General features: G+C 28.8%; 1 protein-coding gene across 1 annotated transcript; it reads left to right on the forward strand.

Moving 5' to 3' along the window:
* The first annotated feature begins 3,698 nt into the window (after nucleotides 1-3,698).
* Nucleotides 3,699-228,576, forward strand: LOC142322948 (uncharacterized). Its single transcript, XM_075362041.1, has 17 exons — nucleotides 3,699-3,738; nucleotides 72,530-72,582; nucleotides 117,380-118,038; nucleotides 118,114-119,154; nucleotides 149,196-149,268; nucleotides 151,735-151,775; nucleotides 154,073-154,231; nucleotides 160,205-161,102; nucleotides 164,253-164,433; nucleotides 166,353-166,498; nucleotides 169,948-170,081; nucleotides 177,540-177,750; nucleotides 202,714-202,908; nucleotides 207,441-207,503; nucleotides 221,545-221,840; nucleotides 224,340-224,533; nucleotides 228,074-228,576. The coding sequence occupies exons 1-17, from the start codon at nucleotides 3,730-3,732 to the stop codon at nucleotides 228,362-228,364; spliced, it is 4,644 nt and encodes a 1,547-aa protein (XP_075218156.1). The 5' UTR covers nucleotides 3,699-3,729; the 3' UTR covers nucleotides 228,365-228,576.
* Nucleotides 228,577-241,499: the final 12,923 nt, after the last annotated feature.

Consider the following 241,499-nt stretch of genomic DNA (forward strand, 5'->3'; position numbering starts at 1 on the left):
TTTGACGATGTGATAATTTTAACGAAAGATCTCCTTTCTTGACATGTTCTTTTTAAAACAGGGCTTTCAGCTATAAAAAAAAAATCTGGATTGAATGTGGATTAGGAATATCATTAGTTAGCGTTGAGATATTTTTGTTGTGTATCGTTGACACTCATGTAATCTTAAGTTGTATATCTTAAGAACAATAATGTTGATTGTTGTGGCTTTGGTGACTCATACAACGCGAAAAATGTATCTTTTGCGGCGATATTTAATCGCAAGGCATTTTATAACTTGTTCTTAAAATTAGGCGGTGTACATGTGTTTTTAATTAAAAGAAACTACGAATAGTGACCAAAAGATAAAACCGAAAAATTTACAGAGTGTAGCGTATATTACTATTACATATAGGTTAGGACTCGATTTGTCGACTTCCTCATAAAAAAGCAATATTTGACTCTACACAAAGCTAATACATATGAGATACTTATCCGCTTCGTACTGTTTACCGTGATTTAAGATGACTACCGCTGTCATCCATATTTCTCCTATTTGTTTGAAAATAAGGCTGTGTGTGTGTGTGTGTGTGTGTGTGTGTGTGTGTGTGTGTGTATATATATATATATATATATATATATATACTGATATATACACCGGCTAATATATATATATATATTCTAGCCATTCTGGGCGAGCGAAGTGAACCCTTCCTGTCTAGCCAGGTGGCGCTGTCCCCTGGACCCCTGTTGTGTTCGTTATACTCATGGTTGCAAGAATAATACTGATAAATAACAATTAAAGCCTGAAAAGCTCTCTTCCTCCAACGTTTCCCTCGTTCTTATCACAGAAGATCTGATACACTTCTGCTGTAGACGAACATGCCCTTTTGGTTCCCCTTTACATTTCCCTAGAATCCCTACATCTCGGGAAAGGGTCAACGTAGAGAGCTAACAATCGGATATGTTATAAAAAGGCATAGTCTATTATTTTTACTTCGAAAAACGAAATAAAAAACATCATTAGGTCATTGTCCAAGAGGAAAAATTCATAACTTCACCCCTAAGGGAGCAAGGGCCTTGATTTATGGCTTAAAACCTTCTCTGGGATAACACGAATATATCCTGAAAATGTGAAAGCGATCAGTTGGTTTGTTCATGTGTGATACTGTTGTAATTGGCTAGAACCGCTACAAATTTCGCATTTGTATATATAATATAAATAAAAAAATAAAATAAAAAATATAAATATTTGTAATATATATATTATATACGAAATAAATTATATAAGTGCATGCATATTTCGAGAACTAAATATTCTTAAATCTATAAATTACGTACGCCACTTGTTCTGCTGTCCTGTAAATATCCAAAATGAAATGTTCTGGAATATAGAAAAGAAATAAAAGCAGAGCTATATAAAGACTATTAAATCGGTCGGTTAGTCGAAAAGCTCACTAGTACCACCTCGTTTTGAATTGAAGGTTATATAGAACGAAGAGGGAATGAATAAAAAGGGGTGCAGTCCAGTTCATATTACTCTCAGACCCATTTCTTTATACCAATAAAATAACGGGGGTTAGAACCCTTGCCGATTCCCTCCACCTACAGAGGTAAACACCGCCTGTATTAAATCCCAACCCGCTCTAACTCACCGATACTACTATTACTACGACCTAAGCTATCTCACCGCTATCTAATACACTGTGGGCCTACCTACCTCCCTTTTGCTTGTGTTTTACCCGAAATGACTTTTAATACATTCACCTCGTCATACAGATTGTATTTGATGGTAAATCTCATACTCCAAACTACTGGATAGAAGTTTTATTATTAAGTTATATTTCTTCCACTTTTTTCTTTTTTCAACTTTTTATTAGGTTTGTTAATTTATTTAGCTTTTTTTTTTAATAATAATGATGATAAAAAATTAAAAACGTAATTAAAATTCATTTTGAATTAATGATTTTCTTAAAATCATTTAGAGAAAAATCGTTGCGAGCTTATAAACATCGTAACCATTTTTAACAAGCTTTTCAGTTTATTAAATTTAAAAACTCAATAGAAACTAAAAAAACAAATTAAAATGTATGAAAAGCTATATTTAATGCTGAAAACATATCTATATGATGACGTACAATGCGAACAACAAACATCGATTACACAAATTTCAAAGAATATAGATCCGTTACCGCCAAAATTTAAATACCCACCATTAAATCCAATTCGCTAGGTCAATGATTTTATATCATGATAAGAGATTTTCATGTATCACATTTTGATAGCAAATCATATTCTGTTAGTTTTCTAGTATAGCAAACTATGAGGTAGAAATTTTATACGTATCAAAATATTTTTCCCATTCATTTAAACTGTTTGAAGAAAAAAGATGTTTAAAACTTTAAACAATTTATTACATTTTACGTACCAAAATAATGTTTTCATGAAGATATTTGACATACCAATAAAAATAAGAACAAAGATTTTAAATCATAATAATTAATTTTACATTCGTATCATTTGGCTCGTTATTGTAACGGTTTAAATGTTATTGGCTGAATCTTATCATTGCCTATATGTTGAAATATTTTGTTTTTAACAATCACTAGTTGTCGTAGGATCTAAATTTCTTAACACCTATTATTCTTTCTTCTTACTTACTTAAATAATTTTTCTATTTTGTTACATTGTTTATTTTACCGTACTGAAATTCATTTTTTTCAAGCCGATTTGAATTTAGAAAAAAATACAAAGTAAAGAAATGTAAATCTCCGAATGCAGTCTGGCAAGTTAGCATAAAATACTGTCTGAGTGGTTGTCCGTAAACTTAAAAAATTCGTGTTCATGTATATCTTAGAGGTGGTTTTATTTGTCCTTTAAGTAATTTTTGTTCTAGAGGCTAGTTTTTAAAAAAAAAATTATTTTTCGATTCTTAATAAAGATACGGAAAACATATTTGAACTATACGTTTCAACATTTCGATTACGACACGTACATAGTTTTACAGTATCAGTTAAAAACGACGGAATGAAAAAAGAGTCGTGAAAGAGAGAGAATTTTTTCTTAAACTTTTACATAAGAGTACTTAGTCTAGTACGTCTGTACAACTCTTCTATTTTGGAGCAAGGGGAAAAAATCTAATATTGTTTATAATTTTCGAATAATATACGATTTACATCGTACTATTCGTCTTCAAAGACCAAGATTTTCTTTTGAAATTAATATTATAATATACCGTGTGTTAGCTAAAAATTTATTTATTATTCATTTTTGAAATGGATATTTTAGCACAAATAATACACATTGAAGCCCGAATATACTACAGCAACATACTGATGCTCGAGAGTTGGCCTCATTACTTAAATAAATTTTTTATGTTTATTTTTTATTTATAGCAAAAAAAAAGTAATTCTACGTACATTTTTAAATAAGGGCTAAAAATAAAATCAAGTAAAAATCTATCTGTCAGCTTTTTTTGTTTACTTATCCGTTTCCCTTTCGTAGAGTTATATTAAACAGCTGTAGAACCTCTGTTATAAGTCACATCTAAGGGTTGACGTTTAAAGAATCACTAAAATCCTTTTTTAATCCTTTTATTATAATATAAAACTTGATTTTTTTCGCTCTTTTATTATAATAGAGTTAAGTTTTAAATGTTCTAGATTTATTTTTATTTGTATTAGAATTTTTATGATTTTGTTTTTTTTCAGATCTCTCCATCAAAAGGCAAGGGTCTGGTCTTTGTGTAGCGATGAACAAAGTGAGTTTTTTTTCTTTGAAATTCTGTTTCTTAAATTAATAATGTTTATTTTTTATAAAAACCTTATTGTACTGTGTGTTTGAAGAAGGACGTATCCAGACTTTGATAATATATGTTTAAATTATTATTACTTTTTTTATACATCATAATCAAATTACGAAATGATTCACATAAGATATAATTTAAATTTACCGGTTCAAAATAATTTTAAAAACTCTTTACAACGTTTCTGTTATTTCAGTATCAATATGGTAGGTTGTGGTATCTTGTTCAAACTAACATTCTCATTCGTTTTCCTATAACAGTGCACAAAATTGCTGGATTAAATCAGCACTATCTACACTTTTAAAAAATAAATAATAATTATAATAAGAGTTATATTTTTATAAGGCCCATCAAAAACCACTTTCGTGTTTTTCATTTTTAATTTATATTTTCTACTACTTTGTTCATTAAAGTGAAACCAGGTTTGATCACTAAAATACGCAATGATATAGCACATCAGTCCTATTTGCAATGATAAAACAGTGAAATTTGTTCACGGACCGATCCTTCAATTCAAATTAGAGATTTATGAGTAAAACATGAATTACGTCTTAACGTGAACAGCGGTTTGGATAAATTTCTACCAAAATTCATCTTTAACAAATGTGAAAGATTTATATTCGAAATAAGCGTTTATAATTAATAAATGCTTGTGCTTAATAAACGACGTAGCCGATATAATAAAAAATAATGATAAATGCTAAAGGTATTATTGGATGACAAAATTATTTTAACTGGTACATGCATCCACACTCAAGTACTTACAGTGCTGTCAAATAAAGTAACTTATAATTTACCCATGCTTGAGTTAAACGTCCTCATTCTAAAAATGTTGTTTTTTTTAAATAACCGTCATTATTAAAATAACCAATTTGTTATGTTTGTGATAATTTGTTTATACTATTTTTACGACTTGTACATAATTTAACAACTTTATTTGATTGTTAAATTGCGTAAAAAAAATATTTGCAGGCGTTTTTAGTAAATTTTTTCATTACTTAAAAGTTGCATTAGATTAAAATAGATTTTATATGTAATGTAATTTTATTTTTAGTTTTTAAAACATCTATTCCTATAATTTGGAAATTTTTTTCATAAAATTTACTTTCCTGTTTTGTGGGTACTGATGGTACTCGTAATATGTGATTATAGGAATTTTATATGAATATTTAAAAATGAATATAATTTATATATTTCGAATTCATGAGTTCAAGCGTGTAACATATTGGGTGAGTGTCCGATTAGTAGACACATACGGACAAGATGCGTAACGTCACACCTCCTTTTTTACTGTTTTCAAAACATGATTTCTTATTGGATGTTATACTGCCAATCGTTATCGATATCTAAAAGAAAACACCTACTAATTTATGTGGGATTATATTGTTTTAAAAACTGTTGATTATTTTATTTACTGTACTATTTAATTAATTGATAAGCATTTTCTAAGCAATTGTAAAATGTATATATACACATGCATATATTTAACTATTTTTCTTTTCTAAAAAATATATTTTCCGTAAACTATCAAGACGTTATTAATAATCTTATTTATTTATTAAAATTTCATAAATTGTAAAATTTTTATTTTTAAACCTTCAAGTGAAAATTATTTGAATAAAACATAAGTAAATCAACGTATATTGTGATATTTTTCTATATTGTATGCATAACTGCCAATCGTTATTTACCGATGTACTAGCAATTTGGGCGCTAATAAAGACTGATATTGAGGTGGTACGATTTTATCATCTCTTCAATTTTGGAATACCTTACGTGAAAGTTTATTGTTTTGTGCGCTGCGTGTGTATGTAGAGATCATTAAAAATCATTATATAATTGTAAAAACGATAATTTGATACATTAATATATATATATATATATATATATATATATATATATATATATATATATATATATATATATATATATGAGGAAATAATTGGATGCGAAAGAGACATCTAATCAGATACGGTTCAGTATAATCGGGGATATCCAAAATTGGAAGATGTCTAAAAGATACAAAGACATACATTCACACTCACACACATATGCTTTACCCCATGCTCTTGGGAGCCGTTAAAGGGGAACATATACACGTCCCAGCTGATAACCTCAAATTACCTCCCCACATCCTATCACAAATTCTTTAACCCATACATATGCGTGCTGACACACACATATGTCAGAATTTCTTCATCAAAGAAATTTTTCGGTTCATGGATTTTTCCTTTTTAGACTTAAAATAGCAACAATCTATTAATAATTTATTTTACATTTTATAATATTTAAAGCAATTTCAGCGGATGAGTATTTATTATAACTAAATTAATTTTCATTTTAATTAGCCAAATTAAATTTTAAAACATATATAAATGCTAATATCGATTTTTATTCATTATATTTGTGCAAAATGAAGCACTTCCTGATGCAGTAAAGCAGTTAGATATGTCAAATACACAATTATTTTTTAACAATATAGCGGCAGTATCAAAATAATATTAATAAACGTAAAGTTTCAGGTAGAGCTAAATTGTGGACATTTTCCACTTTTTATTTCTTAAAATCGACATTATTTTGGGTTCTAAAAGATCAAACTTCTACTTAAAAAAATATCTTTCCCTTCTAACATCAAATCTAAGGAAATTATATATTATTATTATTATTATTATTGTTTGTATACTTTCCTACAAAATCTGTACGTAGAAATTACAAAGTTAAATTGTTCGATGACTTCTATGATATTCACTTAAAACCTAGGTACCGCTGAGCTCATTTACTCTTTTATCGTAGTATTACTGAACTTTGAGAATGATTATAGAGGTGTACATGTTTTAAGTAATTTCATTATTGGGTCTGTAGTAAGGGTTAAACCGAGATCGTGTCGTATTTGATAGTTATTATTTGTCTTGTAATGTCTTGAGTCGTTCTGTAATTCACCTTCTGTAAAATATAGTTAGTATAGTATAAAATGGTGTATTCAAAATAGCCTGGAAGAAAAATTGTAAAGTATCAAAATAGATTGTTCTTTTGGTTAAATAGTGGGACAGTTTTTTTTAAATATTTTTTATAAGGACGAAGTATGTAGTTTTTTTTTAGAAATATGAATAAAACCCTATTAATACTACAATAAGTTTTTATTTGTTAAAAAAAAAAATGAATTAATTTTTTAGATGGTTGTATCATTTGTTGCTTAATAATATATCATAATCTTTCTTATGGGTGTGATGTATGTAAAAGGTGTAACAGGTAACAGTAAGTAATTTTTTTTGAGAGTAATGATGTTGAATAGAACAACTATCCCTTTTGATGAACTAATCGAAAGCGTCATTTTTAAGGCTGAACTTTACCTAAATTGCTTTAGATGGACCTAGCATGCTAGTTTAGCACAGTATACTTGGCTTAATGATTCATTAATGGAAGATCTTCAAATTACTCGCTTTCCGAAGAAAATATTGGTATGAAATCTATTTTTGAGAATAGATGTCCAGTTTCGGGAATGACTTGTGTCTTATGTCAGTTCCCCTATAACCATTATAATTATGGCATTTAACAAAAATAAAATGTAACAGTGAATATTAAATATTTCTACCGTTTTCGTTTACGATTAGAAATTCCCATTGTACATTTTCTTAAGTCAGAAAAAGGAAACGGCTTGATTTTCTCTCTTTAATTATTTTAGGTTTGATAATCTGCAAAATTGAGAGCGACGTAATTGATTTATAAGTGGTGTAAAAATTCTGGGTCTGAAACAACGACTTGACCTTTGCGGTAAAAAATTGCCGGTGTAAAAAAGGGGTCAAGATCATCCAAAACGTTTTGTGCCATTAGAATTTGGGAGCGTGACCTGTAACCCTTTTTTTGTGACATAAGAAATTCCCTTCCCAAAGATCAATAGATTTTCCCAAACCCGGAATTTTTACACTTCTGTTATAGATTACTGTTTCTGTTATTTTGAAACAATAGTTTTCACAACATTAACCTCCTATTATAGTGGTTAATCTTCCAATCACAGCGAAAATTGGTCGTAACAATCTCAGGCCGACCAGTCATATAACAGTTTTGTTAACTTAACCCAAAAACGATCTCTGTGGCGGTGTGGTAGCGGTTGGCCTTTCATTCAGAGGTCTTAGAGGTCAGAGGTTTTTCACAGCTGAAAAATTCGTTATCATCCATCTGTAACTATAATTGGGTGTAAATATTTGTTATATATTATGTATATATTTGTTGCTGTATGAATAAATACGAAATAAATAAACAACATAAAATTATGTTTAACATTGGCTGTTTTATTAAGTTAAATAATTTCGGAATATTCGAATTTGTTATATAAAAATAATTAAAATTTGATACATTTTTTTAATTAAACATTAGATTGTCGTTTATAAAAGTTAAGTAATTAAAAAAAACCTCCACGTGAACTACAAATAGACCTAATTTCATATTAAGTTTTATATGTTTCTAGCTAGAATCATTCGATTATTAGTTTTGTCTAATAAGCTTGCTTATATCTTCGTAAGTTTCAATAAAACCTTATTAACGAAAAAGGGTAGCTAATTGAGCTTTTTTTTTGTGGTGATAAAATAAATTTTATAACTGAAATTCAATGCTTTGTGGTGTTTTCACTATCCTTAGTACCGTTGTATATGATAAAAAATATATACATATATATGTTTTAGTAGGTAATAGAATGAGTAAAGTAGGGAATTCGGGGGAATTCAGCTATAGAGCTAGGGGAAAAGCGAAGAGAATACCCTTCTCGGGTGATTGCGTTAGGTTGTGTGAGAGAAGAAGGGTGATAGGTAGATGGTGGGTGGGGTTGCCATTCCCAAGAGCGCAAGGCGTCTTCATCAGAGACGGTTGACCCCTCCCGGGTCTTGTAGCCGCCGCAGAATTTCATTAACCGACAGGTGCCCCTGTCAAGAGAGAATTGGAAGGGGGGTCTACTACATACAGAATCACCGTCATCACCAGGTCCCTTAGTTTTCTTCTCACTAGAGATACGCTTTGGTGTACCTACTGTACACAAAAAAATAATAATAATAAACGCATATTCTATGTTTTACTTACGTTAAAAAAAAATTAATTCATGTTTTACCTTATTCTTTCTACTAGAACCCCATTTTTCTCTCAACTCAACCGTTCCGGGCTTACTCGCTTATGAATTATAGTTAAAGGAAAAATATCTCTAGTATTTTTTATTATGATTACGTTAATGTAACCAGAAAAGATATACCGTTACCTAAAGTGTGTTTAAATGTAATATTCTGTTGTTTGGTAAATAAAAATTTACAGCTCACATAATGTCATGTTTAATTTACAAAATTGCATATCTTTCCATTATTTATGCACATTTTGCTTGTTACCGAAAGAATGTACGAGTATTTCTTGGTTTTTTTTTTTCTTTTCACGTAACATTCTTTTATTTTTTACAGATCATACTTAATAAATATATACACTGTCTACCTTGATGGTTCTTATTAGATAGAAATATCTCATAGTTATGAAATGTTTGATAATGAAAATTAATTTGGGCTCTTGAAAGGTAAACTGCTGTTTTTTTTTTAAACTGTACAGTATACGATGAATTTTAATATCCTGAACTATATTTTCTTTTGAAAATATCTTAATTTATTGTTAGTAAAAAACTGAGCGTCTATTTATTAGTGAATTATAAATTAACTGTGAATTAACTGTGTCAAACATTATGATGAAAAAAAATATTTAAAATATAAAATTGTATATTTAAAGTTAAGTAATAGGATTATTTTAGTTAAATAAATCCTTACTAAAACATTCCAAAAAGTGTTTCGTTCGAAAATTGTTTCAGATCTTCATTACTTTAATTCTTTTATCTCTGATGATTTTATTAAAATTATTCCAACTGAGTTAACCCCAAAAAAAATTTCTGCCGATGATAGAAGGATTCCTCTTGTGAAAACTTAAAATACTTTCAAATGAAACGTATTTAAAACCGTTTTCTTTTTGTTATCCTTTGATATTTTTCATTAAAATATAACCTCAGCGAGTAATTTATAAAACAAGAAACCCGATAAATATAATAAAAATTTATATTTTTTTATTCTCTTTTAATTTCGACGTTTTAAAGTTGAAACTAAATTAAAAACATCTATTAAATTATAATATCTTATTACGTTACTGTCTTCAAAACGTCAAAATTTAAGGACGATTGGTATAATTTTTTTTGTACTGTTTATAAAGTTGATTTTTTGTTCTTTAAAATGTTGGTTTGCCAACAATAAACTTTGAACAACTTCAAAGGCCAAAGAAGAAATAGAATACATTGATAAAAATACGAGAAGGAATGTAATGAAATAACGTAAAAATGTACAACAGAACGTGAGCTAAAGATTTATGGAATGTAAAGAATATATATTATTTGTTTACTACAAGTTGTCACACGTACTCAAGTGTATAATAAAAAGGGTAATTTATTTTTACATTTAAGGCCGTTAATGCAAAAGTTAACAGTTTTCTTGAAATTTTTTCTGAAAATACTTCGAATCTCATAATTAAATAAAGCACGTTATTACGCTATTACATTTCTCTATTAAGGAATGATGACGACAAACAAAAATATTTTCAATCGTCTATGTTGGCAATGATGTTTTTATTCAGCTGCACGTTATATTTTATTTATAGGATCACTGAAGCAACGTTCCCTAAAAACATCAAAAAATATCCAAATCGGTGCTTTTTTTAAAAATCTTTTTGGTGTAAAAGCTGAAATTTTACCCTGAATGTTACATATAATTAACCTCCAACCGTAGCGAAGCGAAGAAAATGAGGTTATGTGTTTCTTCTGTTCGACGTATGTTCACGATTTTCTCGGTACCTATTGCAGCTACCGACTTGGTTCTTTCATAGAATTATTAGCCATGTCCTCTCGAAAGTTTTGAGTCGTGAATGTCAAACTTTTCAAATTATTTAATTTTTTATTTCATTCTTTTAACGTCGGGGGTATTTTAAAGATTTTTTATTTTATATTTGTTATTTTCTTTTGTTCATTAGGATTATTTATTAATTGCATTTATTAAAACGGATTTTATATTGATTGAATGAAAAGTCGAACAAAATAGTAGCTGTTGTGTTAACTATAATATTAATCTAAACAGAATTAATTATGTTTATTATACTTGTACATAATAAAAATCAAATTGTGAGAGGTTTTAAAGGTAACAAAAAGTGTATAAGAGGAGGTTTATTTGCTTAAACAAGCAGTAAATTGTCTGTAAATGTTATTTTGAGGAGAGAATTGGAGGAAATATGTGTACGAGTTAAACGAAATGAAGAGAACACTAAAGTCGGTGAGGGGAGGAAGGTTTATTTCATACGTTGTTGCAGTCAAACGCAATCAAAACGTAATGGGGTAATTAATGATATTTACCTGATACATGGGAACATTCGATAGAGAGAGAGAGAGCGAGAGAGAAATAGAATGAAGGATAGAGAAAGAACAGGGGAAGTGAGAGTAATTAAGGTTTGCGCTGCGTATGTTATCACAGACTTCTCTCGACTGACACCGTGTGACAGCCAGGAGATGTTGATGTCACCCTTCTCTAGAAAATGAATAATTCCCAATCACTCACACTCTTTCCCTCTCTACTTAAACGTACCCTTTCACATCTTTCTCTTAACCATTACGTACGTTAAAACGTAATACATTGAGGGGAAAACGCATCTATTTTACCACATTTCCTTCTAAACAGGAAATAGGACTTTCAATATCATTTGTTTCTTGTGTTTCAGACAGCTAGGGAGCGAAATTTTGTTTATCTCACGTACACTGTTTCTCAATCTTTCATTTCTTGTTTGTTTAAATACAGTTATAAATGAAATATCAAATTTCTATTCCAGTTTCTGCCAAGAATTTAATTTTTAAAGGTTTCGTAATTGAAATAATCCATTCAACATATTGCCGAGTTCGATAGATTAAATTTTGCATGGTAATACAATGACTGAAAATTTGTTTCGAATTATTTTTTTTACATATCAGTGCTCGCTTCAAAAGTTAGAGTTAAATATCAGATTTTTTTGAGAAGTGGACTTGCTCTATCGCGATTGGCCGCCGTAGTCTAAGCAATCATCCCTCTTTCAGACGTAGCTTTGTCGAGTCATCATTTGTCGATCATTAGAAGACTTCCCTTTCCATCTCACTTTTTTGTTCGTTAGAAGAATATTCAATGTTTTTCAACAATAATCTCAGTTATGTAATTAGCGGTTGTAAAAGAAATAATATCTAAATAAATATGTTGTCACTGTGGTTTCGGATAACTATAGTACATTGTCTTCCTCTGTATCATGTTCAATTGCATCAATATCGATACTTTAGATGTATACTGTTTAACAAAATTAACATTGTGACATTTTTTATCAATCGATAAGCACCAGTTTTTATGTTTCTATTGACTCATTTTAGCTTCTTTAATTGTGTCATCACCAGTTAATCGCTCTCCATTTAAAAATTATTTCAATTTTTTAAACAGATGGCAGTCATTCAGACCTAAGTCTAGATTGTATTGTAGATAACTAAATGTTGCAACTGAATTTTCTTAGTAACCATTGTCATAGGGCAGAATGTGGATGCTTATCGTGCAACAATTCAATACTTTTTAACCAATAATTCACTCATTTTGCATTTTGGATAGCGCAGCACTACTTGCGGATCATTTACGTGCACCATCAACCTGTCGTATAAACAGATTTTTATCTGTTAAACTATTCACATCAATGATAATCATTTGAGATATTGCGATTTCATATTTTTAATGACTTGCTTTCTTCTTCTTCTTGAACTGGCCATGGCCACCTTAAGACCACAATAAATATCTTAATAAATTTTTCTCCTTTGACTTACTTTCGTTCCAATATTTTTTCATTCTTCTCTATGTTTTCGCTTTCTTTCTTTGTTCCATCTGTACCCATATTTCTTTTTCGGTTTTGTCTGGAAATCCTTGTTTTCTAAAATAATATTTCTAAATTTATTTTTATCTATGATTGTTTCTTCCGTGATATTTAGCTCTCTCATATCTCTTTAAAGCTTCATTAAACCAGATGTTTTTAGTTTTTTGATTATTGACAAAATTAAAAACTCTTTTAATTAGTCTTTTTTCTTCCGTTCTTCAAAGATGTCAAAAAAAAAATCAGTCTTCTTTTTCTTATAACATATGAAAGTCTGTCATTAAATTTATAAAACTTTATTTTTTTCTAATCCTCCATTTGTTTTCTTCAATTTTAACTGGTCGTAATATTTTTGTTAATATTTTCCTCTCTTTCTTTTCTAGTTCTTCAATTTCGCCTTTTTTATTCATATATAAACATTCAGAGGCATTCAGGTCTAGTACTGTATTATAATGCCTAATTTTTGTTTTGCTGGAAATTGATTTTTTTTTTTACCGTATAAATGCTTTGTTAAGTGATATGCAAGATCAGTTTTACTAGCTCTAACTTTACTCGATTATTTATTTAAAGCGTTGGATTTAATTTCACGTAGATATTATTTTTATTGACTTTATTAATTTTTCTATATTCGGTTTTAAAAGTCTTCGTAGAATTTTTAATATTTATCATAAATTCAGTTTTTGAAAGAAATTTGTAAACCTGTATTTTATAGCTAACATTTTTAAAAGAGTAATTTGTATTTCCATAGTTTTAATATCCGGGGATAGAATTGCCAGATCATCTGCAAGGCAAACAATTAATTTTGAGATTCTTATCCTTACTTCCTAGTTTCAGATTTTCTAATTTAAAAATTTCCATCTGTTTGTTTCATGCTTTAATTAATTTTCCAAATTTATATTAAACAGTAAGGGTGATAGATTTTCACCTTGCCTTACACCTGTTTGACGATTCAAAGCTTAGTCCTTGAAATTATATTTTTGAAAAAGTATTGTGAGGGTTTCTTTTTACTAAATTCAACGTTTTATTGTGTACTCCAAATTACTCTTAATATCTTAAACAAAGAAAACTTTTCTATCTATTGAATCATAGGCCTTTTGAAAATTCACAAAGATGATAACAATATTTTTACCCCTTTTGCAGTAATCTCTAATAATTGTTTTTAAACTAAAAATTGCTCTGAACAAAACCATCCCTTTCTGAAACCTACCTAGAATTCTCCAATTTGGGATTGTAGTTATTCTTCTAAAATATTAAATTTTTTTTTTGTGATAATTTAAGTTATAGGTAAAAATGAGCTGCCTCTATTTTTATTTACGTCATTTCTATCATCTTTTTGTATGGAGAGGGTGTATGAGAGCACTTTTCCAATCAACAGGAATCTTTTTTTCTTTTCAGATTTGAATAAATTACTTTTCTAAGCTTTCAATGATTGTTTCATCTGCATGTTTCCACATTTCAGCAATAATTGAGCCTTCAAGATATGCTTTATTATTTTTTTAAGGTTTCAATTTTTTCTTACAAGTTCATTTTATCTTAATCATCATTTTTGCAATCAACTTTTTTTTCGATGGATACATTTAATATATTTAAATATGATTTAGATTGTATTACTTTTTTTTTTATTATTCACATATTTTTGTATATGCTGTGCTTTATGTTTTTAAAACGATTATTATTACAAAATATAGATGATAATAAACTGTATAATATTACTGGATATTATTCCTCTACCATTTCTAAAGGACAGGATAAATTTCTAACTCATCCTGTCTAACGTAACCGCAAGTCGCAGGTGGTGGTGTACAACTTCCCAAGACGCCATCCACAATCAATGCCATTTGCCATGCAATTCCATGCTATGTTATACCAAATTACAAACACATCAATCATCAGGGTTACTCCTCTTATACACACACACACACACACACACACACACACACACACACCCAACGTACACACCACACGCTCTCGGATATTTGTATGCACTGAATTATTACATCCATTCTATCCCTAATTTTTTTTATTAAAATTCCCCTCTAGTGTCATTAGTAAAAACAATTTCGCCTTCTTGTTATTATTTTTTTAACAATCCATTATATTTCTGTTTTTTATTGATATTTTAAGTAAACGTACTGTTGATCTAATATTATTATTATTATAAAGCTGTCGATATTCTTTGTTTATATTATCTTTAAACGCCTGTTTTTTTTTGTTTTTTTTTTAAACCTCCGGATCCACCGTTAGGTATTCTTCAGAGGATGAGATGAATGATTTGTAGCGTGTGTGAAAATGCCATGCCTGACCGGGATTCGAACCCGGGACCTCCGGATGAAAGGCCGAGACGCTACCACTCGCGCCACGGAGGCCGGCGTGTAAACGCCTGTTTGCACGAAGGTTTAGTAACGGAGAAGCTGAATGAAAGGAACCTCAGTTGAGGTAATCTAAAGACACTGTATGAATATACTTACGAAAAAATCAATTTTTTTTTATTTAAGCCTTAAACGCTTAATTTGTAAGTGATTTTGAATTTTATCGTAACATGAACTTTCATGGTAACAAACTTTCACTTTATGGTGAACTTTCATGTTAGCATGAAATGAATTTTAGTTGAGGTAATCTAAAGACAGTATGAATAAACTTTTATGGAGAAATCAATTTTTTGTTTTAATTAGATAATTTTTTTTATTTAAGTTTTAAACGCTTAATTTGTAAACTGGTTTAGTTGTTTTGACTTTATGAACATGAACTTTCACTTATGGTGAACTTTCATAGTAACATGAAATCAATTTTAGTTGAGGTAATTTATAGACAGAATGAATAAAGTTATGGAGAAAAATTTTTTTTTTTTTTTTTAAATGAGAACCACGTAAAGCAACATTTTGTATTCATTTCTTTCTCTTTTGTCCGTTTTCTTTTCTATTCTTTCAATAGTTCATTATTCTTCCTCTTTGTTTTTGGTTTCTCTTTTCTGACCAGACGTTGGTTTCTTTTGTCTCTTTCTACTGAAAACCCTTGAAATAATGTACCATTTTATTTTTTCAGATATTTTCATTTTTATATCTTTTATCATGATTTATATTCTTTACATTTTCATCTCCAACCAAATTTATTTATTCTAGATTCGTTAGTGAATGATCGAGCTACTTTGTTCTTATTTATTATAATATTAAAATTAAAATGATAATGATAAAATTGAATGACAAATAACTCATTATTTAACTGTCATGCCTTGCTTTAACAAATATTAAAATATATAATAATATTTAGTTAATAATAATATTTATTAATGTCATTTCTATGGTAATGCACATTGTTGACTCGAATATAACGTGGGATGTACTTTCAAAAATTTTAATAAGTTATCACGTAATTTATTTCGTAAATTTAGATTACAGTTAGAAAATCTATCCTTGAGATTGTGTTCATTAATGTTTAATTGATTCTATTTTAGTTCCTAATATGTAATTGACAATTAAGAACTTATTACTTTTACTTTTTTTCTAGAAAGATATTATTGCGCAAGAACAATTAATTCTTTTAAGTGTATTTGCCTTAAATTTTGATTTTGTATTGGTACTTGAATATAAATAATCATAGTTGGATCAAGTATCAACAGTTAATTTGTTAATAATTTTTAACTATGATAAACTAAACGATATTTCATCTTTAAAAAAAATCCTATTGAATAAAAAAAAAAACAATGAATTTAATGTAAAACTACTTCAAAATTTTTTAAAGTAAACCGTTTGTTATTACTCTTTTATTCGTTATGAAGTTGTCGTTATTCAATGTCTATCCCTATCTTAAAACAGCTGTTAACACGATAGTAACAGCCGTTTAAAGATAAGGTGGCGGTTATAGGGTGTTTATTTTACTATTATATTTGTTTAGAAATTTATACCTTATAGTATTACACAATTTTATTTGCTTTTTAAAATAATTTCTTTTTGACTTTTAGAAAAAAAAAGGAAAGTATCTTTAACATAAGATTCTAAGTAGAAAATAGTGTTTCCACGGTAATCGAAATACAAAGATGATTTAGCTGTACCTCTGATATCCCTTCTTGCTACATATACGTGCTTGCAACCACCCAAAATCCCTTGTGAGCCCTTTGTCTTGTACACTACGAATTGACACCTAGCAGGATACAAGAATGATAGCCCTCATAGGTCCGAAACACCATCGTTCTTCAGGCGCACATCTGCAACCACAAATAATAAAATAACAACGAAAAATACATCTTCCTTGTTGTTAGGGTTTACAACCTAAGATGGATCGCTCCACAACAATAATACTGAAAAAATAAAATAGAAAAGCATGTAACATTTTTATAAATATTCATAAAACTAAATTTTATAAGTTTTTGTTATTTATTATTAATAATTTCTATTAAATTTTTAAGATATTATTAAACTACAAAATAGTATTAATTTAGAAAGAAAAAACAAGTATTAATGAAGGGTCATTGAAATGTTATTTCAGGAAATTTTATATCCTTGTTCACTTAATTTTTTTTTGTATATTTACTTGTCCAGAATTTTAATAATTATGAAATATTACAGCGACTGATTGCGTTATTTATTTTATTGTTTTCACAACTTGAAAACAGTTTTCCTATGGTGATAAAATAATTCGAACATCGTAATTTGGTTATTTGGAATAATTCTTTCTTTAACGATAGCAAATTATTCTGACCTTGAGATTGCAGTTAACCTCTGATCTGATTTCCTGATTATATTTATTGTAAATTTAAACAAATGTGATAGGACGTGTTTTAATTGTAAAAATGGAATAATTATTAAATATTTAATATGTAAAAAATCATTATAATGTAACCTTTTCCAAACTCTAAAAATTGGCAATTGTGGTTTTTGTTATCGTGTGCCCTCCCCACACGCATATAATTGGTACTGGTAATTTAAATCTGTATTTTAAAGAATAGATTGTAATCTTGACCTTGAAGCTTAAGAGTTGATGACTAATGATTTTCTTTTGAAGTTGCTGTGTGGATCGTTCGCAGCAGTAATATTTAATCACGTTTTTTTTTTTTGTTTACAAATAAAACTTCATTCATATTATAATAGTAGGTTTTTTTTAAAATTATACATCAGCTTATTCAGAAGAACATATCAGCTGTGTTTTTGTTCGTTCTTTTTGTAACCTGACGGAAGATAGGCATTATTTGAAAACGACTGCATTTACCGGCCGAATAATATAATACTATTGGTCCAAAAACGCCCAAATTAGGAGTAAAAAGTTTGATAAAACCAATTCGCGTTTATCACATGCATGAGCGTAAAAGTTGAGGTAGGTTAAATAATACAACAAAAAAGGTTTTTTTTAATTTTTTAAAAATTAATTAATAATTTTAGTAAAATAAGATCTGTATCTTTTTTTTATTGTTTTCAGAAACGATTTTCATAAAACTAGTTTTACACTTATCGGCAAAGATAAATTTAAAATGTGACCAGAACAGTATTTCGACATAATATGCTTATTTACTCATAATAACTTTCTGTTATATTAAGTTTTACTCTATTGTTTATGTATGCTTGTAGTTTATTGGTTAACAACATTGATTTACATATTTTTAATTTCGTTCCGACCACTACGGATAATGTTTGCATAATTTTGACTTACTTTTCTTTTCCCAAAATGTTTCCAATCTTTTTATGTGCTTTCGCCTTTCTTTCGTTGATCTATTCAGGTTTATACACTTCTTTTTTGTTCTCTGTAGAAACTTAAATTCTCGAATTGTTTTTCTAAATTTACCTTTGTCTTTACACAGATCCTTAGAAATGTTTAATGATTTTAGATCGGTTTCTATTTCTTTAAACCGGTCGGTCTTTGTTGCTCTCACAAAGCCACAAATGAAATACTGAAATACACAAACAAAGGCCAAATGAAATACTTGTTTTGTTAATCTTTAGTTGTTCATTCTACATAAATGTCCATGAAACTGTACTTCTTTGCCGGATTAAGTGCCCTATTTTTTCTGTATATTTGTAAATTTATTTTTCACTTTTCACTTTGTAAACTCCATATTTTGTCCATAATTTTTTTTTTAAATTCTGTTTTCTACTTTTGCTATTTCTTGTTCTGAAAAAAATTGCAAATATTCTGCCTCATACAGTCTTCTGGTAGGACTACAGTCTTATAGTGTCTTCTATTTGGAGTTATATATCGGGGATTTTTTATTGTAAATGATCTTCGTGAGATAATAGGCCGTTTCTATTTTCTATTCTTCATCAATTATTTTTAATTTATATTCGTTATGATCTCTCCCAAATATTTAAATTTTTGAACTCTACTTATTTCCTTGTTGTGGGAAATTTTACGAGTTTGAGTTCTGTTCTCTTTGTCATTAATGGATATACATTATTATTGATTTACATTGTTATACGTATTTTTACAAAAAAATTTTTATTAAGAAAAAAAATAAAAAGATTTAATATTAAATATTTTTAACGTTTACTGTGCATTTCAGCATAATAACCTATCCTATTTCTAGTATCAATGATAATACATATCAAAATTTGTTTACTTAAGAAATCTGCACATAAATATGTATATTACATTAACAAATATTATAGGATCAATCCATTTGAAGTGTCCCAAAAAGATATAAGCTAGTTGCTTGACCAATTCAAAAGAAAATTTTAACTTACCCACTTGTTTCCTACATTTGTCAGGAACTTAAAACTATTATTTTTAATATTTTTATTTAAACAGTTTATCTGTGGCGGCAATTTTTGTTACGGTGCGAACACATATTTTTAAGGGTTTACGAAAAAAATCATAACTAAAAGACTATTGGTCCTAGAAGGATAAAACAAAAAGCAAATTATTCATATTTTCGCAAGGTAAAAGACTGGTCTAGTAGTTTTTTTTTTACCTATATCTCTTTTTTTATGAGAAAATTGCCAATAAAATTTAACATGAAAAACGGTGAAATTTCACTTTTGGTAATTTTTTTCAAGAGGCAGGGATGGCATACACGGTTTGAATTATTTTTTAATATATAGATATATGTTAGTAGTTTTACCATAAATAATATTAACGGTGACATGCTTACCCCTAAATCTTTATGATTTTTTGAAAATTAATGTTTTTTTAAAAATATATTTTAGTTTCAAATAATCTGATGGGACTGGTGATAAAAATCTCAAATTTGCACAACTTACAGTGTTTTTCTAGATGTTTATGGCAAAACAAATGTTTCTTGTGTATTGTACTAAAAAAAGAGTTATAGTCTCTCAAAAATCACAAAAAACCTGTTAAACACGATACCATTTTGACTCACTAAATAAGTGCTCCAAGTGGGTTCTTGTCTTCTTTGCACTTTATATTTTTTTTTATTTTTAGGCTCTATGTTGTTGAAGTTGACGTTTTCAATATTTTTAAAATAGTTTTTTTTTTAATTATTAATGATAGGTTGTAATTTAATAATTTAGCCTATACCAGTAACCTGATACAATTTTGATTCAAAAATGGTTGTAAACCTTCCAAACTGAGATTTCAACGAGAAGCCTACATATTTTTTCAAGATTTTATTTTTATATTGGTTTATTTTTGTAAACACTATCGAAGAAAAAATAAATTGTGGCAAAATTTTAATAATTCTTCAATGAAATAGCGTGTTTTTGTAGCAATGAAATTTTATTATTTAGGGTGTTTAACCAACAGCTGTGATATCTCTTCTGATAATTCTCTTGAAATTGTGTGAGAACGACCCGTCACTACGGATGCTCCGTATATACGGATACTACAATTGGATGCTACAAGCAGCATCCAATTGTTCAATATTGTGATGTGTAGCAATATATTGCTCTTGGTCTTCGCAGTCATATAGTTCTTTGTTCTGCTAAGAAAAAATAATTTTGAAACAGTTAACACAAAGACATTTTCCAGGAACTAAATTTAAATTTGGAAAATTTGTTCTATAAGATGTTGCGCTAATGTTATTTGTCTTCAGTTTTTCTTAACTGTTTTTTAAAGGGTCACAACAGAACTGTCCATACAGGTAACTGAATTTGACAAAAACATTTTTTCATAATATTTACAAACACTAGTGACATCTAAATAAACACGTAAAAAAAGTAAGCTTTTTGGTTTTCATCACTAAATTAACAGATTTTAATGAGTTCTTTTGCCACTGTACCATGCAATGTTTTATAACAATCTTCATTCACAAAAATTCCTATGGAACATTGTTCTTCCATTGTTTTGTGTGAAATTACTTGAAAATAATGCAAACATTTAACTGACTAAAAATTTGCTAATATAATATTATTAAGTAAAACCTATTTATTTAATAAACAATTCCAAACACAGGACGAAATTTCAGATACTCGGTAAAGATGTTAACAGGTCACTGACTAATGTCAGACTGACTAGTATGGAACTGCGAATCAAAATGATGCAACAAGCGTAAATGAGTATGTTGCAACATGAATTTTCCTGACCGCTGGAGATGACTTCAAACGCCTGTTATAACATGAATACTACAGTTGAGTGGTTCAAACAAGTCTATTTCAACTATAGATATAAGTATAAAAATATTTAAGTGCCAAGAAGACAAGAAACCCCCTTGGAGAACTTATTTAGTGAGTTAAAATGGTATCGCTTTTAACAGCTTTTTCGTGATTTTTGAGAGATTATAACTCTTTTTTTAGTACAATACACAAGAAACTTTTGTTTTGCCATAAACATCTAGAAAAACACTATAAGTTGTGCAAATTTGAGATGTTTATCACCAGCCCCATCAGATTATTTGAAACTAAAATATATTTTTAAAAAAACATTAATTTTCAAAAATTCATAAAGATTTAAGGGTAAGCATGTCACCGTTAATATTATTTATGGTAAAACTACTAACATATATCTATATATAAAAAAATAATTCAAACCGTGTATGCCATCTCTGCCTCTTGAAAAAAATTACCAAAAGTGAAATTTCACCGTTTTTCATGTTCAATTTTATTGGCAATTTTCTCATAAAAAAAGAGATATGTGTAAAAAAAAAACTACTAGACCAGTCTTTTACCTTGCGAAAATGTGAATAATTTGCTTTTTGTTTTATCCTTCTAGGACCAATAGATTTTTAGTTATGATTTTTTTCGTAAACCCTTAAAAATAGTTGTGCGCACCGTAACAAAAATTGCCGCCACAGGGAAACTGCTTAAATAAAAAATAAAATAAAAAAATAGTTTTAAGATCCTGAGACATGTAGGAAACAAGTGAGTAAGTTTCAGTTATTTTTGAATTGATCAAGCAACTACCCTTGGGTCATTTCAAATGGATTGACCCTATAATTAAAATTATTGAGCATATTTTATTGAAATAAGAATTTATACAATAACCTATTTTAGAGAGAGTCGGTTCTGTAGTTTTGTAGTGTTTTTTATATATATATATATTATATATATATATATATATTATTTATTTTTTAAATTAGTATTTATTATTTGTTCAGTACCTTTTTTTAATTTATCTATGTTTATTTTTTGTATACTATTTTTCAGTATCTACTGATGATGAATATTTATTAATAGAAATGATCATATAGTTTTATATTTAACGTAATTTTTTTTTAAACTTTATATATTTTCTTATTTGCAATTCATTTTAATAACGGTTTAGTATAGGACTCCTTTAAAATACTTATTGACTAAAAGCATTTTTGGCATTTTAATTCGTAGAATACTTATTCATTGCATGAACAAATAAAAATAAGCGAAATATTTTAAAATTATAAAGTACATGTGAGTCTGTTGTTTAACTTACATAAGAATCTTGTGAAGCCTTTTATAAGTAAATGCATAAAAAAAAATTAAGTTTTTAAACAAGAAAAACATATTATTTTTAAATTTTAATATATATATATATATATATATATTTATTTTTACAGAAAACCCCATTAAATGTTTGAAGTTTCTTTTACGTTTTACTGTTTAATAGTTCTATATTTTTCTGGTTATATATATATATTACAGAAATAAGGAAATAACAATTATTAACTTTACAGTTGTTTGATCGATTTTGAACGTTGCTGTTTATTTGTTATAGTCTGAGGTGTCCCAGCTAATAAGCTGCCAAAGTCAGCTGTTGTTCACTGAATTGAGACACAGCAAGCCAACCAGGCAAGCGTATATACCCACCGCATAGTAAACCGAATATAATTTTCTGAAACCCACAATAACAACAACAACAACAACCCTGTCGACTTCATATAGAGCTTTCTCTTCTATATATCCTTCCTTTCTAGTTAATGACAAAAGGTGTGAGTGAATATTACATCGGTGTAATAAGAATATTCTCAGTTTCGACCTCATATCAAAAGTTTATTCTCCAAGTCTCATATTGGGCGGAGGTGGTTTGTTGGCTCGGTTGGTTAAGAAACAAGAAACATAACGGTAAAGCGAGAGAGAAAGATTATGTTGAGGGAATGAGTAAGTGAATAAGAGAAAATACTGAGAAAATGGTGGTAATGTTATGCCAACTGCTATTGCTGCATGGTACTTGCGCGTCTTCTCGTTTGGTCTTGGGTATCATTTCCAGTTGTGGTTACAGCCACAAACACATCTTCCTTTGATTTCTAGCTCTGTCTCTCTCATTACTCTCTCTTTTTCTATCTATGTGGTCTCTCTGCGCTATTTTGTGTTTGTGTATTTTACGTTAATTAATGATCAACAACTTTTTGGCCCGATGTCTTGATTTCAAATCTCTCTCTACCTTTCTGTGGTCATTATACACTTCAGTTAATTATTATACTTTATTGACTTTTGAGTTATTGTTTTTCACCCTTTACCTGCATATTTACTCCTCATATAAGTTTTTTTTCTATTGACAGTTAGAAAATAAAACACAATACAGATTGAATTGTTTAATAGAGAAGTTTTTTAAACTTCGTCATATATAAATTACCCCTTCATTTCAGTAGATCACATTGTTATCAGATCGATTTTAGTACTAGAATAAAATAAATAGTGTTATATATTTTTTAAACGTTACTGGCGATTGTATATTATATGTTGTTTTTTATGTGGTTGTTTTCTTATACGCTATTTCCATGTGTAGACAGATTTCAGTTGCCAATTTCACCAACGTTTTAATAATATATTCATTTAAATAGTGTCTCAGCTTTTTTATCCGGATGTCTCGGGTTCGAATCCCTATTAGGCTTGGCATTTTTCATACTCTATAAAAAACATACAGTTGTTAATTATTACTATGTATTTATTAATATTGTATTTATAAACCAATTCACAAAACGATTTTTAAGTATTACAAACAAATTTTCATTATAAAATTATCTTAATTTTTCGGGCATTAAGATCAACTACACATCACTATTTATTTTATTAAATTCCTATTTTTTTTTTTTTTGTGGTTTATGAATACTTCCGAAACATTAATCGATATAATTCTTTGTAAATAAACATGTAGAAAATAATCTGAAATTGTACGCCACATGAGAGAATCATCAACTTAAATTAGCGGAATAAACAGCATTAACTATCAGAGTTCTATACAAAACTACAATTTTACGTGAATCTGTTAAAGGAGACGTAGCTAAATTTGTTATAAAATAATCTCATTATTCAAAATTAATGATGTAGATAACAAAAAGATTCCGATGTATGTGTGTTGTTTTTATTTTATAATCGCTTGTTTCGCTTACTCTGCAAGTAAAAGCGAATAAATCTATAAGGTGATACCCAATTAAAAAAAAAGTCAAACAGAATTTTCAGCCTGCAACCTTTCTGTAGTCGAAGTGTCCCAAATGAGAGGTTCTATAATTTTAATTTAAACCCACGCCAAACATGTGTACGTTTTTTTTTTGTCTTTCTTTGACATTGTATATATATATATATTGAAAATTATTGTGTATATATATATATATATATATACAATAATTTTATTTATATACATTAAATTGGAGTCGATATATTTCTGATTTAAACAAAATCGATTAATTTTGCCCAGTTTTGTCAGCGGTTAGATATTTTATTATATCAACAAAGTGTACGTTAATTGATTTAAATTTTAATGTAAATTAGTGCGATCGGCGCTGAGAATATGTTGAACAGTTTTATTAAATAGGAATTTAAAGTAGTTTGTTAATGTGAAAAAAGTCTAAGATGGATAACATACACTGTACAATCGATTCGTTATGAATGGCAAAAAATTGATTAGTGTTAATTTTTAGCAACTTAAATTTCTTTTTTTATGTTAATGATTGTTGAGAGAAGTAGAAGGAATGTAAAACTGCTAAATTATATTATGCATTATATTAATAATAGTTAGTTACATTATATTGGTCAAAAAAATCTGTTTTTTGTTTGTTAAATGAGAGTGAATGGCTGAATCTTATATTAATTTTTATGCTGATTTCGTATATGTTAATAAATTTTTCTATTCGGCTCAGTGTTTTTGTAATTGAAATTTCTTTTGAAGTAAAAAATACATGGTGAACGTAATATGACAATATATTACTTGCATTTTCTTCTCACCTAAAATCTATTTCTTTTGGATTTTCTGCTTTAATTTGTTGTAGGTAGATCCTTCTTTAGATTCCAACAGTAGTCAGCTAACATTTTTGGTTTCCATTTTCTCTGGTATCGTATTTTCATTGAAGATATCTCCTGGTGAAAGCATTCTTCATGTTCATCACTAATAGCGCCGAGATTGTTAGGGAAAAAATCCAAATGTGAATGTAAGAAGTGAATTTTGAGCATGTTACACCCAACTTCTTTGTAGTTTTGAAGGATTTCACTCACAAGTTATTTGTAGTTATCGGCCTTATGGTTTCCAAGGAAGTTGTTTACCACATTTTCAAATGATTTCCATGCAGCAACCTCCAAGACATTCAAACATTCTTCAAATGCCGGATCACTCATTAGTTTTATTATTTGTGGTCCAACAAATATACCTTCCTTTATTTTAGCATCTCTTCTATTAGGGAATTTGTTTTTTTAGAAACTGAAACCCTGCACCATTATGATCCATTGCTTTAACAAGATTTTTTAATAAGCCTACCTTAATGTGTAGTTGCGAAAGATAAACTTTTTCTGGTTTTACTACTGCCTGACTAACAACATTCTTCTCTCAGTTCCTCTCTCTTTGGCCACTGCTCTTTTATGTAATGGGTTTTCCTATCCCTGCTGTCCCACTCGCACAAAAAACAACAGAACTTAGTGTATCTGCTATTACTTTCAGATCTCAACAAATATACCATAAATATTTCTCATACTGAATCCTGCTCAATACAAGTTTCACATTTTGATTCACTCCTTCATGTGAACAGCGTATGCTAATGATATAGATGGATATTTATTTCCAATTGAAGCAAAACCGCTTTCAAAAGACTAAGCTTTGACGAGTCGATAAAAAGCCGCCATTCGTCAGGATGGTGCATATGACCGACATCTTCCAGTAAAGCGTCCACATCATTACAGTATACTAAGTTTGTACGGAGAAAAGAAGTGTTCAAATTCTGACTGTCTTCACGGAAAGCACTATTTTAGTGTTTGGTTGTAAAAGATGCCATCCTTTCAGTCTTGATACCATTATTTCTGCTTGATTCTTTGATAGATTTAGATCACTGCCAGATCATTTAATTCTGATTAATTAAATGGGGTTCAGTATATCTATTCTCTAAAAAGTTTGAATCTCTTTCTTCATCGCCTAATAAGTCAGCATAAGATTTGACATTTTCATTTTTATCTAAGTTCCATGTTTCTGGTGGTGGAATTGGAAGCTCTTGGCTATGTGGCCCTGCCGCATGGCAGAGGGAATGTCAGGGTATTTAACAGTACGTATAGTTTTAGCTTTTATCCCAGACATCTTTTCTACATAAAAATTAACGGTCTATGGTGTGATCCTTCGGTTCTTTCCAAACCATTGGAATTGCACTCGCTTTAGTCAACAACATATACCCGCAAATACGAAAGTCAGTTGCAAAACTGAATATTACACACACGAGAACTCCCACTTGAATGAGAATTAAAAATATTTCTCAAGTCTGCACGACAGTTTATAAGTAAATACAATAATGACAGAAATAACTATTGAATGGGTTTGTAAGTAAGTAAGATGAAAATAGGAAGAATGAGTACATTTTTGTCCACTTTAATTAGTTTGTAAATAATATACATGATGACTGATGTCTAAAAAATCTGTGACAACAATTAAGGAATTGTAATAAATAAACAAAAGCTATTTAGTTGATAAATAATATAATAAAATACGTTCACAAAATGCTGTGCTTATGGAGTTCATGCACGATACTATCTGAAAATAAAAATGGTAATTAAAAAAAAAATAAGTCTGATAAAGGAATTCTAATTTCATATTTAAAATCAGCATGAAAAATACCTTAAGATCCAGTTATTTAATCTCATTTAACAAAATCATTGTTGATCGGTGTTATTATTATTCATATGAAAAATTTGTTATGTATTTTAATACGTTTTTTCTACAATATACTTGCTTTTATTTAAATTTTCTGCTGTTTACTTATGAATAGATATGCTGAATATGTTAAACACCATATTTTCTTGCTACTGATAAAAAAATAATAGAGATATTAAGCAAAACCCTTTTTTTTATTATTTATTTAATACACATTAAAAGAAGTCTTTAAAGTATCGTTCTTCTGCTCTTATGCATTCAAACCAATATTTTACCATTGCATTACACATTTTTTTCCAATTAAGTTTTGTCGGGATTTATAAAATAAATAGACTTTTATCGGTAGCTTGGCGGTTTAAATTTGAAGAAAATACCATGTCACTGATGATTTCATACAACGAAATATAGTAAGATGCTGAATCATATGAATGCATTAGCCATTAATGTTTTCTTCGTTGTCTTCGATTAAGAAAACGTTTAATCCATTTAGTTATTTATATAAAACACCGCAACAGTCAATATCAAATACGGGGTTTAATAGTTCGGGAATAATATTACAAGGCATGGATCGTCTTTTCTAATTCCGTCAAACAAATAAGTTCCCAATTTTTCTGATCCCCACCAAACATAAATTCTAGAACCTTCTTCATAATTATGCAAAGATTCTCATCTAGTCAATAAACGTAATTATGTTGTTTTGTTCATTTAATTTGAAGCATGCTTCATCAGACCTACCACTGAATCATGTTCATAATGTAACTGAACTAATCTTGGCCGATTTAAATTTAAATTCCTTTCGAATTTTACGTAAACTTGTTCTGGGACATTGGTCTGTGCAGCAAGTCGTTTTGTTTTTAAGTACAATTAGTTTTAGGCCTATTTGATCGTAAAACATCTCTAACGACTCTAGTATTTTCAAATTTTTTTTTATGTTCAACTAAATTTTGACGGGTCGGTAGTTTAGTAAAGAATTAGGAAATTTGTTGAAAAATTCCTCATTGACGATAACAATATTATTATTTTTTCATAAATTTATGGTATTTATTATTTTTTCATTAATTTTGAAAGCCCTGTTCTTCTTTTGTGTATCTTAAATTATTATTCACAGTTCAAACCAGAAAATAAATTAAATATCAACTGATAGTACAAAATCAAAATTTTTTATCTCTTCAGAATTTAAGTCTACGAAACGATAACTGACTTACTGACTTTTATTTTACAACAAATTGAAAAAAATTAAAGTATATGATTTTTTTTTTTAATCGACATCGGTATCTGAAGGACTACGATAAATAGTTTAATTTATCGACATCTCATTTCTTTATTTCCCAGTACTTTTTCATTTTGCGTTAATGTTATTGTCGCCTTTGCTGGATCCATTCTATTCTTGTTCTTTTCGTCTATATTTCTTATGTTTTGAGTTTTTACATGTACGCGTCTCTGTCTGTGATTTTGTGTGTTTCTGCCTTTGCTTCTTTTAAATATTCTTTGACTTCTTTTAACCAATTGATCTTTCTGTTGTTTCCTTGGTCAAAAATTTCCTTAGTTAGTATTTTTTCGTCCATTTAAATGTCTATAGATAGCGAGTCTGTGATTCCTAATCACGTCTGATAGTTTGTCTACCTTCGCTATCATTGTTTTGTACTTTCCAACCATCTTCTGCTTTTCTCGGTTCTAATATTTTCATTTCTAGGTTTACACATGTCTAAGATTGTGCATTCCGCCTCGTATAGTACCTCGGGTCTTACCATTGTTGTCATGCCTCAGTTTCCCCATTCTTGAGATTTGTTTTTTTTTTTTATACATACTGTAAAAAAAATGAACCTATTTCAAGACGCAGTTTTTCACTTCAACTGAACGGTTATAGAATGAGTCATAGATCATTCGAAAGAGTAGGTTTCTAAGTATTGAATAACTACCCTTTGGGAGTGTTAGTTGTAATGACCTCAAAATTGCGAGTCAACGACAAAAGACGCTCGCGACAGTTTGCGAAAAAAAATTCGGTAGTCACGATGCAGCGTGATTTTCAGCGGCGATTCGACGTTAATCTGCCCTCTCTGAAGAACATTCGACGGTGGTTTCAACAGTTTGAGGAGACTGGGTGTCTCTGTAAAGGAAAAAGCCCAGGACAACCACGGGTTTGGAGGAACAAGTGGAGATAAGTTGTGATGCATTTCAGGGTAGTCCACATAAGTCCTCAAATCGAGCTAGCCGTCAGCTTGTAATTCCTCAACCGACTATCTCCCGTGTGTTAACATGTCTACGTATGAAACCATACAGACTGCAACTATTTCAAGCTCTTTCCTATAACTACAAAAGGAAGCGATAGAAATTTTCCGAATCGATGCTGGAGAAAATTGAAGACGAAACCTTCATTTCTCGTTTAATTTTCATTGGTGAGCAACCTTTCATTTAAATGGCACAATCAGTCGTCATAATGTTCACATTTGGGGATTGGAACCCCCATATGTGAGAGTTGAGGATGAGAGGGATTCTCCTAAGGTGAATTTGTTCTATGCATTGTTTAAGGACAAGGTTAACGGACCGTTTTTCTTCGACGTGAAACACCGTTACAGAACAAACCATTCTCGACATGCTCGAAAACTGGTTCTTCCCGTTACTGAAAGCAGATTCAGATGACTTCATATTACAACTGGATGAAGCACCGCCTCATCAGCATCTGATGATACGAACTTTTTTGAATGAAAAATTACCCCGGAATGGTCGAAACGATGCCAAAGATCTTACTTTTTGTGCTTGGCCTGCGAGATCTCTAGATTTAACCGTATATATTTTTTTCTTGTGGGAATACGTTAAAGATTTTTCTTTTCGTACACCGCTACTTACGAACATTGATGACCTTAGACATCGAATATCAACTGCGATCAACTCTGTGAATAGTGATATGTTGCTACGCGTCTAGGAGGAAACTTTTTATCGCCTTGATGTTGTCCTTGCTGCTTCTGGTGGTCACATTGAACACTTGTAAGACAGGAAATGAAACTTGATTATTAGTAGAATATATGTGATTTGGTAAGAATTTTGTATTGCTTTTCCTTAATAAAACATTAAGTTATGAAATCGGAATATAGATTTGAGAATGAACCTTATATTATTTAAACTATTTTATTATTTTAGGAAAACTAAATTAGTATTTAATAACAAAAACGAGAATAATTAAATATGTAATAAAAATTAAATATAACGTTAAGCTAATAAGTAATAACGTATTAATTAATTTAAATGTTTAGTATATTCAGCTTAATAACAGTACTTAACTTTTCAAGATGCAACGAGGAAAATTGAAAAGTTAGTTTAATGGTTTTTAATCAGGGCAAAGCTTGAACCATCATTAAGATTAATTAGTAATTAAAATCCATTACCTCAATTACTATTTTATGTTAAGAATACGGAACGAGAGAAAGAACGGGCAATGTTGAAATTTGGATTGAGGGTGGCGTTGAAGGAGAAGAAGAAGAGTGGTTGTCGGTTGTATGAGTTAACAGTAGTAGGTAGAGGAGTGTTGACGTTTTGCATGCTGTATGTATAAAGCATTTTGAATAATTAAGATGAATCTCTCATTACTGTTCTCTGTGTGTTCGGTTGGTATTCCTTGCTTGATACCAGTTTTACTGTTAAATTTAAAAAGTAAACAAATCCGACTTGGTAAGGAGTAGAAGAAATAAGAAAATCCTACTTTTATAAATAAATACTGTGATCAATCTTGGATTTGAAAAAAAAATTTCTTTAAAACTTTTCACCAACAACTCGTAATATTTTACATAACGAAGACAATTTTTTTCTTTTACAGAGGTTTAGATAAATTGGATTCGTGTCAATTCTAAGAACATATCTTTCAAAGAATTATGGTCCAAATTAAAAAAAAAATCTTTTGATCAGGGTGAAGCAATTTCACTGTTTATCTTATTATATCCTTTACCGTAATTTACTCTCCGATTAAGTATAATGTGCGTTTAAGTTTTCAAAATAAATATTCTTAAAATTTTAGATCTTTATAAGAAATACAAACGATCAGTTAAGCAATCCAAAAGGGTAAAATTCATATATGCGAATGATACGACAATCGTTCCTCAGGGTAGTACTATCAGACAGGTCGAAGGAAAACTAATAGAAGGATTAGGAGAGTTAGCAAATTACTGTGAAGAAAATTATCTGAGACCAGATCTAGCGAGACAAGTGTTTGCACTTTTAACCTCTGAAGAAAAAAGTGTGAAGGGAGCTTGATATTGAATAGAGAGGATGTCGGTTGGAATATTGCACCAATCCAAGATGCTTAGGAGTCACGTTTGACCGTACATTGTCGTTTAAACAGCACTGCCTGGAGTTGAAAGGAAAGATCTTCGCGAGAAGTAATATTATTTACAAACTGACAGGTTCAACATGTGTAGCATAACCAGTAGTACTTCGAGCCATGACAATGGCTCTGTGTTTTGCAGCAAGAGAGTACGTAGCACCAGTATGAGAAGCACTCCATACGCTAGGAATGTCGATGTAGGTCTGAATGATGCAGTGTGCATAGTAACTAGTTTTTTGAAACCAACACCAGTTCACAGGATTTACTCTTTACCTGCTACACACTTCCTAGCATAAGACGGAGAGTGGCGGGAGAAATGGAAAGGAAAAAGTAGGCGAAAAACACTAATCACTCTGTGTATAACTGTCCGGTTATCAATATTCGGCTTAAATCTAGAAATAGCTTCATCTACAGAACAGCATCTCCGGAGGATCTGAAACCCGACGTGAAGTGTTGTAAAACAGACATTACCAGATGAAACGGTCTCACACTCAAAGAGAAAATAGCTGGCAAATAGTACTTAGCGGACTTTGAATCGACTTAGGACTAGATTGATAAAAAATCAAAGTAATTTGTTGAGGTGGGAATATGCAAATAGTAATCGATTTACATATGTGTGATCGTGGGAAGACACAGACTATGGAACATCTGCTCCTGCACCCAAATATCGGAGAAGCCTACACACGTGAGGAACTTCTGGTACCAAGTGACGATCAGAGCTGGTAAGTACTGGAAATGGAGAATATTATTGTGATTTTTATTTTCGGAACGGAAAGTAAATAAGTGTAAACAAGGTGTAAAAATTCCTTTAAAGGAAGAAAAACTAACGTACTGTTGAAACTTAATAATCAAAACATTTTGCTCTAATAACAAACATTTTTGATTTACAGTAAGAGAAATACTAAAAATATGAGCTTCCCTCGGTCTATTATAATACAAAAAAAGTGAAGTTTTCCAATTTCGTGAATTTCACTATTTGCCAGTTAAGTTCTCTTTGAGTGTGAGACCGTTTCATCTGGTAATGTCTGATTTACAACACTTCACGTCGGGTTTCAGGCCCTCCGGAGATGTTGTTCTGTAGATGAAGCTATTTCTAGATTTAAGCCGAGGATTGACAACCGGACAGTTATACACAGAGTGTTTAGTGTTTTACACCTACTTTTTCCTTTCCATTTCTCCCGCCACTCTCCGTCTTATGCTAGGAAGTGTGTAGCAGGTAAAGAGTAAATCCTGTAAACTGGTGTTGGTTTCAAAAAACTATTTACTATTTCACTCTCGTGAAATTGGAGTGTACTTGCTTCAGTGGCTTGTTTGTTTTTTAAAACAATTTAATTTAACTAAGGTTTATTTTAAACCTAAAAATCAAATTGTCCTAAAGCTTCATGATCATATCAGTTGAGAACCGGATGTAGTAGTTTTAAAAGCGTATTTTGACAGTTCTTTGTAATGACGAGTAGAATTTTGTTAGTCTCAGTTTTTGCTTTTTTGTCCTCTAAATTAGTAGGCGCCTTATAATCAAAAAATCAAAGTATATTAGTAAAATTAATGAATGATTGATTGTGTTTATCAGGACAATATTGATGTATGAGATGAAAAAAAAGAACTGCACAATAATTTGTCTACTCTTATAAACTTAATCTGCATATGCTCTTGTCCTAGGTCTTCGCTATGCTTTACTTTCTCAAAGACGCCTGCTTCACCAACACTTATTAAGGATGCAAAATTTCCCATTCATATTCAAAATTTTAAATCCACTCCCCACTTTTCCACCCCTTCATCTCATCCTGTTCTTCAGTTTTAACCACTAATTTATTCAGTCCCCTTCCCTTTCTACTAGTATTCGTATCCACCAGATGTGTTCCGATCCCAGACTCTCTCGTCAGATGCTTATGTGTTTCTTCTCATCCTGTATGTATATATTTCTCTCTGTCCTTCTTTCCTTGTTTACTCTCTCTCTTTTACTGACAAGCGTTACCAACATCCAGTCAAGAACTCCTTGACTTTGCTGTGTTACTTATTCTGTATCTTATTGTCACTTAGTACGATGGTTTCTTAATTCTTTAGGCCTACTTGTCTCCCATGTTTAAATATTTAAAATCACTTCTTCTTTAGTCTCCCTTCTTTAACTCCTCTTATTATTGTTATTATTATCATTATTATTATTACTCCTAAATGATTATAGCATTTTATATTTTATTTAATCTTTTCAACGTTTTAAACTTTCAATTTTCCTTATTTCTCTTTGAAATTTATTAGTTAACAATTACGTATAAATAACAACCAATCTTTAGATAATGTAAATGACTAAATATACATTCCTAGATATCTGTATTAGTATGACTTGAGTTTGATTGGATGTGAGAAAAAATGTTTCAAGTAAATAATATTTTTGTTTCTATCTAGGTAGTCACTCCATTTATATGGAATTAATACTGATGGTCATTAAAGTTAACAAGCTCTGTTAAAAGAATGGATTTCATGTACTAAATGTGGTAGAAAAGGCTCGATTTCAAGCCTTTTTATTGATTTTAATTTTCAGCCAGCAATAGCTTTCAGTGAACTTCAATGACGCTTCTGGTGAATTCTTCCTTCTTTTGAATTACTTCAATGGAAATAAGTTCAGTTAAATAGAAGATTGCGTCTAATAATTTAAATCAATGTTTTATAAATACTAGCGGAATCACAGCGTTGTTGATGTACTTCAGTACTAATAAATATACTTCTACATTTGTAATAAGGAGGTGAGTTCACCTCAGGCCTTTTTTGTATATCTCTTCAATATTTTTTTTCGGTTTAAATATTTCATTTTAAGAAAATATTAAAATATTGCCGATGTATTATGACGGCTGTTGTCATAACATAACTAAGAATCCTGTGAGAAAATCTCCAAGTAATATCTTACCAAGAGATTCCACACAAAATTTATTGCTAAAAATGTTACATTCTTTGATTTTTGTTATTCTAAAACTCATTTTATTTATTTTTTCATATCTTTATAGAAAGAGGAATAGATACCTCGCTTAGTATTACTCAAATTGCTTTTATAAAAAATAGTTGAGTAAAATGAGGGCTTTCAAATGCTGTATTATCTTAAATAATGAAATCAGGCTTACGTTTTGCTATAAGTATTCAATAAAATCTCAAAATTAATAATTTTTTTTATAATATGTATTATTATACATATTATAATAATAATAATTATACATATTATCCAGAAAATATGCTATTTAACAAGTAAAATTTCTGAGTCGTACTTTTATCCAGCTCATAGTATTTGTTTGCTCATTAATACTAACGCAATAAAAAATATTCTATATTAGCATTATTAAATCTAAAATGACTATCAAATTTCAATTTGTTTATACCTCGGAAGAGTAAAGGTTAGTTTCCCATGCATGGCATTTTAGTTTCTGGACAAATTTTGGTCCTGCACCAAAATTTGTCCTGCACCACAATTACTACACCTGGTAGTAATTGTGACATACGATTACTATTCAATTGTCCATTTTCTTTTTGTTTTACATTAAAAATAATGGTGTTTAAGTTCAAACAAGAGTAAGTTTTTACGTCTAGATCTTAATTAAAAGAATGATAGGATATTACTGCCGACCATGAAGAATTGCATGTGAGCTTTTCTAATTTCTGCTACTGACCTGTTAACATTTGCATTAATAAACTGTTATAATATATTTATTGGTTTAATGAAAATCCTCGATTGATTATAAAAAAGAAGCTTAATGTTCTTGAATTTAATGTATTATGTCGGAAAAATAGAAAACGAAAGTAGAAAAAAAGTGTTGAGGTCTTATTTCTTCTCATCTTAAACGAGTTATTTTCTTTGAATTATTACAGGCAGTTCATATGTAAATATATGTTATTCCCGAGCTGTTAAAGAACCGTTCTCTCACTTCCTCACCGTTCTCTTCAAATTAAAAAATCTTCATCAAACTTTTTCCGTATGGTTAAGACGCTAAGGAACAAGTGAATTGATATCACGTTCGTATGATTTGATTGCCTTGTAATTTTTCTTTCTAGGGAATCATCAAAGATACAGCATTTTGTTTAAAATTCGAGTGTCATGAACCACCTAATGATCTCGATTGAAAATTCTGATCGTTTTATAAATTGGGATAAAACTTATCACGACAAAACATCTTTAATCTTTATTGGAAAAAATATGTTGATCAAACAAAAAATGCAACGTGTAATTATGAAAATTTTTTTACGATGTTCCATTATATTATACGTCCATTACATGTTCATTACTAAATATGCTCAAATATACTAAATATATATATGTTCGTTACATTATATATTCATTACTAAAAAATACGTCAAACTGGATTTTTGCGTTTTCTTTACTAATGACGTAATATGGATAAATTGACGTAATAATATAATAACGACAACGTAAAACATTCATTACTATGTATATTACCATCGTGTAATATTTACAACTTTTATGCCAAGTCAACTATTCATAAATTAATGAATTAATACATTTTATTTTTACAAGCAAAATTCCCCTTCACAAAGAGAATAAAAAATAATTAATAACGTCATATTTCAATTTTACGAAAAATAATTTATTTTATCTTTATTTTGATCATACGCTTTCTTTTTTGGGGAAACAGAAATAATAAGTTGTAGCGGAAGAAATCCTTCCGTTATTTGTCATTCCTTTTTGTAAATATATATTTCCTTGATTTTATTTCTCTCCTGTTTCTTTAACAATGTTTGAAAAATGTAAAAAATTTTTTTCATATAATAGGGGATGACATTCATTGTAAGAAGTGGAAACATTGAAGTAATCGCCTTATATAAAAGTGGAATGAGTGATGAGTTTAAAAGAGGGGTGGGGGTCGGTTAAAAAGAAACAAACTTGACGCCGTCCATCCTTCTTTACTCTCTTGCTCTACCTCTGTCCATTTTTATCTCTCTCACACGATGTTGTTGTCATTCGTGCTCTGCACAACTTGCCTAATTCTGATAAATGATCCTGTCAATTCCCACCACCCGCTCGTTCCCTTAGTTACTATAAACCCCCCCCCCTCCGACCCACCCTTAAATACTGCCTCACAGCCATCATATCTCTTCCTCGGCAACATCATTTACCATTGCTGTTACACTCTGATATTGTTTCAACACAGATCGGCCTAATAGATCTATTTTGCATGATATCTCTATTTAACAGAACATTATTATTCAATCTCTATATTAATCCTAATTAATTGTGTTTCCTGTAATTATCGTTAACTTTTCTTTAGTTTATTCGTCATTCTTCATTTCGTTATCCGACATCGCAGCAAATCAAATTTTTCCGTAGGCTTATAACTTAATTACTTTATTATTACAGTTCAATAAAAAATATACTAAGTTCATAATTTCAAATGTGTCTGCTAAATTATTTAAATCAATAAATCCATATTAACCAGTAAATAATGTATTATTTGTAATTTTATGACGTGTGACATTCATGTCATTTTTAAAATTCAGTGTCATACAGAAACAAAATGTTGGTGGAAGTAACTCGAAAAAGGCCTGTATTTTCTTTCTGCTTTAAAAAGAAGTTAATTAATTTTTACGTTAAGAATATCGAACTGTTATTTATTCCGTAAGGTAGTATTCATTTATTTGAATAATATTAAAATAATAAAATATAATTTATTTTCATAGAAATAAATAACGTCTTAATAAGTAAAAAATTCTTTTGAATTCTTGATGTTTGTGCCCAATTAAAAACGTACTACCCTTAATTTGGCATTGAAAATTGGAATTTACGAAAGAATGAGAAATATATTTTTTAAATTGTTAAGGTGTATATATATATATATATATATATATATATATAAACAAATTAGACAAATGGAAAAAACTACATTTTGATAAACGTAATTAAGGAAATGATGCAAAGAGATTACTATTATTTGAGAATTATGATTTTGTAGGATACAATAGTTGTATTATTTTTAAATCTTAGTATTTTAACAGTTTTTTTTATATCTTCATAAGGAAATGCTTGATTGAAATCTTACAACTTACCGTTACACAATAAAAATCTAAAACTAGCAGTTATGGAACAAACATTGAAAATATATTCAAATAGTCTAATGTAATTCTTCATTTTAAAAAAATTTGAAAAAAACATTGAAAAAGACCACCTGAAAACTATCTCAAACAAAATAAGAAAAAGAATCTAAATTAGTCCATTACAAAAAAAAATCCATAAGTTGAACTGGAGACCTCTCTTTTTAAAAGATTAAAAATAAAAAGTACGTTGAAGAAAATCTATAATATATAATACATTGTTATTTAAAAACCATTACTGATATATTTAGGTGTTTTTCCTTTTTTTTCAATAATTTCTACAGTTTAAAGTTATTTTTCTTTAATTTTATCATAATATATGAATGAGCGATTAAAATTATTTAATTTTAATTTTTGTTGTTCCATGCGTATTTTTTTTAAAATCTGTTACACTATGGATATCACTTATAATATATAACCTCCCTTGGAGGTGATATATTTATTTTATAATTAAAGTTAAGTATTTTTCTAACATAAAAATTTCATGTATATGATTTACATACGAGATCGTATATAAATATGAATGAATTATATATATGAATGAAATCATGTAATAATCAGTCAATTTTGTGATTTCGTAAGTGATTTTTAAGCGTAATGGAAAGTTTTTTGAATCATAATTAAATATTTAATATCCATGTATAAAAGGGACGTATATTAAATAATTTTTAATTTTTGTTAAATTTTGGTAACTTTATAAGATTAAACAGTTGTGTTACGATAAAAATTCATTAAGTTTTTTTTAATATTGTAGTAGATAAATTTAAAAAGAGGTAATAATAATATTTTTAATAATGAGAAGAAAAAAGTAGCGAAAGAGGAATAGATATATTGGAAAAAGTGAAGAAAATAGAAGATAAAATAGAAAGAGGAAAATAGATATAGATACTTCTAAAGTAACGTACTTCCGAAAGTTTCCAATTTCCTTGGTTACGATGAATGAACATTTTCTGTTGACGAACTGAAAAGTTGTGACACTTGATGGATGGTTTTGAAATCTTTAAATGTTCCAGTATACTCGATGACATGAAGAAAGGGCTTCTTCTGCTGCTGCTAAAGAGAAAAAGATACTTCTAAGAGAGAAAAGGAAAATGTAAAGGGAAATTTAAGTTACAAGGAACATGGTATAACTTCCGTTTTCTTCAGTCGATAAATGTAATATCCGATATGCGTGTTAACATGTAAATGTCTGTAACTTATAAAGATATTTATTTAATGTATATTAAAATTAAGAATTCAGTCGTAAATAAACGTAATTATTTATGCTGTCGAATGAATATTCCTTTATTATCTGCATTTTTTTGTTTCAAATGAAATATAATAATTGTAAATTGTAGTAAAATCTCAGTGGCAAAAGTTGAAGTTATTAACTTTTAAAATTTTGTTGCAGAAACGAATTCTGAGAGAATTCTAAAATTCTTGTCTTTTATTTTTCAAATTTTATCATCAAGATTATCGCAGTACTTTTTTGGCAAAGTATTTTAACGACAAAAATGAAAGCGAGTAAAACTTTAGAAGATAAATTACTTCAATATTATTTTAGGTTTTACGAAAAAATGTTGAGTAAAAATAAGCAAAAAATCATAAATGTTTATTTTATGTTTACCAATCAATTTTTTACCCTTGTAAAATGTATTGTTAATATTTTTTTTTTTTTTTTTTAAACTGTTACTGGAAAATTTTTATTTTTATACATTATTAATGTAGTCCATACATCGAAAAGGATCGATTAAAATTACAATTTTGAATCATATTACGCAGGTGACATTAATTATTTATAGGTTATTTTATATACCCACCGGGTTGGTCTAGTGGTGAACGGGTCTTCCCAAATCAGCTGATTTGGAAGTCGAGAGTTCCAGCGTTCAAGTCCCAGTAAAGCCGGTTATTTTTACACGGATTTGAATAGTAGATCGTGGATACCGGTGTTCTTTGGTGGTTGGGTTTCAATTAACCACACATCTCAGGAATGGTCGAACTGAGAATGTACAAGATTCACTTCATTTACACTCATACATATCATCCTCATTCATCCTCTGAAGAATTATCTAAACGGTAGTTACAGGAGGCTAAACAGGAAAAAGATATATATATATAAAAATAAATAAAGTTAAAAAATGCTGACCAATTTTTGATCAGCATTTTTTAACTTCTGATATATATATATATATATATATATATATATTTTTTACTAAAAACAGGTATGTAATTTTACCATATCCTTGCCATAGGAATATTTTCTCCAACATGTTTCGCCGCATCAATGTATCACATTATCAGGGAATCAAAATTATCCACATCATGTTTCGTTAATCTCATGCACAAAAAAGCACTTAACATAACGTTGCATTGTTACATATTAAACTGTATATTTACAAAAAGCACGCAAAATTGCTGCGTGCTTTTTGACCGTGTTATCCGTCCTAAATTTAGACTTAAACTGATTAAAATTCTACTAATCTTTATCTTTTATTGCGAATGAAGAAAACATGTTATCAGATTCAAAATTTACTTTTTTATTTATAATTTTGGAAGGAGTGATTTTTTGTTTTTCTATATTTGTAAACTTTCCCACACATTCAGTTTACAGCTTTTTTTGTGTGTAAGACTAACAAAACGTGATTTGGATAATTTCTATTCCCTGATGATGCTGATACGTTAATGCGGCGAAACATGTAGGAGAAATTATTCCCATGAAAAGTATTTGGTAAGACAATAATAAAAATTATATGTGTTTTAGTAAAAAATATATATATATATGTATATTATTTTAACTTGTGTGTGTGTGTGTGTGTGTGCGTGTGTGTGTGTGTGTGTGTGTGTAAACATGGAATTGTTAAAAATTAGTTTATTATTACGTAATTTCATTTTTTAAATCCAACACTTAGCCCTTCCAATCCATCCAACATAGTCCATAGCCCACTCAACACTTAGATAATAATCACTTTTAAATAAAACTAAGTAATCATGAATAATAATTAGACAAAACACCAAACATTGGATAACAAACTGGAACATGATTAAGAAATAGGTAATAAATGTTGAAAATCACTACTAGACTATTTTCACTGGGCCATAGTGTTCCGTAAGGGATCTCACGTAAGCAAAATTGCTAAATTAAGTTCATCTCTTGTTTTTCATTATAAAAGAGTTTCTGTATTTCAAAAAAAAAATGACTGAAATAAGTAATGTCTTAAATCCTTCATGTATTTAGTGTAATACAGGAAATATTGTTTGAAACATTATTTGGTAATTCAGAAATTTCCTGTAGTTTTAGAAAAAATAATGTATATATAATTTTTTTTTCCTTTTTTTATATTTTTTGTTTTATTTTAATTCCGAAATGGCAGCTATAATTATAAACTATATTAAATAATAATTAATTTTAATATAAACCAGAAAATTCCAAATCAGGCATCCGTTTTTAAAATTACTTTTCTTTACTTGTTTTTTTTCTTTTGTTTAACCTCCGGGACCAACGTTAGGTATTGCTTCAGAGGATGAGATGAATGATTTATAGCGTGCGTGAAAATGCCATGCCTGACCGGGATTCGAACCCGGGACCTCCGGATGAAAAACCAAGACACTACCACTCGCGCCACGGAGGACGACATTTTCTTTATTTGTTAGTTCATGCTTTCATCACTTAAGAGTATAAATGAAATTTATACTCTTTTTATTTATACCTCCTTTAATCAGACGTTATATGTACGAGACTATTATTGTCCAGACTTCCGCAATAATTTTTTTTTCTTTACTTGAATGTAAGATTTAAATCATTTCTTTTCTTGGATTTTAACAATTTTTAATTTGTAAACTCTGTACGTAATTCTTTTCTAATATAACTTGCTTCCTTTCAGATACAAAAGATGTAATTCTTTATTAGTTGACGATTTTGGAAATACGAGTAAATTTTTAATTGTGGAATCAAATTTATTAAAAATCTGGAAATAAATTTTTGACAATATTGTAGAAATAAATAAAATTTTCAAGATTTTTTTAAAATCATTTTTATCGGTTCCTTTCGAAAGTAGTATATTGACCTCCTTAGTTTTGGAAGTTTAGTTTTCGATGATTATTTTATTATATGAAAAGTATAGTAATTGAAATACAATTATAATATTTATTAGTAAAAACTTTTATTTTACTAGAGCCAAAATCTATTAATTTATACTAATGCGAAACTAAATGCAACTGATGTGAAACTGATAGCATGACAAATAGTTCATTCTAATCGACCAACATTTTGGAAAATTCCTCAGGCAACCTTTTATTCAACAAATTATTTACAATCAAACACATAGTTCGTAAAAATGAACACACTAATAATTTATTTATTTACAACAAATCTTCATCCCTGGAAAGTAACTTCATAAACTTTTCATATGGTCATATATTTTCTAGCTTTCTATGATCTGTTTGCTTGTAATATTATTTAATTTAGTTTTTTTTTTTATTTTTGACACGTAATGATTAAAATAAATAGATCGTTTAATTAAACATAAAAAAATTTTAGGCGGTATTTTAAATCTCTTCATTTTGCAACAAATTTTAATCCTACTGACAAATCGAAAAAAATAAATATTACTCTGTAACGTAATAAACTTAAATATTAAATTTTAAAAGCAAAATTTTAACGGCAACCGATATTGTTTGACCAGACGTTTGACGTCAAGGATTAGTGAGGGAATTAGTCGGAATAGAAGGCAAGCGTCTTATAGCCCCCTATTCATTTGAGAGCCAGGACATCAGTCTCTTCCTGTTGAGTCTTTCTATTTACTTGGCGAGTATTTAATTTTTATTACGCTTATATGTTTATTTTTAGTTTTTTTTTTTTTTTTTTAGTTTGTGATTGGGTTCCGATCCTTCGTTGGTCGTGCGAAAAATACTTTTACTTGGGTTATTGACCTTGGAAATAGCAAAATATTTGTGTTCTCCCAACGTGGTTTCCTTCAGTCCATCCTCTGAAGCCTTTTCGGTCTAGCAGGAATGCGCCTGATGGGCCCCTAGTTTTGTGGAGGGTCTAATCCATTCCCATCGCCTGGTTTTCGCCGGATTAGTTGTAAGATGAAGGAGGATAGGGAATCTAGGTCGTGGAGAGTCTTCTTCTTCTGTCATTCTGGACTAAGCTTAATTCATTGACGCATTTCGGGCTTTTTACTTCTTGTGTATTTTCTTTGTTCTTCTGTCGATCAAGATCAACCTTGCACTCATTATTTATTTGTTGTATGTTATCATAACCTTTATCGTATGCTATTTCTAGATGAAAGAAGCCGTAACAAGAAAGGGAGTCCGACAAGGATGTTCCCTATCCCCATTACCTGTTAATCTTTACATAGAATTAGCATTTAATGTTGTTAAAGAACAATTTTGATCCGGAGTAACAATACAAGGTGAAAAGATAAAGATGCTACGATTTTCTGATGATATAGTAATTTTAGCTGAGAGTAAAAAAGATTTAGAAGGAACAATGAACGGTATGGATGAAGTCCTACGCAAGAACTAGCGCATGAAAATAAACAAGAATAAAACGAAAGTAATGAAATGTAGTAGAAATAACGAAGATGGACCACTGAATATAAAAATAGGAAGAGAAAAGATTATGGAGGTAGAGGAAATTTGTTATTTGGGAAGTAGAATTAATAAAGCTGCACGAAGCAGGAGCGATATAAAATGCCGAATAGCACAGGCGAAACGAGCCTTCAGTCACAAATATTATTTTTTTACATCAAAAATTAATTTAAACGTCAGGAAAAGATTTTGAAAGTACGTGTTTGAAGCGTACCTTTATATGGAATTGAAACTTGGAGGGTCGGATTACCTGAGAAGAAAAGATTAGAAGCTTTTGAAATGTGGTGCTATAGGAGAATGTTAAAAATCACATGGATAAAGTGACAAAGCCCTAAATATTGGAGGGACAGGTAGAAGGAAAAATTGTGCAGGCGAGCAACGTTTGGAATATGTAGAACCAATTTTTAGGTATGTAGAATGTAGGGAGTATACCGAAATGAAACGACTGGCACTAGGTAGGGAATCTTGGAGAACTGCATCAAACCAGTCAAATGACTGAAGACAAAAAAAAAATTTTTATTGTTCTTCAAAGCGATTTTATTGTGATAATATTTCGAGGTTTTACTGATGTAATTTTAAAAAAAGTTACTTTCCGAAAATAACTACATTATTTTATGTACATACTGTGTACCCACATGCAGATTTTTTAGTAAATTTTTAAAGTTGTTTAATTTTTGTGATAAAAAATTATGAAGCACTTGTATGGTCGTGCCTAAATTTATTCCATCCTTTGTTACGAATATCATTTATTTACAGAATGCTTCTGATGTTTATTATTTAACTAGTAACATTAAGGATATTCTGCACTAAAAATCCTGTTGAATATTTCATACCTAAACTAAAACAAACGTGAGATAATGATTGTTTTATCTTTAAAAAATGTTTTTATACCAGATTATTTCCTTAGATTTTTAATAGTATAATTTTTAAAAATAATAATATAATAAAAAAGTACCAACTAATTGAAATAAATCTGATTACTTTTAATCCGTGTAAATAAGTATAATTGTTCTATTGACTGTTGTAGTTAAACCGTATTAGTAATGTGTTTGCGGTTTTAGTCTCACAGATTGATACGAGTGTGGTACGTTTAAGCCTTGATAGCTTTGACTGACCGGCAGCAAGCAAAGAGACACTTGTTGATATTGTATGGTGTGTGAGAGAGAAAGAGGAATATAGAGTGAATGCGTGTGAGCGAGAAAGACCGGTGGAATGGAAGCAACAGGGTGCTGAATCGGATGGAATCCCCTGTAACGTCTGTCATTAGTCATTCAAACATTGATGCCGCGCTACCACTGTTTCTACCGTTACAACATCGTTACATTACGCACGTTCATAGTTTCCATTCATTGCTGGTTTACGTTAATTTGTAACAAGAGCTTTGGTATGAGTTGAGGAAATTAATTCTCCATTTACTCCGCTGACATTATAAAAAGGTAATTAATTAACTGAATGTAATTAAACGTCAATTTATCATTTACATCATATTTTGCGTGACTTTTTTTTACGTTTTTACTAAACTTATTTTCCATTTAATTCTAATATTTCATTACCATTCATTATAATTTTTTAGTGTTTTTTAGGGTTTTTTGCGTGGTTAGCAGTAGTTAGTAGTTAGAGTACACTTGTACATTCATTCCTATTCTACCACTTTTTTTTAATGTGTTCCTGCTTCATCTTCCTCAATTTATCTTCTTTTTTTTTATTCCAATCGTCATTTTCTGTTAGTAACCTTATGTTATGGATTTTTAAACAATAATTAACGAGATCCTAAGCGTCTCTCGGCCAACGGATTAGCTTTGCAGATCTTTATACTTGATCTTTTTTTCATATGTTCATCACATATTACATTACGTAATATTTCTATGCATATGCAATCGGGTAAAGGAAAACAGATACGGTAGAACAAATTAACATAAAATCGTTTTTTATGTAGAATGTTTTCAATGCAAAGAAATAATTAAATTTTTGAAGATATTTTACAATCCAAATTTACCGTATTCCCGATATCTATATAACTGAAAGTGAAGTATAGACAATGACGAAAAGGGAGGATGTGGATTTAGGCTTTTGATATGTAGATATGGGGAAGAATAGAGAAAGAAGATGGTCTGATAAAGTGAGGAATAAGGAAATAATGAACAGGATTACAGAAGAAAGAACATTTATGCGGGAAGAACACAAAAGAAACTTGGACATGTTACAAGAACATGTGGTTAGAGGAAATGGATTCTTGACAACTTCATTGACAGGGTCATTAAAAGGAGAAAAGAAGGATAAAGTTAATACATGATGTGAAGATTGGAAATTACCAGATGACGAAGAAGGTTTGGGACAGGGATGGATAGGGACAACAGTTTTGCGGAAGGAACCAGCCTCCAGTCCCCTACCATCATCTAGAACACTAGATATATGATATGATTGCCTAAGCGACGTTTTTATTTTAATAGTTTTTTAAAGATACCCGTGGATGTAATAAAACGTAGATAAATTATAAAATTTTATAAAACTCAGTCTTTAAGGAAATTTTGATGGTAGTACGTTGATTGGTTTATTATTTTGGTCACAATCGGGAGTCATAACATGAAGGGTGAAAGATTTTGCCCCGCTCGCATTCAACCAATAAGATTTCAAGGAAGTGTTTGCATGCGTAGTACCTAGAATGAGATAACGGATTCTTGCTTATCGGCTGATGAGATGAGAGTTCTGACTTTCTACCTATTTTGTTTCTCCGATAATTTTAATGGCAGCATATGATTAACGTCCATTCTCTTTCTATGGAAACTGTATAATAAAAACAAATTTATTATAATTTTCTGCATTTAATATGTAATAATCTGCCTTTCCAGCTCAGTAATTTTGTAAAAAATGTCATAAATTTATTAATAAAATATTTACGTCACTGAGAAAACTGATAAATATTCTAACAAAGTTGTTTTACGGAAATAATATTAGCTGTTAGATGTGACATTAATTCTGGCCAATCGTTCCGGTAAGAAGAGATTTAAATATCTCGAAATATCAATTTTTCACAGTTCTAAACGTCGGTGAAGCATTAAAAAAAAAAAAATAGTGACGTAAAAAAGACAATAAATCTAGCTGTTTTTTTTTTTTTTTTTAAATTAATGAGGTAGTGTTTCATTTCTATAAAAGTCGCTAGTGAGTAGAAATGTTGTTATGGGAATTCTTAGAAGCTTTGTATACAGTTCTTCATATCTTAACTGACAGGGCACATTAATTTGTTTATTTTCACTATCTTTCGTGTCCTTACTTAATAGTGTGACGCATGTAAAGCAGTTCCGGTGTAAGAGGCAAGACACAAGATTTACTTTATGGATGATAATTGATTTACATTAGATTTTACAAAAGGAAGGGTAGGATATCTGGCTCGGTTAAGAAGACGACGGAAACTACTACATTCCTTTAGTTTCCAACTAACTCAGCGTTGGATGTTTGTAACTCATGAGTATTTTCGGATGTAACTACTGCTTCAGTAACATAATGTTACTCGGTGCAAACCATTTTTTTATTTTTTTAATTGCCACGTAGAGAGCTATATTTAAATTTAAATTCTTCATTTGAGTATATATTATATATATTTTTTTTTATCCAAGAAGGAACAATAAGTAAATAGAATTACAATAAGCGCTGATGAGGGGTTTTCAATGAATCCCTTCAAAAAACATACATACGTAAAACAGTAGTTCAAATGTAATATAAATATATAGCGATATGATATAATTAGATGATAATTATTATTTTAGAAAGAGGGCAGCAGCTCTTTCAGTAGTTGTTAAGGGCGAAAGTCAGGAGGACTTAAACTTCCATATCAACATTACTCATTCTTCTGAGTACTGCGCAGCTAAAAGCAATGGAAAACTACGGCTGTTTTTTTCCAAGAAAATGTAGCTCTCTGCATTTTCATGTAACAAAGATGAAGGCGCCTTCCTTGGTAAAATATTCCGGAGGTAATCTATTTCCCCGTTCGGATCTCCGGTTGCGAACTACTAAGGAAGGGGTCACCAGAAAATTTAAAAAATAAAATTCTACGAGTCGGAGCGTGGAATGTTAGAAGTCTAAAAAAGGTTGGTAGGTTAGAAAATTTAAAGAGGGAAATGAATCGGTTAAATGTAGATGTAGTAGGAATTAGCGAGGTTCGGTGGGAAGAGGAAAACAACTTTTGGTCAGATGATTTTAGAATAATTAACTCAGCGTCAAATAAAGGGCAGGCAGGAGTAGGCTTCATAATGAACAAGATAGTGACGAGGGTAGAGTATTTCAAAAAGCTTGGCGATAGAATCATTGTAATAAGGATAAAATCAAAACCTAAGCCGACAACGATTGTTAACGTCTGTATTCCTACAAGTGCCCATGGCGTGATGAGGTAGAGTGTGTATACGCATAAATTGACAGGGCAATTAAACACACAAAAGGGGATGAAAATTTATTAATAGTTGGAAATTGGAATTCAAGTATCGGAAAAGGCGAGGAAGGCAATTATGAATGAATACTGGCCGGGCTAAGGACTGAAAGAGGGGACCAACGTATTGAGTTTTGTACGAGGTGTATTTTAGTAAATGCCAACACCCAGTTTAAAAGTCGTAATAGAAGAATATATACATGGAGAGAGCCTGGTGATACTGCAAGATATCAGATAGATTATATCATGGTTAAAAAAATATTTAGAAATCAATTCCTCGACTTCAAAGCATATCCTGGAGCAGACATTGATAGCGACCATAATCTAGTGATAATAAAATGTAGATTGGGGTTTAAAACCTGAAGAAAAGGTGTCAGATAAATCGGTGGAATTTAGAGAAGTTTGAGGAAGAGGAAGTAAAGAAGATTTTTGAGGAGGACATCGCAAGAGGTCTGAGTAAAAACGATAAGGTGGAAAATATATAAGAAGAATGGGAGAATGTTAACAAGTAAACTCTTAAATCAGCAGAAGCGAACTTAGGTGGAACAAAGATAACTGGTAGGAAACCTTGTATATCAGAGGATATATTGCAGCTGATGGATGAATGTAGAAAGTATAAGAATGCTAGTGATGAAGAAGGTAAAAGTAACTTTCGATAATTAACTATTACTATAAACAGGAAGTGCAAATTAGCACTAGCATTTAATGATGTTGAAGAACAATGTAGATCCGGAGAAACAGTGCAAGGTGAAAAGATAAAGATGCTACGATTTACTGATGATATAGTAATTCTAGTTGAGAGTAATAAAGATTTATAAGGAACAATGAACGGCATGGATGAAGTCCTACGCTAGAACTACCGCATAAAAATAAAAAAGAACAAAACGAAAGTAATGTAATGTAGGAGAAATAATGTAAATGGACCACTGAATATAAAAATAGGAAGAAAAAAGATTATGGAGGTAGAAGTATTTTGTTATTTGGGAAGTAGAATTACTAAAGATGGACGAAGCAAGAGTGACATAAAATGCCGAATAGCACAAGCGAAACGAGCTTTCAGTCAGAAATATAATTTGTTTACATCAAAAATTAATTTAAATGTCAGGAAAAGATTTTTGAAAGTATATATTTGAAGCGTAGCTTTATATGGAAGTGAAACTTGGAAGATCGGAGTACTTGAGAAGAAAAAATTAGAAGCTTTTGAAATGTGTTGCTATAGGAGAATGTTAAAAATCAGATGGGTGGATAAAGTGGCAAATGAAGAGGTGTTGCGGCGAATCGATAAAGAAAGAAACATTTGGAAAAATATAGTTCAAAGAAGAGACAGACCTTTAGGCCACATATTAAGGCATGCTAAAATAGTCGCTTTGATATTGGAGGGAGAGGTAGATGGGAAAAATTGTGCAGGCAGGCAACGTTTGGAATATGTAAAACAAATTGTTAGGGATGTAGGATGTAGGGCGTATACCGAAATGAAATGACTGGCACTAGATAGGGAATCTTGAAGAGCTGCATTAAACCAATCAGATGACTGAAGAAAAAAAAATATGGTAATGTATAATTGCGAAATATTTGATTTGTATAAATGCACTAGAGCAGATTCACTTCATAAAAAGTACGTAAAAAATTCTATAGCACAAAAAAAACAAAAACCCAAACAAAAAAAATTAAATAATATTAAAGTCCAAAGGAAAAGAAAATCAAATCGGAAACATAATTTGCTTATAAAAGGAATTTTGGTCCATTAGCAGGCATAAATAAGATGCTAATCTCTTGAGGGATGCCTTCCATCGTAAATGTCATACTCCCTCAAATTTTGTTAAATTAAAAAAAAAACATTACTTTAAATTTTAAGGGAACTTTTAATCCAGTTTTCTTTTTAAATATAATACATTTATCCATATATTAAAATATCAAGTCTCGAATGTACCGTAAAAATCTTCATTCCTTATCTTGTCGATTAATAAAACATAGTTTTTTAAAAAACAAAAACCACAAACTAGAAAAACAAACCTATATCAATGAAACTAATATTTTTATGAAATTTTCTTTGAGATTTTAGATTATTAATTCTCATGATAGAAGCTTATAACGTACACTTGTAAATATAATTGTAAAATTTCAAGCCCATTAAAATTCCAAGGAAATATTGAGTTTCGAACTTATAAACCTTAAATGTCCAGCCAGTTGAGTGGTAAAATTATGTTTACACATTATTACTAGTTATAAAATACTGTTACAGAATAAAATTACTTGAGTGAAAATTTGAAATTCTAATATAATTTCAAATATTAAAATGAATAAGTAAATAATTTTATTTCTCATTAAAAACTAGTATTTTTCTGGAAAGAAAAATTTGCATCTACAATATGTGATTAAATAATATTATAATATGATATTGTAATATATATATATATATAGATACTATTATATATAACATTATAGTAATAAAATTTTCATTCTATATTATGTAAATAAAATTCAACAGTTAATTTTTTTTAATCCATAATTACTTAAGGCAATCCCTACTATCCTCATGAGGAACAAATATTATGTGTATTATTTGTTTGTTTTTTATTTCGTAAAATGGATCTTCAAATTTTGCCTTTTACAAAAATATCCGATGTAATTATCAGGGGATTTTTTTTTCTACCGTTAAGCTGTGTGTATTTTTAACATTAATGTATTTTCTATTTTAGTTTCATTTTTATTTTATTTTATTTTTTTTTGTTTTAATGACAGATATAAAAAATTTCGTAAATAAATAAGTATGATAAATTAATATTCTTATTCTAAATATTAAATCTTTTACCAATTTTTTTTTTTTTTTTTTTTTGTACATATATTCCCCTTAAATCAGTTGCAAAGGTATAAAACATTTTATCAGATTATAACCACACCTTCCAGGTGAATCGATCACTATTTCCTAAAGTTGATGGTTGGGAAGAAATTTAATGCAAAGCTTCTTAAAAAGGGATACCGAAGAAGAGAAATGTGGTCAAATGAGAAACAAGACAGATGGACGTAGAAACCGAGTGTTCAAAGTTCGTCCCACAATCCTTCCCCTCAAATGATGTTAATCATGAAACGTTGTGGGTTTTCTTACTATTTTAATGGGTTTTAAATATTTTACTTTCAAAGAAAGTTTTGGTTGTTGTTATCGTATATTTTGTTTTGTATTTTTATTTCCTTGTACAAAGTAAAGGAAGTATTGTAATCGCGAAAAATTTCGGTTTTCAGATTTCAACAGAAACATCCATTTTAACCATCCCTGAATTCATTTTGACTAGTTTCGGCGTGACGTCTGTTCGTATGCATCTTGCATAACTCAAAAATGAAAGCCGTAAAATGTTGAAATTTTGGATTTAGGTCTGGTGTAATATCTAGTTGTGTACCTCCCCTTTTTATTGCAATGGACATGACCAGATGTGTCCAAAAAGCCCAAAATCAAAAAAAAAATTGGATTCTTAACTACAGTAATAAGCTCTCATTGAGAGATTTTCAACGATATATCATTTAAGGTACTTATTTTCATTGGTTCCAGAGTTGTAGCCAAATAAAATTTTAATTAAGGAAATATTTGGATCTTACAAGGATAAGGCACATCGGTTCGAATCCAACTTCATACACGTATATATTTTTTAACCTTTTTTTTAATTTAAATATATTGATTTATTAATAATTGTTAACCTCTGATTGTAAAAAAAACTTTACAATAAATTATAATTCAATAATAACAATTAAAAAAAAAGAATTTTTTTTAAATCTGAAGTTATTAGTGAAATAAAATTTTATGTACTTTTCATTTTAATTCAAAGATTTTGACAGAGGTTAATAATTATTAATAAATCAGTATATTTAAATTAAATAAAATTACATGTATGTGAAGTCGGATTCGTCTATAGTGCATGGGTACGGATCCGACAAGTTCTCACACTACATAACTACTTAAGCGACGTGAAACAAATCTAATATAAAAATACTGATACGGACACCACAAAAAAAGAGGTGATGCATGCGGTGTCCACCACAATTCCACTTTATTAAAAATTGGAGGATCCTACCTCAATTTCAAATGAAATAAGTTTAAACGAAGTACAGAAAAAAATATGTGTATGTAATTTAATAGGCGTACAAGGAAGTCATGTGGTGTTCACATCAGATATTTTACGAATATTTTTGTTATTTTTGTCAATAAACAAAATTTATTATAAATCGAGAAAATGTCAGTATATTTTTTTATTTTTCATGGAACTGACATTTTTGATTACAAAATAAAAATTTTTGTTTTGAAAAGAGAAAAATATTTCAGAAGTCTGTTTATAGGTTCACTCACTTCTAGTCACATGACTTAAAGATTCTTAAAGTTATCAAATCACGAATAACCGTATTATAAAAAAACCATGCGAATAAAATAAAATATACTTGCGCCATTACATTGATTACTTCGTGCAGATGACAGAAAAACAACACTAGAAAATCTGAAACATTCTTCTACACTTACCAACAAATTTACATCCCGAACTTACAATTCCCTAAAAAATACGAACGTCACGAAACAGCAAACTTATACAAAGTAAACAGTAGGCATACCTTCAAAATATCCAGAAAACCCATCAAACTGTTATCTTCTAATTTATACATAATGAACGTGCAATATTTACTTAAATCAGGTAGCGACTTGTTTTTTTTAAAAAATAACATTATTCATCTCTATCCAGTCAGAAAACAGATTTTTTTTCGTACAACTCGGTTTAACACTTCGATTTACTAGTAAAGCCTTCTAATGTTTCCATTGCTATTTTTAATAAATTATCGAACTATTAAAAAGATCTTCCCATCAATTAATTGTAAATAAAAATTAAAACGCTTCTTTCGGAGAAAAAATATTATTCTGTCAATGAGTTTTTAAGTAATAATAATAATTCAAAAATGTTCAAAGAATTCTGAATTTCCTGTATCTCTCTTTAATATATACATAAACATTTTTTTTTTAGTCTGTTTGCATCTGCATTCGGTACCTCAAGTAAATTTTATTAGTGATATCACGTGAAGAGAGATAGGTCCCTCGTCTAAACCCCTTATTAAAGCATACAAAGGTTCAAAACCTCACATATAGAAAAAGTACTTGTAAAGATGGTTCAAGTAACGTTCAATATTAAGATAGTATTAGAAATAAATCGAAGGTAGAAAAGAATAAAATAGAAAAGAATAAAACTAAAAACAATTTCATCAATACCAATATAAAAACACTATAAATAGAACAAATATTCGTCGGTAATAGAAATAATTATTATTCATTTATTATCAATCAGTGGCGTTCGCTACACAGTGACAGACTCATCTTGTGTTCCCACTCTTAGGTTTCTTTTCCCGGTCACTCCTCTGGTTGCATCTGCTAGGTCCAGCATGTGGAAACGTTTTAGTCACCTTATGTCATCGCTGTTGTCCAATAGATTTATTGCTAGATAATTTACATGTTTTGCTAACCTTTGTTTGTACCGCGAGCTAAATTTTTGTATCTCCTTGTAAACAGAAGGTAATCCTTGACGGTCATAAATTTCTCTACCTCTAACAAACTACTGCGCCTCTATTATGGTCCTCACAAATTAATTTTGGAATGTTTCAATTATCTCAATATTGTTGTTACTCGACGTACCCCAGAGTTGGATCCCATACACGCAGATAAGGATAACTCACTAGTTCAATAGTTTATAGATAACAATAATTGTAAGTTTCTACCCAACAAGTTTAGTGCCCTGTACTTGATGTTAGCTGTTTTCCCTTTTCTACCACACGGCCCTTCCACGTCAGGAATTTAATTTATATTTTAATTTATTAATATAGATTTTAACTAGTTCTATTTTTTATTTTATGATTATGTGTTTTATAAAGCTGCTTTAATCAAGTTTTTGTCATGATCTCCCTTGATCCATCCATGAAACGACTGTCACAGTTCCTTTTTACGAAACACAGATCGATTAATAACAAGAATTCAAATTAAATGGCAGTAATTGCATTAAATATTATATTTTCCATTAGTTATCAATAATTTAAAACAAATAACTATTCATTTTAAAAACATCTGAATCAATTTTTTTGCAAATCATCTCATTTCTATCAGATTTATATTAAAAAATTACGTATCTACAGCATTGGAAGTTTACGCACAAATTGTAAACGTAATGAACTGTACATACTAGAATAAAATGAAATTTATTAATAAAAAAAAAAATTTGATAAAAACAACATATTTTGTTAACTAACAGAACATAATTGAAGTATATTGTTTGAACGTGTTCTGAATTGGTTTCTAAACCACTATAAATGCAGTTTTGATAATTAAAGCTCAATATGTAATACTGCTGAGAAAGCAACTTTTATATTCTTTAAAGGATCTTTTAAAAGCGTATTTTTCATGAATATAAACATTAGTGATGATATCATATATAATAAAAAAATTTGTTAAAAACTTTTTGATTTTTCAATGAAAATTTTACAAATAAAAAAATCTCGGATAGAGTGTAAGAAAAGATTTATAAATAGAAAGAAGAAGAAGAATAAAAACAAAGAAAAGGAAAAAACGAAAAGAAATAAAAGGGATTAGAATGAAAGAAAACAATTACACCCACGGGATGCGTTAAAGGTATCTTAGAAACATCAATCAGGGAACAGATAGAAGTTCCGTGACGTGTCATTTTAATCGCTTCACCTGTTTTTCCCTCCACTTCGTTTATCACCACTTTATCTTAACCCTCTTCCAAAATTCAATCTTCAGTTCAATCTTTGAATAGATTTTAAAAAAGGGAATGAAATAGAATTGTGTATTTATTATATTTCTATTGTTTATATATACATATATATATATATACACATTTCTTAATTTACCTTCTTTATAATAGTGTTAAAATTATAGTTTAAAAATTTTAATTGAAGATTGTTGTGATGAAATTTATTTTCATAGAGAATTTAGTTACAAAAAAGTTTGTTTTAGATTCCCATCTCAGGTTGCTTGCAGTTCCTTGTAACTGTTTTAACATCTCCGTTAATATCTGTAAAATATTTATTACTTTGGGGATTATTGTTCAAAGTGGTAAATATTGATCTTCAAAAATCATATTTATGAACTTTGAATATCACAAAAACGATAATAAATTTAAAATATTGGAGGACTCTTTCATGTTGATAGTAGAACATTTTTTAAATCCTTTTTGTGTAATTGAATTCATAAGTTTATTAAAATCAACTGCTTTTTGGCCGTTTTCTCAAAATCAGTTCTTAAATTTCAAATCGAAGTAAAAGATTTTATTTCTTTTTAATTAGAAATTTGTCTTTTATCTTATAAAGAATCTGAATATTTCTGGTACGTGGACTTTCCCGTGTGTTTACGCTTTAAAAAATTACTCCTGTCGTATAATTGGTAAGAAAACCTGTATCGAAGTAGAAGAGTAAGAACCTATGATTGGAAATACAGAAGATTTTTGAGCCAAATATTAAATAAAAAGATCTGGGCTGATTTTGATCATGTTGACTGTGTTTCGTAATATTTTTTAAATTAATATATTATTTTTTAATTAATATTAAATTAACAGATTCAAAAATTAGTCTATTTATGAACCTATTTAACCGCGAAGTGAAGAAAAATTATTGCGGTGGCGAGGAAAAAAAGTCATCAAATATGAAAATATGCATATGAAGTACAGGTTATTTCTGAGTTAAGCGAAGGCGACTGAGCGTGTACATAGAATACTGCTGTAAAATACTAAACTAAAATGCCAATGTTGTGAGGGGTAAAATAGAAAGTGTGCAGTGAATTCACCAAAATTACTGTGGAGAATAAATTGTTGTATAACTTTAATTTTGTTTTAAATTTGTATTGTATTGTTGCATTTGGTAGTATTTGGTCGTATATATCATTATGGAAATGCAACAGATAAAATCAAAACTTCAAAAGCAATCTCTGTATATACGTTTTCATTACTGTATACAGCTGACAGCAAAATTATAATAATCTCTTGACTTCTAAAATTTTGATTCATCTATTAATCAGTGTACCATTTTTCAGCTACGATATTAATTAAAAACATAATTTAATAACCTTCTTATAATAGCTGGAAAATGTTTAAAAAAATATGAAACATTCACTCAAAAATATATGCTTTGATAATATACAAAAACGTCATATATATAAAACGTCATATAAAAAACGTCTACACTGAATCCTTAGTTGTAATCAAGTTCAAATAGGGATAGCTTGAAACAAAAATTTTGTAATAAGTAATCTGTGAATACTATACTCCTAAATTCAATTGTTTCATATCTTCGATTGTTTCAAACAGGAAGACAAGTCTGGTGATATGAATGAAAAGGTTTGTAAATTTCAAGTAACTGGTTGTTAGAAAACATTAAAAATTTATCATAAAATATTTTTTCGGTGAAAATCAAAATGTTTTTATCTTGCTTGTATTTATTATTTTACTGTTCTGGTAAATAATAACGAAGTACCCAATTGGGATATTGGTTATTGTGACCAGTGAGCTGCAGGAAACTGTACAGAATGTTCGATACTCTGATCAATAAGTTTCGCCAATTTAACAAATTAGAAGTCTCCCACCAACGCACTCCGGAAATTTAAAATATAGTTTGCTCACATTGCTGTCAATGCAGAGTATCATTGACGGAGTGATACGACGGTAACCTGAGAAGAAGAAGACGCTCACTGCGAAAGAGCCTAGCCGCCTTACCAAAAATTATATACAAGCCCCCGGACTCAGCCCCCTGCTAATGAAATAAATCAGTTCTCCGAATTTTAGACTTCCGATTGGTCTAACAATTAAATTTTCCAGTAATCACAGACAAACTGCTATCTAATCTTACCTACCTTAACAGATTGGCAACCTATTAACCTAATTTAACGAACGTATCCCTTTTTTTTGTTTTCATCTTAGTAGATATCAGCCGGGTTCAACTACTATTGCTGACCAACCCAGCCCTTTATAGGGCCATTAACGTTCCCAAGTTCAAGATGCTCTTGTCGCTGCACATTTCTAACGGTCTTGCCGGTCACATTTTGTAAGGCAATATACGAATGTCATGATAAATACTGTAAATCCTCACTTATAATAGAAAATTACGAGCCACTATAAATGTTCTAAAAAAATGCTTAAAAAATATATATATTTAAAAAAAAAATTATAAGAATTCTTTCCTGAAAAGTAAATGGAAATTTCTGCTTCATTAAGGTAATCTACAATGCTCTTTAAATAAATAGTTAAAAAGTTTTTAATAATCAAAAAGTATTAGCCGTGTTTCATCATAGTGTTTCACCAGCAAAAAAGTAGTTTTAAAAAAATCCAATTCTGCCATATATTTTATTTTGTATTTTTCTGTTGTAGCATTATCTGTTACTAAAAAATAATATATTTAATATTGTTAATTTATTGGCGATAAGCTTTATCTCCAATTTATTTTGTTTGTTTATGTAAACAAATTATCATTAAAAATTATTTAACCACTCAGTCGGTTACCTTTCTCTATGTAACTATACATTTTTCACGTATCCATTTTTCAGTATTTTTATAATTCAGACCATAGAACTACATTACCGTAAAGTTAAAATTACTAGACATCATACTATTAAAAAAAAATAAATTATGTTGTTATAGGAATAAAAAGAAAATTAAATGTTACAAAAACATGATACTCTTAACTGATTTAAATATTATTTTTGTAGCTTTTTCAGTATGCTAATATAATTGATAATTAATTATCATTTCGTATTTTAAATTATATTTCCCGTGTTATTAATTGTTAAGCTTTTGTTATTTATCCCAAGGATTTTTATTCTCTAGAAAAAGGAAATAAATTAATATTTTATTTCTCACTGTTTGGTAGAATTAACTGTAATATAAATATTATTATGGGCAGTAAAAATAGATCATTTTTAAAAATAGATCTCAATATTAAAAAACGATGAGTAATAAAAAGAAAGTTTATGTTTTGTGTATGAGAGTGTGTGTGTGTGTGTTTTACTTGTATTTAAGAGGATGAGAGAGTGATACAAAAGAGAAGAATAGATAGAATAAGATTGTTAGAAAAGGAGGGGGGTGTGTAAAGAAAGACAATGAAATGTGGTTTTTTAAAATCCTCTTTGCATAAGTAGTACCACCAGGATTGAGTGCCGCTTCTGTCTCACTGTATACCAACCACTTCCCCTCCTCATGATCATCATCATCTCTTTTCATCCCCTTCTTCCTATTATTCTTTTCCATTCTATAGAAACATCTCGTCGTCCCATATTATAATACCCACCACCAACACTGTATGAGACTACAATCATAACAGTACTGCTCTGTCAACTTTTTAATCTTTATCTTACGGAAAGCTCTTAACTTAGTTATTTAGTTTTTGTGGTGTTTTTTTTCAAACCTTCCCCTTATTTTTCATTTCCTCATAACCTCCTACTTATTTTCTTTACGTGTGAGTATATTATAAAGGAAGCAATGTGTTATTTAATCATTAAACATCTCTAATCGACGTAATTCTGTTTTCTTTGTATTTTCATTTTTTTTTTGTTTCCTCTGTAAATATCGTTCTAATATTTTTTATGAATTAAAATTTACACTTCGCTGAAATTAAATATCATTATTTGATTGTGTATATATACACACACACTCATAAGAAGATTAAATATTTATTTTTTCTTATTTTTCTTTTTGTTTATTATTTTGATATAATACATTAAAATGGTTTGATTGTTATATTATTTTTAAAAAATATATATATGATATATGTATATCGCACATAAGAAGATTAAATATTTATTTTGTCTTATTTTTCTTTTTGTTTTTTATTTTGATTTAATACATTAAAATGGTTTGGCTGTTATATTATTTTAAACGTGTTTTTACTTATAAATGAAACAAACCGCCTCAATTATTTTGTTTATTCCCCTTTCTCTTTTTCAATTTATGAAGCAGCATTTTATTTATTTTTTATCTTGTTCCTTATTTGAATTAAAATAGTGAAAATATCAAATTCTATTTTAAATTTCTGAATTATCATTTCTGAAATGAGAGAAAAAAGCTGGTAAAGTATTGCATGACTTTCTCGACTACACCGATCAGTATAACTCGATAAAAAGTATAAATTTTATAAAATAAAATATAACTTTTATGAAAGTAATGACAATAAATTCCATCTCATTTTGGATCCGGAATATAATATAGGTACCTAAACTACTTTAATTTTAATAGCCCTTTTAGTGAAAAAGAAACATTGATTTCTTTTTAATAAAAAAAAAAATTAAAAGAGAGAAAAAAACAAAAAACAGAATATATATATTTTCAGAGATAAAGAATGTACATTTTTAGCGAAATAAATTTTAAGAAACGTTTTTCTAGAAATATTCTCATATATAAGTTAAACTTAACAAATTTCATTTAGTAAGTTTTTTCTAAACCTAACAACCCCTTCAAAAAAGGCTAAAATAAGTAAAAATAAATTTTCAAAGAACTTCTGCAATTTAGGTCTAAATTAAAAAAAAAATTGTTGTCATTTATTTTATTTTCCGTCGTTTGTTTATAGTTGCATCAACGATAATAGTCATTAGTGACTTAAATTAAACTAAATGATTATAAATATATTAAACAATAAAACCAAACAATGGATAACAAACTGGAACATGAATCAAATACTGGAACATCAACACTAGACTATTTTCACTACCCACAAAGTACTCCGTAAGGGACCTCACATAAGCAAAACAGCGAAATCAAGTTCTTCATTTCACTACCACAGAGAAACCGCACAGCCTTTTGTTGTATTTCTTCCGGTTGAAGAAAGCCTCCTCATCTGAACCCAGGTTTAATTGTCGGTCGTCGAACAGATCCGAACAGTAGTAAGTCTATGAGTAGGTGGTTTACGGACCATTTTACATTGCACGCCTCACAGTTTTGCTGAGGAGAGTCAAATAGATGGGCGTAGATTAGCTATGTCTGCCCAATCCTCAGCAGAGTTAGGATGACTTAGTTTCTTCTATTGTTTGGGATAAAAGGTTTCTCGAAGACGTTTCCCCGGATGCCATGTAAGCCCGTGGAAGGATTCAGCAGTCAGAACTTATTCCACTGAGTACGTAGTTTGACACGGACTGTCTTCATGAAGTCGCTTTCACGTAAAAAAATTCTAATCAGAGGCTATTTGTTGCCGCTGTCTTGGCAGCCTTATCAGCCTGTTCGTTCCCGGGGACGATGCAACGGGCTGGGACCCATACGAATACCATTGTCTTGTTTATTCTTGAGAGGGTATCGTAGATTATTCGAACGATGGGTTCAGATCGTCCGAAGTTCATGTCTCAAGTACACTCAAGTACTAGAGTCAGTTATCACCAGGAAGCTGTCGTCACTGCGGGTCTCAATAACTCTCAAGGCTGAGTAAATTGCGCAGGCCTCGCAGAAGAACACAAAGGAATAGGCACTAAGCTGATATATTATCACGTTATCAAGGAGTATTATTGAACAACCATAACCGTAGGCCGAGACAGAGCTGTCTGTATAGATGTGGGTGTAGCCATTGTACTTACTAGACATCTCGCTAAATCACGGTCCATAGTAGATCGGTAACGGGGTCCCATTTACGTTTTCCAAATGATAAAATTCAAACCCACCGGGTTGATCTGGTGGTGAACGCGTCTTCCCAAATCAGTTGATTTTGAAGTCGAGAGTTCCAGCGTTCAAGTCCTAGTAAACTCAGTTATTTTTACATGGATTTGAATACTAGATCGAGGATACCGGTGTTCTTTGGCGGTTGGGTTTCAATTAACCACACATCTCAGGAATGGTCGAACTGAGACTGTACAAGACTACACTTCATTTACACTTATACATATCATCCTCTGAAGTATTATCGGAAATGTAATTACCGGAGGCTAAACAGGAAAAAGAAGATGATAAAATTCAATATTTAGAGATGCGTGCAGCCAAGGAGCGCCGCAACCTATTTCCTTTTCGAGAATTCTCGGAACAGACAGGCCTAGTTCCTGGAGATACCAATTTAGTCATTTGGAGATAGCAGGCGTTTTTTGAAAGGTCTATTTATGAAGTATAAATTTAAAAAAAATATGTTAAAAAATATTTTAATGGAAGTGAGCTTGAGCAATAGAACAAAAAAACATATATATACGTTTTAACAGATGGGATTGATTTTTTTAAAAAGTCTTTAGATTATTTATACATACATTGTAGGTAACAAATTTCTTTTAATACGTTTTTTTCTAAAATGTCTCTGAAGAAAATGGAAATGGGTTTTTTCGTCATATAACTACCCTCTTAAAATTTATTTTAAATATGATCAGAACCCCATGCAGAGAAAAGTTTTCCAAATTTGTAGAATATCGGTGTGATCAATTCTGAAGTGTAACGTCAAAAGCGGAAGAACACATACGCACATACATACATACATAAGTCTTTTTGATCTAATCAACTACTTGAACCCTAAGAACGTAAAAATTTCCAAGAAACCGGATACCCCATTTTTGACATGGTCACCATACTTTCCCCATTAATATAGCTATTCCGGAAAAGTATTTATCCGGAAATAAATTTTGGGGGGAAAAATAAAATTATTTTTTATTAAAAAAGAGCGAGAATTTTAGTTCGGTATACGTCTATTATATTGCAAAAAAAGTAAGTAAATGTAACTCTTTTATAATTTTATGATCGCTACAAATGATACTTTTTTGAGTATGTTCAGTTACAAAAAATAATCATAAAAGTCAATAAATAGATTCTAGACTTTTATATAGTCTGTAATGTCTTCTTATTCTACAGAGATTTTTTAGATATAAAAACTAAAATAGCAGACGTTAATATAAAAATCTTTTAACTGTAAAAATTAATCTTTTTTCATTAATTTGATCAAATTTCTAAATATTAATAGAGCTTTGAAAATTATAAAGCAACAGTCTTACTTGTTATCTAATAATTTTTTTTTTTTGAATTCGGTTGTTTTATATATAAAAGGAGAAATTTTATATATATATATATATATATAAAATTTTTCCTTAAATGAAATATCTCCTTTTGGATTACAGCTTGAGTATTTTCGTTATAACCTTATGTGAACAAATTATATTTCATTCAATACAGTTAAAAGTTTTTTTTTGTTTTTTTTTTTTTATAAAGTTGCTTTTATTAAATTAATTTTAAATTATATTTTATTTTATTAAATTATATTATTTTTATTAATTTTAAACAAGGGAAGCAATTTTAGGCCTCAGATTAATAGTAGAAGGAAGATTAAAGAAAAACAAACCAACATACTTGGCGTTTATAGACCTAGAAAAGGCTTTCGATAACGTAGACTGGAATAAAATGTTCAGCATTTTAAAAAAATTAGGGTTCAAATACAGAGATAGAAGAACAATTGCTAACATGTACAGGAACCAAACAGCAACAATAAAAATTGAAGAACATAAGAAAGAAGCCCTAATAAGAAAGGGAGTCCGACAAGGATGTTCCCTATCTCCGTTACTTTTTAATCTTTACATGGAACTAGCAGTTAATGATGTTAAAGAACAATTTAGATTCGGAGTAACAGTACAAGGTGAAAAGATAAAGATGCTACGATTTGCTGATGATATAGTAATTCTAGCCGAGAGTAAAAAGGATTTAGAAGAAACAATGAACGGCATAGATGAAGTCCTACGCAAGAACTATCGCATGAAAATAAACAAGAACAAAACAAAAGTAATGAAATGTAGTAGAAATAACAAAGATGGACCGCTGAATGTGAAAATAGGAGGAGAAAAGATTATGGAGGTAGAAGAATTTTGTTATTTGGGAAGTAAAATTACTAAAGATGGATGAAGCAGGAGCGATATAAAATGCCGAATAGCACAAGCTAAACGAGCCTTCAGTAAGAAATATAATTTGTTTACATCAAAAATTAATTTAAATGTCAGGAAAAGATTTTTGAAAGTGTATGTTTGGAGTGTCGCTTTATATGGAAGTGAAACTTGGCAATCGGAGTATCTGAGAAGAAAAGATTAGAAGCTTTTGAAATGTGGTGCTATAGGAGAATGTTAAAAATCAGATGGGTGGATAAAGTGACAAATGAAGAGGTATTGCGGCAAATAGATGAAGAAAGAAGCATTTGGAAAAATATAGTTAAAAGAAGAGACAGACTTATAGGCCACATATTATGGCATCCTGGAATAGTCGCTTTAATATTGGAAGGACAGGTAGAAGGGAAAAATTGTGTAGGCAGGCCACGTTTGGAGTATGTAAAACAAATTGTTGGGGATGTAGGATGTAGAGGGTATACTGAAATGAAACGACTAGCACTAGATAGGGAATCTTGGAGAGCTGCATCAAACCAGTCAAATGACTGAAGACAAAAAAAAAAAAAATTTTAAATTAAAAATTAAAAAAAAGAATTCATTAAATATTATAGATCACATAATGAAGGGTTCTTCCGTTTTTAATTCAAAAAACCTCTTTCGCATACGTTAATTTAATTTGGTTTAATATTGCTAACAAAAGATACCGCATATAAAGAAACATCAACGTTCTAACTTGCAGTATCTTAACGAAACACGCTTCTAACTCTCCCAGTTCAAATTTTTTTGACCTTAAATTGAGCGTAATTATGACACAACTAGTCTTTATCAAATTCACACGTACTATTACGGTATTTTTAATTTCAATGAAATTGATCTAGTAGATTTTGACATTTTCTAGCCACTATACTTTATTCATAAGCCTATAATATATATAAGGAAACCCCAATTTAAGTGAATGGTATTTTCGTACTTCTCATATGCTACCTCCAAACATAAAGAAAATAATTTTCACTCCTCTTTCCCACCATGCGACGAAAGATGTAGCACTGAAAAAAATTCACTGCAGTGCTAAATTTCCTACTCTATTCATTTTTCTTTTTTACTACTGGTGTTGGAATTTATAAGAAATAATTTTTGTTTTTCAAATTTTTTATGCTGTTTATGTAGGCTACAAGATAGAGAAAGTGCCCAATTTTCTTACGTATTTTTAGCTTTGTATCGTTCCTGTTAAAAATTACTCCTTAATTTACCATATTTTCGCAATATTTCCTTATCATATTCCATATAGTATTAATATTTTTTAAGAGATTATTTTATAAACACACTTTAAGTCTCGTTATCTAATAGTTAGATAACGGCGACCAAATTGAAACAACCAATAAAGTCAAACGTTAATATTAATGAATGTGAACTTGGTCGCGGCATCCAAAATAATATGACCGTCGCACTGAATGACGCTCTGTTATTTTTCTTCAAAATAAATGCAAGATCTAAAATTTGTATCCCTGCCACTTATTGATAGTCCCAATATATATTTAACAAATCATCAGATGGTTTATAGACGTTCTTAGAAAATTAATAATTTTCTTCATGTTGTCTTACTGTAAAAACAAACTGTGAAATATTCCCTATTTTTTACCTTCTAATAAGGGTTGCATCCAGTATTTATTTAATTATTTTTTTTTTTAATGAATACAGCTACTTCCTTGAGTCCATATTGCTGACTGGTTTATGCAATACTCTCAAATTCTGAGTTGCCGATTTGATCTCATTTATGGTTTCTTGTCAGTTGTTCGCCGCGCCGGCAGAGTGTGTACGCAGCTTACGGTGGTTTTTTTCATAAAACATAAATTGCTTTGAATCTAATTTTATATATTGGATTAAAAGAGAGGCAACTCTTTTAATCCAAAATGAATTTTATTAAATCTAGATGTTAAACATCTTAATCTATAGTTCAGGCAAATGCACCTTCATTCTATCCAAACTGTGGTGAATAATAATTTCTTACCCAATTTTTTCTTAATATAATCGGAAGTGAGTGGAAATATATCAAAATTTTTGCTTTGAAGGCGAGTAATCCAAATATTAAGCTTCTTAACGAAAGCATAAAGATTGTCTGTCATTAATAAAATGTTATTCATGTCATTTAAATGCAAAAATATATCAGCTAAATAAGCCAGTATACACGTATTCATTATTCTGCAAAAGCATTGATAATGGCGTTTTTTTGTCCTGGAAAAATGTTATTAATTCATCTCTCAATTCCAATAAACGAGTTATAACACTTTCCTCTGCGATAACCACCTGACTTTTGAATGGAAAAGAAGAGATTTTTTGCTTTTCGCTCATTTCATCACATAATTTAGTAAACAACCGCAGCTAAATAGTTTTAACTAGTTTTCATTGGGTTGCGGTTGGGGGTTCGCGAAATATTCATTATATATTTTGTTTTACTTTTTTGGGATCGTGGTGCTAAAACGGTTGAGAATCGCTGATCCGCTATAAATTTTATTAAACGATTCCTTTAGCTTTCGAAAAAAAGGAAGTCTTTTGTAATATTAATCTCTTCTCGATTGAAAAGTTTCATACGTGGTATAAATAGTATATTAGTTGTAAATTTTGATTTATTTTTTTTACAGGAGTATTAAAACTTTTATAGTAAAGAATTAAGGCGTGAGTTGTTTAGATTGCAGATTGTATGTTCTTGTGTATATACATAGTTCAGTGTATGAGTGTGTGCGTTTGTAGGGGGATACACGTTACCCATAAATCGAGTTCTTGCCGATGCGTGTCAAGGACACGTGTGATACTATCCCACTACGTTTTTGCTTTCTCAAGCACTCAAATTCCATCCACCCTCTTTCATATACCCTTTATCGATTCAATAATACAACGCTTGCATCTAGACACATACACACTAGCATTTTGCTTGTACGTATATTCAGTAGGATATACGTATATATTCTGTGTGTGCGCGTGTACGTGCGCTCACTGTACCTAGAAGGTATGTCAAAATCATGTATAAAATTTATTTAAAAAATAGTTTTTTATGAATTTTTTTAAATAAATTTCATTAGATGATACAAAAACCAATGCTTTACATTTCTCTCTCACTCTCACTCTCTCCATGTATTCATTGTTTTCTAAATAAACATTAAAAAATATATTTAGAATTAAGTGTAAAGAAATGAAAGAAGTCGAACGTCGTTTTAAGAAATTGAAATAGTTTTTACAGTTATGGAATTTTTTTCAATAAAGTGTGTATTAGAAAAATTATTGTTATTAAAATAATAATTATTACTATTATACTTTCTGCTAAGAAAGGTAAACAGTTCTTAACAAAGAAATGTGTATTTGAAACTTTAAAATAAATTCCTTTTGCTTATCTTGTCATCTAAATTCTATGGCTTATTTAGGTATAGCCAGTAAACGTAAAAACAAAAATATTCCGCCATTTGTAAAATGAATACTAAAAGAATGGAAGATGACTATTTTTTGAAAATTTAACCAAATTTTTTACCGACTTTTCAAATAATAGTATGGTATCTTGGGTTGCAAGGTGGGAGTGGGGGTGGAAATGAATTTTCTTTACGTTTTGAGGTATGAGAAGCACGAAAATACCATTCACTTAAATTGGGGTTTCCTTATATTTATATATATGTATATAAAATTTTGTGCCTTGAAAATCTCCAAAACTGCTGGATAAATTTCATTGAAATTTATATATGCTTTTGAAATAGAGCATATGAAAATTTGACGAGGATTGGTTGAGTAGTTCTTGAGTTACACTCAATTAAAGGTCGAAACAATTTGATTGGGGCAAATTAGAAGCGGGGTTGGTTATGATGCTACAAGTTGGGACTTTTGAAGTTTCTTTACCTGCGGTAACTAGTTTTTTTGTTAAACATGACATAAGTTATAAAGTACTTAATTTATTTATTTTTATTTATTGAATATTTCATTTCTGACTTGTAACTGTTTGTTATGGATTAGTTTTTTTTTGTAAATTTTTAAATAGAACGAATTGATACTTTTCAAAAGGAAACATAATAAAATAACAAAAAGTCGAAAATCCTTTGCGCAAGAATCTTTTTATTTTACGGAACTAATTTTTTTGCTATCTACAGTTTTGAATGTATTTTTCAAACAATTACGAACGTTTCTAAAAACGTTTAAAAATATAACTTGAAAAGATCATTGTGATTACAAATTTTTTTGACAAGAGTTTTATACTTTGTTCTATATCCTTCGAAACGTTTTATCATATAAAGAATGATTAATCTTATAAAATAATTTTTTATCGTAGTGAACGAGTGAAAGAAATTTTTAACTGTCCAGAATAATTTTCTTTTTTTTTGCTTTTAACCTCCAGGACCACCGTTAGGTAGAGATGAATGACCAGTAGCGTGTGAAAATGCCATGCCTGACCGGGATTCGATCCCGGAACCTCCGGATGAAAGGCCGAGACCCTACCACTCGCGCTACGGAGGCCGGCAAGAATATTTAGATGCGTTTTACTCAAATTTATATACCCGTTACTAAAACGCATTACTGAAAGTTATTTGAAGCAAAATGTTTATACAAGATATGTATTCCTTATGATTAGCTCTAATTACTTCAATCAAAGCCCTTTTTTTTAATTTCGCCTTGATTTGTGCTCCTTGATAAAAATAATGTATTGAAATTCATTGGACGTAAATTATAAGGTAAACGTTTGTAGTTTTCATGGTAAATTCACGGTAGAATTTACCATGAATGATTTTTATTTATTAACAAAAAATGTTTGAATTTTTATTCTGGAAAATATTTTTTTAATGTACTTTTTTATACCGAAATAGTTATTTAGAAAGCACTTTTCCTCTGTCGAAAGATAGATACACTAATATGTTGCTTTACATTATATTTCCCTTACTTTCTTCTAACTGAGACTCGTATAAAACATCTGAATTATAAATTTAATGTAGAAGTCGAAATTATCTTTCACTGAGAGTAATGATGTTTAATCTTAGACCATTCATTATCTGCATTTCGTAGGCTTGTATGCAAGAATGCTTAGTAAGCCTGGCATGGGATGTTTATTACTCTTAATAATGGCTACATCAATTTCGGGAGTTACTTTGCTCTCGTGTCCGATCGTCTATAACCTTTTTCATTGTAGCAATTAACATATATAGGTACTATTCGTCAAAGTTTAAAAAGTTCAGTTGAAATGCAAGATGGAAATAGGTTGTAGAACCGGTGATTGGCTACTTGCTATCTACGACGTTTTGTTACTATTTCAGATCCAGGTAGAACTGCTGTACGTCTGTATATCTACGTTTTCTAAACTTGGACGAGTAATACGTAATATTTTATACAAACTTTATATAATTACAATACTTTATATAACTTAGTAAAACTTACTAAATAACTTAATATTACTTTATATAATTAATGTAATTAATGTTCACCGATAAAGGATTTCTCGTTAATATTATTTTTGTATAATTATTTGTATTACTATATATGAATTTATTATACCTTATATTTTGTTCTTGTATCTTATCATTATTATTAGGAAATTTTGTTTTCCTGCAGTTTTGCTTTATGACACCTGTTGTTACCACTATGTATATATATATATATATATATATATATATATATATATATATATATATATATGTATATTTAATTATCCAGAAAATCACTATATTAATTATATTCAGTCAGAAGAATTAGAAACAACATTTTTTTTTTTTTTTACCCTTTCAATATATTTTGCAAAATAAAATGCAATACAAAGAAAAGAACGTTTTATCTTCGTCGGGAGAAAAATAAAAAATGACAGAATACACGTAAAACGTAATGCATTGAAAAAGGAGATGATCGTTTTATATATATATATATATATATAGATACACGAGCTCGTACATGTAAGTGTTGAGTATGAGGGTGAAAATTGCTGAAAATGACGAATGTAGCGGCAAACATCGTATTTGGAGGGACGTTATCCATCTTTACTGCCTGTTTGATCAACCGGACACTGTCAATTTCTTCTGGTTCCGCTCGTCCGTGTCCGGAAATAGAGTTTGACGGAAACACACCCGCAAGATATCCTCGAAACAAACACCGTTCGTTCATTGTACATGTGTGTTTGTATTGTTTAGATGTATGGACGCGCATGTACTACCATATATGTTTGAACTTTTTAAGTCAAAACTAGGGAATGAAAGGGTGTATGATTTTCACGTTGTAAGACAAAGCAAGTCGATTGTTTTTGTTGTGATATCAAATAGATATCTAAACTAATAAAGTATTTTTTTTCTTTTTCTTTAAAAATACTTACATTTTGTTATAAAAATATAACAAACGAGACAAACATTTAAAAGAAAAAATCTGTTTTTTATAATAATAAAATGTTATAAGAGACAACAGAATTTAATTCATACATCTAATGTAATCCGAATTGAAGAGATTTCATATTAGGCTCAACCACTATATTCAAAGATTACAAAATTAAATTTTTCAAAAGTTATTCGTTGAAAATTAGGCAGTTTTCTTAAAAATAATTAAAAATAAATCACTCTTTTTTCTCATTTTAAAGAAATTTGCATTGTTAGTTGTTATGATTTTAGAAATATTGGTCATAAGGACTTCATATTAACATATTACTATTTCGAATAATTTGAACATCAACATCCCTCAGACACAAACATACACCTCTGTTCCTTCTGCAAATTCCCTACAGGCAATAGTAGTCCTATTTCGGACTCCTTCAGAAAAGGATTCTGAAGGATATTCTTCATGTGATTTAGATAATCACATCAAGTATATTTTTTGAAAGTTGTCAAATTTCATGAAAGTTCTCTACTATTGATGTAACCAGAATTTTACAATGTTTCTCATGGTTTGTAATTAATTAATAAATGTTGTTTTAGATCTTAATTATGTAGATAAACCAACGATTTTTCATTATAGATGGAAGAAATTTAACTGTAAAATTTTGGAATTTAATATATGAAATAAAAGGAAAGCAAGTCATGGAAATGAGATTAGCAAGATAAATTAACATGATGTGAAATTAAGAAGTGATGAAGATGACAAACTTACAAATAAGGTTTTTGATGAAAGTTTTCAATTCAGTCGATTACTTTATATTTGTTTAGGAATCCTTATTCTGTTTTAGGATTGCTTTTTAATTTTTAAATCGAGGATATATTTAAGGTGGTCAACCCAACTGATTGTGTTTCCAACCAGATAATAATCCCCCCATTCTTCGAAAAGATATAGAAACATATGGATATTCTCTTCCTTAATTGAGGCTTGATGCTATTCTCTTGTTTGGTTGCTTATTTCTTACTACGGTTCTTTCATAGTGTATAATTTTTCTGTTATCCCTTCTTGAGTCCCAATTTTCCATACCTTTAATTATATCGTATTCATATTCATTAACCGTGAGAATACTAAGTTCTATGGATCTTCGGTAACTTCAAAATTAGTTTTATGACTAAGGTATCTACCAGCTAAAAACCTATTCCGTCCTTAAATACAAATATCCGACAGATAATAAATACTGAGAATTCACAGAGTAGGATGTAGAGAAAAAGTCTAAAGTGGATTGTTGATGTAAAAAAAGGAAAAGTATGAGATAACTGAATTGAACTGGAAGGATTTGGGAAGAGATAAATCCAGGAAATAGTAGGTGAATCAAGTTAATGAGGATATTAGGGAGAGCAGTATGGAAAGGGAAAGATAAGATAATGGGGAAAGAATTGTGATGGGAAAGAGGGAAAAAGCGGTTTATAATATATTGCCTGAATCAGAATATTTGATTACGAGAATTCTTGTGTAAAAAAAATTGATGATAATTATTATTATTTTTTCTCAGATAAAAAATTCTACTGTCGTTGATTTAGTTACCAGTATATAGGGAACGAGGACACGTTATATAATTCAGGGAAGATACAGCTGTTTTTAGGGACGATATAAGCAGAACAATGGCCGGAAAGCTATCAGATTACATGGCTCATGTATTTATACAGCCACTAAAATTAACATTCAGCAGTTCTACTGGGCGTAAAAACACACGAATGTACACTTACACACACTCAGATTTACATGCTTACCCTTTACCCCTTCCATCTGTAATATAGAAAAACAAAAGCCTAAAGCTATATTTCACTCCTTTCTTACCAGAATTTTGTGGTTACTATTAAATGGCCGATTTATGAAATGGTGATATAACATTTATGAGGGTGTCAAACGGTAACATGAAATTCCAAGCAACCCTTTTCACCCTTTTTAATCGTTGTTACGTCATCCTTTTGTTTTTATCATCAGAGATTAAAAACCTATCAGCTTTTACTTATACCAATTTACACAATGTGATTTGTTCACTTCGTTTTATTTATCTATATTGTTCCTCATAATTAATCTCGCACATTCATTTACTTATCCACGTGCATGTATATATATATATATAAAATATGTAAATACAATATATTTACATTTTTTTATAGATAGCCACTGCTTCTTTCGCACTTAATAAGTACTTAAGTTTTTTAATACCACGTTTTATCATGGTTTTTGTCGCTGGGGTTAAATTAATTACACTGTTTTAGCCTAAACTGGACAAAAATAATTTCCAAACTGTAATATGGAACTTTCATCTTGTTGTAAGGTAATTTTACAATACATATTTTTATTAAAAAAATAAAAATAGATTGGTGTATTTAATATGAAATACATTTTACCGTTTTCCATTAAATGAACGATAGTTTTTCTGTATATATATATATATATATATATATATATATATATATATATACAGATGGTTGAAAAGTAACATACATTCCCCTCTAACTTATTTTATAATTGAGATAACTGGATGCGATTTACGGCATTCTTCCTTGTACCGAGGGGCTACTTCAGTGAATGAATATTTCACTCTTTTTGATTTTTGGTCTGCAGGGGTGGGGGAAGGAGAGCAACTCAAAACTTACAAATGAGACCAATGATCGTTTGATATATCATTTTAAAAAAATTGTACAATTAAAACTAAATTCTGATCGCCCTATCCATAATGGCGGCCAACAATGTTTCAGATAGCTAGAATTGTGGTTGTACGCTTCCCTTTAATTTTTTATTTATTTGAGGTATCTTGATTTTTTCTGTTGAAATTTTCTCCCGTAAAAGAGGCTAACTCAGTAAACCCCAATTTAGAGAATTCGGCTGTCAGGTGGACTGGGTGCAGGGACGGCCTGAAAATTTTAAATGGGACATATGATCATGTTATACGTTGTTTTAAATGTCTTTGCGAGACAAGCAAACCTATACAAAAAAAATTAAATTCTGACTATTTAAACTAAAATGGGGATCACAAATGTCATGTTAATTAATAATTGAAAAAAATAATTATTAAAATTTTTCAAATACTTCTTTTAATTAAACTTGCAGTCTTCTTTCCCTGGTCCTTTGCGTTACCCGACAAACACCACTAGGAGGTTCCCGCACTTCGTTTCTCATTAATTTTTTTTTTTTTATTTTGATTGTTAATCTAGTAATCGGAAGTTGGTGCTGCCAATCGAGCCACTTAGGCAGTAACAGTGGCAGTGACTGTGTTGGTGAGCCGCCGCGCCGTACATCGTCGCATACTTTAAAAAATTGAAAATATAAAAAAACCGAAAAATTGTTTTCATATATTTATTTGGAGAGTATTTACGAGCCAAAATCTAGTGAATATCTCGTTTAGTATAGTCGGAAATGAAGAAAATTTCCACTCATTGTTTGAAATTTTTTACTTTTCTTCACCCCTTTCAAGTACGAATTTCGAGAAATCTAGAGATCGGTTTTTAGATATTCAGATGAAGATTACACCCACCAAAAATCAAGATGATATAATAATTTGTTACCGAGAAATTTAGAAATTAGTAAAATTCATTGTAACTTAATTTTAACCCTTTAAACCAGGAACTTTAGAAAATTCCTTTCTTGTACACTTAAACCGTACGAAGAGCGTGTGTACAAATTTTCATCAATTTATTTTAAGTAGGGATATGCAGTTTTATAGGTACTAATAATATTTATATATCAAAATTAAATTCAAATTTATTAAAGCTTATTATTTTTTATTTTATTTTTTCATAATAATAAAACTGTACCTTAACCCAATAAATTTTAATTTTTTTCTTTTTTTTAGGTGGAAGAGAAGCAAAGACCAGTTACTAGAGCTGGACGGTCACAAGAAGAAACGTAAGTCCCCTTTATTTTTATCTACTAGAAGTACGAAAGTGCAAAAAAGTTTATTATTCACTTAAGGACTGAGGTTGCTGTAATGTTATTTTGATAAAATTATAAGCAGTGAATTTAAGTAATTCTATGTAATTATTTTTTTCTTTAGGGTCATTTTTAACTTGTTATAAATACAGGAATTTATTGTCAGCATATTACGTTTTTTTTTTTGTTCATATTCACTATAAATGAAATCATGATGTTGATGACATGCTAACGACATGTGTCCTTATGTTCTTCTGTAGATGGCTGGAGATGTTATTTAATTTATAAATATTGTACGGTGCGTACAATGAAAATAAAAGCTTGCTTGCACAAAGCATACTGTGCAGGACATTATATTATTGTTTACTCGTAACATTAGAAACCGAATATTCTGCAATACAGTGTTTTTAACTACTCATATTTTAATGGGCGGTGGGTGTGTGGAAGCCCTGAATGAATTCAAAATAATATTTATTGTACGCGTTGTTTATGAAGAGAATGAAAAAATCCGTAGTGAAACTCGTGAAATAGTTATTTACGTATACGATTATGAGGAAAGAAGCTATAAAGTTAGGAAAATTGGAAGATAACAAACATTAAATACGCATTCAGAAATTTGAAAAAAGAACCGCTGCAGTTGCAACTTGTTGGCTTTTAAGCTTACAAGTTCAAAAAACTCGAAAAGAAAAGCAGGATCTTCTTAAATCTAAATCGCCGTCGTGCTCATTCAGCACACAAAAAAAGAATAACCACCATTCAAAATAAGGTAGTTGATCAAGGCTTTGTAAGACGAATAGTTAACGAGCTTCATGCAGAACATAATGAACTACCTTTTCTAAATAAATTACGTGAAGAACTTCAAAAGAGTATTCAATTTATAGGTTCTAGAACTACACTATCAACTATACTGAAAGACTTAGGGTGATAACTTAGGTTTAAAACTGATAATAATAGGAAACGTTTGATTGAGAAAGAAGAGATCCGGTGGAAGAGAATAGAATATTTAAGAAAAATTACCAGTTGCAGAAAAGAAAATTCTTGGATTGTTTATTTGGACGAATCGTATATTTTAACGTACCACTCGACGACATTATCGTGGTCGGATGACAGTGGTGCAGGAGTAAAAGTGCCGATTAATAAAGGTGATTGGTTTATTTTAATCCACACTGGAGGATATATGGGGTTCATTCCGAACCCGACGTTAACTAGGAAAACAAATTTAAAAAACGTGCCTATCACAACAGCGTAAGCAACAACAAGTTCATGTAATGAGTACTTGAAAAATTAATTCTTAGAGTTCCCCCCAGTCAGTGTTTGTTATCAATGATAATGCGCCATCTCACAATTCACTTCCAGAGAAGCCTTTGAATTTAAATGACAGGAAAAGTGGCATTATTAATTGGTTAGGAGAGAAAAATATCAGGTTTAATAAAGCAGTGTTAAAACTACAATCGTATGACGTAATTAAATCAAATAAAAATTCAAAAATAAAGTATCATTTTGATGAACTATTAAGAAAACATGAGCATCAGGTTCTGTGACTTCCATCTTCCCAATTCCCGATTTAAATCCAATCGAGATGGTATGGTCAGCTCTGAAATGATATGTTGGTAATATTAGCACAACATTTTTAATGTTAAATGTTAAAAAAATTAGCTGAGGAACAAATGAATGAATTGAATGAGGATTATTGGAAACCATGTTGCGAACATGTAAAATAAGCTGAAACTGAGTATAAGAAGATGGAACCGCTAATCAACGAGATGATGGATTAATTTATCATATATCTAGACAGCGTTAGTGAAAATTATTGATCCGATGAAGTCAGAGAAGGTGGTGAACTTGCTCAGAAACTGGAAATAAAATGCAAATTTTAAAAAGGAAAGCGATAATAATAATAATAATAGTACAATCGACAATAAAAACAATCGTAAAAAACGAAATAATTTAAAAATTTTTAATAAAAAAAATAAATATTGTACAAAAAAAATTATACAGTAATAATTGTACGTCTAATTAGTGTAGTTAAGGTTACATATACATTCAAGCAGCAGTTAAGATTTTTTTTTAATTTAAGAGTACACCTAAGTTAAAATCCTTGTTTTTACAATCATTATTTATTGAATTATTAATAGTAATTACGTAATAATGAATTAAACATGAAAACGGTAACATGCATAAATAAAATAATGATTATTATTGTCCTATTAGATGGGTGTAAATGTTTTCAGGTTCGGTAGTAATGCAGTCTCGATCTTGTCCAATACAAGCTTTTATTTTTATTGAACGCACTATACCTACGATCCTTATGTTGTACTTTACTACATAACCGATACGCTTTAATGTAATATTGTAAATGAAAAACGCGTAATATTATTACAGTAAAACAACGGCATAGCTATTGTTTTTGTTATTATTATTATTTTAGCCTTCTTACGAAATCTGCGTCTTTTTTTTGTTTATTCCCACGTTGGAAATGAATATTACGTTTAAGATTTTATAGCATAGATTTTTCTCCTCTCTTAGAATTTTTACTGCCTTCCTCGTTTCCTCCCTTTTTTATTATTCTTTTTTTCTCTCTCCTGTAGAAATGTACCTTCTCCTCTCCCCACCAAGCAGTTCTCTTTAACCAACTAGATGAATATCATAAAAATGTTGCTCGAGATATATAACTACCTTTTATCCTGCTATAAGGCTCCGCTTTTAATAATCTACCATTTTTCTCAAAACCATCTTTCTAGCTTCTGCAGTAATATTCAGTACTTAAAATACTCTTGAGTTACATTGTGTAGAGTAATCCATTTGAAAAATAGATTAGTTTAAAACATTTTTTTTTTAATTTTATGTTATTTTTAGTTCATTCTAGTACCGTAATATTATATCCCTTCTTTTTTTTGTTTTTTCCCTCCTTTCTTTTTTAATACACTCTTTGGTCTCAACGTAATAACTAAAATCAGATTTATTATTTTCATTTTTATAATTATAATCTCTTACCGTCTTGGCGTAGGCCTAGTGTCCTGCAACGGTTCAAAATATCTCCATTGCAGGTTTACCTGGTTTCCTTTTTCCTATAAATTTATTGCTTGCTTAGTCACAATAATTTAAAATAACTTTACTATACATACAGTTAATGTGTATATCCAATAATTGAAATATTAAGCAACGGAAGTAAGTTATTTTTAGATTAAATTTTTTTTTGTAAGCGATTTTAACCGTCTTACCCGATTTTACCCGTCTTTCCTTCAGGAACGATTTCTTCTCTTTTCTCCCTCCTCCCAAAAAAAGCAAGTAATATGATTTTTTGAACAAATTACTTGGCCCATTATAACATTTCTTTTAAACTATATTCTTATCAAGTAAATCATGAATGCGACTTTCCACCATGGGTGATTGGAAACCCATGTTTTGGAAACAAAAGGGGTTTTCAAGAACCCCTTTGGAATTCCAGTTTCCAGATATTTAATTATAAACGTTCTTTAAAATTCTGTCAGTTCTAATTTTTATTCTTTTAATTTTTTCATAAAAAAATATCCATAAATAATCTAATCATAAAGAAACCTGTTTTCCTTAAACGTTGCTAAATTAAAAAAAATAAATCAACAATTTTATTTCGGCGGTTCCTCTGTTATGTGGAATTAAAAAAAAATATATATATCTTATAATTTTTCATACATTTTTGTATCTTTAATTTCAGTTCTGATCATTTTACATGTACTTGTACGATACATTTTGCATTACCAAAATTGTAAATCTATTTTTAATCATAAGGTTTTTATTTTACATCCTCTTCCATCTATGAAGATTTTAATTTGAAGACAAAACCAACATTTTTATTTTAAAATTAGTTATGCTAAAAAGTTTTCTTAAAATCAGTTCTGATATTCTTGCGTTTGAATAAATAAAAAAGTAAACACATGATCTCATATCATAATAAAAAAATTAATCTGAATTATTTATACATGATATTTTTGATTTATAAACGTACAAAAATTAGTTTCCGAAAAAAATAAAAATAGATTTTAAACTGTAAAATTGAAAAAAAAGATGGATTAGGTAGATTTTGAAATATTGAAAACCTTCCAAGTTTCTTGTGTTTCAGATTAACGTTTTTCTCATTTCTAATCGATGTGCCAAGATTTTTTATATTTTGATTTTAATTTCTTTGAGTATTCTTCCTCTATCATAATTCAAAAATTTCTCTTTGTAATTTTTAAATAGTTATGTATGTTTCTTTTTTTTTAGTTTTTTAATTTGGCATTATATTTTGCCTTTTAGCTTAGTAATATTTATTTTTAGTGACTATTAGATTATCGAACAATATAAGAATTTACAAGCATTATATGCCTTTTAATATTTTGTAGTAAATGAAACTCTGCAAACCCAGTTGTTTATTATATAGAAATATATTACAACCATAAATAAATATTGTAAATATTGACTGAAGTTGTTAAAAATCTCGCGCAACTTAAGTGTTTTTTTTATAGTAAGCTTGGAAATGATCTTCATACACATTTATCTATTTCCATTTTATTAAATTTGACTACTTGTTTAGTTGATAAATTGATTTTTTATTGTATAAAATTTAATATATCAAATTTATTTTAATCAGCTTAGGGAAAGTTATTTTTGTCTATTATAGATGAAATTCAGAAAGGGAAATGGACACGAAAGTGCATAGTGCACATGTATCTTAACAGTTTGCCTAATAAAAAGCTTAATCCGTTTGGTTTTTGTGTGTATATGTTAGATGACATTGCTGTAAGATATATATATATATATTAATTAAAAAAATCAGGTATAGTTTGCCCTAGAGAGAGAGAGAGGGAGAGAGAGAGACGGATCTAACTTTCATTTTTTGTAACATTTTCTGACTTGTACTCGTAGCGGTTAAGTAAAAATAATCAGTTTTTTTTTAACTGTACTGAAACTAGATTTAAAATAATTAACTAAAAGTTTTTATAAAAGATTAAAAGTTCCTTCATCAATGTTATTCCTATTTAACTTTTGATATCACATAAGTTTTTATCAATTTTGTGTAAATTATTTTTTTTTATTAATATAAAAAATTGAATATTATTTTATACTTATATGGTTTGGTTATCCACTCCTGTTATGTGAGTAAATAGAAATGATTGAAGGAATACGATTTAAGTATAGGAAACAATTTTCTCCTGGGGTAAAAAATTAAGGAATGATGTATATAATAATGGATAAAAATGTCATAATTTACAATTCTTTTGTAGAGGACGTAATGTTTTCGCACTCTAACTTAAACCATTCCCATCTACATTTTCGTGAATCGAGGCATAGGAAGTTTGGTTTAACAAAGTTATAAAAAAAGCATTTTTACAAACTTCCTTTTTAGTTAAAATTTAACCCGTAATGTTTCTTGTACAATTTACCTTAAAGAACTCTGTTTATATTTTCTTCCATTATAATGCAGACGTATGTTATGAGTTTGCTAATATTCTTTTTTTTAAGATAAATGCAAAAATCAAACAAAAACATGCTGGAGTTTTTCATTATTTTTTCTTTTGGGGTTTTTCTTCCTGAAAAATAATTTTTTAAATTATATGTTAATGACCAAAATATCATTGTTCAAAAATGTGCTTTTTTAATCGTGGGTAAAGATCTTTCGATCTTCTTAAGAGTTATAGATAGGATGGTCGTCCATTGGTTGTTTGAAGCTATTCTGTGTGAATGGGTTTGTTTCTCTCATGTCACATTTCCTCCGTAGATTGGTCATCGTTTATCAACATTTACCACTTTTCTTTATCCTTTCATTGATTCTTCTTTTTTCATTTAAATTCTTTGGGTTTAATTAGGCCCACACTAGATTCTTGTTGAAGATTTTTGAACTCTGTACAATCTTGAATTTATTTTGTGAAAATTTTGGGTTTTGTTTTCTGTACAACGGTTCCTCAGTAGGCCTCTGATAGAACTGCCCATCATATAAAGTTAAACTTCACAATTTCTTGTATAGTAAAAAAAAAAAAAATAGTAAATAAGCTTTAATCTTTATTTTTTCAAAATGGCTTTTAGCCCCATTTCTGCTTTTAGAAATTATTCAACAATAATAATGCAATTTTTTAGTTGTAACCTAATCGAATATATTATTTGTTTAGTTTTTAAATATTATATTATGAAACTGTTCAAAACCGTAGAATATACCGGTAACAAATTGTAACGTTGTGCCAAAGACACGTGCTAAGACTTTTACGTGTATGACAATAAAAAGTATAGTCCTAAGCTCAATCTAGAAACATTATAAGTATGAGAGAAAAAGAGAAAAAACTGAGCACAGACTGCGTCATAGATATAAGGGGAAAGATTACATAAATATGGTCGCAGATTTCACCCTTATATTCTCCATTTCACTCCCTCATTTAGACGTGGCTGGCTCAGGAAACACAAGAATAAAGCTAATTCCTCTCTCAAAATGGCACGTCGGAAGAATAAAAGCAACACCACTGCTGTTACTGTTTCTGAGGTAAATTATGAACTGTTTCACGACACGGTCCTCTTTCTCACTCTTACAGTTTCTCGGTATTATACTATCTCGCTTACTCTCCTTACACTTAATATATCTGTACCTCACAAAGATATATACACACACATACACATTTACAATTCACTCCCCCTAATATAAGGTGTGCATATATATCTCTTCACTTGCTTACCCTTGAACGCTACTATTTAGACATGCTGCATTAAACTGAAATATTATAGCAGCATACCAGCATTACAATCTACCTAACTTACTCTTTCCACAAATTATCTTTACAGATGATGACTTACAGATTCCCGTTTATTATTTTACATTTATACGTAGGTAATTTTTTTTAATGCAAGCTTTTATTCGTCAAAACACAACGTGTGTTATACCCGTTTATTGTTATTTAGTTTTTATTCTAGTGTACTAACGATTTAGATTTAAAAAACAAACCGGTTTGTTAATGAAATATTATTTAAAGAATTACTTATGTAAATGGAATACAAATTTTAGATTCCAAACCAGTTCCACAGAAGACAAAGAAATATTCGATTTGTAGTATAAGGATGACTATTTAAATAGTACTTTCTGTTTCTAAAATATTTGTTGTGAACGAATACGTTACGTTTACCACAAATTTATTAGTTATAATAGATTTGATTTCTCGAGTATTATGCCAGTTTATGAAATTCGAATATCACACCGTACGTATTACAGCTCTGTCTGTGTAGCGCGAAACAGAATGATGGCACTGATAGCTGTGATTCCGCACGTATAGATTCCACGTAGTTACTGATAATTTAGCCAGCTGCCAAGCTTGAGATAAAGCTCTCAAAAACAAATATTTAGATTAAAATCTCAATTTAAAATATTAACCCTAAGAATAACGATTTGAATATTTTAAATATTCGATAACTGGTTATTGTTCAAATTGGAGAAATCTGATATTTATCCTTGAAATTATTATTAATATGTGTATATAAAATTGTACTTAATATAAAAAATGATATTTATCCTATCATTAAAAAGCAGCTTAAGGAGAATTTCAATTAATTCAATATCTACACTCTTCATTTATTTGCACATCACAGCTGCAGAATAATGTATTTTTTCCAGACATCTCTATAAATAATGTATTATAATATTATTATATATTTATACTGAATAGAATAAAATTACCCGCATTCAAAAATACCTATTTTTTCATTTTAAAACCGTATAATTTTTTTTATTATTTTAAAAACAAATATTATAAAAAAATACATTGGTTTATGACCAGTGATAAATAATCATATTAAAAATTATTTTTTTTTTTTTTAATAGATGAATAGAAAAATAAATAAAAATTCTATCTACAAATAAAAGAAGTAATATCTTAATCGAAATTGTTGAAATTCTCTTTTTCTTTTCCAACAAAACCCACCGTACAGTTTCAGTTGTAATATAAAGAAATGTGAAAGGACGAAACTCGTGAGTGGTTGAAATTAAAAGTTTAATTTCTCTTGGCCAAGAGAACACAGCCCGTTTTCAAGTCTCCTATGAGATCGTAATGTTTAGTGCGTCGTTTATAACTAAATGAATGACTTCTGTGCTTATTTGTACTTTAAAACTCCCTGAGGTAAAAGAAATTCTTTTAAAGTACCCAAAAAAAGAAGAATATAAAAGGGGAGAAAAGAAACATTTAAGGAATTTATACGAAGTTCTCTGTTTTATTTATTTATGTCCTTTTTTCTTACTCGTTTTACTGTTTATTTATACGTATTTTATCTATTTTTTCTAGTTTGTTAAAAAATATGAAATTTATTTTTTTAATGTGCATTTATAATTAAATTCTCCTGAATTAAAAATTTACCATTTTTTTGCTTTTAAGGACTCATTGGACCTCTGTAGTCATTTTATTCTGGTCTTTAATTTGTTTCTTAACTTTGGGATTTTTTAGTTTTTTTGATTCCCAATATTTTTTTATCATTAGATCTTGCTTTTCTTTTTAGAAAAACCCTCTTGATCAATCCTGATTTTTTTATGTTTGTTGAAATCTTGCATTATTATCCTTCATTTTTTTTTTCACTTTCTCTGTTTTCTCTCTTAAATCCTCTGGTATCAGATCCAATTCTTTCAAAGTTGACCTTTTATTAAAAAAAAAAGAAAAAAATTTATATAATATTGTTTTATGAAATTATGAACACCTGATATTTATACCCGAAAGTGAGAAATTTTAAAACCTTTTTGTTGCAACTGTTACGGATTAACACAACTGTTTTCAATGTTTTTAACCTTCTAGGATTTTTTTTACGAAGGACATTCTTTTGCTTGGATTGAGACTGATTATCATTCATAAAATTTTAGTGGGGAAAAAATGAAGCAAAAGTTGAACTGTACATCGAAATGAAAAGATTTAAAAGCGATTTTAATGGGAACTGATACAAAGAAAATAAATCCATAAAAAAAGTCTCTGTAAAACAACTTATACTAGATGGTCTGAGTAGAATCTCTCTCGCTCTCTCTCTCTCTCTCTCTCCCTCTCTCTCGCACTCTCTCTTTATTCCTTATACTGGTTTACTTTAACGGATTCGGATTCGGCAACATCTGATTTATTATAGAGAGGAGATGTCAAGATATGTTTACTTGATTTATATACAGCGGCCAACAGTCGCACAATCTTTGTTTAATCGAAGAAATCGAAAAGAAAAGAAGAGGGGTTGGTTCACTGTTCGGTTTAGCTTCCAACTGCGTACGATTCGAAGGGGATGAATTCGTGTAGTAGTATTATAGTTCAGAGTTCAGTTAAGTTTGACTTTTTCTTCCTTACCAGAAAGTACAGTCCTTTTATAAGATTCAGGTATGAAGGATTTATATACTCGATAACAACAGTCTTTCGGCCTTAACTTTACTTTGACCTTTCCTTTTGTTAGGGATTGAATCAACCCCTCTCCACCATTTCTCTTATTTTTCCCCCGTTTTTCTTTTTCGATTTTCTTTACTCATCCGTCTCTTTCTTTTTTACTCTCTCGTTTTTCGTCCATAGATCTTCTAATACTATGTAAAAAATAAAAGCGGTAAATGTAAGAAAATAAACTGTAGTAAAATGTTTGAATAGGTATTTCAATATCTTAAGACGTTGTTCCTTCTACTAATCTTGCGTTAACAACTATTACATTTATTTTTCTTAGATTTATGTTTTGTCTAGATTCTACTGGATAATTTTAAATACTTAAGAAGTGAAAGAAAGATAATTTTTCTTTGGAAATCATATTACAATACGTAATCATTTATAAAATAACAATATTTAATAATTTTTTTTTTCTTTAAAATAAAAATTTACAATCGGTTTCTCCTGAAGAAACTATAAGTAAAAAATAAGTTAAAATTTCACATGAACCCTCACGAAAACAAACAGTAAATTATTATAATAATAGTAAACGTCTATGTTAATAAATATATCAATAGTAACAAGTAAGATCCAGTAAACACTCATTATGTCAAGTACTATCATCACTAGGTTCTAGAACTTGTCCAATCTACGGACCACATGTGTCCAACACTTTCAGTTCGTACGCAATATTTTTTATCAGATAGAAGATCCTCATGCTTTTATTAGCACAGGTAGACAAACAAATGAAAGGAAAATTAAATACAGACAAATAAAAATCTGACAAAATAAGTGAATATAGGTAAATGTAAAGGAAGAATACTACATACAATAATAACTTAAAACAGCAACAGTAAATTGGTAACAGTAAAGGAAAAAATATATAATAGAAATAGATAAATGCGCAAGATACAAAGATTAACGAAAAATGTGAAAATAGATTATCTTCAGCGACCATCATTATGGTCAGCACATGAACCCTTTTCAATCATTTAATGTCACCACCGTTGTCTAGAAAGTTCAGAGCAAGGGATTTATGTATCTGTTTAGCCTAACCATGTATTTAGAACTTAAACGGTCAATCTCATCCCGAACATATAGGATCCCCAAGTTATTCATGTATTTCAGAATTTCTGACGAACCAAGGCGATTGGTTCACTTTCCTTAGCATCTTGTTTTGTGACCTTTGGATTACTTCAACATTGTCATTAGTCGTCCCCCAGAGCTGAATCTCATATTCCATATCGGTTTCAAGAAGGTCTTAAATAGAAGGGCCTTGTTAACGAGAGACAAATGAGAAACCCTACCATTAGCCAACACACAGTTGATTTTCTGGTCAACTTATTTCTCCACGTCATACGTCGATCTAGGTGTAAACCTAGGTATCTCTCTCTAGTTGTATGAGGAATTTCAAAGTTATTCAAGTAGACGGGAAGGCAGTCTCCTCTCTAGTCGTAAACGTAACGTGGATAGATTTCGCCGGTTTGACTTTAATCTTACATTTGTGTAGCTACGTACTGACTGCATCCAATGCCGACTGAAGCTTCTCCGAGGCTACAATCCGGTCATCGTCAACTGTTAAGATCACCGTATCATCCCCATACGATGCAATTGCAACAGATCGTGAACAAGGAACATCAGTAGTATACATTAGGAATAAAATCGGTCACAATACCGAGCCCTGCGGCACTCCTGGGGGATTTTTATTCCATCTAACCTACGAGAAGCGACCATCTAAGTAACTTTGCAGAATCAAATAATAAGGCTGAGGAAGGCAAGATTTCAATTTGAAGAACAGGCCTGGCAACCAAACCTTGTCGAAGGCTAAAAACGTACGTCTAAAAACGCCGCAGATTAGTACCTCTTCTCTTTAGACATCCGATAATAGCGTTATATATTCTATGGGATTGCTCTATAATTGAGTGGGCACTTCTAAAACCAAACTGATGGTCGGGTATTTTATCCTCACACTCCTAAACGGGTTCTAGCCTTCGAAAAAAAGTCTCTCGAAGATCTTAGATTAAATCGGCAGGAGGCTAATCGGCCTGTAAGAAGAAGCTTCCTGTGAGGGTTTACCTGGCTTTAGAATCACCGTCAACTAAGAGACTTTCCATTCCAAAAGGAAGTGTGTCGTTTGAAGAATCCCATTAAAGAAGTTTCTTATGTTTAATATAGCCGAAAACGGCAGCATAAATAACATCTTATGCGTTATAGAGTCGAACCCGAGAATCTATCTTATTTTCTCTATCCTCTTGAGTTCATTAGATATCTCTTCCAAAGAAATTGATCTTATGGACAGGCTCAGTAGGATAGAGATATTCACAAATTCAAAAATTTATCTGGCATCTGCTCCTTGCTCATCATGTGGCGCGATCACCATGCCATGATATCTAGCAAACAGCTCGGCATTTTCGACATCGCCACAAGCCTATCCGTCGAGAGGCCTTAAAGGAGGAAATGAGCTGTGTGGCCGCCCCAATTTCATCGTCTCTCTTGAGAGAGGACAGATTTTCAACTAAATCCCTGAATGGCTCCTTCTTGAGCTTCCTCCATCAGTGTCCTTAACCTCTGAGCAGCTATGTTCAGGGCTGTTCTGTTGGCTAACCTCCTGAAGCGCTGCCATCTCTTCCTTCTCTTGTCAGAAATCAGGTCCAACACATCCCTCCGGTAGTTCCTATTTGCCAGATCAGCACGCTTCCCATAGGCGTTGAGCGCCATTCAGCCTACCTCATTGTTAAGCTTAAGTATCTCGCGTCTTTGTCGATATCATCTGTACGCTTCAGTGGAATATCAGAAAGCAACTCTGCCTCTATTCAGTCACGTTAATATCTTCAATCTGTTTTTTTTTTGTGCAAGATACAGGAGTTTATCGTATGTATAATCAGTATACTAAAGGTAAAAATTGTAAGAGAGTGGTCAGACGTAAAAATAAAATTGTGGCAAGTAAAAATACTAATTTTTAATTTTACACTGTAATTCCCAGTATTTCTTTTGGCTGAAAGTATATAAAGCACCTAAGGTATACAAGAAACACCATTCAGAGTTGTTTTCTCAAATAGTAATGCTGCTCGCTTCTCAGCCGGTATTTTACTATACTTGCACACCTTATCCATGCTCATATGTTCACTATGAATGAAATCTAAATAAAAACAGACTGCAATGTGATTTTTTTTTATCAGTATCAGTACGCAAGCTGAATTATATGTATCGGTTGGTTTTTCCATCTAGAGTGCTTGTCATAATGCTTGTAGTCTGTTTGAGTTACAAATAAAGAAAATATTTTATTATAAAAATGTAAATAACAGTATTTCCTAACCACATGTTGAAAAAAAGAATTTAATATTCATAAATAATAAAATTCTATTAATAGAATAATAATATAGTATTATAGTGTTTTTCAAGGACAATACAGACGTAATGTTTTTTTTGTTTTTTTTTTTTTAATTTATTCTACTTGACTATGTTAGTAGTGCCAATGATTTTGTAAACTAGTAAAATGTTAAGTTATATAGTTTTATAACAAAAATCACGTATTATAATAAATTAGGTTGCAGTTCAAGTATTTGAGTGTGGATTAATTTTTCATAGATTTGTAGCATTTTATTACGTTCGACTGAATAATAAAAATAAATAAATTAAACAATTCATTTAAGAAATTTTTTTTTTTATTTCTGTCTGACTAATTTGATTTCTTTTATAATATAAAAATATATAACAGTATGTAAAGGTACTACTTGTAAGTAATAGTAAATGCACCATAAAATTTTATCATGAGAACAATGAGCAGTACTAAATACACGGAGCAGTGGAAAATTTGCACATCACCGTCACGGCGCTCTAGATGTAAAGATCAACCTATGTGTACGAACATAACAGCAAAAACTGTCGACTATGCTTTTGAGCTGGTGCGTTATTTCATCCATGAAATGTCAATTTTTCATTTTATTTAGTGTTTAAATTTGGTTTTGTAACGTAATATAGTGATACTTTATAATAAATAAAAAAATAATAATAATAAATTACCACCTTTTTTAAATAAATTTGTTCTTTATTAGGTTGGTTTTACAGATATAATATACATAACAAACCATAACAAGTTGTTTAAAGGACAAAGGGCAAAAAAACAAGCAAAACGGGGCCGAACTTATAGAGGCAAGAAGGTTTGACCTCTTCATTCTAAGAGCTTTTATCTTGTTGCCTTCTCGTTTTTCGCAAAAAGAAGGGTCCGTAAAATTTATGACCAAAGGCCCCGTAGCGTCAAGAATTACCCCAGAAACGCACAGATTACTGCCGCTACGCATTGCTATTATTATTACAGTGGCAACAGAAGTAAATGCGCAAAGGCGTGTTTGTTCTTTACTTCTAAAAAGCAGACCTGTTTTTCACCGATGCTTAAAAACATTATCTCTCAGCACGAGGCCGTCCCTGAACTTCTACCTTATGAACCTTTAACGTCTAAATATATACATTCTTCTCGTTAAACGTTAAACGTTTCTTCTTCTTTTTCTCTTTTTTTGTTATCCTCTTTACGCTATACTTTTCCTTCATTTATTCCTATTTTACTTTGTTTTATACAAACTCTTACTAATTTTAACCGTCCTATTTTTCACAACTCGTTAAAAATCCTTGTTAAAGTGGCATTGAAATAAGTTTTGGGAAAGTTATTTAACTGTTAAATGTATAGGAGAGAAATTATACTGTTGTTAAATTTATTCTCCTAAGAACAACAGAAACATTTCTTAAACAGATATAGTCTAGCTATCAACATGTATACTCACAAAGTTCAGAATTATAATACTATTATTATTTCATCCATTTTTATGAAGAATTTGATTATTTTATTATATTTTTTATAAAATAAAAAAATTGTTTTTCGTAGCATTTTATTTATCTTTTTACATGTTGTTAGAATAATATAGACTAATTATTTTAATTTAGAGATTCCATATTTGAATCTTGATCAAACTATAAGTTTCTTCTAATCTTTGATTAACCATCTCGGTTGGCTGTAATATCGAATTAACTAGCATAATTGTCTGCTTATTATTCGAATAATTGATGGTGTAAAGAAAGATTAATGAATGTCTTCCTAACCGCTTTACCTCTTTCTGTACCATTTTATTTTAAATGAGCTATTCTGTTAACCTCTTACGAATAAAGCTGCATTGATTTTTGAAAATAATTTACTAAATTAAATTTTCATTATTATGAAGTAGTCATAATGTAATGGTATATTAAAAAAAAAAAAAATGAAGTTTGTAATTAGTATTACCATTTCTAAAAAAATTGACTTCAGAAAAGACTTTAAAAATATAAAAGTGACTAAAAAATAACTCTTTAAATAATGTAGCTTTTTAATTTTTCTTTAAAATTTCGGCTTTTTGAAGTCGGAAAAAATTTAAGGGGTAATAAATTGTTTTTAGTAATTATTAATTTGGTTCCCAACAATAAAACGAACTTTACAGAATACATTTTTTGTTTTTCTTTTGTAGTGGTTATATTAGTATACAATATTATATAATATATATTTTACTGACGAATTAATTCACCACAGAAGCTCACAAAGAAACTTTTACTTGGGAAAATGGATAATTAAAAATATAAAATATGAAAATGAAAATATGCAATATGAAAATGGATAATTATTTGCGTATGAAAAATCCCATACCTGACCGGAATTCGAAGCAGGGACCTACGGATGAAAAGCCTAGGCGCTACCACTTCCCCTCGAAGATCGGCAAATTTTATTTATTTTTTTAAAATTGTATTCAAAATATTTGTTGGCCATATCTGTCCATACTAATAAATTAAATGGTTAGCGAAAGATATAAATAAAACCTTAATTCTTGATAAAAATAAGAAAAGGAATTAAGAGAAATGAAGTTAAAGGGACCGTGTTAAGGCTATCTATAACACGAGAATATTTATTATTCTTTTAAGTTTGTAACTAATTTTCTTGAATTTATTCGACAAAGTATTTTAATTATTCTCTCTGAATAACTTCAGGCTATGTATTCAAAGGCTTTAAAATTCAACACAGTCAATGATATCAGAAATATGAAAAAATATTTTGAAATCTTCGTTACATGTCTTCCATTTATATATATAGAATGTACTATGCTTGAACGTGTTAAAAAACTTTTAAAAATAACAAAAGCATTATTGAAATTCATGACAATTCAAATTACTGAACACAATTGTTCAGTGAAATCTCGCTCAGTATAAGGTACATCTTAAAATAATTTTTTTATACTTCATTTTAAAAAGTATGTTGTAAACAAAGCTTTGATGAAAAACAAGTTTCGTATTTGCAATGCAATTATTATGTCTTGCCTTTCATCTAGGCTTATTGCAGTTGCTTTCCAGTCCTTATATTATCTCCACTTTCTATTCTGTCGTGAATTCCTTTTCTTTTCTTCGTTTCCATTGTAATAGAATAGTAAAGCAATAACTGTCAAAAGGTTTTATAATTTCTTTTCAAATACCGTATACGATTACTACTACAAAATTAACACGTTTATTTACAAACTACGAAGGTTTATATAGTCCCGTTTGTGCTTTAAACGCTTATTATCGCTTAGTTTCAATAGATAGCTGTATGCTGCGTACAATCGATACATGTAGATTAAAAAACACTTTAACTTAAGACGTTACACTTTAAAATAATGATTTATGTTTCACAACAAAACGCTCGAAATAAAACAGTAAATGTTATAAAATTCAAATTACAAAAAATCTAAGGGCAATAATAATTGAATTACTAATGAAAATATTTTAAAAAAATTTAACCTACAAATTATTACTACGTAATAATGAAGTAGACTCGAAAGAGTTTGTAAAAGTAAAATATCTTTGCATTGTAATTTAGGGACCTCTAGCGGGGATTTGAAATATGTATATAAAATTGAAACTTCGTAAAATTGAAGTACGTTATGTCAGCATATTTTATTTCAAAAAATACTTTTATTCATTTAGCTTCTCGTAAAGAAAAATAATATTGGATTGAGAATTATCAGAACAGATTTAAATGTATTTCCTAATTAATTTATTAAACCTTATTTAAACATAAGTACCTTAGTTTACATTAATTTCTGTATCATTTAATAAATCCAGTATTATGTAGTGCTACAATTTTACATATCTCTGAATTACTCGTGCGTTAGAATTGTTATAACATTTACATTATAATATTATATTTCAGTAACTGAAAATTAATTCTAAACATCTAAATAAATTCTATCAGATGCCAAAACTGAATGGCTGATTATGATCTGTTGTGAGAAAATAGATACGCTCGAAACTAACATAACTGTCCTCTACGATAACAAGCATCGCATTTCAAACTTACTAGGGGAAATTGATTGAAATGGTTTCCTACTGCCTTCTTTACTGAGCAATATATTATATTATAACACCTTAACATGGCCAAACCTATCGAAATTTAGTTGATATTTCTTATATAAATGTTACTTTTTCATCAAAATTAATAGCTACATGGTGAGTGTTATTACTTTTTGAGAAAGTAACTACGATTTTATTCGAGGCGCTTTATTTACATCACAACATAAAAAAAGACTTGTGGATAGATTGTGTGAAGCAATGAATTAATGTATATTTTCCTCTAGATTACAGAAAACGTTGTACGTATTCTCTTACTTAGTAGTGGGGCTGTTAAAGAGTATACCAAATTATTAAAATTATAAAAATATTCTGTATTTAATTCGCATATAAATTTTAATTTTGAAATAAATGACTGATTTTTTTTTTAATTATCTTGCTTCCTTATATAAAACGTTTCAGTTATTTACAATTTAAGTTTTAAGAAAATTTTACATTAATTAATGCAGTTTTATTGCACTTTTTTTTTTACAAAAAATCGATGGCTGTTTCGTTTGGTTTTTCTCATAAAAAAAATAAATAAAATGTAACTCCTTTTATTATTAAAAAAGCGGCTTAAAAATAGAAAATATTTATTTTTTACGTATAAAAATTCGTTATATGTTGATTCTTTGTAATTTTCAATTTCAGTTTTACAGTATGTATGTAATGTCATATTCATTTCATTTTTTCTGCTTTTAAAAAGGATACAAATGAAAATATTGGCCACTCTTTCATTTCTAAACCCTCCCACCCCATCATGGTAACAAACAAAAATTGGATTTTGAAAATTAAACAGGGCAAACGTTGGTTGCTATATAGTCTACCTATAAGTGTGAAACGTTGGAGAACGTGGCGTGTGTCCCCATTGAAACACGCGTGCTTTTACGCCTTAACCCTCAAAACAGCGTTTTTTGTTGTTTTTTTTTTTAAAAAGTACTTTATTGAATATGTTTACCCTACTACCATTTATAAAACTGTGGCAATAAAAAATGATCCTTTTTTACCCCCTCTTGCTTTTTACTTTTTCCTTTCCGCGTGTCCAACCTTTTGGCGGATGGAGCAAAAAAAAAACAACCATACAGCCACAGACTAAAAATTAATGCATTAATTACCATTCCCGCGAAAATTGGAATGTCGTGTCGTAAGGGAAGACGTAGTTGGCATTACGTCATTCTCATCCCTTTAAAATCCAGTCTCTCTCACTCCCTCTCTCTCTTCTCCACCTCCTTCCCACCCTCTTCATCATCCGTTTTCATCTCATCTCATCCTTTCTAACGAAACCCCTTTTTCCGTAAACAACCCCTTTTGCCTTCTCATTGCTTTTTTTAATTGCAAATGACATTTTTGCCTTCACTTGCCTTCTTGATAACCTGGCTATTATTTTTTTTCTATATTTATTTTTTAAATATATGATGAAGATTTTAATCTTTATTATACTGGCTAAACAAACAAATTATCTCAACCAATATTGTAGTTTTTATTTTAAGATTTTTTCTTTTTATTCAAAATTTTTCGTAATTCTTCTTCTTAATATCAATTTTTGTTTATTTAATCGTGAAATGTTTATTTCCTTGTTTACGAATGTTGAACACTAACATTATAATCTAACATTATAATAATCTATGCTATGATAATAATTTATGTCCATACATTGTAATCTTATGTTAAGTGAATACTCTGCAACTTATGACTAGAAGTTTTCATAATAAAACTTTTTTATAAAAATTTATAAAATATGTATCCTAAACTGTGGTGATTATAATAAACCAGAAAATTGTTGTATTGTCAGTCAATAATTTTTTTTGTTGCATCGGATAAAATGCACCTACAACTTTTCGAAGAGTGCTGTACGTATTGCCTACAACCAATTTATAGGGACATGTTGTTAGTAGCAGTACTTTTTGTATAAAATATACAAAGCTTACTTCTTTATCATTGTTTTTATTAACTTTCCTTTTAGTCTTTTACTCTTAATTTCTCTAACTTTTCGTCTTACTTTTATTTCTCCATATTATAAAAGATTTTTTTCCAAATTTTTCTCTTTTTCTATTTGTATTCTTAAATTCTATGGATATAAAATTGTATCAAACCATCCGGTTTTCAGTTTTTTTATTGTAATTCCATATTTTTATTATTTAATCTCTTTTTTTTGACGTTTTTCCGTCATAGATAGTTACCTATAAATATAATTAAACATTTTTCTTTTTATTTATTCTTTTAATTTATGTTTGATATTTTGATTATAGATATTTCTGAATGAAAAATTACCTTTATTATTTTCTTCTATTGATATTTTCTCAAATGCATCCTATATTAAAAAAAATCTGTATTAATTAAATAAAATATATTCTTCAATTTTTTATATATATATCATTTTAAAAAATTGTTTTAATAACTAACTTTTAAAGGAATTTCATCAATTATTCAATTGAATTAATCAGTAATTTTACTGTAACGATAATGTAAGTAAAATACTGAATTCGGTGAAACTTAAATTCATTCTCCGCTATTCGTTTATCGTACTTACAGCAATTTCAATTTTTAACACGCCGATTAAAATGAGAAAAATCTAATTACATCTTCCACCATGTAAATTATATAACGTTTAAATTATGATCGTCACATGTCTACGATATAATTGTAATTCTACACATATATAAACTCTTATAAGATATAAAGCAAGAAATATTAAGGATGCATTTTGATATTGACTGTACCAAAGTTTGACGCGTTGGCAGTGCACTGTTCTGAGTTTAGGGAGAATACGTAGAAACTGTAGGGTTTGAGGGGCGGTGAAGTAGATAGGTAGGTAGATAGGGTAGAGTACTGAGTAGATACCCCCTTTGCCATACGTCATTTCCAAGCGGGCCGCTGGCGTAATTAAAGACATGAGTTCGCCACCGACGTAGAGCGCTACCATCGCGTTTTTACTTAGTAATCACTAGCTAAAACAGTATAAGGGCACTAACCTAATTACAAGGGCAGACGTCCGTCTGCTTTAAAACCAGACAAACAAAACATTTGAAATATCATAGAAGTTATTCACAGATTATTTCACCATTAATCTAAAAAACTACGGGTTTATATAATTGTCTTTATGTGTCGTTTTCTGACATTTAATCCAGTGAATTATTCTAGAATACAATTGCTCTACTGGTTTATTTGTTATAACTGTTATAAAGTATCATGGGAATCATACTAATGTCCAAGTCGGTGATTTACAAAGAAAGTAATAATTAATTTAACAGAATGCTTCAGTTACCGTCGAATACAAACTTGTGAACAAAATTCTTGTAGAGATTTATTGTTTCTTTTTTTATTTGAAGTAGATTAATAGCTACATATATTAGAAAATATATACGTATTTATAAAATGCTCGGCAATAAAAACTAATTTTTGAAGTTTGTCAAATATTAGTTAATATTATATATTATTATATTATATAATGTTATATAAAATATAATAGATATCTACAAAATGGATATGGATATACTATACAGATATGATCTACAAAAACATATGTATGAAAATAATCAGCTTACAAGAAACGCAAAAAAGAAAATTTGCATCTTGATATCGTAAAAAGGAATATGTAAAATTACATTAAGAGACTTTCTAGAATTTGGGAGTGTTTTTTTACCATAAATATTTTGACCGATTTTTGTCTTTTTGTATATTTTCGTTGAAAATACGAGAATATGAATATAACGAATATGAGAATGATATAACTGAATATGAGAATGACATTAAACGATATATAATTACGCTAAAAAAAATCTAATATACTTAATAATGACAACAAATTTAAAATAAAAATAGGTTTAGCGAATATTTAATCTACAAAAAATACAAAATAAGATCCTAAAAATCTGACCTGAAAAACTGAAAAAATGTCCTAAAACTGTGTTTTTAGCCGTTTTCGAGAAAATTGAAAATTTTGTTTTGTTTAATATCTAGTTAAATTCTATTACATTTTGATGTTTTGTTTTTAATAAATTTCAAAATTCTTACATTTGTATTTAGTTTCTCTAGACTTAATTCATACGATTTTACACAGAACTAAAGTCTCTATAAGTTTTGTTTTAAAGTTTGTCATCATATTTTATGTTATATATTTTGATGAGAGTTTTAAAATTAATGAGTGAGAAATTTAATTAATTAATTTTGATACTTTGACTTAATAAAAAATATTAGATTCATATTACTGTTACATGTACGACTATTTGTGTCTCAATTCATAGATATGTATAAACTATAATTTCCATTTGTTACAGTGATAATTATATAATTTTATGCATTCTTAAACCTTTTTATATTATTAGGTAGTCGGTACCTTTGCCCAGAATAAGGCCTATCCATATAAATCATTTTTGCAGTCTACATATTTTGTATAGTTTTTTGTTTTGATTAGGAATATAAAAGTGTACAGGTTTATTTTGCCGGTTGAAACGGTTTAATATGTGGTATTGTTTCGCATATTAGAACTATCATATTAATTCGAATATATTTAAAAAGAAATATTTTAAGATACATAACAATTGATAAATATTGGAAATAAATTATCAGTTTTTAAAAGTTCTTGCATTATTGTGTTTCTTTAAGTTTAGCAATATTAGTTAGAGTGGAGTAAAATATTTTGCATATTTAAATAAAAGATTGACTAACCAGCCGGGTTAGTTTAATAGTTAAACTCTTCATCACAAAATCAGCTGATTTTCGAAGTCAAAAGTTCTAGGGTTTGAGTCCTTGTAAAGGCAGTTGCTTTTATATGGATTTGAATACTAGATTGTGGATACCGGTGTTCTTTGGTGGTTGGGTTTCAATTAATCACACGTCTCAGGAGTAGTCGGCCTGAGTCTGTTCAGGACTACATGTTTACCGGTACATTTACCCTTACATCTGCAGCTGCAGGCCTGGCAAACCGGTAGCAGTAATTACGTTTGCCTTCACACACACACACACACAGAGAGAGAGAGAGAGAGAAAGAGAGAGGAGAGAGAGATCTGGCAGCAGCTGGAAAAACTGGTAGAAATAATAAATATAAGTTTGAGCAAAGCGTTAGTGATTTATCATTTTCTAGGTAATCATAAATTATCAAAATACAGTATTGTGGTTTTACGGTAAATTAAATCATCAATATTAAACACGTAACATTGTTGTATTTAATTTTCTAAGCATTTGGCACCGTTGGAATTAATATAATTTGTATAAAATAATATTTTCACTTATGAACAATTTTTAACGTAAGTATCCGAGGGCTTTCAAAGTCGCTTCTCTAGCATCAGGGATTATTTGAAGTTATTAATTTAATATTCATGTATATAATTGTTTTATATATAATTAAATTGAAGTTAATAATAGTCTTAAACTTCTTACGGACATGAAGTTACATTTTTGACAATCGACTATTATGAACGTAACAATTTTAACTTCTATATAATTATATATAAATAAATTATATACATGAATAGTAAATTAATAACTTCAAATAATCCCTGGTGATGGAGAACTGACACCAAAAGCCTTCGGATACTTATATCAAAGATTGTTGGTAAGTGGAAATATTATTTTATATAAAAAAATATTGTTTAAGAGTGACACAATATTACATTAAGGTGATTAATACGATAATAAAATAATTCTATTTTTCATTTTTTAGCGGAAAATTAGTTGCCTAATTATTTCGATGAAGAGAAATAACATGCCAAAGACTTTTTATTCCAAACCGATTTTAAAATGTATTACATATAAACACATGTAGGGTCATAATATTAAAAGATAAATTTAACAAAATATGTTAGATGGATCTACAAAACTGGGAAAGCTTAGTTAAAATATTTTTGAATAATATAGTATTACTAAAATAAATGAGTTTATATCCGATCAGACAGTAGACGTATATTTAAGAGAATATAAATACTATTGTTGCATATAAATATATGTTTAATAAAATTTAAACGTGTCAAATAGAAATTTAATTTAAATAATGTGTACCTGTATTATTTTACTCTCATTTCTACATTTAAGTTATATGTCCACGTAAAATAATTTATGGCCAAAAAAGCGATCAAATGAGGTGGAGGAAACGAAATTAAGTCTCATTTAGAAAAACCTTCACGGCTTTTCTATTAATAACTAAAATTAACTTCTAATTTAAAAATAAAATGTTAATTTCGATTCTAATTTTTATTATAATATTTTCACATTAGTTTCTCATTTTTACCTGAAATATATTGTAATATATCCCAAATCAATGAAATCGTTTACTCAACAAGATAATTTACTTATGCATTTGTTAATAAAATTAATTGACTTTAAAACTGAAGAAGGTAATTACAAAAATGCTGAAAGACGAAGAATATATTAATTTCTAGAAAACTGAACATTAAAATACGATTTTCGATCGCTATTTTGAACAGCGTCGTGTCAAGGTCATTCATATTATAAAAATAAAATGTTACCTTTCCTTTTCCTGCATCTTACCATTAAAATATGATTTGATAAAAGAGTAGAGGAGGCCTAAAATTATAATGGCAAACAATATGCTAGCGTGTAACGAACTTTTAAACAAAAAGTTTAATGAGCATCTAATGAACGTTTAACAAGAACGTTTGATGATTTTAAATTATCGTAATCGAACGTCTAGCGTTAGGTCGTGGTCCAGATTGTCTTCTTAGATGATAATTGAATGGTTAGACGATTTTAATGGGTTGTGGTCCATTATAAACAAAGTCGTAATTATTTTAAGAGAATTGAAAGTTAAGATTATGTTAAGAGTAAATTAAGTAGGAATAATTGTAAGAGATCATGTAGAAATTATTTTTCACTTGAGACTCTCTTATTGTTCCAAATAACCATCTTTACTACTCACACTATACACGAACATACATAGTCAGGTAAATAATCATTTTTTACTTTTGCTTGAGAAAAACATAAAAATATATACAAAAAAAAATACATTTCGTTCCATCTGTCATTATTCAATATGAGGTTAAAAAAATTTAAACTCGTTTTATTTATAAAAAAAAGAATGGAATGAAAACTTTTCTATCAATACTCATTTTTTAATAATAATTCCCATCAATATTTGGTTTATTTAATTATTAACTTTGTATAATATACTATTAATTGGAAGATAGATATGTGATGGACAGTATTCCGTATATACTTTATCATTTGTAATAAAACTAAATGTATATTGAATAAAAAAATTTACGACGATTTTTTTGTCAGTGAAAAATTTAATTATGTTTTAGAAATTTATTATTTATTATTTTTTGTTTTGCTGTTGGCATTTTTTTATTTAATTTTTTTTTGTTTTGTTAACACCCCATTATTATTGTTTGGCTGAAGGCAGTTTTACACAACTTTAATATTGAAGTGGATCATTTTTTTAAATTTTTGTTTGTTACTGCTATATTTATTTTTTTTTTTTGTACAAATATAAATATATTACACATGAAATGTATTATTTTCTGTAAGAATATTTGTACGAGAGAGTTTTAGTTGTAATATTATTATATTTTATAGTATAAATGATTGATTAAAAATTATAATAAATAAAAACCCACAGTTGTAAAAATTAATTGTTTTATTATAAAAATGTAAATGTAAAAATTTATGTAATCTCTGATGAAATTTAATTTAATTGCAAATTATTATATTATTTTAGGTACCAAACAATGTTTTTTATATATTTCCAAATATGCTTAATGCTCACAGATTTTAACCGGGTAGATTTAAGTGATACTTCACTTATAGGATTTTATAAAACATTTGATAATTTTTTCATGAATTATTTTTTTTAGTAATATTTTTTTTAATGTGTGAAATCAATATATTTTTACAAATTATATTTATTTATTTTATGTAAATTTATAAAATATGGTAGTTCTTGTTAGGTTTTTCATTTATAGAAAATTATTTTTTCTTTTAAGAATCAGCCTAGTAATTAAATTAAAATTATCTCTTTTTTTCGTAAAATCTTCTTGTTAATCTTATATTATACGAGCTTCATATTACTTTCATTCATTTATCGTATACAGGATATTTATAAAAACCCTATTTTTCAAGTTTTCCCTTCTTTTTCACTGCATCACATATTTATTAAATGTTAATTTCGTTCCTTCCACCTCATTTGACCGCTTTTTTGATCATGAAATATTTTACGTACACATATTACTTTTAAAACAAATATAGAAACGAGGGTAAAATAATATAGGCGCAAATTATTTGACTGAAATTTCTATTTGACGCAATTCAATTTTGTTAAAATTATATAAATATTATTTATTATTATAATATTTTCACAATTTCAATGATATTTTACTTTACTGTAATATTTGAAATATTATTAAATTATAATTTATTACGTGATAACATTAATAAAATTATATCACTTAAGGCCGTGTTGAGTTATTTAATTTTATTCGGAAGGAAATTAAAACTGGCTTTTTAATCTAGAATGACTCACTTCAAGAATGTTTGGCATAACTTTGTTATTTATGATCGAATTTGAATAAACAAGTGTCTTTTTTTGTCATAAAACGCTTATTATGTTTTTTTATATAACAGCATTTAAATAAACCAGCGGTTACAAAGATATGAACTGTTAAAAATTGTACATGGCCACCATTTTGAAATGGAATGAGAAATTAAGTTTATTACTTTTATACAAGTAAAACTCTAGGTACTCTAGTAGTATACAGAATTTAAGCATGATACGATTAATCATTCCTGAGAAATAAAATTTTATGTTAAAAATACGAAATGGTAGAAGTCTGTAAACTAGACGTTTCCGGACATATGTTGTTGTAAGAGTTTTCTTTATTTCGATGTGGGAGACCATCTCCTGAATTCTGTAAACGGTTTTTATAAACACTCTACATATATATACATATACATATATTTGTTTTTTTTTCATAATTACAACTTAAATTTTCTTTTTAATTTGTATAACTATTCTTGTCTTATACAGGTATGTATACGTATTATCAATGCTATATATTTGTTCTAGATAGTTAAATATTTTTCAAGATATTACGTAGTGTCATTATAAGTTAGTTTTTCAAAATTTTTATTATATCGGCATTTTTTTAATTTCCTTTTGTGAGCTTTCGTAATACATTTCTACTTTTTACGGTAATAGTCTTCGGGTTTTTTTTTTAAATATAACATTTTAAGATTTATTTTATTATAACAAAGAAAAGAAACAAACACGCTTATTTGAGTTGCTGATTGATAAAATTATATGAACCAAAAAATTGCTCTACAGAAAATAAGAATGTCAAGTTGAAAAATATTTATAATATAAATTTGATTCTTTTCAATTAATTATCTTTGTTTTCTCGCATGAATAAGTTTCATTCACTTTTATGTTTTTCGATCCATAAAGAAAGCATGTATTTTTTTTTTATTTAATTAAAAATATTGTAGCCGTTATGAAGTACATAAACAATAAAAGAATACACAAAAAATTATCAAAGATATAACTGTTTGGTTTATTGAAAAAGGCTACAGCAAACTACTTAATTTCTCACTTTCTTTGTTAGCTTGGCATGGTATCTTTTTATTCTTTAATATCTTATTTTAGGAAATGGTTTGTTATTCGTGTTCAGTCGCTTACAATTCTTACAGTAGTAGTATGTTCAAGCACTATTTTCTCCCATCTCTATTTTTTTATTACTACTGAAAAAAAATTAAATAAAAAAGAAATTTTTTTCTTTTAATATGTTTTTCTTTATTTAGAAGTTTTAATAAAATACTAGATTTCTATTATGAATCATTCGTACTCGAAGGAAAATCAATAAAATTATGAAGTAATTTTCATCATATAGTATAGAAACATTAAAAGTAAAATGTTAATAAAGAGAAGATGGTGGGGGTAAAAAAGAACCAATTAAACCAATTATAATTATTTCATCCTCGATTTACATTCATGTAAAAATAAATAAGTTTGCAGTAGTTTCATTATACATGCATTTTTAATATACTTTAAATGTAATTGAATATATTTTAAATCCTTTGAATATACTTTGAATCCTTTTCAACATTTGTTTAAATTTTAAACCTAAATATTATACCTTAAGGTGTAATTAAAAACTAAAGAAACAAATTAATTTGTAAGATATGGTGGAAGACTAAAAGATCAATCACAATGCTTTGACCCTCGCTATTTTTCTTATAAAACAAACTAGATTGCTTTCAATTACAATAATTAAGAGTGAAAAAAAAATGTATATATATCCGAAGTTTTACTACGGTTACAAACAAAAGAAAGAAGGGAAAATGAACAGGTTAAATGAGAGAGGGGACAAAACGATATTGAACAAAACAGATAGATATTCTTGTGTCATGTACAAGAAATCAATTCAAAAAATAATCAAATATGTACAAGACATGTACACCCATCCAAGGTCACCACCATGCTATGAAAATGTAAAATCATTAATTATTTTGACTTGAATTAACAGAGTTCAATTTTTTCTTTTCTTATGTAGCTTAATATATTTTCCTTGATCGGCAATAATTTATTTGGTCCTGATATAAATTGGTACTGATTTTTCTAATATGGTTGAATCTTTGCCCTACGGCCAGAATTTTTATTCCGCTGCTTGTTCTTCGAAAGTCTATAAGTAAACTTCCTAACATTTATCCAGAATTGGATCGATCTTGTTTCTTTGAGAATTGACAGGATTGCGGCTTTAATAGTTTTGTTTAAATGTTAATTTTATCTGAATAGTAATAACCATTAAGATTTTAATAGCTGCGAACACTGAAGATTATTTCGATTGTATGACTGTAAACGTAGTAAAAGCAGGCAGATATAGGTAAGAAAGATAAAAGGGTAGGTTTTAAAAGGAGGTATAGCGTGGCGTGAGGTCAGGCAAGTTTGAACCTACTGGTACCAAGGTACGACAAAACATCTACTCCCCATCATCATTGCCTGCACTTGTACCCATTCAGAGTCACGATCTCGTCAAAATCTCCCTCTTACCCCTTTTCTAAACCGAACTTCTACTATACTTTGTAGACCACAGATTTTATTTTACCTCCCCCTTATTTATTTTTTCCTTTAATCCAAAAATGTTGATGTTCTGGCGACGATATTAAGTGCATGTTATCACTCAATTACGTTACCTTACCTTACTTATAACAGTCAGGAAGTAGAAATGCTTGGATATTTAGAAGGGTCGTCAACATCGCTCTGCTACCGGCACATTCAATACTGTTATTACTTCATAATATAACTATAACATGTAATAATTTTATCAAAATTCCCCCTTTTTTTATAACCCCCTCACCATTTTAATCCCTACGCCAATTTTCTTTATTTACTGTCAATAAAAACGTCACCACCCATCTACTAAATATGTTTAATATTTTCATTATGTTACCACAATTGTTTTAGTTTTTTTTTTTTTCAGGATATTCCCTGGTAAATAAAATTATTTATTCTTAAGTGTTTACGTCTGTAAAATAAAATAAATATTTTCTCCTTTTTTAATATTTTTATTATATCGCATAAAATACGTTGTACTTATTTAAAATACTAGTCAGTCGGGGCTTGCTTCTCTTGTCCGACCATCTAGCTAGGGGGCCCCGCCTCCTGAACTCCGGGGGCCCAGGTCGGCCAAGGCAAGTCTTCCCGGGGCCTATCCCAGGACTGCAGTGCTCGCTTCGCTCGCTCTTCCCGTATAGCCTGCTCCCTGGCACTCGCATTTTTCGTTACCCTCATGATTGTGAGAATAATAATGGTAAATAATAATACTACTTTTATTATATTTTGTTACGTTTGTGATAATAATACTGATGTATTCAGGCTTTTTAGAAACCTGTTAAAGAAGCTTAATTATTTTAGAAACCTTTTTAAGAAGCTTAACAGAATAATAGTAACTATGAGACCTTTGACGAGGTAAACTCCACAACCTATTTCTGTTGCCATGATGATAATGAAGTAAAAGGATTAATATATTCTTTCTTTAATGAATATTCTTAATTCACAACTTCATCCCCAAGGGGGCTAGGGCCTCGATCTATGGCTTAAAATCTTCTCTGGAGTAACACGAATGTATCCTGCTAAGTTGAAAGGGATCGTCTGTTTGTTCTTGCGTGATGTTATTGTAGATAAATAAATTGTACATCAGATGTTTGTTAATTAACTACTACTACATGAAGTAGTTATTATTTTTTCAAAATTAGGTTGTTTTTTAATTTATATTAAATTATAATATTTATTATTTATAGAAAGGTGATTTATTTTTATCAGACATAGGTTTTTAGGTTATTTTTCTGCAAAATCACTGTACTTAATTCAAATCCAGATAAATATTTATTTAAATTTAACAGTACGTTTGGGTCGTTTCGATCCAATTAACAGCACTGGACTCAAAATAACATAAATTATTACTAAAAATAAGATTAATTATGTTAATCAATGACTAAGTGTGAAAAATTGTGTACTTTTATAAAAATTAAATATTAACAATTTAACAAAATATGTAAGAGTATTTGAAGCTGAATAAAAAAATAAATAAATGGGTTGTACGGCTATTACTTGTAATTTTAAGAAGAAATCTAAGAAGGAAATGAATATGTTTTAGATAAAAATCAGACACTAGCGGTTCAATTTTCAAATTGAAAACTGACATCATTTCATTAATTTTGCATCTGTTCGTAATTTTCTGTGTAATGTTTTTATTTAAAAATTAAATATAATAAAATTCTTTATAAAAATAAAAATGATTTTTAAAAATGCAACAAAGAGTCAAAGATGCCATTAAATTCTTTGAATTTTGTATCCTTCTTATTTTAATAGACGCCGACTTTTAACCGTTTATTTTGGCGCCGACTTTAAAAAAATTTTAATTTAAAAAATAATATTGTATTTGCCGTTTCATTTTGTCAAGATGGTTTTTTTAAATTTATTTTACTTAACACTTTTATTTAAAATTGGTAATTTACAAAAAAACTGCCTGTATATTAAATTCTTCCTAATAACCTTTATACATAAATATCAACCTTCCTTATAAAATATATGCCTATATATATAGTTCTCAAAGTAGGGAACGTTTATTATTTTTTTAATTTTTAATTTTTTTTTTTTTTACAAGTTTTCCACCTAATATTTCTTGATGTTGTAAGTAATACTTTAAACACCAGATTGACTTCAGGCTATTTATATTACGCTCTTACAATTCACCTATAAATAATTATGAGAAAAAGATAATTTTTTACTTCCTTGTACGAAGTAAAGGAAGTATTGTGATCGCGAAAAATTTCGGTTTTCATATTTCAACGGAAATCTCCATTTAGACCATCCCTGAATCCATTTTGATTAGTTTCGGCCCGACGTCTGTACGTACGTAAGTATCTCGCATAACTCAAAAACGATTAGCTGTAAGATGTTGAAATTTTGGATTTAGGACTGTTGTAACATCTAGTTGTTCACCTCCCCTTTTGATTGCAATACACTTGACCAAAAATGTCCAAAAAAGCACCAAAAAAATGTGTATATGTAATTTAATAGGCGTACAAGGAAGTCATGTGGCCTCCACATCAGATATTTATCTTTATTATTAGAATGAAAAATTCAATTTATTCATTTTAGCAATTATTATTCTGAATGATCGTTCATTATTTATGATCCTGTATTATTCTGAATATTTTAGAATGATCCTTCAGGAAAATTCAGAAAAGGTTTTTCCTATTTTATAATTATTCAAAAAAATAATGGTATCTCCAACTAACGTATACAAGTTAATTATTATGTATCATTATATCATAACCCTGTTTATATCTATTTATAGTTTAATTTTATTTTTTTACTATATTTTTGTAATATAATTAAAACTTAATGTTTATATGTATGTTAAGTATGTCATCAGCAAACGCTGCGGATATGAGTTTTGCGCTACAGCTCTGCTGTTGTTGATCAGAGGTATATTATTCAATGATGAAGAGGGAGAAAATGGATAAAGGGATTAAGGGGTAATATTAAGGATAAGGTATTAGGATGAGGGAATAGTAGTAGAGTACAACCGGCCTGTTGGTTGGTAGCTTTATCTCTTGTAAGCCAGGATGAGCCCGCGTTAGCAACATGAAGTAGCATAATTATTCAGCGCAAGCTAGATCACAAGTCTGATGTCTTGTAAGGGATGAGACAGTGATCCTATATACAGCTGTTGGTGGTGGTGGTAGTAGTAATACTAGTAGTAGTAATAATGTGATGTGGTACAGAAGAAGAACAAGGCAAGAAAAGGGGGTTTACGTTTTAAGGGATAAGATAGAACGAGAGGGAATATGTGTGTATGTGAAAGAGTAAGTGAGATAGAAAGATAGATAGAAATGTGTTACTTGATGTTAAACATCGGATCATTACATCTTCTGCTGGTTTGATAGCATTACAGAATTACTGTTTAAACCTGCTTTGAAGACCCATTTATAACATTGCCACACTCCTTATACAAGTAACTTGTAAAAGTTAAATAACGTTTATGTATGTTACCTACATGTATTTTAAATCTTTCTTGCACGTATTTTACAAATAATTAAATAGGTTCACTGCTATCTCATAACCTTTATTGTAATACTATTTTAATTTTTAAGTAAATCGTAGTACATTTTATTAAATTACTATTATTTTTAAGCATCCCTACTTATTATTAATTAAGATTTGATTTCACGTGAAATTTAAAATAAAAAAATTAAATATTAACTAAAAATACCAAACGTTAGTTGTTTATTTTAATTCACTTTAATTTTAATTTACTTGATTGATGTTTATTTTAGCTTCTACCTAAGAAAATCAATATATTTAATATTATTTATATTCATAATCTTCTTCTACGCGGAAATCTTGGAACACTGTAATTCCAAAACGGCTGCATACATTTTCTTGAATGTATGTTTGTTAAACATATAATCGGTTGTAGGTGACCTGATGTTTATCTCAAATCGCTTTTAAAAATGTTATACAATTTAAGAATAACAAGCATCTCATGCCAAAATTATTAAATATATAGAAGAGTGAATTAATTTACATTCGCTTTCTTCATTTAACAATGCATAATTCATTAAAATGAAGGCGAAATTCAGATCTATAAGTCTTTCAGCGACATATAAATCTAAACTACAATTTATCTGTTTTATTCTCACGTATAACCCTTTAGGCTTATATGTTGAAGTAATCATTAAAACAAAAATTAGTAACCATAATTTGAAACATGTCTTTTTAAAATGCCAGCTCGTTTTGTGAAAACTATATTTATAAACCAATCGATTATTAATATTTATTTTAACCGATATATATTGATATTTTGCCTATAAAAGTTAATTTTAAACTTTTTTTTTTTTTTTTTTTTATAAATTTTGATTAAACTTCAAAAAAACGTAATAAAAGATACAATTTTACTAATTTATCCCTATGTTATCTTTATATCATCATAGTAAAAATAACAAATAATTACATAACACACGCACGTACGTAATAAGAAATTATGGTTTAATTATAAAATAATTGCTTATTGTTAATTTTAAACAATTTTATAGAAAATTGATGAAAAATATTTTCGAAATAAAAACCAAAAAATGGGGCATAATTTCTTTTCAAAACGTAATTAATTGTATTGTTATCAAACGCGTTAACCATATTCAACAGCAAAAGTCATCTAAATTGAGATTTATGAATGACAGTTATCTGAATTCAATGAAATTATAGTTTTTAAATAATGTAACGCGTTAACCATATTCAGCTTCAACTACCAAACCTTTGGTATTAAAGAGAAAGAATTCTATGAGACAGATGATAAAAAATATTATTTTTTATGCAGACACATTTATAACATTAAACCAGTAATTTTCAGCTTACTTGAATAATATATTGTTGTGGAAACACTACAAGATAAGATAAGATTATCTTAACTGTACTACATTTCTGAACTGTACTACAGTACAGAATTGTAGTGGTACTAATATCGAATTTCAACAGCAAAAGCCATCTAAATTGAGATTTATGAATGACAGTTATCTGAATTCAATGAAATTATAGTTTTTAAATAATGTATTATATAACTTTAACACTTTTTTAAATTGCTAAGAAAAAAGTAAAAAGTAGTAGAAACACCATAATAACTTTAGTGAGGCTAAAGTGAATAAATGCGCCACTCTTATTTCTTGATAGAAGCGCTAAAAACTTAATCTCTTAAAGCTTTACAGCCAGTAATTTAAAGCTTATCGAACTGTGTAGAATGAAGTGAAGCAGGGTTCGGTTTGTGTGGGTGTGTTTCTTTAAGATAGGTACTATGAGTATCCTTGCCAAATCTACCATGATTATAAGTAAAACGAACTACAGAAGAAGAAGAACTGTTGTTGTCTTGAGAAATATATATACCAGTCGTAGGAGAACGTGTAAAAGGGGGTTTGCTAGCTGGTAGTATCTGCTGGCTGGTTCGAGGTCTGGGTTTATCTAATTCCCAGCTCATAGTTTTAACCCTGTACTACACCCCGTCTCTTCTTACCATTCCTTCCTATATACGCTACTGCTCTTCTGAACCCTCTCTCTAACCTCTTATGTTCATTAGACTGCCTTTGCCACCCCTCTACCATTTCCTTTCCAACACTCTCTCACACATACACAAACATACACATCCCCCAAACAGATAATAAATTTTGGGATCACCGCAGTTTATCAACTGTACACATTCCATTAATAGTGATAATGCCAGATTATAATTATTACATTATATATTACGTAATAATAATTATAATGTACCCTTAATATAGGCTATATATTAAAACAACTGTTTACAGCATTATATACACTTGTTATTTTAATAATTCTATTTTCAAATGCTTGATATTTTTAAACAGGACGAGCAAAAGAAATAGCAAACTTATATCGATGTATCAGTTTACCTCATCCTGCAGAATTTACCACGAGTGTACCTATTGAATTTTATGCTGGAGGAGTGATGCAGCATTTATATTCCTCAGGGAAAGTAGGCAAAGCTAGGCTTGGACTGATCAAGGATATTTTATTGCTGATATTCCTTGACAGTCTTTCCCGAACAGAATTTTGTTTATAGTTTTTAATTAACTGCTCATTTTCTTCCGACAATTTAAGGATGTAACAAATAAGCCATACACGAATCCAGTTACTTCAGAGTACCGAATCAAAGAAAGTGAAACGAATTTTTTTAAAGATGTTCTAAAAATATGGGGTTTGACCCAATTTTATCCATATATAAGTTGTTATTATTAGTATAAATCATTATATGTTCAAGTCTTACGCCTCATCAAATAAACTGATTTCGATGATTTTTTTTTAATTTTATTTTTATTTCTTTTTGTACAGAAAGTGTTTTAGGTGGTCACGTTATGAGTTTTTTTTACCCAAGTGCAAATATTTTTAAACGAGAAATTGATTATCTTTACATACGATTTGAAGGTGTTTTTCACCTTAATATTTATTAATGTGTTGTATAAAATATACAAAGTAATAATTACATATTAATTATTAGTACTTATAAAACTGTTTAAAAACTGATTTACATAAAATAATATTTCAAAGTTGCTGTCGACAGTAAAGCTTGAGCCAACAGCAGCAGTGATATGTATTAGTATATAAATATCTACAAAGGTAAACTGTCTACATCATTTATATAAGTATAATTATAAATATATTTATATAAACGTAACAATAGGTCATGAAGAAAACCAATTGTTTAGTATACACTGTCAATATCACCTATGCACTATTAACAAATCAAAGTCATCCACTAAATTTACATTATTTTTTAAAACTCTTTATACAAGTAAAATTTTTCATTTATAACTAACCTCGATAAAATCCGACTAGCAGTATTACATGCAACCCGTTTAAATAATGCATTAAAAGGTACTTCAGTACATTTACAATATTTAAATATACAGGTTTAGTTAATCTGGTGATACAGAGAAATTTACAAGGAAAAAACTAGACTTTTATTTATAAAACAAATAGTACTGTTGGATTTTGTAAATATATTAAGGTTAGAGGATAATAAACATAAAGAAGTAACCGTAGCAGGGAAATAGATATTACGTCTTTTCGAATATCTAGCTTCATACGGATGTTAAAAATAATTTTTTTTTTTATAGTGGAATAACAAAACAATAAAAACAGTAAATTTTTAACAAATAATCACTTCAAATGATTAACATTAAAATTTGAATGCAAAAGTTCTATTTGATAAAAAAAAAGGGCTTATTTTAACAAATTTTCAACAGAGAGTTCCATAGACTTAGTAAGAGGATGTAGCATAGATTTAAAAAATAATTGCTGCAAATAATTATTCCGTGATAATAAACATTCAGGTAGTATAGAATACATTATAAATTCAACTTTGCTTAAAATCTATTTAAAATTTTTTAATTTATAATAATTTTCTAATTTTAACAGCTATATTATTAATCTGATTACCAAATTTTATATTTTTGTTTGCAATAATACCCAGATATTTTACAAAATCTACAAATCCAAATATCATACAGTTACAAACATTTAGAGAGGTCAAGGAACAGTGAAAACTGGAAAACACTACTTTATAATTACAGAAGGTACTTTTCTCCTATTAGAAAAATTTAAAACTTTACTCTTTAGAGCATTTATGTAAAAAAGATACTGTCCATTCAATTTTTTTTATTATTCGTGTTAAATCATAATTTGTTTTTTCTATAAACACCCTCATAAGTAGCACTCTTCTTTTTGTAGTAATCAATCCTAGGATTGGTTTTCAGTAGTCTTCTTCATCCAGGCAGTTCTATCGTGTGCTAATCTCTTCGTTTCTATGTACGTTTTGCACTCAACATTCTGTACGGTCTTCCCCTTGTATTGTTTCCTTCAACTGTGTCCTTTATTAAAGTGTGCAACAAAATTCAATGCCTTAACACATATCCTATCCACGTTTCTCGCCGATCATCACCTTTAATAAGCTTCGAAAATATGGCACATCATCAATTCTTCGTAACACTTTTTCGTTTATTATTTTCTCCTTCCGTATAATCTTCACCATCCGTCGGTAGTAAAGCTGCTCAAACGCAGCAATACTAAACAAGGTAGCAATGATATCAGCGATAAGTAACATTTTACCTTTTACAACTGTAAAAAAATGACTTTACCTTTAAAAAAATGCCACTAATATATATCAGGACTACAACAGCATCCAATATCGTATCTGAGGCACACCAAATTTAACTTTAATACTGCTACCAATTCCATCAAACAAATGAAAATATCAACTTGATTTTTGGTGTGTGTAATCTTCATGTGAATATCTAAAAACAAATTTGTAGATTTTTTGAAATTCCGGGTTGCAATTACTCTTCAATAAATATTTAAAAATTATTTTCGGATATTTTGAATTTTAATAATTTAAGGGAAGAAAATAAATTGTTTTTTTACATTTTTTCCGTTTTATGCCACATTATTGAATCAATCTTTATGAGATTTGGCAACATTATGATGGTAATTTATGTTTGTAATTCTGATTATTACGCTAGCGAAGCCGCGGTGGGAAATGCTAGTTGTTAAATATATTTATAAGTTAAATTTCATTATAGGTAATCAAATGAAGAGAAAAATATTACTATTCGTTTTGTTGTGATTATTAAAAAAAAAAGATCTGATTATTTTACGAGTATTGGTGTGATACGTGATTCAGAATTCAGATACCAACACCAAAACTGAATTACCACATTAAAGTATGAATTAAAACGACCAGTTATTTCAAAAGAGTCATTGTAATTTCTATCATTTTCTGTAAGTACAGTTCAATAATTTTTTATTTTATATATATTATTAGCTAAATTTAAAATGTTCCAATTTTGCTGGTGTCGCCAGTATATATATATATTCTTTACGGACGTTTCAAAGAAAAGTACGGTATTATTTTCGGTTGCAAGGTGGGAGGGAAGAATGGATTTTTTTAACGTTTTGAGGTATGAGAACTACGAAAATACCATTCACTTAAAATTTAATTTCCTTATATATATATATATATATATATATATATATATATATATATATATATATATATATATATATATATATATATATATATAAAAGGAAATGTTTTATGTTAAAACACGATGTTCTCTTTTTAAAAAAGAAGTTTTTAGTTATTAAACAATTAATTTTATAATTTATATACATTAAATCATTTATATTATAAATTGTTATTATTACACACTTCATGTTTGGCGTACTTGCTAACATAATATTTTAAACGTATATGTTTAATTACATGTGTACTTTATAATGAAAATTTTAATTATATATGTTAACTAGTGAGTTCTAATAAGAGACTAATTAAAATTATATTACAAAGACTAAGACTGCAACCGAAAAGAAATTCCTAAACGTTAATAATTTCCTGGAAGTTAATGATAACCAGGTACGCGTGGTTATATATGCCAGCTAATTATCATACTATGAATTATATAAGGGAAAAAAATTTATATAGGCCATGTATAAAATCTTTGGCTCGAAAATTTCCTAATGTACTAGATCAGTTTAATTGAAATTTAGATATGCTGTAGCAGTGTAATTGAAGTTGTATATGTGAAAATTTGATGAAAATTAGTTGAATTGTTCTCAAGTTACACCCAATTTAAGATCGAAAAATTTGAAGTTATGTTGACTATGTAGTGGTGTACCTTTCATACGCTCGCTTATCCAGTGAGTCACAGTGGTGAGTGATTTGAAACTTGATGCTTGTGTGTAGGGTTTACTCGTTAATCGAACGTATGTAGTGCGTTGTACTCTGAAAATCAGTGCGTTTCTGACTGCGAAATAGTTTCAGCATCGGAAACGAAAAGTCGGTTTTCCTGCGCAGAAGTGGGGAGAAGCTTTTTTTAAATCATATGTGTCTTTAGCAAACGTAATAGTACGATTTAAAGTATTTTTGAAATTTGTGTATTTATGAATAATATGGTTTTTTAAGGTTGACACTTAGTTTTATTAACTACTTTTTCTCGACTTCTACCAGTTATAATCAAGATATGATTCTAGTAAATCTGTGACTAACAAATTTCTTTTTATTTTATGTAACTAATTTTAACTGACAATTCATAACATTAAAAAATATACTCCATATCTTGAGAGACTAAAGTAAATATCATACATTGATCTTTGAAATTCACTACAGAATCTTCCAATTTACTGTTCATATTTGTAATTTACAACAGTGTAACACGTAAAAATTATTAGCATAGAAGTTATAACTACATGTTCCTGGTTATTTATCATATTTTTATTAAATACTTGTCGATTTTAGTTAGTGTATCCATAATTGGCAGTCGTATTTACATATTCAATAGTATCCATATTCGTTTTTAATAATTGATATTAACATCACCATAAAAAAATATAAGTATTTAAATCTGAAACAGATTTCTGATTGGTATTTAAATTATCTAAACAATTATTAACGTAAGACTTGGAGAATTGTAAAAAAAAGTCTACTCTTCTGGCATAGTCGAATAATTATTTTACTCCAGATTGTTCAGATTTAAATTGTAGATTATATTTTTAATTTTTTTTTTTAATAAAAACAGCTATAAATTTTATAAAATTATTAGAATGGCAGATCAGGAGAAAAAAATAAGTAAACATTGGGTCAACAAAATAGATTACATTTAATTTTTTAGGGATATAAATATTTTATTAGTTAATAAATTTCTTTACAGTGATAAGTAATTTTAAAGAAGCAACTACTACACAAAATTTATTAATTTGAAAAAAAATATTTTTGGTTTTTATTTACACCTCATGATTTAAAAGATTTTTTAAATATTTTTTATTTATTTTTTTTTAATATAAATATATTTTTTCTTTAGAAGTCGGGAATTTAAAACCGGTTTTATAAGGCTTGTGAAAATAATGAGGCGCCTTCTGTAATTAGGAAACAAAGGGAAAATGCGCCTAACTTTACGCTCGGTACTCTCTCCTCTTTCAGTTGAAGGAAAAGGAAAAGTTGTAAAAGTGTTTGACGGGGCTTCTGGAAGATAAATGTGTTTCTTGTAGATAATTGGGTTATCCTTGCTGGGGAGTACTCATTGGAGGTATTTTCAACGAACGACTGGGAATCTACACCTTATACCCGACCACCTTTCCCTTCTCAACCTATCTTCATCCTATTGCCACCCTATTTCATCTCCCTTTTTTACTCTTTCACTCTATTCCTACATCAACATTCTAAGTTCCAAAATTTCTTCTACCTAGTCGTCTTATAATAAAACAGAATAACTTTCCGTATTTTAATAAGTAACAAACTTCAGGGACGACGGCATGGTTACATTTTTTTCGTAATAATTTTCAACCCCAAATTCATGTTTATGTCGGCCACAAATTGAATAAAAAGTAATAATAGAAGAATTATTTCTTATTATTATATATAATCTTGTAATAAGCGAATGTTTAGTAATTAATTTTCTTTAAAACGGTATATATATAAAAGTTCTATTTTTATCCCTGTTTGCTTTTGTTTAATTAATCATAGTTTTCTATCACCGATGAAAAATTACAGGAAAACATAAAAACAAAATGAAAAATAAAATATTTATTATTGTTAATTTTTCCCCGTATAATAAATTAGAAATGAAAGGAAAAACAATGAAAAATTTATATAATACAAAAAAAAAATGATTTTTTTATTATTAACAGTCATAAAAAAGATGTACTATATTCGACTCATCTGTATTTGTTTTTTATGTGTTTACAAATTTTATATCCAACCTTTCATTTTTAGTTATATATCATGACGAATTTTTTAAAGGAAGTTCTTCTGATAATATCATAGTTTCTTCAGATAATTTAAAATTGATATTTTTTTTTTTAAATATATAATTACATTGTTAGGGATAATTTTTTATTTGTCTGTCATATTACCTAATATTTTATTGTTTAACAAAATGAATTATAGCTTGATATTTCACTAAAAAATTCTAAGTAAAAAAATGCAAAAAAAAATACTACGTACTCTTGCACTCCAGATAACCTTAATTCGCCGGCCTCCGTGATGCGAATGGTAGCGTCTCGCCTTTGATATCCGAAGGTCCCGGATTCGAATCCCGGTCAAGCATGGCATTTTTACACACTACAAAACTGTCGTTTCATCTCGTCTTCTGAAGCAAACGGTGGTCCCAGAGGAAAAAAACCATAACCTTAGTTCATGCCGGTAGTAGTTACTTAAAATCAATTTTCTATACGCTTCTCTTATTTTTATTAAGATTGGTTTCTTGGCTTTGAATTTTTTGAGGACGTGTTTCTTTCAAACGGTTGATTTTTTTAGGTTTATCTATATATTATAAAATATATATATATATTTAAAATAAAACATATCACTTTCTGAATAAATCACCTATTCAGATATTAATTTTTTTTTAATAAATGTAGTTTGTTTTCAATTTGATGCCGACTACAAAAAAGTCGTAGTATAAAGAATAATTAATTAATATTTTTTTTTTTTACTTACTAGTTTTATTTAATCGATATTTTTTTTCTTTATCAGATCTAGTTAAATGGGATCTTGCAGAAGGTTACGACAGGGTTACTGTGTAATTTCTGAATCAGACTTTTTCTAATAATTATATGAAATGTAGGATAGTGGATATTATTCATTTAAAAACAAAATCTATTCTTTCTGTTATAAAAAAAAAAAATATTGAAAATAATTAAGAAGATTTAATTATTGAGAATTGATTTTATTTCTAATAAGTGTATTTAATAATAATAATCACTCTTTAGTAATATCCTCATATATTAAGCGACTCATGAAAAATATTTTAAACATTATGCGTTTACTTTTCCCTTAGCCTATGTCAACCTTTCTCTCTCATTCACATCCCTCTCTTGCTCTTCCCTCCCAGTCCTATACTACCCATTCATTTACCGCTAACTTCAAGCTTCAGGTCTGTTGTATGAAATTTAATCAGAATAATTAATCTAGACGTCTGTAGCCACTATCTAATAACTTTTGCATGCACCGACCCGAGTAAAGCTTTGTTTTTTTCTCACTGTCCCTCTGCTTCTACTGCTGTACAAACTGATATCTCTCACAGAGGGTGACAACTTTTTGCAACCGTTTTACAGCTTATAGGAATGTCTGACCCTAACTTATTATTCGTTTTTTTTTCTTTTTATACAACACGTATTTTTTATTCTTTTATACCTCTCTTCTATAAATAATAATGAGTTACCTTTTATTTCATTTTATACTGTTCTATTCTGATATTATCCGTATACTGATTGTATTAAATATTTTTGTTTTAGTTTTTTAATTATAATTTTTTTAATCAAGACCCATCTGAGTATTAATCATTTGAAGTATTTTTTGTTATACATTTGACATTATATATATATATATATATATATATATATATATATATATATTGTAGTTAGATTAGATTATAAAGGAAATGATGTAAAAACAATACATAATTTCTGAGAATCTACCTTGGAATATCCATATAGTATGGTTTGAATATTAAGTATATAAAGTAATAATGTCTAGAAAAACCTTACGACCTTTAAGAAATTTATTCTTTTAAGACTTTTCTTTCCTCTTATTTAGCATTTGAGAAATAACATAGTATAGGTAAATTTTGGATATATTTTCTTCAAAATAACCTTGTATTTGAGGTACATACTTAGTTTAAATTTTGATGTATTTTTAATATCCTTTTACATCAGTAATAAACCCTGAATTTACACACACACACACACACACACATATATATATATATATAAAACATAAAAATATATATAAATTTGTACATAAAGAGATTCAAAACGTTAAAGTATTAAAAGGAACAGATACCGGATCTGATCATTATTTAGTTAAAATCAAAATAAAAGTTACGCCTACGAAACGGAAATTAAACAATAAGAATAAACCAAAAAAAGAATACGATTCTAGCGGATTAATTGGAAATTCTAATTATAAAAATTTAACTGAAATTCTTGTAGAATCTGATTTGGATAAAATTATTCCAAAATTAAAAGATATCGCAAAAAAGGTTTCACCTATGTATCCTAGGAAAAAACACCAGTGGTGCAAAGAAAATTGCGATAAAGCCGTAACAGATAGGCATAATGCTTGGTTGAAATTTCAAAGCGATAAATCTGAAAAATCTTATTGTTATCTTATTAATCAACGAAGAATCGCATACAATATTATTCGTAATGTAAAGAGAGAAAATCAGAATAATTTAATTAATCAAATTGAACAGGACCTTAATAAAAATAATTCTAAAAGTTACTATAAACTGTTTTATAATCGGTTACAAAAATACGAAGCTCCAACATTAACGGTTAAGGATAAATCTGGTAAAATTGCACATAATAATAAAGAAAACGCGGAAATCCTTGCAGAAACTTTTAATAAGCTTTTGAACTGCGAAGAACCGAAAGATTTACTAGAAATAAGTGTTAATACAGAAATTAAAACGCCAGAATCAAACAGAAAACCGCCGACTTGTAAAGAAGTAGAAAATGCACTTAAAGAACTTAAAAATAATAAAGCAAGCGGAGAAGAGCAAACAGTTGCAGAAATTTGGAAAAATGCAGGTGAATCAGTTAAGAAATCTTTGCATAATTCTCTGGTTAAAATTTGGGAATCCGAAAAACTTCCAGAACATTGGACGACAGCTACTATACATCCTTTGCACAAAAAATGCGACAAGACCTATCCGGACGATTATCGTGGAATTTCGTTATTGGATGGTACGTATAAAATTTTATCTAGAATTATTTACAATAGAATTAAGGACTAACTAGAAAGCGAGCTAGGCGATTAACAAGGTGGTTTGCGGCCTCGGCGCAGTTGTCCAGATCAAATTATTACTTTGAAATTACTTATAGATATTTATAATAGAAAGCAAAAACAGATGATTATTTATTTTATTGATTTCAAAAAAGCGTACGATTGCATACATAGGCCTTCGATGTTAAAAATTCTGAGAAATCTCGGACTGGATCCTAAATTGGTAAATATGATCGGTTTAACATTGACAAACACAAAATCTAAAGTGAAGTTTCGTGACGAATTTTCCGAACCTTTTTACATAAAATCCAAACTGAGACAAGGCGACGGACTTTCGGCTTTATTATTTAATTGTGCACTAGAATTTCTGTTACGCGAATGGTTTAAAATTAATCCCAAAAAATATTCACATAGGGTACAAAAGAGATAACTTAAATTTAAATTTCCTAGGATTTGCCGACGACTTAGCTTTATTAGCTAATAGTATCGCAGAAGCTAGAATACAAATAACAAGTATAGAAGAACTTGCGAATAAAATTAGACTTAAAATTTCTTACGAAAAGACTAAAATAGAGATCATTACTTATAACTGTAACGAAAAACAAAGTTGGACTGAAAGACTTAATAAATTATTTAAAGTGCTACAAGTAACCAAAAATACTTACAACAAATTGTTAATCGCTCTCGATTAATACTAAAATTAGACATTACAAAACTGTGGTTAAACCAGTAATTACGCGAGCGAGACTTTATTTAGAATTAATCAGAAAAATAGGACTAAACCTTTGCTTAAAGTTGAACGCAGGATTCTTAGAACCTGCATAAACAAAAAATATAAACACGAAAATCAGTACAGATTATTGCCTAATAAATTTCTGTACGAAAACTTGGAATCCTTAATTGATACTATGAAAAAGAAGTGAATTTCTTTCTGTGCACACTTGTTAAGATTACCGCAGGATAGGATTACTAAGAGAATTATCGATCAATTTTGGTCTTTAAAAAATCCGCCATTATGGATCAAAGAAATTAAAGAAGACATGCAAGAATTAAATTTGACTTACGAAGATTTACTTAATAAATCTGAAAAATTAAAATTTGTTATTAAAGATCCGAATACCAACTTTAAAGTAAGAACTTTTAATTATACAAAAAAGGTTTATTCAGAAGAGGATCGTAAAGCAAGATCATTAAAAATAACTAAATATTGGGAGAAAGTAAAAGCTAAGAACTTAAAGGCCAAAAGATCGGCAAAACAGACTTGAATTATTCTGACTAAAGTGGTCCTTTGCGGCCTTAAGGTAAAAAAAAATAAAAATTAAAAAAATATATATTTATATAAATATAAAAAATATAATTAATTTAACAATATATTATAATATAATATATTAAATATTAATATTTAATTTATATTTTTATATTTAATATGTATAAATATATATATATATATATATATATATATATATATATGTATGTATATATATATATATATATATATATATGTATGTATATGAATATTAACTTAAATTTAATTTAAGTTTATTTTCCTCTTGATTGGATAGAATTAAATATAATAAAGCAACATATTTTACTTAAAGATATTACCTTTATTAATTTCTTGGGTTAACCAATCAACTATACAAACTTATAAATTAAATACACAATGTTTCACTTAGAAATCTGTAAGCTTCCTCAGGTGAAAATGAAAATACACATTCATACACGCATCATAAAAAATTCTCTTACATATTAAGAAATTAACTGGTCTTCCCTAGATAAGGATATTTTATTCCCACCCTTGTTTTAATAGATCCCCCTACTCATCCTGACTCATCTTAGGAAAAGTAATTATGTAATAGATGATAATTATCTAAAGATAAGATGAGTCAGGATGAGTAGGTAGGGTACTACTCAATGTACTACTCAAAAAATTATTAATGCTAAAGAGGGTTACTTTACATTTGTTAAATCGCTTGTTTCTATTAGGTTGAATTTTCTTGCTGGCAATGTTAATCCATAATTTTTCTCACAAACTATTACAACTTGGCAGATTACGGCAACAGTAATAAATAAATGTTAAGATGTTTTGATCCGAATACCTTATTTCCAATCAAACTTAATTTAAACTGTAAATTATCCTCATTTCGCTCTTTCATAAAATTACTAACTACCACAGTTTTCATAATTCATCATAGTAATTAAAATAATTCTACTTTATTTTTGTTTCAGGCCGAATTCTACTACATCTTTATGTGCGGTAACCACTTCAGTTCAAAACTCATCAGCTCAGATACAGAAAAGAAAAATTGAAACATCTACGATTAATAAACCAAAAATTTCAGACGTATTAAATAAAAAGAACAATGTACAGAAAAAGGAAGAGGTTGTAAATAATATAGATGAATCAGCGGCAAAAAGAAGAAGAAAAACAACCAGAAATAACGACATGAACGGTGATGAATCTAATAAAACGAACGAGTCAGAGACTCCAGTGCAGAACCAAAAATTACTTCCACAAAAGAAAAGGGCATTAGTAGGTAATGTACCTGGTAGTAGTCCCGCTAAAAAGATCGCGAAAATAAGTTCAACGTCAAATCAAGATGAAGCGTTAGATGACGAAACGTTAATTCGTGAAACTGAAGCCGCATTGAAAAGTCTATCTGGAAGTTGGCCCGGTCCTCGTGGATCGTTTTATAATAGATCAGAACAAGAAGATCGATATGAATCACCGGCCTTTGAAAATCTGTTTGAAGAAAAACATTCTTCAAGTAAAACACCACCTTCATCTTCTTTACTGTCGACATCTTCAGGAAATAGCGATTCTTCATCGTGTTCCTTAAAAGATGTTATTACACTACGTGAACAACAAGAGAATAGGGCATCAAAAAGTGAAACATCAAAAAATAATTCAATGCCGCCAACATCAACGTCTACCACAACCTCGACTAGTAGGTTACATCAAGATAACGGAAAACAAGGTAATAGTAATAATTACAATAACCATTCGGTTAAATCTTTAAGTAAACAAAATGTAAAGGAAGAAAAAGAACCGGTAACAAATAGACCATCTGAAATTAATGATTTAGATAATCTAAGAAAAATTGACAGTGAATGTGCTGCCATACAATCTCAAGTTCATAAAGGTAAACCGTTAACAGAAAAGTCTCAAGTAGCTGTAGCAAATTCTTCAACGGATATTAATAAAAACAAAGATGATAAATACGTTAACGCACCGAGGTATGAACCGGATTTTAATGAACTGGTAGATGATTCATCAAACGAGCTTGAAATCGATATGTCAGATCCGTCCGGCGATAAAGAAGATGACGACGAACGTTCTGAAAAATCTGATTTTAAAAGTAAAATCAAACAAGAGGATAAAAGAGATGAAAATTCTGGTACAAGTGTAAAAGAAGAATCAACATACGGTGATTCTTATGCTCAACAAAGACATGCTGATGATAAAGTTGGTGGAAATACATTTTCACCGACATCTGCTTTCAGGCCAATTCCAGGTGATTCTGGAAAAGACGGTAGATTGGCCACACCATTAGATCTACCTAATTCAGTCGGTTCTGCGATGTCACCGCTCGGTCCTTTTCCGGCGGGGGCAACATTCGTTGGCTACCCGGCACCTTCAAGTTTACATCCGGCTGAAGCAACACCTACTAGTACGGTACGTCATGATAAACCAACATCCGTTTGTCTTTTACAATTAAAACCGACTATTAAATCTGAGGTTGATATAGAGAGGCAAGAAGTAGCGAGCAAAAATAATATAACCGTATCATCTCCCGATTCAAAACAATATACAATACTTCAACCGGCTGGTGCTGGGTCAAGAGCTGCAACCGCTATTCAAGATGTCGCTAGAGAAGGTGTTGTCAGTGTTGCTGCTGTTTCCAGTTCTTCTTCACCAGGAAGTGATTCACCAAAAGTTCCACCTGATCGTTCGGAATCAAATCGTCTTGGAGGACCCTTATCTCCAGCCAGTCTCAATAAAGGTAAGAACTCATCATTTATTATCTAAAATTTATTTTTTGGAGTAGTACAGATTATAATTATCATCTATTAGTTTCTATTATTATAACTTAACATAAAAAGATTATAATTTTATAATTACATTTTCTTTTTGTGTAATTCTTTCACATTTTTGAAACTGTTTTATTTTTTATTTATTATTTTTAAAAGAAAACCCATTGTGAACCATAGTGAACCCGTTGGAACTACCCTAGACTAAGACAAATGACGAATCATTTATGTATATTAATATCCTTTAATCTGTTTCAATAAATTTTGCGAAAATTTTGTACTTGTGTTTCTTCTGAAACTGCAAAACTCGCACAAGCATATTTGCAGAATAATTTCCATATTTCTCTTTAAAAAGTTATCTATTAAATTTTGTTGGTTAAAAATCATTAACATTTCAACAAAAAAAATTAATTTCTTTTAATGATAATTTCGCCGTAGAAAAATTAATAATAATAATATTTTTTTTTCCTTTTCTGATGTGTACGTTGCAATCTGTTAAACTAATAAACAATAAGCAAACCCCCCCTTCCCCGTGGCCAATGAGATGAAGATGATATGTAGGACATGTAAATAAAGTGTACTCTTCTACAGACTCAGGCCGATCATTTCCGAGACGTGTGGTTAATTCAACCACAACCACCAACGTACAGCGGTATTCACTGTCTAGTATACAAAACCGTATAAAAGCAGCTAACGTTTACTAGGTTTTAAACCTCAGAACCTTCGACCCCGAAAATCAGCTCTTAAACCATTGATTTGCGATGGAAAATTAACCACTAGACCAGGTGGGCTAATAATAATAATATTAAATTTTCAAAAAATCTGATGGTTTGTTATTTTTGTGATAATGTATCTTAAATTGGCAATACAAAATTTTACGTTCTTATTAACAAGAAGTTTTATTGCATAATTAAGTAGAATATTGAAAAAAAAACTGAGTTTAAATGGAAGAAAATATAATACCACGTTTGACTGTGTGTTACTCGTTTAACCCTCTTGTAAGTTTTATAAATGGTGTTCCCAGAAAAAATATATTCCCGTGTTGTGAAATACCTAATTACAATTTATGTATATTATATTAGAATTATGTTATTTCGAAAATGATTTTTTTTCATATGTCATATGACTTGCATGAATCTTTGTACTCGTACTTACATTTTAGTAAAATATATATCAGATGCGAGAGTTATCATATAAAGTCTGTTGTCTTGCAAAGAGAAAAGCAAAACTTTCAGTAGATAGAAAAAATAATGATTTCATTGGATTTAATTGTTTTGTCCATTAAATATCTATTCTAAAATACGTTATGAAAAAATAATTGCAGATTTATTCATCAATAAAGCGCTGGAGTTTCTGTAAATAAATTATTACATTACTAAGATTTCTGTTAGGATTTCGATCAATGCTCTTTTATTTTCATGAAAATTTAATGAAAAGGTTTCATATAAATTTTAATTTAGATCTTATTTAAGTATGTGTTTAAGTCTTTGGTGTCTTTCATCTTATTTCTCTCACACGTACTACGCTTTATTTCTTCTCCCATCGTTTTATCCCGCTTTTTCTCTCTTTCTTATTCTGGATCCCCCATTTCTACACTTATATATAATATGTTTAAACTTTCTTTGCATTTAATTTCTTCTTCTGTGTCTTTAAAAACAAATAAAGATCAATTCTAACGTTTTAGTGATCTTGATTAAGAAGTTTTATTCTCTGTTTATTTTACAAAGTGTAAACATGTTTACTCCAGTAGGTAAAGTGTAAAATGAATCTGTTACTACTCTCTGCCTTCATCATCAACTTCTTTTCGGTACACATTTACCAGAACAGAATTCGTTCATCGTACCTTCGTAACGTAGTCTACATCACAGTATCTTTTACTTTAAGTGTATTTCTATTATTAGTATTATAACAAGCCTCTTTTGAATTCTTTTTTTGTAGGAAAATTTAAAGAGCATCAGTAAAACTTTGAATGTTTTAGACTAATTACAGAAGGAAAAATCGTTATAACTTTTAACATGTAAACAAAAATCCAGAAATAGTATAGTACGGCTACAAATAATAGTAATTATAAGATTCACTTAAAAACTCTTTCGTCACATCAGAGAAATGTTAGAACCGTATTACGAGAGACTATTCATTTTTCTTTGTTACGGAAACTTTTTTTATGTTTTTAAAGATAAAATAGTTTACTTTTTTCTCATCCAAAGTATAAAAATATTTTGTTTAATTAAACAGGTAAATTACTTTATATTTTCTTTATATATTTCAAAAACAATCTGGAGTTAGTAAGATTTTTTTTTCGAATTCTTACATTTAAATTCTTAATATTTTTTTCTATTTATACTAAGCAGTAACACGAAAATTTACTGAGATTATTTTTTATAAACGTAATGAATTAACAAAAAATTATTTCTTTAATATTTTCATTGTTCGTGTCAAAAGAAATTGAAATGCAGGAATTAATATATAACATCTTCATAACCATAATATTAATTAATAATCCATTACTATTAAAGTCTGATTTTAAATCTAGTAAATTTAGGGAGGTTTGTAGTTGATTACGGAAGACGTGATATGATTCTTCGCTTTTCTTCTTTTTTTTATGCAATCGTATCTTGTCGAGTAGTAGTTACTATCATGAAAAAATCTGATGTGGAAACCACATGACTTCCTTGTACGCCTATTAAATTACATATACCCAATTTTTAGAATGAAAAGTAAAGAAAAATTTTAACTTCTGATATTTTTCTTATATTTTTTTTTATTATTGAATTATTATTTATCGTAAATGTTTTTTTACAATCAGAGAGGTTAATAATTATTAATAAATTAATATATTTAAAGTGAAAAAGAAGGTAAAAAAGGGAAGATGAGTCTGATTCGAACCGATGTGCCTTCCCCTTCTAAGACCCAATTATTTCATTAATTAAAATTTCACTTGGCTATAACTCTGGAACTAATGAAAATAAGTACCACTTATGGTATGTAGTTAGTTGAAAAGCTCTCAATGAGGGCTTATTACTGCAGTTAAGAAAAAGTCCAAAATTCAAAATTTTCGGGATTTTGGGCTTTTTTGAAGCACTTTTGGTTCAGTCGATTGCATTTAAAAAGGGTCATTTAAAAATTTTTGAGTCATGCGAGATACGTACGTGCAGATGTCACGCCGAAACTAGTCAAAATGGATTCAGGGATGGTCAAAATGGATATTTCCGTTGAAATCTGAAAACCGAAATTTTTCGCGATCACAATACTTCCTTTACTTCGTACAAGGAAGCAAAAATTGAGCAGTTTTGGGTGAATTCTGTTAGAAATCGATCCTTCCATTCTTTTCTAGTAAGTTTTGAAAAATATCCCGTATTCTATACTCGTATTTGTTTTTTTTTTGTCATCATTATTTTTATATTAATTTAAAATGTTTTGGAGATATTTATTATTAAACGTATAATTAATAAAGCTAAATTAAAATTAAATTATTAAACATTTTGATATTTTTACTTTTCCGGCTAATATAGCCAGAATAGCTATACCAAAGGGGAAATATGACGATCATGTCTTTACGTTTTAGGGTCCAAGTAATTCAGCTAGACCAAAAAACATGTATCTGCGTTTTTTTATTTATGTTACCTATATATGCACCTATGTACATATATGTGTCGTATTGCTATTGTTGTGTCTCAGGATTTACTGAACCTAATATTCCTATAAATGCGAAATAAAAACAGAACGGTAAACTTAAATTTTTTTGCTCCTATAATTGATCTAATACTTGTAATGTTTAATGAAAAGATTGGTAAATCAGTTGATGGACCTGAACGAGCAACCTTTGCTGATGTACTGTTTGTTCATCCAGTTCCTGAACCTGATCCTATAGTTGGTCTAATAGAATAACCATTGACCTAATTAATTTGTTTTTCAAAATTCGTTAATGTGGTGGGGGGCTATCGAGAAAAAATAATTTAGTGATAATTAGATAATTTTCTTTTCTTAAATTTATTTTTTCTAGAAAATATCTAGATTCTCCTAATCATTTTAGAAAGCAAATTAGTTACCTACAATGCTTATATAAATAATCCAAAAAGGATGTTTTCACAAAATCAACCCCCACCTCTTAAAATTGAAATGTACGTTTTTTTCCACAATCTCCCTTGGATTTAAATATTTTTCAAAAATGTTGGGAAAGTATATACTTCTTTTCTAGAGCTGTCAAGAAATATCTTCTTTTTTTTAAATTATTCGTCCGGACCTAAAATGCAGAAAACGTTTTTTTGAGAATTTTTATTTTTCTTAGTTCAGCCTCTATTGAAGTGGGTTTTCGATTCAGGGAGAACTTTTGTTAAGAAAATTTGTTATGAATTTTGTTAAAGAATATATCTTACAAAATGTTACTCGATTTACAGTCTTTCAACTCCTTTGATAATAATATCTACATATTGAAAATTTCATATGAAAACCTTTAGAAAAGCTTTTCTTAAAATTTATTCACCACCTATAAAAAATATGTATATATATATATATATATATATATATATATATTGTTTCTGACTCTTCTCTTTCATTTTTTACTATTAAAAAAATTATTTGTATTTTTCATGATCACTTGAAAACCTATTAAAAAAATTGATGTAGCTTTGGTATCTACATTATATCCCGGGCCCAAAATGAGAAGCAATTTTTTTTCATTACTTTCATAAGAGTTATATTTTATTTTTTCAATATTTTTAATTGATGCTGAATTTTTATTTTGATAATAATGACTTTCCCGGCTACGCCGGTCAAGTCATGCAGCACTTTACTAGCTTTTTTATTTTCCCATAATTCTGAAATACATCTCTGAATAAACTGATAAATATTCCTTTTTTAAAAATTAATACTTATCTTTTTAATTTATTTTATGGTTCATATTTTCTAATTTTTGTTAAAGAATATATCTTATAAAATGTTACTCGATTTACAGTCTTTCAACTCCTTTAATAATAATATTTACATATTGAAAATTTCATTATTTATATTAAAACACATAATAGTTGTTATCTTAGTGATTAATAACAGTGTAAAATTTAAATTAAACATAACAGTTTAATTTAGGAGAAAATTAGACTCTCTTTTCAAAGAATTTTTATAATAAAACGTGCGCAAAGTGTTTTTTCGTTCCATGGATGTAAAGGCGATGTTAAAAACGAGGTAATATTGGTGAGATTTTATGTTAGGTTCCATAAACTTACATTTTTGTACGATCTGATATAAGACAAATCAGTTTCGAAAATGGGTTTGCCATTCCCAAAATTAGCATGTTATTCCTCGCTTACTAAAGATATGAGGCATAAAATGGTTTCCCGTTGCAGTGTTCACCGAGCCAAATATGTTTTTGCGTATCTGCAAGAAAAATTCACCTTAATCCAGCTAATATTCAGCTCTAAAAAGTTGAATATTCTTTCTATTTTCACAAGGGTAAATAGAGAACATCACTAATCTTAAAGAAAAAATTATCAGACCAGTTTATATCAGGTGCCTTACATGCGTCACAACCGTGAGAAAGACGGATAAATATTGTAAAGCAAATAATTAATGTATTCCTTTAAATCTCGCGTTACATGCACAGTCTCTATTCAGTAGAAGAATATTGCATTTTATCATCTCTGAAACGTTTTTGATTACTTTTCCTGTAAAATAATATGTTTGTGTATTGTAGATTTTGGTTCCAATTAAAACGATTTTGTTTTAGAACTAAAGAATTTTTAAAACTAAAAATGTTTAACTAAAATGTTATTGTTTTATAACTAAATAAATCATAACTGTTATATATGTAATTTGGGGTAAATATATATTTTTAATTATTAGTTTTCTTAAATAATAATTAGATTCTCATTAAATTTTCACGTTATTAGATTTAGATTAAATCTACGATCACATTTTATATGAAAAAAAGTTTTTTTTTTACAAATTATTATGTTTTTTAATGTTTTAAAAATTAGTTTTATTTTTAAAATTAATTAAGCCGGCTTGTACCGTTACAACGAAATAAAACTTAAAGAATTCTTTAAAAAAACTTAAATATTTTACAAAAACTACTGTTAAGATTTACTTTATTTCAGTTACTACTTACTTAAAAAAAACTTTAACCTTTACGTTTTTTCATTATCTTAAAACCGTAACTATTTATAATCAACGTATGAAGCCTTTACTTGATGAAAATCCATTATAGTAAAACTTTTTATTTTATTTTTACAAAATGTATTTAAGAATCTATTTCGGTATACAGTACCCTCCTCAGATGTCACGTACAAAATACAAAAGTTTAAAATACGATATAAATAAAAAAGTAAATATATAAAACAAAAAAAAGTAAAATACATAAAGAGCAACAGTAGGGAGTGTACACATATATCGGTAATATATAAATTTAACAGTAATTACTATTAGTCCACAAAAAGAGTCGGTACTTATAAGATACGAAGCCATCTTCTACTATTGTAAGTTCATGGATTTACCTTTTTCTTTGTATCGTGCTTTTAAACTTTTGTTTGAGTATTCTGCACGTAACATCTGAGGAAGGTACTCTGTATCAAAGCAGTTGTCATTTTTTAATTAAATTTTGTGAAAATCGAAAAAATCGTTGTTTTCATTTTCTTTGTTTTTTTTTACCTTTATTATTTCGTTCTTTTTTTTATTTCAGTTACTAAGCACATTCCTATATTACAAAATTAACTAAATAGATCACCAATCTAGATCATCTCGTGACAAATTTTTGTCGCAAAATTCTCTTCTATATTATTTATCTTAAAGCTTGTTCATATGCTGTTTATAAACGCACCTAATTTTCTTTTCTGCTTTTCCTGTCATCCATATTTTGCTACTAAAAACTGATATACTCCGAAAAGATTTGTTTAAGAATATCTTTCTTATTCTTAGATCCACATTTGAACTGATAGAATATTTCTTTCATGCAAGCTCTCCTTGCTTGTACCGATTTAATTTTTGTTACTATCATATTTAACCGATCGTTCGTAATTTTACTCCCTAAATAGCAAAACTCTGTAATTATTGCTATATTTTTGTCGTCTGTCTGAATATTTAATTTTATCGTTATTTTTCTTTCTATCACATTTAATTAATTTTTTGGTTTATTTATTTTTTTTTTTTTTTTTTATATTCAATTTCGTTGATAAACTTGAAAACTATTTGTCTTTTCTATCTATGTTGGTCATATAATGAAAATTTGTTGTTGACTATTTATTTCTTATTACAAAAATTGAAGAGGAGTTGCTGTAATTGGACTTACACCTATAGTTAATGGAGAGAAAAAGTAAATAACTGAACGCAATTTTCCTAGCTTGAAGTTAGCCAACTTTATTTAAGCCTTAAGACAGCTTACTTCTTAAGAAGCTTGGTGATAAATGGTCGTATTATTATTTGAAGAAAAAATTTTATCCTTTTTACCTATAACTTGTTTTATTTGTTTGTTTATTTTAAAAAGATTGTCGTGCTTCGGCCACGTACGTTTTTTATTTTTTTCAAATATTGAAAAATTTTGTGATTTTAAAATATCATTTCGTTGAACTTAAAGCTACGTTAATAATATTTCTAACGATATTTGAATGGATTTTGTATTATGTTTACGGAACGAGAAAAAAAAAGTAATGGAATTGTTAGTATAAGTAGGAAACATGCTGTAGATAGAACATCTTGAGCTCTTGTATAAAGGGACACCGTAGGTTGGAAATCTTGTCACGTACGCTTGACACCACTAATGGTGATAAGATTCCCTTTTCCTCAACCTCCTCCTACTATACCTACTCAACACCCGACAGCCGCTGTCACAGGACACTCCCAAAATTGCTAAACAATATCCGGGACTCTCATTAGGGTCCGGGAACCCCCGTCGGAAAATGTCGTTGTATATTTCTCCGCGTCTCATCATCGCTTTCCCTTCGTTCGTTCACCCCTTCACCTACTCCTTATCAGCCTTATACGCTCGACACGGAGATGATGTTCGGTCGGTCAGTAATCTTTTCATAAATTGACAAGATTGTAATCTAACCTAACGTTTAGCGAAGTTATAACGTCGCTTCATTTCACAAACTAATATCGTCACTGTAGTCTTATATTAACTTTGTAAACACTATTTAGTATAACATTTTGTAGTTTTCTTTTCAATAATACATTTATTGTCTATTAATATCATTAAGAATTTTCATTTCCGATTGAAAAAAATAACAATAATTTCTTAACATTTTCATACAGGAATCGATTAAAGGACATAGATTTCTTAGATTTATCTATTAGTAAAGAAGTGGGAAAAAAAGTTATAAAGATGCTTTTACCCTCTGTATAATTTCAATTCTTTCTTTTTGTTTTGTCATTTTGCTGGTTCTACGATAAATTTACTCGAAGAAGATCTAAATTAAATTAATTTTTATAAAAGTTTGCAGTTATTTTGTTGGTTTTTCTTTTACTAATATTTAAGTTTCTACTCGCCTTACCAAACAGATATCGAATGAAATATTTCATAAGAGGATCAATTTTTTTTTCGATTACCAAATTGATTCAAATTTGCAGAGAAAGAAAAATTTAGCAATTCAACAAACTGTAATATGATATTTGTCGCTTTTATCAATTTTTATAATGTTCTTTCATTTTTTAAATCTTGTTCCCTTCCGAATTCTGTAAGCATTTCAGTACTTTTTTATCTTCACTTTTTTTTATCTTCTCCAATTTTTCCTTTTTTATCAATACTTCAACTGAAGATAGTATCTACTTAAGATGTTTTCCCAACTTAGGTAGTTTCCTTTTCTTTATTATCTTCATGAAACTTTGCTTATCTCTAATTTTATAAGTTCTTTCTCATTTTTCCTGTTCATTTTACTTCTTTCCATTTTTTTTAACCAAATTTCAGAAATTAAGTATGCATCTTTTTCCTTCTTTCTGACAGTCTTCTTCTTCAGTTCAATTGGGATCCTTGTTACTGTCAGCAGTCCTTTCACATATTTTGTTTCTAATATAATCTTTACAGCTTCTGTCCCAAGTCAACAAATTTATCAGCAGTTCTTTCTTTCCAGCTATTTATTAAAGAAATCCATTCTATTACCAATTCATCCATCCCTTTTTTCTACATTTATTTTCATTCTAACATTTTTCCCGTATTGTGTAATACTTTCCATTATTAATAACATTTTCTCCTGTTGATTTAACCAACACTGCTTAGCCATTTGCTTACTTTTAATTTCCTGGCATTATAACTCTAGAGCTGTGCTGCAAGAAGGAAAGTATGATAAAGCAGTAAAAAAATAAATGGAGTTATTTATATTTTTGGGATCATTTTTGAAAATGTATTATAAACTGGTACGAATAATGCACTTAGATCTAGTGTACCGTTTTTAAGTAAATTTCGAATTTTTGTAACTTTTCTATGTTTTATTCAACATACGCATTTTATTCAAAATTAAATTCTTTACAAGTTCGTTTAAAAGTTTTATATGTTTATTATCCATATAACAAAGTTATTGCATGTCTAACTTAATAAACAGAGTTTTTTCTCCCAATTTATTGTTTTTTACCCCAGATTTCTCAAAAACTACTGCAGATACGGTTCTGCGACCTGTTTTATTCAATTTTTCAGGTCAAAACCATCACTAAATCTGCACTTTAATTTATATCCTAAAAATTTCATTACGACCTCATTTCATCGGAGTAGCTGAAATCTGAGCGAAATCTTTCATTAACCGTAAATCGCAAACGAAGCATTTTAGGACATTATATGAACTTTTTCCATTATTTTCATGAGTAGAATAGGTTATGAAAGTCCTGGGAGAACTTCTCGATACGTTCTGTATATAATGTCATAGTTTTAAACATATTTTTCGAGCGGAATATTTTTATTAAAAAGTTTAATGGTAATTTTGATATGGAAAAGTGTGCTATCGCTAAATAGTTTAAAAATCGGTGTATGGTTTTTAAATTAACCGGTTCATTTTATAAACATTATTTATTATCAGTTCTTCATTATCTTAAATATTATTGAACTTTAATCGGGATTAAACATTTTTAGAGAGATTTAGTAACATTAAAAATCAGTGGAATTTTATGAGTAATCTAGAGTAAAATGTAATTTTTTTTTAAATTATTTCTGAAACGATGTAATAGTCAAAATTTCATAATTGCCATTTAATATGATGACTAATCAACACCATTATAACTCGCATTCTTTCTATCGTTATATAGCATCTCTGTTTTTGTTATCAGGACACTGTACTGCACACAGAATCTCTAAAGACTAATAAATCCAATGATTAATCTTCACAATCATCACATATTCTTTCCCAGCTCTAGGGATCAACTCATTTGCTCTAATGACATCACGTTTACTGATCCAATTTCTGCGACGTTTCATTTTCATTCTTTTTCATTGGTTTCATTATCGTCTTGGTCACTCAAGACTCCCTTTCTTAATAATTTATATCAGAAATATTTTTTCTTATAACATTTTTTTCTTCCGTATAAAATAAACAGTTTTTTGTTTATTATTTTTAAAATTTTAGATTCATCATCTACTACTTTTAAAATAAAAACAGAGAATGTTTTTTTTGACAGCTGCTTACTTAAATTTTACTTTTTTATGTTTAAGCGCTTAAATTAACACCCACCTATCACATTGATTATGTATGTATGTACGTATGTTAGATGTATATCCAAGTTGTGACCTGGCTTTATGTGAGATTCCAGTCACTACTACTGTAATTGAAATAAAAATTCTCAAGGATAATAATCATCCCTAGCCAAACATATTAGAAATCAAATTGTTGATATTAATACCCTAATACAATGATATAAATAAGCTCAGAAAATATGAAGGGATTATTTCGTCCTTTATTTAGAACCGTTATATGTTCATGACAGCGACTGGCTATGTAATTATTATCGTTACGCTTAATAAAAGGAACAATTATTAGCATCACTTGTATCTTAGATGATTTAGAATATGAATGCTTGATTTTTTACTAGTCTAAGAAAAGAGGTTTAAGGATCTAGGGTATGAAAATTAACGATAAAAATAATTGTACGGACTATAGAGTAAAATTACTGTAATACTAAAAAAAAATTATTAAATAATTTTTAAGTGCGTGTAATTTTATTTCTTTTTGGTTCTCGTTGAATTATGGTAAACTGCTTAGGTGAGGTTAGTGTAGATTAGACGAAGTTAAAAAAACCCACCGGGTTGGTCTAATGGTTAACGCGTCTTCCCTAATCAGCTGATTTGGAAGTCGAGAGTTACAGCGTTCAAGTCCTAGTAAAGCCAATTTTTTTTACACGGATTTGAATACTAGATCGTGGATACCGGTGTTCTTTGGTGGTTGGATTTCAATTAACCACACATCTCAGGAATGGTCGAACTGAGAATGTACAAGACTACACTTCATTTACACTCATACATATCATCCTCATTCATCATCTGAAGAATTATCTAAACGGTAGTTACCGGAGGCTAAACAGGAAAAAGAAAAAGACGAAGTTAAAAAAGTTTTCTTTACATCTAGAAACTTTTTTTTTATTCGAGCATTTTAGTAAGTACAGTATATAAATATTTATGATTTTTATAAAAAATTTATTTTGAATATTTTTGGACTACGACATCATCAAATGGTCAAAAAAAGAGACAAATCAAAGAGGTTGATATCAAGTAATAAACGTTGGATATACTACTGTATATATCGAAAGGTATATCTTTTTAGGATAAAGATTTTTATCCACCCATGATGTGTTCAATAATTGTTAGGAATTTCGCCACTGACTACAAAGGTCCGAAGTTATAGCAGTGACTTTTGATAATGTGCTTACTCTGGCTGATTGTTTTGACAATTCCTCGGGAAAGTTATCGATTAACAAATACTTAGGTTTCAGCAAATAAACTAATTTTATTTAACCGTCAACGTATGAAGAGGATCTTCCATAATTATTCTTTGACTATTATCTATCTAATATTTCATTCAAAGGCCGTAATTCTTGAGGTTTAGCGAAGTCAGACCAATTATCTTTTCATGAGCCTCGTATTCCTGAACCCTAAGGTTCTCCATATGTCTATGTTTTTACTTTCAGATAAACCCAGTTTTCCTTCTTCCTATTTTTCTGCTAGGTAGGTGTAAAACGTTCACCAGAATTAAGGTTGATGTATGCGATATTTAATAAAAGTAATTCATAGTCCTTATACATCAATCTTCAACTCCGAAGTTGCAAACGTATTATTATTGTTAACTAGCATATCTGATTCGCTAAACATTATTTCTAAATTACTTTATAAAAGAAAAATTTGAAAAAAGTAATTATACACTCCTATATTAAAAACGCTATGTTATATTAATTATTATCAAATTTTGATTTTTTAAAAATTAGCGTAGATGTTTAAGATATTCATAGAATAACAACCCGCTCTGTATGATTTGTATTGCGTATGCATTATAATTCCCGGAATTTAATTCAATATGAATTATTATGAAAGTTAAATTAGTTTTTAATGAAATTATTTGTCCAGTATTACTTCATTTATTTATCAAAGAAACTTTGTTGGTAATTGTAAAGAGAGACGTTTTGTAAATAGTTAATATTATAAGTGAAAATTGTAATATTTGATGTGTTTATCTTTTAGTTATTTATATTTTTAATGTATAAATAATTATAAAAGACATCATATATCTGTTATAATTTTGATAAATTTTTTAGTATTTAATTAATGTTACTAGTTTATTTTTAAAAAAGATTTTTTTATGTAAATAGCAAGACATTTGAGTAAAGAATATAAACGTGATAACGATCTGTTACACGTGTGTTTCAGTACAGATATCGGAGTTTTAAAGTTATGTAATGTTTAGTAAGTTTTACTTAAATTGATAAATTACACATAAAATGAAGAGCAACTCAAACAGTTTTTCTTATAAGTGTTCAACGTGAACACCATTCATCGCACGGTACACATCCAGCCGACAGGAGAGTTCATCCCATACTTTAATCAGCAAGTCTAGAGTAATTGATGTGATAGCTCCTTCAGTCCGGTCCCTCAAGTCGGGTAGTCAGCTGGTAACTGTGGCACATACACTTGACTCTTTATAGACCCCCAAAAATATATCGCACGAGGTCAGATCGGGTGAACGTGAAGGCCACGTTAAACAAGCCCTGTTGTCTGGTCCCCCAATAACGTACAGCGTTGTCAGTGAGGAGGCGCACCATTTTGTTGCCAAATAAAGTTCTGCGGTTCGTATTGCAGTTGAAGAGAAAGCCATAAATAGAGCACATCAAGATAGTTCATTCCTGACAAAGAACGAACCGCGTAAACTTGCCGTCGAGATACGGCGCAAAAAAACATTCAGTTTTGCGGAGTCTCGTTCACACTACAAAATTTCGTGAGGATTTTCTGATCCCCAGACACGCACATTATGACTGTTTACTTTTCCATTAACATGAAATGTCGATTCGTCACTGACTGAATACGACACAAAAAAAATATTCATCGTCAAGGTGAACTTCATTTGCGAAGCTAATACGCAAACATAATCTACAGGCATTAGTTCTTGTATCAGCAGTAAACGATATGGATGCAGTTGTTAGAGTTTCCTTAAAACCCTCCACACAGACGTCACTGGAATTGCTAATTCACGACTAGCCTTCTTAACGGATTTCCTTGGACTTCGCACAGACTTTCTTATACGTTCAACAATGTCTTCGATACTCGAGGAAAAAATGAAATAAATCCCGATGGGGCTTTTCAAAACGAAACTTATTTTATGCAGTTCAAGGCAAAAATCATGTCCAGATGAAGTTTTTGTTTATTTTCATGTCTTGACTCAGTCCTTAAGTTGGCCAACATCTATCGGGACAGCAGCATATATATTTTTAACGTTATTTTTAAGCTGTTCTATTGCTTAATTTATAGCTCCTATAAATTTTCACTTTATCTAAATTTTCGTCTTTATAAATCCTTTTTAAAGCTCATTTAAGATACAAAAGTCGAATTTATCCTTGTTCAAAATCAATTGAAATAAAACTTTTCGATCGAAATTATTAAGAAACTAATGCAACATTTTTTGTAACAAATGGTAAATTACAATCCTACTTAGGTATCCCGTATGTGAACGACGAAATTTATCTTATATACCTACGTTTTAAGGATAATTTAAATCGTAACCTATATTGATTAATTATCAACCTAGACTTAACTGATCAACCAACAATCGTATAGGAAGATTTAAACGACATCGGATTAGAGATATCATAAAACTTGTTTAGTTAAAATAAGCTAAATTAATTAACGGTTTATCCCCGTTGAAGTACTGTCGCTAGGGAGCGATCTCCTCAAAGGCTTTTCAAACAATTTTTATTTATAATTTATCTATATTTTAATTTCACAGTTGTGAATAAAGTAGATGTTATATATTCGTGCTGTCAGATTACATACAAAATATTTTTATATGAAAACATAACCAAATAAAAAAGTTTCAACTGAAATTTAGAAAAACAGAATTTATTGTAAATTTTTTTAATGTTAGCAGGATAGTTTTTTTTTAAATTACAGCAATTATGATAAACAGAGGTTCACAGTTTTAAATTAAAATTTGGTCCAAAAGTTTTTAACACCTGTCTTATACAAATTATATAATATTAAACTAATTAATTTTGAAGAAATATTTAGTGAACGCTTATACATGCACGATTACCTTTTAGTAGATATGATGAACGGAACGTAACTGTACATATTCTGTTAACAGTGATCAACTTATTATATTTAATACGTGACATGTAAAATAAAAAGATAATTTTGCATTCAGTTGAAGCAACATGAAAAATTACTTCTTTTTTCTTTTATTTAACGAGATATAAAATTATTTTCACTTTATTTAATAATATTGGTCGTATGCCTAAAAAAAGAGAAAAAAGTACAATAATTTTAATATAACGATAATATAATGAAATGTAAAATTTACGTAGCTGTAAATCACGAGGAATTGAAAATACGTTTAGAAAGGTACAAGGAAAATGATGTTTCCTGTCGGATAATGATGATAATTATGTTTTTCGGCTGTGTCTAAGGTGTAAGGTAAGGGAATTGGGGTTGATATTCATCGGTGAAAGTTAGGGGTTGGTATAGAAATGTGGGAATTAGCATTCTGAGATCGTGCTTCGCTTCTAAACTTGTGCTATCTGCTAAAGAGCGCAACAGCTGAAGCGTCTCACGGTTTTATGAAGGTATATATACATAACCTCAAACCATATTTCTATTCTCTAAGGTAATATAAAACGTTATTCTACGTTTAGTTTTTTCTTTATCAGTAATAATGATTCAATTTCTTGATAGTAAGTTACTTCAAGTAAGTAATAAAAAGGATTACTTATCGGCCCTAGAATTATTTCATAAAAAAAAAGATAAAGAAGGGATCATGATAATAATTGGTCGTATTTTTATCAGAAATGCCCATTGATTGGCTAAAGTGTTCCTTTAAGTTCGTATTAATCTGTTCTCCAGTGGCTCCCTTATCCTTATATTTCTGGAAAAAGTATATCTTTTTTGGAATACTTTTAAACTAGTCAATGAAAAATCGTTGATCAGTAAAATTGGATAAAAATGCCTTAACATCTTCTGTAGACTGTAAACTGGATTGATGTCGGCTTAGAACAACATTGTTTATTTAGTATTGGAGTTCTTTCAAGATATATTGTCCTTTTTGCCACACATCAATTCTCCATTATCTTTTCTTTCTCAATTTAGGTTGGTTCTGTAATATAGGATAGTCCTGGCCAATTACATTCTGAATATCCTAATACATGTAAAGTGAATAATGAGTAATTAAAAATAATTTGAAATAAAAAAAAAAAAAAAATTACAAAAATATATGATTACCTATAAAAAATTATTTTTTAAAAAAGCTTTTATTTAACTAATATTAATATTAACATTAATAAAAAAGGAAACAAATTAGAAAAGCAATCCTCTAAAAAGTAAAAAATAAGAATTAAATCAAATTGAGAATTTTAAACAAAAAAATATAATATATTAACAAATATAAAAATGCACTGAAAAGTAAAAAAATAAATTATATAAATATCTAATAAATAAAAAATAAATATAATAATTATTAAATTTTAAATTTAAAATTAATGAAAATATTTAGTTAAATAAAAGCGTGGCGCAGTTTTTATAATTTATTTAAAACAACACAACATTTATTTTTACAACAATTAATCTTCATTTACATTTTCTATAACGACGCGAGGAGGCGGAAAGGTCTGCTGGAACCTCTCCAGTTGAGACTGACTAGCTACAAGTAACAATCTGGGAAAATGCACCCACTCGCTTTCTTTATACGTGTTCTCACATAGTTGAAGTTCATCTTCGAATTCTGCTTGTAATCTAAGCCAAACTGAACGCACTCTTTCCGCTAAAAGTTTCATTTTAATTAATTATGAATTTTTATTTAATGAATTCATAATTACGATTACAATTATAATAATGATAATAATTAATAATTTTTTCAGATTACTTTGTGCAAGATTTCTAAATTTAATTTTTATTTTTGATCTTATTAACCCTTAAAGGTCATCTCGGTGCAAATTTGAACCATTAAAGAATTAAAACTTGAGTTATTTTATTACAGATAAATAAAGTATATGCATATACTAAAACAACTGCATTAAACAAAAAATCTATTTTAAAATACAGCAAATGTCTATAAATACTTATTCGAAGACATTGTTATAAAAACTGCGTCACGCTTTAATTTAATTAAATGTTTTCATTACTTTTAAATTTAAAATTTAATAATTATTACATTTATTTATTGGTTATTTATTAGATATTTATATAATTTATTTTTTACTTTTCAGTGCATTTTTATATTTGTTAATATATATATTTTTTTTTTTTTAATTCTCAATTTGATTTAATTCTTATTTTTTACTTTTTAGAGGGTTTTTCTAATTTAGCGGGTTTTCTAAATTTTCTAATTCCTTTTTTTATTAATGTTAATGAGACGAACCTCGCTGCAGAACATGCACTTAGTTAAATAAAAACTTTTTTAAAAAATAATTTTTTATATGTAATCAAATATATTTTTGTAATTTTTTTTTGTTTTTTTGTATTTTTTTATTTTTTACTCTTTAGTCTTAATGAACAATTAACTTTTTACATCCAAAAAAACTATTCTTAATAATATTTATATCTGAATATTATTGTTTGTTCAAGTTTGTTTGTTTATTAAGACTAAAAAGTAAAAATATTTATTTTTACACATCTAAGTTACATACGTGTACCAAATTTCAATCATTTTCATACGATAGTTCATGAGAAATGAAAATTTTCAACTAAATGCATGAATTTAGTGTAGGGGTAGCGCGTGGGGGTGGGGGTGGGTCATATCCAAATTCTAACACCGTAGTATTGTATTGTCGTCGATGTTACATACGTGTACCAATTTTCATTGATTTTCATTCGATAGATCAAAATATATAGCAGTTGCAAGATTTGATTATATCTAAAGCAAGTTAAATAAAAGCTTATAAAAACAATTAATTTTGTACATTTTATTTCGTTAATTTTTTTCAAAAATAAAGTAAGAGTACCTATCAAATAATAACAGATAGATAAAAGGGAATGATTTAAAATAATCTTTTTTTCTTTAAATCATAATTCAACTTTAATATTTAGTTTACAAAAATGAATTCGCAAGGAATTCATAAAGTATTTCCGATATTTGTACTGATTAAACTATTCATCAAAAGCTAAAATGAAATAAGCTTTTATTTCTACTAAAAGATACCGCTTCACTAAAAGCCCAAAATAGATTTTAATAAATTTACTTTTCTTTAAATTTCGACTTTTTCAAGTCGTCTGCAAACTAAAAACCGAACAACTCACAACTAATTAGTCTTATTTTTATTATAAATTTTGGTTGGACTAAAAAAAACAATGTTGCCCGGTGGGAAAATAAAATTTTCCCACAAGGAAACACAAAAGCGCGAACCCCGGATTTTCCTTTAAACGATAAGAAAAGGAATACAGGATTATGTATTATTTTTTTTGTTTTCCAACAATTTTGTTTTATTTTCGTTTGAAAATAATTTGTATTTTAAAATTACATCAGGCTATATGTCGTTGTTATTATATATTGCAATAATAATCCATTACTTAGCAAAGATAATAGTATATTTAGATACTATAATTGTTTCATTAAAAGGAAGTCTACTTGTTACCTGGAAAAATTTTAAGACGGGACGATCATAGAAACTTTCTAAGATATAAAAGGTAATTCAAAAAAGATTTCACAACTTTAAAAGCATATAAAAATTTGTTCAGATAATCTACAGGTTCGGTTGAGGTTTCATTCGTAGAAAAACACATCAAATTTGTCACCCAACATTCTCTTTGATTCGATATGGCTTCCATTTGTAATGCGACATATATCCCTTCTAAGTTGATTTCATTCCAGACTATAGCCAATGAGTCGGGCGTTACCTCTGCAATTGCGGCGTTAATACGAAGTCTTAGGCAGACAGAGGTGGTACGTAAACCTCATCTTTATTGAAACTCCGTAAGAAAAAATCTAGCGGGGTCAAATCTGGGCAGCGAGTGGCCATGCAGTTGGACATTCACGACCAATCCACCGACCTGGGAATCGAGTATGAAGAAAATCTCGGACTTCTGGGCGGTAATGAAGTGATGCTCCGTCTTGCTTATAATAATGGCGTCCATCTTGATCATCATTATCTAACTGAGGAATTAGAAAATTCTGAAGCACATCCAGATAAACAAATACCATTTACGGTTGTCTCCTGAAAGAAGAACGGGCTGTACAGTCTTTCTTTGCTTAGTGCACAAAAAACGTTGGACTCAGCGCTATCACGAATGTGCTGTACTATAAAGTTTCATGAAGATTTTCGTTACCCCGGTTCGGCAGTTATGGATGTTCACCTTGCCGCTGATGTGAAACGTTGACTCATCACTAAAAATTATATTGTCTAAAAATGTATCGTCGTCTGCAATTCTATCCATCATTTCCACACAAAACTACAGTTGAACAACTTTCTCGTTATCTGTAATGTGTTGAACCGCAGTTAGTTTGTACGGCTTCAAGTGGAATCGTTTACGCAATGCGCGTCAAACAGTCGTTTATGAAATGCCATTCTCACGTGACGTTCGTCGAGTTGATTTCTTCGGACTACGTGCAGAGTTTTCACCGAGTAGTTCAGCGAAGGTTTGGTACCAAGAGTAAGTGTATGCCTAATAGGAGGCTTCCTACCGTACTCTCCAAAACAAAACATTACATATCTCCGAAACAAACATTACCGTACTCTCCGTAATTAAAAATTACGTTAAACTGCAGTTGCTGACTGCAACTCCAAAACACAGCGAGCACGTTCTGCACCAGTAAATTTATCAATCATTAACAGCACTGGTGGCCGAATTCAGTACTAATGAACGAAGTGAGGCAAAACTTGATTTGTTTTGCTATTAAATGAGACCTCAACCGAATCTGTAAGTTACCTAAATAAATGTTTATATGCTTTTAAAGTTGTGAAGACCTTTTTGATCACCCAGTATATATAAATCAAAATCTGTATATTTGGTAATTCGTTAGGCTTGAACATAAATTTTTAAAACTCGAATTATAACGTTGTTGATTATATGTGAGAAGTATGATATTAAATAATTTGTAATTTATCCAGGTCCATTAGTTTTAATGAATAATGCTTCAAAATTTGAAACAATATATTTGTGAATTTGATGAGTTATATAATCAGTTAAATTAAAATTTATTTAGAAAATATATCCTTTTTATCTGAAACACCGGAAATGAAGTGTTTGAAAACAGATGCAAAATTTAACTGGCTAAATTTTTACATATACTTTTTCTATGAAAATGTGATAATGTTTATCTTCAAACAAGACTGTACATAATTATTATTCCAGTGTTAAATCTATCTTGTGAAATGTATATTTTTCTCTTCTGACATAAAAATACTAGGGATGCTGTTAATATTGTCCTGATAGTTTTTTCATTACTTCGTTGTTATTGAAAGTCATTACAAGTTATTTTGCGCATAGAATGACATAAAGTATATTGTAAGATTTATCACAAATTGATATATTTATGTAAAATGCTAATACAGTTTTTAACAAAAAAAAAGATATATTTAACAGTTTCAGACGAATTATTACAAAACGGGATCCAGAATATTTTGCTTTTAAACAAAAAAAAAAAAAAAAAATACAAAAAAGATAATAATAATACTGAAATAAGTTGACCCTTGAGAATGATGAACACTTTTCTGATGGAAGGTTAAAAAAAAAACGGATTGGTACCGGAAAGCATTTCGCAGTCACTCACGTCTCTCACTCATTCGTTTCCACCGGAAACTAGCGCTTTAAAATTACTTTTATATCCCCCCCTTCTCTTCTTTCTCCTCTGCTCTCTTCTATTACTCTTTCAACGTCCGTCTATTATCTCAACAAAAAAAAAAAAATGGAAAAATGCCATATTCGACCGTTTTATACTTTTTTGTCCACTACTCTTGTATTATTACAATACCAATCTCGTTTTATTCCTCCAAAAAAATTCTAACTTCCATTTTAAAGTTTTTTATGACTAAACCCCCAAGCATTGACTTACTTTACCTTACATTTTTTTTCAATATAACTCCTCTTCTAATTTTAATCAATCGATTACCGGTTTGTCTTAAGGTAGCCTACTGAATACGTAAATTTAAACATTTTAATGAGGGACTCATGATTTGTGTATTGTTTTAACCTCTATGTGATCAATATTCAGTTCCCTGCAAATTAACGAAGTGAGACGTCTAGTTCTGGTAGAGGTTATAATATTTAAATTCCACACATACCACACCTTATTATAACAGTATTTTTACGCTAAGTTAATACTATTTATTGCTATTAAGAATACATTCTTGTTTAATTAACAAGATTTTTCTTAATGTAAAAAAACTACTATTGTAAATTACCACTGAAATCTATTGATTAAAAAGTCTGATGTGAACATCACATGAGTTCCTTGTACGCCTATTAAATTACATATACACATTTTTTGCTGCACTTCATTTAAGCTTATTTCATTTGAAAGTGAGATACGATCCTCCAATTCTTAATAAAGTGAACAGTTACACAATTGCTGAAACTAGAGAACGTGTACACAGATGAAGATCAGAATTATATCAAACCAAAGAGCGATTAAATGACTGGTAACGAAAAACAAATAAACGAAATGATGATCAATTCCGACTTAGAGAGAATATTGTCCGACAATATCAGAGAAGTAATGAACAGAGGAGTAATATATGATGAAATTTTATTGTAAAATTATCATTTCATTATATGTTTAAATAAACAAAAAAAAATCGGTATTCTTTTATTTTCTCTGCTCCCCTCCTCCAAGGTCACCTTCCAAGAATTTTTTTCCTACGTTTACTATGTTAAGTGGAAAAAAACTAAAAAAAAAACCCACAAAAAATGTACAAAATTTACCTAACATTTCTTTTTTGGAAGTGTGGATGAGTGAATTATGATGAAATTTTATTGTAATATTATTACTAAAAGTTTATTATTTTAATATTATTAATGAACTAAGAATATCATCCACTTTTTATAATATTAAAATTTATCCACCTTTATATTTAATATTATTAAAAGTTTAAATAGACTAAAAGGTTTTGAAGAATTCAAAAAAATCAACATTTTTAAACTCTGATCGGCTCTCCCATCCATAATATTACCCCTAAAGTATTTTTTTTTTTTGGATTGCTTGCATTAATACTATGCCTAAGAAGTCATTAAAAAAAATCGCTTTAAAAACATGCAATAAATAAAAAGATAGCAATGTTCGATTTTTGGTGAAGGTGGAATTTTAGGGCAAAATTCTCTTAAAAATGATACGTTAAAGACGCACGTATATATAGAGCTTAATATTAAGTGAAAGTATGGTTGAAAAAGTTTGAGAAAATAAACCCAAAAACCTATTTAGCCCCCCTGGATATATGGAGCTCAAAATTTTACCAACAAATTGTCCCATATAAATTTCATAAAAATTGGTTTATCCAGTCATAAGTTATTAACCTTCAAACACGCCTACACACATATATTCGTACGTACGTACGAACATTATTCCCCCCCTTTTTTGTCTTTTGAGGTTTCTGGGTCATGAAACGTCGAGAAATGCAAAAAAAACCCATACCTTCAATTCTGATTGATTACCATACTTTCCTTCTCGCAGCATAGTTCTCTAGAGCTATGATGCTAGGAACGGAAAAATGTTAAATCTGTCTGCTTACAGTTGGTTATTGTTATAAATAAATAAATAATGAAAGAATGGTCATTGTTTGTGGATCTTTAAACTGTACAATAATTAAAATATGATTTTTAACATTTGATGATTAAAGTAGCCCTTTTATTTGATTTACATTTTTTCTTTTCATTTTAACCCCAAAAAAAGTTATACATGGGTAATCTTCAAGTTATGTTATCACATAAATTTTATATTTGAAAAGGAGAGAAAAAAAAGACCAGCTACTAAACGAGGCCGTCAAATTTACAAATTAGTAGATAAATTCCATTTAATTTAAAATAGTTATTTTACTTTGAATATTGTATTTTACAGTAGTATACTGAAGATCGTGTACATATAAAAAAAAAATAAAGATACTATTATAAATTAGAAAGAGATAAAAAAACATTAAAAGAGAATGGTAGAGAAGTGATATTAAATCTGAATGAATGAATGAACATATACAATTCTGTGGTGCGGAAAGAGTAAAGATAATTTTATTCAATGGAGAAAAAGCAGTTTAAATAACTAAAATTACATTTTGCGGCCGGTCTCTGTGGTAACGTAACAACAAATTCTTAGGTGAGACACCCCGCCTTGATTATATCAAAGACAATTAATTCTGGGTAAACAAAGCCATTGTGACCCTCCTCCGTTCCGTCGCTGCTCTTACATCTAATGTTGTAAACATTCGTATTTTTATTCTCTTATTATTACCATCCTGTTATTTTATCTCTTACTTTTCTATCAGCGAAATAAGAGCGCACAGAAATACTAAATATACGTGTTTGCGCGTGCATAGACATACACACAGGCAAGTGCGCGCGCGAAAATTTACTATCAAGCTGAGTATGCCGTAACTTTTAAGTTGGTCTGCAACTTTTATACAGACGTATCAGTAATTATTATCAATTTTATTCTTTTTTTATCTACCAATCAGATTCGATTGGTTTAATTTTTCGTATATCTCGTTTCTTAAACTAAAAAGAAATTTATGTTGATCAGTTAACTCATTATTAAATTAATCATAGAATTATTATTATTTTTAACCGACTTCAAAAAAAGGAGGAGGTATCAATTCGACTGTTTTTTTATTTAGTTTTTGTTTATGTATGTTACGCAATATCTCTAACGTTAGTGAACGGGTTTTGATAATTTTTTTTTTTTTTAATGGAAAGTGTATACTTCCGGATAGGTTCCATATAAATTTTAACCAAATCCGATGATAAATCTCAGGTAAAATAAGAAAAAACCGAACGGCTCGACACCCTTAACCGCTGAGCCCTCGCATCAGTACCGTATTTCTCTGTTCCCTGTACGACTATGGTATTAACAGTCTATATTATCGTTGTTTAATCTCCGTGTAAATATTCATGGCATTTCTTTCTCTAATTTTCTTTCTTAAATACTCATTCCTTTTTTTATTGGCTACTTTCCTCTAAACTCCATATAAATATTAAACCTACATTTAATATTTATATAAAATGGTGAAAAAGTGTATTAACCCTAATTGCAAAATTATAATATAAATATTTGTATTTATATGATGCAATAATAAATTCTAATTTTTCAATACTAATAAATACTCATATAACAAGCTCCCAACCGACATCACCCTGTATGAAGCGAGTTAAATATTATAATTTTGTAATAAATAATATTCTATAGTTATTATAAACACTTTTTTTAAGCGGCATTCAGAAATCTTGTCCAGATGTCTACTCGCAAAAATGAAACCTATGAATTAAACAGATTATGAAACCTCATCATTTCTGTCACAGCTTTCTCATCATCTGATCTATTAAATAACTTGTTTGGGTCCACATAAGACAAGACGATGGCCTTCTAAAGTTTTAACTCGACTAAGAGCGACGTAAATCTGCCCTTTAGCCAAATTTTTCTTGCCGAGGTCTATCACTGCCCTGTCAAGAGTTGCACCCTGCAGTTTGTGAACAGTTACAGCCCAGCTTAATATTAGAGGTAGCATTCTGCGCTCGATATCACCGTATCCATTTGTCACTTGGAATGTTGTACAAACTGGGGAAATGGTTACGCAAACATCTTTCATTCTAAGACCAATAGTCTCTTCATCAGATTTTATGAGTACAGCTTCCGGTAACTCTCCTTCTTCGTATATCAAGCCGAGGCGGTGAGAACGTTGCTCTTGCATTTCGTTTCACAAACGTTTGTGTATTAAACTGACACGATTAGCATGACTATCTAGACTTTCATTCCGTAAGAATCGACTGTTGTACTTTCTCATTTGTGAGAGTCTACATTCTCGTTGTTGAAAAGTCTTTGCGGAAATATTCAAGGTATTTCTTTCTCTACATTTCCTTAAACGATAATTCCTTTCTTGATAACTTTCTTTTAAACGTCGCTATCTCATTTGAGCAGCGCGTTTATTAGGCCTACCCATATTCTAATTAAATAATAATATATATATATAATAGTTTTAATATATTTATTTATATAGTTAAACAAAAACAAAAAACCTATAACCTGTGAGGTATGATTATACCTGTGAGGTATAATCCTGAGACGCTCTCTCTTATACGCTGTTGAGATCCCATTTTACTAGTGGGAATCCCGTTTAGCCGCCTAGCAATCGGTTGAGGTACTAAATTTACGTAATTTTGTGTTGTTAAATTTGTGTTGGTTGGCACTGATTTAAAAAATAGTTATTTGTTGTAAATACTTTTACTTTAGTTAATAAATAAAAATATTATTTTTTGTAAATTTTTAGTACTATTATTTTTTGAAGTCGGTTTTTATTTTTATTTTTTATAAATTATTTTACTGCATTACTGGATCTGCTAGTATAAAATAAATGTAAATCCATAGGTAAGTTAGAAGTTTTAATTATCATTATACCTGATTAATGTTTTTTTGGGGGATATTAAGTTATGATATCACAGTCAATAGATTTTATTGTTCAATAATATATTGTTTTAATAGCATTTTCTATAAAATGGATAGTTATATAAGGTCTATTAGTTTGATATTAATTAATGTTTCGGTAAAGGTTTATTTATTTATTTTTCTTATAGATATAATGAAAAAATCACTTTAGTTTAATTAAATATCCCTGATTCAAATTTCTATAAATTATATTCAATCTTATTTACTAATAATATCAATTTGTTTTTCCAAAATAAATCTATCTGGAGTCACTTCTAAGTTTATAATTTAAAGTTGGTCTAAATTTACTAATATGCTTCTTAATTACGTATAAAATATATGCGATTTAAATATGTTGTTGAATGAAAACTACTAGACCTATTATGTGAATTTACGAGGGTGAGTAAAAAATTATCTACACTTTTCGTACTACAATTTATTTACACAAAGGAAGGTGTTCAACATGTAGATCATTTTTCTACATAGTCAACTACCTTGTCAATGCACTTGATCCAGCGGTCCACAAGCTTACGTATTTTTTCCAAGGATAAGATTTTCTGTTGGTCGAGAAACCACTTTTGCACCTATTCCAGTAAGTCTAAGTATGTGGAAAATCGGTGAACTCCCAAAGCATCCTTGAGCGGCCCAAACAAATGAATGTCGGAGGGAGGAGCAAGATCTGGGCTTAGGGAGAGTGTTCCAGTACCTCTAAATTCAATTTGTTGATGGTTTGAACGGTCTGGCGAGGAGTGTGCGGGCGAGCGTTTTCATGCAACAACAACAACAACTACAACACTTTCTTCGACAATAGACTTTACGGAAACCGAGCTCTACGTGGATGATTTGATGGGCAGAATCATGACTAACGTTCAAAGAAGACGCTACTTCATCGATGGTAACTCGCTTATTGGTCAGAACAATCTCCCGAGCTTGCTGAATCTTGTCGTCCGTGGTGAAGGTTGCGGACGTCCGTCTCCTTCGTGCATCACGCTCGTCTGGGCACTTTTAAATTTCTCGGTCCACAACAAAACACTTTTACGTGATAAAGCGCTGTCGCCGTATTGTGATAAATTTCAGCCTTTTTCCCACGCTGCGACCAGAGAAATGACGCAATAAGTTTCAAATATCGCACAAATGACCAAAATTGTACCAACTCCAAGCACCCATGCACAGAAGGCAGCATGATAACTTTGAAGGTGTGTTATGGCGAAAGTTTAGTTAACTTTTGACTCCCTCTCGTATTTATTATTCAAATTAAATACAATAGTATATTTTCAATTTTGGTTTTATATGTTAATATCAAAACAATTTAATTATATATTGATTAAAATAAAAGCTTTTGATAATAATTTCTTTAAATTAGTTGTTATTAAATAGCTCTCTAAGAGTGAATTAAGATAATTTTAATAAAATTTTATAACAGCGATTTGTTTGTCTAAATCGAGTTTTGAGTCTTGTATTTTATCATTTCAATGTTAAGAACAACTTAGAAATAAGATAAATCAACCAGGTTTATGAAGCGAGTCGGTATTGACTGAGTTTATTTTTTGCTGGCTCACAATTTTTCTCATTTTAACATAAATTGTTGGTAAATGGCCATTGTTGTGTTTAAGTTACTGAAAACCATACAGATTAGATTATTTGTTGTATATATTTTCGGTAGATCCATCATCTCTAGTAGATACAAAAAAAGACGAAAAAACAACAAATTTTATACAATTATAAAAAGAAAATTTAGGAACGTATTAGATCTACGATCTTAATTTTTCATTACAGTAGTACGTATCCGTATTGGATGTTTGTTATAATTTTTTATTCGTATTTAATTTCACCAAGTTCTAATTTATACGGTACGTAATGGCATATTAATATGAAAGGGTGTACATATTGACATTGATAAGTGTTTATATACACGCGCTTTTGTGAATGATAAGAAAACGTTGTTTACATGGCGTGTATATAATGGCTAAAATGAATGAAAGGAATTTGTTAGAATGTGGACTACATTACGTAATTCTCTGCAATTTGAAATGATGTTTCACAGCTCTGTTGGGTCGGATTGAAACTGATGTTATATTGTATAGAAGGCTATGAACGTATAACACAAGGTAAAGCTAATCGTAAAGCAAGATGTGTATGAGATTGCTACCGTTCGGTTAGATAGATAGTGCGACGCTTTATAACGTAAGAGAAGTGTGAAGTGGAAAGTGTGAACACAACAGATGAGAGGAGAAGGCGGGAAAGTCCGTTGCCTACCGCGTTGCTGTTACCGCACCACCGCCGCGTTATCTCTCGGTGGGAGAGCGGACATGTCCCTATTGAATAGTTAATTTCCATTCGGATGCCCGCCAACAGCCCAGCATATTATAATACAGACTATCTCCTTGTATTATTCAAGACACCAGGTAGTCACATTGTCGTCGACAGGCACAATAAATTGTTAAATTCTCCTACCAACATCTCCTTCACCATTTCTCTACCGTTATTACTACTGCCGTAGAAACCCTTCCCCACCATCTTGAAACCCGTTACATCTTCTCTCATACCCCACATCCAACTATATTTACTTATTATTCATCTCTTGTCAACATAATTGTACTGCAACCAAGATCTAACCGTAGCCTACCCAACCTAACCTAACCTAATTGCATCGTACCGCAATTTAACGACCTTATCATAATGCAATAGCACTGGGAAACCTCATAGTAGCATTATGCTAGGGAAATATACATTATTCTCATGTATTATATTTTAATATTGGTTAATTTTGTTTATCTTAATACTTTGTATAAAATATTGATGAAGACCATACAATTCTGTTATTAAGAGAGAAAAAGATGAAATTTATTCATAAAGATCTGAATGTTTGAATTTTCATTTTGGTTAAAAACTCCAGCATTTCTAAACCAGCATAAAAGATTTTTAACATGCTTGTTCAACTGTACTATTTCCAGCATTTTATTACTCTCACACTTTTTACCCTCCATCAACTATAAAGCATAAAAGTTAGTATTAGTAAAATAATTTTTATTTTTTTTTTTTAAAAACCTTTTATAGGATTGTACTTGAGTGAAAAATCAAACTTAAAAAAAATTTATTTAGTTCAGTTTTCATCAAAACTATTGTTAATTTAGAACTTAACGTTTTATAACCTACAAGGGTGGTTTGAAAAGCCCATGCAAAAATAGAAACCAATTATTTTTTTGAGATAAACTCTTGTTATTTCTCATCGTAGTCTCCTTTTAAGCTTAGACATTTCATTCAATGCTGCTCCAGTTTGTTGATCCCTTCCAAATAATAGAATTGTTCCAACTCTACAAAATAGGCATTTGTTCCTGCTATCACCTCCTCATTTGAATAACATCTCCTTCATGCCAGCCAATTTTTCTTGTTGGGGAACAAACAGTAGTCCAAAGGAGCTAAATCTGCAGAGTAGGGTGCTTTTAGAATGAGTTTAATCCTTGTCCATCAATTTTGCAGCCACAACTGCAGAGCAATGAGCAGGTGATGAAAAAGTACTTTTTTTTTAACCAATCATGGATATTTTTCTTGCAGCTCAATTTTCAAGTGGACCAATACCGATGCATAGGTTTAACCTGTAATTGTTGAACCTTTTTCTTAACGGTTGATGAGGATTATCCCTTGTGAATTCCAAAAGACAGTCACCTTAATCTTATCGGCCAAAGGGACACTCTTTGCCTTCTTTGGTGCAGACTCCCCACTAGCAATCTATTGTTTGGATTACTTGGTGTCAGGTGTATAGTGGCGTGCCCATATTTCATCTAAAATGATGAAACAATGCTTAAAATGTTGTGGATTTTGCTGAAACAGCTCAAACCCCTCATGTAATACTTCACACAATTTCATTTTTGGTCAACTGTGAGCAATCACAGCTCCATCTTGCAGATAGCTTTTTCATGTTCAAGTGTTGATGCAAAACATTATGCACCCTTTCAGTCAAAATGTACACCTTCACTCTTCTATCATCCAACCCCATATCCTGAATGTTATCAATCATTTCTCTTTTTTCTGAATCTTATCAATGGCCTCAACAGGCCACCCAGAACATTCAGTGTCACTTGTGCTCATATGACCACTTCAAAAATTTTGAAACTACTTAAAAAACTGTTCTAATCGAAGGTACAGATTCACCATAATATTTATTAGGTTTTTCTTTAGTATTGTGAAACAATTTTCCCTTCATAAAGTAATATTTAATCAACATGTGAAACTCTCTTTCATCAATTTTTTTAGAAATCTCTCAACTTTCTTGATTCAAACGGACGCCAAATACAGAGGAATTAACTGATCAGGTCGAAACTTTGTGTGTGTCCTTTCAAAAGATGCTAACTGAATATCCCCTCAATACACACCTATGGTACCAGTTCTCAGACTTTGCATGGCCTTTTCAAACCTCATATATTCCAATAAATAACCATAATATTTTTTTCTGTAAAAATGTGTGATTTTAGAATTTTTGAAAATTCTCTGTATATGAAATTGAATTCAAGTAATTTCATAAAGGTACTGTAAAAAAAATTAAAATACATAAAATGTATTTCAGAATACATTAATCAATATATTAATTAATACATTAATTAATAATATAATAATATAATACATTAATTAATACATTAATTGTTTATTAAACAAAAAATTAACTGGAAAATGTTTTTTGTACATTCTAACAACTTTAATTGTTTGTTTATTAAATAAGTTTATTTATTTAATAATATATAAGATGTTTATTTAAGTTATTTATTCAATAATATAATCTTATATTATGTTTTTATTTTTTACAGAAGGAAATAAATGTCCAACTCCTGGATGTATGGGTGAGGGACACGTTACTGGACTTTATTCACATCACAGAAGGTATGTTAATTAAAAATATGGTTAATGTATATCATTTATTAAAATTAAAACAAGTCAGGTCGTGTATAATAGTTGTGCACTCGGATTCTCTTACTATCCAGTAATCAGATCTTTTGATTTAAAAAAAAATTAGTTTCATGTACAGTAGATATAGAATAAATTTAAAAAAGCAACCTAAACTGAGAAATCATACCATGTTTGAAAAAATTTTTACATTAATTTATATTAATATAAACATTCTGAATATTTTTGTCAAATGTATAAATAGATGAGTGTTGAAAATAACTTTCCAAGAAAATATAAGTTACATATATGTATCATCTAATAAAAGCTCTTTTAAAAAGATCAATTACATATGACTGTAGGTTAAACTAATAACTGATATGAGTGGAGACAATCATTTTTAAATCAGAAATATCAGAAGTACAACTACAAAGTTGTAAACATATCAAAAAAAGTTATCAGGAAACAACTATACTGCAATAAATTAGCTGGCAGTTAAAACTTTATAGTATTTTATTATTTTTAAAAAATTCTTTAAACATCAATGATTTTTGGTGCTCCACTTGCTGTCTCTTTGAATTGATTTAACTCTATAATACAGTTCTTTCATTAATGTGGGACTGGTTAGTTTATGTCCTCCATGAATTTAAATGGTAGTATTAAGCAACCCATTGGTATGGTCAAATGGTAAAATCATCACAAATCAACTGTTTAACAGCTGATTTTCAAAGTTAAAGTTTCTGAAGTTCAAATCCTTGATATGGAAAGTTGCTTTTATATGGCTTTAAGTATTAGATAGTGGATATTGGTGTACTTTGATAGTTGAAGTTAATTAATCGCTCATCTCAGAAATGGTTGACCTGAGTCTGTACAAGAATACACCTCATTTACATATTGTATATATCATCCTCAACTCATTTAACCAAGGGTTACTAACTGTACACAAGTTTAACAGATTGCAACATACACAGAAATAGAAAATAAAAAAATAGAATATTAAGAAACTAATATTACTGATAACACTCCACTGAACTTCATGGTCTATTGGTAACAAAATTGCTTCTTTTAGCAAAGATGGAACATTCATAAATCTTATGTATACTCGTATATAAAAATGAATGTTTGTTTGTTATGTATACTCGTATATAAAAATGAATGTTTGTTTGTTTGTCTTGTATGTGTTCCTATACCATTCATCTGATTGTGATGAAATTTTGGTGAGTTATTGTGCACATGCCCGCAAAGGTTTCTGAATTGGTTTGGACCCCCTAGGTGGTGCTGGGATCGAGATGTTTTGAAAAATTGTATTTATGGTCCGATTTGGCTCATATTCAAAATATATGTTAATTACATGAAAAGAGAAATTTTTTCAAAAATTATACCCTGTAGGTTGCCTTGGTGACGAGATATTTATGAAATAAATAAACAGACTTTCTTCTTCTACATATATAAGAGGCAGTGTTTGTACGTATATTTGCTATAGACTAAAAAACTACTGGACCAATTTACACACAGAGAAAATAGGAAAAATAAAAGGAAGAAAAGGAAAAATGGGGAAAAGGGAATAGGAAAAAGAGGAAAAGGGAGAAAGGGGAAAAGAGAAAAAGGGAGAAAGGGGAAAAGAGAAAAAGTGAAAGATTACATTTTTTGAAGTTGCGTAATATTCAATTTTTTAATGTTTTATCAAAATTTCAATTGTGTTCATTTACTCTATATATATTCAAATCTAGCAACAGCGAAGCATTACTGGATCTGCTAGTATAAAATAAATGTAAATCCATAGGTAAGTTAGAAGTTTTAATTATCATTATACCTGATTAATGTTTTTTTGGGGGATATTAAGTTATGATATCACAGTCAATTTTTATATCTTGATGAATCATTCTGATTTTTAATTACAATTTTTTCTGTGCTCTTATTGTATAACTTTAGATTAAAAGTATTCAAAATGTTGTTTGGCATGGTTCAGTGGCAAATTTTATCACAAAAACTTTTCTGGGCTTTTTCTTGAATATATTTTCAGTTGTTAAAAATCTGATGAATGGGAATATCAATTAATAAAATCAATAAAACTTGTATTTATCACTTGTATTGAATTACGTTATTAATAAGTGATTTTATAGCTTTTTGCTTACTTAAAAACTGCTCTCCTACTCTAATGTATCCTATTTCATAATAAAAATCAGATATAATTTTTATTTCCATGAACCTCCATGACAGAATGGTAGCATCTTTGTCTTTTACATGGTTTCAGTCACTTTTACATATTAAGGTACTATAATTCGTGTTCTTGTGTAGCCTGTAGTTATTTTATGAACAAGTAAATTAAATGGAGTATATTATTTGTGATTAAACACAAAGAGAATAGAGTTTTGTTTCCACACCTATAACATTTTTTCCTGTAATATTTGTATTATTATTTATTTTTCATAACAGTAATAACTTTTTTTTTTAATTTTACAGTTTATCTGGTTGCCCAAGAAAAGATAAAGTAACACCAGAAAGTAAGTAATTATAATATAATTAAATATTTTTTTTATAATTTATTTTTATATCTATTGATTTATTTAATGATATTTAGGAGTAGTTAGTTGCTTTATATCCTTTTTACCCTTAAATTAACACAAATAAATAATAATTATTTTAACCCCACTTTTTTTAAATCTAATCCATTCCTGCACCCCTGCATCCTTTAAATCACAGCGGGGTAGAGAGCTTTAATTAGTTTATTATTTACATTTATTATTATTATTATTAGTTATTGTTTATATTGTTTATCCTTTAATTTTTTTTTTATATATTATTACTATTTTTATTACTATTATTATATTATATATTCTACTATTTTGTTTTAATTTTCTTTTTTTTTAGTTTTGTTTTTATTAATAGCTCCGAGCTCTGCCAGAAATTTATTGTTTAAGAGAGTTTATGGGGTTTGAGTATATACACTATTTCTTCATAGAAATCCTTTATTATATCAGTTGATAATTTTTCATTATTTAAAATTAATGTTTAGATTAATTTTACTATGCTATTGTTGTTTTTATAAAATTAACCTTTTTTTGCATTTTGAAAAATAACAAAAGTTTTTTATTGTGTTATATTTTCAAAAAAATTAAAGAAATTCAATGGATTATTCGTTTTCTAATTTAAAAATAATTAGTTAAATTTTTTGGTTAAATTTATATAATTTTATGTACATTATGTATCTGAAAACTTTTCATAACAGTATCATTAATATTTGTGTTAAAAGTATTATAAAATGATTATTATATTTTGTCAGTTAATAAATATATAACTCTCTACCCGCTATCCTTACTCAACATTTTATATCCATTTGCTCTAATTAATTATATACATTTAATTTTATATATTTATATATTTATTAGTTTTCAGTAATAATATTATAATAAAGTAATAATAATAATAGGTGTGATATTTATTAAATTATAATAATTATATTAATATTGATTGATGAATGTGTGTATATACTCTTAACTCTTTAACTCAGGAATTCCAAGCTATAATATTTAATATTGATATGTGTATAAATTATTAAAAAGTAAGTGCTTGTTTTTTCTATATTTTTTTCATAATATATTTTCTGTATCAGAATATTTTATAAAATATTTTACTAATACTTAGAAATTCTTCATCTTCTTATCATTATCAATAATCTCAACTAATAATCTATTTTATTTATTATATAACATTTAAAATGTTGAAATCCAAAACTGAGATCAGTTGTATGTTATTTGAATCATCTTACACATTATCAATGCAATTAGCTAGTTGGTAAATTGACAGATCTTTAGGATTTATGAAGTAAAAAACTTTAGGGATCTTGTTGCTGTTGTTACAGTAATGCCCTTTGATAATAATTCTTTAGTAAAAATATAAAACTATATTTTTACCCTATTTAACAACAGATAATCTAAACTGTAACAACATCACATGTATGTTACATATGTATATAACTGATGTTAATGTAGAAGAGGGAAGAACAATGTGATGTTGTCCATATTAAGGCCAGTGGATGCTGCCAGCATATGAAACAATAATAATTTAATTTCATAATTATTATTTAAATCAGTTAGTGATATTTCTGGGAACTACTTTTAATAATACTGAAAATACTAGACTTCATGTAATTGGGTTCTTAAGATTTAGCTAATAATTATTTTCATCTTCATGTAGTTAAATGCTGAAAAAATAATATAATGTAATTCATACAGATTTTTCATTAATGAACAGTTTTTTTTATTTCTAATAAACCACTGCATACAAGATGCAACACTGCTGTGGTACAGCCAGAACTTTGCTCATTTTTAATCAGTCAGAACTTTGTTCACTCTAGAAAATAAATATTCACTTGGTAACCAGTTCAAAATTATACTTCCAAAATGATTAATATAATTTGGATTTTAACTTTATTTGATAAAGCATTCAATGTTCTGCATAAAACTTAGATTTACATAAAATTAATATTATTATAGATTAGAAAATTATCATTACAATAGTTCTTCCTAAAAAACTGAAAATCATTTTTCATAAAAAGCCAGCTGGTAATGTAATGTACAAGTACTTTTCTTTCATTAATTAGTTATTTTAACTAGTTTTTATGTATTACAGGATAATAAAAATCAAAATTTTTAAAATCAGTTGAACAAGCACTAATATTAAATATGCAATCATTATTCTTATTATTTTATAGCTGGGATTACTGATATTAAACTCTCTTAATATAATATTAAGTATTAAAACTGGCATCTTATCTGTTAACTCTAACCCCGCTGTGTAGTATTGGCGATGCATGAGACAATCCTGAAATGCCCTACACCAGGCTGTAATGGCCGAGGGCATGTCTCAACAAATCGTAACACACATCGCAGCCTATCTGGTTGTCCAATTGCTGCTGCATCTAAACAAGCTTCTAGAGAACACAGGACTAAACGTACAGGTGAAAATTTGTGATCTGTCATTTTATTACATTTTTTCCTGTCTTGTAATATTTTTATTATTTTATTTATTATGGATGGTTTTTCCAATGCTTTATATTTTATTGCTTTTGTATGTTTATATGTGTATATGTTTGTAGTTTTTTTAACTGATTTTCTTATGGAAAATCATAAATTAATAAATTCATTACAGTATACTTCAGACATGATTATTTCTGTAATTTTACTTTTTTGAGTTATCTTACTGATAAAATTTAATTAAGATAAAGAAATTATGTAAAATAATTAAGTCATTACTTTAGGTGATATCCATCGTGCTTTAATTTAAGGGTGAATTGAATGATATGTATTAGGGTAGTACAGTGGGTTACCACATCCTACCTTACAAAGTGAGAGATTGACAAAGTCCAGAGTGGACCACTTGTATTTTAATTCTCCCAGCATCTCAGGATAATTTCCCATCCACTGTCTCTGTTTGAACAAAATAACCTTTGAAAGGTACCTTTGATAGGCCTGTGGAGTAATATTGTCATATGACAATAATTGAAAATGGTGATTAATATTGCAGTGATAGCATTACTGTCTTTCATCTTGAGGTTCCAGGTTAAAGTATTCGTCAAACATGACATTTCTCAAATGCTATAAAATTTACTATTATCCATCCTAGTAATTTTTATGAGGGATCAGCCTATTCTTCCTATTTGAATAAATAAATAAACAATTAATGGATTGTTATTTGAAATTTTCTAACAACTTTTCTATCGCTTCAAACCATTTGCACTCATCGACATTGCTCTAAACTCACAACAGTCAGATACTGCATTCTGTTGGGATTAATTAACTAGTTTTTGGAAATATACATTTCCTGACATTACTCCTCCCTTACATAGACCATTCTCCTTATATGTTAATGAGTTAATAGCAGCTGTGTCTTCTTTTCCAAGGATTTAGCTTTTGTTTTATAGTTGTGTTTTTCTTGCTTCATTTTTTTATTTTAATTTATAATGTTCGTTGAATTTTAATTTAATTTTGTGTATAAATATAATTATGCTTCATATATTGCAAGAATGTGGAAGCTTACAACACAGTAATTGTGTTTTACTTCCTAACATTATTCAGAATCTTTTAAATATTATTATAATTTTTTTTTAAACTCTAATCATTACGTATTATTCATTTGAAATATGCATACTATAATTTAATATCTGACTGGACCCCTTCATCCTACATAAAATATAATATAAGCTGAAGTTATTCATCCTTATTCTAGAAAGTATTCACTGGACCTTATTTCTTATATGTAAGATTTGTTTATATTTATTATAATTATAAATATAAATATAATTCAAACAGTTGTTTTTTTAGTTTCCCCTGAATTTCTTTCCTTGCTTTCATATTAACTTGGTAGATGTTTTATCCAAACATTTCAAACGGAAGTAAATAATACACATAAGTAAATAATTTTACATCTAATAGATGAATTAAATTATCTATGAGTGAAGAATTTTATGAATTGGTCTTGTGTTTTTTAAGTTTATCATGTTCATGCATACATATCACCATGTATTTTATGTACCAGGAATTAAAATTGTGCATTTTATATAGATTTCTGTAGCATGAATCTTATTATCCTAAAACTTCAGATTATTTGAAATGCATTGCTTGAAAAAGTCTTAAAATTTTACTCTCATTATTCTTGTAAATATTAGTTTTCAAATTCAGTTCAAGCAAATAAATGAAAATATTGTAATATAAACAGTTGCAATCATTTATTATTTTCTACTTATCAGAATTTATGACATAGTTTCCTTCTAATGAGTCAAAAGTATGTACATATATATATTTTTTCTCACTTCTGTACATTATATAGTATTTGATTCAGTATTTACTTCGTACATTTAATTTTCAAACATACTTTTGACAGTGTTTATGTTAGGATTATTATTACATTGATTTGATGATTTGGAAATCCCATCAATCTGCAATTCATTTCTTGGGTTACAAAGATTGCTGCTATATATATCACATCAACTATTGTCATCATCATTAAGTATTTATAAATGCCAATGGCATATGGTAAAACCATCCTCAAACATTATTGAACTTTGTTAATCTATACAAAAAATAGTTTATTAATTGTGATTTTAGCTGTTAGCACATTAATATCCTTTAATTTCTATAGTCACATAATATTTCTTGAGATGTCACAGTTCTTGCAGAATCATCAGGTTTTAAGGGATGCAATTTACCATGGTAAGATGATAACATTTATCTTGTTAACAAATTTTTAAAAAGAAAATATAATATTGTCATAATTACAGTTCCCAACAATGATTTATAGATGGAAATATTGTGTTATATTTTAATTTCTGTATTTTGTTACTTATAATAAAAATTGGTTGTAACTTTAAAATTTACGTACTTATTTTTAATGGTTTATTATTTGCATGTGTTATAGTTTATTTTATTATTTTACTAATTTTCTATCTGTTAATATTATTCATTTTTTTGTTTTTTTTACTAATTGTTATTTATTCTTGTTATTTTTAATTATCAAAGAATATTACTTTTCTATAGATAATTTATTTTTGAATTATCTTTAACTTTCACTATAGTCCTAGAATAATATTTTTTATAAAATTTATTCTGAGATTTTAATGATATCATTTTCTGTATATTTTCAGATATTAATAGTTAATATAAAGTATTTTAACATACATTTTGTGGTATTAATAAAACCAAGTTATGTTTTTTTGTATAATTAAGACCTTTTGTATAAATCATCTATTATTACTGTAACATACTCCTATATGAAAAATGAACTGATCTGTTTAACACCTTGATAATAAAAATAATAAAATTTATTTAATTTTCTTCTTTAATACTTTTATATTTCTAAGATTTATCTATCATTTTAATTTCTTATGGTTTAAAAAAAAATTAAACCCACAATCACATCTACAAATTATTATTATATATAATTCGTTATTAGTAAGAGTTCATTGTAATTTTTTTATATAATATTCTTCAGAATTTTGCAGAACATCAGATAATTTTCTAACCATAGAAATGTTTGTTTGGAACCTCTTCTAAGGCAGTATATTATTAAAGTGTTTAACACATTTTGTAAAGAAGTAGTAACAGTGAATTACCAACAAAAATAGCTTTAGAAAAACTAAATGTTTAAACTGGGGCTCAATCTTGACAAATTTTCTTGGAAAAAGAAAAGTTAGTTAGTCATTTTGAGAGCTCTAGTGAAACTTAAATACAATTCATGTCATTATTATTATGATGAACCACTTCTTAATGACTTAATAATAACAGATTATATTGATTTTTCAAACAGATGCAAACACTTTTGTACTAATATTTTGTGTGCTAGAACCAATGCTGATTCTTAATGATTTCATGAAAAATTTGCAAGAGTAAACATAACATCTTGTATTTTTCGTAATGAATTCCATAATAATATTAAATCTATAGAGCATACAGGAAAGTTAAGGAAAATTTTGGGGTACATAAATTAAAATGTAATAATGTGTTAAACAAAGATGGTACACCAATATATAATACGAAAGGTAAAGTCGATAGATGGGTGGAATATATTGAAGAGTTATACGGAGGAAATGAATTAGAAAATGGTGTTATAGAGGAAGAAGAGGAAGTTGAGGAGGATGAAATGGGAGAAACAATACTGAGATCTGAATTTAAGAGAGCATTAAAAGATTTAAATGGCAGAAAGGCTCCTGGAATAGACGGAATACCTGTAGAATTACTGCGCAGTGCAGGTGAGGAAGCGATTGATAGATTATACAAACTGGTGTGTAATATTTATGAAAATGGGGAATTTCCATCAGACTTCAAAAAAAGTGTTATAGTTATGATACCAAAGAAAGCAGGGGCAGATAAATGTGAAGAATACAGAACAATTAGTTTAACTAGTCATGCATCAAAAATCTTAACTAGAATTTTATACAGAAGAATTGAGAGGAGAGTGGAAGAAGTGTTAGGAGAAGACCAATTTGGTTTCAGGAAAAGTATAGGGACAAGGGAAGCAATTTTAGGCCTCAGATTAATAGTAGAAGGAAGATTAAAGAAAAACAAACCAACATACTTGGCGTTTATAGACCTAGAAAAGGCTTTCGATAACGTAGACTGGAATAAAATGTTCAGCATTTTAAAAAAATTAGGGTTCAAATACAGAGATAGAAGAACAATTGCTAACATGTACAGGAACCAAACAGCAACAATAACAATTGAAGAACATAAGAAAGAAGCCCTAATAAGAAAGGGAGTCCGACAAGGATGTTCCCTATCGCCGTTACTTTTTAATCTTTACATGGAACTAGCAGTTAATGATGTTAAAGAACAATTTAGATTCGGAGTAACAGTACAAGGTGAAAAGATAAAGATGCTACGATTTGCTGATGATATAGTAATTCTAGCCGAGAGTAAAAAGGATTTAGAAGAAACAATGAACGGCATAGATGAAGTCCTACGCAAAAACTATTGCATGAAAATAAACAAGAACAAAACAAAAGTAATGAAATGTAGTAGAAATAACAATGATGGACCACTGAATGTTAAAATAGGAGGAGAAAAGATTATGGAGGTAGAAGAATTTTGTTATTTGGGAAGTAAAATTACTAAAGATGGACGAAGCAGGAGCGATATAAAATGCCGAATAGCACAAGCTAAACGAGCCTTCAGTAAGAAATATAATTTGTTTACATCAAAAATTAATTTAAATCTCAGGAAAAGATTTTTGAAAGTGTATGTTTGGAGTGTCGCTTTATATGGAAGTGAAACTTGGACAATCGGAGTATCTGAGAAGAAAAGATTAGAAGCTTTTGAAATGTGGTGCTATAGGAGAATGTTAAAAATCAGATGGGTGGATAAAGTGACAAATGAAGAGGTATTGCGGCAAATAGATGAAGAAAGTAGCATTTGGAAAAATATAGTTAAAAGAAGAAACAGACTTATAGGCCACATACTAAGGCATCCTGGAATAGTCGCTTTAATATTGGAAGGACAGGTAGAAGGGAAAAATTGTGTAGGCAGGCCACGTTTGGAGTATGTAAAACAAATTGTTGGGGATGTAGGATGTAGAGGGTATACTGAAATGAAACGACTAGCACTAGATAGGGAATCTTGGAGAGCTGCATCAAACCAGTCGAATGACTGAAGACAAAAAAAAAATTAAATCTATGAAAGCTTTTAGATGACTCAATTACTCTGATTAATGAAAACAGTTGTTGTTTTAATTAATTTAGATGCCAATACTTTTAGTTTACTCAAATGCTGTTGGATAACATTAATTGTACGAACTCAGTCAGTAGAAAGATTTTATTCAACCAAGCGGATAGATGTTATATTTAGTTATTTACTTTGTTCCATTTTAGTGAATGAATATGTTGATGAAGATAAAAAATTTTGGATGAATTATCTAGAGTGGAATGGTAGGAATTTAGAATTGATGTAGATGAATTTAAAATAACTTCTAAATACTAATAATAGTTTTTATAAAGCTCTGAAATAGAACAATGAACATCCACCACCAGGGGAAGGTACTTTTAAACAGCTGGTACTGAAGATTTTAAAGATACAAACATTTTATTATGTGACAAAAGAATAAGAAAATTAATTTTATGGTTATGCAGCTTTATGACATAAAACTTATATATACAAAACTACAACCAATAATGCCCCAATTATTCATTATGCTGGTATTATATCTCAATATTTACTATAATTAACGCCTGCATTATGTCGTAATAATTATCATACCATCTCTTAGGTTTGTAAAGCAGATGTTTGTTATGAACTATATTGCTGTATATTCTGTCAATCTTTATTGTATTTCATTCTCAGGGGATTTTAGAATCCTCAAAATTTCATACATTTATTAAACTTATACTGATTTGATGGTTTAATATGATTATAAAATTGTTCAATGTTTCATATTTATTTTGCAGTAGTGCCTCCACAAACAGATTGTGGCTTTAAACCACAACAACCGCCACAGCAGCCGCAACAACCACAGCCACAGCAACAACAGCAGCAAACAGTTCCTGTGATGTCTAGTGCAGTATCGCCATGTGAAGTTAAACCATGTTATTCTTTACCAGGATATCCAGACCCGTCCATTAGTCGTTCATCATCAGAATATGCACCATCACCATATTATACTGCGACAAAACCAACAATAAAACCGACTAAAATTTTACAACAAGAAGATGATAAATCAAAAACAGTACCGAAATCAGAAACAGCAAGTAGTTGCTGTCGTCCTGACATGATTGTAAAACCTGAAGTAACATCATGTAGATCTCCTCCACCACCTCCTCTAAGACAACCGACATACGATTCATATTTGAATCATGATTCAAATTCATCATCTGTGTCAAGTATGGATACAATGGGTCATCATCATTTACATCCTCCACCACATCTTCCTGTCCCACCGCCTCCTGTTCCTCCACATCATATACATCCTCCACCACCTCCATCATATAATTCTATGAGTCTTGTTGACGATAATCGATCCCTCCAGCATCGTTCACCTTATGATAATAGTTTGACAAACTCATCTGAAGAAATATATCAAAGATCAGAACGTAATTATGCAAATACAACCAGACCTTCATATGGTTCAAATGGATCGACTACAGAAATGTCAGCTGGATCACGAGGTTATGAAGTACGCAGTTATGAATCAACATATGAAAGATATGATGCTAACTGTCCACAACAACCTCGATATCCAAGTGAATATGCTGAATCAGGATATGATACGCAACATCAACAGATGCCGATTATGAAACAGGATCAACCAAATGAACAAGAGAATAATGAAGGACCTCTATACCCAAGGTAACTATTATGTAATATGATCATAGCAATACTTTTTAGGATGTCACTTTTTATTTTTTATGCTAATATTATATTAATAATGTTAAACTTATTATATTACACTATTATTGTATGAATAATTAAACTAAACTAGTAAAGTAAAATTAAATTATTTGACTAACCCAGATTTCTTATTATTTTATATGAACACAGCTAAATAATGGAATAAAAAATTCTGCATCCGTAACATAAGATAATCTGTTGCAGTTTACTACAGCACTATTTATATTTTATTAACTTAATAATTTCTGAACTTGTGTTATTTTAGTGCTAGTATTAAATAAAAACTTGAAATTTGTATATAATATATTTTTACAATACCACTGTATGTTAAAGTATCAAAAATTATACCAATAGGTTAATAATTACAATAACATCATTATTAATAATGTATGTCACCTAAATGGTACTGCAGCATATTGCTGTCAAGCACTCAACTCATTGCTATGAAGAAAACATCTAATCTGTTCTTCATCTATAACATGTACACAGTGCAATACTTATAAAAACAATATGTACATCACTAAGTCTGTAATCTTAATATCTGAATTCAACTGATGATTAAACAAAACTTAGTGCAGTTGTTTGAAAGCCAATATAGTGGTGTTTTAGGAACCAGTCATCTTATGTCTATTCATCATCTGTGGATATATCTAAGTTAACTAAGATTAATTAACAGTCATGATTGTCAGATTGATAAGTAATCATTTATCTGTATTGCTAGCTCCTGACAGTGGATTGGTGTCAGGAAGGATACTTGAATAAAAAAAATCTTGCTAATCTCCTCTCGGAAAAAAGGAGGATAAAGGACAAAAAAAAATTTTTTCAGGCTGTTGTATCATCAAAATCTATCAAATAATAATATACCAGCAGGTTTACCTCTGTAAGATAATTATAGCTACTACTATCACATCACTTGAACAAAAGAAAGCATAATTAGTTAGCATTCTTTTATCATAGAAATAAAATCATAGAAAATATAAAATGATTATATAATTTAATACATTTTTAACGGTTAGATGATGAAGATAAAATTTAATATACATATTTAATATACATATTCCAAAATGATGAACATTAAACTGATTCCCAATAAAGACCTGTACAATAAAACAGAAAGATGCGATGAAATGCGTAAAAGATGCAATGAGAAAAGAACTTCTACAGTCATCTCTCTGGAATAAATGACAACAGATTTACAAAAAAAATCATTGAATTTCTCAGTTCTAGAAAAACAAAGAGCAAATCGCTGAAAATGATTTAAGAAGATCAGCAGAACTAAGCGTAATAGAAGAAGCCATTAAAAACAGAAAAAACTAAGAAAGAACTAGAAAATCAAAATCAAAGGTTTCAGGGAAAACCAAAGTCAAAATAATGACAAAACACAAGAACAAGCGAAAGCCATGTCTGAAAGAATTAAAGCTTACTGCAAAATAGAAAAGTCATAATGCATAAGGAGGATTTAATTTATCCCTAAGGGTGGGTGATTAGGAAGAGGTGGAAACTTTTAAAAAAATCCTGATTAAGAAAATAATTTACATTGATTATAAACTGATGATTCTATAACTTAGGGAAAATCTCTTGGAATAATAACAATTCTGGAAATAAAATATGTTAAATAAATAAAGGTAAAATGCCAGTAGCCTAGCCGTATGTTAAGATAAATCTACATTTGTATCTATGTTACATTTATGATCTTCCTAATTCAAGCCATAATATATACTAATAATATGGTCTGTATTAATTTTAACTAAATGAATAAGAATGATGTGGTTATATGAAACTGCTTACAACATAAATTTTGTGATATGAAGATGGTGATACAAATAGAGATTCACCATGTCAAACCAGTTCCCTGGATATTACTAAAATTAAAAAAATGCTGCATAAAATTTCTGCATGCTGTTATTATTTGTTAGAGGCAAATAACCAATAGCAGCCCATGTTACTTAAAAAAAGTAATAATCATTAAAAAAGAAAATGCTAGAAAGTTCATTTGTTATTAATTACTAACACTTGTGTATGGTACAAGATCGATTATGATGTGTTCAGCCAATCAAATCATATGGAATTCTCTATAATTTTGTATGCAGTAACTGTGTCATTAAGTTTATATTTAATTAAACTGTTTTTATTATCTTACTACTGATATAAGTCTACAAACTTTGCTATTCACTAAGTTCCCTGGTACTCAAAGATACTTTTTCTTATCTCATTCAGTTCTATATAAGTTGCTTTAATGATACCTTTTTGTTATTTTAATAATTTTAAACTTCCAAATTTCAGCTTATTTTTCTAAAATATTTCTAATTGTTGTGATCAATTCAAAACATTAGAAGCAGTAACCACTCTTTAATAATTTTTATATATAATAGTTTTTTTTTTTTAATTCCTCATCTTCTGTTGGTATATTAAGTTTGAAAATGTACATATTTAATTTAACAACATTTTATATCATCATTTACACCTTTTAAATTTCACCAGTTAACAATTTTTTTCTAGCTTTACTTTTTACAAGTTCATTGTTAATATTTTTTTTTTGCAGTTGTGTTATATCTTTTCTGCTTCCGAGACCTTAAGTTCCTTAATTTGTAAACTGTGTAATAACTGAAATTTTACTGGTCTTTTTTCCATTTCATATGGTATGTCTAATATCAAATATTTTATTTATAGAAGGTAATTTTGTGTTTGTGTTACTTTTTTTCAATTTATAAAATGCAGTTTGATTGTAAACCCCATTTTTTTTTATATGTTCTGAAGTGTTACTGATTGGGGGGTCATTAGCAACTAATAAATGAATACATGAAATTAAACAGCAACTGTCATTTAACATTTACTATTTACTGCAGCAAATTTATTAAACATGACTTTAGGTATTTGCATTTTATCCTAAATTCACTGCCTTCAATTTTCTGTATGCTATTTTGTAAGAAGTTTCAGATTCCCTGAGAACAATCAGGTTGTAAGGGATGAAGTTTATCCAAGTCTTGCATTCAGAGGATAAGCATTTTCAAATATTTAGATGTTAATTAAAATAGGAAAAGATAAAGTAGCAGTGATTTTCACTAAGTTTTTATTAATAGTATGCAATTCTTATATTTTCTGTTTCAGACCAATGTATCATTATGATCCATCAAATGGTAATGTACCGGCAGGTTTTTCTCCAGCAGCAATAAATCTTTCAGTAAAATGTGTAGCTGCAACACAAATGAAATGTAACGAACCAAGGTCACCTGGAGGTGGTTCTGTCATGGACTTGTCTACATCCAGTGTTACATCTACAAGTCCACAGGTAAATAACATTTTTTTAATGATTTTTGATAGTATTTTTAAGCATCTTTTTCAAATAATCAATTTTTTTATGGTGTGAATTAAAAGTCATAACTTTACATTTACTGAACTGAATTCAAGCCAGTCGTTTCTACGATTGTGCCAATAATTGAGTATAAGTTTCCAGTGATCAATTATGCCAGTGATCAAAGTATAAGTTCAAATTTCAAAACTTATAAGATTATATTTATTAGTTCATATGCTCCAATCTCCATAAATTACTGATGTACTTATTTGTACATTAGTTCCAAGATTTGTGGCAAAATGACCAATCTCTGTTTTTAATCTGAAAGGTTCTGGGTTTGATCAGATTTGGCATTTTTCACAGATTGCACAATAGTGTCATCAGTCTTTCACTGGCATGGATTCATTGCATAGAAAAAAAATTAAATTTATAAATAAATAGAGTAAAAATCATGTATGACAGAAGCAATCAAATATTAAAGTAGAGGATAATGTACCAGTTTGAGATTTTGAATTTTTATATCTAAGAAGTAAAGTAACAGGGGATGGCCAAAGGTCAGGTAAATATAAAAAATAAACTGGCAAATGCAAGAGCTTTCATGTTAAAAAGGGAAGTCTGCTGTTATCAAATAGACATCAAAGGATTAACAAGTCACTAAAAATATTTATCTGGAACATAGCATTTAGTAAAATATGGAAAATAAGAAAAGAAAGGAGTAGCAAATACTTTAGAGATTAATGTCACACGGCATGCATGATTCTGTTTGGTGTCATAACTAAACATTTGTAAGTGATCTGAGATGAAACATGTCATTCCCAAAACTGACATATCCATTCTCAGGGACAATCAACGACTTATGCAAGGATTGCTAGAAAAGTGGTTTCTTATTTCCCATTGCTACTTTCATTGAACTGAATGTACTGTTAAAACATTATTTCACATTCCAAGCCTAGTGAAATGCACGTTATATTCACCCCCTCTTTTACTTTTACTCTATATCACTTTACCCCTATATGACTTTTACTCTACTTACTATAGGAATCACTACTATATACTGAACATTACTACAATTGGAAAAATAACTCTTTATTTCTTTTTTACTTAACTGTTTTACTTAAATCACAATCATAAAAGATATTAGAATAGATTAGTGTAGAGTAAAGAATTAGTATAACCCCTTTTATTAAGACAATTTAGAATTCATACACTTTGCCTCTATCCAGTAGGAGATTTTTTTACATTCTTAATGTTGCCCCTGTATTACTTTTGCAGTGTTTTTGCATATTTAGTTGTTTAATTTTTTTTTTTTTTTTGCTTGAATATTCAGTTAAATATTATATAAGTCTTACAAATATATGTATACTCTATATACATGTACCTGTACAGATGCCCTCATCTGTACATTTTCACCTTACAGTTAGCATAAAAAAATAATGAAAGAGAATTTATTTTATTTCATAAATAATTGTTTGCTCTAAGCAATAAAACATTGGAGATTATAAAAAATAATTGTTATTCATAAAATGTGAAATAGAGCAATTACTGTAACCAAAAAATTCTACATTTAAACAGAAGTTACTGATATTGGAAACAGATGCATAATTTTATAGAATTCATTACCCAAACTATTCATGTGTAAATGGAAGTGTATCTTGTTTCATTATTCTTCTACAAGTTCCAACATACATTTCTTGAATGTAATCTTGCACTTCCTTATAAAGACTAAATGTGAATGCATGGACTATGTAGTCGCATGGTGAAGTAGATTATTTTTGGACCTTTGAACCATAGCATGGACACAGAGCGAAAGCATTAACGTAGAGATACATATAATCAGAAAATAAAGTATTAAAATTTTAAAAAAATAATTGTTTGTCTTGTATTGACATTAATTTTTTTTTTTTTTGCTTTTTTAGGCTGCTCCTTATGGTTCAAATAGCTTAAGTCCACATCAATATGGAGGACAGAGAGGTAGCCCACAAGCAGCTAAAAGTCCTCATCATACTTCTAGTCCACAAGTGCCGAGCCCACAAGGGCAGACTCTCGATCTTAGTGTCAATAGGTAATATTTATTATCCTAAATTATATTATTAATTACATGTATTGAAATTTTTTTTATTTAAAACCTTAATACTATGTGTCTTGGAAATAATAATGTATAAAATAATAAGTATGAGGTAACTCATTACTGAAAAAATAATCATTTTTATCAATATAATTTAGACTTCACTATCTACTGATTTGTTTACCATCCTTCCAAGCTTGATCCTGAGTTACCAAACATTAGGTTTGTGGAACTGTACTTATTTATTGTTTTTAACAATTCATTATATAAAAAGGATAATCGCTTAAAAGAAAACGATCAGGTATCCTCCAAGTCATCATCAGCATCATCACATTGTTATCTGCCTTGAAGCAAATCCCTTATGTTACATCCATCCCTACTTTCCTCTTTCCATTTAATTTTTTTAATTCCTAATAGCTCCTATTTCCTTTTAAATCACCTAAAATTTTTATTCTTTTCTTGCCTTGTTTTTGCAACTTCTGCTGATTCTTCTATTACTGCTTTAACTAACCATTCTCTTTTAAGATAATGTCCCAACCAATTAGGTTGCCTGCTCCCAAATGATCCCATTAGCCTCGACTATCATTAATGCAGTTACTTATATTACTTCACCCTGTGTTCACTTAATCTTCTCTAATCTGTTCCACATTCACATTTCAAATGCAGCCTTTTTCTTATTTTCTTAGTTTGCATGTTTCACAACTATATGAACATTTACTTCAAGCATAGTGTTTCACAAGATACTTTTCCATATCATTCTCCATCTTATTACACAACAGCTATTACTCTTTTTTAAACGCTTCCTTCCTTAACCATTGATGTTCTGGTTTTTATTTCATTTTCACTTTTTTAATCTTCTGTTAACGTGGTACCAAAGTATCAGTACTATTTACTCCTACAATTCTTCCTTGTTTTACATAAATATTCATCGGTATATTGTCATCGGTATCCTGTCCTTATTGCTTTTGTTTTCTTAAAATTTATTTTTATTTTAAATTCTGTCATAACATCAATTGAGATCATAGTGTTTTTGTCTTTAACAAAGAATATCAAATATCTGATGCAGGACTTGTTAGTCCTGCATCTAGTCTCTTTGTTAAGAGTAAATATTTTATCATCAGTGTATTAGATGTGAAAATAGTTGAGCAAAAAACATTATGAAGTATGAAATATTGTTATAAAACAACAGAGTTTCCCATGAAACACTTTTATATTGAATACAGTTTCTTAAAGTAGAAAGAAATAAAATCAAAGCAATAGAAGAGATAAAAAGAAAGACTAATGGGTAGTTTTTCCATTATTCATTTCACTAATCTTTTCTTGGATGAAGTATTTTTTAAATATGTATATGTAAAACATTAATTTTGTTTCCTTTTAATTAAAAATGTGTTTTTTATTTTATACTTTGCTTTTCACTGCATTTAACCTTAACCTAATTTATTAAATTAAATGTAAAGAAAATTAAATAAATAAGAAAGAAAAAGTTGCTATTTGTAACAAAAATGAATGATTTAAGTCAACATAACTTGAATGCAAATATTTAGAGCTTATTGTGTAAATAAAGATTGCCATTTTATTTTAAAAATGACTTGGTTCTGCTGCGTTTTATTATTTGTTATTCAATTTTAAAAATATATTTTTTTAACTATTGAGTATTTAATATAAAGGTTTTATTAAAATAGGTTAAAAAGTTAATCAATTTGTGAAAGATTGATGAAATTAAACATAAAATTGTCCCTCCAGGTCCTAGTTCTTATATATTGCTTAAAAGGAAAACACCTTAGTTTAAATTCTGATTTATTTTTCCTACTAAAAATGATTTTAAATTTTTATATGCTAAATTCTTATCTCTCTAACCATTTCTCTAAAAAAACATTATTATTTGTTAAATAACAAAAAACTATTATTGTCTTTGTTGTTTGGGAATGGAACTGTTGTTTGAAATTTCATAAAATGCTCTATATGAATGATTTTCAAAAAAGTCTTTATTTTTTAATCTTTTTATTAAAAATAAACCTTTGGTTAATAAATTATAAAAGAAAAAAAACTTTTATCCAGGTTAGAAGTAAAGAGAAAAAATATATTCCAGTTTGAATATTTATTCAGATTAGATATTAGTTTAAATTTTTTTTTAAATTGCACTAGGATATTGTTTTAAATAAGATTTTTTTCTATTAAAAATGTCTTGCTAAAATTCTAAAAATGTGATCATATTTAAAAACAAACATTTTCTCAAAGTATGGCGTTTATCCTTGTTTGGAATTTAAGTAATGTTTCAGTAAAAGAGCTATAAATTTTAATAAAAAAATTTATTTTCACTTGAAAATATTTTAAATATGTATACTCACTCAGTAGATCTCTTCTTTATGATTTATTTTTTTTTGTTTTATACATATACATTTTTTTTTTTCATCAAGAGGAGATAGCCTGCTTGAATTGTGATTTCAATTAGGGTTATGGTTAAGTTCATCCAACGAGTTTTGTAAAAAACAAATTGACCCTTCTTACAAGATGCCTGGACAGAGTGCCAGAAATTTTGTTAAATATGTAGTTTAATTCCATATTCCATGAACAGCTAAAATGCTATGAAAAAAACATATTCTGATCTAGTTATATCCACAAAACTTCCAAATTTTTTGTATGTAGATATTATTTATTCAATTTTTATATCTAATGAAGTAAATATTTGTAACATGATGAAAGAGAAAATAAATTTTAAAATAAATAAAATTTCTACAATTTACTGTATGTATTGCATAAAGAGCTATGAATTTTTAACAGTGAATCATAATCAGATCAAATTTATTATAATGTAATTTTTTACTTAAATTACATCTTTATTATAAGTTTTAAAAATGTTACATTAAAATGATTTGCTGATGCTATGGTAGAAGCAGAAATGGGTTACTAACTCTGTGTTAGTGTTGAATCATTGAGTAGATATAGAAATTTATAAAAATCAAATTATCAATGGATGAAGCCTTTACTTGATGAAAGTCCATCATAACAAAAAAAAAAATGAAAATAAAATATATTTTTAGATTTTCACAAAATTAATTTAAAAAAAGAATAACAGCTGTTCAGTACACAGTAACTTCTTTAGATGTTACTTACAGAATACCCATTCTGTACTTTTTTAAAATTAATTTTGTGAAAATGTAAAAAACATATTTTGTTTTCATTTTCTTTTTGTTAAAAATCAAACTTTCTTACAAAAGATAATATCATTATCAATTGATATGTATCAAGATTTATGTAATTTTTGTTCTTTAATTTAAATAAATTAACTTAACATGATTAAACACTAGTATAAATAACTTTACATTCATAAATGTGATGATGCTTTGTTGTTATATTTTGTCATGACTGATTTTTGGTAATATGATATCAAATTTCATTAGTTAGGTAATTGACATGATACTGGATTTTTTATTGTGTGTACTCAGAGTTGGGTGGTGCGTTTTTAGGGGCACTGGTCGACCTGTATTCCCAGGTGCTGTCCCACCTGGAGCATACAGTAGAGATTCAACGCCAGATAGTGGTGGTTCTCATTATCTTGAGTCATATAGAGACGTTAATGGTAAGCTATTTTTTATACTATTATTTCATATTACTTTTTTCTATAATAAAATCACCATAACTTATATCCATTTTTTTTGCAAAAATAAAACAAAAAATGGGTAGCTTACTTCTAGAGTTAAAATAATAAAAGTCATGTTTTTACTATGTTTTTATGACCTGAAATAATTTTCTAAAACAGCATGGCTAATAATGTTGATTTTATGGTGCTATAGGATTCAGTTCAAAATTTCATAAAAACATTAACAATTTGCATAATGCTTCAAGAGAAGTGTAAGAAACAGCTTTAAGAAATCTAGAGGGATATTTTAAATTCCATGAAATCATTTTTTCAGCCTTTACTCGAATAAAAACCTCTATTTGATGTAATTTACAGCCTTTAATTGATATACTGCAATGAACCAAACTTACCGCCATTGCTACCTCAACTTCAGGATATGTTATGCAGCTTTATTTAGTGAGCAAGGATCTGTTGGTATCTATACATCCTTTGATGATGATTTAATATTGAAGATGTACAGTATTTTATTAAATATTCTGTTATATTGCAAAATGTAATATTTTTTGTTTATGCATAGCACAATCAGATATTTCAAACTTCAAAGCTTCTCTGGTGAATTTCATAACTAATGAAAGAAATATTTAAAGAATTAGTTTTGAAGAATTCCAACATGAAAGGGAAGAATGACAAATGTAAATCTAACTATACAATCAATTTTTTAAATGAAGTTTTTTTATTTAGAAAAGAAGTTGTTCAAACACCTTAATCATAGAAAGCTCTAAAAGGTAAAACTTAAAAAGGAAACATAAAAGATCCTTAAGATTAAATTTAAAGATAAAACAAAAATTCCTTAAAATTAGAAACATAAAATTTCTAAGTTAAAACCATCCATTTAATTAAACATAAAATTTAGGAAAGAGTAGGAAATGAAAATGATACTTTATAATTTTTTTTCATCCATATGACAAAAGATAAAATTGGACTACACTCTACTTATGTTGATCTAAATAATTGTTCTCGGTATTAAATTAACATCAGAATTGAATTAAAATGTAATAAACATTAACGTTATAAGTCTAGTATAGGAGCATTGTTTAACTACGTAAGAATAAACAAATAAACTCTATTAACTTTTAATTATAGTTGTTTGCAAAATTTCCATTTGTAAGTAGTGTAACAAAATAAATTAGAGGTTATTTCATGACTATATTATTATATGTTTTGAGGGTAGATCAGGAAATGGCTGTAAATAAAAATAAACTCTCTAAATATTTTTGTATTTAATTATTTTGTTTTATTATATTATTAAAAATGACATATTGTTTCTTTCTTGATACTGAGTCTTGCTGTTGGCATGACAAATTGTATCTACCATGAATAATGTGGGTGTACTATATTTGTTATGACAACATAGTGTACTCTTATTATTTGTTTACAAGACAACATATTCAATTTGTTTTTGAATGAATTTACTTTATATACCAATGTTTTAGTTTACATACAGTAATTAGTTTGTCTTTTCTGCCGGTTTACATACTCAGATCAATATATAGATGGTACATTATTTTTCATCATCCAGTCAAGTTGTGTATCTTCATCTGCCATAAATTACTTTTCCTACTGAAATCACAATACTTATTGTTTGTGTTATAATTCATCAAACCATTTTGATATACTTAAATGATTCAAACTTATCACCATTGCTACCTCAACTTCAGGATATGTTATGCAGCTTTATTTAGTGAGTGAGGATCTGTTGGTATCTACGTCCCTTGATGATGAAGTAATATCGCAGATGTATTTGTGTTCTCGCTTTACCAGAACACGATGTGTTGAAATTTACAGCCCAATAAGTCTCAGCTAAATGGAATCAAGTAACAGATAAAATTAAAATTTTACTAATACCACTAGACCTTGATTTTCTTAAATAATGAATATTTTTCTTCTGCACTTTCAGCTAATTTTTTTCTTAGTTGTCCTTGAAATTTTACCAAATTGTTTACTTCCCAAAAATTTGTATGGGCTATTTCACACGGTACTTGTGTATTAATCTTAAAAGTTGTATTTTATAATTTTAACCATGATGGCAATATTATGGATGAAATATATAATACAGGTTATGATGAGATTAAAAGAAAAGATGTGCTAAATGATTTAATGGAACTAGAAAAGGAGGCAGTGATATGCTTTTAGATATGAATGAATAAATAGATGTTGCAATGAGATGTGATATTAGCAAATAAGAGAATGATGTACAGTGAAATTAGTAAAGTAATGAGAATAACAAATCATATTAATGAGAAAGAAAAAGATGAAAGAGAATATGTGAAGAAGGTGAGGTGAAAACTTAAATATAGCATAAAGAAAGATGAAATTTTTGACACCCAATGTGTTACTTGGAACTACAGCTTAATTAAACAACTTATTGCCCTAGAAATTAGAAAATGGCAATAATATACAGCAAAATGAAATGTTGCAGTGGGTAAAACTTAAATCACACATTTTGTAAAAAAACACAAATAGAAAAAAAAATAGAATTAATGTGATACTACAGTATATTAATCTTTTACTTGTTTAAGGTCAGAATGTAACAGTTAATAAAATCTGTTTAATTGGTGACAGTTCTGTTTTGTTGTAAATATAAAGGTCTCAGAAAATAATTGTAAGAAAAATGTATGATTTTATTTTTTTTAATAGCTAAGATTATATTAATCTGAAATACAAGGTGCTACCCAAAAGTTCGGGGAATTTCAACATAAAAATAAAATAGCTTACCATAACTTATAATTCCCATTGTCTCCTTTAAAGTAATCCCCTTGAACATTGATACAGTGATCCCAGCGTTTTTCCCATGATTCCATGCATCCCTGGAAGTCTGCAGGTGTGTGTTCGAAGCACATTCTGTGTTTCTTCCTGAATCTCCTCAATTGTGTTAAAACGGCGGCCTTTCAATTGAAATTTTATTTTCAGAAAGAGAAAAAAGTCGCACGGGGCAAGGTCAGGCGAATATGGTGGGTGGGGATTTTTTTGGCTGAATTTTTCAATTCACTACAGACAGCTACACGATTTTGTTTCTGGTCGCTGTTCAACAGTCTCAGTACAAATTTTTCAGCAATGCGTCTCATGTTCAAATTGTCCGACAAGATGCGTTGCATGGACCCATATGACATTTGTATGATTGCACAAACATCATGGATTGTTTGTCTACGATCTGCAACAATAGCTTCTCACACTTTCGCAATGTTTTCCGGTGTTGCGCTCGTTGATGGTCTTCCTGAACGCTCATCGTCATCGACTGTCGTTCGTCCAGGTTTGAATCATTTGTACCACAAAAAAGTTTTACTTTTACTCATAGAATTGTCACCAAGTGCTTCCACAAGTATGCGATGGGTTTCTGCACCAGTTTTTTTAAGCATGAAGCAAAATTTGATGCAGGTTCTTTGCTCTTTAAAATCTGCCATTTAGAACTTTGCCGAAGCAGTAAAACACAACGTTACACAACCACACGAAAGTCAACAATGCAGCCTCTCACCGTCACAGCTGCTGGAACACTGATTCACAAAGAGTACTGTCAGCCACATCTAGCGGCAGCAGGTCGTACCAGCAATGGTTCGCACACGAAATTCAAATTCCCTGAACTTTTGGGTAGCACCTGGTATATTAATTGTGCTGATAATTCATACATATCATCGTAAAATAACTATTGTCATTTTAATAGTATAGAAAGTTATTTATTGTGACAATTAGTTATTAATAGAAAAGTAATTCTCCCATCTAACCAATATATTAAACCTACTACTTGTCCATTTGACTGAGCTAAGTTTAAACTGTTAACTATCTACTGTGTGTGTGTGTGTTTGTGTGTGTATATATATATATATTAGGTTATCATTTAACTCATATCACCAAAAGTTGATATGTCATGATAAATTAGAAAAAAACTGATACTAAAGAGTTACTCCTTTCTGATTATGTTTTTTTTCTTTTTTTAAATATATAAACATTATTCTAAATAATTGATTTTAACATTAATACCAATTATTTAGTGTTGCTTTTTTATTATTATTCAAACCAGTTTCTCTGCTGTAAGAATTAAATATAAGGAATTTATAGAAAATCACTTATTAGGAAGACATTGATGATTGTTTTGTATAATGAATTTTAATTTCATAACACACATGTTATTCTTAAAGTTGAACTATTATATATGAAGGAGATTGATAATTGAGGTACTTATAAAAGTAGTTTTTCTTTTAAAAAAATGTACATATAAATATATTTAGGAACATAAAAATACTATGCTTACATTTACTTTTTATGGTAGATTTATTGATTTAAATAATTTATTTAAAAATGTATGTGTTTAAACAGGTAATTGAGAATATAAAATGTTATAGGTTACTTACAATTACAAAATTAGAACAAAAGAAAATTCAGTACAGAAGTTCAATTAAATCGGTCATATAATGTATGACTAATAATTTTTTTTTATCATAATAAAACTTCATTTGGTTTAAAAGTAATATTTAAGTAAATACTAAAGGAACTTAGATGATAATAATAATTATTATAACAATAGCTAAAATTTTAAAATTGTATAATTCTTTTCATAAAGTCATAAAGATCATTTAATTGTTTACTTAAAAGAGAGGGGTTGTAAGAGCATCCAAATTTAATTAGAAATCATTGTACTTCATAGTCAAAATGTTTCTCTGTTCATTTAGTTGAAACCAAAAAAAACATACAATATATACACTCACACATAAAATTGCAGTGAATAAATGACTGACCAACTGACTTGTATTCTCTTGGGAGCAGCTGTATTACCCAGTAAGTTGGCCCGTTGTTATTGACATTGCTATAGTAACATATCTCTCAAATTGTAGAATATGTAATTAATGTTTTCATGTACTCTCTACACATTTCACAATGAGTGTTGTTCATTTGTCACATTCGTTCATTCGTTTTCATGGATTTCACTCTCCTTCCCTCTCAATCACTTTCTCCCTTTCTGGTTGAATATAACATAACAATAATATATAACCACATATATTGGAATTCATACAATTCATTGCTAACTAATGTTATATCCAGTGTAGTTGTTAGAATATTTAGCCTAAATATTTTCTCCCTTGAATCAATTTGATTTGTAACGTTTTAGTCTGAGTTATAAATATGTATGATATTTCCAAACCTTTGTTGTAGTTGTTACCATTGTTGATTTGTATTCATTAGTTATAATTTAATTCATTCTAATATATACAATACAGCAATAACATATTTTTTAATCAGTTTAAACTATTGTACATATCGAATTAAATGAATATATTACTTTTAACTCGCTATTAAAAAAAAAAAAAAATTAAAATTAGTCAATTCTTTTGTGAATTTATTGGTTTTTTGTTTAAGATTCTTATTTTTGAATCCAAAATTTTTATAAAACAGGTAATTTTTGGTCATTAAAATTTTTTCCAGAACCAAAGAAACTAGGCAACTAGAATGAATGAAATAAAATCATTCTTGAAATTGGCATAGCCATTTTCAAGAATACTATGTCCCATTTCACCCATTCTAAGGAAAGTGAAGAGTGAAGTGGTTTCATTTTTTCTTCTTCATTGAGACATCTTCAACTCTGCGTGTGACATCTTCCTCATTCTGCTCACCTCACAGGGAATGGCTGTGTTGTTAATACCTTTACTCTCAGGAAAAGCAACTGTGACTAATACTTCATATCTCATATCCTTTACAAGGCTTTATGGCTATGTTTAATTTTTTAAATTTAGCAAATTATCATTACATCACCAAAAATTAATCATTAATAAATAAAAATAAAGTTATTCAGAGAAATTACAATACTTATTAATTAAATATCTAGATTTAAAAAAGTTATAATTCTTATCGTTATAAAAGAAAATATAATAATTTTACAGTATCGTTATTAAAAAATGGAAAATTACATCTGTTGCTCTGTTGAATTGATTTTTAGTAAAAAGGTATTTAATTGCTTTGTCATAAAAATTTTATCTGAGATTTTTGCATTTTTGGGCTATAGGGATCTTCAAACAAGATTTGTTAATATATACAGAGTTATCACAAAGTTCACCCAGCACTCATAACCTATTCTACTCTTGAAAATAATGGAAAAAGTTCATAGTAAACATATGTCCTAAAATGATTCTTTTGCAAGATACGGCTAGTGAAAGATTTCACTTGGAACTTCAGCTACCCGGTGAAATGAGGCCATACTGAAATTTTTAGGACATTAATGAAGAAGCAGAATTAGTGATTTCTTATGGTTTTTGATCTGAAAAATCGAATAAAATAGGTACCAGAACTGTAACTGCTGTAATTTTTGAGAAATCTGGGGTGACAACTAATAAATTGGGGTAAATATATCTGTTTTATATGTTTGATGTACAATAACTTTGTAAAATGTAATAAGCTTATTTTTAGCGTCATTGGAGCCTAGAAAACTAGTTTTTTACTGAATCTCAGGTTTCATTCAAATGTATACCAATTACTCAAATGTAGTTTGAGTATACCAGTAATCCAGTTAAATTAAGAAGATTCACAATCTTTAGAGCTTGGCCTTTCCTCTAAAAAGCAATGGTTAAATAATTTAGTTGTACATAATGTATATATAAACTTTTTACATTCATCCAAATTATCTGGACCAATTCAGCATCAAAATATTTCAGATATGTACTATCTATTTATTTATTTATTAAAAGACTTGGGGACCCTGTTTCTTTCATAATTTTGGTCCAGTTTTTAATTTCAAGTTTATAGATCATTATAAAATTAATTTATTACTTTTTTTTATTAGGAGAATTTATATTTTTCTTATTTATTTATCCTGACCCTCGTAGAGGAAGATTGTCACCTTGTGACAAACCTGGACACCATACTATCCACTCCGTTCCTAGTCCTGATGAGCTTTACAAATTGAGTTGAGCTGATGAGTATTGTCCTACAATTCAATTTACTCAAGTCCTATTGATTTACTTAAAAATCAAGAGACAGACTCATAAATTTAATAAGCCTCTAATGAAACCATACCCTATCTCTCTCTGCTCTGATCTTTTTGGGAGCAAGGTCAATGCCTACAACCACTGTCTAAAATTTGTAGTCATTTACTAAAATGACTATAGCCATAATATATAAAATAAAAAATTTTCTCCAGAATTACACCTGAAAAGAACTCCAAATTATATAAGAAAAAATAATAGGAGTGGTTTTAAAAAATGTTAGTCTTGTGGTTTTGGTCTTGCTTTGACTTTCATAGCTACTATGGTTATCTTAGTTTCCAGGTATTTTTGCTGAATGGTATTTAGCATCAGCTGACTATTATTTTCCTTTTATGTTTCTTTTCTCTAACGATTATAATTATTGAAATCTACAATAATATCAGTAATAACCTTGTCTTCTGGTATTAACATTATTTTTATTTTTTACTAGGTTATGCAGCAATGAGTCCCCATCCTGGTTACACAATGACAAGTAGTGAGTATCCAGCTAATGGTTATACACCATATCCTCCATCGGCATATTCATGTGGTTATCCTACAGGAACATATCCAGGACCAACACCTGGTTACGCCCCTGCACCGTGTTATACCATGGGACCTCCTCAACATGATAAAGTCACACCTACAACAAAGGAAGACAGGTAAGTCATAAGTTTTCCATTGATTATTAAAAATGTATGGGGTTATTCAAAAGCTTTAAAGATTAACATCCTTAAACATTATTTTCATGTCATGTCTATAAATTTTAGAATCAATTCTTTTTCCATCTACTATGTGGGGGAGCTTTGATCTATGACCCACTGCTCTGCTAGGGTTTGCTTTTAGTCAGCAAGACTGGTAAAAGTATTTATTTTGTTTTATTTTTTATTCCTAAATTAATAGAGAAGTAAAAAAATTATTTCTAATGTTCAGGTTGCATAAATTTGATAAGAAATAAAATTAAATTCTTTAATTTGTGACTAAAATTTTCAAACAGTTCTTAACTGGTATCCAATTAATTTTTACTAATATATATATAAATATGTCAAGTAAGTCACTATATAGATAATAAAAATAAATATAAATATGCAGATAAAATACTTAGAAAACAAATATTTTATTTTATAAATAATATTGTAAAATGGTTGTTACCTGAAGAAATAAAATATAATATTTGTTGTCTTAAGTATTTTATCTGCATATTTATATTATTTACATAGTGACTTACTTGAGATCTAAATATTTTATGTTACTGTTATTATAACAATCAACCAAGAAGTGTATATATATATATGTATAATATTGGTTTCAAAAATAAAAATAAATGATTTTTTGATATTTATATTTTTGTACTTCTATATCTTTCATGAGTGTTATTTATTGTTCATCTTACTGTTACAGGTTTAATTTCTCTACCAACTCCAGCTGTTAGCTTGTAGAAAAATAATCACCTGACTGTATAGGCTATTTTTATAATCTTTTACTTGATCAGCCTAATTATTGATTTACTAGTGATAATTTGTAAATAATTTGCACTAAATATTTACTAATAACTGCTGATTACTTTTCACCCTTTAAAATAACCCTTTGGCTACCCCCAGGCGTATATAGTAGTCCAAGATTTATGTTTGAAAAGTTTTATGCTGATACATCTGTAAATAATTTTTCTTTGCATATGGTGTTGGTTTTTTTTATACCAAAGACTTGGAATGTTTAGTTTTAAATAACAAAAACAATAATACAAGTGCAATGTTCTTGTTGATATAATATATTATTCTGAAAGCTTTTTTGCAGCTGGCTACTTTGCTTGCTGTTAGTGTGACTGATATCGCCACCTGGTTTCTTTGTTTTGTGTTTTCTGTGTGTTCAGTTAATTATTTTTAGTTATTTTAATATTTCACTGTATTTCAAAAAACAATGTGTTACTTTCAGTACATGATGTACATCAACATCACAGGTAACATAACATAATTATTTCTAATTTTTTACTTTGCAAAATTGTTTTTAAGTTTCTTCTAGACTTTTAAGTTTTCTTCTAAAACAGTAACATCAAGTGATAAGATTGAAGTTTTTAACTTTATAGATATTTATTAGTTTTAGTAATGAAATTATTTAAGTGTTATGAACTATTTTAACCTATAAATTATTTTTCTTACCTTTATAACTTAAAAAAGAAAGTAGATCTAAAGTTTCAAAAATATTCAGTTTTATCTTTCACCAAAAAATAAAATAAAAATTTAGCTTGGGAGTCATAAGCGTTTGAAGTGAAATAAGCCTGGGAGTCAAAGGGTTAAGAAACATACCACTTATGAGAAACAATTTAAAATTTTAAAAAGGATTATATTACAACATAGCTAGCTACTAATTCTTACAAGAATCAGCTAATCTTAGCTTTCATTTTTATCTACTTTGTTTTTATACATAAAATTATGATTTGTATAGTATTTAAATGCTTTGTAACTTAAAATATAATATATTCTCATACATATATCTGATCCCTGCATCAGATATTAGAATTTATACCTGTTAATCAAAGGATCAGATTGTAATTATATGTGTTTTCAGTAAAGAAAAAATAATAAACAATAAAATGGAGCAAATCATAATGCAGTACCAAATGAGTTATTGATGAAGATTTATATATATATATTTTTTTTTTGACATTAATAAAAAATATTTGTTATGAAACCATAATTTCTTTGTGGACAGTAAAGTCTTTACATTTATTTAAGCTATTTTATGATTGATATGAAATAATTTTATTTCTTTACTTTAAAATGTATACTTATAAAATTCAGTGAAACTGATTTTTACAAAATTCAGTTCAATTAGAAAACTGATGCTGGAGAGTAGAAAATGAAAGTAAAAGATTATAAAAGTGTTATTACATGGGTAGATGTTTTTCTATTAGCTGACTTTATTAGTTATATTCAATCCATGCTATATAAAACTAATTTTTTAGTTATTACTTTATTAATTCTTTCTGTATTAAAAATTTAACAGTCACATGCAGGACATTGATAGTTTGGGGCCCAGCTGAAACAGTTTTATTTTTATACTAACGGCTGCGTGATTCAGTCCCTAGCCACTACTTTGTTGTTGAGTTTAAATTGGCTACACATCCTTTCTTTCTTTTTCCTGTTTAGCCCCCGGTAACTACCGTTTATATAATACTTCAGAGGATGAATGAGGATGATATGTATGAGTGTAAATGAAGTGTAGTCTTGTACATTCTCAGTTCGACCATTCCTGAGATGTGTGGTTAATTAAAACCCAACCACCAAAGAACACCGGTATCCACGATCTAGTATTCAAATCCGTGTAACAATAGCTGGCTTTACTAGGACTTGAACTGGCTATACATCCTTGCAATCCATAAATGTAACAAACTGCAGGTATATTCATTCATGAACAAAGGATGCAGCTGCCTATCATTCCCAATTCAAGAATAGTGTGGAATATCTGGAATTCCCAGGATGTCATATTAATAATCAACTTGTCAGAATTATCAGTATTTCTTAAATAATGAATAACTTACAAGCTAATTTTTATTTCATCGTATGATGTTTTAAAAGTTTTTTAATATTTTAAAATGTTATTACTCAATATAGAATTATTTCACAGCCAGCGTGTAACAATATCATGTTTCTGTTTTCAATATTGGCATGATTTTCCAGACTGTGAAATGCTTAAGATTTAAGATCAGATTTGTAATAAAAATAGAATATCAACTGATAATAATATAAGGTAGAAAAAATCAATCTGTAAGATTTCAAAACTGAACTCAATTTTATCATTTCATTAAAATTTATCGTAGAAAAATATTTATCTACTAATTTGAATTTCGCACGGTTTATATTATTTGGAAAAACTGCCGTTAGAGTGCAGCAAGAAAATGCGTAAATAAGATCATTTACGTTATTAAATGCCGCCTATTTACGTTTAATATATTATATTTAATAACTTTAAAATTAAATTAAAATGATAAAATCGCATGTTTTTTTTTTTTGTTTTTTTTTTAATTTTAACAGTCATTCATTTTTTTAAACGTAATTTACTGTTCTAGAATTTTAAATTAGAGGCCGTTATATTCTTGTACTTCCGATAGATGTCAGGGTTGTAGCAGTGAAATGTCATTCGATTTTGTTTCTAGTCCATTAGTAAGATGCTTTATTACATGATACATTGTTGTAAAGTACCGTTTTTAATATTTTAAATATATATTTATTGATATCCAACGGGGATGATTTTTACACGGTTATGGATTTTTACCTAATTTTCTATATAATTTCATTGTTTAATTTACATGTGTAAACATAACCTTGAAAAAGTTTGTTTAAGTTATGCTAACTTTAGACGCGTCTTATTTGCACGGTATGGAACCTGATATTAGTATAATCGATAATAAATTAAAAGAACCCGTCCCACAAGATTTGCAAGAATTAATTTCAAAGTTGGCTCTTTGTGAAAGGTAAGCAATTACAATACTGTGAAACTATGCTAATTCTTGTTGTTGAGAAAATAATCGTTTATTTTGTAAAAGAATTGATTGATTCCATTCCTTATGTTATCATTAGATAACTAAAAATGACTACAGTACATGTGAATTGGTTTTCCTTTAAAATCTTTAAAGCTTTCATGTAACATTTGTTTGTTACTTTCATGTTTTCTTTACAGCTTTATTTTTTTTTAACCTAAATTAATACTTAATTATTTACATTTGCTGATAAGGGAAGGCTTAGATTTTCATTGACTAATATTTCTAATCTGCATTTAAGATATTTGTTTTTTTATTCACATTAATATCTCTATTGTTGACTGACTTTGGTATTATTTTTTTAAATGACTATTATTACCAGTGTTGAATAAATAATGTATATTACAGTTATCTTAAGGTTGTTTTATATAATATTAGGTATTAATTTTTTTTTAAATTTTGATCATTTATTTATTGAAACGAGAAACTTTTTTTATATACATTTTTATATCAGATATCCTAATATATTAATACTCGGTTAACTTTTACACTTATAAGTTTATTTATCACTTAAATTATTGTATACAATGTAAAGTTTTATTTTGAAATAGTTAGCCTGTATTGCGTATATACCATCAATTTTCTGCACAAACTCTGATTTTATTGTTTCTAATATTTACTCTGCATTTCCATGTTTGTACTTTTGCTTAGTTGTATTTTTATTTTGCTTGATTTTGATATTTTTTTGTTTTGAATGTAATTTTCAAGAACCACTTGAAAATCATACTAAAGTGTTAGCTGTTCAGGCATGCCACTTGAACACTATTTTTTTTTCTAACTGATAAATCAACAATAAAAGAGGAAGAGTATTTTCATGGAATCTTGAATTCAATATTATCATATTTCATTAGATGATTTTACTTTATAAGAATGTAATTTATTCTTTCCCCTTGATGATTTATCTTTTATTTATTTTAATTTCAACCACTAGTAGTAGTCTTCTTATTTAATTTTTTTCATATTAGTCTATATTGTTTGTTGGCTACATCAATTTTGATATTCTGACTGTTTTGTGAATTGTCAATCTTTTGTTAAGAGAAACATTCCATAATACCATAATAATTGTACATAATGATTTTTTTTCAAACCAAACTAAGTTTAAAGTGGAACAGATATGTTTTTACTTCAGTCATAACATTTAATGTTCAAAAGTAATTCACTATGTACAGTTAAAAGCAATTTCAAATTATTACAATTTCTTTCCAAGTTTGGTTTTCTTCTGTTAAAAAAAAATAACTTTTTCTTGTAATTTTCATGGTCAGTTATTATCGTTATCGAATATATATTTTTAACCAACTAGAAGGATTACTGAATTTAGTCCAGGTTGTTTTTTATGTTCAAACCTTCACTCAGCCACTAATATTGATCTTTTTATTTTTAAAGAGGAAACAATTCCAGTCTTCTCCTCCTATCTTCTGTTGTAAGTTTCTTTTGAACAAAGTATTACAAGTTAGATAATTTGAAAATATATTTTTTTCTGTTTTCATTATTTTTTAGAACTGGATTATTGTGGTCTATTGATATTTATAGAAGTCATTATGGTATTCAACGTTTTTTATTAGGAATTTCAACAAGCATTATCAGGAAAGCTTAGATAAAAAATTGCGTCATATTTTTACATTCTAGACAGACATAAATAACAGTTACCTTATTTGTTTTTCTAGCTCTTTTATTTGTTTTTATCAAGAACAGATTTTTTTGCCTTTTGTATCCTATGATCACTTTTATTCATATTGCAATGTTTATTTGTTGACCTGTCTTTATCTGAAACAGAAAAAATGAAATATTGTAAAAAAAAAGAAGTAAATTAGGCAGATTGCAAAAAGGCACAAAAATAATAGTTTTCTGTTGTTTAAAAATTAACCCATTGAAATTGGTGCTAAATTAGTAATTAATTTATTACGTACTTTAAAAAAAATTGAATACAATTACTTATTTTTAATATTGCACAAATTAAAATTCTCAATGGACATGTGAAAATAACAACTGATAACAAACCTTGCCCTTAACCTTTATAATTATTTCATGACAGTGTTACCAACCTGAATGTTATACTATGAAAAGGGACATTACAGTTAACTCTAAAATAGTGTGATTTAGTGAACTTTTTTTTGATAGCTCTGTTTTGGTTATCAGTTGAATTTTTTACCATATTTTTTTTTTTTACAAAAAAAAAATTATGAGTATAGACTGACCTAAGTTATTGACTTATTGACTGTCATTATACTGTTATAAGAAAAGGGGTGGTAAAAAATAAGTCAACAGTATTTACCATAGAAAATATGATGTGATGTAAATTTTTAGTATTTTATTTACTTTTGTTATTCATCATTCAACAAAATGAGTTTATTAATCACTAGTTCACATTAATTGATTTACAATTTGTATTATATGCTAATAAATAATCTGTTCATGATTTATGTTTTAATATTATTATTTTAATTATTTGATAGTTTTACGTATTTGACACTCTTATGATATGTATATTTATTTTGTATTTTTATATATCAATGTGTAATTATAATTTAAATTAATTTTATATTTATAATTTAATAATAAAAGAACACACTCAGCACTTATTTTACAAAGTATATACATTTATTTTAGCATGGTTTTTCTGTTTTAATTTTATGTATATACGTTTTTTCTTACAAGTTCATTCTTCTAATTTTGATTTGCTATAAATGTGTAAAACAAATTGTGGAATTTATAGCCCAAATTCATATAATATATTTAGTTATTTTTTTCCAATGTAACAATAGTTTCTGGTAATAGTTCTTTTTGTTGTTTATTTAACATATTATGAAACATTACAAAAACCTATTATATGGATTATATTTGAAGAAAAATATCAACTCAGATGAATAATTGAAGTAGTTTTATAGATAGTAATTCATATTTTGATGAATTGGTAGCTAAAATATTAGTTAGTTAATATTTAGTCTGGTCAGCATGAAGTTATGAAGTAGTTTTTACAACATTTTAACTACCTTCATCATAATGTCTGTTTGCTTGAATTTTAATGGCTTTCACAATGGCAAAGACAAATGTTTAAAACTAAACTATACTGGTTGTGAAGTCAGTTTGAATTTATCAATCTTGTCAAGAATAGTATTATGAGAATAAAATGCTCAAATTTTTAAGTAGAAAGAGCATTTCAGAGCCTTGTACCAATGTTTCTTCTTCTATATCCTTTACAAAACTTCATTAAATAATGTTGTAATGACAGTTTATTTAATCAAGATTCCATAAGATTACTCTGTCTGTAAAGTGTCTTCTCTTGATCTGAAATGATGCAACAACTTGTATTGTGTGATCTACAGTTAATTAATTTTCTGGGATACAATTGGATGTCACTATAGAATACATTTCCAATAAAAACTTTTACATGATTTTGGAAAATCATGATGTGATCTGCTATAGATTGATAATTCAATTTTTCTAGTGATTCTCATAAATTTTCCTTCAAAAAAATCATTACTTCTAAGCCAAGTATAAAAATTAGCTCTTGTTCAAATTATTGTGAGTACTTGTATTCAATGTCATTTGGAAGATTGTATTGCAAATATAGAATTTTAGGAATTGTAATAACTTAGAAAAGTTGATTTAGTAGAGATCATGTAAAACAACATCTTTCTGATAATTTATGTAAATCCAACCTCCGGTAACTTTTACTGAATGGTGTGTGTGAATAAAACACTACCTTATTATTTGTGGATTCTAATTGGTATGTAACTACTTGGATAGTATAGGAAAATTTTTATTTTAAATTTGGTATTGAAGTGCTAGACTACAAAAGCATTGCATTTAATTTATTCTGATTATAAAAAGAATTATTCTATTGTTATTTATTTGAAACTGGGGTTCTTTTAAGTTTGTATTTTTATAATATCCCCTTCCCTGAGTAATTTAAATATAAAATTTAATTATAAATGTGAGATTTTTCAAGAAATTCTGCTTTGTAGAAGATTATATCAGTTTACATAATTGATTTAATTTTATATACCTGCAAGAATCTTTTGATTGATCTCTTTATATAAATAGTTTCTTTTTTTTAATTGTTACAAAGTTTTTTTATTGCTTGCATTGCACACAGTTTGAATGTGCACAGTTTTGTTCGCGCAAGGGGAAGGGATGGTAAGGAGCTGATTCAGTGCCCTACACATGGCTGCGATGGCATGGGTCATATCTCGGGAAACTACGCAACTCACAGAAGGCAAGCTGTTTATAAAAAAAAAAGATAAACATTAAATTCTTCTGTGTCATAGAGATTAATTAAAAATTCGTTCGCTTGCTGAGTGTGTTCACTATCACCTAATTATTTTTATTTTTTTTTGTTTATTATAATTATTTATGATTTTTTTAAAATTATTTTTTTTTATTACCTTTTGATATATAAAATATTCTTTTGTTGATAGAGGATCCTTTTTTTGCCATGTATAAATTTTTTTTATTTGTTGTATTTTATGCATCGTGTTATGTTTCATGCCTATCTTTTATATCTTTATTAGGATTTATTATTAATAATCAAATTAAATATATGTTATAAATTACTGTTGTAGCATTATTAAACTGTTGGTTATTTTGTACAGTAATTAGCAGAATTGAATTTTTTTGTGGGGAGTATATATTTAAAATGATCAATAATATCTAATTAACTTTTGCTAAGCTATAAAGCATTCGAATAGTATCTTTTCACTTGTTATCTGCATCTGGTTTCTTTCTTTTTATTTTAATGATTTCCTTTAATATTTGTCTCCTGCAAATTTTTTTTCTAAGCTTTATATTCTTACACTACATTCTTGTAATTTTTTATGGCTGTCCACCTAACATAGTGCTGGAGTGACCTAAAATTAATGCTTCTATAATTAACAATTCATTTTCTCAGATATGTATCTCCTATTACTTCATTTTATTAAAAATTATTCTATTATATATCTTCAAAATATAGCATGTGATCAGCCTGAAATACGTTATTCATTAATTATATGTATGTACAATAAGTATTTTCAGTGTGTTCCTTTTTGTGTACAATTTTTTTGTTCATGTATAGAATTGTGCATTATATTTGAAATGGTGTGTAAAATCTGAATAAATTTTGCATGTTTGTAGTTTAAACAACTGTTTCATTACTTACTTTTTTTAATATACTTTGTTGTCATAATCATAGCTTTTGTGAGAACATTTATTTACAGCAGATTCATCTTTCAGTTTTGGCAATTAGTAATCATTATTCTCCGAAATGATAATACCGGGTGATTAAAAAAAGACTTCACTAATTTAAAAGCATATAAAAATTTTTATAGATTTGGTTGAGGTTTCATTTCATAGAAAAAAACAAAGTTTGTCACCCAACATTCACTTTGGTTCTATATGACTTCCATTTGTAATGCAACATACATCTCACCTGAAGTCGATTTCATTCCAGATAGTAGCCAGCAAGGTGGGCATTAATTTGAAGTTTTAGATCATGGTGGTACATAAACCTGTTCTTTAATGAAACCCCCAAGAGAAAAAAAGCAGGATCAAATCTGGGGAGCGAGGTGGCCATGCAATTGGACCTTCATGACCAATCCACCAACCTGCGAATCGAGCATAAAGAAATCTCAGACTTTTAAGCAATAATGAGATAGTGCCCTGTCTTGCTGATATTAATGTCTTGATCATCACTGTCTAACTAAGGAATTAGAGAATTCTGAAGCATGTCCGGATAAACGACAACATGTACAGTTGCCTCCTGGAAGAAGAACGAACCGTACAGTCTTTCTTTGCATAGTGCACAAAAACATTGACCATAGAGCTATCATGAATGTGCTGCAAAGTTTCATGATGGTTTTCACTACCTCATATTTGGCAGTTCTGGGTGTTCACCTTGCCACTGATGGGAAATGTTGGATCGTCACTAAAAATGTATCATCGTTTGCAATTCTCTCCATCATTTCCAAACAAAAATTCAGCCAAGCAACTTTGCTGTCATCTGTAATGTGTTGAACCATGGTTAGTTTGTATGGCTTAAAGTGCAGTCGTTTATATAGTATGTACCAAAGAGTTGTTTGTGGAACGTCAGTCTCAAGTGATGCACATCAAATTGATTTCTTGGACTGCATGCAAAGCTTTCTCTGAGTTGTTCCATAGAATTTTCAGGTAAATGTGGGCATCTTGGTGATTTTGTATGTTTACAGAACAACCTGCCTCAATGAAAGTTTGGTGCCACGAGTAAAGTGTATGCCTACTAGGGAGTCTCCCTACTGTTTTCTTTATGAAAATTACGTTGAACTGCCAGTTGCTGACTGCAAATCATGAAACCAATAACACACAGCGTGAGCACATTCTGCACCAGTAAGTGCATCCATTTTTAACAATACTGGTGACAGCGCTAGTGGCCAATTTCAATACTAATAAGCTATGCGAGTCAAAACTCAATGTAGTTTGCTGTGAAATGAAACCCTCAAGTAGTGAATCTATAAGTTATCTAACTAAATTCTTACATGCTTTTAAAGTTGTGAAGTCCTTTTTGAATCACCTGGTATTATGTGCAGATAATATGTAGTAGTGAGATTCTTAAAGTTAGGTATTATTTTATGTTATGTATAAAAACATTAATAATGATAAAAAAATACTATCTTAGGCATAAAACAGGTTTTGAGCCTTTCAGAAGATTTATAATAAAGAGCAAGTACTTTAAAATTCGAGAATCCTAATTTCGAAAAACTTAAAAATGAAATTGCATGATCATGTGTAGGTTTTCATTTATTTTTTATTTCAGTAAATAATTTTGACCAAGCAAACTAACCGATTGATAAATATCTATGTTTATAAACTATGTAACTTTGAGAAAATTTTTTTTGGAGTTTGTCAACCAGAGCCATCAACCAAGTGCATGTAGAGTAATGTTTGGTGTGCTATTATGGATTTAATTTTATATTTAGTGATTGATTGATTGAATTTTATATCATTTTAGCTATGATTTCACGTACCAATTTGTGTACAAAAATCATTATTGTTCACCTTTGTTTTATCGTTTACTACAGTTATTATTTAGCTTTATCCATTTTTTTTTTTTTTTTTTTTTTTTTTTTTTTTTAGTAAACCCTTCATAATTAGAGTAAAATTAAAATTTATATTAAAAACGAAACAAAATTGAATACTGCAAGATAGTAAGCAATTTTTTTTTTTGTTTGTCTTCAGTCATTTGACTGGTTTGATGCAGCTCTCCAAGATTCCCTATCTAGTGCTAGTCATTTCATTTCAGTATACCCTCTACATCCTACATCCCTAACAATTTGTTTTATATATTCCAAATGTGGCCTGCCTACACAATTTTTTCCTTCTACCTGTCCTTCCAATATTAAAGCGACTATTCCAGGATGCCTTAGTATGTGGCCTATAAGTCTGTCTCTATTGTCATCTATTTGTCGCAATACCTCTTCATTTGTCACTTTATCCACCCATCTGATTTTTAACATTCTCCTATAGCACCACATTTCAAAAGCTTCTAATCTTTTCTTCTCAGATACTCCGATTGTCCAAGTTTCACTTCCATATAAAGCGACACTCCAAAGATATACTTTCAAAAATCTTTTCCTGACATTTAAATTAATTTTTGATGTAAACAGATTATATTTCTTACTGAATGCTCGTTTCGCTTGTGCTATTCGGCATTTTATATTGCTCCAGCTTCGTCCATCTTTAGTAATTCTACTTCCCAAATAACAAAATTCTTCTACCTCCATAATTTTTAAACCCCAATCTACATTTCATTATCACCAAATTATGGTTGCTATCAATGTCTGCTCCAGGGTAAGTTTTGCAGTCAACGAGTTGGTTTCTAAATCTTTGCTTAACCATGATATAATTTATCTGATACCTTCCAGTATCGCCTGGCTTTTTCCAAGTGTATATTCTTTTATTATGATTTTTAAATTGGGTGTTGGCAATTACTAAATTATACTTCGTGCAAAACTCTATAAGTCAGTCCTCTCTTTCATTCCTTTTGCCCAGCCCGTATTCAACCACTATATTTCCTTCCTTGCCTTTTCCAATGCTTGCATTCCAATCTCCAACTATTATTACATTTTCATCTCCTTTTACGTGTTTAATTGCTTCATCAATCTCTTCGTATACACACTCTACCTCATCATCATCATGGGTGCTTGTAGGCATATAGACGTTAACAATCGTTGTCGGTTTAGGTTTTGATTTTATCCTTATTACAATGATTCTATCGCTATGCGTTTTGAAATACTCTACTCTCTTCCATATCTTCTCGTTCATTATGAAACCTACTCCTGCCTGCCCATTATTTGAAGCTGAGTTAATTAATCTAAAATCACCTGACCAAAAGTCGCCTTCCTCTTCCCACCGAACCTCACTAATTCCTACTACATCTACATTTATCCTATCCATTTCCCTTTTTAAATTTTCTAGCCTACCAACCTTTTTTAAACTTCTAACATTCCACGCTCTGACTCGTAGAATGTTATTTTTTAATTTTCTGGTGACCCCTTCCTTAGTAGTCCCCACCCGGAGAACCGAACGGGGGACTAGTTTACCTCCGGAATATTTTACCAAGGAAGGCGCCTCCTTCATTGTTATATGAAAATGCAGAGAGCCACATGAAAAAAAGCAGCTGTAGTTTTCCATTGCTTTCAGCTGCGCAGTACTCAGAGGATTGAGTGATGTTGATATGGCCGTCCAAGTCATTCTGACTCACGCCCCTAACAACTACTGAAAGAGCTGCTGCCCTCTTTCAGGAATCATTCCTTAGTCTGGCTCTCAACAGATACCTCTCCGATATGGTTGCACCTTCGGTCCAGCTACTCTGTATCCCTGAGCACTCAAGCCCCCTCACCAACGGCAAGGTCTCATGATTCATAGAGCAGGAGTAAGCAATACATAACAATAATAAATTGCAAAAAACAATATTATACAGGTGTCTTATTAAGAAATTTAAAGAATTTTAGAACATTTTCCACAAATGAAAATAAAAAAAAGGATTCTATAAATGAGTCCAAAAACACTTCAATTACACAAATATTTGCCCTTATTTCTGCTCCAAAGATAAAATGAAGACATACTGAATTCTGGAAACTTAAATTAAGAAAATAAATTTCATGGTTTTTTGATTTGAAAAATTAAATAAAACAGCCTTGGAGCTTTTATCTCTATTTATTTTTGAAAAAATTATTGTAATAAAGAAAAAATTGGTGATTCAAAATAATTCTGTTACGTTTGAAGTACAATAACTTAATAATTGCTTAGAAAAAATGTAACAAGATTTATTAGAAATTTGATTCTGAGAATCTATGTAAGTAACATCAACCAAACAGTGAACTATTTTTCAGGTCAAAAACCATATGAATCCATAAAATTTTTCTAAGTATTTATTTAATGTTTATTTAATTTATAAGTGTTTATTTCATGTTTACATGAAATTTTTTCTTCATTTTCATTTGTAGAATATGATCTGTTTGTTAGTGAGTCACTTTATTTACAATCACTTATATATATATATATTGTATATTATACTTAAAACACATAACAATGATATATTTAAGTTAAAAACCAATACATTCTGAGAACATGGAAAAAAAATCCAGCAACATCAGGTGACATTATCATTACTTATATTTATTATATACTATATACTTCTGTATATATACAAGGTTTGATCAAAAAATATGTGGAATTTTTAAGTTTTCTGTACTGTACAAGTTCAGTTGTCACTTTTTTGGGGTTAGTATACTTATCCCTAATGTATGTTTACATTGCCATATTGGATGCTTAGTTTATTGTTGGCTTTTGAAAAGGATACACATGCTTTAGTATGGTCGGCGATATTTAAATTGTGGAAAAAATGGAACAAAGAATTTGCATTAATATTGCTTTAAAAATGGAATTAAGTGCAGCAGCACATTAGAAATGTTGGATGTTGCTTTTGACGTTTCTTCTATGAATAAAACAACATTTACAAGTGGTAGAATCGTTTCCAAGATGACTTTGAAGATGATGAGCTCCCTGGACATCCCAGCACATCAACAATCAATGACAACATCAAAAAAGTGAAGAAAATGGTGTTATGAACAATCTCCGAATCACTATTATAGAGGTTGCTGATAATGTTGACATATCATTAGGCTCATACCAAACAATTTTTTCAGATGTTTTGTACATGAAATGTTTGGTAGAATATTGTTGAATTTCGACCAAAAGCAGTGCCGAATGAACTTTGCTCAGGAATTGTTGAATGAAGTGAACAATGATCCAGAACTGCTCAAATGAGTCATAACAGGTGATGAAACGTGGGTGTATGGGTATGATGTCAAAACAAATGCTCAATCATTCCAGTAGAAGCTTCCTGAAGATTCAAGACCGAAAAAAACTCATAAAATTCAATCAAATTTTACTGTTCTGATTACTGTATTCTTCGGGTTTAACAGTTTAGTATATCATGAGTTCTTGCCACCAGGTCATACAGTCAATTAGGAGTTCCAATCCGAAGAAAATGCGTGGATTTGTGATGAAACAATTCATGGCAATTGCACCACAATAATACACCTGCTTATAATTACATCGTTATGCTTCAGCCTTCATCATATTCGCCAGACATGGCCCCTTGCAACTTCTTCCTAGAGTCCCCAAGCTGAAAAGAACCATGAAAGAATGACATTTTGCCAACATTAAAGAGATAAAAGACAGAATAGCTAAAGGAGCTGAACACCATACCAAAAACTGTGTTCCAGAGGTGCTTCAAAGATTGGAAAAAGCGCTGGCACAAATGTATTATATCTGAAGGGGAAGTACCTTAAATGTAACAATATGAATATTGATGAATAAATGGAGATTTTTTGAGACAAACTAAAATTCCACTTATTTTTTGAACAAACGTCAAATGTTGGTCAGTGGCAACGACTAATTTCAAAATCAACCTATTAATATTTGGGTGTTGTTAAATTAATTAGTCATCTAATTTTATTAATCAATTAATCTGGCTAATTTTAGTCATCCCATAAGTAATTGACAGTTTCTGTTAAGTGGGCTCATTCCTAATCTTTAAATTCAAATTTTACTTTTCACTGTGCTACTAATCATGTAGTTACTGTTATGATTTGTAGTGTGAGGTTTGGTTCTAGGTCATTATTGTGGTTTAGAATCTCTGTATGCCCTCTTTTTCTGGTAATTGAAATATGGTTGTAGTTTGTTTAATGAAAATATTATTTCTAGTTTTTATGATATTTAGGAGTGTCTTATGTTTTTATATTAGCACCTCAATTCTAAGTTAGTTTTTTCTATACTCAGTGGGTGGAAATGAGATTCCTAAGGTAGATTCACAATCAGAGCCCCCCTACCAAATTATAAATGTATTAAGTATAGACTGACTTTGAATCTTAGCATGGATGCAGTAGTCTTCTTCCAATAACCCAGAATAATAACCCAACAACACCACTGAGAAAGAATCAAGAATATAGAAATATAGGAAAGGAATCGGCAATTGGAAAAAGACAATTAACTAACAGAGTGATTGTGAAGTGAGTTGTTTGGTTTAGACTTTAAAGGAGAGAATCTTTTTTGATGAAGAATTCGTTTGATTTAAATTTTAATTATATTTTTTTCATTTAAATGTTATTTACCTGTATATATTTATTTTTGAGTTACTCAGGGGTGTATCTAGTTTTCATCCTTGAATTTGAATGTACAAAAATACATAAATTAACATTCTAATGAACAAACATAATTTAAATTGCATCTGATGTCCAAATACATTATTAAAAATAAATTTGTTTGTATTATATGCTATTGGAGATCACATAATGGTATATTTATTATTTTCCATTTAATAACACTAATAGACAAAGAAATTTTTTTTGTGTATCTGGAATTCAAAATTAGAGTTTCTGGGATGCTGAATTCAAAACTGTTATCACAATTTGTGTAATATGCCACATTTTTTAAGTACATACAATTTATTTATCTGAAAATGCATAATCACTTTGAAATCAATATTTAAAAAAAAATGATTTACGTGTATTCATTTAAAATTTTGATAAATCATCTAAATTTTTATTTATTCAAACATATATAAATTGAAATTCATTAGTAAAACTTTAAAATAACAGTCTCTAAAAGTCTAAATCATTGAAAATGTCTTTAAAAAACAGTTTTTGAAAGTTTAAATCATTAGAATTGGCTTACCTTTAATTTTTACAATATGTTGACAAACTTTTTTGCTTGTACAATATTTGTTCAGTTTCTCTAAACAAAACTTTAAATTAATTAACTACACTTTAGTTCATATTTGCTAAGCTTATTGTCAAAAGTTGAGTCCTTAAACAGTTTCTTGATTTGCAGACTGATAAATATACAGTCCTTTAGCTTACCATCACTCAGTTTAGGAAAACTTATTTTTAAATGATTAAAAATTATTTTAAATTTATTTTTTGAGTCCGAATTTTAGGTGAAGTGGTGGCAGTATGATTTTACCCCTCTCAATTAATGATAACCTGCTGCAATGGCCTTTTCTGTACTTGGTAATGACTTTTTGTATCATGATTATCCCAAAGACTAAGAAAACAACAATATTGCATAAACCCACCTTGTAAACCAAGAAGTAACACCACTTTCAGATCATTGCAAACTTGCCACATATGCTCTTTGTATTTTATGCTTCTAATATTGATGCCATAGTTATACGTTTTTTTCATGTCGACTGCATGAGCTAATGGAATGGCTGGCTGTTTGTTACCATTTTGCAACATAACTGCTTTCATGCTAACTTCAAAAGAGTCAATAAAAAGATACCATTCTTCAGGAATGTTCTGAATTCCAAGCTCATTCATTAGGCAGTCGACATCAGTAGAAATGCACAATGAATTTTTCATAGTAAAATAAGCTGAAAGAGTTTTATTTCATGTTCTAAACATAGCAATATTTGTTTTTTCCACTAAAGATTCCACTGTTGCAGTCTAGACCCCAGAAGTTCAGCTTGCTGCTTTGATAACTTTAAACCTCAAACTAAATCATTAAGTTCATGTTGTTGAATTAAATGAGGAGATTTTCATCAAATCCAGGAAAAAATTCTTCAACATCCTCTACATCTTCTTTTTCAGATTGTTCTTCTAGCAGTGCCGGATTAGATGGTGGTTCAGGTAACTCCTCTGTGTAGCTTTAGAGCTGAGGATACATCTGAATATTTTATGAAATTTCTATTTTTGAATGAAAATCCAAATATGTTTGTCATACAAAAGTAGCAGTTGGTAAAGTGGTCCTTAGGTCCATGCCAAACCATCGGTACAGCATATGACATGACTTGTTGTTTTCCCTTTAAACATTCAGTTAGAGTTGCTGAGCGCAATATGCAAATAACATGTGGCACCCTGATTTTATCTTGGCCCCCAAGTGCACAATCAAAATAAAATTTATGAGATGTTTTTATCAATTAAGAAATAGTCTTTCTTTGAGAGTTAGGAGTAAATTTACCATAGACGTAACAAAAATTATCTGGATGATTTGAACATTCATGAACTTTTGCAGAAGCCATGTTGTAGCAAATAAAAACGAGAAAAATCACTTTTGTATTGTAAAGAATTAATGAAAATGTAGCAAAACATTAATAACTCTGTGAAACACAACACACAGTACAGATAAGTGTAGCTAGACTGAAAAAGATTTTAAGTTCTGTAGTAGGCAACAACAGATGTCTGTATGATGTCATCATACAGACATGTTTGTACGTGTCTACTTCTCATAATACAGTGTATATGTATATTTGTCTTTTCTTTATTAAGCATGTATGCATATTGTTGAAAAGTAAAAATACAGAAACTAAAGAATAGTTTCTGTAATTTTACAAAAAAATTACAAATTTACTATTTATGTAAAACCATTATGTGGCAACATAATTTCAATAGCATATTTGAAACTAATTCCCAAATTACAGTGAGAAGAGTTGTCTAACTTGTTAGATACAAATTTTTTGTTGACTAGTGTAATCATCCTTCATGGATGCTTACTTCTTAATTGGTACATTAATTTGTTATTTCCATTATTTACAAAGGTTATCACATACAAATTAAAATCAAGGAAGATGAATTATTATTAATGTAGATCATTATTCCTTCATTCATGTAGTTATTTAAATTTATAAGATCAAATTAATACTTGTTATTTCTTGTCAACCCTTTTTTTCCAAATTTTTTTATCATGAATAACTTTATATTTGATTGGTAATAACAATATCTTCAAAATCTAATCTAAACACCAGAGCCATATAGTAGTCTAAAAATTAGCGAGCCTTTTGCAAACAAGATAGTGTTAGCATTCCAAATCTCAAGGTATATGAGTTGTAGTGAGACAGGGCAAAATTCATCTGACAGCTGACAATTGAAGCTAGTAGATGTGCAAAAAAAAAAAATTTTCTTATACTCAGATTTAAAGTATTGCGCGATAGACGAGTGAACTTTCCCCAAAATTGCACTCACTAAATTTTATTTTGATAAAGGTGCAAATGCTGCACAGGCCCATGAAAAAAATTGTGCTGTTTGTGGGCAAGATACGTTATTATAACCAAAAGTGGTTCAGTCGCTTTCATTCTGGAAATTTAGTTTCTCGCAGTAGGCAACCAATTGCAGAAAAAGTGAATGATATTCTTACAAAAGTCCAGGAAGACTGGCTTGTAAGCAATTATGACATTGCCAAAGACCTAAATACACATCGCCAAAAAGTGCTAAACTGTTTGGAGAAAGCTGGTTAAAAATGCAGCTAAACATTTGGATGCCACGTGATCTGACTCAGAGAAATTTACTAAACTGAATTTCTATCTCTTAATCTCTACCAAAATGTAAGGTAATTGCCATTTCTGAAGAGGATGGTCACGAGTGATGAAATATGGATAACCTATCACAATAATGTGTGAAAAAGATCATGGTTGAAGCAAGGAGAAGCTCCACAGTCTGTGACAAAACCCACACTGATGCCCAGGAAGGTTATATGCTCTGCATTAGGTGGGATTGGAAGCATCGTGCATCATGAACTGCTGCCACCAAGCAGAATGATAGACTCAGATCTCTACTGTCGATAATTAGCACAATTGTACCTAGTAGTTCAAAAGAAACAGCCTGAACTGGTCAATAGAAAGGATGTGGTATACAACGCTGACAATACCTGCATGTATCTTTAATGACCCATCAGAAATTGAGAGAACTTGATTGGGCAAGTCCAATTTAATCAAGTCATTAAATGCAGTGGATGCACTGTATATAATCCACTGTATAGCCCAGGGACCTGGCACTGTCAGACTATCATTTTTTTAAGTCTCTACAGAACTCCCTGAATGGTGTTAGTTTTAAGAGAGGCTTGTGAAAACTACATGTTACAATTTTTTGACCAGAAACCACAGAAGTTCTACAGCAACCGGTTTATGATGCTGGAAAAATGCAGAAGGTCATCGAAAAAAGGTACATAATGCAGAAGGTCTCATATGTTATTATCCAATTATTATAAATGAACTCTCAATTTTGGCCTCAAAGACCCAATATATTTTAGACAACCTGGATAACATGACATGAAAACACTTTCAGAAATAGTCTCTGAAGAAGCTTGGTTAAGAGTGAAAACTCATTCTGATGAAGTAAAGTTTTTTGTAATTTTCAGCTTAAACTAATGTTTGCTGTTATCAGATATAAAACTATTTTATAATATAAATTTAATACATTTTGAAATATTCATTACACATGTCTGTAATATTATAAAAAAAAGTTTTCTGAAGTATTAATCTTATTGTGTAACATATATACCAACCAATAAAATCAGTCTAGGTAGATGTAATATTTTATTATTAGTTATTGTATGGTTATACTTGATTTATGAAGATGTCACGAATAATTAATTTTTTTTTATTATTTATTAGTAATGGCTAATAAAAATTATTCACTATTAAAGAAAATTGGTGTTAAATTTATTTTTATTTTAAATTACTGTTGTAAGTAGTTATTATGATATTTGTTATTTATTAATTAATTTAATATTTTTAAATTATTATTCATTATCAGTATTTAATAACATACCTCTATTTGTTTTTTCTTTCTTTTAATATATATTTGGTAATGTAATAACATATATGTCTAAGCATTTACACTGCAGCGATAACAGTTTTGTTTTATTACTCATTTACTATGCATTTCAATTTTAATTTGTAAAGTTGTATTTCTTTACTTCAGATATATTTAACTTTTTGTTATTTACGCCATCTATTACATTATAATGTGTATATATAATTTTTTTTTACATACTATTGAATAGTTTTGCAAGTGATCAGATTTATTTTTATAATCTTATTAAAGACACTGTGTTCAGTACCATCAAATGATGCGTATTAGGTGATATGTCATTTTTTAATGAATTTTTTTTTTTAAATGTCTAAATTTTCTCATCAATGTATAGTAATGCAAATGAAATAATGAAATTCATGATAAAATTTTACGTATGTTATCCTTATATATGTATTGTCTCTAAGCTTGGTATAGTACGTAATTGTAAAATTGAATTTAGATTAAGATCATGCAATAAGTGTTACTGATGTATAGTAATCAGTTATGGAATTAATAATTACTTAATCATACAATTGGAAATTAATTTTATTAATTCATTTAAAAAAGATTTAAGTATATTATTAGGTATATAAAAGATTAAAAATTTTATTTTAATTATTTTTTTTCTTTAATTTTACCTTAATTGGTTTTTCATGTTTGCTTTTTTATTCTTGTATGATGATTGATTGGATTGCATTGAACCAGGGTTGTGCTCATTTTTCAAGTGTTGATCAAGATACACTCCTGGTGTATTCCTTGAAATCTCTATTAATTTTACTTACAAAATGTTAAAATATTTGCACATTGAATTTGGGGTAATAAAAATATTTATAAACCTGTTTAAATAAGGGTTTACCACAAAGTGGATTTTATTTGGGATTTGGGAAAGTGGAATTTGAAATTTGTCATAGTAGAGCAAATCTATATTATTAGTTTTAAATTATTTAGTATTTAAATTAATATTAATTAGTATAGTTTCTATTATAGCCTATTAGGCTATAGTAGTAGTTTATAGGCTATAGTAGCCTTATCATACTAATCTTTAAATGTAAGTGGTTGAATGAAGTATTGTGTGCCAATTATAACTTAAAGAAATTCTTTTCCCTATATCTTTCCATTAAGGACTATTATACTATTATATTATATACTATTAGAATAAGGCTTAAAAATAGAGTAGTGCATAAAATACTTTAAATAATATTTATAGATTTTCAAGAAATGCTAGAGAAATCTTTAGAAGTCTGGGAACCCTTCACGGCCTCAGAAGACAAAAGATTAGAAATTCTGTTTAAAGCAAATCAATAAGTAGACAGATTCTATGATCTTTTTTTTTCATACCAATATTTTCTTTGAAGTTAGGCCAGTCTGCTAGATTCATCCTATAAGCCAGACATTTATTAAAAATGAAGTGAAAAAAATAACCTTATAAAATAAATATTGTTTTAATCATGAATGGATTTTGATTAATCTTTTGTATTTTTTCTTACATTTTTCACCTGACAATTTAGTCAAAAATAACCAAAATTATTAAAAAAATTCTATTAATAATTTTTATTTTCTGAAACTATAGTCTCCTTCAAAATACTCTCCACAAGACTGAAAGCCTATATCTCAAAGGTTTTCCAACTGCTGGAAACATTTTTGAATTTCTGAAGGTCATTGCTATTTTTGGAATTCCTGAAGAATGTTGCCGAAAGCCTGCAACAATTTATCATTGACTTCCTCCATAATAAAAAATAGTTTTCCTTGGAGTCTTTTTCATATGCAGGAACAAGAAAAAGTCACATGAAGAAAGATCAGAGGTAGAGCATTCCTGGTTGTGGAAATTCAGTCAGAACTTTGTTTTTCTTCAAGTGACTCTTCCCCTCATTTCAAATTTGTAAACCACTCGTCAAAAAACCTTTAGAAAGCTTTAAAGTCGTTAAAGAGTTATCTTAAACCTTCCTCTTTAACAGCATTTTGAAATTTCACTAATGTTTCAGCAGCCTTTTTCTCTAAGAGGGAACAGGATTTAATGCAGGTTCTCTGCTATGTATTATCACCTACCAAAACATTTGCAGAAGATGTTTATCAAGAAAGACTGACATGGAATGCCTTAAGAACTGTACAGAGCAATGTCACTTGTTAAATTGACACAGATTATTATAAGCTATGTTTTACTATGTCTAAATCAGATATAATTCTGGTTATATATGTATATCTTGTATACCCTTATCTTAAACCTATTGTAAAGAAAATAAGCCTCTAATTAAGGACCAGATCTAAAGAGTAATGATAACTTATAAATTTGTGTAGTAATTAAACTTATAGAGTAATTAAACTCTATTTTGCAGAACAGAATATAACCACCATTCCTGATAGAAAGCACTCCTTAATATTCTTTTATGACTGGTAAGACCATTCTTTAACTCAATACAAGTAAGAATGCATTGAAGAGTTAGGTAAATAGGCTGTTTCATTTTGAATGGTAATATAGTGTTGTGAATTTGACTCCAAATTGCTTAGTTTTATTTAATGTTAAACTTGTCATCATCATTATTTATATGTAATTTAATCTAAATATAAATATAATTTTGGCTCCTTCATGAGAAATCAGGTCTACTTTTCGGTATCCAAAATTGTGCTGGAAGATTACTGTTAGATACCAGTAAATATGAATCATGTAAATCAAATAATACATAGTAAACTAACAATTCTAAAATGGCATTGTTATAAATTTGCCGTTGTTGCTATAAAAAAAGTACATCTAACCTTAAAAATTATTTCCTCAATCTGTTTATTACCTTAATTAAAGTATGTGATTATTTTTTATTGTTTGTTTTTATACTTATATGAGGTTTGTTCAGAAAATAAGTGAACTTATTTTTTAATCTTTACTATTAATTTGGCAGATTATTGGTCTTTGTTGCCTTCAAAGAACTCCCCTCTCATATTCACACACTTTTTCCACCGGCGTTTCCACTTCATGAAGCAGTCCTAGATAGCTTCATTTGAAATGGCCTTTAAGGTCCGTCACAAATTTGCTTTAATGTCATCAATAGTCTCAAAACGACATCCTTTCATCACAGATTTCAATTTTGGAAATAAGAAAAAATCGCAAGGAGCCAGGTCTGGCGAGCAGGGAGGCTGAGGAGAACAGTCATGAGATTTTTGGTACAAAACTGATGAATTGTCAAAGCTGAGTGTGCAGATGCATTGTCATGGTGAAGAGACCATGAGTTATCTCACCAAAACTCTGGTCTCTTTTTGCGAATTTTTTCACGTAACCATTGTAAAACACCTGGATATTATGCACGGTTCACTGTTTCACCTTGAGGCAAGAATTCAAAATTCACAATTCCATTAAAATTGAAAAAAAAAACAGAGAGCATCACTTTGGCATTGGATTGAAACAGACATGCTTTCTTGGGGCGTGGAGTTCCTTTGTCAATCCATTGTGATGATTGAATTATTGTCTCAGCATTGTAGCCATAAACCCAGCTTTCATCTCCTATTATGATCGTTTACATGAATGTTATCATTGGCTAGTTCAAGAAGTTGCCGACAAACATCCACTCTTATGTTTTTTCTGCTCTTTGGTCATCAGATGATGAACAAACTTTGCTGCAACTCAATGCATGTTCAATTTTTCAATCAAAATGTCATGGCATGTTCAATTAAGATAACCTCTTTTGCAAGTTCTCTGATAGTCAATCGGCTATTTGCATGCAGCAAATCGTTGATTTTCTGAATGTGGGTGTGTTCAATTGACTGACAACCACTTATAAATCGTGAAAACCATTCATAACATTGCGTACAACCCAGAGCATCAGCTCCGTAAGCTTGTTTCAAAAATTGAAACGTTTCTGTGAAAGTTTTACCAGTGTCACGTAAAATTTTACTTTGTATTGTTGCTTCCAAAAATTGCACATTACAAAAATCACTACACTTTGTAGTGTTTTCATGCTAAGATTTAAATATGTTGCACTCAAGTAACATGAAAACTAAAGAGATATCAACAATCCAAGAACATGTGGTTACAGAGGAGGTTATGCAGAACAGTGCTGCCAACCGCTTGTCACTAAATATCTTCTTTGGCACGTAATTAAAAATGTTCAGTTATTTTATGAACAGACCTTGTATTTTCCTTTAAGTAGATCTGAGTTTATTATATCTTACTGTCATGAGCGTGCAATCAATATACTTATGTAGTAAAAATGTTTTTAATTTTTGTCTATTTCTCATAATATATCACTCAATTGAAAAATAATAGAATGATTTTAATGAAACTAGACTATACGTTTATAATTAGTAGGTTGTATCACATTTTATTCATTTCACTTAAGATTTTGCATATTATTTTGTGGGGGGGGGGGGGTAAAACATAATTTTTTGACCATTTTTTTGTATATGGTTTTTTCTGAAAAACTTGTAAAACTTAAAATTTCATTTAATATTTATTTATATTTTTATTAAAAATACATAGTGAAATTTTATTATGAAATGGGACATCTGCTCAAAACTTGACATAACAAAAATTAGAATTGATTTTTTTGGTAATAGTTTTTATATTATGAACTTTTAAATTTTGAGCCAAGGCTATTTTGATGATTTTTTTTTTTATTAATAAAAAATTTGGTATAAATATTAAGAAAGAGAATAAAAATAAAGATATTTTTCAATCATTGACTTCCTAATTTTTAAAGTTTCTATTCTTGGAACATTTTATTTTATTGCTACAGGATAAGCTAATCAAAAATTGTAATTAGAATCATTTTTTCTATGAAGAACTGCTTATATAGTAATGCATACTATTATCAGCAACACTGAGATAAAGTATAATATATTTTGAAAAATAACTTTGTGCAGTTTTGAACAAAATAAAATCATAAAAAATTAGTAAACTATATAATGATAAAAATAATTTACATGTATTTAATTTTTTTCTGGCAATAACGAAAATATTTTTTCAGTATTTTTAATTATTTTTTTTTAAATTTTGCTTGTTTTCTATTTGTTAACAGTTTATCAGGATGTCCGAGAGCAGATCGTTCACAAATTCAAGCTCACTCTCAAGAATTAAAATGCCCCACTCCTGGTTGTGATGGTTCTGGTCATGTAACTGGAAATTATTCTTCACATCGAAGTTTATCAGGTTGTCCAAGAGCTAATAAACCCAAAAGTAAACCTCGTGATGGTCAAGATTCAGAACCTTTAAGGTGAGTGAATTTTAAATTATATTCCATATTACTCATGTATAAAAAGAATATAATTATTTTGTTAAAAAAATTATGATGAACCATTCTTCCACTGTGGAGAGGCTATATTACATTGCTGCTATTAAAAAAATGCGCTTTTATTAACAAATTATAGGAGATTTTATGTGATGTGTTTAGATGATTATTTTTAAGTCCTATTTTATTGAACTAAAATATTGAATAAACTTCCCTTTACGTTATTTCACTAACATCCAAATAAAGTTACAAATTTTCAGTGTACTGCTTTTCTAACTGTTAATTTTTTAATATTCAAAGAGATTAAAATTTCATTTGGTTGTATACTTTACAGTTTGTGAGCTATTTCTTATACTGTTTATCATAGTACTATGCTCCTTTGTGATTCACTTCCTTGGTTTATTTATTAAGGTTTATCTTTTTCTCTAATTGTAAAGCTAAACTACAGATGTTAGTTTTTTTACTGAATCAAGAATTTTGTTATTTCAGTTCTGTGACTAAAGTGTGCAGCACCTTCAAAAAACTATAGAAATATATTCAACTTCAGTGTCAGATTTTTGCTGATTACCATTGTTTAATGATATGATAATTTTACCTATTTGTTTTTATGTTCCTGGTTATCTTTACTAAGAGGAAAGTTGTTTTTGAAGTAAATTTATATTTTATTTTTATAACAGTATATATTTTATCCATCTAGGTTGGCTGCTGAACTCTTACATAAAACATGTATTTTTTAAACATATGTTATTTTAAAAACTATTTCCTTTAATGGAATTTTTCTGTAATGAAGAAGTATGATCCCTTATGAATTTGTTTACTGTGTGTTTATATACATATATATATATATATATATATAGACTGTGTGTAAGATGTCTTAAATTGCTTGCATTTGCTTCATGTCTCACACTTCTGCTTTGTTAATTAATAATGTTGACATGATCCTTTGTTAAATAATCTTTTTAAAGGAAAGAAAGGTGGAAAATTGTCTGACTGGTCATATATTCATTCTCCACAGATTTATACTTTCTGAAGCTAAAGCTGGCTTTTATCTATATCAATAGCTTGAGGCACATCTACTGGGGTTGCACACAATTCTGGAAATGGTTTTTAAAGGATTATACAAATTTATTAGGAGGTATTTTTAGGGAAATGAACTTTTTAACTTAATTTGTGTATCTATTTGTAATGTTTGTATGAGATATTGTAATAAAATATATCTTTAAAAATAAATAACATGAATATCAGCATTTGTTTCAATTAAAATATGTTCACTAATAATAATGGTAGAAGAATATTAATCGCTTGCTAAACTAGAAAAAGAGTTAACTGGCCTGTTTGTTGTAAATTCCAATAAGATTTGTTTTATTACATTGGAAACTTAAATGAATTGAATGATGTGAGCTATTAAAGAGTTTTAAAGAATCAGATAAGAAGAATAGACCAAACTAAATTTTAATACAGAATTAGAAAGTGTATCCTTATACTAAGACATTTGTCAATTTCATATTAGGTTTTATAATGTTAAATATTCATTTATCCTCGTTTTGTTTATTAATCAGATACTGACAAGTAGTTTTATAAATTTGTATTTCTTAACATTATAAAATAATATGCTGATTGCTAAAGTAATCTTGTGCATACAATTAAGCTTACAGAGATTAAAACTTTCTTCATTATTATTAATTAAAAATAATGATTGTGTTGAAATGTTGATATTATTAATATTTATTGTTGCATGAAGTAAATTGTATGATCTTGATTATTTTTTGCAACTGATATCAATGAATTTTTCAAGGGGACATAGATGTGATGAATTTTTGAAGATGAGTTGTGGAATAAAGAGAAAGTTTATTCATGTCTGAAATTTCTGACCCATTTTTTATGTAGTATATAGCCCCACTTAGCGGTGGAACACATCAGCTGTTTTGATAATTCATTGTTCTAATCATCCATGTACCATATCACACAAATCTCATGGAAGAGTGGTAGTGTCTCAAACTTTCATCCAGAAGGTCCTGAGTTTGAATCCCAGTCAGGCATGGCAATTTTTATTTACCAAAAGATTTCCATTCCATATTCCAAGTAAATTGTGCATTAAAGCTTATGTAATCTTTAAAAAAAAAGCATAAAATTTGAAAAAAAATTGTCATGGAGTTGAAACAGTTAGATAATGTATTTTTCACAACAAGAGGTACATTAATATGTTTTTCTGTCCAAATCTTTCTTCTGAAACATATTCATATAATGTCTATTTGAAACACATGAGGTATAACAGCAACAGTTAGAGTTGCTTTCTCTTAAAGTACTACCAGTATCTGCAATGTACAGATTGAAGATTTGTCTTAGGGAACTAAATGTTACCAGCATTTCATTGGGCTTGGCATCTTGATATCTATAATCAGCTCAGTGAGGTAAGGAATGGAAACTATTTCACTCCTAGCTAAGTAAGCTTTTCATGCATTGCTTACTCTTGAGAGTAGCTATATCGTATTTGGAAGAGGCTGTAGACTTTGTCAATTTATTTGCTACCTTTACTACGATTGTAGCACTTAAGTACATTTTTAATGATAAACATTCTGTTAAATTTAAAGTATATTTTATATATTATATATATATATATATATATATATATATATATACCCTTTTTTCTGGAAAAGGGCTGGAAATTTTAAAGTATAGTAATTTTACTCTTTTTTTCACAAAAACTACATATTATATATTTTATTTTTGTAATTATATAATTTTAAAAATTATTATTAGTTACAGCTATTTTGTAATTTTTGATCAGTCTGTTCAAAAACATTTTACTGCATTTGAAATTTGATTTAGAAAGTTAAAATCATGTCACAGAAGACTTATGTATATTTTTAACTACAGAATAACATGATATAACAGTACAACACACTTATTATATGATAGTTAATGATTAAAGTGAATACATAATTTGTTTTTATATACATAAACCTAGTGTATATGATATCTTTAAAATGACCTTTTTTATCCCAAGTATTTATAAGTAGACCCACTGGGTTGATGAATGAATGGTGAATGCATCTTTGCAAATCAGCTGATTTTGAAATCAAGAGTTCCAACGTTCAAATCCTAGTAAAGGCAGTTACTTATATACAGATTTGAATACTAAATCGTGGATACCAGTGTTCTTTGGTGGTTGGGTTTCAACCACACATCTCAGAAATGGTCGACCTGAGACTGTACAAGGCTATACTTTACTTTCTCATATGTTTCATCCTCTGAAGCAATACTTAACTGTGATTCCCAGAGGCTAAACAGGAAAAAGTATTTATAAGTAAACATTCCAAATCTAGGCTCATATTATAAAGGTTAATAATATTTGTATACATACTTACTTGTAAATGCACAAAAATCTTCACAATATTTATGTAATGAAAGTGAATCTACTTTTGTTGTATATATAAAAAATTAATATTTTCTGCACATCATTGTATATCTGAAAAGAGCATTCATTTGCAATATGAAAAATGTATATAAAATTTTATTCCATGATTATAAAGAAAAATTGAATTATGAATTTTAATCATTAACTGGTCTTAGTATGGTCACTGAAAAGATGATGCAAGTTCATGAAGTCACATTGCATTCAGGTGCTTAGAAATTGTTAACTTTAAATTGTTGAAATACATACAGCATAGACACCACAATCAATCAAACTATGAACATAATTTTGATAAACATGTGTTTAACAAAAATGTTTTGTAGATCACCAATGTTAGTTAACTTTAAGTGCAGTTTTATTTTGGATGGATAATACCATGCTGTAACTTAAAGCAGTTAATGACCAATGTATGTCAGTCAGTGATACCATAAAAAGTTATTAAAAATGAGGAAAAAAGGCTTTGTTAAGATTTGTTTAGAAATGGGATTTTCTGATTTTCTTGATTAAGTAATGAAATGCTTATTTACCCTACGTTGCTTCTATCTTCTATTCTTAGGATTAAATTAATTTTCTTATAGTGTTAAGTAAACATAAAATTTGAATTGAAAATTTTTTTTTAATCTAAAAGTAAAAATAGGGTTTATTTCAGATTTGCTGCTTTGTTTATATGTTTATTCAGGATGATTGTTAGTTCACAGTAGTAAATTAATTCTATTGCGATGTAAGTATTTATGCAGGTTTCTCAGATTTCAAATACCAGATCTCTTGTGTTTATATTTATACAATCTAACAATAATTATTCTATTGTTAAAAAAAAAAAACAGTACAGACTAACATTATTGTTACAGTGAACCCATACATGTTTACCTAGAGCACTATCATTGCTGCCAACTGTTTTGAATGAGAAACCAAATTTTTTCTTTATTGTTCATTTTTATTGTACCTAGTTAAACCCAGTTACTGATATTATTTCTGATTATATATGATGTAGTTAAGGTTTCGTGCAGTTCAAAATAATGTGTTTGTTTGTTTTAAATTGTAAAGTTAAAATCATTAATAATATTTCTTTATTATTTTTTTTTTAATGCCTACTATCACACAGATGCCCCATACCAGGCTGTGATGGTTCAGGGCACGCTACAGGGAAATTTTTATCTCATAGGAGGTATGTTTTAAATAATGTAAACTATATTGATGTTTTCGTTTCTGTTGTATGCAATGGTTTCTTGCATTATTTTTATTGTCGTTTTTTATTAAAATAAAATTCTCAAAAATTGTTGCACTTTGTGTTTTTTCTTCTATGGTTTCTTCTTTTTTCCTGTTAATTTTTGTTGGCTTTTTTGTTATATGTTAATTTTTATTCGTCAGATTTGTTTTTATTAAAAACCTTCATTAGTAACTTGTCTTTTAATTTTATTTTTGGGGCCGCTTTTTTATTTTTGCTAAAATGTTTTGCTTAAACAGTTTAAATTATTTATGTTTCCATTATATTTTTATTATGAATTGAGTTTTTTATTTTTCATATTTTTTTTTATTTATCTCATTCTATAGTTATATTGTTATTCTATAGTTATTAAGTAAAAACAATATTATGTATTATAGAATGATTCAAAGATATAAATATTTGCATGTTTAAATCTTTTATTTGTAAATAGTGGTAATTTATTTTCAGTTGATGTATAAAAGGCTTTATTTACTTTTACTTTGTTACTGATCTCCGTGGTAGAATGGTAAAGTCTCAATCATTCATCTGCAAGATTTTGGATCAAATCCCAGTCAAGCATAGATCTTTTCATATGCTACAAAAATTCATCACATCATTGAGTAACTGTAATTGGGTGTCAGCTTGTTTTTTCTAGAAGAAATAAAATTAGAAATTTTTACTTAGAATATAAATGACATTCCAATAATAGCTTTCAGACTTTGCTCTTAATTCTGATAAGCAATTGTTGGTCAATATATAATGAAATAGATTGTTGACACTGTCATATTTTCGTTCTTATCTACCAGTGTTCTGTGAAAGAAAGTTAACTGGTCACTACTCCTAATTGTGTGCTTAATATACCTTTTCAGTGTTGCCTAGAGAGCTGATAGTAGGATTGGTGTGTACTTATATTAGCCTTTGGATTGTAACATTATTATAAGCAGACATTAATGTTATTTGAACATTACTGTTTTACTTACAACAAAAAATTGGAACATAAAATTGCTAGATCATACTGTAAGCCCCAAGCCAAATAAGTGTATCTGTAGCCTAAATCTTTTCAAAGCAGTTGAATTCAATTGCGGCAATTTTTAAACTCTATAAAAATTGTTAGAAAGTAGTGGAACACAACATACATCACTGTAAAAAGTAGTTGTTAATTTGCTTTGATTTGAAATTAAATATTTTAAACTCTATGAATCTGAGTTTTAATCTATGAATGAATATGAGTAATGACATTTCCAAAATCTTTTAGCTCTCTTATTCAAATCATTTGAAGTGGAAGATTGAAATTTAAACAAGTTGGTTATTTTGGATTGACCACTAGATGAAGTTGGAGTTAGCCAATTTATCGTGAAAAATTTATATTTTTACGAAAAAAAAATTTTTTTTTTAATTTACCCTTTCACTTATTAAAAGTAGTGTTTGTAGAAACACCCAAATTATATATTATATTTTAATATCTATTATGTTCATGTGTGGAAGTATGCGCTCTCCCTATTGCTTCTTAAATACAAGTTCAAAGGCAGTCCAGTATATGTCATTGGAACATGTATCCCTCTAAACATTGATGAAGTATGAGTTAATGAATTGCTTTATACTTTTAGATTATAAATCACATTTTACCATAAATATAAATATATTTTATATTCATGCCTCCTTTCCAAATATCAAATGAAGCAACAAAACATTTGTCCATATTTTATTAATTGTTAGCTGGTGTTTATATTTCAATTTGTTAAATTAGCTGCTTGCAACTACAATGCAGATGTTAAGTCACAAAAAGTTTTCACAACTAAATTATTTATTTTTTCCCCAACCGATTGTGTTTGTATTTGTGTATATATAAATATATATACCAGATGATATTTAAGTATGGAAACAGGTTTATACTGCATATCTGAGCGGTATTTGAAGGCAGACAGAAATGGGGTTCTACATACTTAAAAAACATCTCCATTATGTTGGGTTTTTAATTTTTGTCTTCCGGGTTGGATTCACAATATTGAATCAAACTTAATTTTTTTTTAAATAGGAAGGTGGACATATGACACATGATTTTGATTTAAAATGTTACTAGAAAAATAATGGTGAAACCCGTTTTTCTGTTAATGCCTTAGTTATCGATTTATAAGCATTAAAAGTTGCAATGACAAAAAAATTGTGTTAACAATAAAACAACGTAAAATGCGCTGCATAAACAATTTTATTGCATTTATTAAATTCATAATGCATACAATAATGAACTCTAAACAGTGCTATAATATTGATGATGATAATTAACAACAATAAATTAAACTGCTATATTAACTGTTATTATTTACTTTAAATATTACTATATTTATTTTTAAATTTTAAATAAATGTTTTCATAAATGATTTATGAAATAAGTTTTGAAAGCATAATACTCCACATTAAATGTTCAAAATGCTTTCCTGTACAGCTGGGCAGTGTGCTAACCTCAACTAGTATCTGTTTATAACTTGTAACTTGCCTAGTGGTACTCGAGCAGATTCGTCTTTTTATTTTTGTTATTTTTTTCAATTCATCAGTGTCTGCAGGTTTTGTTTTGTTAACATTATCTTTAAGGTATCTCCAACAAAAGTAATCCAGAGGGACAGGTCTAGGGACCTGGCAGAGCATTCTATGGCTCCTCTATGACCTATCCAGTGATTTGGAAATTGTTCATTTAAAATTTGCCATGGCCTTAGGTAATATGAGTGATGCCCCATTTTGCTGAAACCATACATCATTATTTAATTCCTGTCCAACATTTTTACTACAACAAGTTGTAGTAAGCATCTCCTGTAAGATTGTCATCTAAAATAAAAGGCCCTACAATGACCAATGATTCGCATTCAAATGTTAATTTTCTGAAAGTGCTGCATACGAGTTTCCAACATCCATCTGGGATTATTATCACTCCAGTTTCGACAGTTTCACTTATTCACATGGCCACTTAACATAAAGGTTGCTTCGTCAGTAAATATTATTGAATTAGAAAAATTTGTGTTCATCTGATTTTTGGATTATAATGTCACATACTCAACTCAGCAGTTAAAATCATCTTCTGAAAGGTCTTGCACCAGGTGTAACCAGCATCACCAGCATCACAGTATGACGATAGTGCAGATGCACTTGATGAGAACTTACCACTTTTATGTCTCTGTTGCTCGAAAATGTCAATAGATATATCCCACAAGCATCAGGAAACCTTAGACATCCTTCCGTTCCTTAGTGGAATGATGATTGCCAAAACGCTATTAACAAACGATGGCAGGCACTGCAAAAATTTAATCGCAGGCCTACAAATGAACATCTAGATTTGTACCATAAGGCTAGAGTGGAATGTCGTCGGGTATTCTTGGATGCTAGGAGGAAGTCATGGAGGAAATATGTTGATACCATCTCATGCACTACTCCCATGTCTATTGTGTGGAAAAAGATCTATGCAATTTGCAGATCACCAAAACAATCTATTCTTGGGTATTAATGAAGGAGAACAACTTTCATCACCTTCTGCAATGGAAGTAACTTGGCAGATTGTTTCCGTTCAATGTCCCTCACCTCATCATACAGTAATGAATTTCAGAGGTCACAAACATTTGAAATTTTGGTGATTCGTTTGTTCGGTGAATGAAATGCTCATTTTTCATTCAATGAGTTGTCACATGCACTAAAAAATTCACATGACATCTCCCCTGGACCTGACAACATTTGTCTCTCTATGCTCTCACATCTTGTTTATTGTTTATTTATTATAGTCTATTCTTCTCATAAGTTTTCCCTTCAGTCTTGTCAGAAGCCATTGTCATACCAATACTTAAATCCAATAAAGACAAAGGAAGCCCCTCAAGCTTACCACCCTATCTCTTTGACAAGTTTTTATGTATAGTCATGGAGAGAATGGTGAACCACAGGCTTACATGGTACTTAGAGAGACATGGCCTTCTATGTCTAGAACAGAGTACTTTCCGCCAAGGATGTTCTTCCATTGACCATGTAGTGTTACTTGAAGCAGCTATTCAAAACGCTTTCCTATTCCACCAGCGCCTCGTCATTATCTTCTTTGACATCAAGAAGGCATATGACATGGTATTCTTAACACCTTTAAAAAATGGGGAGTCAAGGGTTATATGCTTGCATTTTCAGGGGTTTCTTAAATGACCGAACTTTCCATGTTGGAGATTCTTATTGGGTATCGTCACCTTAGAGAATGAAGTGCCTCAAGGAAGTGTATTAAGCGTGCCACCTTGTTTGCTATAGTCATTATCAGTAATACTAAATGTGTACAATCACCTGTTTCATATTCGTTAATTGTTGATGATTTTGCTCTATATAAATTACATGCCATTCAGCAGCCACAGCAGAGACACTACTATAGAACACAATATCTCACCTTGAAGCTTGGTCCAAGGCTTCACATTTTCACCTGAGAAAACAAAATGTATAATCTTTTCTTGCTTGCAGGACCCTTTTATACCACAGATCGTTCTGAATGAAAAGCTAATTGCTATCTCTTGTGATATTAAGTTTTTAGGTTTGTTTTTTGATAGCCGTCTTATGTGGGTCAGTCACATCAAACAATTAAAAACGAAATGTTCCAAACTGCTAGATATGCTGCAAGTTCTTAGCGATACTAATTGGGGAGCCGATAGGTCATGTATGTTGTGATTTTATTGTTCCCTCATTCGTTCTTGTTGAGTGCGATGAACAATCACTTTGCGATAGATGTGACCAACTTAAAGGGCAAACAAGTCACCTGACCTTTACCACAGTTCTTGCAAGTCCTAATTTATAAAGATAATGAAGACCATCCACATTATACTGCATCCAGGGTATATGTATATATACCCCAGATGCGTATATATACCCATGGGTATATATACCCGGCAGTTACTACAGATTTTAAACATTGACATACCTTCTATTTTTCCGTCTTACCCCTACTCATATACTTCGTGGAGAATCAGCCTTATAAATTTTGTTTTTGATCTTATCACATACAAGATACAATCAACACCACCTATCGTTTTTCAGCAAAGTTTGCACCATATTTTCTCCAAAATAAACCCAGACACTATAATATATACCAATGGATCAAAACAGAATGACACCATTGGATGCGCATTTATTTTAATAGCAGAACCTAAATGTTAGATCTACCTAATATTACAAGTATATTTACTGCCAAACTGTATGCTATCAATAAGGCTTTGAATATTGTTAACCCAAATATGTCATATCCTTATTTGTAGTGATTCTTGTGTGGTGCACTCCAAGCTTTAGAAGATTTTTTTCTCCAGACATCCTTTGGTCAGTGAAATCTATAATGCAATCGGGTTTGAACCATCGCAATGCACAAGTGAGTTTCTATTGAATTCCTAGCCACGTGAGAATTCCAGGCAATGAACATGAGATTCCGCTGCTAAAGACACATGTAAATCAACCTCCCGTCACCACTCATATTACTATTTGTGACTTTATTAATTGTATAAAACAGTCTCTTCAAGCAAAGTGGCAAGCTGACTGGATGGCTACAGTTGATAAAAAGCTCCGGCAAAAGATTCTGTGTTGCAATGGGACTTCTCATGCAGAAAAATTCATCTTGAGGAAGTGGTCCCTCTGTTGATTGCAGTTAGGACATACCAGAGTCACACATGAGTACCTCATGTCAGCAGGATATGCACCACTACGCGTACAGTCCAACTGCCACCTGACTGTGTGCTGTATCCTTGTGGATTGCATATGTTATTCAGCCGTGTGTCATAAATTTAAATTTAAATGATAAAGAAGTTTTAGACTGGGTGTTTTTATTTCTTTGTCACATTAGTATTTTACATACATTTAATAGTGTTGTTTTATTGTTAGGATTTTCTTATTAAATTTTTATTCTCAGTGTTATCTGAGAAGGAGTCCTTTACGCTCCTCTTGGAATTAGTTAAATTTATTTTGGTTTTTTTTTAATTTATGTATTTTTAAGATTTTATCTGTGATAATACTTGTATGTTTTTGTGTTTAATCTTTTAGTTTAAATTTTTATTTTGTTTTGATTTTTATTTTATATTTTTGTTTTCCAAGCGATGATAAAGTTAAAATGTTTTTCGCCCCAAAAAAAGCTTTCCGAATTGATGAATGGGGTCTTCAACAAAGGTCTTGCAGTACATCTAATAACTTTGCATCAGTTGTGATAGTTCTTGGTCTTATCACTGCAAGGATGATTCTTTACAGTACTGGTTTCTTCTAATCACTGTACTGTTTTGATCAGTCAATTTACTTATTGGCCTTCTCTGTTTGGAAATTTATTATTAAATAAATCACATACATCTTGTAAAGGCTGAATTTTGTCACCATACCTGTACATCTTAAACAGAGTTGTTTTTTCAGTTTCACTTAAAGAAGGCATTGTTATTTGAAGATTTAATAAAACTAAATAAACGAACGAGAAAAATAAAACTTTGAACAAAAAACAAATTTGAACCACAAGTCAGTCCTACAACTAGCACTATGAAATTTCACCATTACAAGTATGTTGAAATAGAAAGGTGAAATGAGGCGTTAATAAGCTGCATTGTTTCAATGTAATACAAACTACATTGTTGTAAATTAACAGCTGATTTAATCAACTAAATATATAATACAATTTTTTAAGTAAGTATTTCCAAGTAATTTGTTTCATTTACAAATCAGCATTTACATCTTTTTGTTTCAGTAACAAATATTAGCTAATATTTGTTGACACAGAAAATTAATTTTTATTTAGAAAATAATATCAGTTGATACAGTCATTTAATTTGTTGTGGAGTTTAATTATTAGTTATTGTTTATTATCATCAATATTATAGCAGTTTAAAGTTCATTACTGTATGCAGTATGAATGTAAAATGCAATAAAGTTGTTCATGCAGTGCATTTTACGTTGTGTTATTGTTAACACGATTTTTCTGTCATTGCAACTTAAAATGCTTATAACTCGATAACGAAGTCATTAATAGAAAAACAAGTTTCACTATTGATTTTCTTGTAAAATTTTAAATCAAAATCACGCGTCATATGTATCCACCTTACTACTTAAAAATATTAAATTTGATACAATCTGGTGGATTCCAGATGACACACAAAAATTAAAAACCCATCGTAATACAGATTTTTTTTTGACCACGTAGAACCCCATTTCTCTCTACCTCCAAATATCTCTCGGATATGCAGTATAAACCTGTTTCCATACTTAAATATCACTCTATTTTATATTAAACCACCAGAACACACTAATTAAATAATTTAAAAGATAATAAGGTAAGTAGATTGGGGTTATTAATTTCTAATAACTAGTTTTTTTGTTATCCCGCATCTTCAGTTGGTATTAAATTTTACATTAAAACATATTTTTTTTTTTTTTTTGTCATTTAATTTGAAATTTTGAATAATTTATTTTAAAATATAAAACAATTCAAAAAATGAAAAGATTATGTTTTAATGTAATACACATAGAATTTATACCAACTGATGATGTGAGATATCATGAAAACTAGTTATTGGAAATTAATACAGTAAGTTTAACTTATTTAATTATTTTGTTTTTGGTGGCTTCTGTTTCACATAATATTAAATTTTATTAACACAGTTTTCAGTATGTTTATATATATATACTCACATGTATTGCATCTTATAAATAATTGAAATTAATGAACTTTGGCAAGTTGCATATCATAGCTTTATTTAAATCTCCTTTTATAATAGTATTCCAAATTAGTGAGTTTTATTGAATTTTGTCTTTTTTGTGGAGTTCATCTTTCCTTGTTTTTTTATTTTAAAATGGGTGTTTTTTATGTAGTGTGTTTTATGTCTGGCTGCAAATTTTGCTTCAGTTTTGGTTATTATTATTTTGTATAATAGTTTTTAAATTAAATCATTATGGTGTGAATCGTTTTGTAACTAGCGTTATGTATAAATTATATATACCTGTTAAAATTTATTTATTATTTGTTCATGTTTTATACTTCTATTATGGTTTATGTTGATAGGTTGTTAATTTATAAAATAAGACATTTAGATAATTTACCTTACCCAGTTTTGTTTATAAAACTCAGCTTTCTGTGTAAACTTAATATCACTATTTTTGTAACTTTTTGGTGATTTACACTTTGAAAATACAGTAAATATCATTTATAGTGATCTTCAAAGAACCGACAGTTTTAGGTCATTATAAGAGATAGTCACAATAAGTGATGTTTAATATGCCATCTACATGGGTAATGTAATATAGTAAAATAATAATCATTAAAAATAATAATAATAATCAATTTCTGTAATAAAATAATTAAAAAAAAAAAAAATATATGTAATAATAAATACAAATACAGTAGAGTAAAAGAAGATACTTTTTCTGCAAAAAGTCTGTTATTTTGCTATGTTTCGAACATTTTGTGTTGTAATACAGTTTTTGAAGATTGTTTTATAAATCAAAACAAACACTCTTTGTTTCTTCATTAGCAATTTCTGTAAAACTGAGAAACCGGCAAATGGTTTTCATTGCCACTAAAACTTCTGGAAGATTTGGCAGGTTGATGTCTTCATCATTGTTATTGCCTATGTCCCCATCTACATCTGCTAGTACTGAAGCCACTATATCATCATCTGTTATAGTTTCATGCGTTTCTAAATCTTTATCAACCTCCTGATAATCTTCAAACAATGCATTTGACAATGATTGATTTTGCAGACTTGCAGACTATTGCCCCATTCTGCTAAAGATTTTTCTTTACATGCGTCTTTACAACGTCAGTAACTTTGCCAGCCTGTGGTAAAAATCCTGCATTTTGAAAGCAATTTTTTACAGTCGGCGGAGAAACCTCATTCCATGATCTTTCTAACATAATTATAGCATCCAGAATAGTTATTTGTGTTTCCTTTTTCTTATTTAAATTGTGCATCATTTGTAAAAATTAGTTGGTTTTTGTAGTGGACTTTTAGAAACTTGATTACCACCTGGATCTAAGGGCAGTAAGACTACTCTTGTTTTCGGTGGTAAAAACACTAACTTTATACACGAAAGATTTCAAACATGTGGATGAGTCAGATAGTTGTCAATGAGCAGCAGCAGCATTTTGTCATTTTCAATCCTTAATTCACAGTCCCATTTTTGTAATTAAGACGTAAAGATATCACTTGTCATCCAAGCTTTCTTGTTACTTGTACATAACAGGAAGTGATTTCAAATTTTTAAAACATTGGGGTTTAGCACTTTTCCCTATAACCAGAATTTTTTTTTTGTCATTTCCAGTCATATTTGTAGCAATTAGTACTGTTAGTCTTTCTTTAGAATTTTCCCTCAAACACATTTTGCTTGTAAACCAAAGTGTTCTTTCTGGTGTCAGTTTAAAAAAAAGACTGGATTCATCAGCCTTAATAGATTTTTCATCCAAATAGCCCTCTTTTAATTTTAGCCAAATGGTTTCTAGTCATTTTTCTGACACACCAGTTGGAACTGCTGAGGCCTCGCCGCTTATTCTCCACGACACAATATCATGATGCTGATGGAACCATTATATCTGAAATGAAGTTATTTCACTTGGTTTATCAAATTTTTCAGGAAAATCGTTTGCCTTAGTTTGTAATATAGGGCTGCTAATAGGGATATCACTAGCCCTCTGATATTTAAACCATTTTAAAACAGTGCTTTGTCTATATCATTATGTTGACTAGGCTGTAATTTTTTTGATATCATAGAATTTGTTTAAAAATTTTTTTAAATTTTTTCACGGTTCTTGTATATCACCAATATTGTCGCATGACCTATGCCTAATTCTTGGGCAATGTCCTTATTAGTTTCACCATTCTCTAACCGCCAGAATAATAAGTGCCTTTTCGTTAATGTTTTTCGCAAAGTCATAATTAAATCACTATTAAATGAATTACACAGGATACGTAAAATAAAATACTGTACCTGCATGATATGATACACTCATAGCAAAAGATTAATAATAACTGAATGTGGCTGCTTCAGTTTACAATAATCTGGTACAGGAAGAAGAAAAGAAAAACAACTATAGTACTTATGCAGGTAAAAAGGAAAAGCTAACTCATTTTAATCGTCAAAATATTTCTTTAGCTACAATGTAGATATACTATGTTACTGACAAGTCACTTCCATCCATCATTACAAGCGATAAAATGTATTGCAATAGAAAAAATAAGTCATAATAACAACTATGTCACTACAACCGATGTAATTATAAACAATATATATACTGTATTTATGTATAACAGCACACCAAACCAACCCAAGAGAAGTTTTTTGGTCACTATATCTGATATATCATATATCTGATGTCATTATAAATGATACTTAGTGTATTTACATTTTTTCTTTTTTTCTACATATTCTGCTTTAAGAAGTCTTAAAAAATGTTGTAATGTGGAACATATCTGAAGGAAAATGTTTGTTAACTGTAAAATAAATTTTTTTTGTTCAAAAATGGATAATCTGAATGAATTCCCTTAATAATAATATATTCCTGTACTTTTTTGGTGTTATGCTGAAATATTAAATTTTTATTGATTTTTTTCAGTTAAACCATAATCTGATGATGCAACTAATTATTCACTGATAGCAAATATGTTATTAAATGATACCTATCAATAAATTAAATTATTTTTATCATAAAATAATTTAAAGAAAACCAAACCAACATACATAGCATTTATAGACTTAGAAAAGACATTTGATAACATAGACAGGAATAAAATTTCAGCATTTTAAAATTAGGGTTCAAGTGGAGAGATAAAAGAATTGCTAACATTTGCATAAACCAAACTGCAACAGTAATAATTGCAATTTGCAATTATTACTGTTGCTTTTTAATCTTTACATAGAACTAGCAGTTATTGATGTTAAAGAACAATTTAGATCCAAAGTAACAGTGCAAGGTGAAAAGAAAAAGCTGCTAAGATTTGCTGATGATATAGTAATTCTAGTTGAGAGTAAAATAGATTTAGAAGAAAGAATGAATGGCAAGGATGAAGTCCTACGCAAGAAACTACTGCATGAAAGTAAACAAGAACCAAATGAAATTAATGAAAAGTAGTATAGAACAGACTATGGAGGTAGAAGAATTTTGTTATTTGGGAAGTAGAATTACTAAAGATTGTCGAAGCAGGAGCGATATAAAATGCTGAATAGCACAGGTGAAACGAGCTTTCAGACAGAAGTATAATTTGCTTACATCGAAGATTAATTTAAATGTCAGGAAAACATTTTTGGAAGTACATATTTGGAGCAAAACTTTATATGGAGGTAAAACTTGGACGATCGGAATACCTGAGAAGAATAGATTAGAAGCTTTTGAAATGTGGTCCTATAGGAGAATGTTAAAAATCAGATGGTTGGATAAAATGACAGATGAAGAGGTATTGCAGCAAATTGATGGAAAGAAGCATTTGGAAAAATGTAGTTAAAAGAAGAGACAGACTTTTAGGCCACATATTAAGGCATCCTGGAATAGTTACTTTGATATTGGAAGGACAGGTAGATGGGAAAGATTGTGCAGGCAGGCAACGTTTGGAATACGTAAAGCAAATTGTTAGGGATGTAGGATGTAGAGGGTATACCAAAATGAAATGACTGGCACTAGATAGGTAATCTGGCAGAGCTGCATCAAACCACTCAAAAAAAATCATAAAATAACAAATCTCCTCCCCAACTTTGTTGCATGCATTATTTATGAACATCTTCCATCAATTATAATAAGACACCAATTATTTTAATTGACCTCTGCTAGGCTAAACTTGAATAGTCAAAAATCTAGTTAATTGAATGTCCTTCATGTACATCTGTAGATATTATTCTTTTTCATTTAATGTACACATTATCAAAAAATATGAAAAAAATTAATTCAATGAAAAAACATTTTATTATTAAAAATCATTCACATATTCAAAGAGAAAAATTATATTGGTAACTTAACATATTTTTTAAACAATAATTAATAATTTAAATAGAGTATAAAATTTACTTCTTAAAACTAACATACAATTTCTTTTTAAGAAAATGTATGTTATTATTCATTATGTAATTATATTTAATATATATTTAGTTTAATTTAATTTATATATATTTATTCATTATATCTAAAAATGATCTATTATTTTATTTTAAAAAAAGTTTTAATTAATATATATATATATAAATTGGAGTGTATATTATAAATTGGGTAACCATATAATTTGTACCTTAGTCAACATTATAATTGTAATTTTAGTGTTAGAATGACAAATACTATGTGATTAGAATTAATTATTTTATATCTTCATTACTGATCTATTTGGGAGATGTGTTTGGGTTTGAGGTAACACATAAATGACATTATATAATTTGATGGCCCTCAGCTTTCAGGAATTATGAGGGAGTAGCATCCTGGAGATTGAAGGAGTGGAAAATAAAATAAAATATCACTGTTCAGTACTATCTGTAGAATAAAATGTTTCTTGTATTCATTAATATTTTATAATAGATACAAGTTTGCTTCAATGCAAGCTGCTTTCTGTAATTAATTATTGTGGCTGATTGCTTTGTTGTCAATGTCAAAAAAACTGTGTGTATTAAAATTCACTTTTTGTAGCAAAAACTCGCTGTTAAAAGGGTGTCAACATGTTTGTTGTATCTAGTATCCTGATATAATATTCTTTATTCAGTGTAATCGCCTTTTACTATGAAAAACGTTGCAACTGTTTATATCTCATATTTGTTTACTTACTATTATCAAATTTAAAAACTGTAAAGTTTAGTTTAAATTACTTGATTGTGAAAAAAGTAATGACTAGTGCTGCTGGTACTGAGAGATTTGTCAAACATTCCCTAAATAATATGAGTGAGTGCTCTTTTATCTGATGCTCATGAATAACAAACAAGCTTTAGTTATATATAAACGTAATAACCAACATCAGTTGTTTTGTTTTATTTTATTGAAATTGTTTTAAGATTCATATTATTCCTTTGTACTGATAATTATATTTTAAATTCTATTAATATAAACCACCTAGTACAGAATATTAAGATAAGACATATCTTACCTTAATTTTATCTGTATAACTACTTCTGCAGATCCTGCGTAATCAGTTATGGTAGAATTCATTTTAAAATAGATCATGGTTTATTTTAATAACATTGTGTATAATTAATTTTTTAATATCTTTATTTAATAAAATGAATTCAATCATGACGGGGGATGGCGATCCTTCAAAAGTTCTATAATGATAAAATTAAGGTAGGACCTCAGTATTGTGTACCAGGTGGTTTATATTAATAGAATTTAAAATATAATTTATTGTTTTGTGTGGGGATTGTAAAAACAGTATGTTTTAACCATTGATCCTACTTGATTGCTTGTTTCCGTCCCTAATATCTTTCCATTTTTCTCTTTATCTATGTTACTTAAAAAATATTTTTAAAAAAACGTTTATTTAAAACGTCAAGATTCAAAATTATTTATTTAGTAATTAAAGGAAGAATTGAGTCTATAAAGCAATTAGGTGTGTGAAACTAATAAATAAACATCTATGACCAAGATTGACTAACTAGGATACTAAGATTTTAGACTTTAAAGTATCAAATAAATAACCCAATCTTGAAAGATGTAAGAAGCTAATATTTAACAAGTTGTACATTTTCTTTTCAGAAAATTTATTATCACACTTGAATCATATTTACGAAGTACTAATTTTCAGTTGTAATTGATTATTAACAAAGAACTAAAATGTGTAGTGTTTCTGATTTACCTTTAGATTTCAGGTTTCTCTGTCTATTTGGTGTTACAAAGTGTTTAACCCTTTGTGTACTGTGATTTAGTACTGGAAAGTATGCCTGATGTTTATTGTCACATATTTCTGATATATGTAGCAGACATGTGTGCTTTTTAACTTCTACACAATTATTAGTGGTTGTGTTTAGCATTTTAGGAAGTATTGAATTCATGTGTAACTGATTTCTGATTATTTTTTTCCAGTGCTTCTGGTTGTCCAATTGCAAATCGCAACAAGATGCGTGTTCTTGAGAGTGGCGGTACAGTTGAACAACATAAAGCAGCAATGGCTGCTGTAACAGCTGCAGCAGCCGCAAAATTGGATAGTGTTAATTGTCCTACACCTGGCTGTGATGGCGCTGGCCATATTAATGGCACTTTCCTTACACATAGATCTTTATCTGGATGTCCTACTGCTTCGTCAACGCCTCATCCTCACCCCTTACCGATTGGTATGCCACCAAAAAAGCCTATACATAAATATGGTTCAGATGAGATGTGCCATATGCCGTACCCTAAACCACCTAATAGTAAGTCTAGAATTGTTAAGCAGAGGTTTATTTTATATAACTTACAGGACTTTTTATGTATTTTATTATATAAATTTATTATTATGAAATGGTAGAAGCAGTGTTATAGTAATATGAAAATATTCTTTGAACTATTTTTTACTTACTAATAGTAAGTCTAGAATTGTTAAGCAGAGGTTTATTTTATATAACTTACAGGACTTTTTATGTATTTTATTATATAAATTTATTATTATGAAATGGTAGAAGCAGTGTATAGTAATATGAAAATATTCTTTGAACTATTTTTTGTTTGGTAAAATGGAACTGTACTTTCTATGTGCAAAAAAATTATTCAAAATAGAAATACCATCTCAATTGAATCATTTAAGGGGGATTGTCATCCCAGAAGCTTGCTGAGCCAAGAATAAAAGTAAAAGTAAAAGTATTTTAACACTGATATTAGCAGTGGTATATTTTTAAAGGTTATTTTTACCCATGACGGAACAGAGACTGTGTATGTGTTTGTGATAAGAGTTTATGTGTGCATGTGTATGTATTTTGCCATTTACTGATTTCGATGCGGTTTTTTACATTACATAGGTATCACTTCAGAGCAGGTTCTTAGACATGTATTACGGTTATAGGACACCAGTGAGTGTTGAACATAGATGTTATATGATTATAACAATTATAGGACACCAATGGGTGGTGACTGGCGATGGTATATGCATTTGGAGTAAGAGGTTTTGTGTATGTATGTCTGTTACCATTTTCCTCAAAAACTATTGGACTGATTTCGATGTGGTTTTTTGCATTGCATAAGTATCACTTCAGAGCAGGTTCTTAGAGATATTTTTTACAGTTATAGAATATCAGAGGGTGCTGAATGGAGACTGTGTATGCATTTGGGAGTAAAGGTTGTAAACACAGTAACGTTTCTCTAAAACGGGTGGGCCAATTTTGATGCAGTTTTTTGCATTAGATAGGTATCACCTCAGAGCATATTCTTAAATTAGTTTTATGGTTATAAGCTGCCAAGGGGTGCTGCAGTAGATATGTTTCTTCAAAACAGCTTTGTGGATTTAAAAAAATTTTTAACTTTATCACTTGTATATTTTATTTTTGTATAAAGAATAAAACATTATTATCATTATGTGCAGATTAATCGTATTGGTTGATTGGTGTTCAGATCAGTTTTTCATTTAATGTATAACAACATTTTATAGCAACATTGCTTACTTTATTTATATTACAAAAAAATGTTTCTTGTTAAAAATATAATCATTTCTCTAATTCAGTAAGTTTTTCATAATGGTGTGATGAGTTCACACAACATAACATTTTGTGTACAGTCAAACAAACAGAACCCAATCAATTTTATTTCAATAAAATCATTATCACAATCTGACAATGTTGACATCAAGTTACTGCAACATGTCAGCAAAACTTTCATTGTGGTGTTCTTTTTCTTCTGCTGTAAGAACCCTAAGGACTGCCTTGGAACAAACATCTGTCATGTTTAGATCCTGGTGCAAAATTTTCCAATGTCTTTGTCGATGTTTTTGGCCTCAGTTATCATTCAGATGCTGAATCTGACATTCAGTTGAGCATTCATTGGCTAGATATCACATTATTATTAACAAGTAGCCACTTGATTTAAAGCATCTACAGTAATTTTGCTTCAAACAAGAACTAGGAGATTAAATAAGACTATAATGAAAAAAGAACGTAATTTGTTCAGTTGATGTTACTAAATTTTTATATCAATTAGTGCACTGTTGTTATTTAATGAAACATTATTTTTAGTAGAATAAGTTTATACTTGTACAATTTTTTAATATATAATGGTTTTATTCTGAAAAATAAGCAATTTAAGAAAATTTTCCATTATTTTTTAATAAAATGCTTACTAAATTTTCACAAAGCTGTATTTAATACATGTTAGTTACTAAATAAATAATGTAATTTTATCATTAGTTCAGCCAAGTAGTGTTGATATAATAGAGAAACAAACAATTTTTCCTATATATGTAATTTGCATGCTACTATGTATATTGTGTAATTTTGTAAATCCCTAGTGTCTGGAACGTTTGTGTAAGGATTTTTTTTTCAATTTTATATTTAAATTAATAGTTACTTACATATGAATTGTGGAAATTGTACATTCAATATCAGTACCTATTCACATATTTAATTAGTCTTTCATTTAGTTCAGGACGAAAGTTAACTTCTACATTTTTTCTCAACTGTAAAGGTATTATTTTACATTACTGCAAGTATATAAGGATCAACTGCTCCAAAGTTCACTGTCAGATAAGCAAACATGACTTTGTAGCATTTTGAATTACTGACACACACCATGCCTTCTCATGTTCTCGGATGACCCAAAAGGTGTTTCATTGGCATCGTGAAATTATGCGTGCATGGGTGTGTGAGTGACTTGTTTTTTGCTTAATATTTCAACTGTTTGCTTATTTATAGCTGCAGCAGAGATGTTGAGCATGGTATTGTGTGCAGGCCTTGACGGTGGAGGAGGTACTGGACCTGGTGGAGAAGACCTGTTCACTTTGGAAGCAGAAATTACTGAACTTCAGCGTGAGAATGCAAGAGTTGAATCACAGATGTTACGGTTGAAAACAGATATCAGTGCCATGGAAGCACATCTAAGACATGGAGAGAAAGTAAGAATAGTTTCTGTACTGCAATTTATTATTTTTAAGAGGGATATATATATATATATTGTCATTTATATTAGTGATTACTTATTCTGTATAGTTGCTATATACAGTGCCTCTAAAGAAACTGAAAAAATTTCATTACATGTTTTATAATAAGAATAAAGAAAAACGTTCATATAAGATGGTCTAAAAAACGTTTCATATTAAAACTTTACAGCTACAGAACTTTAGTTTGATTTTTGTTCCAAGATTAAAATGAAGCCATACTAAAATTCATAGAATCTAAATTACTAGATAAATTTGATAGTTTCATATGGTTTTTGACCTGAATAATTATGTAAAATGATCTTAGAATTGTAAAACAAAAAAATTGATGGTGCGAAACATAGTCTTTTAGGTTTGACATATAGTAAAACATATTAAAACTCATTCTTATAATATTTGCTCAAAAAGTTCTCTTTTACTGTCAATACAATGTTCTGCTCAATTTAAATTTCCTTGGGTGGCTCTTCTTAATGTATCAGAATTGTTTTGTGTATATTCAGCTGCGTTAAACTAGCAATGAATGAATTTTTGTTGCTAATTTTGCTTTTCTAGTTTCTCTTTGGATACTAACAGTTTCAACTAACCTAACAATATTTTTTAATTTGAGAAACAAATAAGAATCATAGAGTGAAATTAGAGTCTTGTTAGTGGGTGCTTGAATTCTTTCCAGCTGAAATTTTTAATCATCGTTTGAGTTTTGTAGGTAAGTATAGGAAGTATTATTATGACATTAATAATAATTTATTATTATTTTCAATCAAACCATAAAAAACATCTTTACAACATAAAATAATACAAACTAAACACATGAATTGAAGGAAAATTAAGAATCTGCGTAGAAAACCCTGTGTTATTACCATCAGGAAAATAATTCTGCATGTAAAAAATCAAAAACCCAACAAAAACTTAGGAGTCGCATGTGGTTGAAAACTAATTATTCCTACATAAATATATTACAAATAAATTTAACATTTAATTGCTTTTCATGATTTTGGTAGGATTGAAAATAAGGTTAGTTTTATCACTATGCATATAAGTATATTATTTTACTGAAATTAATCTAAGATTCATATTTCATATTATTCATCCTTAAGTTAAATTATATTTTTAATTCTATTAATATAACCACATAGTACAGAAAATTGAGATAAGAACATAATTTAATTTTACCATGAAAGTACTTTCATGGGATCCCACATCCTCAGTCGTGATTGAAATATTTAATTAAACTGCATATTAAAAATAATGAAAATTGCGTATTAATTTATTATATGAATGCTACTATCTGTTGCAAATTTTTATAAGCCTGTTTCCCTCAAACATAGTCTGATTATCAAACTGAAATTTTGTTTGTATTTTATATATATAATATTTTTGTAATATATTTAATTTTATATCATCTTTATTAATTTATAATATTTCTAAATTTTTATTAATATCAGAAATATAATGTTTACTGTTTATTAGATGGTCTGCTACATTGGATAAACTAATTTAATATTTTTGTAATTTCTATAATGTTCAAGAAATCTAGTTTTAAAGGATCTATTTGTTTTTCCTATATAAATGCCATCATAATCATTACATTTAATTTTATAAATTCCACATAGATAGTTTATTTTTTATTATTATTTTTTTTTTATTTTTTACTTAGTAATTATTAGGTTAGTATGCTGGTTAAAATATCTCTTTATTGTAGTTTGTATGTTAACATACAAACCTAAAAACCACATAATAAACTATTTAAAAAACAGAAATAATATATCTATACATACATATACACACATCTGTATACATACTTACGCTCTTTTTAAAAATAAAAAATTTAATAGTAGTTTTGTTTTACAATTCTGAAACCATCTATCTATTTCAATCATACAATGATTACTTAATCATTCTAATTAATATTTAAATAAATTATATATTTATTATTTATTATGAAAAAACATCATTACAAATTGAAATATTCAGACAGATTTATTGTAAGAAAAATTTAATTGCTAATAAATTGTTACAGAAATAATTTCGTGTTCATCAGTTATAAATATTCTTTCTAATTAATCCTTGCTTTTCATAGCATAAACTTCGTTTTTTATGACCATTTCATTAAAGTACATATATATATATATATATATATATATATATATATATATATATTTTTATATACAATGCATAGGTCCCATACATTTGAACGGTATTTTTAAATTCTTCTTATTTAGAAGGAGTAAAATAATTATCTAAAGTTTCTCCTACGCCTATTTAAAATTTGGATCAAAATTCCTTCACATAAACAGAAAAAATCTAAAACCCCAAGAAGTGCTTAAAGCCCTTAATATATTCGTAATTCTCCAAAAATATAAATTGAAAGTGACATTATGAAATATTCCTAATCACATATTTCTACACTACCGTTGGAGATTAATTACTGTACAGTTTTATTTGTCCCTCCATCAAATTAAGCCATAATTAAGTGACACTTTGTAAGTGGAAAATATAATATTTTAAAAATTTACAAAGGACATAAAGCTCTTAAAAAATTTAATTTCTTTACAGAGCTACTTATTTGTTTGTTTTAATTAAACAATATGATTTTTCCAGGTTAACTGATTACTTACAATAATTCCCAGGTACTAATTATATTTGTTTGATTAATTACATTACACAGCATTGGTGATGTATCTATGCATTGTGAGTATTGATCCAATTTAATAATCTCATCTAAATTGCAATCAGTATACTTAAATTCAAATTCCAAGTGCTTAGTATCCTTTTCAGGTAAGTTTTTGTAAATAACTACCACTTCCCCTCAGACTCAGATCATGCTCAACCAAACAGTGCAATAAATGAATTATTTGTGCTCTATAGCACAAGACTGTATCATGTGTGAAAAACTAATTGGCCTCTAAATTCACCATTGTGCAAATTATTTATGATAACAAATTAGGGCCCAACACTGAACCTGAGGAACTCCATGTACTCATATTTTTCAAGTAAGTAATATATCACATTAATAGTACTCATATTTTTAAAGAAACCACCTGGCACAATTTTTTCATATTCAGAATGTTTATTTATAATTTCATCTAGGATATCCAAAATTGTGAAAAAATTACTTATCAAATCCAGGAAGAGTGAATTATTTGTCATTAAAAATTTAATTGGCCATTTTTTGCTTTTGTTCTTCAGCCACAGGAGAGGGTTGTCAGCGATGATTTTCATGAAATTCAGTCTTCCTTTATGGAGTGTAATACATTTTAAATAAGTGCTTGGTTTATTCATAACTCATCTTGCATTTTCCTATAAATTTTTGCTGGGAGAAATTTGAAGTCGCACTTCAAATTTCATATTTGGCATGATTGTTTTTTTTAACATTTAAACACTCAGAAATGCATCGATTAAGTTATTTACTTTTCACAAAAATAGGTAATTTTTTTTGTTAGTGACCATGTTTATAATTTTAAAGAAATTTTAATTCCTCATATGTGTTTTTCTTTACAGGAATCACAAGCAATCACACAAAGGAGCAACAATTTGAATGAATATTATGAAAGTTTACGTAATAATGTTATTACTTTGCTGGAACATGTACGATTACCAAATGGTAGTGGTACCGGACCACCAGAAAAAATGGGACATGAGAATTTTGATAGTTATCTTAGTAAATTGCAAACACTTTGCAGCAGTGGTGGTGAAGGTACTCCAGGTTATTGTGATGAAAATAATCGGCCATTGTATGAAACTGTTAAATCTGCACTGCAAGATTTTACAGTATTACCTACACCCATATGAACCCCCCCACCAGTCTGGGCACAAAACAATCATCCTGATTATTATACTCGGTGAGATGATGCCTAGACTTTTTTTATGTAAAAAAAATAAATACATAAACTTACGTGTATTTTATTTGTTGTATTTTTTTTTTAAAGAAGAAAATAGTGATTAATGTTTTTAAGGCTGCCATAGATTTCAAGTGTCAGTTTAATATTGACTTTAATGAAATCAGTCTGTGAAAGTGAGTGTCAAATAGTTGATATTATTATCAGCATATTACTTATTGGAGTTTGAAATGAGTGAAATATTTCAAGAGTATTAATTATTTATAATAAAAAAATAGTCTTTTATTTACAACTGAATTTTTTTTCATAATTTATTTTTTCTTTTTCCATCTGAATTATTTATTTTGCATTTTTGATATTTAAGTTTTGCTAGGTTTTTGTTTGGTTATATATAAATGAATTTAAAATAATATAGGACAATGTTAATACATTACGTAATTAATGATGTGAATACGTATTTTTATAAAAAAAATGTGTAAAATAATTTTTCTATGTGTATATTATTACATGAAAATTGATGATCTCTTCTTAAATACAGAATTAGAACTAATCTTCAAAGTATTAATGTATTTGTATTTGTGTATTACAGATAAGTTATAAAAAATATATTATTAAATATATTAAAAAACCCAGATATTTTTAAACAAAAATGAATCATTGTTGTTTAATATATTATGTAGTGTTATTAATTGTTTTAATAATTTTTACTGAATCAAAAATAAGCATAGCGAATCCATATTAGAGTTTATTTATTGTAAGTGTAATGTAAAATTTGGCATATAAGTATCACCACTACTGTTTTCCTGTTGAAAAAGATTGAATTTTGATAAATTGAACTGCACAGTGTACAAACTTGTTATCAAGCTTTAATGTAATATTATTTAAAAACATAATCAATTTTCAACTTGATACATATTATGAACAGTAGGGCTAGAAATGGACTAAAAAATGGTAGATGAGATAAAAATGCTAATATTGGTTATAAGATGAAGCTTCCTGTGTAGTTGAATTCAGCTGTGAAATCGTAGCGCTGGACAGCACAGTGATACAAAATGGAGCAGTTCTTTTCTGTTATTGGGGAACCATACCTGTTTTTTACACCAAAATTATTAATACCTAAATTAAAATGTAATTTAAATTGAACTTTCTTTTCTAAAATTTTTTACTTTTTTTTTTTTAATTGAGATTAAAGAAATTTACTTATTCATTGAAAAGTTTAAAATCGTAACTAGAGATAAAAAATTATTACCTATCTGCAGGAATTATAATCATCATAGCTTACCAGTATTATGGAATTATTCAGATCTTTTATTCATCAATATTTAACAGAACCATGTACTACTAAACAATACTGAGGTGCCAATAATCATGTTAGAATAAAATGTGGACAGAAATCTCAAATAATAATCGGCAATAATCATTGGCATCAGATAGATCATTGCCATTAAACTTTATATATAAATAAAACTGAAAACAATTAAAATATATACATATAGTGATGCTCAATTAACATATAAAAAATATTGTTTAATCATTATTATTTGAAAAATTAAATTCATTTGTGTAATTTTAAAAATGATTGTTAATGATTTAAAATACAAATCATTATTTAGGAAATCAACTGGCCTAACTACATATATAGTTATTTTGGTTGCTTCTATTTGTACTGATTGTATAAGGGTCCATTCTTTTTTTTTTTTTTTTTATAAATTGCTAAGCTTCTTCAACCTGATTAATCATTTAGTCTAATACTTAGTTTTAATTAATTATTAGATTTACATTTGTTATATTTATTTTATTATTTGTATTTTTGTTTTATTTTATTTTATTGTTTATAATTTATTTTATGTTTATTTTGTTATATTTGTTACTTAACTGCAGATTAAAAAAAAAAATGTTAATTTAACGTTGTGATTATGTATTAATTTCTCTTCTTCAGCCAGTTGTATTGCATTATAAAATCTTGAGTTATTCAGTGAAAGTAAAATTTTGTATGTTCCTTGAAAGTGAACAGTCACAAAATTTAGAATTACTATCAATTTTTAAGTTTGTATTTTCTTACAAATAGAAGTCAATTTATGTATTGAATTTTATTTTTATTTTATTGAGTTTGAATTTTATTTTAGTTCATGAATTTAAACACTATTATTCACCTACAAGAAGTAGTAAGAAGTAAAATTAGACACTTAACGTTATATTTTTCTCTCAATTTCTGAAGCCTTTTCAGGAATTTACATTCTCACTACTAGCATGTTTTACCTAATATTTGAAAAAACCTCTTAATTATTACTTTCTTACATCAGCAAATTAAAAATTTATATTAGCAAAACTAACTTTAAAATTCAAATCTTAGATGAAGGTAATAACATAAAAAACAAAAGGTTATCAACATCAAAAATAATTATAAATCTTGTATTGTGCAAGTTATAGCCGACAATACAAAGGTAGCAATCCAATTAAAAAAGGAATAGATAATAAACCTCTGGACTTATAAATTATATGCCAAATTTTATAATATATATTATAATAACTATTAGTTATAATCATTGTTGTTCCTTTGTAAATTAATTAGTTATGATTTTTTTTTATTGGGATAATTTCCCCTAATTTGTACAAATATCATTTTAATTTTATCTAGTCATTTATAGTGAGTTTTTTTCATTTATTAATTTATCATATGATAATAATAAACATAATGAAATATTATTATTTTATTAGACATTTACTTGTATTTTTATGACTGATCATATGTGAATATATTTACTAATAAATATTAGTAATGATGATAATATTGTTTATTAATAATGCATCATTTTATAATTGTCAGGTTTTTCCTGATAATATGATCATCTAACTTAAATTAATTATTATATGTGTTATTATGTTACATTATATATATATATATATATATATATATATATATATATATATATTAATTTATATTATTATAAATAATATAAAAATATTGAAAATTGCGACCAAATTATGGAACTGAGAAAGTAAAAAATATAAAGACATAAAAATAAATAAAACTACAAAAAGTAAATAAAACTTTTGTCCAGCTGGGTAGTGATGTGCTCAATATGTATATATTGTATATAGTTATATACGTGTATATAAAAGAAATATTAATAGTACGCAAATAAAATGGCCTGATAAAGTATTCTGTATATTTTTTTTTTGTATATAAATGTTATTATATTATGAGTTGTTACAATTATTTATTAATCAATTTTTTTTAACTGTTGTTCTTTGTACTGTTAATAAAATTGTAAAAAAGTATCTTAATGTTCAGGATGAAGTTTGCTTAAATAGGCAATAATCAAAGTAAAAAATTTGTTTAAATTCTTTAAATGCAGTTCATAAATAATTATAAAAGTAATGATTTAAAAGGTAAAAAATGAATTTGTACATTCTGTAAGTCAGTTGACATGTGAAAATTAGCTCTTCTATACATTTTCATTCAGAATCGATAATCATGATTCTCTTTAAACAAAGGGAGGAATCTCTGAAAAAAATATTGAAATCAAATACACATAAAAGTGGTGTTAATATTTTATTAATATTTATTTATTATTATTATTTTGATTAGTTCTAGCAATTCATATTTTACGTAACCTTCATTTAATAAAACAGCAGTTTTATTTTTCAGTCTCATTTTATGCCAGTTTCATTTATAAATTACTGTAAACATAACCTAGACATTCGAATGATATTTGAATATAAAACTGTGTTAAATTTTTTATGTAGTTATTAATTGTTAATTTATTTTATTCTTGAAAAGCTCTAGTCAAAAATGTTGTGAAAAACTCTTAAGTTTATTATTGAATATGTGTGATACATCATTTATATAATGTTACATTATGTTGAAACTTGTATTATTTATTTACCATTTCAGATTTTCAGATACTTTATCAGGCTTACCATTGTAAATGTTAGAACATAGATATTCTGTTAAAATCTGTTATATGTTTACTGTGTAAAATGTGGAATAAATTATATCGGTGCTAGTTAAAAATACTGTATGTGCATATGTATGTATACTAAAAAAAAAGTTAAGTAAACATTGTATTACTTCCATCAATGAATTAAAACATTTTTCAATGAATTATAAATATATTTTATACTATTTCTACTTGCATCATTAGCTAACCAGTTATGAATATAATTGGATCAGTTTTTCATGCATTTTTACAGTATATCTTAAATCACATACGGTTAGATTCTGCAGTCCAAATTTTGTGTTTCATTATAAGATGTGTATAGACAACTTTATTTATTGTTTTGAGGATTTTTTTTTATACTTGTAGAAATAAAAAACTTATTACTTATTTACAAAAAATAAAATTACTATTTTTTATTTATTATTGTATTAGTTAATGAATCAAAGTGGCACTTGTTATAAAGAGATCTTAATATAATTTTTTAGAAACTTATCAGTTGTATTCTATGTTTATTGATAACGCTTTTGAATCTGGCTATTCTGACAGAGAAATGAAGTTATTGTCTTATTCTAAAACTTGTCTATTTTGAATGAGAGTTTAATTTTTCTTTTTAAGTTATTTCAGATCAACAAAATATTTTGTTACATCTCCTTTTTATATTTTTTACTCATCCTAAAAGTTTAATTACACTATACAAAAATACTTCGTACTGAGAAGTCATTGTATATAAAGCATTTTTTCTCAATTGAAAGGCTAAATTAATTTGTTACTTTGAATTATTAGACTTTCTTTCACATATGTAAGTACTATTGCAGGAGGCAATAGTTGGAATTGGTTTTTCTGAGTTAATCACTCCCTGTTTTTGTTTTTTTCTAATAATAATGTTATCTTCTGTACAGCCAGTACCTGTGGTAATGGCACTTGTGGAGCCTAACATCTTTTGCAATTTGGTGGGCTTGGCATACCAATATGCAGAAGTATGTTTAACTTCATGAAGAAGGCAATAGGAAACCATTTTAATTCTCAGTTTACATAATAAGCCTGGCAAGGATTATTTACTATCTTCAGAATGGCTATGCCACTTGACATACATATATAAAAATAATTATATTGCTGCCACTTTCAGGCTGTTGAGTTGAACTGCAATATTTTCTCTCAAATGAATGCATGATGGAACCGATTCACTTTTCACACCTGTTTAGTTGATAATGCTTGTCATGTATAATGCCTGTTCAGTTAATGACTGAATTATAGCAAATTAAAAACAAGATATATGTTATAAATAATGAATGTTGATCATTATTTTTAAATTGTATGTGTTTTTTATGTCAAAGTTATAGAAAATTTTGTAATATGTAAATTATAAATTTAAAAACTAATAATAATTATATATATATATATATATATATATATATAAATTATTAGTTTATTTTTTGTTATAATTAAATTAAGTTTTATGTTATATAACCATTTCATCAATTGCAATTTGTGCAAATTCTTTAATAATGATATTTTGTCTTCATATTTGTTTGTGTTTAGTAATTTTATTTTTAACTTAGTACATTTTCAATAATATTGATCCGTGAATGGAAAATATTCTTCTACTTTAAAACAATTAGCTGCATGCAAAATTTACATTTTCTGCTAGACTAATATCAGGGAGGGGGTATCTATATGTCGTGTAAAATCTGTAACATAATCCAAAATTTAAGAATAATGAGCATTGTTACATGTATGTATGTAAATATGTGTATTACCCCATTGCATACAGTCTTTCGTTGTTCCAAGCATCCAAATACTGGATTTGTATCTTTTAGGAGTTATTTTTCAGAGTTGACAGTTTTCTTCATATTCATCTAAATATTACCTTTCATCAGTTCCTAATTTTCTTAGCAATTTCTTTATTGTGTATTTATTTGTAATTTGAGATGAGGGTAGTGTATGTGTAATAGTGAAGTACTCTTTAACAATGATGCTATTGCAAACAATAAACTAAACAAAGTTTTTGTTTGAAGATGAAGAAATAGATAAATAGAATTTACCATTAACTCAGTAATTTTTCAAATTATGTTATGAGAATGGATATAATTTATTGAATAAATTAATCATAGATTATGTACCATGTATATGCAGTCTTAATATGTGTACAAGAGTTGCCCAGATTTTTTAAATAACAAATTCTCTGTTTGTGTTAGAAGTTATATGGTGTTGCTACCAATAAGTAGTGTCATTCACTTTGAATTCAGCACTCCAAACATTTCTAAACTGCTAACAAAAAAAAAAAAATTCTAAACTGCTTCACTCAGGATACAGAACAGTTCTACCAGAAAATTCTACTTTTAATGTCTCAAATTATTGACCTTCCTAGCAATATTTTTAATTGAGAAATAAAAAGTGCAAATTTTAAAAATGAAGTATCCTCATTTTAATCTCAAATAGCCTTACAAAAACATTCCATTACCTCAAAGTAGTTTTTGTTGGTCTTATCTTGTGTAAGAAATTCATAATGAACAAAGATTTCCAAATTGAATATTTCATTCATGTTTCATTACCAGTAGTGACATTTTTCAAAACATGTTCATATTTTTAGTTTTTGATTAAATTTTATCAATTTGAATTTAAGAAGTTTCTGTATCAACAAAAAAGAAAAAACTGATAAATTTGTATTGGGCACAAATTTTTTTGCAGTGCTCCTCATGGCTAAATTTTAGATTAAATTTTTTAAGTTTTTTTTTTGTGTTTTTGGCTGTAAGGCAGCATTCCCAAATGCTGTTAACATTTCAAACATTCTCATGAATGTTTTCAGAAATTTTTGTTGCTCATGAAAATCACTAACTTAAACAATAGAATCTGTAAGCACATATAACTCAAGATGATACAAACAAATTGTAGTGCAATAACTAAAAATAATATTGAATTGGAATTTTTTCTGATTTACTTCTTAGTGTTTCTACTTCCTCGTAGGTCACAGCATGATGCATTTCATTAGAGAGCTATCTGATGTGCTAAATGAAAGTTTGGAAATTTACTATACAAATCAAATTGATTTAATTTTTCTTAAATATTTGTTAAAACTTTATTTTTTATAACCTCTTCTTAATTCCTGACTAATATTAATTTTTTTTGACATTCATGATTTCTTTGGTAGTCAAAAGCTAGTGTGAAACCACAACTGGTGTATTATTTTTGATATTTTTATTACAGTATAAATTATTTTTATAGTTGCTTTTTGTTTATTTTCTAAGTGCAATGTTCAACAGTATGTTGACTTTTTTTCCACTTTATATTAAAATTTATTAAAATAATTGTGTTAATAAATTTAATGAATTATGTTATTAATCAGTTATGTGGTCATGTTTATCTATAATTAAATAGAAAACATTTATCTAGAAGATGATTCTACTAATAAAACATTTAGTGACTGATTTTTAAAGTTTCAGTTTTGTTATGTTAAATTGATGTTTGAGAAGAATTTAATTTGATTATTATATTAGTAATGAATAATTTCATAGAATAAAATTAAAGAATTATAATTTTGTGTGAAGAAGGGAACTTAAGATTAATGAGGGTGTAGTTTTTTCTAGTCATTAATTCTGGCTTATATTGACTCTCCATCTCTTACATCTCTTTTCATCCATGTTCTTCTGCCTATATCTGAGTAATACATGTTATGTTCCTTATTACTGGCAAACATTATTGGTCATATTGTTAATACATTTTAACTTCACAAATAGGGTTGATCTTACTGATTGTCAATAGCAATACACTACTACTTGTAAAGTACAACTTTTATTTTGAACACTACCTAATCTACTTTAAAATCATGCTTTGTTATTACCAAAATTAAACGTGATTTGTAAATTGATGGTATCATAAAATGTGCTGTAATTTTTTATCATTTCCTGGAAGGGTTTTAAACCTTAAAATAATATTCTCTGAATACCTTCCAACAGCCTTAAATGTAAATGGACATAAAATATGAAAATAAGGATTATGTATAATATTTAGTTAAAATTATTATTATACAGTTCTGTTTTGTCATTAAATCAAATCTGTTTATTTTGCACTTTTCTTGATTAGCATATAATTAAAAGTAGAGTAATTTTTATTACTAGATTTTTATTGCTTAGAGTAATTTTTTTATTATAACTAATAATTAAGAATTGGTGCAGGGAAAATATTCAAGATTTAATCTTTATATTGAATTATTATATCTTTAATAGTTAACAAAATGCTTAAGTTTGTATTTCAGTTATTAATGTAATATATATATATATCAATTATACAATGTGCGTGCACACACACACACACAGTTTCTTAGCCTTTTTATTTCTCTGTTGTAATTTGTATGAAATGAAACACAGATAATGAATTATGTTTATTCATGAGTAAAGCCAGTCTAAAAAAAATTGTCTAAATACAGTAGTATGGATTTGATAATGGAGAGCTAGCATTTATATATATATGATTTGGACTACATATTGTGTTGTATAGCATAAATAAATAAATATACTCTTTATCTTACAAAAATTTTAATAACATCTCTTAATTTAGTTTGTGCTAGTTTTCAAATCGCATGAATTTTTTAGATGTTTTCAAATTTATCTCTGTAGCCCATTGCATAGTAGAGTTAATGATGGTACAAATATTAATGATACTCATCATAAACTGGTTAGGAAATCATTTCAGTAAGTAATGAATATTTTAACTTTGTTTTTGTTATTTAATATGCTCTTTTTCTCAAGTTTAGGGTGTGCAGATTTAAATCTTTAGGGTCTTGTTGTTTAACCATATTAAGACTTTTTGTGTTGTAATATAAAATAAATATGTTGTGGTAAGTTTCTTTTTATAGAAGTCCTGTTTTTTTAAGAGGGAGTTTGCAAAGGTTAATTCTGTTAGCCATTCTACTCCAGTTTATTGAACATAGTATTTAGTACAATCATTGCAATTTAACTTGTTTACCTGTGGGTTGCTTTGCCTGTAGTGGATGTTTTGGTTTGCTTGTCATCTTACAGAATTACCTTCTTTCTTGAAGATAGACGTTTTTATTATCCCATTATATTTTATACGTTTTATAGTTTTTGTCAATAGGTGTGGGTAGCTAACCATTAATCTATGTATGCTAGATATTTTACTTGACTGAATTCTTTAGTGCACTTGTATGCTAACACTGATAAAGTCAGTAATGAAATATCTGGCCGCAGTTAATAGCTACCCACCTACATTTACAGATAACATAAAAATACTGAACAAAATCTGAAACGCACCTGATTACAAAAAAAATGAATGCTGGTATTTAGCCATCAATAAAATAAAATTGCTGACATTTTCCAGAAGAAAGATTATTTTTATTTTCAAATAAAATACAAACTTAATAAAACACGCCAACCAAGAATTATATAAATTAACCTGCAGCTGCTCTTAAAACTACATCAGATAGATGATGGATGAAGCACATTATTTAAAGAAAGAACACATCTAAGAACTACACACAATTATTGAATCAAAGACCATGAATAATCTAGTAACAAAACTTGCAATAAAAATTTCAACCGCATTAATATATTATTGTTTGATTACTTTCAAAAGGTTTCCTTAACCATTCTTGGCTGGATGTAATTAACATCATATCATCAGTAAGAACACTGATAATTCTTAATGTCTTGTTTTCTAATTTTATTTAAAAATTTTGTATTATACTGATGTTTTTTGTTATTCAAAATAAGTAGTAATACACTTCATTTAATGTATGTATGCTAAATTAGAAAATGTGTGCAATTATTGTATTGTATTTTATTTTGTTAATGTTTTCTAACAAAATTTGTATTATACTTAATAGAAAATAAATAGTTATTTGTTTATATAAAAAAATAAAATGTGTTATAGTATAATGTTAAATTTTATTATGAATGAGATCATTTTGTTTTAAAAATATTTTTGTTACCTTATATTTTTTAGTTGGTTACCTTGTATCTATTTTTTAATTTAATGTTATTTATTATATAAATATGAGTTTTTTTTTTTTTTAATGCTCAAATGTGTGTTCATAATTTTGTTTTGAAATAAAACTATGTTCTATATGTATAAATATTACATGATATAAAAAAATTATGAAATTTCTTTTTAAATGGTTTAACATGTAATTTAAATATCATTTAAATTGGATTGAATGTTACCCGTTATATACATATTTAATTACAAAAAAAAATGTATATATTAGTTATATGTTTAGAAATATACTTTGTACTATTGATTTAAGTAATAGGGAGGTATTTAATTCCCTGTCTCTGGTATATATATTATATAGAATCATATGTACAATGGTTTTAGTTATATTGTTTAAAAATTTGGCAACGAATTATTTGTATTTAGAGAGAATTTTTCAATGTAAAATTATTGAAAATACGAGTAATTTCTATGCATAAAGTAACTTATTATATTCTTTATATTGTAAATTATTATAATTTATTTACTGTAATTAATTTTATGAAGAAATGTATTTTATTGTGAATATTCATAAATATGATCATGCAATTTATTTTAGTGCTTGAAAAAATCTTAAAAAAGAATGAAGGTACTTTTTCCAAACACATAAAATAAAAATGTATGAACACTTTAATATGAAAATTTACAGTTTGTAATATTTAAATAAACAGTACATTTGATGTATAGTATATATATTTATATATATATATATATATACTTCATGATAATAATAATAATAAAAGCAATTAAAAACTGTAATTTTTCTTTTTTTACTTTTACATTTTTTCTCAAACTGAGGGTATGTCATCTTATCAAAGATATTCTCATAGCAACAAATAAGTATCTATTTCGTGCTTAGAAAGCATCATAAAATCTAAGGATCGTAATACATAAATGTAACGTCCTTTTAACAGGTAAAAAGAAAGTTATGTTAGTGCCTACTATAAGGAGGTGTAACCCCTTGCAAGTGGTTATCAACTTAACCTCTTACTTTTATCATACCCCCTCACATAAAAGTGCCAGTACTCCTGTGCGGGTCCATATTGTATAATCTCCATATATATAATATCTAGCATCTAGCAATTTGAACCCACTAAATCAATTTTACAGATTTTAGTCAATTTTACAACTCTCTGAGGAATAAAATCTTTGTAAAAACAAAACTAAATGAGTATTGTTAGTGAAATTATAGACTGGGATATCAGAGAAGCATTTTAAATATAATAGATCCAGTTATTGATTCAACTGATCAGCAGATGCAAATTTGTAATGACAATGTTGCCTTGTAAATTGAATCTTATTTTAACAGTACATGTAATGTACAAACAGTACGTACTATCTTCAGTTCCTAAAATATCTACTGTGGCAGGTACAAAGCCGTGGCTGATGTGAATGTTTACAGTTACAATGTTGAGAAGCAGTTTGTGAAATGTTTGGATGCGTGAAACACCCACAGGGTAAACAATGCCAGAAATAATGAACACTAAAAATAGATCTCCTTATAAAGCAACAATGCTTGATTGGGAGAAATTTGTATTTGCTTCTGGCAGAGTTAAAAGCAGGCTGCATTGGATGAAATATGATGTAAATACAAACATTTGTTCCCTTTTCCAATTCGATGAAGCAGTCTCCAATTAAATATATTTATAATCAAGCGGCTCAGCTTAATACGTTGTGATCAACAGTGGATCATATTAAAAAATTCATGAATGTATTTTGACTAACTTTCGTGAATGAATTATTTGGTGGAGACATGGAACAATCATGTAAATGTCCTTTTTCGCATGATTTCCAAATGTGCTTGCACAAAAGCAATCTTAATAGCATAAAAAAATTATTAATGAATGATGCAATTTACAACTAACAATTTCTAACCATACTTAATCGTTCCATATCCATTTGAATCCAACGTTCTCAAACCCATTTCTGGGTCTGACTGCGGGAGACTAGGCTTTGAAAACCCGTGCTCTCGACGTAATTCCCTTTCAGACTGTACACTGAAGTCCTTTCAGTGCTAACACTTCATAGGCTAGCAGGAATACGCCATAACGGGGCACCAACTGTTTGGAGGGAGCAATGCGCCCCCTTCTCTGGAGGGAGTCGCAATTGCTGATTTAATTGTATTGAATGGATAAGGAGAAGATCTTCATCCACTTCTTTAATGGCTGCCCTTCACGATGCATCTCTGCTGGGCTCTTTTCCGGACTCCTGTCCGTGATGTCGGGTCGTGTAGAGAGTCTTCTTCAGATGACTTCTTCGTTCTTCTTTGGCCTGCAGTTTCCGAGACTTGGCAGTAATCAAAATTACATATCATTAATCTTGATATTCCCGTGGCCCCGAAGGGTTGAACGGGGGAAAGTGCAGGTTTCTTCGTTCTTCTATCCTGTCGGTGGCTGCTGGGCTCGTTCCCTCTTCTTCTTTCTTGAAGGGAAAGGAAATAGGGAACTTACAATTTTGGTAAAAGTGATTCGCGATCGCCTTTTGTCGAAGAAGTAAAAATTATTTTTTACACAAAACAATATTTATCTTAAAGACACGCATGTGTCCGGGAAGGGTTTGGGGGGGGAGGGACCGCAGTGAAGAAACCAGTTATGTTGGCTGTCGTGGGTGTGATATCTGAAACATAAGAAACAGAACACACACGTAAAAAAGGAAGGTTTATTATTTTATTTTTGTGATAGGAAAAAAGGAAAGGTATTTTCCCTCCTTCTGCTGGTGGGCGCCAAACATATAAATCTCTGATATTAATTATAGTGGTGTATTGTATATATAGACTAGGGGGCACAAATCTCTCACGTGAAAAAAACCGCGCTTTCCCGACACCAAACGGCGTTTATTCGATTCCTTACCTCTGTCGGCATTGTGGCAAGGCTCCATTTTTGCAGAGTTGTCAGTCGGTAGTTTTGTTTAATCTGAAAAAAAAACTTACCGCCTTTCATTGTCTCTCAACGAGACACTACAGCTACTTAATTTGTATTATAATTCAAAATTGTCACTCGCGATCCCGGAAACGTTTCTAACGCGTTATTCCGTTTGAAGCTCACGCGATACAGAGGCCCCTAAGCCTGGTTTGTCGATTCTCGGCTCCCGCACCGCATCATCACGATGGTTCATCCAATACGGCGTGAGGCCGCTTCCTTACACCTGCTGGAGTTTGGT

Source organism: Lycorma delicatula, chromosome 4 (genome assembly GCF_047948215.1).
Source record: "Lycorma delicatula isolate Av1 chromosome 4, ASM4794821v1, whole genome shotgun sequence".
Classification (NCBI taxonomy): Eukaryota; Metazoa; Arthropoda; class Insecta; order Hemiptera; family Fulgoridae; genus Lycorma; species Lycorma delicatula.

What these genes read in the sequence shown, in the direction of transcription:
- LOC142322948 (XM_075362041.1), top strand. An exon ending in CTTTATTCACATCACAGAAG is followed by an intron (nt 149,269 to 151,734) that starts GTATGTTAATTA and finishes TTAATTTTACAG; the next exon opens with TTTATCTGGTTGCCCAAGAA. An exon ending in ATATGGTTCAGATGAGATGT is followed by an intron (nt 221,841 to 224,339) that starts GCCATATGCCGT and finishes TTATAGCTGCAG; the next exon opens with CAGAGATGTTGAGCATGGTA.